At 44.2% G+C, this 288,358-nt stretch overlaps 1 protein-coding gene and 1 long non-coding RNA gene across 3 annotated transcripts; both read right to left on the reverse strand.

Moving 5' to 3' along the window:
• Positions 1-36,518: 36,518 nt before the first annotated feature.
• On the reverse strand, positions 36,519-241,912 carry TSPAN5 (tetraspanin 5). The gene is made up of 8 exons (XM_044302279.1): positions 241,445-241,912; positions 151,433-151,483; positions 115,628-115,774; positions 95,732-95,902; positions 65,814-65,939; positions 63,636-63,683; positions 61,624-61,740; positions 36,519-42,308 (listed from the first exon to the last, which is right to left on the reverse strand). The coding sequence occupies exons 1-8, from the start codon at positions 241,523-241,525 to the stop codon at positions 42,243-42,245; spliced, it is 807 nt and encodes a 268-aa protein (XP_044158214.1). The 5' UTR covers positions 241,526-241,912; the 3' UTR covers positions 36,519-42,242.
• LOC122944072 lies at positions 212,485-214,346 on the reverse strand. Of its 2 annotated transcripts, none has more exons than XR_006390935.1 (4): positions 214,188-214,346; positions 213,924-214,109; positions 213,707-213,834; positions 212,485-213,225 (listed from the first exon to the last, which is right to left on the reverse strand). It is a non-coding gene; the product is annotated as an uncharacterized LOC122944072 (long non-coding RNA). The 2 variants fall into 2 exon arrangements; XR_006390934.1 differs by having other exon boundaries at positions 212,485-213,228.
• Positions 241,913-288,358: the final 46,446 nt, after the last annotated feature.

Raw genomic sequence — 288,358 nt, forward strand, 5'->3', positions numbered from 1 at the left:
GAAAGGTAAATTATCTTTAGTTATTACCAAAAACCTGTTTCCTTTATGAGATCCATAGGTTTGAGTTTCCCAGTCTATATCTGGGTAGTTGAAGTCCCCTATAATGACTACCTCATTATGATTTGCCATCTCATTTATCTCCTTTAGTAGTAGATTGTCTGTAAACTCTGTTATAGTAGGTGGCTTATTTTATTATTGGTTTTCCCACGATGTATTTCTACACAAAGTGGCTCCAGCCATGTCTCCATTATTCCCACTATGTCATAGTCCTCTTCAGACATTACTAATCCCAGTTCATTAATTGTATTAGTCAGACTTCTGGCATTCATAAACATACAATTTAGAGGTTTTTAGATATTTTTTTTTACCCTACCCCTTTCCTTCTAAACTACTCTAGTTCCTCTTTCCAATTGACCCCCAGTTCCATTACCTTGCCCCAGGTCACTGTCTACACTATCTTCCCCTTCTATAAGGTAGTAAGCCCCCCACACCCCAGTCCCTAGTTTTAAACCTCCTCCCTAAGATAATTTTTAAGGACCTTCCACCTACTTCTAACTTTGTCATTGGTGCCAATGTGCACCATGTCAGTGGCCAGAAGAAGCGCAATTGCGCAAAATGGCCGTCGCAGTGTTGCACTGCATGAAAGTTTGTTCGCCCCTGCTATGTATGTATATGTCTTTGTAGACAAATATAGGAACTCTATTCAACAATGGTGAGTGCCGCCTTGCAAATTATCTTATACCTTAAGACTTATTGAAGACTATTGTTGTGTACACGGAGTTGCCAATTCACGTATACCTGAAGCTTAGGCTGTGCCGTCCGCTCTTTGTTCTATATGTACTCTAGCCAATGTGCACCACGACAGCCAGTTCTTCACCATACTCTTCCAGTAATTTATCCACCTGATCCGCGATATGTCGAACTCAAGCAACAAGCAGACAACACACCGTTCAACAATCCCGATCTTTGTGATAGATCGCCCTACCTGTATCTCTAATGATTGAGTCTCCCACTACCAGCACCTGTCTGGCCTACCCTGCATTCCTGGTCGCCTCCTTGCTGGAACTGACATTCCCCTGACTGGCAGAGGAAGTGTCTTGCTGCAGCTGTGCCATTCTTGAACTGATATCCTCCTCATCTGGCTACTTTGTAAACTATTTGGGGTGTGTCAGCTCAATGCTAGCCTCCTTGGCACTCTTCCCTCTCGCCTGGTAACTGACTGCTACCCAGCTAGCTACCTCACTTTCCTGCCCCTTCCTATTACAAACCCCAGCTCATCTACCCCAGCGAGTGTTTGCTCAGTGAGCAGAAAACTCTTTTCCATATTGCCATGGTATCTCCGTGTTGAAAGTCACTCGTTTAGATACAGGATCTGTGCCTCCAAACGTGCAATTTGCTCAAATTTTGCACAGCAATATGCACCCTCAAATGGCTGTTTCAGTACTGCATACATTTCACAAGATGTACACTGGTCTGCCATGTCAATCATGCAGCACATACTTGCTAACGATGATTACAACAGAAAAGGAAAAAAAGTAGATTATATAATGCAATGAAAGTGATAAACTAACGAATAAGTGCAGTCCCCTCCTAAAGTCACGTAATCTCATGTAACACACTTCAGACAAAACACACATGTATGCTCGCAAACTCTCCTCTAAGTCTTCTTATAAATCTATTCCTCCCAGTCTGCTGCAAACAATGTCGATTTTTTTTTCCCCTCTGGATTAATTTCTAAGGAAGCTTTAAATTCAGTGGGAGAAAAAACACTTTTGGTAGAGTTTTTATACCGGTTAACGCCACAGAAAACTGTTGATTTCCACAATGGATTTTTATCCAGGTGAACAATACCCTCAGAGTCTCTCCCTGGTAAGGAAGTAAGAAGACCTCATAGATGGACATGACATTGATGAAATCACTGTGTGGAACAGTGATCATGTGATCTGAGTTTGGATCTTGCAATACAGACATTGCAGGTATAAAAAAAATTAAGTGGTTAATGAATATTGTGATAATTGTACATAATTGTTATTTATTCTCCATTTTTAAGTCTTTATGCTTAAATGTCGGTTTAAAAAACATATACTTATGAGTCAGGAAGAGCATAATTTTTACAGACTGCAAGAAAAGAGGAACTGATAAAGTCAGCAATATGTTAGTATATGTTTTAAGCAGCATCTATTTTGTCTACTTCCTTCATATACCTTTGAATCAAGTACTATAGTCTGTGTTTTCTTTAAATCTGTTTTGCAACTATCAATTATAAGCATTAGGAAGTTTGATACTTTAAATAGGGAAACTCAAATATTGAGACTTTTTGCTATATTTTTTGTGCTTGTATGTAATGTCTAGATATATTTTTCCATTTTACCATTATGCCTCTGATTTGTTTTTTCATTAAATTCTTCTACTTGGTTGTATTGAAATTAGTCTGTAAGGAGGCTTGACGTCCATACTCCCCTTTTCCCCCAGCATATAGTTAATAAAAATGCTGCACAGGCTGTGCCTGGGAGAGAATCTATTACACATCAAAGTTATCTGGGTCTTTGATCCCCTAGTTTGGGTCCTAAATTGCAGTGACACAGGAAGTAAAGTATATTAGAAAGTGAAAGCTATGTACAAAGAGGACCTATCGCCCAAAAATGCTATGCAATCTTACAGCACCATGTTGTAGAGCAGGAGAAGCTGAGCAGGTTAATATATTTTTTTGTGGGAAACGATTCAGTAAAACCTGTGATTTATACATTTATATCTAGGTTTTTTTTTTGTACCTCCTGTGAACACCATCAGTACAGGAGGGAGGTGTTACAGTGATTGATTTCACACAGCCCTGATATTGCTACATTTGTGCATATGTAACAAGAACTGATATAACAAGAACATGGTTAGTTCTACTAAACCAAACTTACTGTACATCACCATATGGTTATGTGGCAATCTAAATCTAGTTCAGTAGAACCACAAAGGAAAGGACAGATCCTTTTGGACATCTGAAACCAAGAACAACGCTACTGAACTACTACAGTGGGATGTGAAAGTTTGGGCAACCTTGTTAATCGTCATGATTTTCCTGTAAAAATCGTTGGTTGTTGCGATAAAAAAATGTCAGTTAAATATATCACATAGGAGACACACACAGTGATATTTGAGAAGTGAAATGAAGTTTATTGGATTTACAGAAAGTGTGCTATAGTTGTTTAAACAAAATTAGGCAGGTGCATAAATTTGGGCACTGTTGTCATTTTATTGATTCCAAAACCTTTAGAACTAATTATTGGAACTCAAATTGGCTTGGTAAGCTCAGTGACCCCTGACCTACATACACAGGTGAATCCAATTATGAGAAACAGTATTTAAGGGGGTCAATTGTAAGTTTCCCTCCTCTTTTAATTTTCTCTGAAGAGTAGCAACATGGGGGTCTCAAAACAACTCTCAAATGACCTGAAGACAAAGATTGTTCTCCATCATGGTTTAGGGGAAGGATACAGAAAGCTGTCTCAGAGATTTCAGCTGTCTGCTTCCACAGTTAGGAACATATTGAGGAAATGGAAGACCACAGGCTGAGTTCAAGTTAAGGCTGAAAGTGGCAGACCAAGAAAAATCTTGGATAGACAGAAGCGACAAATGGTGAGAACAGTCAGAGTCAACCCACAGACCAGCACCAAAGACCTACAACATCATCTTGCTGCAGATGGAGTCACTGTGCATCGTTCAATCATTCGGCGCACTTTACACAAGGAGATGCTGTATGCGAGAGTGATGCAGAGGAAGCCTTTTCTCCGCCCAAAAGCACAAAAAGTGCCGCTTGAGGTAGGCTAAAGCACATTTGGACAAGCCAGCTTCATTTTGGAATAAGGTGCTGTGGACTGATGAAACTAAAATTTAGTTATTTGGCCATAACAAGGGGCGTCATGCATGGAGGAAAAAAGAACACCTACCTACAGTAAAATATGGTGGTGGTTCCATCATGGTGTGGGGGTGTGTGGCCAGTGCAGGGACTGGGAATCTTGTTAAAGTTGAGGGATGCATGGATTCCACTCAGTATCAGCAGATTCTGGAGACCAATGTCCAGGAATCGGTGACAAAGCTGAAGCTGCGCCGGGGCTGGATCTTTCAACAAGACAACGACCCTAAACACTGCTCAAAATCCACTAAGGCATTTATGCAGAGGAACAAGTACAACATTCTGGAATGGCCATCTCAGTCCCCAGACCTGAATATAATTGAAAATCTGTGGTGTGACTTAAAGAGAGCTGTCCATGCTCGGAAGCCATCAAACCTGAATGAACTAAAGATGTTTTGTAAAGGGGAATGGTCCAGAATACCTTCAACCAGAATCCAGACTTTCATTGGAACCTACAGAAAGCGTTTAGAGGCTGTAATTTCTGCAAAAGGAGGATCTACTAAATATTGATTTCATTTCTTTTTTGTGGTGCCCAAATGTATGCACCTGCCTAATTTTGTTTAAACAATTATAGCACACTTTCTGTAAATCCAATAAACTTCATTTCACTTCTCAAATATCCTATATATTTAACTGACATTTTTTATCGTAACAACCAACAATTTATACAGGAAAATTATGACGATTAACAAGGTTGCCCAAACTTTCGCATCCCACTGTACATGGGCATCTTCACACATCAGGTATTCTTCATTACTCTAGTCGCCAAACAAGGGGTTTATGCTGATTTAAAATCAACCAATGAAGGTATGGAGTTGTGAGGCAAAATGAACAAATAACTTCTCCACTAGAAAGATGTATTTCCACATTATCAGATTTGTTGAAATTTATGTGACTGAAAGTTTGTTCCATTGAAGTGAATACAGTTGTTTTTGCAGCACGTGGATAGATTTCTGATGAATAACACAGAACATTTTTGAACAAATCTGCCATGTATAAAGATAACCTAACAACAATGATGCAGATCGATGAACTAATAGAAAATAATTGCCTATAGCAACAAATCACGGCGCAGCTTTGATTTTTAAAGGGAACCTGTCATTAACTTTATGCTACCCATACTAACGGCAGTATAACGTAGAAACAGGTGAGTTGATTTCAGCGGCTGTCATTTCTAAGTTAAAAGTAAGTGGTTGCCGAGAACCAACATCACAAACATTGCAGACTGGGCCTGGAAAAGAGTCATGGCCATCTGAGAAGAGTCATGGTTATTCATGAATTCCTGCTCTCCTGCCCGCCTGCTGATGACTGACAGTCTTCTACCTAGTTTTCTCTCTTTCTCACTAGGAGAGAACTGCCAATCATCAGCAGATGAGTGCAGGAGATTATGAATAACAATGACTTTTCTCAGGTAGATTTGAGTCTTTTCAAGGCCTGTTCTGCAATGATTATGATGCTGGTTCTCAGCAACCGCTTACTTTTAGCTCATGAGTGACAAACCGTGAAATCAGCATTTCTGTCACTATTTTATGTGGCCCTAAGTGAGGTCAGCATAAAATTAATGACAGGTTCCCTTTAAAGAGCAGAGTTTGAAAAAAAAAAAAAAAGGGGGCTCTGACAAGAAAGCCCATTTTCTGTTAGACCGGAAAAAACTCTGCCCCTGTGTCTCTTTAAATAACATTTTTGTATTATATTATTTTCATCATATAACTATGCAGTTCTCAAGACCTCTATTGGCCTGGGCCATATTTGTCACACTGAAATGTTTCCGATCTTAGGCTATTCTCACATGAGCAAGTTTTCCGTCTTAAAGCATTCCATTTTAAAGGGAACCCGTTTCCGGGATTTTGTGTATAGAGCTGAGGACATGGGTTGCTAGATCGCTGCTAGCACATCCGCAATACCCAGTCCCCAGAGCTCTGTGTGCTTTTATTATGTATTAAAATCGATTTGATACATATGCAAATTAACCTGAGATGAGTTAGAGCTTGAAAATATGACTTCTCTGGTCACACAAGTAAGATATGACTCTTTTATGTTAATTTGCATATGTATCAAATCATTTTTTTTTTTTACACAATAAAAGCACACATAGCTATGGGGACTGGGTATTGCGGATGTGCTAGCGGCCATCTAGCAACCCATGTCCTCAGCTCTATACCCAAAATCCTGGTGACTGGTTCCCTTTAAGAACTCCCAGCATCCAGCCTGAACCCTGACCCCTTCCAGTATATGGGTCTATGCACATGAGCACTCTTCTTCACTGATCATCTGTCTGTTCAGGAAAAGTTGCAGCATCTTCATCCACACAAGATTGGTCAATTCAATTCAATGGGTCAGCGGGAAAAAAAAAAAATGAACCACTTGAAACACATCATCCAACATTACATTGTGCCAATTATTCCAGTTTTTAATCAGTAGATGGCAGTACTGCAATCTGAGTGGGTTAACTATTGCATAGATATAACATGGTTCTTTACCTAGAATGAGATTTACAGAATAAGGCCAATTCTGTGGCTTTATTGGGTGAGATACTCAGATCAGTGTCGGGTTAACAGGAAGGCAACATTGGCTGTGATAACCATGCATTACAGCAGTGGCATGTAGAAGAGTATGAATAAAAAGCATATCAAACAGGGCCCGTAAACAAAGGGCCGGTAAGTTTAACATCTGTTGTGGGTAAACTGTTTAAAGGTTTTCTAAGAGATGCTAACTTGGAGTACCTCAATGAAAATAAGCAAATAACGCCATATCAGCATGGCTTCATGAGGGATCGGTCATGTCAAACTAATTTAATCAGTTTCTATGAGGAGGTAAGTTCTAGACTTGACAGCGGCGAATCAATGGATGTCGTGTATCTGGACTTCTCCAAAGCATTTGACACTGTACCACATAAAAGGTTAGTATATAAAATGAGAATGCTCGGACTGGGAGAAAACATCTGTAAGTGGGTAAGTAACTGGCTCAATGATAGAAAACAGAGGGTGGTTATTAACGGTACACACTCAGATTGGGTCACTGTCACTAGTGGGGTACCTCAGGGGTCAGTATTGGGCCCTATTCTCTTCAATATATTTATTAATGATCTTGTAGAAGGCTTGCATAGTAAAGTATCAATTTTGGCAGATGACACTGAACTGTGTAAAGTAATTAACACTGAAGAGGACAGCATACTACTACAGAGGGATCTGGATAGATTGGAGGCTTGGGCAGATAAGTGGCAGATGAGGTTTAACACTGACAAATGTAAAGTTATGCACATGGGAAAGAATAATGCAAGTCACCCGTACATACTAAATGATAAAACACTCGGTAACACTGACATGGAAAAGGACCTAGGAATTTTAGTGAACAGCAAGCTAAGCTGTAGAAACCAATGTCAGGCAGCTGCTGCCAAGGTCAATAAGATGATGGGTTACATCAAAAGTGGCATAAATGCCTGTGATAAGAACATAGTCCTACCACTTTAGAAATCACTAGTCAGACCACACATGGAGTACTGTGTACAGTTCTGGGCTCCTGTAAACAAGGCAGATACTGTAAACAAGGCAGACATAGCAGAGCTGGAGAGGGTTCAGAGTTGGGCAACTAAAGTAATATCTGGAATGGGTGGACTACAGTACCCAGAAAGATTAGCAAACTTTGGGATATTCACTTTAGAAAAACATGACTCGGGGGAGATTTAATAACTATGTAGAAATATATCAGGGGTCTCCCATTATCTATTTATCCCCAGGACTGTGACAATGGGACATCCTCTGTGTCAGGAGGAAAGAAGGTTTGTACACAAACATAGAGGAGGATTCTTTACGGTAAGAGCAGTGAGACTATGGAACTCTCTGCCTGAGGAGGTGGTGATGGTGAGTTCACTAAAAGAGTTCAAGAGGGGCCTGGATGTATTTCTGGAGTGTAATAATATTACAGGCTATAGCTACTAGAGAGGGGCCGTTGATCCAGGGAGTTATTCTGATTGCCTTATTGGAGTCGGGAAGGATTTTTTCCCCCTTAAGTGGGGAAAATTGGCTTCTACCTCACAGGGTTTTTTGGCCTTCCTCTGGATCAACTTGCAGGATAACAGGCTGAACTGGATGGACAAATGTCTTTTTTTTTCCAGCCTTATAAACTATGTTACTAAACTAGGACAGGCTGCAGCACAACATGAGCTCAGACATCAGGCTCCACTCCCATCTGCTAAGAACAAAAAAGTCATAGGCTTACCAAAATTAAATAAACAATTGATAAGTCATGATTTCTGGTGCATTTTATTTACAATGGGGTCGGGATTTTGGCATCCTGCTTTATGTCAATGATTCAGGCTGCTGGTGGTGTAATGACGGGGATAATGTCCTCATGCCACACATTATGTTCTTTGTTGTCACACTCTAACTCAGTGGCTCTCAACCTTTTCAGGCTGTGTACCCCCTAGTGTCAAGAAGTTCCAACCAAGTACTCCCCAAAGAAATTATCAGTGATAAATTTTGTCAATAGGGGGGCAGCGGGAGAGCCATGGGCAATGAGCACTTCCATTGTGGAAACGCTCATCTCTACATAGTCATATGCATCGCTGTACTTGGGACAGCAATACAATTGAATGTCACAACGAGGCACGGGAGTGATATCTCCCTGTATATCTAGTAAAGGAACTGCACAAAGAATGGTGTAGTTCCTTAGGCGTTCGATAAGAGCATCTGCCAGGACCTGTGAAGACATCATATTCAGCATCACAGATCCTGTTCATCTAGTAAGGGAACTGCACAGAGCATGGTTTAGTTCTCTGGTGAGATAGAAGCATCTACCAGGACTTGTGATGATATCATCACAGGTCCTGTATATCTAGTAAAAGAACTGCACAGCAGAGCATCATCTCAGGTCCTTCAACCCCCCTCAGCATGAAAGATGAACTCTCCACTGAGACTAGAATGAAGTGGTAAGAGGAGGTCCTACTCCTATCTCTTCATGAGTCCCCATTCCCTATTTTTACTTACATCTCACTCATATATATAATACAGCAGACACTTACAACCACCATTACCTCATGTATCTCATTAATAATATATAACTTATCACATATATCTGTACCCACTACATCTATTATACCTGTACTTCTCACATCAGTACACTGATATATATATATATATTAGATGCAGTTGACAAAGGTATGTAGTATACCCAGCAGCAGTGTACTGATATGTGAGGTACGAGGTATAATAGTTGCAGTGTGTACAGATATATAGTATATACAGCAGTGTATTGAAATGTGAGGTACGGGGTATAATAGATGCAGTGTGTACAGATATATAGTATATACAGCAGTGTACTGATATGAGGTATAATTGATGCAGTGCGTACAAATATACAGTGGGATGCGAAAGTTTGGGCAACCTTGTTAATCGTCATGATTTTCCTGTATAAATCGTTGGTTGTTACGATAAAAAAATGTCAGTTAAATATATCATATAGGAGACACACACAGTGATATTTGAGAAGTGAAATGAAGTTTATTGGATTTACAGAAAGTGTGCTATAGTTGTTTAAACAAAATTAGGCAGGTGCATAAATTTGGGCACTGTTGTCATTTTATTGATTCCAAAACCTTTAGAACTAATTATTAGAACTCAAATTGGCTTGGTAAGCTCAGTGACCCCTGTCCTACATACACAGGTGAATCCAATTATGAGAAAGTATTTAAGGGGGTCAATTGTAAGTTTCCCTCCTCTTTTAATTTTCTCTGAAGAGTAGCAACATGGGGGTCTCAAAACAACTTTCAAATGACCTAAAGACAAAGATTGTTCACCATCATGGTTTAGGGGAAGGATACAGAAAGCTGTCTCAGAGATTTCAGCTGTCTGTTTCCACAGTTAGGAACGTATTGAGGAAATGGAAGACCACAGGCTCAGTTCAAGTTAAGACTCGAAGTGGCAGACCAAGAAAAATCTCAGATAGACAGAAACGACGAATGGTGAGAACAGTCAGAGTCAACCCACAGACCAGCACCACAGACCTACAACATCATCTTGCTGCAGATGGAGTCACTGCATCGTTCAACCATTCAGTGCACTTTACACAAGGAGATGCTGTATGCGAGAGTGATGCAGAGGAAGCCTTTTCTCCGCCCACGGCACAAAAAGTGCCGCTTGAGGTGGTCTAAAGCACATTTGGACAAGTCAGCTTCATTTTGGAATAAGGTGCTGTGGACTGATGAAACTAAAATTGAGTTATTTCGCCATAACAAGGGGTGTTATGCATGGAGGAAAAAGAACACAGCATTCCAAGAAAAACACCTGCTACCTACAGTAAAATATGGTGGTGGTTCCATCATGCTGTGGGGCTGTGTGGCCAGTGCAGGGACTGGGAATCTTGTCAAAGTTGAGGGACGCATGGATTCCACTCAGTATCAGCAGATTCTGGAGACCAATGTCCAGGAATCAGTGACAAAGCTGAAGCTGCGCCGGGGCTGGATCTTTCAACAAGACAACGACCCTAAACACTGCTTAAAATCCACTAAGGCATTTATGCAGAGGAACAATGGAGGAATGGCCATCTCAGTCCCCAGACCTGAATATAATTGAAAATCTGTGGTGTGACTTAAAGAGAGCTGTCCATGCTCGGAAGCCATCAAACCTGAATGAACTAAAGATGTTTTGTAAGGAGGAATGGTCCAAAATACCTTCAACCAGAATCCAGACTCTCATTGGAACCTACAGGAAGCGTTTAGAGGCTGTAATTTCTGCACAAGGAGGATCTACTAAATATTGATTTCATTTCTTTTTTGTGGTGCCCAAATTTATGCACCTGCCTAATTTTGTTTAAACAATTATAGCACACTTTCTGTAAATCCAATAAACTTCATTTCACTTCTCAAAAATCACTGTGTGTGTCTCCTATATGATATATTTAACTGACATTTTTAATCGTAACAACCAACAATTTATACAGGAAAATCATGACGATTAACAAGGTTGCCCAAACTTTCGCATCCCACTGTATTATATATACAGCAGTGTACTGATATGTGAAGTACAAGCTGTAATTTATACCTCATACCTCACATATCAGTACACAACTTCCATGAACGGGAAGTAGAAGGGACTATAATTGGGGCATGGGGGCCCAATTTACATTCTTGCTATGGGGCCCAGTGACTTCTATGTATGTATAGGCGGATTATCTGTTTCTGCAGTATAAAATTGAGAAGCACAGTAGGCACAGTATTAGAGATGACAGGATGGGGTGTTCAGAACGTTTGGAAGACGATGTAAAAGTAGGACATTAAGATGTCTTTTTGTCAAACTCTGCAGAGAGAAGAGATGGCTGAAAGAAATCATCATGGCGGTGTGGTCTGGTCTGAATGGAGAAGATAAAGAAAGAGAACGTCTATATCAGAGGACACTGGATGTAAGAGGTATGTGGCACTCACTGTATTACCCTGTATGTTTAGAAGCGCTGTATGTCATGTTTTCCAAGTATGTCTTTAACAGTAAGGCTGGAGGGAAGGGGTTAGGTTAAGAAATTAGCATGGGAAAGGGGGGCACCGTTTCAGTTTTTGCCTCAGGCAACAGAAAGGCTATGTGCATGGTGCACTCCTGCATAGACCCTGCATTGTCATGCACATTTTAGCATTTTAGAAAAGTGTTGATCAGCATGTAAAATGGATTAGTCGGAAACTGTTTGCAAAATGTGGCCAGCACAAAAATGTATGACTTTTCTATGGGCATAGAAGCATTAATAAATTCCCCTAAATATGTTTCAGTTCTTCACCATTTCAAGTTATTTGCCTGTTGTCTGTGAGAAGACCCTGGTCTGAGTGCATAGGGGACAAACTGATACATGCTGATACATCAGAAGTAGATACAATTGTATTTCTGCAGCTAAACAATCTGGGATCCAGAACAATACATTGTAGCAAACCACCAGGGAGATTTTTGCAGCAGCTGCTGATGTCTGCATCCCCTTTTGGCCGCTCTCAGCTGTCATGCAATTGTTACTTATTTGAGATCATGGATATAAACTACTATCCATCTGTCATCTAATACCTGGAAAGCCAAAAATAAGGACCAGGATTACAATACTTGCTGGTGATGTATTCATATGTGGAACCTTCATATATCCCTATCATCTTCCATTCCCTTTGCCATATCTGCTGCTAGATTACTAGTCATGTTTCTGGGTGTTGAAAGTGATGCAGACGGAAATCAGCGGCAGACAAGTCAGTAGCAGGTCACTAGCTGAAAACAGGTCGTTTTTGGTGGCAGATTTCTAATTTGATGGATGTTTTAGGCCTCTTTCATACGAAAAATACAGATTGGCTCCGGATGCGTTCAGTGAAACTCGCACCATTTTGCAAGCAAGTTCAGTCAGTTTTGTTTGCGATTGCCTTCAGTTGTTCAGTTTTTTCCGCGAAGGTGCAATGCGTTTTGATGTGTTTTTCACGCGTGTGATAAAAAACTGAAGGTTTACAAACAACATCTCCTAGTAACCATCAGTGAAAAACGTATTGCATCCGAAATGAATGGGTCATGATTCAGTGCGGGTGCTATGCGTTCACGTCACTCGTTGCACCCGTGCGGAAAACTTGCTAGTTTGAAGGGCGTCTTAGTGGAATTTTTACAAGAGTATTTGGTTGAGGATTTCCTTCTTCCCCATTTGACTTCTATGAAATCAAATCTGCTTCCAAGAAGTAACATGTCACTTCTCAAGCGTTTTTCAAATCAGGATATGTTCACTCGACTAAAATCTGCCATTGATTCAACTGGCTTTTTTCAGCTGCTAAATCTACAACGAAAACTTACCAAGGATACTTTCACTTCTGCGCTTTTGTTGGATCCATCATGGATCAGCAAAAACACTTCCATCATGATGATATTACCATCTGCATCCGTTATGAACAGATCCAGGTATATTATCTTTAACGTCTCAATGATGGATCCGTCTCTAAAACAATTGTAAGATAATCGGTGACGGATCTATTTTATTTTGTGTCAGATGCGTCTTGCTCTGCATCCCAGGACGCACTCAAAAACCCTGCTTGCTGCGCTTTTGTGTGCGTCATGGGAATGCAGTGAAACGGAAGGGAATGCATTCTGGTGCACTCAGTTCCCTTCAGTTATGTTTTCTCCCCATTTTCCTCCGCTATTAGGACCCTATGAAGGATCTCAATAGCGGAAAGGGAAAACGCTGGTGTGAAAGTAGCCTAAGTTTCCCCATTGACTTTATTTTAAAAAAAAACTCTACCTTGTGTACACAGTGTAAAATGGCAAAGGTTTTTTCAGCAGCTGATTTGTCTTAGGCTACTTTCACACCTGCGTTAGGTGCGGATCTGTCTGGTTTCTGCACAGACGGATCCTTACCTATAATGCAAATGCTTGTATCTGTTCAGAACGGATCCGTTTGCATTATTCTTTTTAAAAAAAAAAGTCTAAGTCAAAACAGATCCGTCCTGACTTACATTGAAAGTCAATGGGGAATAGATCCGTTTTCAACTGCACCATATTGTGTCAGTGAAAACGGATCTGTCCCCATTGACTTACATTGTAAGTCAGGATGGATCCGTTTGGAGCCGCATGTCCAGGCAAGCAGCGTTTTGGTGTCCGCCTCCAGAGCGGAATGGAGGCAGAGCGGAGGCAAACTGATCCATTCTGAACGTATCCTTATCCATTCAGAATGCATTAGGGCTAAACTGATCCGTTTTGAACTGTTTGTGAGATCCCTGAAACGGATCTCACAAATGGAATTCAAAACGCCAGTGTGAAAGTAGCCTTACATTTAAACCTTTTTTCTATGCCTGAAAATAGTAAATGATACAGGTCTGCTGGCCCACTTTTTTAGACCTGTCGTGAGCGGGAAGAAGTCGCAGATTGCTAATACTGGCGTATTTCAGCTTCATAATATTGTAGAAATATTAATAGTTGTAATCTGCTCGCATCAAACTTTGTGTAAAGAAATAAGTAAATCTCTTTTCCCTCAACCGCAGTCAGAGCCAGACCCAGGTGTTACCATCTTGCTTGAATTCCCCTGAGCAACTCCCCTCCTCCCTGCCCAGTCTGTTTCTTTTATTTACTCACAAAAGGTGTAAAAAGGGGCTAGCCCAAGACAAGGATACAGGAAGTGATGACATACAGGAAGTGATGACATGTCAAAGGACAGGGAAGGGCAATCAATGTGGCTGGACAGACAATGCACACACCCCATCCCTGTATAAGGAAGGATGAGTCATGTCCATTGCCTGACCAGCCAGGTGGCCGCCCACCCCCCATCACTGGCAGCATGGACCTCATTCAATACTGCTCAAAAGTGACCAGTATCTAATGAAGTTCATTCTACTGGTTCTCATAGGTTTGAGATTATCTGTGAGACATTGCTATGGCTATTGTCAGTATACGGTACGAGTATACCGACAAGGCAGATATGCATGTCTTAAAAGCAGATATGTATCCAGAAAGGGATAGCGAAGCCGCAGCAGAGGTATAATATGTATCTCTCATTATGAAGACTTCACTTCTCTAATGTGTATAGACATTTGAAGGGAAGAAGCCCAGTGCATTGCACTTAGTGCTCACAAACCGGCAAACGCCCCCCTACACACTGAGAACACGTCTCCAAGCCCATGAGAAGGTTTTCATACTAACGGTTTTACCACTGGTCCTGATTCAACCCGAGTACCCTCTGCTAGAGTGTTCTTTGGCTAAATCCAACATAGGGAGACAGATGACAATGTATAAAAACACACACACATCCTAAGTAAAGATGTCGTGAACATAAAATTTTCCGTTCGCGAGCGGCGAACGCAAATTTTCGCGAACGGGCGAACCGCCATTGACTTCAAAAGGCAGGCGAATTTTAAAACCCACAGGGACTCTTTCTGGCCACAATAGTGATGGAAAAGTTGTTTCAAGGGGACTAACACCTGGACTATGGCATGCCGGAGGGGGATCCATGGCAAAACTCATATGGAAAATTACGTAGTTGACGCAGAGTCGGGTTTTAATCCATAAAGGGCATAAATCACCTAACATTCCTAAATTGTTTGGACTAACGTGCTTTAAAACATCCAGTGTGTGTATACGATCAGGTATGATGTTGTATCGATCAGGTAGTGCAAGGGTTACGCCCGCTTTACAGTGACAGACCAAACCCTGACAGACCAAACTCCCCGTTTAATGCATGGCAAACAACCGCAAACAGTCCATTTGCACAACCGCAAACTCCCCATTTGCACAAGGTTGGATACCAAGCTACAAAATATAAAGGATAAACCAGGCACTCAACTATGGAGTGAATTGATCAATATTATTTATTCCCACAATAGTAAAATACAATATATACCTATAAAATGCAATAAAATCACTTCCGTACATTTAAACAAATAGCGGCAATAGTAGACATAAATTCTAAAATCACTCTAAAATCACTTATAGCAGCACTGGTGGGTATATATTCTGAGATCGCAGATAAAACTTAAAATACTATAGTCATTGATCCAATCTAGGAAAAACGCAATTCCGTACTTTGTAACAAAGTCTTATGGGCACTCCTCAGTCTTAAGTCGGTAATAGCAAAGTGCAATTTGTGCACAACAGTGGCGTCCCACCTAGTTGAGCAACTATGTTGCTTTACCTTGCGTGTGTCTTCTTATCCTGCGTCCGGACCTGAAAAGAGTATGCTGTCGACACGACGTCACCTGGATATCCACTCACGAAAACTATGTTTGTGGCCTTGTTTGCAGGGATTCCTCCGGTGTTCGTCGCTTTCAGCTGTTCAATTTCAACGGGTCCAGGGAAGCTACTGTTCCAGCATGCCGGTACAAGGTATTAAACCATACGCGTTTCGGGGTTCTCTGGATGACCCCTTCCTCAGTGGTAACCCTGAAGTGCTTCCCCACATCCTTTTATATAAAATCGTGGAAAAAGGCAAAGTCCGGACACGGATTTCATCATACCAAAACATGGAGAACTGGAATAATCATTGTATGCGTTTTTCTTGTTCCATTTTTAAAAGTGCGGTTCTTCGTTCTTGGAATGCGTTTTTTAGATAAATTGCGTTTTATGTTCCTTTGCTGCTTAAATATAAATTAAATAATATATCATATAATTTTTATTACAATATAATTTTAAAAAAATGTTAAAAATGTAAAAAAGTAAAAATTACATATAAAAGCACAACTACATCGCAATTCATCAATAATTTGGGTGAGGGAAGTCAAGGGGCATGGGATCACAAGAAGCCAAAAAGTTCCCAATCGGCATTCAGTCCTTTTGGGACTAGGGAACCAAAATCAAATATAAACTTTGATTCCACCCTTGACATTTTTTTGATCAAATCACCTCCCCTCCGGCGTCACCATTGTTAGGGCTGTGTAAGTGAGACCCGTTGGATCATTATTGTGACATAACTTAAAGTGCCTTGAGACGGTATGATTTTCATAGCCTTTACGGATATTTGCTATATGCTCTGAAATCCTTGTCTTAAGGCACCTCTTCGTACAACCAATATATTGCCTTCTACAAGGACAGGTCAACAGATATATAACATTCTTGCTGTTACATGTCAGAAAGGTTTTAATTTCATATATATAGTCATTACTGGTCGAGGAAACTTTAATTGTTTTTCTCTGGAAGTTTGTTATTTTACAATTTGAACATGTTCTACATCTAAAAAAGCCCTCAAAACACAACCATTGATTATCCTTCTTTTTGGGATTACTTCTAGATATTTTTGTCGTAGGTGCTATTTTTAGACCCAGGTTGTTGGCGCGAGTATAAATTATTTTTGGTTTTGTCGGCATCAATGGTCCTATAGTTTTATCTTTCTGCAGAAATGACCAGTGCTTCGCAATGATGGTCTCAATTTTCTTATATTGAGTATTAAAGGGCAGAATCACCTGTAATTCCCCACATGTCATACCATCACTGCTAGATGCAACTGGGTTCTCTACAAAAAAAGCCTGCCGATCTAGATTCTTCACCTTATTCAGAGCTTTTTCAATACAGTCACTAGGATAATCTTTTTCAATAAACTGCTGTCTCAATACTTCAGCCTCATTCTCAAATGTCTCATTTCTTGTGCAGTTTCTTTTGAGGCGCCTGAATTGGCTTGTTGGTACATTCAGCAGCCCCCTAGGGAGGTGGCAGCTCGAATGTAAAATAAAATTGTTCCTTGCTGTAGACTTATAATAAGTGCTACAGTTAATTTTATCCCCATCAACATCAATTTTTAGATCCAAAAATTCAATCCCCGTTTTGCTCACATTTGCCGCAAACTGAAGGTTTTGATCATTCAAATTGATGTTTGATAGGAAGGAATCCAATGCCAGATCCGTACCTCTCCAGACAAAAATAACATTGTCTATGTACCGCTTCCAGAGCACCAGATCCGCACCCAGTACTGGCAGAATATATTCATCCTCCCAATTAGCCATAAACAGATTTGCATAACTGGGTGCGAATCTGGTGCCCATCGCGGTACCAGATTCCTGTAGATAAAATTCTGTATTAAAAGCAAGATAGTTGTGCTTCAGTATAAAACTCACCACTTCTACAATATATTCTATTTGTACTGATTTAAAAAAAACGCTTTTGTCAAGTTGAGATCTCAACGCCACAAGTCCCTGATCGTGCCTAATGGATGTGTAGAGGGATCGGACATCGAGAGTCCCCAATGTCCAATTCTCCTCTATTGTTAATTCCTCCAATATTTTTACTATCTGTGTGGTATCTTTTAGGTAGAATTTTGTTTTTTTAACTACCGGTTGTAGTTGATAATCCACATATTGGGAAAGGTTGGCCGTAAGGGAATTAATCCCCGAAATTATAGGACGGACCGGGGGATTTGTGAGGTTTTTGTGTATCTTCGGCAAATAATAAAATACCGGAAGTCTACACTGTGTACTCAATATAAAATTTGCCTCACTTTCTAATAAAATATTTTTCCTGATGCCCTTTTCACATAACTGTGTCAACTGCGGATAAAAATTATTGGTGGGATCTGCCTTTAGTTTGGTGTACACATTTGTGTCAGACAGTTGTCTGTGACATTCTTTATTGTAATCATCAGTGCTTAGAATTACTATTGCTCCGCCTTTATCGGCGGGGCGTATAGTAATCCCATCATCCTTCTGTAGCTGTTTAATCGCTGCAATCTCCTGGTTGGAAAGGTTTGATTTCTTCTTATTTATACCGCCTAAAGTTCTAATTTCCCTTTATACATTTTTTCTAAATGCTTCTATCTCTGGACTGATCTCATTCCTAGGGTATTTGGTCGACCTAGGTTTTAGTTCCGTGTGGATGAAGTCAGATATTTCCTGGGATTGCAATGCAATGGGGTTCTTCATAAAGTACTTCTTAAGACAGATTTTTCTTACGAATTTTTCTATACCTACATAGGTGTCAAATTTATTTAACCGTAAGCTTGGGGCAAATTTAAGGCCCTTATTTAATAAAGATGTTTGGAATGACGTTAAATTGACTCCACTCAGATTAATGATGGAGCTTGGTAATGGTGCTACTAAATCTAATATCTGTGTCTGTGTTTTTCTCTTTGCCCTTTGTGTTTTTCTCTTGGTCTTTGGTAATCTTGTGTTCAATCTAGTGATCTGTCTGGTGTCCTGTTGTGCCTCCAATGTGGATTGTAATTCGGGGGTGTCCAATTCTGTGTGGTTTGTTTGTTCCGTAAATTGTACGTGTGTTGGGCTGGAGGGTCTAAGTGATGTGATCTCTTGGGGGAGTGTTGGATACGTTGTCGTGCGTTCTGAGTTCGGTAATGTGCAGGACTTTGATCTAAAAAAGGTACCCTGCTCAATACTTCATATTTGTTTGAGGTTTTAATATTAGTGTCTAGATTTGTGTCCATTTCTTCTATAGTGTTTCTATGTGTTTCTTTGTGCGTGTCTTTGTGTTTATTCTTTCTTTTCACTTTTGAATGTTGTATAGTGATTTCCTTTGCCTGCACTACCTCACTTGTGTGTTCCCCATCATTGTCTGAGTGTCGTCTATTATATTTTCTCATTTTTTTATCTATAATTTCTTGTTCCAATCTATCTATATTTTTACAGATCCTTTGTTGCCAATTATTAAAATCTTCGTTTTTAGGTAATGCTTCAACTCTATCTTTAATCCTCATAATTTTTCCAGATAAATCGTCTAAAATCTGTACACGTCTTTTGATTATTAATTCCATTAATACAATGGACTGGTTTTTGAGTAATTGGTCCCACTCTGCATTAAAATTATCTTCACATAAATCTTGTGCTGGAGTCTTTGAGAGCTGCAATCCCTTGGGAATGATCCCATTTTTAATATACTGTGTAAGGGATTTGACTTCCCATTGTTGTCTAAGTTGTTTCTGTAATAGGATTTCAAGCTCTCCAAATACTCCTGCTACAGACTCTGAATAGCTTGATCTATCATCAAAACTAAAGGAATCTATCATTTGTTTTTTGGTCTCAATAAAACTCCATATATCCATGTTCCCAGCCGAGGAGCTCATCAGAAAGGTGGATAAAGTGAAATCAGAAAGCAGTATCTGTGGATCACATTATATTAGATTTAGTAGCACCATTACCAAGCTCCATCATTAATCTGAGTGGAGTCAATTTAACGTCATTCCAAACATCTTTATTAAATAAGGGCCTTAAATTTGCCCCGAGCTTACGGTTAAATAAATTTGACACCTATGTAGGTATAGAAAAATTCGTAAGAAAAATCTGTCTTAAGAAGTACTTTATGAAGAACCCCATTGCATTGCAATCCCAGGAAATATCTGACTTCATCCACACGGAACTAAAACCTAGGTCGACCAAATACCCTAGGAATGAGATCAGTCCAGAGATAGAAGCATTTAGAAAAAATGTAGAAAGGGACATTAGAACTTTAGGCGGTATAAATAAGAAGAAATCAAACCTTTCCAACCAGGAGAAGGATGATGGGATTACTATACGCCCCGCCGATAAAGGCAGAGCAATAGTAATTCTAAGCACTGATGATTACAATAAAGAATGTCACAGACAACTGTCTGACACAAATGTGTACACCAAACTAAAGGCAGATCCCACCAATAATTTTTATCCGCAGTTGACACAGTTATGTGAAAAGGGCATCAGGAAAAATATTTTATTAGAAAGTGAGGCAAATTTTATATTGAGTACACAGTGTAGACTTCCGGTATTTTATTATTTGCCGAAGATACACAAAAACCTCACAAATCCCCCGGGCCGTCCTATAATTTCGGGGATTAATTCCCTTACGGCCAACCTTTCCCAATATGTGGATTATCAACTACAACCGCTAGTTAAAAAAACAAAATTCTACCTAAAAGATACCACACAGATAGTAAAAATATTGGAGGAATTAACAGTAGAGGAGAATTGGACATTGGGGACTCTCGATGTCCGATCCCTCTACACATCCATTAGGCACGATCAGGGACTTGTGGCGTTGAGATCTCAACTTGACAAAAGCGTTTTTTTTTTAAATCAGTACAAATAGAATATATTGTAGAAGTGGTGAGTTTTATACTGAAGCACAACTATTTTGCTTTTAATACAGAATTTTATCTACAGGAATCTGGTACCGCGATGGGCACCAGATTGGCACCCAGTTATGCAAATCTGTTTATGGCTAATTGGGAGGGTGACTATATTCTGCCAGTACTGGGTGCGGATCTGGTGCTCTGGAAGCGGTACATAGACGATGTTATTTTTGTCTGGAGAGGTACTGATCTGGCATTGGATTCCTTCCTATCAAACATAAATTTGAATGATCGAAACCTTCAGTTTGCGGCAAATGTGAGCAAAACGGGGATTGAATTTTTGGATCTAAAAATTGATGTTGATGGGGATAAAATTAACTGTAGCACTTATTATAAGTCTACAGCAAGGAACAATTTTATTTTACATTCGAGCTGCCACCTCCCTAGGTGGCTGCTGAATGTACCAACAAGCCAATTCAGGCGCCTCAAAAGAAACTGCACAAGAAATGAGACATTTGAGAATGAGGCTGAAGTATTGAGACAGCAGTTTATTGAAAAAGATTATCCTAGTGACTGTATTGAAAAAGCTCTGAATAAGGTGAAGAATCTAGATCGGCAGGCTTTTTTTGTAGAGAACCCAGTTGCATCTAGCAGTGATGGTATGACATGTGGGGAATTACAGGTGATTCTGCCCTTTAATACTCAATATAAGAAAATTGAGACCATCATTGCGAAGCACTGGTCATTTCTGCAGAAAGATAAAACTATAGGACCATTGATGCCGACAAAACCAAAAATAATTTATACTCGCGCCAACAACCTGGGTCTAAAAATAGCACCTACGACAAAAATATCTAGAAGTAATCCCAAAAAGAAGGATAATCAATGGTTGTGTTTTGAGGGCTTTTTTAGATGTAGAACATGTTCAAATTGTAAAATAACAAACTTCCAGAGAAAAACAATTAAAGTTTCCTCGACCAGTAATGACTATATATATGAAATTAAAACCTTTCTGACATGTAACAGCAAGAATGTTATATATCTGTTGACCTGTCCTTGTAGAAGGCAATATATTGGTCGTACGAAGAGGTGCCTTAAGACAAGGATTGCAGAGCATATAGCAAATATCCGTAAAGGCTATGAAAATCATACCGTCTCAAGGCACTTTAAGTTATGTCACAATAATGATCCAACGGGTCTCACTTACACAGCCCTAACAATGGTGACGCCGGAGGGGAGGTGATTTGATCAAAAAAATGTCAAGGGTGGAATCAAAGTTTATATTTGATTTTGGTTCCCTAGTCCCAAAAGGACTGAATGCCGATTGGGAACTTTTTGGCTTCTTGTGATCCCATGCCCCTTGACTTCCCTCACCCAAATTATTGATGAATTGCGATGTAGGTGTGCTTTTATATGTAATTTTTACTTTTTTACATTTTTAACATTTTTTAAAAATTATATTGTAATAAAAATTATATGATATATTATTTAATTTATATTTAAGCAGCAAAGGAACATAAAACGCAATTTATCTAAAAAACGCATTCCAAGAACCGTACTTGTTAAAAATGGAACAAGAAAAACGCATACAATGATTATTCCAGTTCTCCATGTTTTGGTATGATGAAATCCGTGTCCGGACTTTGCCTTTTTCCACGATTTTATATAAAAGGATGTGGGGAAGCACTTCAGGGTTACCACTGAGGAAGGGGTCATCCAGAGAACCCCGAAACACGTATGGTTTAATACCTTGTACCGGCATGCTGGAACAGTAGCTTCCCTGGACCCGTTGAAATTGAACAGCTGAAAGCGACGAACACCGGAGGAATCCCTGCAAACAAGGCCACAAAGTTTTCGTGAGTGGATATCCAGGTGACGTTGTGTCGACAGCATACTCTTTTCAGGTCCGGACGCAGGATAAGAAGACACACGCAAGGTAAAGCAACATAGTTGCTCAACTAGGTGGGACGCCACCGTTGTGCACAAATTGCACTTTGCTATTACCGACTTAAGACTGAGGAGTGCCCATAAGACTTTGTTACAAAGTACGGAATTGCGTTTTTCCTAGATTGGATCAATGACTATAGTATTTTAAGTTTTATCTGCGATCTCAGAATATATACCCACCAGTACTGCTATAAGTGATTTTAGAGTGATTTTAGAATTTATGTCTACTATTGCCGCTATTTGTTTAAATGTACGGAAGTGATTTTATTGCATTTTATAGGTATATATTGTATTTTACTATTGTGGGAATAAATAATATTGATCAATTCACTCCATAGTTGAGTGCCTGGTTTATCCTTTATATTTTGTAGCCTTTTTCTGTGACTGGGTGGGTCACATAAACCAAGAGCACCTGAATCCATTACCCAGCTGCAGTGATCCACAAATACTGCTTTCTGGATACCAAGCTAGCCATGTCCCGTTCCTTGTCCTCACTGACGTCATTGAAGGTCTCTTCCTCCACCCAGCCACATACAACACCAAGGGTCCCCGAAAGATGACAACAAGCCCCCTGGGACGCCTGCTGTGGTTGGTCTTCCACCTCCTCAAAGCCACCTTCCTCCTCTGACTCCTCTTCTTTTTTTTCACAAAAATGTTTTATTGTGAAAATGGCAATAATAAAATACAGCAGCTTCTTTGTGGACGCAGCCACATATGATGGAATGAACGTACATAATACCATTAATGTTTGGGCATTAGATAGACAATTTGTCCTACGGCACCCGCTCGGGTGCTGCCTACGTAGGACGGAGACACTTAAAATTGAGGTAACAAAGGGTGAAGGAAATTCAGAACACACAAGACAAGACAAACTAAAGAAAAGGAAGGACGGGGAAAGGAAATATTTTTTTAAAAAAATGGTAAAATGGATGGTTAGCTAATTAGTTTCATTAGAGCACCAGATCCATGTTAAAGAACCTTTCTGTGGACAAATGGGAAGGACTAAGTTATCTAGGCATAGGGAATTTTGCCAAGGAGACCAATTTGAGTGGAAATAGCGTACCCTGTCAGTCCGCTGGGCCCAAAGATGCTCGAATATAACATGGGTAGAAATTCTATCTATGAGATCACTCTTAGAAGGGATTAAGGACGATTTCCATTTTTTAGCAATTAAGAGTTTAGCTGTTAGTAATATATGACAAATCAGTAATCTCAATTGTCTTGGGATCAAGTCAAGATCCAATGAGAGGAGTGCCATGGCCGGGGAAAGCGAAATTTTTTGACCTGTCACCTCTCTCATCAGGTCCCCAACCTCCGTCCAGAAGGGTTGGAGCGTGACACATTCCCAGAAGATATGCAATATGTTACCTGGAGATTTCTGACATCGCCAGCACACATTTTTAACATTAGGATAAAATCTACTCAATTTGGAGGGAGTAAAATACCACCGAGTGAGTATTTTGTGGTAGCATTCCAATAGGTTAGAGCATTTAGTGGCGTGATGTGTGATTTTGATCGCTGAAATCCATTTAGATTTCGGGAATGAGGTCCTTAAATCTCTCTCCCAGTCCATGAAGTGTGCCTTTTTGGACAAGTGTACATCTCCTATCACGGTTTTGTATATTGCATTTGTGGGAATCTGCGACGCCCCTTGGGTGCCCCGCAAATAATTAAGAAGAATAACTGGAAGCATTGCCACTCTGGTGGGCCAGTTCGACAAAAAGTGAGCAATCCTATAATAGTTGAATTGGTAAGAGTCAGGTATCTTAAAGGAAACCTGTAAGTCTGAAAACGACTTCATAGTATCATTAACATAAAAATCCTTTATTACCCGTATCCCCACTTTCCGCCAGCCACTCACTGAGAAATCATCTATATAATATTGCAGGATCTCAATGGGAACCTGGACAATTCTTTTTGGAGATGTTTGATCAACACGTTGTAATAGTTGTTTCCACGTTTGTATAGATGCTTTCAGAGTCTGTGGAGTGGGAAGCGGAAAACTAGGATCTATAGCGTGTAATACAAGAAGGGAATAAAGTGAAATCCCTTTGTTAAGGTCCACTTCTATCTGTTGCCAGCTTGGGGTCTGTTCCTGGCTACACCAATACCTTAGTTGTTTGAAGACAAATGAGTCATAGTAACCCTGAAGATTCGGAACCCCCAAGCCTCCGTGGGATCTATGGTTGTAGAGTATAGAAGCCGCTATTCTATGAGGGCCTTTTTTCCAAATGAATGAAAGCATTTGAGATTTAAGTTTTGCTATGACTGAGGTAGGTATTGGGATGGGTAGAGTACGAAATAAGTATAAAATCTTTGAGAGCACCATCATTTTATATACTACTATGCGCCCTAACCAGGATAGGTCCAGCTTAGAGTAACGATCCAAATCAGTTTGGAGGGAATTGTATAAAACATCATAGTTACTTTTAACTAGCCTTGAGAGGGGGTAGCAAATTTGTACGCCTAAATATGTGATTGAGTCTACTGCCCATTGAAAGGGAAATTCACTCTCTAAAGCCCTCTTCAAAGATGGGGGAACTTTAACAGCTAGGATTTGGGATTTGGATTTGTTTATTTTATAGTAGGAAACTTCCCCGAATTCCCTAATTAACCACTTCAACCCCGCTAGCTAAAACCCCCTTAATGACCAGGCCACTTTTTACACTTCTGCACTACACTACTTTCACCGTTTATCGCTTGGTCATGCAACTTACCACCCAAATGAATTTTACCTCCTTTTCTTCTCACTAATAGAGCTTTCATTTGGTGGTATTTTATTGCTGCTGCCATTTTTACTTTTTTTGTTATTAATCAAAAGTTAACGATTTTTTTTGCAAAAAAATGAAATTTTTCACTTTCAGCTGTAAAATTTTGCAAAAAAAACGACATCCATATATAAATTTTTCGCTAAAAAAATGTTTGGGCAAAAAAAAAAATGGTTTGGGTAAAAGTTATAGCGTTTACAAACTATGGTACAAAAATGTGAATTTCCGCTTTTTGAAGCAGCTCTGACTTTCTGAGCACCTGTCATGTTTCCTGAGGTTCTACAATGCCCAGACAGTAGAAAACCCCCACAAATGACCCCATTTCGGAAAGTAGACACCCTAAGGTATTCGCTGATGGGCATAGTGAGTTCATAGAACTTTTTATTTTTTGTCACCAGTTAGCAGAAAATGATGATTTTTTTTTTTCTTACAAAGTCTCATATTCCACTAACTTGCGACAAAAAATAAAAAATTCTAGGAACTCGCCATGCCCCTCACGGAATACCTTGGGGTGTGTTCTTTCCAAAATGGGGTCACTTGTGGCGTAGTTATACTGCCCTGGCAATTTAGGGGCCCATATGTGTGAGAAGTAGTTTGCAATCAAAATCTGTAAAAAATGACCGGTGAAATCCGAAAGGTGCACTTTGGAATGTGGGTCCCTTTGCCCACCTAGGCTGCAAAAAAGTGTCACACATCTGGTATCGCCGTACTCAGGAGAAGTTGGGGAATGTGTTTTGGGGTGTAATTTTACATATACCCATGCTGGGTGAGAGAAATATCTTGGCAAATGACAACTTTTCCCATTTTTTTATACAAAGTTGGCATTTGACCAAGATATTTTTCTCACCCAGCATGGGTATATGTAAAATGACACCCCAAAACACATTCCCCAACTTCTCCTGAGTACGGTTATACCAGATGTGTGACACTTTTTTGCAGCCTAGGTGGGCAAAGGGACCCACATTCCAAAGTGCACCTTTCGGATTTCGCAGGCCATTTTTTTTACACATTTTGATTGCAAAGTACTTCTCACACATTTGGGCCCATAAATTGCCAGGGCAGTATAACTACCCCACAAGTGACCCCATTTTGGAAAGAAGACACCCCAAGGTATTCCGTGAGGGGCACGGCGAGTTCCTATTATTTTTTATTTTTTGTCACAAGTTAGCGGAATATGATATTTTTTTATATATATTTTTTTCCTTACAAAGTCTCATATTCCACTAACTTGCGACAAAAAATAAAAAATTTAAATCATTGATCACCCCCCTGTAAAGCTCCAGACGTCCGTATGTGTTTTGCGGATCCGATCCATGTATCCGTAAAAATCATACGGACGTCTGAATGGAGCCTTACAGGGGGGTGATCAATGACAGGGGGGTGATCGGGAAGTCTATATGGGTGATCACCCCCTTGTCATTGATCACCCCCCTGTAAAGCTCCAGACGTCCGTATGCGTTTTGCGGATCCGATCCATGTATCAGTGGATCCGTAAAAATCATACGGACGTCTGAACGGAGCCTGACAGGGGGGTGATCAATGACAGGGGGGTGATCAATGACAGGGAGTTGATCAGGGAGTCTGTATGGGGTGATCAGTGGTTCATAAAGGGTTAATAAGTGACAGGGGGGGGTAGTGTAGTGTTTTGTGTTACTTTACTGAGCTACCTGTGTCCTCTGGTGGTCGATCCAAACAAAAGGGACCACCAGAGGACCAGGTAGCAGGTATATTAATTAGACGCTGTTATCAAAACAGCGTCTAATATACCTGTTAGGGGTTAAAAAAAAAACATCTCCAGCCTGCCAGCGAACGATCGCCGCTGGCAGGCTGGAGATCCACTCTCTTACCTTCCGTTGCTGTGAGCGCGCGCGCGTTCACAGGAAATCTCGGCTCTCGCGGGAGGACGCGTATATGCGTCCACCCAGAAGAGCAGGGCCGCCGGCAGGACGCAATCCTGCGTACGGCGGTCCTGGAGCGGTTAACTGCAACTGACTCCTCTTCTTCAGACTCCTCTCTCTGCATTGCCGCAGGTCCAGCAATCAATGACAACAAGGCTGCTTCTAGTGGTGATGGTGACAACTCTTCCTCTTCATGCTCATCTACGGCCTGATCCAGCACTCTTCGCAGGACACGCTCCAGAAAAAACGCATATGGGATGAGGTCGATGATGTTGCCTTGGGTTTGACTGACCAGGTTTGTCACCTCCGCAAGGACGCATGAGCCTACAGCCATTGTGCATGAGCGTTCAGTAATGAGGCCAAAAAATACCCAGCTCCGCAGAGGCTATCCTCTTTTTTTTTTTTTTTTTTATAAAAAAAAATAAAAAATGTTCTTAACAGTTTTAGGAACCGGGAGATGGAAAAAGATGCTTGGTCGGTCCTCTTCCAATTTGGGGCACTGCGCGTACGGCTTGCAATGTACTGTGCCACCAGAGTACTTTTTCCATCTTCCGGTTCCTAAAATCTATTCCATGTATCCGTATCCTATTCCATGTATCCTATTCCATGTATCCTGATAGGGGACGTAACAGGGATTAAACTGATAGGAATAGTACTACTTAAACACACCACTCATATCAGTTTAATCCCTGTTACGTCCCCTATCAGGGGACGTGTATGGAATAGATTTTTAGGAACCGGGAGATGGAAAAAGATGCTTGGTCGGTTTTTTCAAAGCCTATGGTCGTGCTAAGGTAGTTCAGTGACAGTTAAGTGACCCAGAAAACAATGATTCTGCAGTGTGGGCCCATTGTTGGCCTAGTAGGCTTTAATGATCACCTTAGATGATCACAAAGAAAAATGAATGTTTTTTCTATGCAAAATTATCCAGCCGATCGCTTTTGGTCTGTTCACAATGAAACAACAACCTTATCATCTGGGGTGTGCCAACATTGCCATTGCCAACACACTCATAGAGGTGGTCGCTTCATTGTGATACACAAGCCCCTTCACCACAACAAGGTAAAGATCACGAAGGGGAATTGACACATGTATGTGCCTTTTTTTTGTTTGTTTTTGCAGCCACAGTGCAGCACCAGAGGCCAGAAAAATTAGGCATGTACACATGCCTGAAAGACTAGGTATTGTTGCAGCCGCAGCGGCTAGAAAAATTTATGTTTTCCAGGCAGAAAGTGCCCTAAAACATTGCGGCTTGAACCCTAGTTGGTGGCGGATAAGTCACGCAAGTCATCCGGCATGCAGAGATAAAATACAGCAGCGTGTGGACCATTTTTAGCCCAAGGCAGCTCATCTCAGTTATCAGGCCTTTTTTGTATCGCCCACTGTCAGTCCCTTCGGGGTCCATGCCTCATTCATCTAAATAAAGGTGAGGTAATCTAGACTTTTTTGACCTAGGCGACTTCTCTTCTCAGTGACATTACCTCCTGCTGCACTGAAGGTCCTTTCTGACAGGACACTTGAAGTGGGACAGGCCAGAAATTCTATTGCAAATTGGGATAGCTCAGGCCACAGGTCAAGGGGTTCATCGCTCCTCAGAGGGTCAATATCTGCAGTTAAGGCAAGGTAGTCTGCTACCTTTCGGTCGAGTCATTCTCTGAGGGTGGACCCCGAGGGGCTGTGGTGATCCGTAGGACTTAGAAAGCTCTGCATGTCCTCCATCAACAACACATCTGTAAAGCATCCTGTCCTTGCCGGCGTGGTCATGGTAGGAGGAGGATTACGTTCACCTCTTCCCCTGTTAGATTCCCGTTGTGCTGTGACATCACTCTTATACGCTGTGTAAAGCATACTTTTAAATTTATTATTTTGGAACTTCTGCATCCTTTCCGACTTCTGGTAATTCAGTAACATTTCAGGCACTTTCTGCTTATACCGGGGGTCTAGTAGCGTGGCCACCCAGTACAGGTCGTTCGCCTTCAGCCTTTTTATACGAGGGTCCCTCAACAGGCACGACAGCATGAAAGACCCCATTTGCACAAGGTTGGATGCCGAGCTACTCATGTCCCGTTCCTCGTCCTCACTGAAGGTCTGTTCTTCCCCCCCAGCCACGTACAACACCATGGGTACCAGATAGGTGACAACAAGCACCCTGGGATTCCTGCTGTGGTTGGTCTTCCTCCTCCTCAAAGCCACATTCCTCCTCTGACAGCGTTGCCGCAGATCCAGCAAGCGATGCTGATAAGGCTGTTTCTGGTGGTGACCACAACTCTTCTTCACGCTCATCTATGGCCTGATCCAGCACGCTTCACAGGGCAAGAAAACAAATGGGATGATGTCGCTGATGGTGCCTTCAGTGCGACTGACTAGGTTTGTCATCTCCTCAAAAGGATGCATGAGCCTACAGGCATTGGGCATGAGCGTCCAGTAACGTGGCAAAAAAATTCCCAGCTACACAGAGGCTGTCCTAGCACCATGGTCATACAAATACTCGTTGACGGCTTTTTCTTGTTGGAGCAGGCGGTCAAACATTAGGAGTGTTGAATTCCAAAGCGTCAGGCTGTCGCAAATCAAGCGCCTCACTGGCAAGTTGTTTCGCTGCTGAATATTTGAAAAGTGCGCCATGGCCGTGTAGGAATGCCTGAAATGGCCACACACCTTCCTAGCCTGCTTGAGGACGTCCTGTAAGCCTGGGTACTTATGCACAAAGCGTTGTACGATCAGATTGCACACATGTGCCATGCACGGCACATGTGTCAACTTGCCCAAATTCAATCCCGCCAACAAATTACTTCCGTTTTCACACAACACTTTGCCGATCTCCAGTTGGTGTGGAGTCAGCCACTGATCCACCTGTGCGTTCAGGAGTGCTGGTGCGGTGCGACTCTCTGCTTTCAGGCAAGTCAACCCCAAGACGGCGTGACACTGTCATATCCAGGATGTGGAATAGCCCCTGGGGAGCTGGGGGTGTGCAATTGATGTGGAGCAAGACGCAGCAGCAGAAGAGGACTCAGCCGAGGAGGTTAGCGAAGAGGATAGAGTAGGTGGCAGCAGGCCTGCCTGCAAGTCGTGGCGGTGTCACCAACTCCTCTGCAGAGCTACGCATTCCATGCTTGGCAGCCGTCAGCAGGTTTACCCAATGTGCAGTGTAGGTGATTCACCTGCCCTGACCGTGCTTTGCAGACCAGGTATCAGTGGTCAGATGGACCCTTGCCCCAACACTGTGTGCCAGACATGCCATGACTTCCTTTTGAAGGCCTCAGACTCCACCGGCTTGTATGGTAAAAGCTGGCGGGCTAAGAGTTCCGAAAAGCCAGCTGTCAGACGCTGGGCAAGGGGGTGACTCTGACATTATGCTCAAACATCTCCTTGACAGACACCTGACTGTGGGCAGATGAGCAGGAACTGCTCAAGGCGGAGTGGCGGGTGGTTGAGAGGGGGCAAGGAGGACAGCAGTGGTTGACGTGGCTGAAGATGCTGGACCAGGAGGAGGATGGTGGCGTTGAGTTTGTGTGCTGCTTGTACTCATGTGTTGATCCCATAGGCGTTTGTGATGTGAGATCATGTGCCTTCGCAAAGCAGGTGTACCTAGGTGGGTGTTGGACTTACCACGACTCAGTTTCTTTTGGCAGACACACAAAAAAAATGCCACACTGCTGAGCTTTGCAATGACAGCATTCTGTTGGTGGCAACAGCATGCGTTGATTGGCGTGCTGTCTGGCTGACCCCCAAGTGCCGATACATGCTGTCTGACTGTGCCACTAGCTCCTTGCGACGACCTCCCCCTGCTTCCAACTCGTCTCCTCCTCCTCTCTGTCTCCCCATCTTCTTCTCTTGAGCAGGCACCCACATGACATCCACGGACACATCATCATCATCAACTGCTTCACTTGTATCTGACAACTCAGCAAAGGAAGCAGCAGCGGGTACAACATCATCACACCATACGTCCATGTGTGTAATGCTGCCTGACTGAGACATATCCCTGTTATCTACATCCTCTGGCAATAATGGTTGCGCATCACTCATTTCTTCCAACTGATGTGTAAATAACTCCTCTGACAGATCAAGTGAAGCAGCTGTGGTGCTAGTGTTGGTGGTGGCGGCATGTGGACGAGTGGTAACTTGAGAGGTGCCCAAAGCTGAGCTGGAGGATGGGTGCGTCAAGGTTCTGAGTGGAAGCTGTAGAAGATTGGGTGTCCTGTGTTAGTCAGTTAACTATGTCCTCAGAACTTTTCGAGTTCAGGGTACGTGGCCTCTGAACACTGGGCATTAGTCTAGGGCCAAAGGGAATCACAGCACCACGACCATGACGGCCCCTGCAGGGTGGCCTGCCTCTGCCTGTCATTTTTTTTTAGATTAGTTTAGTTGTACTATGCGTGCAAGCTACTGTGACACCAGATATGAGTGGCACTGTGCACTGGCAGTAGTTGGCAGAGTAGACGCTATAGGCCTATCATACACGCTTGCAGAAAACTAACTGCTATTATATTGCAGTCAAATTATTATTATTATTTTTTTATGCAAGCTACTGTGTGTGACACCAGATATGAGTGGCACTGGCAGAAGTTGGCAGAGTAGACGCTGTAGGCCTAACACACGCTTGCAGAAAACTAACTGCTATTATATTACAGTCAAAATAGACAAAAACAACTGGAAATGAAACCGAAAAAGATGCCAAAATATGAAAAAGGAAAAAAATTAATAATAGACTTAAAATAAAAATGGGTTGGTAAATAAGGAAAAACTGAAGAAAAAAAACTTCAATAAAAAACTTTAAAAAAAAAGGATTAGTAGAAGACCTGTAAACAGGAGAGAAAAACAAACAACATAGAAAACTTCAGTTACAGTCTTGCTATATACATTGAGATTCGGTAAAAATTTTATGTCAACTTAAAACTGAGACCCAAATACAAATACCATCTGGAACACATTTAACTGTATAGTACTGAATTAACAAATCAATGTCTTGGAGGGTTCACCTGAATCCGTACAAGTGAATTTCTACCCACCCAGTCATTGAAAATGTTAATTTGCCCAGCCCTAAACAGCTTCAGATTCATTTTACCAGAGAAGCAAGAACATCACAAGGTCCCAAAACCGTTTTTTCCTAGGGGAAGGAAAAATCTATTTAAATTAGGTCTTAAGAGTTAAAATGGTTTACAAAGACCTTAATGTACCCTTCTTTGGCACACAAAAATTAGAAACTGAATTCCAAGAACCGATCTCTTTCCTCTCTGAGCATCACATTTTTACCGTTCATATTGTGATTTAAATTCTGCTTCATTGATAAATGACCTTGCCTTTGCAAAGAACCATGTCTAGGACCACTACCCCACCTTGCTGAATAAACCACTTTACTTCTAGGTGTGGTTCTGGGGTACTTAATATACCTGTGTCTGTTGCCATTAGCAACGTTACAATATTGTGCAATGTGCCCGTATTCCCTGCATGCAAAACAACGAATAGCTTGTCTCCCTGCACAATATCTTGTCTTGGCACATGGTGATTTGACTTGGCGCAAAACATTAACCATACTAGATCCCACACTACTATCTGTATTGAGTCCACTTACCACGGACTCATCTGAGGAATCTTCTGGCCTTGTGTTAATACTTCCAACTCCAGGGTCAGACACATTGTTCATCTCCATCCCTGTGTCTGTTCCACTATCTGAACCACAGTCCTCAGACTTCTCCATGCTTACAGCCCATACATTTCCTCTAATCCCAGACACATTACTCTCCAACAGTTGTTTCGATAACCCTGTGCATGCGTCAGGCTGTCAGATAAATAGTCATTTTTCTTGCGCATCTCAATATTACACCTCACAGTACAGTCGTGGCCAAAAGTTTTGAGAATGACACAAATATTAGTTTTCACAGTTTGCTGATAAACTGCTTTTAGATCTTTGTTTCAGTGATGTAGTGAAATATAATTACACACACTTCATACGTTTCAAAGGCTTTTATCGACAATTACATGACATTTATGCAGAGTCAGTATTTGCAGTGTTGGCCCTTCATTTTTCAGGACCTCTGCAATTCGACTGGGCATGCTCTCAATCAACTTCTGGGCCAATTCCTGACTGATAGCAACCCATTCTTTCATAATCACTTCTTGGAGTTTGTCAGAATTAGTGGGTTTTTGTTTGTCCACCCACTTCTTGAGGATTGACCACAAGTTCTCAATGGCATTAAGATCTGGGGAGTTTCCAGGCCATGGACCCAAAATGTCAACTTTTGGTCCCCGAGCCACTTAGTTATCACTTTTGCCTTCTTGACACCAGGCCATCTTCCAAAAGTCTTCGCCTCACTGTGCGTGCAGATGCGCTCACACCTGCCTGCTGCCATTCCTGAGCAAGCTCTGCACTGGTGGCACTCCGATCCCACAGCTGAATCCTCTTTAGGAGACGATCCTGGAGCTTGCTGGACATTCTTGGACGTCCTAAAGCCTTCTTAACAAGAATTGAACCCCTTTCCTTGAAGTTCTTGATGATCCTATAAATTGTTAATTGAGGTGCAATCTTAGTAGCCACAATAGCCTTGCCTGTGAAGCCATTTTTATGCAACGCAATGATGGCTGCACACATTTCTTTGCAGGTCACCATGGTTAACAATGGAAGAACAATGATTTCAAGCATCACCCTCCTTTTAACAGGTCAAGTCTGCCATTTTAACCCAATCAGCCTGACATAATGATCTCCTTGTGCTCGTCAACATTCTCACCTGAGTTAACAAGACGATTACTGAAATGATCTCAGCAGGTCCTTTAATGACAGCAATGAAATGCAGTGGAAAGTTTTTTGGGGGATTAAGTTAATTTTCATGGCAAAGTAGGACTATGCAATTCATCTGATCACTCTTCATAACATTCTGGAGTATATGCAAATTGCTATTATAAAAACTTAAGCAGAAACTTTTCCAATATTCATGTAATTTTCAAAACTTTTGGCCACGACTGTACATTCGTAATTAGAGCTAGCTTCAGCTGCCTGCTGGACAAGGAGTTCTCAATTTAACAATTTCCACTTTTAAATCTTCCACTTCTCCTTCCAAACTCCGCTTCAGCCTACAAGGCTCCTGATATTTATCCGCTAGCCACCCAGCAGCAAAGATCAGAGCATACTTGCCTTTCTTTTTGCACATTTTTGGTACCGATCAGGTTTGCTACACAATTCTGAGCCTGCAGCCATGGATCAGTAGATCCCTGCATAGCTTTAAGAATGGCCGCTGTGTCCTTCAACTTTGCAACTTCTTTAAAAATACTTTCCATTGCACAAGAAAACAAACACCACAATGGTTGCTACAAAAAACAAAACACTAGTACCAATTTCTAGGAGTTGTCCCAATACTTTTGGCACAGAACCTTTCTACACTGTAGTACCCGTATTAATTATGCCAAACAAGTCTACAATTCAGTGTAACAGCCACAGATATACAAACATTAAGCAGAATCATCAACTATAGGACGATTTCACCGCTAAACTGCCACTAATGCTCACACAATGATTCCTGTATCAGACTGGTCACTGCGCTATACCATATCCGAACACTCCACTAATATCCCGCACAAAACTTATCAAAACAATATCGAACTGTACAACTGAAAGGTTACAAAAAGACAAGATAACTATTCTGTACAAAACTAACATTTCAGGCAAAAACAACCAAATCGCTTTCTATAGCAAACTAACTAAGATAGCCAACAAACCACACGTCTTAAAGATGGCCGACAAGCCACATGGTCATCACACAAAGGAAATCAAGATAGTGTCTACAATATCCAGCAATAGAAACAGTTTCTATATTCCCTGTTCCCTACCCCCGAAACTAGAGCAAAACCTCCACTCTGTGGGTGATTTACAGGTTAACAATATAAAAATACTCTCCAAATGCTGTCTCTAATGTACAAACACTAAAACCAATTTCTGCCTCTATAAACCTCTATAAAATCGCCTCTTACAAAATCACAGTAACATAAAAGTTAAGAAGTTACAAAATAAAACACAATACCCTTTACTGCTCAGCACACTATCTCATCATACAACCTCCATACAATCAACACAACGGAAAAGCGCTTACCTTATCTTTACACCCCTTGACGCAGCAGATAACCACATACACCAAAAGGTTCTTTAAATAGATTTTTTTCTGATATCAGCAGATTGGAGTACACAGATTTCAGTTTACAAAGAGCAAAACTTTCTCAAAAATGAGAGTAAGGAAAAGGATATTACCTTATGCCGGCCTTTTTTGCTTTTTGAAAATTAAGCTGTGTCTCCTTTAAGTTCTGCTGATAACGGGGGAAAAAAATTATCTTCCTAACTGAACTCGCCAAACTGTTGTAGAAATATTAATGGTTGTAATCTGCTCGCATCAAACTTTGTGTAAGGAAATTGGTAAATCTCTCTTCCCTCAGCAGACCCAGGTGTTATCATCTTGCTTAAATTCTCCTGAGCAACTCCCCTCCTCCCTGCCCAGTCTGTTTCTTTTATTTACTCACAAAAGGTGTAAAAAGGGGCTAGCCCAAGACAAGGATACAGGAAGTGATAACATACAGGAAGTGATGACATGACAAAGGACAGGGAAGGGCAATCAATGTGGCTGGACAGACAATGCACACACCCCATCCCTGTATAAGGAAGGATGAGTCATGTCCATTGCCTGACCAGCCAGGTGGCCACCCACCCCCATCACTGTAAGCATGGACCTCATTCAATAGTGACCAGTATCTAATGAAGATCAATCTACTGGTTCTTATAGGTTTGAGATTATCTGCGAGACATTGCTACGGCTATTGTCAGTATACGGTACGAGTATACCGACAAGGCAGATATGCATGTCTTAAAAGCAGATATGTATCCAGAAAGAGATAGCGAAGCCGCAGCAGAGGTATAATATGTATCTCTCGTTATGCAGACTTCACTTCTCTAATGTGTATAGACATTTGAAGGGAAGAAGCCCAGTGTATTGCACTTAGTGCTCACAAACCGGCAAACGCCCCCCTACACACTGAGAACACGTCTCCAAGCCCATGAGAAGGTTTTCATACTGACGGTTTTACCACTGGTCTCGATTCAACCCAAGTACCCTCTGCTAGAGCGTTCTTTGGCTAAATCCGACACAGGGAGACAGATGATAATCTATAAAAACACACACACATCCTAAGATAAAATGTCCGCATAATAAAATTTCCACAACAATAAATAATCACCTTTGTCTTCACAAAGTTTGGATAGGTAAGCTCAGCAAATTTGACCTGTGAAATGCATCTGTCATTTGAAAACAGCACAGGAGAAGATCAAGAAACCCAAATCTTTGTGCAAGGATATGCATCAATATGTGTGAGTGCCCAGATTACACATGGGCTTATCTGTCTTCAGAACACAAAATGTTTTTTTTTCTTACTGCACCTGTCTCCAGCATTGGAGCATCTGCCGTGAAGCTCCAGGTCCTCCAGGCAATAAACATGAGAAAATGAAGGCATTTATCTGCATGGCAATGAAGCTTGTAACAAAAGAACAAATAATACGGCACAGAACACATCACATTGTGTCTTTATTTTGTATATGTAATTACAGCTATTAACAATTCCAGGCTGCACTAGGTGCCTGGTCCTTTAAAAACTGTACAGCTGTACTTTCATTGTGTCAAAGTGGTAAAAAACATCCATCACCCTCAAAGAAGTGAGAACATTCAGAATGACTCACAACAGGATAACAAGTGATAAATAACTGTACATGTAGAACGGTATAAAAGAGAGAGACATAGCTGGCTGACCTGAAATGTAGCTAATATAATTCACTTAGCACAGGGCCAACAGTGCTTGTGTAGTCATCATTTGTACAAGGACATTCACTTTTCATTTTATGTCCTGTGCATACAATTTATTTAGTGAAGAACACGTGGACATAATATAAAAAACAGTGACATACATAGAGCAATGGAACCCCTATTATGGTGCAGGACAGAAGGGCCTGTTTCTTTCTCTGCCCCCTTTCTGTGATCCTTGAATTCGTCACTCAATGTAGTTCCTCTTGTGGAAATGGGAAAGGGGGGGGGGGGGTTGACTTCACAGGTTCTTCCCACCACATGCATTTTGGGGTGCCATTTAGTTTACTAGAAAGCATATTAACTGGTCTTCACAGTGATTTTCACTAAAATGCACTCATAAGAAAGTAGTGTTCTGTTTTCTGTCCCGGATCTGCCCTTACACAAGACAATTGTGGTCATCCTATTCCTTTATGTAAAATATAAGAAAGTGAAACTGGATTGCACATCCTCAATACTATGCTTTGATCTAATAACTGCTTCTCAGCATAATTTAGCGCAATATATAGTAAACCTACCCCTATGTTGCATACTGTACATGAGGCATTGGTATACAATTTGATCAAAAAAGCATAGGCCCACTCACCACAACAAGGTTGCCTCCTTGAGTGGGAGCCTACTCTAAATTTGGCGCAGTGCTGCCCGCCGACCACAGGTGCCGCAGCACCACACCAACAGGTAGCGGGACCCAGTAGTCAAACAGCTGTCTGGCAAAGCCACCCTGGCACTGGGCCCCACCAAAGCAACAACGGCCGCTGCACAGCACTGCAGCATGTGAACAGTTGTCAAAGCTCACCTTGTCCAAGCAAACAAGTCATTATCCTTCCTTGCTTTATTCAGGCATATCACTTGATTTTATATGTATCAGTACATAAAATGGTGATTACTATTTTAAATATACTTAATTAGCTTTTATGAGGAGCATTAAAGGAAGATGTGCCTCGAAAAAAAATTGGGGATGGCCAGGAATGGTGAATGTTTGAGAAAAACACCTGCTCTGGTTGTCCTGATTTTTGTGGTGCATCTCTGTACTCGCCACTTACAGTCGTAGCCATGAAATGCCAGCTCCACCCACATCACCAGTGCCGGCCAATCCATGAGCTCAGCGGTCACATGCTGTCTCTACAAACATCACTGCTGAGGCCACTGATTGGCTGGCAGCAGTGATGTGTGATGAGTCGGTACATCATACTTCCAGCTAGGCTGGGACCAGAAGCCATAGGGACAGAGGTGCCACAGGACCTGGGATGACCAGAGCAAGTGAGTGTGTTGTTTTTTTTTTTTTTTTTAGTTTTATTCACTCACACACAATGCCTTCCCATCCCCATTTTTTTCAAGGTCCAGACAACCCTTTAAATCCTCATCCACTGATGAGTAGAAGGAAATGGTAGCCCCAGATTAAGCATACACACAATTGAATATACGTTCAGTTTTTGCCTACAGTAAGATCTTCTGTCTCTGGGATTAGATATTTGGCATAAAACATGCAAATTAAATGACTGCTTTCTTCCAAAAACAGCTCCACTCCTTGCAGGTTGTATATGGCATTGCAGCTCAGCCGCATTCACTTCACTAGAACCGAGCGTAAATACTAGGCACAATATATGAGCAGGGGCATCTTTGTTTTTGAAATAAAAAAGTACCCATAATTTTCTGATATTTAGCTCTTTAAATATTTCAAGATAGTGCTGATAGGCCCTCTTTAATTTTCCAGCCCATGTAAAAACATCACAGCAGACTTTTTTTCCCCAATGAAACAAAAACGCAGAGGAATGACAATCAGTAGCATATTTACTAGTCAAAAATGTTAAGTAAGAGATGTCGTGTAAAATCTGCAAACTTTTTGGGTCATTGATCAAACTGTAAAGTAGATCTGGCTTAGTTGGCCATGACAAACAATCAGATTCCACCTTTCATTTTCCAAAGGCACTGTCAAAATGAAAGGTGGAATCTGATTGGATACCATGAGCAACTAAGCCAGTTCTACTTTACATCAGTTTGATAAATTACCCCATTTGTATGCAAAATCTGCCATGGACAGGGCACTAGATTTGTGGAAAAATTGGGATTTTTTTCCACATCATGTAAATTAGTATTTTGAAAATCTTACTCTCATGCATGTGGTATCTTCAGTACAGATTGTTTGTAGCATGAAGCTATGGGCTGATATACAGTATAGGGCGATGATCAAGAACAAACTGTTGGTTTCCAATCTTTGTCTGCTTCTTTGTCCAGTGGTCGGCAGTATAGTTTCGCAAGGCAATTATTTGAGAACATATGTTTGTAGAAACATTTGATCCCGATAATTGGTCTTATGTAAATGGACCCTTCAGCTTCTTTCACACATATTGTTTGTGCCTTTTTGAAAAACAAAAAGGCCATGAATTTAATATTTTGTGTTTTTTCAGTGTTTTAGAATCTGGTCAGTGTTTTCTGAAGGAAAAAATGCCAGGAAAAACACTTTGTGTGAAAGCATCTTGAGGGCACACACACAAATATGATCGATGTTCTTTTGCTCAATGCAAAAGTGTGATAGAAACAGCTAATATTTTTTCCATACTACAAAGCAGTTCTTCAGTGGCATTTTGTCTTACAAACTGTGCGAACACCGTTTTTCTGCCATTTTGTTCACTACTGACAAGGAGATGTCAAAATACCAAAGCTTCAACATGCTGCATTTTTAAACAAATGGCAGAGACCCAAAAAACGCCACCTAATTATCAATACCGCCAATTGCAAAAAGAACCCCCCAAAACACGTGTCCTGTGTTTCATACTGTCAATAGACTTTCAGCAAACATCTGTAGCTTGTGTTTTTATGGCAAGAAATGCACCAAAAAACACAGCTGCCAAAAATGCTAGTAAGACAGCAAAAGTGCACAGAAATGCCACTAAATACCTATGTGTGAACCCACACTTAAAAGGATTGTACACATTTGGGGGCCTTTTGGTCTGACCTGCTCCCTGCCATTGGATACTGGCTCCTTTAGTCCCCGCTTCCACTGATGCTCCCGGGGGTCACCAGTGCTGTTGCGGCCAAAGACTGTGATGTATCGCTTATGTGTCATGTTAATGGGTCACGTGACACCTGTAGGATACATCACTGCTGAGGCCAGTCGTTGGCTGCAGTGGCACATATGAACCCCCCATCAAACCGGATGCTGACATGAGGGATCAGAATGTGTCAGTGGCAGCTGCGGACCAAAGGAGCCATAGCTCAGGGACGGGGAGCAGCTAACTATGCTTCCATCTGCAAAACGGAGAGGTCAGGCCCAAAGGCCCCCAAACGTGGACAGCCCTTTTAAGGTGACACAGTCTCCTGCTTTGATGGAGCTAACTTCGTCATTTAATATAGAATATAATGGGAGAATCGATTTACCTATAATATCATTATATTCACCAAAACCTAACAAATCAATTCACTAAGTGCATCCTAATGGCAGGAGAACAGATTTGCAATCTAGAGAACAGATAAAAATGGGCAAATGAACTCATCTCTAATTACAATATTCCTAGCTAGCACCATGCGGTAGATTTACCTCCCATCCTGTTTAAAAGCACAGAAAAAATTCCCATCCATAGACTATGTAGAAAATCCTTGCCAGCATGTGAAGTGCTTTTAAAACTTGGTATAAACTGTGCAGATTTTTGGAGTTACTACCAATAATTGGACTTCCTGTTTTGTGATGTCTGTTGCTCTGCACTGTGAATGCTAGACTGGTCCCAAAAAGCCCACAAAAGAAAATATAATTTTTTTTGCCCTCAGTCAGAAAAATACTTGTTAAACGTTGTTGACCTTATTAAAAATTGAATGCTAGCACTGGCTTAAATGGTCACTAAATTTTCACATAACTTTGCATAAATCAATAGTACAAGTGACCACAGGAAACTTTGTAATGTTTCAGTGAGAAATGTCTAGTTCTCCTGTTACCCTGCTAATTGTTTTTCACTTTAAAAATTGCCTTTTCCCTCCAGGATGGATGATTTCTGCAAGAGGATCATATTACACATGTCAATGCAAGTCTATGGAAAGGAGGAGGGAGGAGTGAGCAGGAGCCGAGGAGACAGGCACAGACAAAGAGAGACTGCACAGCTACTGAGGAAGGTTATAGCTCTGCACAAGTGCTTCATTCTCAAAAATACAGGTCAGTACTTCTCTGTAATGCCCATCATTATACTGGGGCTGCTTCTGAGTGAATAAGAGAAGGTTAGGAAGGACATTCTCCTCTACTTTCTGTGTGTGCAGTGGATAGCACCTCATCTCCATTCACCATGTCTGAGAGAACTACAGACCAAATATTCAGCAAGCACAGAGGAAAACTGCTAAAAAAAGAAATGCCAGATACAAGGGATATAATTACCAGAAATAATGTTATTCCTCATGTACACATGCTGTACTATTGATTAATGCAAAATTTGTTGCAACCTCAGTGACGCTTTAAGGAGTCTGTTTTTTTTCATTGTGTCCAGCAGAACAAGAGTAGTCACTGAAAGAGGAGGCACTTGTGTTGTTAGGCAACCTGTCTTTTTTTTTTAGGATTTCTATAAAACTGTAGTTGAGCTTTTCATCTGTCACAGAAAAATAATTGATTCACAAGGAGGTGCATTTGATATGTTAGATATTAGCACCAAAGGTCTTGGAAAACGTCAGATTACAGCAGAACCTAATTTAATGTGTTTTCCGAAATACTTTCATTCTAACACACTTTTAATCTGAGAAATATTTTTGTGTGAAGGTAGTACTGTATGTGTTTAATAGGACTATAAGGACAGGCGCAATGATCACATAAACACATAGTTGCTTCTTGCCATCAGTGAATTGTTACACAGCATAAAACACCATCAAAAGTACAAACAAATTGTGAAGTGTGGAATCTCTGGTCTAATGGGGTCCATATTAGCCGCCAGCCATGACACCATGTGCCTGCTTTTCTCACTCTCAGTCTATTAAACTAGACTGTAAAATTAGAAACAACATACTGTACCAGCTGCCATCTCATGTAGTATATACAGGACAGTGTAACCATGTTAGGCATACCAGGCTGATCAAATATCTGACTGTTGTGCTATTAATAAAGGAATTATACATCTGCCAAAACTTGTGCATTCATTGTGTGCTGCACGATGGTGAGATAATGCTCTTTTCACAAATATTCTGTAAACCTTACCACATGCAATCAGAAACACAATAAAAGCTCCGGGATAGTTTGTGTTCACAGTCACTTCCCTGTAAACATTGTAATGCTTTTTTTGCAGGGAAACGATCTGCACTATTAGCTTGTGCCATTAGTTATGAAAAAGCCGCCAAGGAATTCTCCTACATCACTCAAAATTGGGATGTGAACATTCTTGGCCCTGGACCACGGTATTGAGCTGCCAGGCTCAGTATCTGCTTCCAGTGTCTTCTGCCGAGCTTGGTCTTTAGAGGAATAGCTTTACCAACTGGCCCTGACAGCTTCAATGTCACTCACCAAATTCTGAGCCAGACATATGCCAAAAATCTGTCGGAAGAAGAAAGAGAAATGCTTGTATGAAGTGAAATAATAACATATAATTCAAAATTTAAAGGGGGATTTATTCTACATACTGAGACTGGGTATTAAGATCAGCCCAGGCATTTTAAAGCATACAGGCCCACCAAGTGTCCATACATGTTCAGAATCCAGGGGCATAGCGAGGCAGGGTGAGCAGGGCACTTGCCCTGGGCACAGAGGGTTGAGGGGGACCCTGGGAAAGTTTATTTAGATGGTAGAGCAGGGAGCTGTCGACTTGCTGCTTCAATGTTCAGATGAGCTGTAGCACTCCCCAGAAGGTCACACATCTCAGTGCTGGGCTGTGTAGGAGGAGCGTGCAGGCCTGGTAATCAGCCTCCTCCTACACAGCCCAGCAGCGTGATGTGTGTATGACTGGCAAGCGTTGGATCATCAGGGAAACAGGTGAGTATTTGTGGGATGGGGGGCATTACTGAAAGGGGCAACGTGGACATTACTACAAAAGGATGCACAATGGATAATGTTGAACTGTTTAATAACTACTGTGAGAGGGCACAATGTAGGCATACTGTAACTACTGTGAATGGGTACAATGTGGGGATTACTACTGTGAGGGGCACAATGTGGGCATAACTACTGTGATGGAGCACAATGTGGATAATACCACTGAGGGGCACAATGTGGGCATTACTAACTTGAAGGAGGCAAAATGCGGATATTACTACTGTGAGGGGACACAATGTGGGCATAACTATTGTAAGGGGGCAACATGTGGACATTACTACTGTCAGGGGACAAAATGTGGGCATAACTATTGTGAGGGGGCAACATGTGGACCTTACTACTCTCAGGGGAAACAATGTGGATATTACTACTGTGAGGGGACACAATGTGCATATCACTACTTTGAAAGGGCACAATGCGGATATTCTTTCTGTGACCTTGTTCGGGTTCCAGTGGGCATCACACCGATACTCCAACCAAGCCCTGGATAAGGTCGGAGCAGTTGGTTCTTTTATTTATTGCAAGGTGTATTGGTACTGCTGTGCACCCTATGATAGATTTTACCAGGTGTACATATTCAGAGTAATTTACAAAGACCGGTTTTTACGTACATTTTTGTTCCCACTCTGCCCTGCTGGAGGATTAGCATAATTAATTAATTAGGTGCACCTCCGGCAGTCCGTGCACCTGGAGTAGTTTTTACTTCTCTTTTACACTTGTTTTCAGGCGTAAAAGATAGTAAATGTGTGTAAACTCCTAAATAGTGGGCTTGCGACTATTTTTACACCTAAGGGCTCATTCAGACGGCCATATGCTGTTTGCAAAAATGCGGGTCCACTTTTTTGTGGACAGTTCAGCATGTCCGCAAAAAAATGGATTGCATTCCACAATGGGGCCACGTCCTAATTTTCACTGATAAGTATAGAACATGTTTTATTTCTATGTTTTGCAGAGCCGTAGAACGGAAGAAAAGGTCCCCACAGAAGTGAATGGGTCTGGATCTAATCCACAAAAAAAAAAAACTGATCTGCATTTTTGCGGACAGCATACAGCCATCTGAATGAGCCCTAAAAAAATCTTGAAGGGCTTGTCCGTGTTATTTTTTTGCTTTTTGTATGTTTCTAACTAATCAAATGTAAAGACTTTACCATGCACTTACTGCATCTACAGTTGCTGCTTTCTCAGCTTTCACTTAAGGTCACATGACATGTGATGTCAGCTTTTCTCCCTGCTCTGATGATGTTTCGTGCACAAGCCTGAGAGAGCAGATATGTGTCTGTAAACGAGACACTGCGCTGGTCGGATTTCCAGTGCTATATATATATTTATTTTTTCATAACTCGGACAATCCCCTTTAAGGATATTATTAAAAGTTACTTTTAAGCTATTGTGCCTCTATCTGATCTAACAAAATTGGTTTGCAAGTGTGTGTGTGTGCGTGTGTGTGGGGGGGGGTGGGGGGGGGGGGGGTACTGAATCCTTGCAGAATCGGACAGGTGTACATTGGGTTTACCCCTTTGCTAAACAAAAATATTCAGCAAGTGGCATTTATCATGCCTCCCAGGTGTCCCTCTTTTGGAGGGACAGTCCCTCTTTTTGACCCAAGTCCCTCTTTTTGACCCAAGTCCCTCTTTGATCCTTAAATGTCCCTCTTTTTGACCTCAGAAATTAATGTATAAATGTGGACCTTAAAATATCAGTAATCTGATGATTTATGTGCTAATATTTAAATAGATATTGAAGTGCAAGAAAAAAAATAGTCCCAGGAAAAGGAACTTATACTGACCTAACCGATTCCCAGCTGCTGCAGTTCTGACCAAGTCAGTAATTATGCTTTGGGCAGAGTTTGAGGCGTGGTCTAGTGTGAAAAAAATGGCCACGATGCGCAGCGCAAATATTGTCCCTATTTGTGAACATAACATTGCATTTATCATGTAGAGAAAGTTAATACAAAGCATTTACTAATATATTGTTATTATTCATATTGTCTCCTTTGCTGGCTGCATTCACTTTTCCATCACATTATACACCGCTTGTTTCCATGGTTATGACAACCCTGCAATCCATCAGTGGTGGTCATGATTGCACACTATAAAAAAAAAAATGCCGGCCTCTCTGGTGACCGGCACCATGGGAGTTCACACAGACTGGTGTTTTTTTTTTATAGTGTGCAAGCACGACCACTGCTGATGGATTGCAGGGTGGTTGTAACCATGGAAACGAGCAGTGTATAATGTGATAGAAAAATGAATCCAGTCAGAAAAAGGAGGCAATATGGGTAATAAAAATACATTAGTAAGTGGCCTCTATTAACTTTCACTACCTCATAAATGCTATATGCTGAAGTGACAAAACCCTTTTAACCGCCTCCGGACCGCCTAACGCAGGATTGCGTTCCGGGGGCGGTCGATTTATTCCTCCTTGATGCTTCGGCGCATTGCGGGTCGGCAAAAGTTAAAGGAGGAGATCGTCACCAGCCTGCCAGCCAATGATCATCGCTGGCAGGCTGGTGATTTTAAAAAAATCTAATCACAAGCCTGTTAACACATTATATTTATAAATATAATGTGTTAAATGGCTTCTGTGCTCCTCTGCTGGTCCCAGCAGAGGAGTACAGATCACTGTAAGTACACAAGACACAACACCTTTAGCCCCAGATCACCCCCCCATCAACCCAATTAACCCCTTGATCACCCCTGTCAATCACTAGTGAAAGGGAAAAAAGTGATCAGTGTAAACTGTCACCAGTATTGATGGTTAGGTTTTAGGTTAGGCCACTTTCACACCTGCGTTCGATCGGATCCGTTCTGAACGGATCCGCTCATATTAATGCAGACGGTGGCTCCGTTCAGAATGGATCCGTCTGCATTAACCCCTTAGGGACACAGCCTTTTTACACCTTAGGACCAGGCCATTTTTTGAAAATCTGACCAGTGTCACTTTAAGTGCTGATAACTTTAAAACGCTTTGACTTATCCAGGCCATTCTGAGATTGTTTTTTCGTCACATATTGTACTTCATGACAGTGGTAAAATAAAGTTAAAAAAATATTTTTTTTTGCATAAAAAAAAGTCAAATTTACCAAAAATTGGGAAAAATTTGCAAATTTCAAAGTTTCAGTTTCTCTACTTCTGTAATACATAGTAATACCCCCAAAAATTGTGATGACTTAACATTCCCCATATGTCTACTTCATGTTTGAATTATTTTGGGAATGATATTTTATTTTTTGGGGATGTTACAAGGCTTAGAAGTTTAGAAGCAAATCTTGAAATTTTTCAGAAATTTACAAAAACCCAATTTTTAGGGACGAGTTCAGGTCTGAAGTCACTTTGCGAGGCTTACATAATAGAAACCACCCAAAAATGACCCCATTCTATAAACTACACCCCTCAAGGTATTCAAAACTGATTTTACAAACTTTGTTAACCCTTTAGGTGTTGCACAAGAGTTATTGGCAAATGGGGATGAAATTTGAGAATTTCCTTTTATTGCCTAATTTTCCATTTTAACCCATTTTTTCCACTAACAAAGCAAGGGTTAACAGTCAAACAAGACTGTATCTTTATTGCCCTGACTCTGCCGTTTACAGAAACACCCCATATGTGGCCGTAAACTACTGTACGGCCACACAGCGGGGCGTAGAGTGAAAGGTGCGCCGTATGGTTTTTGGAAGCCAGATTTTGCTGGACTGGTTTTTTGACACCATGTCCCATTTGAAGCCCCCTGATGCACCCCTAGAGTAGAAACTCCATAAAAGTGACCCCATCTAAGAAACTACACCCCTCAAGGTATTCAAAACTGATTTTACAAACTTTGTTAACCCTTTAGGTGTTGCACAAGAGTTATTGGCAAATGGGGATGAAATTTGAGAATTTCATTTTTTTGCCTAATTTTCCATTTTAACCCATTTTTTCCACTAACAAAGCAAGGGTTAACAGCCAAACAAGACTGTATCTTTATTGCCCTGACTCTGCCGTTTACAGAAACACGCCATATGTGGCCGTAAACTACTGTACGGCCACACAGCGGGGCGTAGAGTGAAAGGTGCGCCGTTTGGTTTTTGGAAGGCATGTTTTGCTGGACAGTTTCTTTGACACCATGTCCCATTTGAAGCCCCCCTGATGCACCCCTAGAGTAGAAACTCCATAAAAGTGACCCCATCTAAGAAACTACACCCCTCAAGGTATTCAAAACTGATTTTACAAACTTTGTTAACCCTTTAGGTGTTGCACAAGATTTAATAGAAAATAGATACAATTTCAAAATTTCGCTTTTTTGGCAGATTTTCCATTTTAATATTTTTTTTCCAGTTACAAAGCAAGGGTTAACAGCCAAACAAAACTCATTATTTCTGGCCCTGATTCTGTAGTTTACAGAAACACCTCATATGTGGTTGTAAACTGCTGTACGGGCACACGGCAGGGCGCAGAAGGAAAGGAATGCCATACGGTTTTTGGAAGGCAGATTTTGCTGGACTGGTTTTTTTGACACCATGTCCCATTTGAAGCCCCCCTGATGCACCCCTAGAGTAGAAACTCCATAAAAGTGACCCCATCTAAGAAACTACACCCCTCAAGGTATTCAAAACTGATTTTACAAACTTTGTTAACCCTTTAGGTGTTGCACAAGATTTAATAGAAAATAGAGATACAATTTCAAAATTTCACTTTTTTGGCAGATTTTCAATTTTAATATTTTTTTTTCAGTTACAAAGCAAGGGTTAACAGCCAAACAAAACTCATAATTTATGGCCCTGATTCTGTAGTTTACAGAAACACCCCATATGTGGTCGTAAACTGCTGTACGGGCACACGGCAGGGCGCAGAAGGAAAGGAATGCCATACGGTTTTTGGAAGGCAGATTTTGCTGGACTGGTTTTTTTGACACCATGTCCCATTTGAAGCCCCCCTGATGCACCCCTAGAGTAGAAACTCCAAAAAAGTGACCCCATTTTAGAAACTACGGGATAGGGTGGCAGTTTTGTTGGTACAAGTTTAGGGTACATATGATTTTTGGTTGCTCTATATTACACTTTGTGCGGCAAGGTAACAAGAAATAGCTTTTTTGGCACCGTTTTTTTTTTTTTTGTTATTTACACCATTCATCTGACAGGTTAGATCATGTGGTAATTTTATAGAGCAGGTTGTCACGGACGCGGTGATACCCAATATGTATACAATTTTTTTTATTTATGTACGTTTTACACAATAATTTCATTTTTAAAACAAAAAAAATTTTAGTGTCTCCATAGTCTAAGAGCCATAGTTTTTTAAATTTTTGGGCGATTATCTTAAGTAGGGTCTCATTTTTTGTGGGATGAGATGACGGTTTGATTGGCACTATTTTGGGGTGCACATGACTTTTTGATTGCTTGCTATTACACTTTTTGTGACGGAAGATGACAAAAAATGGCTTTTTTTACACCGTTTTTATTTTTATTTTTTTACGGTGGTCATCTGAGGGGTTAGGTCATGTGATATTTTTATAGAGCCGGTGAATACGGACGCGGCGATACCTAATATGTATACTTTTTTTTATTTATGTAAGTTTTACACAATGATTTCATTTTTGAAACAAAAGAAATCATGTTTTAGTGTTTCCATAGTGTAAGAGCCATAACTTTTTCAGTTTTTGGGCGATTATCTTGGGTAGGGTATGATTTTTGCGGGATGAGATAATGGTTTGATTGTTACAATTTTGGCATAGATGCGACTTTTTTGATCACTTTTATTACCTTTTTTGGGAAGTAAGGTGGGCAAAATTCCAATTTCATCATAGTTTTTAATTTTTTATTTTTATGGCGTTCACCGTTCGGGTAAAGTAACATTACCGTTTTATAGATCAGGTCGTTACGGACGCGGCGATACCAAACATGTGTAGGGAATTTTATTTCTTTCATTTTTAATCAGTGATAAATGTGTTTTTTGATTTTTACTTTATTTTTCACTTTTTTCACTTTTTTTTTGACCCAGACCCACTTGGTTCTTGAAGATCCAGTGGGTCTGATGTCTACATAATACAGTACAGTACAATATATAGTACTATACTGTATTTTACACTTTGTCTGAACAGATCTATGCCTTTCAGCACAGATCTGTTCAGAACCATGGACAGCAGGACGCCTGAGAAGGCGTCCTGTTGTCATGGGAACCTTCCCCGTCTGCTCAGTTATGGTCAGAACTGCGCAGACGGGGAAGGGTAAGGACGGGGCTTGGGGGGGCTGCCTGGGAGCTCTCTCCCTCTCCATTCGGGGGACTGCAAAGGCACAGCAGCCCCCCGATGGGAGAGGGAGGGAGCTCCCTCTTACTGTTAACCTTTTCCATACAGCGGTCCGTACGGACCGCTGTATGGAAAGGGTTAAACGGCTGACATCGCATCACCGATGTCAGCCGTTTATACCAGGGTGCCAGCACTGTGCTGGCACCCTGGTATACCCACTAGACGCCAACGATTACGCAATGGGAGGCGGGCGGGGGATCGCGATCCCGCCTCCCGCACCGCCCGCCGCCCGCAACCCTCCCCCTGCACCTCCCACCGTGCCCAAATAACTCAGGGGTGCAGGGGGAGGAATACTGGACAAAGTTTTGAATCCTAAAGTTTCTGATCCCCGCGGTCAGGGACCGCGGGGATCATAAACTGCAGATATCGCAGCAAACCGCAGGTCTGAATTGACCTGCGGTTTGCCGCGATCGCCGACATGGGGGGGTCACGGGACCCCCCCGCGCATTTAGCCTAGGTGCCTGCTCAATGATTTGAGCAGGCACCGGGTTCCGATCACTGCCAGCCGCACGGCAGTGATCGAAAATGCACAGGGCGTACATGTACGCCCTGTGTCCTTAAGTACCAGGGCACAAGGGCGTACCTGTACGCCCTGTGTCCTTAAGGGGTTAATACTCAGAAAAAATTTCTAAGTCTGAAAGTAGCCTGAGCGGATCCGTTCAGACTTTACATTGAAAGTCAATGGGGGACGGATCCGCTTGAAGATTGAGCCATATGGTGTCATCTTCAAGCGGATCTGTCCCCATTGACTTACATTGTAAGTCGGAACGGATCCGCACGGCCAGGCGGACACCCGAACGCTGCTTGCAGCTGCTGAGCGCTGGCAGGCGGATGCATTCTCAGTGTATCCGCCTCCACTGAGAATGCATTAGGGCCAGACGGCTGCGTTCAGGGCCGCTAGTGAGCCCCTTCAAACGGAGCTCACAAGCGGACACCTGAACGCAGGTGTGAAAGGAGCCTAAGTTTAGGCCCCTTTGTTAGGTAGTTAGGGCCCAGCCCACCGCACCGCAGTCACTGATTCGCTGATTAGCGTATCGCTAATCAGCATTGGTACTTTTATAGTATCTGTAAGTGATCAGAACTGATCACAGTCAGATCTACAGGGAGTGCAGAATTATTAGGCAAGTTGTATTTTTGAGGATTAATTTTATTATTGAACAACAACCATGTTCTCAATGAACCCAAAAAACTCATTAATATCAAAGCTGAATATTTTTGGAAGTAGTTTTTAGTTTGTTTTTAGTTTTAGCTATTTTAGGGGGATATCTGTGTGTGCAGGTGACTATTACTGTGCATAATTATTAGGCAACTTAACAAAAAACAAATATATACCCATTTAAATTATTTATTTTTACCAGTAAAACCAATATAACATCTCAACATTCACAAATATACATTTCTGACATTCAAAAACAAAACAAAAACAAATCAGTGACCAATATAGCCACCTTTCTTTGCAAGGACACTCAAAAGCCTGCCATCCATGGATTCTGTCAGTGTTTTGATCTGTTCACCATCAACATTGCGTGCAGCAGCAACCACAGCCTCACAGACACTGTTCAGAGAGGTGTACTGTTTTCCCTCCTTGTAAATCTCACATTTGATGATGGACCACAGGTTCTCAATGGGGTTCAGATCAGGTGAACAAGGAGGCCATGTCATTAGATTTTCTTCTTTTATACCCTTTCTTGCCAGCCACGCTGTGGAGTACTTGGACGCGTGTGATGGAGCATTGTCCTGAATGAAAATCATGTTTTTCTTGAAGGATGCAGACTTCTTCCTGTACCAATGCTTGAAGAAGGTGTCTTCCAGAAACTGGCAGTAGGACTGGGAGTTGAGCTTGACTCCATCCTTAACCCGAAAAGGCCCCACAAGCTCATCTTTGATGATACCAGCCCAAACCAGTACTCCACCTGCACCTTGCTGGCGTCTGAGTCGGACTGGAGCTCTCTGCCCTTTACCAATCCAGCCACGGGCCCATCCATCTGGCCCATCAAGACTCACTCTCATTTCATCAGTCCATAAACCTTAGAAAAATCAGTCTTGAGATATTTCTTGGCCCAGTCTTGACGTTTCAGCTTGTGTGTCTTGTTCAGTGGTGGTCGTCTTTCAGCCTTTCTTACCTTGGCCATGTCTCTGAGTATTGCACACCTTGTGCTTTTGGGCACTCCAGTGATGTTGCAGCTCTGAAATATGGCCAAACTGGTGGCAAGTGGCATCTTGGCAGCTGCATGCTTGACTTTTCTCAGTTCATGGGCAGTTATTTTGCGCCTTGGTTTTTCCACACGCTTCTTGCAACCCTGTTGACTATTTTGAATGAAACGCTTGATTGTTCGATGATCACGCTTCAGAAGCTTTGCAATTTTAAGAATGCTGCATCCCTCTGCAAGATATCTCACTATTTTTGACTTTTCTGAGCCTGTCAAGTCCTTCTTTTGACCCATTTTGCCAAAGGAAAGGAAGTTGCCTAATAATTATGCACACCTGATATAGGGTGTTGATGTCATTAGACCACACCCCTTCTCATTACAGAGATGCACATCACCTAATATGCTTAATTGGTAGTAGGCTTTCGAGCCTATACAGCTTGGAGTAAGACAACATGCATAAAGAGGATGATGTGGTCAAAATACTCATTTGCCTAATAATTCTGCACTCCCTGTATAATAGTATTAGTGTCACCTTAGTTCTCCCTCCACCCAAAACGCAGTGTTTGCCCGATCAGGCCTGATCGGTCGCCCACACGTGCGTTCACCCACGCCCGCCCCGCCACAGTGACCAAATTATAATTTTTTTTTTAATCACTGCACAATCACTTTACAAGCGCTGCGGCGATATTTTTTATCGCAGCGGCTTCCGGTACTTCGCTAGCCTCCCATTTGTAAGACAGGCTTGCTTTTTTTCTTGGGTAGTCTCAGGGAATACCCCCTAAATTGAGTTGACCAAATGGCAAGTAAGGGGTATTCTTCTGAAGAGGCCTACAGGCTTCTGACCCAGTCGGATGAGGAATGGGAACCCTCATCTGACGAATCCAGCGGGTCAGAATACGAACCTGCAGAAAGCAGTGGCAGTCTGACCCAAAGTTCGGACGATGAGGTTGAGGTCCCTGATACCACCAGGCGTACCCTGGTGGTATCAGGGACCTCAACCTCATTGTCCGAAGTTTGGGTCTGACTGCCACTGCTTTCTACAGGTTCGTATTCTGATCCGCTTCAAAGGCTCTGTGAAAAGGCCACAGGCTATACGCACAAATTTCGTGTCTATGAGGGTAAACATCAGACCCTGGAGCCGGTCGGTTGCCCTGACTACCTGGGAAGCAGTGAGAAGACAGTCTGGGACTTGGTGTCACCCTTATTTGGCAAGGGGTACCATCTTTATGTGGACAATTTCTACACAAGTGTGCCCCTCTTCAGGCATTTGTTTACAGAACAGATGGGCTGCTGTGGCACCGCGCGACCTAGTCGCTGGGGCTTCCCCCAACGGCTCGTTACCACCCGTCTTGCAAGGGGGGAGAGGGCTGCCTTGTGTAACGAAGAACTGCTCGCGGTAAAATGGAGAGACAAGCGTGACGTTTACATGCTCTCCTCCATTCACGCAGACACGACAATACAAATTGAACGAGCAACCAGTGTCATTGAAAAGCCCCTCTTGGTCCACGACTATAATTTGCTCATGGGAGGGGTGGACTTCAATGACCAGATGTTGGCTCCTTATTTAGTGTCCTGCTGCACCAGACGCTGGTATAAGAAGGTGTCTGTATATATAATTCAATTGGCTATGTACAATAGTTTTGTTCTCTACAGTAAGGCTGGGAGAACAGGATCCTTCCTCAAATTTCAGGAAGAGATCATCGAGAACCTCCTGTATCCAGGAGGTTCCGTGGCCCCATCCACCAGTGTAGTGAGCCGTCTACACGAGCGACATTTCCCCAATGTCGTTGCTGGTACCTCAACCCAAGCGCCACCCCGAAAAACATGTTGTGTCTGTAGCAGTAGTGGAATAAGGCGTGACACCCGCTATTTCTGTCCTGACTGCCCTGACCACCCTACCCTATGCTTAGGGGAGTGTTTCCGGAAGTAGCACGCACAGGTACACTTAGCATAGGGATTGCGTCACACAGGACAGGCACACAGGGCTCTTAGGGCCCTTTCACTCACAGCTGCTGCAAACCTCTCCTTTCACCTGGGACAAAGTGCATAATGTACTTCACCATATCTCTGGGCGATTTGCGCTTTGCACATTATCCCATGGGGAAGGAGAGGTTTGTCCTATAAAGGCAAAAAAAGCAAAACAAAAAAAAATAATTACCGGTAAGCAAAAAAGTTAATGTTCTGTTCCAAAAGTTCAATAAAGTTTATAAAAGTTAATGTTCTGTTCAAATGTTATATAAAGTTAATGTTAATAAATTTATTGCGTTGCGGCCTGTTTTTTTATTTATTTTTTACCTTCTAGGTGGAACAACTGATGAACCAGCTGCAGCACTGATGTGCATTCTGACAGAAGCATTGCGCTGCTGTCAGATTACACAAAAGTCGGTGTATGCGGCGCTGCAGTAAAAAAGATACGTTTGCCGAGGCTTATGAGCTGAGGGGCGGTGTTCATATGCTTTGGCAAACACTTTGTATATAAAAAAATAAAAAAATCCCGGCAATGATTTATTTATCCACATCGATTGATGTGAATGGAGAAATCGGGTTTGCCAGGGCATACGAGCTGAGTGGGTTTGGATATTGGGCGGAGCTCCTATGTCCTGGCAGACTCCTTTCCCCCCTTTTTTTTGGGCAGATATTTTTTCATCTACATTGATCGATGCGAATAAAGAAATCTGTGCCGTCCATTTTTTCTTTCAGCCCAGAGGCTGAACGGAAAAAAAAATCTCATTACCCGTATGCTCAATATAAGGAGAATAGCAGAAACTCCTAATGCTGGCCATACATAATGATTGCGGAGACCCTCAAATGCCAGGGCAGTACAAACACCCCACAAATGACCCCATTTTGGAAAGACACCCCAAGGTATTCGCTGAGGGGCATATTGAGTCCATGAAAGATTGAACTTTTTGTCCCAAGTTAGCGGAAAGGGAGACTTTGTGAGAAAAAAAATAAAATAAAATTTCCGCTAACTTGTGTAAAAAAAAAAAAAATCTTCTATGAACTCACCATCCCCCTCATGGAATACCTTGGGGTGTCTTCTTTCCAAAATGGGGTCACATGTGGGGTATTTATACTGCCCTGGCATTTTAGGGGCCCTAAAGCGTGAGAAGTCTGGAATCCAAATGTCTAAAAATGCCCTCCTAAAAGGAATTTGGGCCCCTTTGCGCACCTAGGCTGCAAAAAAGTGTCACACATGTGGTATCGACGTACTCGGGAGAAGTTGGGCAATGTGTTTTGGGGTGTCTTTTTACATATACCCATGCTGGGTGAGAGAAATATCTCTCTAAAATGACAACTTTGTATAAAAAAATTGGAAAAGTTGACTTTTAGAGAGATATTTCTCTCACCCAGCATGGGTATATGTAAAAATACACCCTAAAACACATTGCCCTACTTCTTCTGAGTACGGCGATACCACGTGTGACACTTTTTTGCAGCCTAGGTAGGCAAAGGGGCCCAAATTCTAAAGCGCTCCTTTAGGATTTCACAGGGCATTTTTTACACATTTGGATTTCAAACTACTTCTCACGCATTAGGGCCCCTAAAATGCCAGGGCATTATAAATACCCCACAAGTGAACCCATTTTGGAAAGAAGACACCCCAAGGTATTTCGTGAGGGGCATGGCGAGTTCATGTAAAATTTTTGCTGCAAAATTTTTTGGGGGTCACAAGTTAGTGGAATATGAGACTTTGTAAGAGGAAAAAAACCCAAACATTTTCCGCTAACTTGTGCCCAAAAAATTCTAGGAACTCACCATGCCCCTCACGGAATACCTTGGGGTGTCTTCTTTCCAAAATGGGGTCACTTGTGGGGTATTTATACTGCCCTGGCATTTTAGGGGCCCTAATGCGTGAGAAGTAGTTTGAAATCCAAATGTGTAAAAAATGCCCTGTGAAATCCTAAAGGTGCTCTTTAAAATTTGGGCCCCTTTGCCCACCTAGGCTGCAAAAAAGTGTCACACATGTGGTATCGCCGTACTCAGGAGAAGTTGGGCAATGTGTTTTGGGGTGTCTTTTTACATATCCCCATGCTGTATGCAAACGCATGTCATGTTTTCTGACTGAAAAATGCCTGATCAGTCAGAAAAATGCATTGCAATACAGGATCCGTTTTTCCGGTGTGATCAGGCAAAACGGATCAGGTATTTATTTTTTTCTCATTTTTAAAGGGCTGCGCATGCGCAGATCGGAAGGGCGGATCCGGCATTCCGGTATTTTGAATGCCGGATCCGGCACTAATGCATTCCTATGGAAAAAAATGCTGGATCCAGCATTCAGGCAAGTCTTCAGTTTTTTTTCGCCGGAGATAAAACCATAGCATGCTACGGTTTTCTCTTTTGCCTGATCAGTCAAAATGACTGAACTGAAGACATCCTGATCCATCCTGAACGGATTACTCTCCATTCAGAATGCATGGGGATATGCCTGATCAGTTCTTTTCCGGTATAGAGCCCTAGTGACGGAACTCTATGCCGGAAAAGAAAAACGCTAATGTGAAAGTAACCTAATAAATGAAAGAAACCAGCTGCTGGAGGTCTGTCAGATGTGAGACTTATTCCAAGGAAAGTCACACACTGAAGATAAACAGGGTGCTGATGACTAATGCATTTATTTGCAGCACGGAGTTTGTAATCCGCATCAGTGAACAAAGAGAATTTGATGTATAGTATGTGTTATAACATTGGCATCCGTCCATGCCCAGCTGTAGCAGACTTGGATCATAGTTTAACTGTTCACACTACAGAGTTATGTCACATGGGAAGAGGTACTTACCTCCATATTGGCAATAAAGTTATAGCAACTGAATTGTGTATAGGACGTCTGATAAAGAATGATAAAAGATCTGAATATGCATAATAAGGTATGTTTTAAATGGACAGCTACTTCTACATGGAAAGCAATGAATGGAGTCTGGAAGCACAAAGCTAAGGGCCCTTGTACATATTAAAGAGTAACTTTTTTTTTTTTTGCAATTTTCTTTTAACCCTTTCCTGACGTGGCGATTTTCAGTTTTTTGCATTTTTGTTTTTCGCTTTCTGCCATAACTTTTTAATTTTTCTGTTCACATAGCTATATGAGGGTTTGTTTTTTGTGGGACAACTTGTACTTCCTAATGCTACTATGATGTAGTGGGACGCTGGAAAAAATTCCAAAAGGGGTGGAATTGGAAAAAAAAACACAATTCCGCCCCAGTTAAATTTTTTTTTTTTTTAACAACGTTCACTATGCGGTAAAACTGACTTGTGCTCTTCATTCTCCAGGTCAGTACAAATCTGGCGATACCACATATGTATAGTTTTTCTTGCGCTATAATACTTTTTATTAAATTTTTTTACTTTTTGTTAGGTCCCCAAGTGGAGCACAACTTGCAATCAACTTGTAGAGAATAATGGAAAATGGTCCATTATTCTGTATAGAAATTGCTATATCCCAGTTCAGTGTTGCCATCTGCTGGCCTGAGCTTGGATATACTAATAATGAGCCTGGAAGCCTAGTACAGGTTCTGGCTCATTATTAGAACATTCCCTGATCTTCGCTGGGGAAATGCGTGCCTGAACCGGAAGTGTGCGCTTCTGTTTTTTAGCACTCAGACGCTGTGGTCACATTTAAACACAGCATCTGAGGAATTAAATGTACGTGGTCAGCATTACCGCCGATTGCGGACATTAATCGCCGATGCCTGCTGTATGAAACAGACCCGACATGCGCCGTACAGAATGATGATTTTAAGAAGAGGTACAATCTAGGACTTTGGGTCCTTTTATTAAGGCCTCTTTCACACGACAGTATGTCCATTTCAGTGTTTTGCGGTCCGTTTTTCACGGATCCGTTGTTCCGTTTTTTGCTTCCGTTGTGGTTCCGTTTCCGTTCCGTTGTTCCGTTCCGTTTTTCCGTATGGCAAATACAGTATACAGTAATTTCATATAAAAAATTGGGCTGGGCATAACATTTTCAATAGATGGTTCCGCAAAAAACGGAACGGATACGGAAGACATACGGATGCATTTCCGTATGCATTCCGTTTTTTTGCGGACCCATAGACTTTAATGGAGCCACGGAACGTGATTTGCGGCCAAATATAGGACATGTTCTATCTTTAAACGGAACGGAAAAACGGAAATACGGAAACGGAATGCACACGGAGTACATTCCGTTTTTTTTGCGGAACCATTGAAATGAATGGTTCCGTATACGGACCGTATACGGACCGCAAAACGGAAAAAAAAAACGGTCGTGTGAAAGAGGCCTAAGATGGAAAAGATTTTTGGGCTATTTAGAAGTTTAAAAGAAAATTCTAAAAAAGTTTAGTTACTCTTTAACCTATAGTCAGCCTAACCCACTGTTTTCATTCGGAGCAGTCAACAGTCATGTGTATGGAGAGCTCCCTACCCTACCCTGACAGATGATGTTGGGGGAGAGAAGGATTAAAAGTGTTGAATTTTAATGGTCAATACTTTTGTTCTCCAAGAAGAGAAGCTGCTGCAAGAGCTCTCTATCAGCGACTATCTCTTGTATCCCCATCGAAAACACAAGCCAAGTGTGTATGGGTGACTCATTTGGGCAACATCTAATAAAGGTGTAAGGGCACTCTTAGAAAGTTTATTCCAATTATTGTGTAGATTCAATAGTTTCCATTCAGTGGCTTGAGGGCAGACGAGTCAGTGTTTATCTCAAGACAACTGGATTGAAAAAGTGAACGTAAATGTTACATCTGTATAGATGTATACAGCTATATGTAGTTAGCAGCTAGAGGCAGCCAGAAGTATATAATTTACCTTCTATGGCTATTTAACACGAAGAAGTAGGAACCATAAAAAAAACTGTCCAACTAGGGGTGGGCGATATAGACGATATGCAATATAAACGATCTAAAGTTGGCCTACGATAGAGATTTAGTTTATATCGCAGTAGAACATGGCATGCGCCACTCTCGGCACACACCATGTTCTCCTGAGTCGGCACAGTGGAGAAAGAGGGAATCCCTCCCTCCCCACTGTGTGCAGCTGCCGCTGACCACCAATGAGAACAGACTAGGAGGAGGAGGGGAGGGACTGTGGCCACTCCGACACCAATGAGAACAGAGAGGAGGAGGAGGGGAGGGACTGTGTCCACTCCGCCACCAATGAGAACAGAGAGGAGGAGGAGGGGAGGGACTGTGGCCACTCCGCCACCAATGACAACAGAGAGGAGGAGGAGGGGAGAGGCTGTGGCCACTCCGCCACCAATGACAGAGAGGAGGAGGAGGGGAGAGGCTGTGGCCACTCCGCCACTAATGAGAACAGAGAGGAGGAGGGGAGGGACTGTGGCCACTCCGCCACCAATGAGAACAGAGAAGCGGAGGAGGGGAGGGGCTGTGGCCACTGCGCCACCAATGAATATAGTTAATATACCTGAATACAAACATAGCCTGCATGTGCCGGCCATATCTCATACCTGGCCTCTATTACAAGTGCGCCGTGATCAGCTGCAATTAAACCCTCAGGTCCTGATGGGTTAAATGCGGCAGATCACAATAGAGCTCTATTAGGGTGAATAGGACAAGGGTTCTAGCCCCTAAGGAGGCTAATAGTTATTAAATAAAAAGTGAATTGAATATATTGCGATATATATATCGCACATGCTTAAAATTATATCGCAATATAGATTTTAGGCCATATCGCCCGCCCCTAAGTCCAACGTTCAAAAAGTAGAACAAAATGTAATTACTGTTAACATTTTTTTGCTGTTCTCCCACATGCTAATGCAACAAGTAGTGCGTAGTGATAACACAAACATGTCACGTGATGGTATCTTCCAGAGGATGCAGGCTTTAGTGACTTTCCCTGTGCTAAAGATTAATGTGTTTTATTAAGCTTTTATAAAAGAAGATATATTGCAAAGAAAAAATGTTGGACCTGAAGACATCAAAACACAAAACAAGAGAAGAACATAAGTTGTTTAAGGCAGATTTACACTGCCCGACTGATCAAGCAATTATCAGGAAGGGACCGTTTCTTCCCAATAACTGTCAGCTCGTCAGTGGCGGTAAAGAGTAGCATTTGCATGCAGTAATCTCCTCCACTGTGAGGGGGCGAGCGATCATGACTGCCATCACTCATCCTCATACAGAAACATTGTTTCTGGGCAGCAGATTGCTGGTTACAAATCACAATTTGGCGCCCAGGAACAAAGATTTAATGTGCTGCATGAAAGATCATTTTACCCAATGAACATGTGTTTTTGCTTATTTATCAGGTGACTGGCAGCACATATACAAGGGCCAAGTATCAGGAATGAGAGTTCGGAGTACAGTTTGTACCTGATAATAGCCCTGATAATTGTGCGGTGTAAATCCTCTTTTAGAATCACATGAAAAGCCAACCATGGTGATATGTGACTAGGTGGTTAGCAACCTACTCAATGCATCCCTTCTGATGTTCCTGCAGATATATATGTAGTTTCCATTGTTTTATGTTTTTATTTTTTAAGATTCTATTTTCTTCTTGTCTTTCTGCTTCCAGACTCTCATTATGCATTATTGATTGATCGATTATTGTAGTCATTATCTAAGTAAGAATCTGTTCTCACCACTTTTGAACCTACAGATGTAGTAGAGTTAACAGTCCTACTTGGCGAGCCATCACATCTAGTTAACGAGTGATTATTGCGACTGTTAACTGTGCTACCTCTGTACATTTGCAGTGTACATGTCATGTATCCACGGGGATACGTTTAGCTTGCGGAGGCTGATAGAGGCCAAAAGAATGTCCTTGTTGCTTCTGTTGGCCTGGTATATCTCAGTGTTGTCAGTTATGTGTTAAAATCAAGTGAATTAAATTCATACTAAACAACCATGGACAAATGTCTTGTCTCAGGGGGATAATTAAATTAGTTCATAGAAACAAGCCAGGACTCCAATGCTCCATGTCCAGTTTACATAGAAGTGTTAACAAGATGAATGCCCTGACATTAGACGGCATGTCTCTAGCCAGGGTTGTAGCTATAGGGGGTGCAAAGGTAGCATAAGTAGCAGTCGCTACTAGGCCAAAAAGCCTGAGGGGGCCCAAAGACCCTTGTGCCACAAAATACCATGTTTTATAGAATGCTGGCTGGGAGGGCTCTGTTATAGATTTTGCACTGTGGCCCATAATCTTCAAGTTACACCTCTGGCTGGAGGGAAGGGGTTAGGTCAAGAATTTGGCATGGAAGGTGCCGTTTCAATTTTTGCCTCAGGCAGCATGAAGGCTATGTGCTTCACTACTCTGGCCACAAAGCACTGATGGAAGGGGGCCCAAGGTGAACTCTTGCACCAGGGCCCATGAGCCTTTAGCTACGCCCCTGTCTCTAGTCAATCTACTGTTTCTGAGAATGGCTGGAGTCATCTATAAAGGACAAAGGAAAATATAATAACTGCCATAATGCCCTGTCATAATCCACATTTTATAACACATCTATTTATGACTGGAGAACTCAGCTGCTTCTCTGGTCTCCGAAGCCAGGATTTTCAGCCAAAAGAAATATCATAATTAAATAGTGGTTCAAATTATAAAAATTTCATATTCATGTTCGTTATGTCTAGATTGGAAAAAATATTCTGAGAAATAATCATGTTAAGAGGGTTCCCATGAGACAATATAATACAGGCAAGAATTTTGTCTTGTAAGTGCGTTTATTTGCATATGGTTAGCCACCCTCCTCTGACATGACCAGGCAGGAGGGTTGAGGTGGGAAGGCTGAGACCCTTTAAAAATGTCAAATCAATATATACATGGGGTCAGCCTTAGAGGATCAACCAAGATAGTAAGAGGCCTGCTATTCTTTATTTTATCCCTTTTTATTTTTATGACAGTTTTGTCTTATATATGCCTTTGTCTTGTCATCATTTTTGTAACATTTCTTAGGCACTGTACTGTGGAATATAAAATCTTAACTAATACATGTGTCTTTGCTGCTCTGTTGTGCCTACAGCTTTGAAGAGTAAAATAAAGTAGCGCTTAGCTTTGTTAACCTTCTGAATGCCAGAGTGCTAGAAGTTAACCTGCTAGAGAGCACAGTGTGTGCCAGTGTGTAAGTTCATTAAAGTGTTGGCATCTTATTGGGAATGAAACTGAGTGGTCGAAGCAGTTTGTGTGGATGCATGGTCTGGTTTTGAGGTGCACTTACCTCATTTGTAGCCTTGTATGAAATGTTTGTCTAAGAATGAGTGTAGAAAGTTGAGTAAGCCCTTCCAGTTGCATGAAATTTACATGTGCAGTCAGTGGTGTAGGTGACAGCTGTTCAATGAATGTGCTGAGAGTCAGACTGACACCAGTCTGATGGCCTATCCTAAGGACTTTCATCATGGTATTTGTGGTCCCTACAATGTTGTTCTATTCAGAATATCCTGAGTACTGATTCCACTTACCTGCAGTAATGCAATGCCTATGAACACCCCAGCCACAATGGTTAGATTATCTTGCAGCCACTTTTCAAACTGAGGAACACAGCCCTTGGTATGTATGGTCGCTTGCTGGTCAAGTTCCTAGGTAAGAAGAAATCTCAGTTATGTACACAAAGGAACTCAGAATCTTTTCCACAATGGAAACATTATACAGTTCAAATCATCAGATTACTTGCAATACTCCAAGAGACATAAAATGCTAAAAAATACAAACAGACTTACCTATAAAATTGTCATTAAAAAAAGAATTGGACCTTTGTCTTCGCATGAAAGGAAATTGTGTATTATTACTAGTGATATCTGTGTGTGCCATATATTAGAAACACAGAACTGCAACATCCTCTTGTTTTGGGGGAAAAAAGACTAAATAAAGTGCAACTATATTGGTAGTCACTGTCACTTATTTATATATCTCAGGACCCGATGATAAAACTGACACTATATTATTGATTCAATGCACGACAGAATGCCAGCATTTTGCCATCAGTTTTTATGCAGCAACTACTACAGTATAAAGGAACTTCCTCTTGAAAAATGGTTGCTGCTGCAAAAAAATAATAATCAGAAGATTTGCAATATCTCTGTAAGGGTGGGTTCACACTAGCGTTATGGAGTCTGTTTTGGCTTCCCGTTATAACAGGGTTATAACGGAATCCATAAGACAGAAGAACGGATCCGTTTTGCTGCCAATAGACTTGTATTATGATAAACTGCAAAACGGACGCCTTTAAAAGGCATTCCATTTGCTCTCTGTCCTAATAGAAGTCCGTCTGGTTCCTGCGCTCCCTGGACTTTGTGTGGCTCTCATGGCCCATAAAAGGTAGGAACTAGTGTTAGGGACAACTCATTAAGGCGACCTTGACATGGTGAGTGGCTTATTATGCTTTGGCCAAAATGTACACCAATGCCTTATTCAACATCCAGCATAAAGGCAGGGCAGAGTGCTGGTTGCAGTGTGCGATTGCATTTTGTGTTTTTGCGTTTGTATCTGTATTTCGCCAGAGCAATCTGCACCTGCTAGGGGTTGTGCGGGCTGAATCCCCCATATTTTTTCTTTGTAGTATATATTGGAGGCGTGGTGATCTCCAACCAGTCATGCACACCTGACCAGTTAGTATGCCCTGGAGGCTGGTTTTAAAGTCAGTATAAAACTGAATCTGCTTATATAGCACCTACCAGTAGCCATTAGGCTCCAGGAGAAGTATATAGTGGGCTCAGCATGCATGTGAGTACTTGCATCCCTGGATCCGATGAAAGCTGTAATGGCACCGGACGGGGTTAAAAGCAGAGTGGGCTTGGCGTGCATGCTGTACCTGCGCTCCCTGGACTTTGTGTGGCTGTCATGGCCCATAAAAGGTAGGAACTAGTTTTAGGGACCACTCATTAAGGCGACCTTGACGTGGTGAGTGGCTTATTACGCTTTGGCCAAAATGTACACCAATGCCTTATTCAACATCCAGCATAAAGGCAGGGCAGAGTGCTGGTTGCAGCGTGCGATTGCATTTGTGTTTTTGCATTTGTATCTGTATTTCGCCATAGCAATCTGCACCTGCTAGGGGTTGTGCGGGCTGAATCCCCCATATTTTTTCTATGCAAGACGGAAAACAAAGTCCTGTCGACAGGACTTTGTTTTCCGGCTTGCATAACTGGACCCAGACGGGTCCGTTATGTTTTCCATTAGACTTCTATTAGGACGGAGCAAAACAGAATGCCTCTTAAAGGTATCCGTTTTGCATTCTATCCTATGGATTCCGTTATAACGGAAAGCGATTACGGACTCCATAACACTAGTGTGAACCCACCCTAAGTAAATAGAACGTAATTATCAAATGTTGGCTACTGATCAGAATATCGACAGTTTTATTTCTTGTAATGTTTACCTTGCATTGTAACCTATGAATGATGAGGTGTCTTTATGCAATATGAAATCTCGTCCAAGTCTCAATATTTGCAGAAAAGTAATGACTCATACTTACTGACTTCTGCCTGACATCGTAGCCACATTGAGTGTTGATGACATCTTCCTATCATTGATAAAAAATTAGCAATGTCAGTAATGTATTAACACACAAAGTACATTTTCTTTCTGCTGATAATCCACTTCCAAACGTCCCATGGCTGAAACCATAATTTTTTTTTTTATCAACTTTTCCACTCCTGCAAACACCTTTTACTTACACATGTATTATTAGTTAACCTATTAACGAAGACTCCAGTTTTTTTTTTTTTTTTTTTTTACATATATTGCTAACTAATTTGTCTTACAGTAACTCAGATGCATTCATACATTTTGAACTTTTCATTATGGGAACCTGGTCACGTGATCAAGTGCGATCAGCAGCTCTAATATGTAAACAGGAGCTCGGTCTCTCCCTGTTGCCGACTTCGTGTGATCTACAGGATGACATCATTACGGTCAAATCTCTCCTGGGAGCTCTCAGGCCCCTCCCCTACCTCCATGTTCCTCTGTCTATCTCTGTATTCTGTTGAAAATATAATGTCTCCCCTATGTAAATGACCAGGAATGCAGATATAGTAGGTGAGTGTATACAGTTATTAGCTGCAGTTATATAAATGCCCCGACTCACACTGCCTGTCTGTACTATCTGTGTGTGCTGACTCTCCAGTGTAGTTGTATAATATGTAACTTTCTGCAATTCTTCCTGCCTCTTGCAAGTAAATGCTGACAGAGGAGAGAGATGACACAGCAAAGAAGGCAGACAGTATGAAGCTACATCACATAATAAAGGGGGACCTTGCAGTGTAAGGGGACAGCAGCTCTCTCACTGATCGGTCATGGCTGCCCTTACACAGTGGAGAGCAGAGTGCTGGGATTCTGCTCCCTCCGTCTCTTTAAAGAAAGGCATGATGGGAAATGTAGGATTCATTAGGAAAATCATATCTGCTCTGAAGAAGGACTCAAGATGACAGACAACCCATAAATTACACATCCAATAAAACAGGCATACACAACAGCCTCTCTTATTTATTAATGGCCCTTTTCTGCACTATATAGGCAAAGGAAAATCCTGGATTGCTTCTTTAAAGGGGTTTTCCGTGATTTTGATACTGATGACCTATCCTCAGGATAGGTCATCAGTATCTGATTGGTGGGGGCCTGACACCCAGGACCCCCGCCGATAAGCTGTTTGAGAAGCTGCCGGCGCTCCTGTGAGCACCGCGGCCTTCTCCGTGCTTATCAAGTACAGCGCCGTACATTGTATAGGAGCTGTGCTTGGTAACGTGCTCAGACACATTCACTTCTATGGGGATGAGAGCGATACGAAGCACAGCTGCTATACAATGTACAGTGCTGTGCTTGGTAAGTACGGAGAAGGCTGCGGTGCTCACAGGAACGCTGGTGCCTTCTTAAACAGCTGATCGGCAGGGATCTCAGGTGTCAGAGGACACTGAGGACAGGTCATCAGTATTAAAATCCTGGAAAAACCCTCTAATATAAAGTACTTATTTCACGTTATAGCCTGAAAACCACATACATGGTCCCTCCTATGATGTTAGTTTCACTCATTAACATAATTAATATAGGAAAATCTCCTCTTTGGTTTCAGTTGCACAGTAAGTCAATATTATTAGATATTCAATGCACAGTGACGTACATAGAGAGGTCGCCGTTACGACCGGGCCCGGCTGCCTGTGGACCTCTGGCCCTGCCCTGCTGTAGTGCTGTGTGTACCCAGGGGCCGGCCCCCAGTGCTCCTTGTGCCTGCCCCTTTAATATACTTACCCTCCCCTCCCTGGCCGCCGCTTCACTGTCCTGAGTGCGTACAGCGTCAGGACGTAGTGCGCGCACTATGACTTGACGCTGCACACTGTCAGGTGACAGTGCGGTGCTGGCTGGGAAGACAGAGATGCGGAGCGCGGGTTGGGGGAGGGGGGCGTCAACGGGGAGGGGGCCCCATGGAATGTGTGTACGCCACTGACCATGCATAATCATCTAGGTTACCATTTGTCACTAATAGTCTTTTACAAGATACAATGTCGGTACCTTTGGCATGTGCACACTTGACAATGAGAAGGTGTATAGAGAAACTCTTAGAAAGGCTCAGTATAATGTATTTCATGTAGCCAGGGATGGGAAAGAATGGTAGGTGCATAATTTAAGAAGAATATGGGGGTTCATAGACGTCACGTACAGCAGGGTCTTTAGTGCAGCAGGAGAATGGCACTCCACAGCGCTCTCGACTGGCATTGGCATCTGTGCAGTTGAAGTAAATATTCAGATTCCAGTCATCAGCTCCAAATGCCCCACAGCACTGCCACTATGGAGAGAAACAGAAGACAAAACAGGAGAGATACTGTAAATGAGTACATTTTCCATGCCTTACATTCACTCACTTTCAATGGCATGATTCCATCTTATAAGGCAGGACTTAGGGATCATGTACATGGCGTGCCCCCATATAGAGCCTTGCCAGATTCTGACAGCATTTATGGGAAATAAACATAATTCTATGGGTGTTGTATCATAGGTCTATACCACATGGGAATGTAAAGTCCTGCTCACAATTTAATCTCAGCCTACACTGCTGGCATACGTTTGGGCGATCTCTCGATGTATAACTCCGATGGAAGGTTGCGATCTCGCTAACAGGGCACCTTGTGGAAACATATGCCACAATGCATACTTTTTCACTACATACCTATGTATGGAATAGCATAGTCAACTGCAATATTCCCCACTGCAAAAAAATTGATATGCCAATGCATATCGGCCAGATGGAGACCGAAAAATTACTTTTCAATACTTCCATCGGGTGAATTAAGCTCTACTGATATGTTTGTGTTTGAGGCTTAAGGCATGTTCAAACTGGGCGTTGTTTTTCAAATCCACAGCATTGGCTATTCTTTTGTGGAAATTGGCATTACAAAAAGTAAAATTTGCGTTCTAATTGCATATTGGGTGGATTTTTTATGCACATTTCTTTTTGTCAACATTAATGTTAGACCTTTCCTTACTACAACTGTGCGGTGTCATTTGAAAAACAGATTACACATAATTTTAAACCAAATATGATACAAAGAAGAGCAAGAAACACTGCATATGAAAGCCGCGCCTCTAAAAAATGTACAATTTATTGAAGACACACTAACACACAGACATTTAAAATTAATTGTATACAATTACAAACCCATGTGTGGACTACAGATCTGTCCAACACATTAGCCTACTAGCACCGCATGTAATCTAGACATGTATGCACCACCAAAAGGACAACATGGTATGAATAAGGCAACAAAAAATATAAACCAATCTGATGTTCAGACAGGCAGGCATGGTGTGTAGGTAAGAAAGTATCCCCACGCGTATCGCCAGTCAAAGCTGGCTTCCTCAGGGGTTCATAATCCAATACCTAAGTGTCCCATATATATATATATATATATATATATATATATACACACATACTAAATACTACGAAAAAGGGTACAGCAACATCTGTCCAATATTCGGTTGGCATCAAGTGACAGGTCTAATGGGGAAAAGCCTTTGACTTCGGTGGCATCTCACTTTCTGGATTTCTATGGAGGTGAGTATAGTGGATTGAGAGTCATCGGATTGGACCTTATCCGAAATAACATCAGGGGAATATGGGTTTCCCAACATTTGTTAAAATCTGAATCTTCAGTCTTAGATCACTTGCACCACACGGTCTTAATAAGGAACTTTCCTTTATTGGTTATGATGTGTAATTAATTTACACTCTAATCACAGATTACATTTTCACCTTTTTTTTCACATACACATTGTATACACATAATTTTTTTGTCACTTTTGTTAATCCTTTTGTTTGCTTTTCTAGGTCACCCTATGAGTCTTGATTGGATTTGCACTATATATTGGCACTTGGCACTTTACAAAAGGATTCACATTAATGGACCATTCTCACGGCTTCGGCTGAAAATACGGATGGATTTATTATTAGGAGACCTCTTTGGCCCCCTTATTCCATAAAAAATCAGGACAGCCACATATAAAATGAACTTTATTTGAATGCCCGTGGATGACTTATGTATTTTTTTATTGGGCATGGTGTCATGTACCTTTGTGCCCACAGACATATTTTTACTCGTACATTGCCTTTATTCCCTGGTGCGCGCCTACTAGACCTTTGGTTGGACTATCTCAATGTGTTACAAATTGTGAAGAATATTATATCAAATAATCTATACTATTTATTTTATATAAAAGAAGGAAGGGAAGAAAGAGAGAAAGGGAAAAGGGGAAAAGAAGAGAAGGGAGAAAAAAAAAAGGGGGAACATTTTTTTCCTCCTTTTTTTCTTTTGGTGCTTTTCACTAGTGGTGATAACTTTATGAATTTGATACTTATTAATTATTTTTGTAATTTTATGAATTTAAAATTTATTAACTATAGTTTGTCTAGGTAATTTGGTACTTTATTTCACATATTACACAGGTGGTATGATCTGTGTATAGGTTTTTGTATATGCGCATATATGGAGTATATAATCATGGTTATTTGTATGGCTATGCGGTTCATCAATGAACGCATCGTATATTATAAACATGTTATTGATTTATGTATTGATCTTTATTGTTTGGATATTAATAATTCACTAATGAGTGTATTGTATATTATGCTATTGATTCACATATAGATTTTTGCTATCATGGGGAACTATTATGATTATTAAATAATTAACCATGATCTATATATAACAAGTAATGCATAGGAGATTTAACTATGCTATTAATTATTCATGAATGTTTTAGGTATATATTATAGGGCTGCAGCTAACGATTATTTGAATAATCGATTAGTTGTCGATAATTTAATCAATTAATCGGGAAAAACCACCAAAATTACAAAACAAAGAGGTTTATATGATTTTACTTAAAAAAATTATGTTCAAAGGCCATATTAAAACAAATTGTGGACGACACTATTATGGGGGGATCTGTGGACGACACTATTATGGGGGGATCTGTGGACGGCGCTGTTATGAGGGATCTGTGGACGGCGTTGTTATGGGGAGATCTGTGGATGGCGCTGTTATGGGGGAGATCTGTGGGTGGCGCTGTTATGGGGAGATCTGTGCATGGCGCTGGTATGGGGGGATCTGTGGATGGCGCTGTTATGGGGGGGAATCTGTGGATGACGCTGTTATGGGGGGGATCTGTGGGTGGCACCGTTATGGAGGGGTCCTGTGGGTGGTACCGTTATGGAGGGGTCCTGTGGGTGGCACTGTTATGGAGGGGATCTGTGGGTGGCACTGTTATGGAGGGGATCTGTGGGTGGCACTGTTATGGGGAGGGGGATCTGTGCACTGTTATGGGGAAGGGGATATGTGCACTGTTATGGCCATAACAGTGCACAGATCCCTTTCCCCATAGCAGTGCACAGATTCCTTTCCCCATAACAGTGCACAGATCCCCCTCCCCATAGCAGTGCCATACACAGATCCCCCCCTCCCCATAGCAGTGCCATACACAGATCCCCCTCCCCATAACAGCCCCGGCCCCGCTGCTCACAGCAGACTAATCCGGCAGTAACTTTTACTCAGTGTCAGCGCATCTTTATTACCTTACAATGAAGCTCAGGTAACAGGCAGAGCGGGGGGCGGCGTAACGTCACTCACTCACGTGACGCACCTGCTCCGCCCACTTTATGAATGAAGGAGGCGGAGCAGGCGCGTCACATGAGTAAGTGACGTTGCGCCGCCGTCCGCTCTGCCTGTTACTGGAGCTTCATTGTAAGGTAAAATAAAGATGCAGTGATTTAAAGTAAACCGCCCGCCCACATAGGAACGAAATTGGACGATTATTCGATAACTGGATTCGTCGGCAACGAATCCAGTTATCGATTATATCGATTAATCGTTGCAGCCCTAATATATTATAGATTGTTGTATGATGTAACTTTGGCAAATATATACTCTCCCATTTGCATATTTTTGTATTGCTTCGAGATATGCAAATTGGTGATTCAGCACAGGCACACTAGGTATTTCTAGCCTAACGATGCTGTTTCCTGCTTTTGGAACGCACCACAGACATACATCTGGTTTGGCGCCATCGTACGCACGTGCAGATAGCCGTTCCCAGTCCAACGATGCTGTTTCCTGTCTTTGGAACGCATCGTGGACATGTTTCCGGCCTCATGCCATCTTGCTCGTGCGCATATGGCTTTCTAGTACGCCATACAAAATCATTTGGCACCATTGTTCACACACATGGGCTGCTCACTGGAAAATAACTGCCTTAATTCTATGTGGCATTGATTCAACAAGGTGCTGATAGCATTCTTTAGAAATGTTGGCCCATATTGATAGGATAGCATCTTGCAGTTGATGAAGATTTGAGGGATGCACATCCAGGGCACGAAGCTCCCGTTCCACCACATCCCAAAGGTGCTCTATTGGGTTGAGATCTGGTGACTGTGGGGGCCATTTTAGTACAGTGAATTCATTGTCATGTTCAAGAAACCAATTTGAAATGATTCGAGCTTTGTGACATGGTGCATTATCCTGCTGGAAGTAGCCATCAGAGGATGGGTACATGGTGGTCATGAAGGGATGAACATGGTCAGAAACAATGCTCAGGTAGCCTGTGGCATTTAAATGATGGCCAATTGGCACTAAGGGGCCTAAAGTATGCCCAGAAAACATCCCCCACACCATTACACCACCACCACCACCAGCCTGCACAGTGGTAACAAGGCATGATGGATACATGTTCTCATTCTGTTTACGCCAAATTTGGACTCTACCATTTGAATGTCTCAACAGAAATCGAGACTCATCAGACCAGGCAAAATTTTTCCAGTCTTCAACAGTCCAATTTTGGCGAGCTCGTGCAAATTGTAGCCTCTTTTTCCTATTTGTAGTGGAGATGAGTGGTACCCGGTGGGGTCTTCTGCTGTTGTAGCCCATCCGCCTCAAGGTTGTGCGTGTTGTGGCTTCACAAATGCTTTGCTGCATACCTCGGTTGTAACGAGTGGTTATTTCAGTCAACGTTGCTCTTCTATCAGCTTGAATCAGTCGGCCCATTCTCCTCTGACCTCTAGCATCAACAAGGCATTTTCGCCCACAGGACTGCCGCATACTGGATGTTTTTCCCTTTTCACACCATTCTTTGTAAACCCTAGAAATGGTTGTGCGTGAAAATCCCAGTAACTGAGCAGATTGTGAAATACTCAGACCGGCCCGTCTGGCACCAACAACCATGCCACGCTCAAAATTGCTTAAATCACCTTTCTTTCCCATTCTGACATTCAGTTTGGAGTTCAGGAGATTGTCTTGACCAGGACCACTCTACATGCATTGAAGCAACTGCCATGTGGTGGTTGACTAGATAATCGCATTAATGAGAAATAGAACAGGTGTTCCTAATAATTCTTTAGGTGAGTGTGTGTATATATATACTTAGGTCTTGGAGAATGGACCCCTGAGGAAGCCAGCTTTGACTGGCGATACGCGTGGGGATACTTTTTTACCTACACACCATGCCTGCCTGAACATCAGATTGGTTTATATTTTTTGTTGCCTTATTCATGCCATGTTGTCATTTTGGTGGTGCATATATGTCTAGATTACGTGCAGTGCTAGTAGGCTAATGTGTTGGACAGATCTGTAGTCCACACATGGGTTTGTAATTGTATAACATTTTTTTAAATGTCTGTGTCTTAGTGTGTCTTCAATAAATTGTACATTTTTTAGAGGTGCGGCTTTCATATGCGGTGTTTCTTGCTCTTTTTTGTATCATATTTGTTCTATATTAATACTGTGGCCTGCATTCTTTTTTAATATATTAGGTGTGCCCCCATTGTTAGTTTTTCACATAATTTTAGACCACTGCCTCCCAAAATAAAAGAGGTAGGTGTCTGGAGATATCCGTCTCAGATTTTCCCTCTTGCATGCTGCCTTTTATAAGTCCGTCAGTGGATTCTAAATCATCCTACACAAATAACAGATGCTAGCTGACAACTATTAATGGGAAGACATTACACTGCCCACAAGGGTTGTCGCAATGCTTTACATGAACCCAAAGTGGCATATCGTTCTGATTGTTACATTCTGTAACAATGCAGATTTATTCATGCTGGCAAATTGGGTGACAAGCCGTATGGTCACTGTAATGGCTGCTATTAGTAGTTATCACAGAACAGCTGTTATCCATGTAGGAGACAGACAGAATGGATGACAAAAATGCTTAGAGACACCTCAGTAACGTAACATATATGTGCATGTTCTAAGTATGTTGCGACCATTCATTAGACCAGAAAAAACAAATTAGGTAAGTAACTTTGTCCTATGTGAATAGGGCTTAACTGGTTTATGTTCTCATTTGCTCCAAGGTCCACTACGCTTGTCACGAAAGATCAATTTACACAAACGTTTTTTGCATACAGTTTATAGTATATGCTTTGAACCCAAAAAAGTATCCTTAGCCTTCTATGAGAAAGATATATGACAGCTAGTTCTCCTTTTGCCACCCATCTGGCAGGTTTTCAGAACAATACAACACTTTTTTTCAGGATCGGAATTGCGGACCCGGAAGTCCGCAATTCCGGATTGGTTCCGTTCTGCAAAATGTGTGAATGGAGCCTTAATAGATGTCAATCTCAGACATATCTGAATAAGATCAATCTGCATAAGATCAATATATGTATGAATCCTTCTGAAGAAAAAAACTAAATTGTCTCCACCAAATGCATGCAAATTGTATGTTAACAATATACAGTATGCCCTAAAATGTATATGGTTACATCCCCTTTAGGACATATTCTTTTGTTTCTTTTTAAGAATGTATGTGCTGATATGAGGATACAAATGTGGTATGAAACTAGCCTTAATGGGATATTCCTTAAGATATGCACATATATAGACCCAAATCAACAATAAAACTCCCCTGACAAATATATATATATATATATATATATATATATATATATATATATATATTGGTGGGCCTTTCAGTATAAGGGGGAGCTGCAGTATCAGACACAGTTACATAGATAGGAATGAGCTGTGTTGAGTCTTGCAGTAAAGAGTCTTTGCTGTTCTGTTGAACAATGGTATTAGGCACATCTATTACATATTGATGACCTAGCCCAGGCATGTCCAAACTGCGGCCCTCCAGCTGCTGCTAAACTACAACTCCCAGCATGCCTGGATAGCTTACAGCTATTAGGGCATGCTGGGAGTTGTAGTTTAGCAACAGCTGGAGGGCCGCAGTTTGGACATGACTGACCTAGCCTAACAACAGATCAACAGTATTAAAGGGGTTTTCCGGGAGCTGGCTATTGATGACCTATGCTCAGGGGGTCAGACTCCTGGCAACTATGTCAATTAGCTGTTTGAGGAGACCATGATGCTCTTGTGAGTGCTGAGGCCTCCTCCCAGCTTACCAAGCACACCGTCATCCACTCGATAGTGGCTGTGCTTGGTATTGGACTGAGTTGCGCCTTGGCCATGTGACCAATAAATGTGATGTCACTGGCCTAGAAAGCGGCCACAGAGCTCACCGGAGCGACTTGGCCTCTTCAAACAGCAAGATCGGCGGGGATGCAAGGGTTCAGACCCTCACCAATCAGATAGTGATGACCTAACTGAGAATAGGCCATCAATATCAAAACTTTTTTAATTTTGAAATGGCAGATACTTTACAAATCTAATCAATATTTTATGTTATTGTAATTTCCCATTTCAGTGATGATGTTAAAAAAAAAAAACACGATATTTAGAATGATATGAAGGAAACAACCAGACATACAAGTGAGCTGATGAGATCAGGAGATGTAATTATGTCATGTAGTGATGTTCTCAGAAGTAAATCAGGAAGGATGTGCAGAACACTTAATTCACTTGGACCTATCCTGATAGAACGTCAGGGATTTCATGTACAGTAATGGCAGTTAGCATTTTAACAGGACTATACATTGACTAAATAATGATGATTTCAGCAATAGATTCTGTGATTTAGGCAAATGGCAATTCATTGCAATTCATATTTTGTGACATTAAAAAACATCATGTCTGGAAAGTTTGAGGAACAGATGGAAATCCAGTTTCCTGACAGATAATGCTCCATGTTATAGATGATTATGTTACAAAATGATTGATGATTAGAAGTAACTATCAGAAGCCCCAAAAGAATCCCAGCTCTTGTGCTTAGATACAATTGTGCTCTTCATCTGTTTCCTTTCTCTGTAGATAGCTGTTGTAACCACAAGATAAGCTCTGCAATTTGGAGAAAAGTCGTCATTCTGCTCTGGAAGAAGTCCAGCAATCAAGAAGAGCTTACTCCTAAGCTAACAAAAACTAGTAGAGACCCTGCTTTCATTATGTATCTGGGAATACAGTGTAGATAAAGGCCTTATGCACACGACCCTAGCACCCATGTGCAGTCTTTGTGGATTGCATGCGGACCCATTCGTTTCTATGGGCCGCAAATAATGTAAAACAGCACGCGGATGTCATCCGTGTGCTGCCCGCATCCGTGTGCTGCCCGCATCCGTGTGCTGTCATCCGTGTAGCTAATACAGTAATTATAGAACATGTCTTACTTTTGTCGGTTTTGGGGACAAAAATAGGCAATTCTAGTGAAGGGAGTGAGAAAATTGCATCAGGAGACGCACAGACTACCGGAGTACACAAAAAAGATGTGAACCTAGATTGAACATGACTGCGGTATGACACACCTGGTTCATTTGTTGTCTCTTAAAATTGAAAAATATATATGAGCTATAGAGACAAAATAAGAGCCCACTGTTTACCCCCAAGTGCTATCTTATGTCACACTGAACATTAAAGGGGGTGTCTAGGATTTTGACAATTACAAGCTTTATCCACTGGAAAATGGATGGAGTTGTGTAGTTCCAAGCTCTGACTTCTGGCATCAGAGATACAAGGTGGAGATACAAGTGGTATGTGGTGTTGGACCCCAGGTGATCTGATATTGATGATTTATCCTGACGATAGGCCATCAATTATATAGGCGCACACTCCATCTCACCGGCATCCGAAAAGAGTTAATGTGCTCCATGCAGTCCAATTTGATTCAGTACTTCACTGAAAATGATAATCCAGCAGGTAAGAAACTCAACTCCTTCAGCTACCATTAAAATCCACCAAGAATATCTGTAATATCTACAGTATCTCACAAAAGTGAATACACCCATGACAGTATTGTAAATAGTTTATCATATCTTCTCATTGGAGAACACTGAAGATATGACATTTGACACAATATAAAGTAGTCAGTGTACAGCTTCTATAACTAGAACATTTCTATAAATTTGGTGTGCCCTCAAAATAACTCAACACACAGCCATTAATGTCTAAATCGCTGGCAACATTGTGCCCAAAGTGTCAATATTTTGTAGGGCCATCATTATTTTCCAGCACTGCCTTAACTTTCTTGGGCATGGAGTTCACTAGAGCTTCACAGGTTGCCACTGGAATCCTCTTCCACTGCTCCATGACGACATCACGGAGCTGGTGGATGTTAGAGACCTTGCACTCCTCCACCTTCTGTTTAAGGATGCCCTACAGATGCTCAATAGGGTATAGGTCTGGAGACATACTTAGCCCTTCCAGCATCTTTACCCTCAGTCTTTTTTAGCAGGGCAGTGGTCATCGTGGAGGTGTGTTTGGGGTCATTATCATGTTGGAATACTACCCTGCGGCCCAGGAAGGGAGGGGAACATGCTCTGCTTCAGTATGTCACAGTTCATGTTGGCATTCATGGTTCCCTCAATGAACTGTAGCTCTCCACAGCCAGCACCACTCATGCAGCCCCAAACCATGACACTCTCACCACCATACTTGACTGTAGGCAAGACACACTTGTCTTTGTACTCCTCACCTGGTTGCCGCCACACATTCTTGACAGCATATGAACCAAACAACTTTATTTTGGTCTCATCAGACCACAGGACATGGTTTCAATAATCCATGTCCTTAGTCTGCTTATCTTCAACAAACTGCAGGCTTTCTTGTGCATCATCTTTAGAAGGGTCTTCCTTTTGGGACAACAGCCATGCACACCAATTTGATGCAGTGTGCGGCGTATGTCCTGAACACCGACAGGCTGAACCCCCCAGCAATGGTGGCAGCACTCATACATCTATTTTGAAAAGACAACCTCTGGATATGATGCTGAGAACGTGCCCTCAACTTCTTTGGTCGACCATCGCGAGGCCTGTTCTGAGTGGAACCTGTCTTATTAAACCGCTGTGAAGTCTTGGCCACCATGCTGCAGCTCAGTTTCAGGGTGCTGGCAATCTTCTTATAGCCTAGGCCATCTTTATGTAGAGCAACAATTCTTTTTTCAGATCCTCAGAGAGTTCTTTGCCATGAGGTGCTCCATGTTGAACTTCCAGGCACCAGTATGAGAGAGTGAGAGCGATAACACCAAATTTAACACACCCGAAACCTTGTAACACTAACAAGTCACATGCCACCAGGGAAGGAAAATGGCTAATTAGGCACAATTTGTCCATTTTCACTTAGGAGTGTACTCACTTTTGTTGCCAGCGATTGTATCAAAGTGTCATATCTTCAGTGTTGTCCAATGAAAAGATATAATAAAATATTTACAAAAATGTTAGTGGTGTACTCACTTTTTTGAGATACTGTATATGTTATTACAGATAAGCTTCTTGATGGATTTTAATAGTTGCTAAATAAGGGAGTTGAATTTCTTGTGTGCTGGATTAACATTTTCAGAGAGGCCATCAAGATCAAAACCTGGACAACCCTGTTAAACTGGTGTGGGATTTCGCTCTGGTAAACAGGATTAGCGGTCACAGTATAGAGGCAACAACAAGTTCTTTGGATCAAACAGTTCAGTGTTTTATTCACACTTTAGACAAGTGACAAAACAAGGAGTCAAAATCAAGCAAAAAGTCACCTTGCGGTGTTGGTGGTAATTCACACCATGCAGCAATTCTGCCTCAAAGAGTCCTTGCTCATAGCAGCACCAACCTATCTTCACGCCAAACAGGTAGCAAGCCTTCATCCAGACACAAGGCTCCCAGATCCCAACACAGAGACATGGCTTCTGAGCCCAGCTGCCTATTTAAAAGACAGCCAGGTGCTGCCAAAACCCGGACAGGCACTTAAAATCCGGTCTGGTATTTGACCTCACCTAGCTGAAAATTAGCCCAGCAGCACATGCTGGGAGGTAAATACCTGTTTTCCCAGACCAAACCTCTCACAGTGTCACATAACTCCCCCCCCCCCCCTTTGTTCAACCCTGAGTGGGTGAACACACGCCATACAGTGTACCCGGGGGACAGGACATCTACGTTTCCCTGTTACTGGCCTGCCATGTGTTCCACTGAAAACTTTACGTTTTGTAGGGAGAGAAACCATCGGGTGACCCGGGCATTTCTGTCCTTGGCCTGGCTCACCCACTTGAGAGGGGAGTGGTCAGTCACTAGGCGGAATTTTCTAGTGCCCATTTGATAGCCAGGCAATCTCCACTATACTATACCGGGTCTCGGTTGGGGTGAGCTTACGGCTGAGGAAGACAAAAGGATGCTCCTCCCTGTTGATTTCCTGAGACAGGACAGCACTGAGGCCCACCTCGAAGGCATCGGTCTGTACTATAAACTTACTTTTGAAGTCGGGCGTCACCAAAACCGGGGACCTGCACAGGGTCGACTTCAAAGTGGAGAAAGCCTCTTCCGCCCGATCATCCCAGCAAACCATCATTGACTTGTGTCCCTTCAAGAGACCTGTCAAGGGCGCGGTGAGAGTAGCAAAGTGGGGAACAAACCTCATGTAATAGGCCACCATTCCCAGGAATGACTATTTGTCTAGTGGTGACAGGTCGGGGCCAATTCCGTATAGCCTCTATTTTGTTCACTTGGGGTTTGATGACTCCCAATGACTTACCCCAGCTACTTAGTCTCTTCTAACCCTATCGCACATTTTTTGGGGTTAGGCCAGCCTTCCGAAGGGAGTCCACTACAGCCTGCACACATCGAATTTGTGAACCGAGTTAAGCTTTTGAAAGTCATTACAAAACTGCAACATCCCGTTCGGATTGGGTATCAATACTATAGGACTGTCCCACTCACTTTTTGACTCCTCAATGACGTCTAGCTGCAACATTAGCTGCACCGCCTCTGATATGGCTCTCCATTAACTCCGTAGCTATGAGTTTGGCTGAGGTATGTCGCCGTGGCACTGCCTCCGGGTACCGAGTGGAGTAGTCTAGAATGACTAAGATGTGTTGATGCCCTCTGGCGGACTTCGGTACTGGGCCAATAAGGTCCATAGCTATTTGGTCAAACGACACTTTTATACTCGGGAGAGGTACTAGGGGACTACGGAAATGTGGCAGGGTGCTAGTTATCTGTCAGGTCGGGCAAGACTTACAAAACTCTTCTACTTCTTTGAATATGCTGTAAAACAGCTGTAGAATACCATCCTGAGTTTTCTGCAGCCCAAGGTGACCCCCGAGTATGTGTTGGTTGGCTAGATCTAACACAAGCTTGCGATAAGCCTTGGGGACCAACAACTGTTCAATAGGATCACCCTGTAGTTGGTTTACCCGATACAGCATATCCTGATGAACAACAAAACGGGGAAACACTGACTCTGCCCCAGGTTGTTGTGGCTCATAATCTACTACCAACACATTTTCCCAGGGGCGGGATAGGGTTGGTTCCCGTTTGGGCGGTACCAAAATTATCTCCGGAGACATTGAGGTCTGCCAATTCAGGACACGGCAGCAAGTCCTCCACGTCTCCCACCATTACACTTAGCAGGGTTGTCTCCCCCTCTTCCACCGAAGTGGCGGTCACCCCTACTGCTGGCCCTTCGGTCTCAGGTTCCCAGGGTTCTGGTCTCCCCCTGAGCCGGACCACTCTGCTAGGGTTACCCCTGTCTCATGGTTATCAGTCACTCTCATAGCAGGCCACAGTGCTGGAAAGCCCGGGAAGTCTCTCCCTATTATGAGTTTATAATGTAGATTTGTGGAGACAGCCACCTCGTGGGTCCATTTAACGACCACCTTGGTTAGAGACACCAGCATGGTGGGTTAGTCTTTTAAGTCTCCGTGGATGCACATCACCCCGACTTTCCGGATGGTATACTCAATGGACCGCACCAGGGTAGCCCTTACTATGGTCACCAGACTCCCCGAGTCCAGCAGAGCCTCCGCCGGAGTGTCTCCCACTTCCACCTGATCACTCCACCTTCCGCCGGAGTGATCTAGAGACTCTGGGGTACCTGTTGCACACAGCCTCCTGGCATATAGCGACTGACGGTAGCCATAGTTAGTGTCCATGGGCTTAACCCGATAGGGACAGTCAGCCCTTACATGGCCAGGCTCCTGACACCGCCAGCAAACTTTCAGAGCCAGGTCAGCCATGGTTACATCCCGGGTGGGTTTTATCAGCTCAAATCTCTGGCTCAAATCAACCACCAGGTCCACCATCTCAAGGGCATTGCCAGGGGACACCTGACTGATCCAGTGCTGGAGAGTGTATGGCAAAGCCCTCCAGAACATGTTGGCTAACAGACGATCCAGCATAGCAGTGGGACTTAGCACGTCAGGCTGTAGCCATTTTTACAAGAGGTGAAGTTATAATACTGGGGTCTTGCAGGCTCACCTGGGTTCAACCCCCACTGATGCACCCGCTGGGCCCGGACCAACACATTCATTAGCATAAGGGCTCATTCTTGTACCTGGAAGTACACTTACCAAAAAGAGCTTCCCTTATCACACTGACTAAATAACTTTTTGTTGTTTCACTCACCAGCAATCTACTGCATCAGGATAATCAGGAAAGCGCTCATTGGTTAAAATGGTCTTTTGTAATGGGGCGGCTGCTGAACAGATGAATCCTCCCTCCTCCTCAGGCTGATGGCATGCACCCTCAAAAGGACAGATAATCTTCACTGTCCATTATGCAATAAATTAGGCACATCTCTGGCACTCTGTGCAGCAGAAAGATCCAATCACTGAGGCGGGTCATTTCTGCAAACTGAACAGCATCCACAGCCATTTCAAGTAGCAGGAAGCGAGGTGCAGTGGAGACCTGACACTGTCAGAACTGCATTGGATAGGAAAAGGTGAGGTGAGTAAAAGTTGTTTACTGTTGTTTTTTCTTGTGCTTCAATATCCTTTTAAATATTAACATATAAATCAACTGAAGAGGGAAACTTGGGAGGCACGGTGTTCGGGGTTCCATCCATTTTCCCTGGAGTATGCTGGACCATTGTCGCATGAGCAGTGTTCCATCCATTGTCTTTGGAAGATGCAGGCGCATTGTGAAATGCGCAGTGTTCCAAACAATGCCCCTGGAGAATGCTGGTTCATCGTGACATGTAACATGGTTCACCCATTGTCCCTAGAGTATTCTGGCCCATTGTAACATGCGCAGTCTTCCGAAGATTGCCCCTGGATGAAGTTGGTCCATTGTGACATGCGCGTTATTCCGAAAATTTACACACACACAGTGTTCCATCCATTGTCCCTGGAGGATGCTCGCAAATTGTGACATGAGCAGTGTTCTGTCCATTGTCCCTAGAGGATGCTGGTACATTGTGACATGTGCAGCGTTTCATCAATTGTGCTTTAAAGTTGCTGGCTCATTAAGCATGTACAGTGTTCTGAAAATGGTCCTTGGAAGATACTTGACCATTGTGACACATGCAGTGTTCCATCCACTGTCACAGGAGGATGCTAACCCATTGTGACACATGCAGTGTTCCATCCATTGTCCCTGGCGGATATTGGGCCATTGTGGCACGAGCAGTGTTCTGACTAATGTACCTGGAGGATACTGGCACATTATGACATATGCAGCGTTCCATCCATTGTCGTAGGAGGGTGCTAGTGTTATGGACTACTGAAACAGTATGGTTACTTGCTTGTTCTATATAGACTTGCGTTACACTGCTCAGACACTGCTTAGTAGAAAAATCCTGCACACACCTTTTCTACTATCTTGAAGATGGGAGGGGGAAAGGAGCGCATTCCAAGGTCCTAGGTACAGTGAGGGGGTTGCGGAGCTGCGCTGTGAAGCTGATATCTCAAGTCAGCCTGATGGAAAAGAAGTGTAAGATTAACCCATTAAATGCTTGCAATCATTTCCCAGTAACCAATAAAAATGCACCACATTTAGTCATCACCCCAGTGTGTGTGTCTTTGCTTAATTCCTCTGTGCATCTAAATATAATATCTACTAATTTGGAGCAGTACATCAACCTACCTGATATCCTGACCAGATCCAAAACAGTTGGCGCCCAACGTGGGGCTCGAGGATAGGATCCCCTGATCCAGCAACCCCGATGACCAGACGAGGAGGACCTCACTAACGGACACCAGGACTGCAGGCCCATGATAAGAGGTAAGAAAACTGTCTTATCTTACCTCCATGTGTCCTTTGGTGTAGTCCATCCGGGCCTGTCTGAGTGAGGGGTGCCGTGTCAGCTTGGGGCATCCTTGAAGGCATGAAAGAAAGAACCCCATGTGTTTTAAAGTCTTGATGTACTGTGTTAAAAACTGTGAAAACTCTGTTGAAAAATATCACTGACTGAGACACAGAAAGTTCTCCTATTTGCATGTATCGGAGTGCAGCCCAGTTGTCTGACTTGATTACAGAAGGGAAGAAAAACAAAACGAACCAGCACCTCCATAATAAGTAAATTTGGGAATGCAGGTGCACGCTACCATGGCTGAAACACAATGGGATTAGTAGAACTACAGGTAACAGCACACTGCTAGTCAATTGCACAAAGATATACGTAAATATTGAATAAAAATAGCGGATTGGTGGCCATACTTGGTGGCGCACCCTGGTGGTGAGTTTTAACCATGCACCTCCTGCCCATTTACCATGTGCTTTTAATTAGATAGATTGTACAGCTGTATCCTACCTTGCCCATATTGCAGGCTGAAAGCCTGGGAGAGGCATGTATAGGATATAGCTGGGTGCTACTTTGCCCAGATTGTAGGCTGTAAGCCCAGGAGAGGCATGTTAGAGTAGGCCCCATCTGATTAGAAGCCACCTTGTCTGGTAGATGGGCTCGACATATGTTTAATCAATTATATGCACAAAGAGCTTCTAGCTGCTTTTGCACTAAGTATGGCCACCAAGCCACTATTTTTATTCAATATTTACGTATATCTTTGTGCAATTGACTAGTAGTGTGCTGTTACCTGTAGTTCTACTAATCCCATTGATTACAGAAGGGGGAGAGCGGTCCGCGACAGCCCAAAGTGTGCTCGGCCGGGACTCAAAGTCGCATGAGGTCCAGTGATTACTCTATACAGATATCCATAGATGGCTCCAGTAGGTGCGAGAGACGATGGGACATAACACAAGTGTCCCAAAGGGTTACTGCTCACCTGAGCAGTACGTGGCGGACAGGAGAGGAAAACGATTTGTGAAAAGTCTGAGCAAGCTAGAGAAAGGATATAGTATATGTAAAGGTGGTACCAACATGGCAAACTTTGCTGACAGAAAAGAAAGGTAAATTAGAAGATAAGAAGTTAGTGGATACAGTCCTAGTGTGTGGCTGGACTGTAGCAAGGAATTTGAACTGACGGGAGGAGAGCAAAATCTTGATGAAGCTAGTGGCAGATATTATTGTAAACCTGGCAATCTTGGGCCAGCCACCTCCCTAAAATGGCTCTGAGAAGAAAGGAGGTGGGTGGGTCTGTAATGTATTTATCAGCAAAATCCCACCTCCCAAGAGACATGTTTTGCCTGTGGTGCTCCACGCCCACATAGTCACACCCCTGTACACCCCAAGCATGTCTCCCCCCCCCCCGTGCCTGCTTCGGCGCCATCTTATTCCCAGCCGACGCCCACGGCTGGACCATTAATCTCCTACAGCCCTGATCCTCCCATGATAAATCCAGACGGCACGTTTATGGCCCCTAGCAATCCACCTCCTGCCTCAATCATGAAAAGGGTTTCAGTCAGAATGTACACCTCAGATTCCTGGTCTGCGACCAGAGAAAAACTAAGCCCTTGTGACCTGTCATCCTGAGTGGACATCCCTGACCCTGGAAATCTTGAAGTAAATTACAAAGGGCTTGGAAAGTAACACAAAGAAAACTTGTGATTCTGTGATAGCCGTAATGTCAGGAAAAGATGGTGAAGTACGCTTGTCACCTTGTGTCTGTTATGGGTGCAGCAAGCCCGAACACAAACGAAACTGTCGTAGCAGACATCTGTGGCCAACCAATCAACAGTGATAGGGGGGCACTCCGCCTCCTTCATCGCAATAGGACGCTGGCAAACCAGTGCAGGAAGGGTCCATGTATGCCAGTCTCCGCCCCTCCTGTCAGTCCCGCCCCTTAAGTCAAACTCGAGGTGGCAGGGAAGGAACTCTCATTCCTTGTAGACCTGGTGCAGCACGCAGTGTTTTATGTGAGACTCCCGTACCTCCTTCCTGTCTCACTGACATTCAATTACCCTGTTCTGGACTAGAAGGGGTCGTGCAGCATAACCCCGTTACCAAGCCACTCTCAGTTACTTCCCCTGGATTCTCCCGGACCAAAACCCCCTAGCTCCAGCTTCCAGCAGGAGTCATGTCGCAATTTGTTGTCAGCCAAACATGCCCCTTCAATCTGTTAGTCTCTGATTTTCTTCAGCCTCCTCATGGCATTAACAGCTCTTCAGGTCACTGATTCATATGAGCTAGGTGATTCGCTGCAAACCATTTTGCACCTCATTCCCGATACCCTCTGGGCCAAAGGACCCCAGGATATCGGACGCCTCAATGTCCCACTAGTCACTATTACCCTGAAATACCCCAAGGTCCTGCCATACAAAGAGCAATATGAACAGGATGCTATTACACTCCAAGTGCAGGCCCTCCTGCTGAATGGGGCAATCAAAATCACTACCTCTCCCTGTAACACGCCCCTTTACCCAGCTGGCTGTCGAGTCTCAGAAGCCAAATTGCAGCCGTGTCTCCCCAAAGTTGTCTTCCTAGGTCATTGCATCTCTCAAAGTAGCAAGCACCTCACTGATGCCAGGAAACAGGCCATCTCAGACATCCAACTCCTGGACACCCCTCATCAGCTGCAAACCTTTCTGGGCCTCATCTCCTATTGCAGACACTGGATCCCTGATGCTTCAGTCCTAATGCGGCCCCTATACAACTGCATACCCCGCAATGCTACTACACCTTTCCAGATGACAATGGAGGCTGTAGAAGCCTTTCAGTCATAGAATGCCGCCATTGCATCTGCCCCTTCTCTTGGCATCCCCAACTACAACCTTCCTTTCCGACTGTATATCATGGAACTCCAGGGCCACGCAACTGCAGTCCTTACTCAAACTCATGGTGGCCGCAATAGACCCCTAAGTTACTATTCTAAGCGCCTTGACCCCGTAGCCAGAGCCGCCCCTTCCTGTGTCAGAGCAGTCCATGCTGCCAACTCTCTTCTGGAGGTCACATCTGACGTTGTGCTTGGTCACCCTCTCACTATTCTGGCTTCCCATGACATTTCTGCCATCCTCCAGCAGACTCAACCTAAACACCTCACTGCACAGCGCCACCTCCGACTCCAGTGTAGTCTGCTCCTGCCAGATAATGTCATCATTCAGAGATGCCACATCCTCAACCCTGCTGCACTCCTTACTCTTCCAAGGGGGGAGTATACTGGAGATGCAGATTCTAAAGAATCTACATGCTGAAGAGGATCTTCAGGAAGAACAACTATGGACCTCAACCGATTCTCTTTACAAGGAACAAGATCATGATTGCATCACAATGATGGAAGCTGAAGTGGGGGCACCGCCATCAGTCCAAGACACTCATAGTAACATAGTACATAAGGCAGAAAAAGGACATTTGTCCATCCAGTCCGGCTTGTCATCCTGCAAGTTGATCCAGAGGAAGGAAAAGAAAAACTGAGGTAGAAGCCAATTTTCCCCACTTTAGGGGAATAAAGAATTCCTTCCCGACTCCAATCAGGCAGTCAGAATAACTCCCTGGATCAACGACCCCTCTCTAGTAGCTATAGCCTATAATATTATTACACTCCAGAAATTCATCCAGGTCCCTCTTTAATTCTCTTATTGTACTCACCATCACCACCTCCTCAGGCAGAGAGTTCCATAGTCTCACTGCTCTTACCGTAAAGAATCCTCTTCTATGTTTGTGTAAAAACCTTCTTTCCTCCAGACGCAGAGGATGTCCCCTCGTCACAGTCACAGTCCTGGGGATAAATAGATGATGGGATAGATCTCTGTACTGACCCCTGATATATTTATACATAGTAATTAGATCTACCCTCAGTCGTCTTTTTTCTAAAGTGAATAACCCTAATTTTGATCATCTTTCAGGGTACTGTAGTTGCCCCATTCCAGTTATTACTCCAGCTCTGCTATGTCTGCCTTGTTCACAGGAAACCAGAACTGTACACAGTACTCCATGTGTGGTCTGACTAATGATCTGTAAAGTGGTAGGACTATGTTCTCATCACGGGCATCTTGCCCCTTTTGATGCAACCCATTATCTTATTGGCCTTGGCAGCAGCTGCCTGACCCTGGTTTTTGCAGCTTAGTTTGCTGTTTATTAAAATTCCTAGATCCTTTTCCATGTCAGTGTTACCGAGTGTTTTACCATTTAGTATGTATGGATGACTTGCATTATTCCTTCCGATGTGCATAACTTTACATTTGCCAATTTACATTTGCCAATTATCTGCCCAAGCCTCCAATCTATCCAGATCCCTCTGTAGTAGTATACTGTCCTCTTCAGTGTTACTTTACACACTTTAGTGTCATCTGCGAAAATTTATATTTTACTGTGCAATACTTCTACAAGATCATTAATAAATATATTGAAGAGAATAGGGCCCAATACTGACCCCTGAGGTACTCCACTAGTGACAGTGACCCAATCTGAGTGTGTACTGTTAATAACCACCCTCTGTTTTCTATCACTCAGCCAGTTACTTACCCACATACAGACATTTTCTCCCAGTCCGAGCATTCTCATTTTATATACTAACATTTTATTTGGTACAGTGTCAAATGCTTTGGAGAAGTCCAGATATACAACATCCATTGATTCGCCGCTGTCAAGTCTAGAACTTACCTCCTCTGACAAACCCACAATGGACTCTCTTTGTGGATGGCTCAAGGTATGCCCATGACAAATGGAAGTTCAATAGAGGCATGGCGGTCACTAGTGAGCATAAGCTGCTGTGTGCAAGACAATTGCACCCAGACTAGTCAGCACAGGAGGCTGAACTCATTGCCCTCACTGAAGCCTGCCTCATGGCAAAAGACTCTAGATATTCCTTTGGAGTGGTTCATGACTTTGGAGTAATATGGAAAGCCTGGGATTACATCACAACCGCAGGAACCCCAATCAAGAATGCTTCAGCAGTAGCGGCTCTAATGGCAGCAGTACTCCTGCCCACCCAAGTGGCAGTGATCAAGGTAAAGGCCCATACTCGAGCTGACACCTCTGAGGCCAGTGGAAACGCCCTAGCTGACCAATCAGCCAAGAAAGCAGCAGTGGATGAGGAAAGAATCCAGTCAGACCAGATTATGGTAGCACAGAAAAACCTGGAACAAAAAAAAGTCACATGGGACCTACTGAAACAAATGCAGAAAAAGGCCACTCCCATGGAAAAGGAAACCTGGCTGAAAGAGTCAGCCCTCGAAGAAGAATCTGGACACAAGGAAAGAGAGTGTGCCTACCCAGAGCCCTCTATCCCTTAATAGCCCATGGGCCCACCTACCAATCCAAAACCATCATGAAAGAAATAATTCACAAAATATGGGTGGCCCCAGGAATCACCCCAGTCCTGGTAAGACATAACCAGTCTTGCCTCATTTGTGCCAAGTGCAACCCAGGCAGGACTAAACCCACGCCCACCAAGTGCCTTTCCAGAGCTCTGTACCCATTCTAAAGGATCCAAATCGAACACCTCCAGATGCCAATGTGCCAAGGGTTTCAATATGTGCTAGTAGTGATAGATATGTTCTCTGGGTGGCCAGAAGCCTACCTCGTCCGAAACTATACAGCAACCACCACTGCTAAGAAACGAATGCAGGAAACTGTTTGTAGGTTCGGGGTACCTGAGGTCATTGAGAGTGATCAGGGCCTAGCATTCATTGCTAGTCTAACCCAAGAGGTCTGGAAGATGGTAGGGTCACACTGAGCATTTCATACCCCTTACCGACCCCATTCGAGATCCTATTTGGGACAGGGCTAAGAATGGGACAGTATTTTCTGCAACAACTACAAATGCATTATGAATCTGTTGCAAAATATGTGATAGCATTGAGCAAACACTTGTCTAACATATAATATATATAAGTTCTCACTTCCATTCCAGATCCTGACTCCCTAGACGGAAGCCACACTCTGAAACCTGGAGAGTGGGTGGTAGTCAAGAAACACATCAGAAGCAGAAACTCGAAGGAAGATCCACCTGAATCCACGCCTCACATTGTAAAAAAGTAAAGGCCGTCCTGATGACCCTGGAACAATAAGCCATGAGGATCCACCTACTTAGCATGACTTTGACCCATATACCCAGTTAAATCCAGTAAAGACAAGGACAGGGAAGTGCCCTTGCCTGTCGCAGGGTGGGCAGATGCCCCATGGCTCATGATAAACAGATCAGGAGCCTTGATAAATCATAGCTCTACCCCCTGGCAAGAGGGATACTGGGCTAATGTCACATGTTTTCCTAGCTGGACACACTGTTATTGTCTCAAAGTACAAACCAAAAAGGCATGACATTTAGTCCACACATACACTCAGGTTGCAATGACTTAGAAACAGACAGCCACGTGCAGTGTATTGGTGTAGATGCCATGAACGAAAAAGACCTACCCTGTATCCACCGTACTGTACAGGACCTTATCACAGGTATATTAGCCAACACCACCGAAGGTCAGTTAAAAGGATATCAGATGGCAAAAGGAACAATTAGCCAAATTAATTACCCAATTATTCAATAGCACAGCAGTGGCAGTTCCAGAGGACATATACAAAGCGTACAAATGATTATCCGAGAATGTCACAGGACTGTGCACCATCGTTGGGCTTTCTCCTGCCACCTTTATAGTACCACACTCTGAAATTGACATAAATGCTATTCCTAAACACACCTTGTACCGTAGGGCCAAAGATAACATACCCAGACCAAACGGTAAGCCACATGTTGTAGAAATGAGCATTCCCAATAAATTGTTTAGTACCCTTTTCATATATCCCATGGTAATGCAGATGTGGGATCATTTGGTGGTAGCAACTGATTATCTAGACCAACCTTACAGACACAAAGAGCCAGAAAAAAAAAAGGTATGACTACCAGGAGCCACAAGCTATACATCGTGCAGTTGTGAATTTTTTTTCTGTTACGGTGTTCACCGCATCCGAAATATTTTTTAATATTTTAATAGTTCACACTTTTTCAGGCATGGCGATATGTAATATGTTAATTTTTTATTGTTTGTCAATTTTAAATGTAAAATTGGGAAAGGGAGCGATTTTAACTTTTAGTATTTTTTTTATTTATTTACTATTAGCCCCCCTTAGGGGCTAGAACCCTTGTCCTATTCACCCTGATACTCTCTATACTCTCTAGGAATTCACACTCTCCCTGCTACCCTGTGCATAGTACACACATGAGCAGGGAGCTTACCATGGCAGCGGCGGATCGGATGCCTGTTATTGAAGCCTGGTGCCAGGTATGTGATACCGCTCCCGGCACCCGCTGCTTCCTATACTTGAATTAATGTGTTAATTACATTCATTGGTGGTCCAGTGGCCACAGCCGCTACCCTTCTCCTCCCTGCTATCTCCCCATTGGTGGAAGCGGCAGCCGCGTCACAGTGGAGAGGGAGGGACTCCCTCCTTCTCCACTGTGCTAGTGAAGAGAACATGGTACACGCTGAGTGTGGCGCGCACTAGGTTCTCTATTAGGCTGCGCAGCTGATTCCCATCTCCACCGCTAGAGCCGCACTTGAGCCCTAGACGATCAAATATGGAAAGTGATGAGACTTATGAATACCTCGAACATCATGCAGAACCAGTTGATCATTGTCACCAACCAACACACATTAGTTCTAGACTAAGTGCCAGGTTGTGGGATCCGCTTGTTGCCATTACATAGACCTGCAGGGTAATTTGCAAGTTAAGGTGGGTCTAGAGAAAATGGCAGATCTAAGGGATAAATGGCTGGACGCACATGAAGCTGATAAAGATACATGTTGTCCGATACCTTCTCCTTCCTTAACCCCGCCAACCAGTTTAAAGGTATTGGTGGTTGGCTCATGGGAATTGTCCAAGGAATATTACAGGTAGCCCTAATACTATTGGTGATATACATGGTAATTAAGCTTGTTCTTACTTGTGTGACCCGCCTTTCAAAAAGATTGAAGAAAACTGATGAGCAACCTATCATGCTTTTCTACGATGAGGAAGAACAAAAGGAAACGCCATTCAACACGGTTCCCCCTCCCAGCTATGATGCCGTGCATAGATAGGGTAAGATGAATCCCGGGGTAGTACCATAAGCCCTGAAACCAGGAGCTTAACTATTAGAGATAAGTTGTCGCCACTGCAGGTGAAGAGGATACGAAGGGTTTGCCCAGTGGATTCGTTAGGTAGGGATAGCCTACAATCAAGTTTCCAAGGGGGGACTGTTATGGACTACTGAAACAGTATGGATATTTGCTTGTTCTATATACACTTGTGTTACACTGCTTAGACACCGCTTAGTAGAAAAATCATGCTTCCTGGATGTATCAGGCGCACACAGCTTTTCTATTATCTTGAAGATGGGAGGGGGAAGGAGTGTATTCCAAGGTCCTAGGTACAGTGAGGGGGTTGCGGAGCTGCGCTATGAAGCTGATATCTTAAGTCAGCCTGATGGAACAGAAGTAAAAGATTAACCCATTAAATGCTTGCTATTATTTCCCAATAACCAATAAAAATTCACCTTATATTTAGTCACTTCTAACAGGGGAGGGGGGAATATATTCTGTGTGAACACTTACAATAAACTAGAGATTTTGCTTTGACCCCAGCGTGTGTGTCTTTGCTTAATCCCTCCGTGCATGTAAAGACGATATCTACTAATTTGGAGCAGTACATCAACCTACCTATTATATTGACCAGATCCAAAACACTAGGTCATTGTCTCACGCAGTGTTCTGACGAGCATTGTCCCTGAAGAACTTTGGCCCACTGTGACATGCACACTGTTCCCTCCATTGTCCTTGGAGGATGCTGGCCCATTGTGACACATGCAGTGTTCTGTCAGTTGTCCTTTGAAGATGCTGGCCCATTGTGACACGCATAGTGTTTCAAGCATTGCCCCTGAAGAATGCTGGTTCATTGTGATACAGGCAGTATTCTGTCTATTATCCCTGGATGATGATGGTCCATTGTGACACGCACATATTTCATCGTTGTCCGAGGAGTATGCTGGCCTATTGTGACACGCGCAGTGTTCCGTCAATTGTTTTTGGAAGATGCTGGACCATTGTGACACACGCAGTGTTTCTTCCATTGTCCCTAGAGGATACTGGTATATTGTAACACGTGCAATGTTCCATCCATTGTCCCTAGAGGATGCTGGTCTATTGTGACATGAGCAGTGTTCAAAACATTGTCCCTGGGGAATGCTGGCTCATTCTGACATGGGCAGTGTTGCATCCATTGCAACCATCATCCCTGGATGCTGTTCCATTGTGATTTGCAGTGTTCCGAAAATTGTCCTGGGAAGGTGCTTGATTATTGTGACTTGAGCAGTGTTCCGTCCATTGGCCTTGGAAGACGCTAAACCATTGTGACACAAGCAGTGTTGTGTTCATTGTCCATGGAGAGTGCTGGGCCATTGTGACATTCATTATCCCTGGATGAAGCTGGTCCATTGTAACACATAAAGTGTCATAGAGGATGGTGAAAGAGGGAACCTTACAGCATTTTGTGAAAAATCCAATCACTGTCTGAAGCAGGTCATTGCTGAAGCTATTGACTGACTGAACAGCCTCTACAGTCATTTCAAGAAAGTAGCAGGAAGTGAGGTGCAGCAAGGGTCTGACACCTTCAGAACTGCAGTGGGGATCAGCGAGATGAGTAGAAGTAGATTTTTTTTGGTTTTGTTTTTACAGTATGTGCAGCTCCTGGGGCTATTATATATATTTTTTTTCTTCCTGTACTTCAATATCCCTTTTGACATATAAATCATCTGATCATAGATATTTTAAGGTCCATATTGCACTAAATAATGAAGCTGAGGTGTAATATACAGGTGGAAACCATACAGATAGTTTATTAAGGCACAATTTAGTAAATATATTAATGCACATTTATTTCCTAGGTAAAAAGAGGGACATTAAAGGACCAAAGAGAGGGACTGTCTGTCCAAAAGAGGGACACTTGGGAGCCACGTGAATACAGTGCATGCTACACTTAAGTATTAAATATATCCACAGTTTTTCTTAAAATTATTTAAAATGGCCGCCAACAATGTGTCTGAGAATGTGATGAAGACTGGTTGCCACCACTTACAGAGCCGCCTAGGGGCTTGAGGGTGCAGGGCCTCACTACACACTACATTGCTCTGCAATAGATGGTAATGATTTGATCCTGCCTATGATATGCCATCTTGGCTGAGCAGCCTTACCAATATGTAATATATGCAAATGCAAGAGTGTATTGTGTAGTGAGATCCAGACCTCTCAACCCCTCTAGGCATCTCTGACTGGCAAATTTGTCGAGTCGAGAAGGAATGTTTCCCCCTTAATATGGGGCAATTGGTATTCGTCTTATAGGGGGTCTGCCTTAGTCTGGATGAACACAGCAGGATTATAGGCTGGACTTTTTCCATCCTTACCAACCATGTAACTATGTAAAGTGTGATGAGGAACAATGGTGTACCTCCTGTCTTCACTGCTGGCCTTACTGGACTGGTCAGCTTTAATAATGGCTGTTGTTTGGTCTTATAGATGTTTAGATGATACGGATTGTACTGGTAACCACCTTTAGAACGCTGGCAGTGCCCTTACACTAACTAACTGGCATTTCCTGTGTAGACTACAGTCCTGGGTGCACTCAGATGTAATGGATGAACAGCTTACTTGATCAATTAATTAATAAGTATTTAAAATTGCCCACTGTACTTTATTTGGCCAGGCATGTCTAGTGCCCGTCTAGTGTATTGTCAGTGTCCCTTTCCACAACCTACTGTATGTCAAGTAAGAATTATTTTCCCTGTCCTATTTTCTGGTTTCCTAAAGCTTCTACTGCTACATAGTGCACTTCGTTTCTATCCTGCTGTGCAATAGAAGAGTCTTTCTTGTTGCACATTTGACAAGCCCAGAGGTCTATGTTTATGCAATTCCCCAGTGCATGGTTTAGAAAGAGAAGTCATGTCAAATCTTAGCAAGCATATTTTACTTTGCCTTCCCAGTTTTTTTATTTTTCCCCCCTAAAAATTACAGTACATTGGAGAAATATATAATAAAAACACCAACAATACAAATGAGAATTAAAGTAGAATCAGTGGGTCAAAGTACCTGTCATTGTGTATGGGCACTGCAGCACCTAAAGTGAGTGACCCTGATTTGTGAGTGGCATCTCTATATTAGGCTTCATTTACTTTACAAAGGCAAATACTTTGAGAGGTTCCTGAATGTAATAAACCTGGATTCACTAAAGCTATCATAGTCCATTCATAGGTCTGATTATTAACTTCTTATATATATTCTTAAAGAGAGTCTGTCACCAGTTTTCAACAGCTGACAGCACTAGGTAGGTGCTGCTGAACGCAGAAGAAACATACCTCCTGTATAGCGTACTCTGCACTGAGATGCTTCACAGCCCCTCCCTTCTACATTCCGTGACTACTGTAGCATCCAATGAGGAGACCACTACAGCTGTCACTCAGAGCAGAGGGGTAAGGGTTTTAGGTAGCACATCACAGATAGTAGAGAGCACTTCACAGAGAAGCTCCACCCTAAGCACTTGCTAGAACAAAATCTGGCAGAATAAAAGTTCATATTCTTACTACTCCTGATAATAAAAGCATCACAAAAATGTATGTTTGTACCACTCTCCCCAGACCCTACCAAATGCTGTCAGCAGTTTAACACTGTCAAAACTGCTGACAGAATCCTTTTAATGTGCAATGGGTATAGATTTTTCTCTACTTGGTGGACAGTGCCACAATTTTCCATATATATTCTAAATTTATTTAACCCTTTCAGGCCTGGAGTTTTTTTTTTTTGTTTTTTTTTTCCGTTTTGATTTTGCGCTCCCTGCCTTCCCAGACTTTTTTACTTTCTGTTCACATGGCCATATGAGGGCTTGTTTTTTGTGGGACAAGTTGTACTTTCCAAAGCCACCATTTAATATTGCATTTCATGTAGTGGGAAGCGGGAAAAAAATTCCAAAAGGGTTGAAATTGCAAAAAATAAAGCAATTCGACCACAGTTTTACGGGTTTTTTATTTAAGACGTTCGATGTGCGATAAAACTGACCAGTTATTATACAGGTCAGTATGAATCTGGCGATACCTTATATGTATATTTTTTCTTGCGTTTTGATTTTAATTTTTTTTTTTTTAAAAGTGGGGGAAAAAAATCTGTTTTTTTTTGTCGCCATATTTTGACCCCTATAACTTTTTTGTAATTATGTATACGGAACTGTATGGGGCAAATTTTTTTGCGGGCAATCTGAACTTTTTATTGATACCATTCTGGGGTGTGTATGACTTTTTAATACATTTTTTGTAGAAGATGAAGCAACAAAAAAACGGCGAATCGGCCATTTGGACGCTTTTTTCCGTTTTGCTGTTTGCCATGTGGGGAATATGTTTTTATACTATGGGCGTTTCCGCACATCAGGACACCCAGGATGTTTATTTTTATTTTTTGTTTGTTTAGTTCTTTCATTTTTATTTTGGGAAAAGGGGGGGGATTAGAATTTTTATGTTTTTTTAATTTATTTATTTTTACACTTTTTTTTATAGGGAACTATAACAATCAATCATCTGATTGCTATCATCATAGACTCCAATGCACTTGCATTGGAATCTATGATGATTTTACAACTTTCCTATGGAGCCCTAATACAGGCAACTATGCAGCAGCCTCCTGTCATTCACAAAGAAAAGGGCTGCTGCACACAAGCTCCGGCTCCTCCGATCACCACACGGGGGAGCCGGAGCATAACCGAAAGCATGCACTTTCGGTTTTCAGGGCGCTCAGAATTGACCACGGCATCTGAGGGGTTAAAATGTCCGCGATCGGCAGTACTGCCGGTTGCAGACATGAGCCGCTGGTGTCTGCTATAAGAAGCGTCATCGGGCGTGAAAGGGTTTATGTATTTGTGCATCAAAACACTGACAGCACACATACAGCTATGAACATTGAAAAGAAGATATGACTCAGTGCTGCAATGATGAGGGTAAATACAATATTTGTCTGCAAACCAGCTGCAAAGTGTAAGGCCAGTGATTTCAAATGCAGAATATTTTGGAACAGAGGTAAAAGGGCAGTTGTCTGACTTTTCAAACATATGATCTTATAATTATGTATTTCTCGCACTATAAGATTTTTCCACCAAAAGTAGGGGAAAAATAGCACTCTATCTTATAATGTAAATTAGTACAGTAGCACTGAGGAGCGGTGACTATAGCAGGTGCTGGCTTTACTCACTGCTCGCTGGTCCTCTCTAGGCACCGCACTGTGCTGTTGTCACCACCAGATCTCTGAGAAGTTCTGATAGACGTTCTTCAGTACCTCCTGCATGATCTTCTCTTGTTTTGCTTTCGCTTTGACATCTCTCCTCCCTCTCCCAGCTGTCATCTATTAGCGGTGATTGCATCCTTATATATCTCCTCCCCATACTATCTCACTTTGCAGTTTATACAACTTCCTGGACTGTGCTAATGCTAGAAGCTGCTACTGCTGCATCCACAAGATAAGTCTGTCCCTTTCCTGTGGTCTTGATCCTAGGTGACCCTGACTCCCTCCGTATTAAGTGTAGGGAGCCGGTGGTCGTGTCCCCTCACTATTATAGGGTGTTCAGGTGTCATACAGTCAAGGAACGACGGTATACAATTATCTACCATAGAGATTTTTGCATAGGCTGAGCAGTAAGGGAGAGTGCTAGGGCTGTTACAGGGCTTACCCTTCTGTTCCTTAGTTTTGGATCAAGTCAGTCGGATCTTCATTTGTGTCTTCTAGTTTTCTGCAACACCATCCGTGACAGCTGTGTCCTGAGAGTGTACAGAGTCAGGACGCAGTGTGATCCCACATGTGAACTCAGGGAGATAAGTACCTTATCAATTGTGTATCATCTTTTTTACATCATTATATTAATCCCTACGAATATTTATTATTATCACCCCCCTGATGACGCGGGGAAAACGCATTAGAGTTTTCACTGTTTATATATGCGTATAGGGTTGATTCCTGTACCCATACGAACATGTACATATTGGATACATTAATGTAGGGTTTTACCAGGGTTCAGGCTTTAGGCACGGGGACAGGGGGCCTCCACCATCAGGGGGCTTCCATGGGCAGAGACTACACAATAGGGCCAAAATAGGGATAAAATCTCTACCCTGAGGCTCAACTTTGCTACCCCAGACATACCTATTGTTTCCCGCATCAGCCCTGCAATGAAACCAGTTATTATTCTGTTTTGATAGGCGAGAGCCTGTTTTTCTTTTGTTTATCTTTAGGGTATTTGCCCTGTTACCCCTAAGTCTAATTTAAAAGTAATTTTAGAAGCACTTTTTTTTCCCTTCTAAAATGTCCTAATTAATTTATACGTGTTGTACATCCATCATATCTACTATAAGTATTCTTTTTGATATGACATGACACTTTGCGACGTCAGGTCACAGTGAAGTGCTGGAGGAGGAGGGTGCTGGATCTCCGAAGTGAGGTCTGATGGAGATTGGGAGTCTGATCTGAGGCCCGATGAAAAATGATATTTTCTTATTTTGCCTCCTCTAGAACTTATGGTCTGGTGTGATTTATGGTGCAGGAAATACAGTATTTTTTATTTGGTATTATTCTGGGCATCATAAACATTTACTATACCACATGCTGTTACATACGTATTCCTGTGTGAAGTCAATGAGGTTTTGCAGGTCGATATCATCTCTGTATGCTTTGATGTTGCTGTTGATAAATATATACAGCTGATCCTTAATCCAGTCTTTAAAGACAAATGCGAGGACGCCAGCCGTGAGCTCCAAGAAGAAAATAATTCCCAAGAAAACTGAAAACTGTAAAGAAAGTAGAAAAAGAGTAATTACGGCTATCTAAATGAAAAACGTATTTATTACATTGCTTCTTACAGGCTGAACTGCGCGGACTTGGTGCTATTATTGCATGTTACAGAACTGGTACAATTGTATGCTTCTTTGCTTCAAGGGGTATTCTAACTAAAAACATTTATCTCCTATTCATAGGACAGGTAATAAATGTATGATTGCTGGTGTCTTGAGTCCCCCATTATTCCTCACCACAGTCATATGCAGTGTTTGAATGGAGTGGCCATCAAGCTTCATTCAGTCTGTGTGGTTGATGAAGACAAACAAAGGAGTGATAAATGCTCTTAAACGTTCAGATTCTATCCTATCCTATCTTAGGCAGCTGAACATGTATATAATGTGCAGACAAAAATATTGTGTGTAACCTGCATATTTTAGGCCTTTTCTTCCCCGTACATCTTTTCTGTGAATCTTGTCTGTGACTATGCTGGCTGGATGAGTGTGGAGGTGGAGAGCCGTGCTGTGAGCACTCAAATGCTTCCACTTATTAGTCCCCATCCTCTCTCACTGTATGAGTCTCACGCCGAGGTTAAGGTGGAGGAATTGTCACGTGCTTATTTTAGGCCTTTTTGTTCCCCTGCAAATCTTCTCTATAATGTGCTGAGTGGGTGAGTGTAGAGGTGGAGAGCTGTGCTGTGCTCTGAGCCCTGTCCTTTCTCACTTTAAAGGGAACCTGTCACCTGGATTTTGTGCATAGAGCTGGGGACACTAGCACATCTGCATTACCAAGTCCCCATAGCTCTCTGTGCTTTTATTGTGTTAAAAAAATGTTTTGATCCATATGCAAATGAACCTGATATGAGTCCTGAGTCCGGAGATGAGTCAAATTTTCTGAGCGCAGCACCGCCCCGCGTCCTCCGAATCTCCTCCTTGCTGGCTGACGTCACAGAGGTGGAGCGCCGAAATCTCGCGATGCGCGAGCTAGCGCATGCGTAGTTCGTTCCCTGTGCTGATGCTGACACTGTGCATGCGCTAGCTCGCGCATCGCGAGATTTCGGCGCTCCAGCTCTGTTATGTCCTGGTGACAGGTTTCCTTTAACATCTAGGCTGGGGTATTTGGACTGTCACATGATGCCTTCTCCTCCCTCTCCGCTCTCCCAGCATATATATCCTATACAGGGAGTGCAGAATTATTAGGCAAATAAGTATTTTGACCACATCATCCTCTTCCTTTATGCATGTTGTCTTACTCCAAGCTGTATAGGCTCGAAAGCCTACTACCAATTAAGCATATTAGGTGATGTGCATCTCTGTAATGAGAAGGGGTGTGGTCTAATGACATCAACACCCTATATCAGGTGTGCATAATTATTAGGCAACTTCCTTTCCTTTGGCAAAATGGGTCAAAAGAAGGACTTGACAGGCTCAGAAAAGGCAAAAATAGTGAGATATCTTGCAGAGGGATGCAGCACTCTTAAAATTGCAAAGCTTCTGAAGCGTGATCATCGAACAATCAAGCGTTTCATTCAAAATAGTCAACAGGGTCGCAAGAAGCGTGTGGAAAAACCAAGGCGCAAAATAACTGCCCATGAACTGAGAAAAGTCAAGCGTGCAGCTGCCAAGATGCCACTTGCCACCAGTTTGGCCATATTTCAGAGCTGCAACATCACTGGAGTGCCTAAAAGCACAAGGTGTGCAATACTCAGAGACATGGCCAAGGTGAGAAAGGCTGAAAGACGACCACCACTGAACAAGACACACAAGCTGAAACGTCAAGACTGGGCCAAGAAATATCTCAAGACTGATTTTTCTAAGGTTTTATGGACTGATGAAATGAGTGAGTCTTGATGGGCCAGATGGATGGGCCCGTGGCTGGATTGGTAAAAGGCAGAGAGCTCCAGTCCGACTCAGACGCCAGCAAGGTGGAGGTGGAGTACTGGTTTGGGCTGGTATCATCAAAGATGAGCTTGTGGGGCCTTTTCGGGTTGAGGATGGAGTCAAGCTCAACTCCCAGTCCTGCTGCCAGTTTCTGGAAGACACCTTCTTCAAGCAGTGGTACAGGAAGAAGTCTGCATCCTTCAAGAAAAACATGATTTCCATGCAGCACAATGCTCCATCACACGCGTCCAAGTACTCCACAGCGTGGCTGGCAAGAAAGGGTATAAAAGAAGAAAATCTAATGACATGGCCTCCTTGTTCACCTGATCTGAACCCCATTGAGAACCTGTGGTCCATCATCAAATGTGAGATTTACAAGGAGGGAAAACAGTACATCTCTCTGAACAGTGTCTGGGAGGCTGTGGTTGCTGCTGCACGCAATGTTGATGGTGAACAGATCAAAACACTGACAGAATCCATGGATGGCAGGCTTTTGAGTGTCCTTGCAAAGAAAGAATGTCAGAAATGTATATTTGTGAATGTTGAGATGTTATATTGGTTTCACTAGTAAAAATAAATAATTGAAATGGGTATATATTTGTTTTTTGTTAAGTTGCCTAATAATTATGCACAGTAATAGTCACCTGCACACATAGATATCCCCCTAAAATAGCTAAAACTAAAAACAAACTAAAAACTACTTCCAAAAATATTCAGCTTTGATATTAATGAGTTTTTTGGGTTCATTGAGAACATGGTTGTTGTTCAATAATAAAATTAATCCTCAAAAATACAACTTGCCTAATAATTCTGCACTCCCTGTAGACACTAAGGACTAGTATGAAATGTTCATACCAAATACTTTTTTGCTGATTGATCAGGTGTGTGTGCAATTACAGGACTCTGCAGATAGTTACAATAAGCAAAAAACAAAAAAGAGGATTACATGCCACTTTTCCTTAAATAGGCTGTCCGAGTTATGTAAAAAAATAAAGCACTATAAATCTGATCGTCTGAGATTTTATATATATATATATATATATATATATATATATTGTGGGGACTCTCTCTGGTAGACAGGATTAGCGGACGCACTATAAAGGCAACAACAAGTTCTTTGGATCAAAAAGTTCAGTGTTTTATTCACACTTTAGGCAAGTGACAAAACAAACAGTCGTATTCAAACAAAAAGTCACCTTGCGGTGTTGGTGTTAATTCACACCATGCGGCAATTCTGCCTCAAACAGTCCTGATAGCAGTACCAACCTGTTTTCACGCCTTCATCCAAACACAAGGCTCCCAGATCCCAACACAGAGACCTGGCTTCTGAGCCCAGCTGCCTATTTAAGGACAGCCAGGTTCTGCCAAAACCCGGACTGGCATTTATAATCCCGTTCGGTATTTGACCTCACCTGGCTGTAAATCAGCCCAACAGCACATGCTGGGAGGAAAATTACCTGTTTTCCCATACCAAACCTCTCACTGTGTCACATCCCCGGCGGGGGCGCCATGCAGACCAAGGAGTAAGACCTTATAGTGATACAGCCCCTCAGGCATGATGAAGACAGTTTGCTCTTTGGCAGCCTCTGTTAAGGGCACCTGCCAGTACCCTTTGGTGAGGTCCAAAACAGAAAAATTCCGGGCTTGTCCTAACCTCTCGCTGAGCTCATCCACCCGGGGCATGGTATACGCATCGAATTTGGAAACCTCGCTAAGTTTTCGAAAGTCTTTACAAAACTGTAACATCCCGTCCGGCTTGGGTATCAATACTATAGGATTGGCCCACTCACTTTTTGACTCCTCAAAGACGTCTAGCTGCAACATTAGCTGCACCTCCTCGGATATGGCTTGTCGCCGAGCCTCGGGCACCCGGTATGATTTTAATCAGACTTTTGCCTGGGGCTCAGTGACAATGTCATGCTGGATTATGGAAGTGTCCAGGGAGGTCCGAGAACACATCCGTGTTCCGACTAACAAACTCCCTGGCCTCCTGAGTCTGTTTAGAGAAGAGGCTGTCAGCAATTTTTACTGTGGCAGCCGCCTCTTTTGCACCAGACAGAGGGGCCGGTACCTCTTCTCCTAAAAAACCCAGCTGTCCTCTGTACAGGTTTCCCTATCTTTCCACGGTTTGAGTAAATCCACATGGTAAACCTGCTCTGGGTTTCACCGCCCTGGCTGGTGTACCTTGTAGTTCACATCTCCAATTTTCTCGAGTACCTCGTAGAGCCCCTCTCACCAAGCCAGGAACTTACTGTCCACAGTCGGCACCAGAACCAAAACCCGATCACCCGGGTTAAAGATCCGGACCCAAGCCTGCCGATTCTGGGCTCGCTGAGCTGCCCTGCCTCCATATGCTCCCTAACAAAAGCTAACACTGTCTCTATCCGATCTTGCATCTGGCTAACGTACTCAATGACATTTTTATGTGGAGTGGGTTGTTGTTCCCACGCCTATTGGGACACGTCTAAGAGACCGCGAGGGTGTCTGCCATATAGCAGTTCGAAGGGTGAGAACCCACTAGAAGCCTGGGGTACCATTCACACTGCGAACATGAGATAAAGCAGAAGGAGGTCCCAGTCCTTCCCATCTTTAGACACTACCTTTTTAAACATATTTTTTAATGCTTGGTTAAAACTTTCTACCACACTGTCCGTTTGCATATGGTAAACGGACGTCCGTAGTTGTTTTATGTGCAGCAACTTACAGAGTTCCCTCATCACCTTGGTCGGTCAAAACCTGGGTCCCTTGGTCGGTCAAAACCTCTTTAGGTAGTCCTACTCGGGAAAACATCTCCATTAACTCCTTAGCTATGAGTTTGGCAGAGGTATGTCGCAGTGTCTCCGCCTCCGGGTACCGAGTGGCGTAGTCTAGAATGACTAAGATGTGTTGATGCCCTCTGGCGGACTTCGGTACTGGACCTATGAGGGCCATAGTTATTCGGTCAAACGGTACTTCGATAATCGGGAGAGGTACTAGGGGACTACGGAAATGTGGCTGGGGGCTAGTTATCTGGCAGGTTGGGCAAGACTTACAAAACTCTTCCACTTCTTTGAATATGCTGGGTCTGTAAAACCGCTGTAGAATACTATCCTGAGTTTAATGCAGCCCCAGGTGACCCCCGAGAACGTGTTGGTGGGCTAGATCTAACACAAGCTTGTGATAAGCCTTGGGGACCACCAACTGTTCAATAGACTCACCCCGTAGTTGGATTACCCGATACAACATATCCTGATGAACCGCAAAACGGGGAAACACTGAAGCTGCCCCAGGTTGTTGTGGTTCACAATCTACTATTAACACATTTTCCCAGGCGCGGGATAGGGTTGGGTCCCGACCTTGGGCGGTACCAAAATTATCCCCGGAGACATTGAGGTATGCCAATTCAGAGCCAGGCGGCAAGTCCTCTACGTCTCCCACGATCACACTTAGCGAGGTTGTCTCCCCCTCTTCCACTGAAGTGGCGGTCACCCCTAGCACGGGCCCTTCGGTCTCAGGTTTCTGGTCTCCCCCTGAGCCGGGCCATTCTGCTAGGGTTACCCCTGTCTCATGGGTATCAGTCACTCTTGACTTTCTGGTAGTCGGCCGCTTGATCGTTCGGCAAGTCGAAATACACCAGCTGGAAATCGGATGCCAGGAACGGAGCAACGACTTCAGCCCACTGGTCACGGGGTAGCTTTTCCCTGATGGCCACTTTCTCGTACACCGCCAGGTAGGTTTCGATGTCATCTGCGGGGGTCATCTTAGGAATCACGGCACGGACTGCTTTCCAGGCATCGTGGACGCTCGGGGTTGCTCCTGCTGTCTTTAAAGCCATCATGTGCTGTAGCAGCAACTGGTTGGTCTCCTGCTGCTGCTTATTAGGCACGCGTTGCTGCAGGTTTGTCTCTCGCTACTGCAGATTAGTCTCCATGAGGGCCTTCACTACAGCCTCCATTTTGTCGAGGGGCACTGGTTGTAATACAGCTGGTTTAATGCACAACATACAACTGTGCCCAAAAAATGCAGAAACCCAAAATATCTGCGTTCATGCCAAACTCAATGCTCTTGCCCATATCCTCGACCAATTGTGAAATTTCGCTCTGGTAGACAGGATTAGCGGACCCAGTATTATTTTTTAACCCCTACATCCCTAATTTACTTAGCATTCTGTATTAACCTCTACAGGACCGCTGTACGCAGGATCGCGTCCTGGCAGCGGCCCTGTTGTTCCTCCTGGACGCAACGATGCGTCCTCTCGCGAGACGCGTGATTTCGGTCAGAGCCGGCCCACACCTGCGCAGTGCAGGCCGGGAATCGTTAAATGAGTATTTTGTCACCAGCCTGCCAGCCAATGATCAGCGCTGGCAGGTTGGTGACTTTTAAAAAATCGAATCAGAAGCCATATTACACCTTAGATTTATAAATATAAGGTGTTAAATGGCTTGTGTGCTCCTCTGCTGGTCCTTTTCGTCGGTTGGTCCCAGCAGACACCAAACACTACACTTAGCCCCAGATCACCTACCATCACCCCAATTAACCCCTTGATAACACCTGTCAATCACTAGGGAAAGAGAAAAAAGTGATCAGTGTAAACTGTCACTTTTTTTTTTCCACTAGTATTGACGGTTAGGTTTTAGGATAGTTTAGACCTCTTTGTTAGGTAGTTAGCGTCGGTTAGCGCCCAGCCCACCGCACCGCAGTCACTGATTCGCTGATCACAGTCAGATCTATAATAGTATTAGTGTCACCTTAGTTCGCACTTCACCCAAAACGCAGGGTTTGCCCGATCAGGTCTGATCGGTCGCCCACACGTGCGTTCACCCAACCCCTGCTTCACCGCAGTGCCCCAAAAAAAAGTTTGGATATTTTTTATCAATCGCAGCGGCTTCCGGTACTTCGCTAGCCTCCCATTTGTAAGACAGGCTTGCTTTTTTTCTTGGGTAGTCTCAGGGAATACCCCCTAAATTGAGTTGACCAAATGGCAAGTAAGGGGTATTCTTCTGAAGAGGCCTACAGGCTTCTGACCCAGTCGGATGAGGAAAGAAAACCCTCATCTGACGAATCCAGCGGGTCAGAATACGAACCTGTAGAAAGCAGTGGCAGTCTGACCCAAAGTTCGGACGAGGAGGTTGAGGTCCCTGATACCACCAGGCGTACCCGGCCCCGTGTTGCTAGACCACAGGTTGCGCAGGATCCGCTTCAAGGGCAGCAGAGTGGGGCTGGCGCTGTCGGATTACGTGGTGAGGCATACACCAGCAGCGCAGGCCATCCTGGACCTAGTACCAGCACTGCCGTACAACATGGTGAAGTGGCGAGCACCAGAAGAGCAGTTGAAGCTGGTACAGTGACACGTGCATTAGTTCCCCCGTTGCAGCCACCACACAGACAGGCCCGTAGAGCCCCTAGAGTCCCTGAGGTTCTGGCAAACCCTGATTGGAAGCCCCCAACTTCAGCCGCACCAGTAGTTCCCCCTTTCACCGCCCAGTCTGGAGTTCGGGTTGAGACCGCTCAGATCGGATCGGCACTGTTTTTTTTTTTAGCTGTTCTTGACTGCGGAGCTGTTGGACTTTGTCGTGGCAGAAACAAATCGGTATGCCACTCAATTTATAGCCGCCAACCCGGGAAGCTTTTATGCCCAGTCTTTCCGGTGGAAACCCGTCCAAGTTTCCGAAATTAAAACTTTTCTGGACCTTCTCCTCAACATGGGCCTAACAAAAAAGCATGAATTGCGGTCATATTGGTTAACGAACCCAATTCATCACATGCCATGTCTCTGCTGCCATGTCCAGGACACGATTTGAGACCATCCTGCGTTTCCTGCACTTTAGTGACAACAGCACCTCTCGTCCCAGAGGCCACCCAGCTTTTGATCGGCTCCACAAAATTCGGCCCCTCATAGACCACTTTAACACCAAATTTGCAGATTTGTATACCCCTGAGAAAAACATCTGCATAGACGAGTCCCTTATACATTTTACCGGGCGACTTGGCTTCAAACAATACATCCCCATACCATACATCGGTATGGGGTCAGATTGTATAAGTTCTGTAAAAGGGCCACAGGCTATACGCACAAATTTCGAGTCTATGAGGGAAAAGATCAGACCCTGGAGCCGGTCGGTTGCCCTGACTACCTGGGGAGCAGTGGGAAGACAGTCTGGGACTTGGTGTCACCCTTATTTGGCAAGGGGTACCATCTTTATGTGGACAATTTTTACACAAGTGTGCCCCTCTTCAGGAATTAGTTTTTAGAACAGATTGGCTAATGTGGCACCGCGCAACCTAGTCGCTGGGGCTTCCCCCAACTGCTTGTTACCACCCGTCTTGCAAGGGGGGAGAGTGCTGCCTTGTGTAACGAAGAAATGCTCACGGTGAAATGTAGAGACAAGCGTGACGTTTACATGCTCTCCTCCATTCACGCAGACACGACAATCCAAATTGATCGAGCAACCGGAGTCATTGAAAAGCCCCTCTTGGTCCACGACTATAGTTTGCTCATGGGAGGGGTGGACTTCAATGACCAGATGCTGGCTCCCTATTTACTTTCCAGCAGAACCAGACGCTGGTATAAGTAGGTGTCTGTATATTTAATTCAATTGGCTCTGTATAATAGTTTCGTTCTCTACAGTAAGGCTGGGAGAACAAGATCCTTCCTTAAATTTCAGGAAGAGATCATCGAGAACCTCCTGTATCCAGGAGGTTCCGTGGCCCCAACCACCAGTGTAGTGAGCCGTCTACACGAGCGGCATTTCCCCAGTGTCGTTGCTGGTACCTCAAAGCAACCGCCACCCCGAAAAAAAGATGTTGTGTCTGTAGCAGGAGTGGAATAAGGCGTGACACCCGCTATTTCTGTCCTGACTGCCCTGACCACCCTGCCCTATGCTTAGGGGTGTGTTTCCGGAAGTACCACACACAGGTACACTTAGCATAGGGATTGCGTCACACAGGACAGGCACACAGGGCTCTTAGGGCCATTTCACTCACAGCTGCTGCAAACCTCTCCTTTCACCTGGGACAAAGTGCATAATGTACTTTGCCACATCTCTGGGCGATTTGCGCTTTGCACACTGTCCCATGGGGAAGGAGAGGTTTGTCCTATAAAGCAAAAAAAAAATTAAATAAATCACCGGTAAGCAAAAAAGTTATTAATGTTCTGTTCCAAAAGTTCATAATGTTCTGTTCATATGTTATTATAAAGTTCATGTTAATAAATTTATTGCATTGCGGCCTGTTTTTTTTTTTTATTCTAGGTGGACCAACCGATGAACCAGCTGCAGCACTGATGTGCATTCTGACAAGCATTGCGCTGCTGTCAGATTACACAAAAGTCAGTGTATGCGGCGCTGCAAGACGTAATTTCTCCTCTGCAGTAAAAAAAGATATGTTTGCCGAGGCTTATGAGCTGAGGGGCAGTGTTCATATGCTTTGGCAAACACTTTGTATATAAAAAAAACAAAAAACAAACCCGGCAATGATTTATTCATCCACATCGATTGATGTGAATGGAGAAATCGGGTTTGCCAGGGCATACGAGCTGAGTGGGTTTGGATATTGGGCGGAGCTCCTATGTCCTGGCAGACGCCTTTCCCCCCCTTTTTTTTTTTTTTTTGGGCAGAGATTTTTTCATCCACATTGATCGATGCGAATTAAGAAATCTGTGCCGTTCATTTTTTCTTCCAGCCCAGAGGCTGAACGGAAAAAATAAATCTCATTACCCGTATGCTCAATATAAGGCCTCATGCACACGACCGTTGTTTCATTCCGTGTCCGTTGTTCCGTTTGTCGTGATTTTCTGCGGACCCATTGACTTTCAATGGGTCCGTTGAAAACTCGGCTAATGCACCGTTTGTCATCCGCGTCCGTAATCCGTGGTTCCAGTCCGTCAAAAAAATATAACCTGTCCTATTTTCTTCACGGAAAACGGTTCATGGACCCATTCAAGTCAAAGGGACCGTGAAAAAACGCGGAGGCACACAAGATTGTCGTCCGCGTCCATTTTTTTCCTATCATTTGCATGGCAAACTTGACTTAGACTTTTTTTTACTTTCCTTCATGTCTGGTGATCCTCCAAAAATAAAGAAAGACACACGGAAACAAAAACGTAAATGGATCACGGAACAACGGAACCCCATTTTGCAGAACGGAACACAACAACGGAAACTCCTAATGCTGGCCATACATGTAATGATTGCAGAGACCCTCAAATGCCAGGGCAGTACAAACACACCACAAATGACCGCATTTTGGAAAGAAGACACTCTAAGGTATTCGCTGATGGGCATAGTGAGTTCATAGAAGCTTTTATTTTTTGTCACAAGTTAGCGTAAAATTTGTTTTCTTACAAAGTCTCATATTCCACTAACTTGTGACAAAAAAATAAAAACTTCCATGAACTCACTATGCCCATCACGAAATACCTTGGGCTGTCTTCTTTCCAAAATTGGGTCACATGTGGGTATTTATACTGCCCTGGCATTTTAGGGGCCCTAATGCGTGAGAAGAAGTCTGGAATCCAAATGTCTAAAAATGCCCTCCTAAAAGGAATTTGTGCCCCTCTGCGCACCTAGGCTGCAAAAAAGTGTCACACATGTGGTATCGCCGTACTCAGAAGAAGTTGGGCAATGTGTTTTGGGGTGTCTTTTACATATACCCATGCTGGGTGAGCGAAATATCTCTATAAAATGACAACTTTGTATAAAAAAATGGGAAAGGTTGACATTTAGAGAGATATTTCTCTCACCCAGCATGGGTATATGTAAAATTACACCCCAAAACACGTTGCCCTACTTCTTCTGAGTACGGCAATACCACATGTGTGACACTTTTTTGCAGCCTAGGTGGGCAAAGGGGCACAAATTCTAAAGAGCACCTTTAGGAATTCACAGGGCATTTTTTACACATTTGGATTTCAAACTATTTCTCACGCATTAGGGCCCCTAAAATGCCAAGGCAGTAAAACTACCCCACAAGTGACCCCATTTTGGAAAGAAGACACCCCAAGGTATTTCGTGATGGGCATAGTGAGTTCATGGAAGTTTTTATTTTTTGTCACAAGTTAGGGCTGTTTCACACGAGCGGATGCCGTGCGTGGCATCCGCTCCGTGAAAGAGTGCCAAGACCCGATGCAGAATGCAGAGGCACGGAGCATTAACATGATTGATAATGCTCCGTGCCTCTCTGTGATCTCTTTACTATGAAATCACAGTGACAACTGTGATTTCATAGTAAAGAGGTCACAGAGAGGCACAGAGCATTATCAGTCATGTTAATGCTCCGTGCTCTGCAGTCTGCATCGGGTCTTGGCACTCTTTCACGGAGCGGATGCCACACACGGCATCCGCTCGTGTGAAACAGCCCTTAGTGGAATATGAGACTTTGTAAGAAAAAAAAAATAATCATAATTTTCCACTAACTTGTGACAAAAAATTTAAAATTCCATGAACTCACTATTCCCATCAGCGAATACCTTAGGGTGTCTACTTTCCGAAATGGGGTCATTTGTGGGGTGTTTCTACTGTCTGGGCATTGTAGAACGTCAGGAAACACGACAGGTGCTCAGAAAGTCAGAGCTGCTTCAAAATGCGGAAATTCACATTTTTTTACCATAGTTTGTAAACGCTATAACTTTTGCGCAAACCAATAAATATACATTTATTGCATTTTTTTTATCAAAGACATGTAGAACAATAAATTTAGAGAAAAATGTATATAGAAATGTAGTTTTATTTGAAAAGTGGAAAATGTCTTTTTTTTGCTAAAAAAAATAAATGTAAATTTTGATTAATAACAAAAAAAGTAAAAATGGCAGCAGCAATTAAATACCACCAAATGAAAGCTCTATTAGTGAGAAGAAAAGGAGGTAAAATTCATTTGGGTGGTAAGTTGTATGACCGAGCAATAAACAGTGAAAGTAGTGTAGTGCAGAATTGTAAAAAGTGGTCTGGTCATTAAGGGGGTTTAAGCTAGGGGAGCTGAGGTGGTTAAGAATGCTATTATTTTCCCTTATAACCATGATCTACACAACACCGATCCCAAACCAGAACTTCTGTGAAGAAGTCCGAGTTCGAGTCTGGGTACCAAACATGCCGATTTTTCTCACGCGCGTGCAAAACGCACTAAAACGCTTTGCACTTGTGCGGAAAAATCGTGCATTTTCCCGCAACGCACCCGCATCTTTTCCCTCAACGCCCGTGTGAAATCAGCCTTATTCTGCTATGGGAGCCGAAAAATAAAAGCGTTTTGGGTGTTGGAAGACTAAGAAAAAAAAAAAAAATGAAAATAAAAAAGCTTAAAAGTTCTGCAACGGAAAGGGGTTAAGGCCACACTTGAGCATTTTGGTCAAAATTTCCCATCAGTATTTGTAAGCCAAAACCAGAAGTGGAACATAAGCAAACAAAAAGTAAAATGGAAAGATCCTCTGTACCTCTTCCTTGTTTAGACTCACCTTTCTTAGCCCAATATACGGCATGCGTGAAAGTGACCTTAGGCTTCACTCACATATGCCAGATCTTTAGTGTGCACTCTAAATCCATCACAGAGTACATTCCACTTTGCCTTATACTAATAAGAAGAATCAGTGATAGCTATACTCTGCACTATGACAGCAGCTGTCTGATATAAGGCCACTAGGCTGGTATTGGCAGAGACACGTCTTGTGCAGCACAGTGCACTGGGTAATGCATAGCACTGACTTCTGTAGTCCTGCCAAGCTACAGCATGCTTTCTCAGGCTACCATATCATTTTACTATGAATGATTCAAGCTCCATAACTGTAGACAGCCATCTGTGTGCCTTCTTTCACTAGATCTGACCTATGGCTTCCACTAGCCTGTTTCTCTTCAAGTTTCATGGGATCACATTTTGATACAGTGCATATGATTTCTATGCAAAGTGAACACTCAATGTCACACTTTTAAGCACTTTGGGGGGTCATTTACTATGCTGAAATACGCAGATAGCGGCGCTTCCGGTCTAAAATTGTGGATGGGGAAGGGGACGGACAGGCAGGCCCGTCTCATTCACCAAAAAGGTCTAAATGTAACCCAGCTAGGAAGCTTTCGGAGGATATGCTGAAGTTATAGAGGCCGGATCCTCCGTCAGCTATGGGCCTTTATTAAGAACGGCGTCTAAAATGTCTTACTAATTGTGCCCCTTTATTTTGATACTTTTCAAATATACAGCATATCAGGAAAGATGTTTTTTTTAATTAGGACGTAACAGTTGAAGATCAAAATCCAAACTTTTTGGAGCTGCAAACATTGCCTTACTGGCTTCTGGTCCAATATGAAGAAACTTATTTAAGGTTTTTCTCCAAGACTTTATTCAGTCAGCTCCGACCCCATTGGACCCTTGCTAATCTGAATAAAGGCACATGCTCACGTCAGTGTTTCGCGGTCCACAAGTCATGGATCCACAAAACACGGATCCCAGCCGTGTGCAAGGCACCATTTTTTTTTTTTTATAAAACTGACAAGAATAGGAAATGTTCCATTTTTTTGCAAAGCTGTGAAATGGACGTGCAGATGCAGACAGCACACAAAATTGAACAGAATAGGCCCTCATCCAATCCGCAAAAATGCGGCTCGGACGCGGAATGGAACTACGAACATGTGCCTGAGGGCTAAAGAAGATGATGTTCTGCCCCACTGAGCACCACATTGTAGTCATTGCTTACACGGACACAGCCACTTCTGCACAGATGGCTGGGTTATGGCATAAGTTTTTTACCGCACTCTACAGGATAGAAAAGCGTGGTGTGCTATGCTGTTGTATCCTTTTTCCCCCAATGTATATGTTAAATGGATGGTAAAAACGTGATGTGAAGCCCCCCCTAAGATGTGCAAGCCAGTCGTTCAGCATTGTAAGATCCTTTTTGACGACCTGCACTTCAAGCTATGTTGGTGAGCTGTGATAGTAACCTTGGAAATTTGCAGAAGATTCATGGATCTGAGAACTTTGTATTTTAGAATTGTATTTAACTTGCAGGTATTTATAACAACTCTGTGGCAAACAGAGACACTTCCATCAGAAGAGATATTTTTTAAACTCAATTTTGTATGACCGCTGCGGCAGAAACTGGGGTAAAAAAAGTCACAAACCACAAAATTGTGTTGCGATTGGTGTTTCTTCATCACAATCTTTCCAAAAAGACGCTTTCTGGTGTAAATGATTAATGAAATCTACGCCAGCTACAAGATGGCGTAGGTTTCACTGTAGGCCCACACTGCTGGAGGACACTGTTAATTTGGGATGAGTTTGCACCTAAATTAAACACATCCTCAAGCCCAGTGTAGAAAACCCCCCTCTACAATAGATGAGCCATATTATTCTTACAAAAGATTTTTTGTTAGAACTTTAACAGTCGTAAACCATTGAAAAATAAATATAAAATTCTGTCCTTCTGGAGAAGTAATCTTAGGTGCTGTTCACATCTCTCGCTGTACGTCAGGCAGATATGTTTAGACATACAGTATAAAGAGTGGTAAGGCTACTTTCACACTAGTGTTTCTGGATCCGGCAGGGCTCAGCAAAAACGCTTCCGTTACTGACAATACAACCGTCTGCATCCGTTATTAACTAATCCGGTTGTATTATCTTTAACATAGCCAGGACAGATCCGTCATTAACTCCATTCAAAGTCAATGGGGGACGGATCCGTTTTCTATTTTGGCAGATTGTGTCAGAGAAAACGGATCCGTCCCAATTGACTTGCATTGGGGGTCATGCCAGATCCGTCTTGCTCCGCATCCCAGGACAGAAAGCAAACTACAGTATGCTGCGGTTTGCTCTCCGGTGTGGGAACGCAACTAAACGGAACGGAATGCATTTTGGAGCATCTTGGCCCCATTGACAATGAATGGAGACAAAACTGAAGAGTTTTTTCCGGTACTGAGCCCCTATGACGGAACTCAATACTGGAAAACTAAAACACTAGTGTGAAAGTGGCCTTATCTATGCTTTTTTTTTTTTTTTTACGTATACATTTGACAGATATGCATACATTTCAATATGTTTGTGTCCGATTTTTTTTTAACAAAAAAACTTTTTTTTTTAAATAAAGATTTTAAGATTTGATGGCATTATCTGAAAAAAATAAAAATGGATATGTTTAATGGATGGAAACATATTGTATTACTTTACATCCGTCTTCCATTCACTGTAATGTAAAAAAACAGGATACCTTTCTATACATTTTTTGCAGGACAGAAAAGCGTACGTTATTCTGTCCTGCAAAAAAAAAAAAGGACAGAAACATAAACAATGACAAATAATTGCCCAATTAAAATCTATGGGTACGTCAAGCCATACGTGTCTACGTTTTTTCTGTTTACAAACGTATCCACTTGACGTACAGCAAAAACGAGATGTGACCAGCAGCTTAAAGAGACAAAAGTTCTCAATGGGTGAGAAAAGGAATGTGAATTTATAACTCTCCTGTACAGGGAAGGGTGTGTCTGCAAGGTAATCCTCATTGTAATAGTAGGTGTAGAATTGGGGTGACAGTATGACATTGGTCTCTGAAAGGACTAGATAAAGAGGCAAACAGAAAAGAAGTGCATTGATCAGTATACTGTGAGAAACCCTCGCAGCCACTCTACTGGGATAACATAGAGGAGGCTTGGTACTCTAATTGAGTAACCACTCCTCACTCCATCCTGGTCTGACAAAAAGTGTGAACTGAGACTCTCTGCCATGGTAAAAGTTCAGAAACAGTAGAAGGTAAAGACATGGAGTGACTTAAAAAATGCAAATACTGAAAACCATTGTAGAATATTCTCCTGTTGGTTGATAGTTTTGATGGACATGTCCCTTCAAAAAGGAACCTCCAGCTCTCCTCACTGCTTTAGTAACTACTTGTATTCCCCATGAAATAACAATTCTGGAACATCTTCTCTTAGGAGTCCGATTTGTGTCCGTCCTATGATATTGCTCCTGGAAATGGATGAATACATTGACAATTGGAAATAACATCTTGTCCATAAGATGTGCCCATTTTGACACAGAAAAAATATGGTGGGAAACACAAGCAAAAACGACAAAGATATGGTTCCTTAAAGGGGTTTTCCAGGATTATTATGTTTTTTAATAGATATGCACATGTATTTGCTTACCTCATGTACATCTAGACTATACTTTTTTTTTCAATTTGGACTCCACTGCCCCATTTTTCCTATGTGACCAAATAGCACGTGTGATGTCCCATCAAGCCCTGTATGTTCTACAGATGTGCTGTGTACATTCCTATCTCAGTATGATGCATATCTTTGAAGCATGGTAATACATCTAATGACGGTCATTTACTATCAGCCGTACAAAAGTTTTTGGCATAAGAAAAGCCGTAAGCAGAGTTTTTACACCATGCGTGCGAACTGCCAGTGACTCGTCATAAATTAGGTGCATTCTATGGCAGCTCAGGGAGGACTCAAAGACTGTTGGAAAACACTGAATGTCTTAAGCTGGGCAAAGCTGGCCCTCCTTCAATCGGCACAAAAAAAAAATACTGGGGTGTTTCTTAGTGCTACGTTTGTGCTGTTTTGTGCCCCAAAATAAAAAAAATTGCTGCTTTTAATTGAAAGATAATAGCAATTGTTTGTTTCAAGATGATTACATCACCAGCCCCCCTACAGCAGCAAAAAGACATGAAACCTGCTGGTGGTTAGTGCTACGTTTGTGCCGATTAAATCTCCATTCTATCTCCTTTCGTTGTCAAGTTATTAACCATTTATTAAAAGGTCACCCAGCCACCCACCACAGCCAAAAGACACGAAACCAGGCTGGTTGGTTAGTGCTACGTTTGTGCCATTTAAATCTACATTCTACCTCCTTTCGTTTTCGAGTTATTAACCATTTATTGAAAGGTCAGCAAAGGTCACCCAGCCCCCCACCGCAGCCAAAAGACACAAAACCGGGCTGGTTGGTTAGTGCTACACTTGTGCTGGTTTGTGCTGTAAAAATTTATATTTGTGCTGCTTTTATTTGTAAGATAATAGAAATATTTTTTTATTTTTAAGATGATGACGTCCCTTCTTCTGGGCGACATAGTGACGGTCACTATGATATGTCTATGTTTTGGTTTATTTGTTCTTCATTTGTCATTGATTTTCATGAAAACTTTGTGATCTGCAGTTTGTAAAATGATTTGTAGAATAAAAATGTTTGACACATTTTACTATTCTACTTCTTGATAGTTAGTATTAATTTTTTTGGGCTGTAGCTATAATCATTCTTACCTCAAGTGATGTCAGTCCATATTAACTTGTCTTACTACCTGTGTAAAGAGAGTATGCTTCTGCCCTGTTAATGGAGTTCATAAAATAAGGCCTCATGCACACGACCGTTGTGTGTATCCGTGTCCGTTGTGCCGTTTTCCGTGATTTTCTGCGGACCCATTAACTTTCAATGGGTCAGTTGAAAACTCGGAAAATCCACCGCACCTGAGGGGTTAATTGTGCGTATCATAGCCCCCTGTAAGAGATCAGGTGTTGGCAGGCAGCAGGGGGCAGCCCCCCCTCCCTCCCTCTACTGTATTAATTTCATTGGTGGCCAGTGTGGCCCCCCCTCCCTCCCTCTACTGTATTAATTTCATTGGTGGCCAGTGTGCCCCCCCCCCCCCCGTATTAATTTCATTGGTGGCCAGTGTGGCCTCCCCCCTCCCCCCCATCATTGGTGGCAGAGGAGAGTTCCGATCGGAGTCCCAGTTTAATCGCTGAGGCTCCGATCGGTAACCGTGGCAACCAGGACGCTACTGCAATCCTGGTTGCCATGGTTACTTAGCAATATTAGAAGCATTATACTTACCTGCTGCAATGTCTGTGACCGGCCGGGCGCTCCTCCTACTGGTAAGTGACAGTCTGTGTTTTAAGCAATGCGCCGCACAGACCTGTCACTTTCCAGTAGGAGGAGCTCCTGGCCGGTCACAGACAGCGCAGCAGGTAAGCATAATGCTTCTAAAATTGCTAAGTAACCATGGCAACCAGTACTGCAGTAGCCTCCTGGTTGCCATGGTTACCAATCGGAGCCCCAGAGATTAAACTGGGACTCCGATCGGAACTGCCACCAATGATGGGGGGGGGGCCCGCACTGGCCACCAATGAAATTTAATACAGGGGAGGGGCCGCACTGGCCACCAATGAATGTAATAAGGGGAGGGAGGGGGTCTGCCCCCTGCTGCATGGCAGCCCCTGATCTCTTACAGGGGGCTATGATATTCACAATTAACCCCTCAGGTGCCGCATGTACACAGTTCTTAGTATATTCTAACTTGAAGCGTCCCCATCACCATGGGAACGCCTCTGTGTTAGAATATACTGTCGGATCTGAGTTATCACGATCTAACTCAAATCCGATGGTATATTCTAACATAGAGGCGTTCCCATGGTGATGGGGACGCTTTAAGTTAAAATATACCCTGACTTTACATTGAAAGTCAATGGGGGACGGATCCGTTTGCAATTGCACCATATTGTGTCAACGTCAAACGGATCCGTCCCCATTGACTTGCATTGTAAGTCAGGACGGATCCGTTTGGCTCTGCACGGCCAGGCGGACACCAAAACGACTTTTTCCTTCATGTCCATGGATACTCCAAAATTCAAGGAAGACCCACGGAAGAAAAAACGGACACGGATCTACGGAACCCATTTTTGCGGACCGCAAAAAAAAAAAATGGTTGTGTGCATGAGGCCTTAAGCAGCACAAATGATATTTTTTACAGCACAAATGCAGCACTAACCAACCAGCCTGGTTTCGTGTCTCTTGGCTGTTGCAGGGGGGCTGGTGATGTCATAATCTTAAAAAAAAAAAACAATTGCTATTATCCTACAAATAAAAGCAGCACAAATGTAAATTTTTACAGCACAAACCAGCACGTCTGCAGCTCCCTCTGTTGTACTGGGCAGAGTTTTTGTATTAGGGTTGTCCCTTGCTGCAGCGCTGGCCAATCGCAGCGCACAGCTCATAGCCTGGGACTCCCAGGCTATGAGCTGTGCACTACGATTGGCCAGCGCTGCAGCAAGGGACAATCCTAATACAAGTACTCCGCCCAGTACAAACAAGTACTCCGCCCAGTACAACAGAGGGAGCTGCAGACACCGGAGCCTATACCAGGCGAACGGAGCGGCGCCGAGACATACTAGTAAGTGCAGGGGGACCCCTGGGCGCCGCTCTGCCCACTGATATAGTTAGTTTTTAGTTTTTAAACTAGTGAAAGGTCCTCTTTAATCGGCACAAACCAGCACAAACGTGGCACTAACCATCCAGCAGGTTTCATGTCTTTTTGCTGCTGTAGGGGGGCTGGTGATGTTATCATCTTGAAACAAACAATTGCTATTATCTTTCAAATAAAAACAGAATTTCTTTTATTTTGGGGCACAAAACAGCACAAACGTAGCACTAAGAAACACACTGGAGTTTTTTTTTGTGCCGATTGAAGGAGGGCCAGCTTTGCCCAGCTTAAGACATTCAGTGTTTTCCAACAGTCTTTGAGTCCTCCCTGAGCTGCCATAGAATGCACCTAATTTATGACGAGTCACTGGCAGTTCACGAGCATGGTGTAAAAACTCTGCTTACGACTTTTATGCCAAAAACTTTTGTACGGCTGATAGTACATGACCGCCATTAGATGTATTACCATGCTTCAAAGATATGCATCATACTGAGATATGAATGTACACAGCACATCCATATAACATAAAGGGCTTTTGCAGCACAAATAAAGCACACTGGAGTTTTTGTTTGTGCCGATTGAAGCGGGGCCAGCTTCGCCCAGCTAATATCTTACTGTTTGCTGTGTGTATTGTTACTGTTCGTTACTGGAATAATTACCAAAAATGACCTGTTCTACTATGGTGGTTCAATCAAGTGCCACTAAAGTATACTTACAAATTTCAGGAGGAAAGTGTTTTCCCGGAGAGCTCCAATGCAGCCAGCAAAACCTAGGATAAACATCACGCCTCCCACAACCAGGAAGAGCCAGACAGGATCGAACCCACCAAGGTCCGTGATGGAGGAGATGTTGGAAAGCACGCCCTGCAGAGAAAAAAGACAGAAGACCGTTTACTTACACCAAAGTTGTACAAAGAAATCACAGGGCCTCGTAGAGAAACTCAAAATGGACCCCAGTCCTTGAAGACATTTCATTTTTTATTTTGTTTTTTATCACTGCACTCTAAGATTCATAACCTTTACGATTTTCTGTGATGGAGAATGAAAAACTGTAGTTTTACCATTGTTCTTTTATTTTTTTGCATTTTAAAAACATATTTTGTGACTCTACATTCTGAGAGACATTACATTTTTTTCCAAACACAGATTTTTTTTAGATTTTTTTTTTGCCCCACTATGGGACCTAAACATGCAAACATTTGTTTGTGTCACTACAGTATAATGACTAGCATCCTATTAGTCCTTGCCTTTGGCAGGGCTCAAGAGCCTTACACGTATGATAGACCCGGGGGCTTTGTTAGACCCCCCAGCTGTATGGCAATCTATTCACACACTGCTACCACATCACACGGGTGCCAATGGAGTGACAGGCGACGCCTCCACACTTTGTCTAGCCTCTTAGATGCTGTAGTTGCTATAGGCTTTGGCAAATAAGGGATTAAATGGCTGATATGAGCGTTATCTCCGATACTACTCTTTGCAGCTGTCTGCTTTATGGTGCTCGGCATTAAAGGGGTTGTCTTACTTCAGCAAATGACATTTATCATGTAGAGACAGTTAATACAAGTTAATACTTCACATCATCCGATCTGAATAACCCATATACGATGGAAAGAAGGAAAATACTACTTATGAATCCTGTTTCTATGCTGACAGTCATCTTGAATATCAAAGAGTGCTGGAGAGTAAATGCGGAGTTTAAACTGCTAAAGATCCATGTCTTTCACTCACACCTCATTACTTTCCTGCAGTCTAAATTCAGAAAAGTGCAGTCAGCCAAAACTATATTCACCATTCAAAGCCTTTAAAAAAAGAAGTCTGACAGTTCCATAAATACTTAAACACATGAAGGAGAAAGTGAGGAGGAAAATATTTTTAGCTTAGATTCTTGTTAGTTTACAGCTGTGAGAGGAGCTATGAAGAAAAACAAGAAAATTAAAAAGAAATAGAAGAATGGGGCAGATTTAGTAAACCTATCCAACATTTAGACAGTGGGAACATAAACCAGACAGTCTACAGATGTACCAGATTCATCACAGTGGCCCACTCTGCATGATACATTTGGTGCATCTTTAGATACTTTTATCTAGCGTAAGGCGCTACTTTCACACTTGCGCTTTTGCCTGATCCGGCAGGGTCCAGCGAAAACACTTACGATACTGACAATACAGCCGCCTGCCTCCGTTATGAACGGGTCCGGTTGTATTATCTTGAACATAGCAATGACGGATGCATCATGAACACCACTGAAAGTCAATGGAGGACGGATCCGTTTTCTATTGTGTCCAAGAAAATGGATCCATCCCCATTGACTTGCATTGTGGGTCACGCAGGATCCATTTTGCTCGGCATCCCAGGACGGAAAGAAAACCGCAGATTGCTGCGGTTTGCTCTCCAACATGGGAACGCAACCAAACGGAACGGAATGCATTTTGGAGCGTTTTCTTCAGTTCCGTTTTGTCCCCATTGACAATGAATGGGGACAAAACAGAAGCGTTCTTCTCCGGTATTGAGAGCCTATGACGGAACTCAATACCAGAAAATGTAAACGCAAGTGTGAAAGTAGCCTTGGACAACCTAAGCATTGGTTACTTTGTGGCAAAATGTAGCATCAAAGGTTTGGTGCAACTCCTCTTTCCAGCTAGGTCACTTCCCTTTTTCCGTAAACCAGGCCCCACGAACAAGGCATAAAATGCGCCTAAAACACATAACAAGCACGGTGCAAAACATGTATCCCAGTTTTTTTTTTTACACAATTTAAGGCAGAATTGTAACCAAACAATGTGTGACCAATACAATTGTAGAGGATACCTGAAAAATACATAAATGCAAGCTCCAGAGTACTGGTGTACCACCCATGTACATGCTATTCAAATGTAATCATTAATGGTTCGTTTTTAAGCATTGCTTGGATTTTTTACATTATCACTGGGACCACAGGTTTGAATTCAACTAGCACAAGATCTGTTTGCATGGTTGAGCACTGTTCTACTTCTGACAACCTGGCTCTCCTGAGGTATAACTTGAAGTACCTGGGCCTGAATGTAAAATCTGTAACAGGACAATGTGTGCTGTGTCTTCTCATCTTGCAGATGGGCCTTTGGTCCCAATATGGCCCATGTGCAACTGCAACTCCTGCAACCCTGGACGATAAACTCCTACGAGTCCTCCTTTCAGTCCAGAAACAAAAGTCAATTAGCTTCCTATTATTTTTTGTAACTCACTGATTAAAAATAAATAAAAAATAAAATAAAATATAGAACAAGGTCCACATGTCAAGAAGAGGCAATATTATCATACAAAACAGGAAAATGAACCATGGTGACATGGGGTGGGAAAGACAAAAAGCAAAATAGGAATGAAAGGAGGGAAATCTTACAAGATAATTTATAGGTTAGTATGCAATAATGAGTACTGTTGTCAATGTACAGTAATGTCAATGGCATAGAGTCACAATTCAAACTGGAAATGCAGCGGTGTCCCTGCACAGTCTGACAATGGCAGCACTGATTGGATAGAGTCAGTCTGTGCAAGTACACCCCCCCCCCAACTGGTTACCTCCCCTCTGTACCCTTACTGCAGACTGCTAGCAATCCATTCATAACTTCTAGTGCAAATAATACAGGAATGGCACAGACATGGAGCTATTAAAACAGGAATGTGAGGAGTGGTGACAGGTCCTCTTTAATGTACGTTTAACATTTGGAAAGGAAGGGAGGTTGGCAACCTCCCCCCCTTTGGCAGACCAGCGAAAGGAAGCAGGGAAGCATACTTATCCGCTTCCTGGCTACTTCCCTTCCCGGCTCCCAGGACATACACGTCAGGTTTTGACCTGGCTGCAGCGAAGGGATGACCTGCTCACATTGTTTTATGTCAAATGGTCACGTGACGCATATGGGGCAGGTAAGTTTAGTCTTCTTTTTTTATTATTTTTAGCTACTCATCAGTGTAGTGACGGTTCTCTTGGTCAGCATATATAAGCTGGTAGCTGTATCCCATATTCAGGGCCATCCCAGGGCACTCAGGAGGTTCCTGATACGGGATTGCCCCTATCAGGGTGGCTATCAGGGCCGTTTATAGGCAGGCATGAAAGATATAGGACCAGCAATATCTGGCCCATACCTGCCTACCTACGTCTCAGAACGCTGAGTTAAATTTATGATTTTTTTCATCTTTTCTATATATCATTAATTGGGTTATTTGGTACATAATAAAGGCTACATTTTAAGGGTGGTAGTCTGACTACTGATTTTCCTTATACCACCTTTGCAATACTATACCCACAGACGGGTTTTTATCTGAACTGTGAGGTCACCAATGCGGTCAGCGACTGGAAGCAGGTAAGTATCAGAAGGAAGAGAAGGAGCCGAGTGTCAGTCTCCAGAAGCAGGTAAGTATGCTTCCCTTTGCAGCTCTAGCAAAGATGGAGGCAGGGGCAGATTGGGAACTTAAAGGGAACCTGTCACCTGGATTTTGGGTATAGAGCTGAGGACATGATGGCCGCTAGCACATCCGCAATACCCAGTCCCCATAGCTCTCTGTGCTTTGTGTAAAAAAAAAAAACGATTTGATACATACACAAATTAACCTGAGATGAGTCAGAGCTTGAAAATATGACTCTTCTCTGGTCACACAAGTAAGATATGACTCTTTTATGTTAATTTGCATAAAAGGCAGGAAGTACAAAAATGCATAATACTTATTGAATTCGTCTGCAAATGAAATTAAAAGTGTAATTTATATGTTTAGGGGAACACAATGAACATTTAGAAACTCTCAGTGAGGGTAGCATAGTAGAGGTGACAGGTTCCCTTTAAAGTGGCCCCATGTTGTAGGTGGGTTCAAACTGACAGAAGCCAGGCCAAAACAAGTAGGCGGAGACAACCGAAGTGGGCGGGGACTGCAATACTGTAATGCAGCACAGAATACCGCCCCAACAGAACTAAATACTACAGGACAGTACAAAACACTTCCGTCATCACCACAGTATTCAACTGTATCACCATTATAAGGACAGTAATACAGTTCAGTTCAAAAGGGCACCTGCGGCCATTGAGCATCAGATCAATATGTACCTGGCCTGCAGCCATCAAGAGGGCTTCAGTGGCCCCCTGGGCATTGTCCCACTGGGAGATTTCCCTGTAGGGTCTATGGCCAATCTGCCCCTGGATGGGGGTGCCAAAGCCCCGAAGGGGCACAAGCCCTTTAAAGTCAGTATTTTTTAAGGCTGGCACTTTCTATAGCACCATAAGGTTTGAGGGAAAGGGTTTGCACTGAGTGCTGAGCACTGTACTTATCTCCTGTAGTTCTATAGAGAATTAATGTAGTAGCAACACACATGCTCAACTCATCAGATGCTTATCCTCCACCCTGTAGATTGGGAATAGCTTTATATCTTGATACAAAACCTTTAAGTGGGTATTTAAAAGTTAGTGGTAATGCCCTCTTTCAAATGGATATAACCCTTTTAAAAAAAAGGATTAATTTTCCTGTTAAACTTGACCTAATGAGTGTGATGTGGAAATGAGCCAAGTTAAAGTGGTTTTCCTAGGTCAGTATTAGGTCATCAGTATCTGATTGGTGGGGGTCTGACACCCTGGACCCCGCTGATCAGCTGTTTGAGAAGGCAGTGGTCAGAGCCGATGCAAGGATTTTTGCCGCCCTAGGCAAAGATCCATTTTGCCGCCCCCTCATGTCACTCACTCACTAACAGACACACACACACACTGACAGACAGACATGCACTGAATGACGTACACAGAAACTCACTGACAGACACACATACACTCACTGACAGACAGACACACACTGACAGACATACAACTACCCACTGAAACATACACACAGAAACTCACTGACAGAAACTCACTCACTGGCAGACAAACACACACATATACTCACTGACAAGCATACACATACTCACTCAATGACAGACACACATACATCTACTGAGAACCTAAAAAGTCACACACATATATATTTGATAATTCTTTATTAGTAGAAAAATACAATAATAATTACATATATGGCGGTTTCAATTAATGGTAAAAAGTGCAGGAGTATAAAGTGACAAGTGCATGGAGCCACCCAACCAATCCAAAAGCTGATATATCTGATAGGTAAGATGGTACAAGGGGTAATAGGACGATTATTATCTAAGCTAATGCAATAAGTGGTAAGGATCCCAATAATAATTGCACAAAAAGCACAACATCCATATTACACCACCAGAGGTCATTAATATATAAGAACATAAAGTCGCACTATGATTGCAGAGCAGTCAGCAAATAAAGCTAACACCAGTGAGCAGATGCTGATCCGCCTGCAAACGGCAGTTCAAATGCAATAGACCGTGGTAACCTATACTGACCAGAGAGGATAGCGTGATGGCTCCTTGCCCGACGCGCGTTTCGCCTTGCTTCTTCAGGGGGCCTATACGCCTATCTATGTACACACATATTCTCTTACACTCTAGCCTAACATCTCTTGGTTGTGTACACATACATCTACTGACAGAAAGACAGACATACATACACTCACTCACTGACATAAATACACAGGCAGACACTCACTCAGTCAAACACTTAAACACTCACCTCCCTGGGGTCCAGTGTGGTGCAGCTCCTCAGTCCTCCAGCACGCCGTTTAGTATGCCGGGGCCGGAATGACGTCATATTCCGGCATCACAGAGGGCGCGCAAGGGAGGAGTGGGGAGCTGCTAGAACAGCCTCCCTTGCCGCCCATCTCCTCTCCTCCGGTAATTTACTGGCAAAGCAGGCACCTACCATCAGGGTAAGCAGATGCATGCTCTGCCATATTTAAAAAGGACCTCCACCTCCTGGCCCCCCTGTAATGGCGCTGGGGGCGGCTCAAGAGCCGCTCACCCAGGGCTGCAGCCCCAGTCAGGGGGAGCCCACCAGGGCGCCCCCAGCAGGCTGGTGCCCTAAGCGAACTCCTAGTTTGCCTATATGGTTGCACCGGCCCTGGCAGTGGTGCTCCTGTGAGTGCCATGGCCTTCTCTCTGCTTTTCCTAGGAGAGTGTCGACATGTTCATGGATCATGTGGTCTAGGAGCAGCTCAGGCCCATTAAACTGAATGAGGCTGAGCTGTAATACCAAGCACAGCCGCTATACAATGTACACTGCTTGGTAATCTGTAAGAAGGCAGCAGTGCTCACAGGAGAGCCATTGCCTTCTTAAAACAGCTGATTTCGGGGGTCCCGGGTCTTGGACCTCTACCAATCATATACTAAAGACTCTTTTAGGTTCATTGTATTGATAATAGATAATATACTAAAGGCCTCTTTACATGGGCATGTGTAAAGAGGTCTTTACACCACAGTTTTAGAGTATTACTTGCAATTGAATTACTGATGTGACTTCACTCAGACCTGCAAAGCTTCCAGGAGCCACGGTGTTACTGTGCCTAGAAATGTACTGCTGATGCTTTACCTTCCATCTTGTGTTGTTTCTTATTGACATCTTTTTGATTTACCAACAAATGGAGTCCGTATTTTCTGGTCAAACTGATACAGTATATTATCATACAGTAGCCCCAGCTGAGCACAAGTACCTATAAAATATATGTTTCAATCCCTAAAATAAGTAAATTTATGATGTATTGTAAACCCATCTTTTTAATATTTCCCACTACAAAATCTGTGAAATTCATGAACTGCCGGATATTTAAGCAAGTAATACATCCATTGAGTCATCTATCTATTTTGGCTGTTTGGCCAGGATGTTGTTCTGGTGACCACGTGTACAGTGGGAGAAGAGGCTGCTTGATGACCCTCTACTCCTGTTACATCTATCTAGCTAGCTTGCTATCTGTCGGTATCTTTGGTTTTCAGTGAATCTGAAAATTTTGGGATCTATCCTGCACAAACTGCTCAAAATGGTGTCTGCCATTCTAAAAGACCAAAAACAGAGAAGATGAAGAAGGAGGTTTGTATTGATTATGTCATCATGGAGCCCCCTTCCTCTTGCCTTGCAAATACTGGTAGTGTCAGCTATGGTACTGCACTTACCATGAAAGGCAGAGGACATCTGTCCTGCTTACCAAGAGGTTGAGGACACATGAGGACACATATAGCACAATCTATGCTTCCAGAGGGGGATTCCAACTGATCCTGTAATGTGATTGCTCTAGGTCCAAGATCTGATAGATAGGTCTTTTGTATTTTTCAAGCATATCTGCTAATATTTTACTTGTTCAGAACAAAATCTTCTGTTTGCTTGGTTGAATTTTTTTCAAACAATGTAATATTACACTAAGAGGGATCCATCTGGTCACTTTTTGTTTCAACTAAACTCTTTGCACCACTGGACTGGAAAATGTGTACTGCCCGCTGTGATAACTGTTTTGTGCATTACAAGAAGTAAGTGCTCTTCAGCGATTGCAAATCTGACACAAAGAGCATCATCTACACGGGAGTCCGAGTGAGAATAATAAAGCTGTGAAAATGGGTCGCATATTGTATTAAACATGCAGAAAACCACATGCCCACAACAGACTGGCATCCAGGTTTTACTGCCTAAAGGGCTCATTAACCACCAAGCAATAGTAAAGATGCATAATAAAAATACTTTGTAGAGCAGCTGTGCCAGCTTTCTGGACGCTTGTGATATCTGGCCATGTAGTAATACACTAAAGGTTTTGGATGGCCAAATGGGCAGATTTAGACTATTATCTGCTGACTTTCAGCATCTTTTCGTGAAGATTTCGTGTTGCACAGTCTCCGTATGACTTTGTACAGAGGTTTTACTGAATATGATGGAGCGTGGCACTATTTTCTTATGTCTCGGTATGTTATCAGAGGCAGACTCAGAGGGGTACAGTAGAGAGCTGATGCACCTCTATGGAAGCCCTATTACAGCTACATAGAAAACAGATCCGTAATACAGCTCTTTGTATAAAATTCTAGAATAACAGATCTCATAGCTAAGCATAGGCGATGAACCCTTCAGCCAGTACATAAAACTCAAGCTATCTTGTGTTCTGAGGACCACCTAAAGCGGTTGCCATGTGAATAACATTCTACATTTTTAAAAGCAGAATCTGAATGATTTGCAAATATCACAGACCCATGTTGTATTCCCAATAGATCATAGAACACATAGCAGATGTTGAAAGTGAGACACTTTACCATTTATGGAAAAAAAAAATATTTACTCATTTAGAACTTAATGGCAGTAACACATCCCAAAAAAGTTGGGACAGGGGCAATAAAAGGCTGGAAAAGTTAGTGGTATTAATAATAACACCGCCAAAAGAGCAAATAGCAATTATGACTGGGTATAAAAAGAGCATGTTAAAAGGGTTCTCAGGGCTTTTACTATTGATGACCTATTCTCAGGACAGGTCATCAATATCAGATCGGCGGGGGGCCAACACCGAGCACTCCCGCCGATCAGCTGTATGAGGAGACGGCACGCGCAGTGTGCAAGTGCCGTCTCCCGTCTCTCTTCCTGCTCACTACTGCTGTCTATGGCAAAGAGGAAGAGTGACGGGAGACAGCATGTGCGCATTGCGCGTGCCATCTTGCTCATGCAGCTGATCGGTGGGGGTGCTGAACTGATATTAATGACCTATCCTGAGGATAGGTCATCAATATTAAAAGCCCGGACAACCTCTTTAAAGAGGCAGAAGCAAAGAAGGCTTCTCTTAGAAGTAAAGAACGGCTGAGGTTCACCAATCTGCGAAACACTGGGTATAGAGAACCTGGAGAAAACCATATGCAGAAGGGACAAGGCTGACAGTCAATATTAGGTGCTCATGATCTATGGGCCCTTGGGCGGCATTAAAACAGACATGACTCTGTACTGGAAATGAGTGCATGGGCTCAGGAACTCTTCCAGAAATCACTGTCTGGGAGCCCAATTAACAGTGCCATCAAGTTTTTACTAGGTATCCCAGAATTTTACTACTGACCACCAATCCTCAGGATAGGCCATCAATATCTGAGGTTTGACAATCCACACGTCCTGCCAATCAACTGTTCTGCACTAGCTGTGACGTCAGAAGTCAGTGCGGGCACTTCACAGCTCTCCCCATTGTGTAAAGGACAGTGCTGGTAAATGCTGCACTGCTTCCATTCACTTCAATGGGAATAGCACTGCGGTACAGTTCCGCAGAAACGTTTTTCTACAGGTGAGATTTGCTGCAGGACAAATCGGAAAGTAGCCTGTTGCGAGGAAGTATCTGGCTGAATTCTGCATGCTTAGGCAGAAAATAAAGGTATTCTGTAATGTTATATAAGTACACGGTTAAAGGGAGTCAGCACATTTACCCCTTTTTAACAGTTCCCATAGCGCTGTAGCCGCAACACAGATGATTAAAACGGTACCTTTATACGCTATGGGAACTGTTAAAAAGGGGTAAATGTGCTGACAGACTCCCTTTAACAGCAGTCCCGGGAAAACCGTCGAAAAAGGTTCCCGAGAAGCCAGGAAGGGGGTGGTGCTTCTGCAGAGTTACAGAAAAATGGGCAGTTTATGGGAGAGGGAGAGGCACAAAACTTGCCTAAACTATCACATGACTTTTCAAAATAACTTTCCACAATGTGTATACATGAGTGATAGCACTATATCTGGCCATCATATGGCACGTGTCTGCCACGTTTAGCAGTTTTCTCCTTTCCATGCTGCATCTGTAATTCTTAGGGCTGTTTCACACAAGCGAGTCCATTGCGGGAATCACACTCCGTGTGGAATCCGCTCTGGACTTGCAGGAGTGCACGGCATTATCATGATTTATAATGCTATGTGTCTCTGCTTGGCCTTATTTCTACAGAATCATAGTGACAGCTTTATGTCAGTATGATTCTGTGGAAAAAGGGCCATGCAGAGACACATAGCATTATAAATTATGATAATGCCGTGCGCTCCTGCAAGTCCGGAGCAGAGGATCACACTCACACACGGAGCGCGATTCCCGCAATGGACTCGCTCGTGTGAAACAGCCCTTAGTCTTCCCAGATCTTGTTGGTGGAAACTACCTGATCCCTACAAACTACACAAGGAGATTGCAGACTCTGCTTCCTGACTGTCTCTCACTCACTCAGAATCAGCATGGAGTACATCATAGAGTGACTACTGATCAATACACTAGTACATCTCAATAAATTAGAATATCATCAAAAAGTTTATTTAGTTCAGTAATTGAATTCAAAAAGTGAAACCCATATATTATAGATTCATTACACACAGAGTGATCTATGTAGTCATTTATTTCATTTAAGGTTGATGATCATGGCTTACAGCTAATGAAAACCCAAAAGTCAGTATCTCACAAATATAAAAATTATTTTTAATACAGAAATGTTGGCCTACTGAAATCTATGTCCAGTCTATGGGGTTTAGGGGAGGTGAGATTGCTGGTCAATCAAGAACAGTGATACCATGGTTATTAAACCAGGTATTGGTACTTTTGGCAGTGTGGGCAGGTACAGGAAGTCCTCCTGGAAGATAAAACCAGCATCTCCATAAAGTTTGTCAGTAGAGGGACGCATGAACTTGCTTTAAAATTTCCTGGTGGACAACTGCTCTAACTTTGGACTTGATATAACAGCGGAGCAACAACAGCAGATGATATGGCTCCTCAAACCATCATTGGCCATGGAAACTTCAAACTGGACCTCAAGCAACTTGGATTGTGTGCCTCTCCACTCTTCCTCTAGACTCTGGGGACCTTAATTTCCAAATAAAATGCTAAATTTACTTTCATCTGAAAAAAAGACTTTGGACCAGTGAGCAACAGTCTAGTCCTTTTTCTCTTTAGCCCAGGTAAGATGCTTCTGACATTGTCTCTAGGTCATGAGTGGCTTGACACAAGGAATGTAACAGTTGTAGCCCATGTCCTGGACACGTCTGTGTGTGGCAGGTCTTGAAGCACTCCAGCCGCAGAACACTCCTTGCGAATCTCCCCCAAATTCTTGAATGGCCTTTTCTTGACAATCCTTTCAAGGCTGAAGTTATCGCTATTGCTTGTGCACCTTTTTCTACCACACTCTGAACAACCGGCTTCTTTAGCAACAACCTTTTGTGGCTTACCCTCCTTTTGGAGGATGTCAATGACTGTCCTCTGGACAGAGGGACAATTTAAAGGCTTTAGAAACCTTTGCAGGTGTTTGGTTAATTAGCTAATTAGAGTGTGACACCATGAGTCTACAAGATTGAAGTTTTCACGATGTTTTAAATTTTCTGTGATACTGACTTTTGGGTTTTCATTAGCTGTAAGCCATAATCATCAACATTAAAATAAATAAATGATTGAAATAGATAACTCTATGTGTAAAGAATCTATAGAATATGAGTTTTACTTTCTGAATTGAATTACTGAAATAAATACATTTTTGATGATCTAATTTATTGAGAAGCACTAGTAGATGTGAATAAAGCACTTGGGAGTGAGATCTAACACTTACTATTAACTGCTGAATCTGCTGAAGCATCTGTACTGTCTGGTCTCTCTGCACTTCCTCCCTCCTTTTCCTTTCCCTCCCCATAGACCTTCTGACGTATACCTCCAATATAGATTTAAAGATTTGATGTGAACAGGCCCTAAGCAGTACTTTCCAAATGCACCTCAATGAAAAGCAAGCAAGTGTAAACAGATTGTACAGTATACGTTTATGACAGTCATAAGATGTCAATAACCGATAGGAACATCCATTGGATTCAAACAACACTATATAGGAATCTGCTCAGCTTCTCCTGCTCTATAACATGCTACATGCAACTCAGACAAGTTTACTATGACAGGTTTTGACGTATTGCTAAGATCGGTGGGACCACCACTTATCACTAGAATGAAAAGGATACAGTAATGAAGCAAAGTGGTCCTTCTGGATTTTTGGCAGAGTTACTCAAGACAAAGTTCTAAATATTACAAATCAGCTCCTGCTGAAGAGGCCACAGCTTCTTCACTTTAGGAATTAGTGAAGGCCTCAAGAGTCAGACCCTCATCTATCTTAATTATAGTAAACTCTAATAGCTTTTTTTTATTATTATTTCAGGAGCACTCGTCGGTTTCCACTTGCTGTCCCTTCCATTAAATGAAGTAAAATTTTGCTCAAAAAACTGTTCAGCATTTAAATTGGTTTGTTGCACTATATACTGAATTCGTTTATTAGACAAAAATCTGGAAAACTCCATTTCAGAATAACCAGTAGTTTCTATTTTGAGTCCTGTAGCAGCTGTAAATTCAGGAATCTGTGGGCTGTGACCAGCTTGTTATTGGATCAAGTAATATTTGAATGCGTCTAAATCTTATGCGTTTTTCAGCAGGTGGCGCAACATCACATTTACTGCTACATCACTAAATAAAATGAAAGTCGTACACATGTGAATTTGGCTCTGACTTTCTTTTTTTTTTTGCAACCTGCTGGGTTGTTTTTTTGGGGGGGGGGGGGGTTCTGGCATTTTTTGCACCTAGTGGGGCACGTATATCAATGTTATTGTACCTGGAAAGTGTCTTGATTTGCACCAGATCTTGTGACACATGCTTGCTGTGACAACTACATGAAGTGTATGCACAGATTCTTCTTCATTTATGACATGCTAGAGACGAGCTTTACTTTTTTGTAAATTTTGTGTAGTCCTCTTTTGCACCTTGTTTAGGAGCAGTCTTAGACAATTGTTTGATTGCATGTTTAGAGTAAAAACTATACCAGCTACAAGGTGGAACATTCTGATGTAAAATTCTGAAAGTCATATGGCGTATTATGTTGCAAATAGGAATTTTTGTGGCGTATTGTGTCAAAATACCAGAAAAAGTCAGAAGAGCTACATCATGCCGTGTTTTTTAAAAGAAGTGCTGTGTGTGAGTTTGTGGTCGGGGCCACAATGCTACACTGGTTCCCCCCAAACACTGTCAAGGTTTCACCACGTGTTGCTGCTCTCCAGAGAGAATGGTAATGTGTGGTGTACCACAATTGGAAATAAGTCCAGAGAGCCTGCAGTAAAGCAGTGTGCTTCTTTACTGGAGGACTTCAAGTGCAAAACAATACAGGCAAGGCACTGAGCTAGCTTCTCCAGTCGCCCGTCTGGTAGAAGAATCTTCCCTGCTGAGAAAAGGCCTGAGCTAGCAGTCCCTCTCTCTCTCTTAGAAGGCTGGCACCCTGGCCAAAGGGCTGATGACCCAGGGTCTGTGGCTCAGTTGTCCGGCTGGCTCCCTGGTCAAAAGACTGGTGACCCAGGGTCTGTGGCAGAGTATTGCTGTCTCAGTGTCTTCTTCTGGTCACTTGTGCTCTTCTGGTCCTACTGAACACTAGTCCCTACTTGCAGACAACTAGGGACTAGTGACTGCTATCCTTTTATACAGTTTCTAACTGAACTAAAACCTTCTAGTGGTAGCGGTGACGTTAGAAAAACACAGCCTAACTGTCACGGAAGGTGTACAGAAAACTAGAAGACACAAAATGAAGATCCGACTGACTGGATCCAAAACTAAGGAACAAAAGGGAGAGCCCTGCAACAGACCTGGCTCTCTCCCTAACTGCTCAGCCTATGCGAAAATCTCAATGGTAGATGATCGCATATCCTTGTACCTAGACTGTATAACACCTGAACACCCTATAATAGTGAGGGGACACGACCACCGGCTCCCTACACTTGATACGGAGGGAGTCAGGGTCACCTGGGATCCAGCAAATAGGAAAACACAAATGAATGAACAAAACTTATCTGTAGAAGACTCAGTAGTAGCATCAGCATGCACACACTCCAGTAAGTAATATAAACCGCAAAGTGATGCAGTATGGGAAGGGATTTAAAGGGATGCAATCAGTGCAACTACATGACAGCTGAGAGAGGCTAACGAGATGAGAAAATGAAAGCAAAACAAAAGGAACCTCAAGGAGGAGGTTCTGAAGGACGTCTGTCAGAGTTTCTCAGATGTCTGGTGGTGACAGTACTCCTCCTTCTACGAGTGGACTCCGGACACTCAGAGCCCAACTTCTCAGGATGGGATCTATGGAAAGCCCTGATGAGACGAGTGGCCTTAATGTCCGTCACTGGGACCCACATCCTCTCCTCAGGACCATAACCCTCCCAATGAACGAGGTACTGGAGAGAACCGCGGACAACACGAGAATCCACAATCCTAGAGACCTGAAATTCAAGATTACCATCAACCACAATCGGAGGAGGAGGCAAAGACGAGGGTACAATGGGTTGAAAATAAGGTTTTAATAAGGACTTATGAAAAACATTATGGATCTTCCAAGTCTGAGGAAGATCAAGACGGTAGGCAACAGGATTGATGACGGACAAGATTTTGTAAGGCCCAATAAACTTAGGACCCAACTTCCAGGAGGGAACCTTCAATTTGATATTGTTAGTAGACAACCACACCAGATCACCAACATTCAGTTCCGGACCAGGCACACGTCTCTTATCCGCCACACGCTTATATCTCTTACTCATGCTCTTTAGATTATCCTGAATCTTTTGCCAAATAGATGACAAAGACAAGGAGAATCTGTCCTCATCAGGTAAACCAGAAGACCCCTCTCCAGAGAATGTCCCAAACTGCGGATGAAACCCATATGCACCAAAAAATGGTGACTTATCAGAGGACTCCTGACGACGGTTATTTAAAGCAAACTCAGCAAGGGACAAAAAAGAACACCAATCCTCCTGATTCTCCGCCACAAAACAGTGCAGATATGTCTCCAGATTCTGATTGGCGCGCTCTGTCTGACCATTCGACTGCGGGTGGAAAGCAGAAGAGAATGACAACCAAACCCCCAAGCGAGAACAGAAAGCCTTCCAGAATCTGGAAACAAACTGTGTGCCCCTATCAGAGACTATGTCTGAAGGAATACCATGCAATTTGACAATGTGATCAATAAATGCCTGCGCCAGCGTCTTAGCATTGGGCAAGCCAGGAAAAGGAATGAAATGCACCATTTTGCTAAAACGGTCCACCACCACCAGAATCACAGTCTTCCCCGAGGAACGAGGCAGGTCCGTAATGAACTCCATGGACAGATGTGTCCAAGGACGGGAAGGAATGGGTAACGGAAGGAGAGGACCTGATGGCAGTGAATGAGGGACTTTGGCCGACTTACGAAGCGCCGGCCACCAGAATCTCCGAGCGATGAGATCCACTGTGGCTCTTGCCCCCGGGTGCCCAGCAAGGACAGTATTGTGGTGTTCCTTAAAAATCTTGTGTCTTAAAGCGAGAGGCACAAACAACCTCCCAGGAGGACAAAGATCAGGAGCCTCTGACTGGGCTACCTGAACCTCTGCCTCAAATTCAGGATAAAGAGCAGAGACCACCACACCTTCAGCCAAAATGGGACCTGGGTCTTCAAAATTCCCACCTCCCGGAAAACAACGTGACAGGGCATCCGCCTTCACATTCTTAACCCCAGGGCAGAACGTGACAACAAAATTAAACCTTGAAAAGAACAAAGACCATCTCCCACATCGTAATTTCTCTCTGCGGAGGAGAGTTTCTTCGAGAAAAAAGCACACGGTCGCCATTTGGCAGGAGAGGGACCCTGAGACAAGACCGCACCCACACCCACCTCAGAAGCATCAACCTCAACTATGAAGGGTAGAGAAATATCAGGTTGTACCAAGATGGGAGCAGAAGCAAAACTCTCCTTGATATTAGAAAAGGCCTTACGCGCCTCTACAGACCAGGAGGAAAAATCTACCCCCTTTCTAGTCATATCAGTGAGTGGTTTAACAACAGAGGAATAATTCAAAATAAACTTCCTGTAATAATTGGCAAAACCCAAAAAACGCATCAGCGCCTTCTGATTCTCAGGAAGCTCCCACTCAAGCACAGCGCGGACCTTCTCGGGGTCCATGCGAAAACCAGAAGCGGAGAGAAGAAACCCCAGAAATTGAATTTCTGGAACCGCAAACACACATTTTTCCAGTTTAGCGTACAATTTATTCTCCCGCAGGATGAGCAAGACCTGACATAAGTGTTCCTTATGAGTTTTGAAATCAGGAGAAAAAAAATCTAAATGTCATCTAGGTACACTAATACAAATTTCCCCATTAAATGATAAAAAATGCTGTTCACAAAATGCTGAAAGACGGCTGGAGCATTCATCAAACCAAAAGGCATAACCAAATTCTCAAAATGGCCCTCAGGGGTATTGAAGGCCGTCTTCCATTCGTCTCCTTCTCTGACCCTGACCAGGTTGTATGCCCCTCTTAGATCCAACTTGGAAAAAACTTTAGCCCCAACAATCTGGTTAAACAGGTCCGGGATCAGAGGAAGCGGATAAGGGTCACGAATTGTGATACTGTTCAGCTCCCTGAAATCCAGACATGGTCTTAAAGAACCATCTTTTTTCTTAACAAAGAAAAAACCAGCGGCAACAGGTGACTTCGAGGGTCGTATGTGTCCCTTTCTCAGACTCTCAGAGATATAAGCACGCATAGCGACCCTTTCAGGTTGGGAGAGATTGTATAAACGAGATTTAGGCAGCTTGGCGCTGGGGTGAGATTAATAGGGCAATCGTACTCCCTGTGAGGGGGCAAGTAATGAACACCACTCTCAGAGAACACATCCGAAAATTCTGAAAGAAAAGATGGTACAGTCTTAGTAGAAACCTCAGAAACAGATGTCGTGAGGCAATTCTCTCTGCAAAAGTTACTCCAACCATTTATTTGCCTCGCTTGCCAATCAATGGTGGGGTTATGTTTAGTGAGCCGGGGTAGCCCCAACACTAGAGGAGTAGGCAACCCGCTTAGGACGAAACATGACACATCCTCAACATGAGTATCACTCACAATCAAACGGATATTGTGAATTATGCCCTTTAACGATTTCTGAGAAAGTGGAACGGAATCAATAGCAAAAACAGGTATATCCTTTCCCAAAGTGCATATCTGGAAACCATGAGTTATAGCAAATTGATTATCAATGAGATTGACAGCTGCTCCACTATCTACAAAAATCTCACAAAAAATGTTCTTGCTCTCTAGCGCCACCCTGGCAGGTAGGACAAAACGGGAACTACAAGCAAACGGAAAACCTTCAATTTCCGCATCAACCTTGCCAATAGAAACAGATGGAACGTTTTTAGAGGATTTTTTTCTTTTTGTTATTTTATTACTCTCAAAAAACTGCCTGAATCTCCTAGAGGGACAAACATTTGCCAAATGATTTATACCCCCACAACAGAAACAAACCTTCCTATGAGGGCTGAATCTATTGTCAGAGGCAATCAAACCCAGCTGCATGGGCTCCTGCTCAGAAGGGATTGAGAGCGACTGAGACCCCTGTGCACAAAATGAGACCGCCGCACTGTCCTTGGACTGAGTATGACAGGAGGGAGTGATTTCTCCTCTCTCTCTAAGACGCCTGTCAACACGAACGGCCCGAGACATGGCAGAGTCCAAGGAGGTAGGTCTCTCATGAAAGGCAAATGCATCTTTCAATCCCTCTGAAAGACCATGGCAAAATTGACTTCGGAGCGCAGCATCATTCCAACCAGTATCAGCTGCCCATCTCCGAAATTCTGAACAGTATATCTCTGCAGACTGTTTACCCTGGCATAAAAGACGTAGTCTAGACTCAGCCAGAGCAATACGATCCGGATCATCATATATCTGACACAGGGCTAAAAAAAAAATCATCCACTGAACAGAGGGGCCGTTCCCCCACCGGCAGCGAAAAGGCCCAGGACTGAGCGTTATCCCTGAGCAGCGAGATGATGATCCCCACCCTCCTCTCCTCATCACCAGAGGAATGGGGAAGTAGGCGAAAATGGAGTTTGCAAGCCTCTCTAAAACGAACAAAATTCTCACTACCCCCGGAGAACGTATCCGGGAGCGAGATCTTAGGCTCAGAACAAACTCCATGAACGCAAGCTGAACCGGTCACCTTAAACTGAGAAAGAGTCTTACGGAGATCTGCTACCTCCAATGAAAGACCCTGCATGTGTTCAGTCAAAAGTGAAACCGGATCCATGCTTGAGACGGTTTTGGCGGTTTATAATGTCACGGAAGGTGTACAGAAAACTAGAAGACACAAAATGAAGATCCGACTGACTGGATCCAAAACTAAGGAACAAAAGGGAGAGCCCTGCAACAGACCTGGCTCTCTCCCTAACTGCTCAGCCTATGCGAAAATCTCAATGGTAGATGATCGCATATCCTCGTACCTCGACTGTATAACACCTGAACACCCTATAATAGTGAGGGGACACGACCACCGGCTCCCTAGCCTTGATACGGAGGGAGTCAGGGTCACCTGGGATCCAGCAAATAGGAAAACACAAATTAATGAACAAAACTTATCTGTAGAAGACTCAGTAGTAGCATCAGCATGCACACACTCCAGGAAGTAAAGGGATGCAATCAGTGCAACTACATGACAGCTGAGAGAGGCTAATGAGATGAGAAAATGAAAGCAAAACAAAAGGAACCTCAAGGAGGAGGTTCTGAAGGACGTCTGTCAGAGCTTCTCAGATGTCTGGTGGTGACACTAACACAAACAATATTGCAATTCAAATCTACCATAGAATTGCATTGAGCATCAATACAAGTCAATGGAGATAACTAAGCAGCTTTCCAACAACAGCCCAGACAGAACTTAACTAGACAGTCAAAAGATCTCTGAATATTCTCTTATAGTAACTGTGGCAAATTACTAGCTTCTCAGTGCATAAGCTGTAAAGTCCCAATGACTCTCATTATTAGCTGGCTGTACCCTTTCTACAGTGCAGTGCAAATACTGAGCAATAACATTGTAAATGATCAGAATACATTACAATAAACATATAAAATGCATGTCAACAATATAAGGGTACTTTCACACTTGCGGCAGAGTATTCCGGCAAGTAGTTCCAAAGCCGATCCGTCAAAACGCATGCAAACTTACGGCATTTGTCAGACGGATCAGGATCCTGATCCGTATGACAAATGCATTGAAATGCCGGATCAGTCTCTCCGGTGTCATCTGGAAAAACGGATCCGGCATTTATATATTTTTTCATATTTTTTTGCGGCCTGAGCATGCGCAGACCACAATGCCGGAACCATTTTGCCGGAACACTCGGGGCCAGACCCGGCATTAATGCATGTCAATGGGAAAAAATATGTTCCAGAATTTTGGACGAGGAAAATATCGCAGCATGCTGCGGTATTATCTCCGTCCTGAAAAGTCAAAAAGACTGAACTGAAGACATCCTGATGCATCCTGAACGGATTACTCTCCATTCAGAATGCATTAGAATAAAACTGATCAGTTCTTTTCCGGTATTGAGCCCCTAGGACGGAACTCAGTGCCGGAAAAGAATAATGCTAGTGTGAAAGTAACCCAACACAGTATCAGTGTAACCAACAGCATAAATCATAGTGCAAGTTAACTCTTCAAAGCACAATATGGTAGGGAGCTGATGGCTTTGCATAGTAGCAATAGGGGCAAATGTTCACAAACATTCATACGGCAAAGAACCCTTGCCCCAGGGCACTATGGGAGCAAGAAAGACAAAAATACCATCTAAATTTAAAAAAATTCAGGAGCAAAAAAAACTTGTGTGCCTTGCATTTCATATTCCCAACAGACCTTCAGCTAATATATGAATCTGGCGTATTTACTGCAAAAAAGCACAGCAAATGCAAAAATAAAAAAAATTGAAAATGTAAAAGTGCTGAAAAACACCACTAACACCGCCTAAAACTACATGTGAAAGCACCCTAACAGAAGAAAAGTAGAGCCCATTTTCTGAAAGCCAAGAGCTTTGTATACATTTTCTACACAAAAAAATAACCTTTTCATTGTTATTTCATGAGAAACTAGCCATCAGCAGAAGCTAGCAAAAATGACCACTGAAATCCACCAGGGTGGCCAGGATTAGAGAAAGATTTGTAGGGAAATGTATGTTTCTTATGCCAGTCTCAATAACAAAACCACGTGACATACAATAGGTCAGAATAATTAAGAAGTAATATAAGCGCCTTTTTGAAAGTTACATGCGCCAGAAAATGAAATCCACACATGCAAGAGAGTGGGCATAGATTTCAGATGTAATGTGTGCCAGCTTTTCAGTGCACATGTTGTTAATAAAGTCGGGCCACAAAAAAGGGTACCAGAGAAGGGGGGAAAAGTAAAAAATTGGGTCACAAAATGGGATTTTTATGTGACAGATTCCAGTGTACAAGCTTAATACATTCCATTATTTTTCAGAAATACTGCCACTCTTGCCCATGGGCTGTGACTGGTATTGCACCTCAGCCACAAAAATTCGACACCAAGAGCAGCCCAACAACTACGTAAATAAGGAGAGCGAAAATACTGTGAAATACCTAATACTGACAGCCGCTGCGGGAGGATAATTTTATTTACTGATAGGAATGCTTAAAAAAAAAAAAAAAAAAAAGACTACAATATATTATATACTACAAAATATAAAATGTATAATAGTGTACAATAGTATTGATTCGCAATAACTTGGCGTCGGGAAAAATTCTTGACATGGACATACTACAAATGGATTTTATTCTAGGCCATCGCTCCAGGCTGCTCCCTGGAATAAATAGGATTCACTGCATAGAGGCAATCTTGTGCCAGGCAGACAGACTGCATTTCATGAAGGCCTTTCATTTTAACATACTCCATCTTCTTAGGTTTCTACTAAATACAAAACCTAGAATTTCCTTCACTTTAAATTAGTCGTATCCGATTGACTAGACTGGAATTGGAAACCTGTAAGTACAATGAAAGGAGAAAAATTGAATTACGCAGGAAAGCGGGACTTGACATGATGGAGAAGTTTTTTTAAAAGTGTCAAAGTAGCAAATATATTTAAAGAGAATCTGTCTGTTCCCATACACTGTCCTCACTAAGGGCAGCATAGTGTAGTGAAAAACTCGCTGACGTCAGCAGCTTGTCACTGCTGTGCCAACGATAATCAGTTTCATAGAACTGACCTGAACCCAGACATACCTCCATTTTCACCCAGGCAGCCCCCTGACTTGAGCATCGGAGCAGTTCATGCTCCGATGCTCTCCTTTGTCCTGCGCTAAATAGCACAGGGCAAAGGCATTTTTTGGAGATCCGGTGACGTCCCCGGGGCTCTCCATGGGGCTGCCAGGAAGCCCAGTGACGTCACCGGCACTGATAGGCAGGATTTAGCACTGCCCTAACCAGTAAAACGGCTAGGGCAGCGCTAAAGCCCGCCCATCAGAGCCGGTGACGTCACCGAACACACTGCCCGGGCAGAAGTTTCCGCCCGGCAGTGTGTTATTGAAAACAAAAGAGACCTTGCCCTGTGCGATTTAGCGCAGGGCAAGGGAGCGCATCGGAGCAGGAGATGCTCCGATGTTAGGCTCAGGGGGGCTGCCTGGGCGAAAATAAAGGTATGTCCGGGCGATAGCGCCTGAGAGAGATGAGTCCGATGTTGCATGATGCCCTTGCCTTACCCCACCTTTAGACTATGATTTTTTTCCTATGCACAAGAGGGAATAAAACTGTCAGTCCTCTTCCTGTCTAGAGGCTGGGAGAGCAAAGGCAGCGTGCAACCCCTTTGCACCCCATGACATAATAGTACGCGAGAGGTGTATGGAGCAGAGTCATTACCTGATCTCGCTCCATATACGGCATATAGGAGTATTACACCTGGGACCCTGCCACAATGACTAAGTGATCCTGATCGGTTACTATGACAGGTCTGTTAAGCCATACCTGAGGCACAGCCTGAAAGTCAGCCTGTCAGAATCCCATAGACTGCAATAGATTTCTAATGAATAAAAATAAAAAAACAAAAAAATATTTTCCTGCGCAGGGAATGCTGTAACAGGGAAAAAAAATCCCAATTCTCCAGTTTTGGTCACCCCAATTTTTTTTATAAAAAGAGATTGAAAAGTTGTTTGTACACAAAATGATACCAATAAAAAGTACAGCTTGTCCTGCATAAACAAGTCGTCACACAGTATTATAATATAGACAAAAGCAAATAAAAGTTTGTTTTTTCAAAGGTTACTATTTTTTTTTTAAGTAGTAAAACAAAATAAAAATTATATGAATTTGGTATCACCATAATCATACATAATTGTAAAACAACTACTCTTCTACTAGATACCACCCAATCTCTGAGTGAAATCATGGGGGTTAACTGTGAAGATGATTGCATACTAGTCACATTTGATGTGTATAGTCTGTATTCTTCGATACACCATGATAAGTGTTTACAGGCAATTACTTGGTTACTTGACAATAATACCTATACTGAACAAGGAAAAAAAAAAAGTTTTTGACCCTCGTGTTGCAACAAAACTACTTTCTCTTTCAACATATGTTTTACCAACAGAGAAGCGGGACCGCGATGGAATCAAATGTCGCACCGCCATACACAAATATATGTCATGGTTCGATAAAAAATTCATTTATCCTAATGAGCTGTACAAACAGCATTGAATATTGTATATTATGGTGAAGATTTATCGACGACATATTTTGCATATGGCGGGGTGACATCCGATCCCTCTGGGACTTTACAGATTTCCTCAATTCTGTGTGGAAGGAGCTAGAATTCACGTTACATTGGGACAATATTAAGGTCAAATTCTTGGACACCTGGGTCATCTAAAATGGTAGTGGTGGCTTGTATACAGACTTGTATACAAAGCCAACAGACTGTAATAGTCTGTTGCACTACATGAGCAGAGCAACCATCCCCCTGAGACAAAAAAAATCAATCCCCTTCTCACAATACCAAAGGTTTAATCGGATAGTCAGCCAGGAGGACTCTAGGGAGCTGACACTTGATGAAATGTCATCTAAATTTAAGGAACGGGGCTAGAGTAGAGTACTTCAGGAACAAAGACAAAAGCTCCTATACCCCAGAGAAGATAAAAAACAACAACCCCGCATTCCCCTGGTAGTCAGATATCACTCATGGATGGCGTGGCCTAGCGCGGCATGTGAGGAGACGTGGACGCTTGCTCTCCTGGATAAGAATCCTGCAAAACCATCGGCATCCAAACGATTCAGCGAATAAAAAGTTAATATAAGTGACACCAAAAGTTACCGGAACCAGGACACAGTAGCCGCCGGCACCATGAAGCGGAACAACAAGAAGGAGAGGGAGGAGAAGGTGAGCGGGCCAGCGGTGCGCTCCAGGCAAGATGGCGCCGGAGCGGGAGAGAAGGCTGGAGAGATCGCAGCGCGGCTGGGAAAGTTTGCTAGACAGACTCCCCTGAACACAGCCGCAGCCCTGGTGGACCAACAGAGTGACGGGTCTGAAGACTGGGTGGACTCACCTCTGGCGACGACTGCAATGTGTGCTGGCAGCATGGAGACGGAAGGAGCAGTGGAGGAGGCGGCAGTGGCGGCTGAGATGGCTGGTACAGCTGCAACAATTCCCACTGCACCAACATTGACTGATGTGTTTAAAGCAGTCACCAACTGCAATACAGCACTTCTCACCCTTAATATACAAATGGGGAGCCTACAAGAAAACATGTCTTTTATTCGGCATGACCTCAGGAAGGTCACAGAGAGAACTAAAGAAGTGGAGGAGCGGGTCAGCTGCTTGGAAGATATTGTGTCCCCTCTAAGAAAAGACCTGGGCAAAATAACCCATGATGTCTCCTATCTGCTGAATAAAACGGATGATTTGGAGAACAGGCTTCGCAGGAATAATTTGAGACTTGTGGGTGTCCCAGAAAAGGTAGAGGGCACGAATGCTGTTGTTTTCTTTGAGCAGTGGCTGACTGAGAAGTTTGGAAAAGACTCCCTGTCGAATATGTTTGCCATAGAAAGGGCTCATAGAGTGCCTTTCCGTTCTCCACCGCCAGGGGCCCCTCCGAGACCTATCCTGATGAAGCTGTTGCATTTCAAAGACAGAGATGCCATATTGAGAAATGCTAGGGATCATGAGGACCTCCGGATAAATGACAGAAAAGTGCTTATCTTTCCGGACTTTTCTGCGGAAGTACAGAAAAAACGGGCAAAGTATGTGGACGTAAAACGCCGCTTGAGGGAGCGCCAAGTACCGTACTCCATGCTATATCCATCCAGGCTACGAGTGGTGGCTGAAGGAAAAGTCCATATTTTTGATTCAGCTGATGCGGCAGTGAAATGGCTGGAGGATACCAGTCTGCCGGGACATCCTGAAACATCCTTGGGTTGATTTGTGGACGCTATGCTGAAGGATGGAGAAGAAACAGCACTGATGTCAGCTGCATAGATGCTTTGGACGATGAGTATATGAAGGAGTGCTGCGGTATTGGTTTGGAGGGTACTGGGGCGCCATAGGACTCTGAGTTCCTGTTATGTTAGTTAAAAAGTCTTTGTTGAGCATAGAAAGATACCAATCTGATTTGCATAGGGATGTACTTGGTTGCACTATATTACGCACAATAGGATGCATATTTATATACAGTGTGAAATATGTCCAGGAGACGGGCGATTTAGGATGAAGAGTGGTTGTATACACTCACGTTACCTATAATCGCTGGGTATATTTGCTGTAATGGTTTATACCCCCATGTTACAGAGGGGAATGTTGTTGTACGAGTTGAATTTGTATGTTAACTTTGGGGAACCGCACCGCTACCACAATGTCATGTATCTCTGTAATACTAATTTTTTCTCTGACAGTAAGGAAGACAGGATGAAAGATGGAGGGACAAGGAGAGACGTCCAAGGCAGGATATATGGGAGCTTTGATGATGGGGGTTAATGTGTTGGCATGGAATGTGAGGGGTCTCGGTGACGCAGCCAAAAGGTACGCAGTACTGAACTCTCTTAGACAATTTCAACCAGCTATCATATGTTTCTCAGAAACGCATCTGACAGCGGAATCTGTGGTCACGGTTAATCGTGCGTTCATTGGCCATGCATACCACTCGACGTACTCTAGTCATGCTAGGGGGGTCAGTATACTTGTGCACAAACAGATTCCGTTTCAGTGCGTCAGATCGAATATAGACCCCGATGGTCGCTATGTATGCCTACAGTGCACGATATATCAATACTCATGCGTAGTTGTGGCAATATATGTCCCACCTCCATACACGGGGGAAGTGCTGAAGCAAGTGCTGGCGTTCGTGGCTGCGTCCCCTGATATCCCCACGCTTATCGTCGGAGACTTCAACATGGTATTGGACTACCGTATAGACAGACATCATGAGGTAGTAGCCCCGGGTGAACCGCATCTGTCCAATATGGCAAAAATATTGGCAGAGGCAACACTCAGTGACATTTGGAGAATCCGTAACCCCTACGTTAGACAATACTCTTGTCATTCTAGCTCGCACAACTCCCTTTCGCGAATTGACCTAGCAATAGGCAACCAACAGTTACTGAGACTTGTGCGGACAGTGGAATATCTGCCCAGAAGTCTTTCTGATCATTCCCCCATCAGGATAGAGCTAAACATGGACTCTGCTTTTAAGAGAACTGGCAGTTTGTGGAAGTTGAATCCTTTCTGGCTGAATGTATTACAGGATGAGGCGAAAATACTGGCAGAGATGCAGGAGTTCATGTCTATTAACATTGGGTCAGCACAGCTGGGGGTAGTATGGGACTCATTTAAAGCGTCTGTTAGAGGAATGTTCATTAAGCGTATCCAAAGGCATAAAGCTAAAAATCGACAACTGACACAAGAACTACAATCTAGAGTCACTGATACGGAGTGTAAATTCGTTGATAATCCCACGGCGGCAAATCGATCTAACTGGGTAGAAGCACAGCAATTGTATAAAGACCACCAAATAGAGCTAGCAAACAACAAAAGGATGTTCTGGAAACAGAAGTACTTTGAGGAGGGAGAGAGTGTGGGCCATATGCTGGCCTCTATTATTAAGGCTCAGCAGGGACCCTCTTTTGTAGGGTGTTTGCGGGATGCGACAGGCAATTTAATAACGGAAAGCACAGAAATAATAACGGCATTTGCGGATTACTATAAGCAGTTGTACGCCACTAAATTAAAGCGCAGCGACAGTGAGATCCGGGACTTTCTTACCTCGGCCAGGCTACCAGTGCTTACTACGGAACAAATAGAGAGACTTGAGGAACCCCTTAGTCTGGAGGAGTTAGAAGTGGCAGTGGGAGGGCTTCCTACTGAGAAAGCACCGGGGGCGGATGGAATACCTGGGGAACTGCTGAAGAAATATAAAGATTTTATGTTACCGCATCTCTTAGAGGTCTTTGATCAAGCGAATATGCTGGGTGGTTTGCCCGAGTCTATGGAAGAGGCCATAATAATAGTTTTGCCAAAACCGGGTAAGGACCCCACGTGTCCGGGATCGTACAGGCCTATCTCCTTATTGTGCACAGATGTCAAGTTGTTGGCTAAAGTTTTGGCCAACAGATTGGCTAAAGTGATCCTTAGCTTAATACACGGGGACCAGACTGGTTTTATGCCGGGCAAATCTACGGCCATCAATATTCGGCGATTATTCATTAATCTGCAGTTGTCTGGGGGACGAGCGGGTTGCCGTGCAATCCTTTCACTCGACGCTGCGAAGGCTTTCGATAGCGTCGAGTGGAAGTTCTTATGGAAAGTAATGGAGAGTATGGGGTTCGGACCCAAATTTATATCCTGGGTAAAGTTATTATATAAAAGACCGAGAGCCAGAGTACGCACTAATGGGGTATTGTCCGAGGCATTTGCTTTAGAGAGGGGTACACGTCAGGGGTGTCCTTTATCGCCAATGCTATTTGCCTTGGCTATAGAACCTCTGGCGCAGTTAATACGTGCGGATCCCAAGGTAACGGGTTTGACATATGGCGGAGTAGAGGAGAAAATTGCACTGTACGCCGATGACATGCTGCTCTTTCTAGACAACATCGAACATTCAATACCCCATGTCATGCAGCTTATTGAGGAATATGGTGCCTATTCGGGCCTAACCATTAATTGGGACAAATCGGTAATGCTCCCCATGGACTCAGTGCCGAGTTCACTCCAGATCAAAATAGCTCCTTTGCAATTGGCCAGGCAGTTTAAATATTTGGGAATACAGGTAACATATCGGTCACAAGAATATATTGACCTGAACTTAAGTCCACTAGTGACAAAAAGTGCCCAAAAGGTTGATAGCTGGTGTAAGTTGCCATTATCTGTTATAGGGAGAGCTAACTTAGTTAAAATGGTTCTAATGCCACAGTTTCTGTACATTTTACATAATAGCCCAATTTGGATACCAATGAGACACTTCTACAAAATACAGGGGCTATTCAGGGCCCTAATATGGAATAAGAAGTCCCCAAGAATTCGCTTAGAGACCTTACAGAGGGAGAAGGATAGTGGTGGACTGGCGATTCCCAATCCATGGCTGTACTTTTTAGCGGCACAAGCACAACAGTGCAAATCCTGTAGTGTCCTGGGTAACTCGGGGTCTGTGAGTGCGCTATTGTCTTACTTGATGGGAGGGAGGCCACCAGGGTATATACTGGAGCTTGGATCAGTTATTCGTCCCCCAGAACTTATCCCGTGTGCTACTCTACTATGCAAAGCATGGAAAAAACTTAAAGATATTACCAAAATCTCGGGGTGTAGTGCCCTAACTCCCTTATGGAACAACCCCAGTCTCCCGGAACTGAGTAAGTTGGAGGGCTTTGATAGTTGGGAGAAAAAAGGAATATACTGGGTGTCACAACTGTATACAAATAAAATTTTCAAAAGCTTTGAACAACTGAAGGAGGAGTTTCAGCTCACGAACACAAACTTCTATCAGTACCTGCAATTACGCCACGCCTTGTCAGCGCAGGGAAAGACAACAGATCTCACTATACAGGCTTCTATGATAGCGGAACAGATCAGAAAAGGAGGGGATACCAAAGGAGTGATTTCCGGCTTCTACAAGTTGTTACTCTCATTCTATCAGGACCACTTTCCATTGAATGTTAGGGGAAAATGGACCCAAGAGGTTGGCCCCCTGAATGATGCGCAGTGGTCCGAAATACTGTCTAAAAGCCCCTTGTTATCATTGTGTGAGACACACAGATTGTCACAATTATACTTAATACACAGGGTTTATAGAACACCTAAATTCCTACATAAAATAGGGGTACGTGACACATCTAACTGCCCGAAATGTGATGTGGCGGAGGCACATATAATGCACATGTTCTGGGAGTGCACTGCCATAGGTCCCTTTTGGAATCTAGTGCTAGATATTATTTTTCAGGTGTTCAGGATCAGACTTCCAGTAGAACCTTTGATATGTGTATTGGGCTTGTTACAGGACGAATTCACAACAGATCTCAATATAGGCATTAGTAGAACACTGTATCAAGCCAGGAAATTAATAGCCAAATACTGGATAAGCACTGCAGTACCAACTAAGGAGGAATTTATTGCTCGTATGAATGTGATAATTGGGCATGAAAGGGGGGTGTATTATAAAAGAGGTGTGAGTAAGAAGTTTGAATCTATATGGGGACCGTGGTTGAGTACGCCAGGACTTCCCACTGGACGTCTTCTGTCCTTGCAATTAGGATGGTTGCCTAGAATAAGATGAAGTGAAACATGATAATGGGACGGTATGGATGAACGGGTTATGGTAGAAACTGAGATGGATGTTTCTCAGGATTTTTGGAGGAGAAAACTGAGCAGACATTGTGGTATGGTGTGGGTTAAAGGGGGGGTGGGGGGGGGGTACCCTTCAGGGTTTATACTTTGTGTATTATTGTGCCCAAGTTGGGCTTTCATTTGTTTATGTCACTGTGTTTTTGATGTACGCTTATCTATACAAAAGGGTAAAATGTTTTAATAAAAACTACTTGATTCAAAAAAAAGATATCACTCATGGATAGCTAAAGTCCGATCAGTAATTAACCGACATATTCTCCCCAAATCCTACCCACAGGTGACTGAATTTCAATCCCCACCAATGGTGTGCTATGAACGGTCAGAGAATATCAGGGACAAAATTGTTAAAGCAGGGACAGCAGGTGGAGGACAGCAGGTTTGATACTTCGGAACTAAAGCCAAGTTCAGATTGCTATTTTAAAGGGGTTGTCCCACAAAAAATATTCAACGGTTTTCAAACTACCGTATTTTCCGGCATATAAGACGACTTTCTAACACTAGAAATTATTTTCAAAAGCCGGGGGTTGTCTTATACGCTGGGTATACCCAGATCCGATGGTATATTCTAACCCCCAGGCGTTCCCATGGTGACAGGGAGGCTTGCCTGGGGGTTAGAATATACAGGGCCCCGCCGCTCACAGGAGTATACATTTATAAACTGTAATCTGTAACTAGGCGGCGCAGGCGCGTGACGTCAGTGAGTGAGCGCCGCCCGCACTGCCTGTTACCGGAGCTCAGAGTAAGGTAGTAAAGACATGAGTGCTGATTTAAAGTTAAAGTTACAGATTACAGTTTATAAATGTATACTCCTGTGAGTGGCAGGGAGGGGGATATGTGGATGGAACTGTTATAGGGAGGTGGACCTGTGGATGACACATATAGCATATTCACTGATCCCCCTCCCCATAACAGTGCCATCCACAGATCCCCCTCCCCATAACAGTGCCATCCACAGATCCCCCTCCCTATAACAGTGCCATCCACAGATCCCCCTCCCCATAACAGTGCCATCCACAGATCCCTCTCCCCATAACAGTGCCATCACACAGATCCCCTCCATAACAGTGCCATCCACAGATCCCCTCCATAACAGTGCCATCCACAGATCCCCCATGGCAATGGACCCACCATCTTTTCCCAGCCACTAGTAGTTCCTATGTGGGAAACTGGGAATGTGAAATTAAAAAGATAGGTTACCATGGCAGCCAGGACGCTTCTGAAGCCCTGGCTGCCATGGTCAGTTCCCTGGACTGGAGAAGATCGTCTTGGAGACAGGGATGGCTGGGCAGGCAGGGGTAGTCTTATACAGCGAGTATAGCCCAAACCCTATATTTTAAATGGAAAAGTTGGGGGTAGTCTTATGCACCCAGTCGTCTTATACGCCGGAAAATACGGTAGCTGCTGGATATGAATAATTTAGTATTTGCATGTAATTTAAAATTTAGCATAGCCACAGAGTTATTCAATAAAATGTGTCTGTGTAGCTTCACCTGCTGTTTGCTTTGTTATTTCTTTGTCCTGCTCACTGAGATGGCCACACATGCTCAGTTTCATCCTTCAACTGGCTCCTGAGCTGTGATAGGGAAAGCATGGACACGCCCCCTTAGCTGCAGCAGAAAAGACCCTCCCCTTGAGTTGTCAGTCTGATATAAATCTAGGAGAGCAAGGAATGGGAAGATCTCTGGATCCATGTGAGGTACATGGTTAGAAAGAGATTGTCATGTACTATATGATGTCTGATTTTCATTTTTTACATTAGTCATGGGACAACCCCTTTAAACAGTTTTTAAATACGCAGATATCAATACAGTAGTAATTTGGGCAAGACAAACTTTTGCTCCATGAAGCCAATACATTTTAATTTTGCAAGGAAACATTAAAAATCGAAGTATTTGAACGAATTGACTTCGGATCTATGACCCGAAAGTCGATTCGCTCAAGCCTAGTGAACGCCATAAAGACAAAACCTGTAAAACCATGGCACAAATGTCTGTTTTTAATTTCTTGCAACAAATAATTTTTTCCCTCTTTTCTTCAATACAAGATATGGTAAGTTAAATGGTGTCCTTTTGTTTTCCCAGGATATAAAATGCCATCAGAAGTGTCTGGAAGTGGATTTATCACATCTCTCCATTGAATACACATACAAGTTCAGCAGAATCAAACATGTATATGCATGGAGGAACCAGGAGGGATTTGGGAGAGATATCTGTTGAATGTGTAAGGCCGACCTAAGAAAAACAGGAAATATCATCCTATAGTATGGTCCTCTGGCTAGTGTGAAAACAGGAATATTTCTACACTTTCTTATACTTATTGTCACATAAAAATACCACCAAATAAAAAAAATTCTTATCCCCAGTTTTGTCTCTCTAATTTAAAGGGGATGGCCATTTTCTAGTTAGTGTTGACCAATGTATTTGTGAGATATGTGGCACTTTCTAGTAGCCTTTGCTGAAATTCAGCGCCATTTTCTAGATTTAACAAGGTACCGTATTTTTCGCCCTATAAGACGCACCGGCCCATAAGACGCACCTAGGTTTTTGGGGAGGAAAATAAGAAAAAAATAATTTTTAACCAAAAGGTGTGCTGTGTGTTTGGTGGGTTTGGAACGAATGGTGGTCTCTGGATGGCACTATTACTGGGGATCTGTGGATGACTGACACTTATGTGGGGGATCTGTGGATGACTGACACTGTTATGTGGGGGATCTGTGGATGACGGACACTGTTATGGGGGATCTGTGGATGACTGACACTGTTATGGGGGGATCTGTGGATGACTGACACTGTTATGTGGGGGATCTGTGGATGACAGACACTGTTATGTGGGGGATCTGTGGATGACGGACACTGTTATGGAGGGATCTGTGGATGACGGACACTGTTATGGGGGGATCTGTGGATGACGGACACTGTTATGGGGGGGATCTGTGGATGACTGACACTGTTATGGGGGGATCTGTGGATGACGGACACTGTTATGGGGGGGATCTGTGGATGACGGACACTGTTATGGGGGCATCTGTGGCTTGCACTATTACAGGGGGATCTGTGGATGGCATTGTTACGGGGGGGGGAATCTGTGGATGGCACTGTTATGGGCTGGGGGGGGATCTGTGGGTGGCACTGTTATATATGTGCCATCCACAGACCCCCCCCCCAGCCCATAACTGTGCCATCCACAGACCCCCCCCCCCCCCGCCCATAACTGTGCCATCCACAGACCCCCCCCCCCGCCCATAACTGTGCCATCCACAGACCCCCCGCCCATAACTGTGCCATCCACAGATCGCCCCCGCCGCCAGTATACTAAAATAAGATGTCATATTCAATTAATACTTATTAAACATGCCCCCTCAGTCCTATTTCTACCTTACATCCGAATCGCTGCTGTAGAATGCAGGCAGGCAGGACGGGCGGCCGGCGTGTCTCTTACTGACGTCACTTGCCTGCGCCGCCTGCTTCATTCATAAAGTAGGCGGCGCAGGCACGTGACAAGAGTTACGCTGCCGCCCGCCCGCCCAGCCTGAATTCTACTGCCGCGATTAGGATGTAAGGTAGTAATAGGACTAAGGGGGCAAGTTTAATAACTATTATTTGAAAATGACATCTTATATTAGTATACTGGAGCCGCGGGGCGGTGCTATACTACACTGACTGCACCGCCCCGCCGCTATTGCCAGCCCCCAGACCCTCCTCCCAGTCCCTCCCCGAGTCCCCGCTCACTGATACATCGCTGCCAGCGATGTAAAACTGCAAGCATTCGCCCCATAAGACGCAGGGGCATTTCTCCCCCATTTTGGGGGAAGAAAAAGTGCGTCTTATGGGGCGAAAAATACGGTATACTCCCTTATTTACATAGTCTTTTGTGCTGTCCACACCGAGGTCCTGTCCATAAGATGGCTGCTGATGGAGGGTCATGTGATCCAGCAAGTCACCTCCATGTGATGTCTCCTCCATTCAAACACACTGCACCTGCACTAAACTCCCAACAGTGCAAGCATAGATGGCAGGCACAGTGTATTAGACTGGAGGAGACCTCACATGGAGGTGATTTGCTGGATCACATCACCCTCCATCAGCGGCCATCTTATGGACAGGACCTCTGTGTGGACAGTACAAAGGACAATGTAAACAAGGGGGCATATCTTATTAAATCTAGAAAACGGTGTAGAATTTCAACAAGGTATACATTTGTAAGTAGAGTTGTTGCGATACCAAATTTTTTATTCGGTTTCGATACCATGAAAAAGTATTGCGATACTCGATCCCATTCGATACCATGCGGAAAAAAATAAACCAAAAAAGCCACGTGCATTCCGCATTTTAAAAAATGGCGAATCGCGCAGTTTATTTATTTTTTATGTTCCGGCGTTCACCACCTAGATTTTTTTTTTTTCTATTTTAATAGTTTGGACTTTTCTGACGTGGCGATATGTAATATGTTTATTATTTATATATTTTATATGTGAAATTGGGAAAAGGGGGTGATTTATACTTCATATTTTGGTGGGGTTTTTTTTTTTTTTTTTTTTTTTTTTTTTTTTTTTACACTTTTTATTTAATAACTATTTCCCCCCTTAGGGGCTAGAACCCGGGATCTTTCATCCCTTGTGCTATTCACCCTGATAGAGCTCTATCAGGGTGAATAGGACTTCACACTGTCCCTGCTGCTCTGTGCTTTGTGCACACAGCATCAGGGATGTTACCATGGCAGCCAGGGCTTCTGTAGCGTCCTGGCTGCCATGGTAACCGATCGGAGCCCCAGGCTTACACAGCTGGGGCTCCGATCAGAAGCTGCCACTGCACCACCAATGAGGGGGAGGGGAGAGGACCCTGTGCCCACTGCCACCAATGATTTTAATACTGGGGGGTTGAGAGGGGCCGGCGCACTGTGCCACCAATGATTTTAATGAGATGGGGGGTTGAGGGGGGCACACTGCACCCCCAATGATAATTACCCTTTTTTTACAGGAGGCGGGTACTGGCAGATCAGTGGCAGTTAACCCCTTAGATGCCGCACCTGAGGGGTTAACTGCCGCTGATCGCAGCTCCCTGTTAGGGCCAGGGTGCCGGCAATGCGATTCTGCTGCCGGCACCCGCCTCCTGTATTGTGTTAAAGACTGACTGACTACTTTTCCTGGGTCCAGACTAAGGGTCCATTCACACGTCCGTTGTTTCTTTCCTGATCTGTTCTGTTTTTTGCGGAACAGATCTGGACCAGATCTGGACCCATTCATTTTCAATGGGTCCTGAAAAAAAATCGGACAGCACAATGTCTGATTTTTTTTCAGGACCCATTGAAAATGAATGGGTCCAGATCTGGTCCAGATCTGTTCCGCAAAAAACGGAACAGATCAGGAAAGAAACAACGGACGTGTGAATGGACCCTAAGTATCAGGCTACACAGAGCGGCGCCCAGCGATGTCCCAGCACTCACCATTAGTCCTGGGTGCCGCTCCGTTCGCCCGCAGTGCCCCATTACTGTCTCCTCTCCTGCTCCACATGCTGATTACTATCAGAACGATGGGGAGGAGACATCAGCTTCACTAGTGGGCGTTCCTTCTCCCTGGCTGTAGCGCTGTCCAATCGCAGCGCAGGGAGAAGGAACGCCCACTAGCGAAGCTGATGTCTCCTCCACATCGCTCCGATAGTAATCAGCAGCATGTGGAGCAGGAGAGATGACAGTAATTGGGCACTGCGGGCGAACGGAGCGGCGCCCAGGAATAATGGTAAGTGCTGAGACATCGCTGGGCGCCGCTCTGTGTGGGAATAGTCCTATCATTGGTGGCTCAGTGCGACCGCCCCTCTCTTCTCATTGGTGGCGCAGTGCGCCCGCCCCTCCTCCACCCCTCTCTTCTCATTGGTGGCAGCGGCAGCAGCACAGGGAGGAGGAGGACAGCTTCCTTCTCCCCGTGCTGCTGAGAGAACATGAGCGCGCCGATAGCAGCGCGCTCATGTTCAGAGATACTAGACTGCGCAGAAGTGCAGCCCAGTATCGAAAAAACTGAAATCCCGGTATCGTATCGATACCGGGACAAAAGTATCGATTGGGTATCGAAATTTCGATACCCGCAACAACCCTATTTGTAAGTGCTATATAATCATCCCACTAAGGCTACTTTCACACTTGCGGCAGAGAGATCCGGCAAGCAGTTCCGTCGCCGGAACTGCCTGCTGGATCAGGCAAAATGTATGCTAACTGATGGCATTAGTAGGACTGATCAGGATCCTGATCAGTCTTAAAAATGCCTGATCAGTCGAAAAAATTCATTGAAATGCCGGATCCGTCTTTCCGGTGTCATCCGGCAAAACGGATCCGACGTGACTTCCGCTATAGACTTTCGGCAAGCTATAGAGATCTGGCAAAACACCGGCGCTTCCATTTGCAGGAGGCAGTGACGTCATTAGTGACGATCTGTCTCCTGCTCAAGGCAGGAAGAGAAGAGCAGAAGACTCGGAGACGGACTTTGCCTGGAGGCACAGAAAAGCCATCTGGGGGGGACCACGTGACCGGGAGGCAGATCTCAAGAACGGCTGCACTGTGGAAGGTAAGTATGTGAGCAATAATCTTTCCTCCACAGGTTAGCTTATAATAGCCAAAAAAAGGTTAATCCCGGAGAATTTATTTTTGGAAGCTTTAAAACATAGGAATAAGTATAAAAATGTGGCATCGCTGTAATCATACTGACCCTCAGAATAAAGGTAGCTTGTCATGTTTACACAAGGAACACCATAAAAACAAAACCCATAAAATTATTGTGGAATTGTTTAAATTTAACCGATTTTATGTATGCCATTAGAAAATACAAGCTCTCATATGACTATGCGAATAGAAAAAAGGAAAATAGAGCTCCAGAAAGGCCAGAAATGAACAAAAAAATGAATGAAAAATGGCTGTTTACAGGAAGGGATTAAAAATAAAATGATAGTGCTTTGCCTTTTATATACATACTATAATAGGTACATGAAACGTAATGCATATCATTTTCAACATACCTTTTCACTCCATGCCCATAGCCCGACTGCCAGAAAGGCGATTCCCAAAAACTGAAAAATAAAAAAAATTAATTAAATGTTAAAATGCTTGAAAAGTCACTGTACTTTCACACAATTTTATTTCATTTAATAGTGCCTAGTAAGAGAGACTCAGATAACGGATCACAGGAAATGGGGCATGTCAGAGCTAGCTGAGATTGTGAGCTTGCTAAAACACTGCTTCTAAACATCACAGGAGCCCCTGCTTTTCTGTAAATCTGATCTCCCCCCCCCCCCCCTTTCTCCTTTATCTGCTTTCTGAGCTCCCTAGAAGAAAACAAACAAAGGGAAATAAGGGAAGTGAGATCACTGCATACAGTACTGGCACATTCAAGAGAAGGTAGACATCAACTACTTGTGAGAGAAATGCATCTAGCTGTGCTGCTGAAACAAGGAATATTATGGCTGAAAAAGACTTTGGGGGAGCCAAAACATGACTGCTCCTTCACCGTGATGATTGTACAAAGAAGCACAGCCATTATGCAAACTTTTTTTGAAAACTCAGGTAAATTTGTAAAGTCTTTATCATCAGCAAGATGTCAATTCCTGGAGATAATGTTTAGTTCATAAAGATGAGCATTACCATTTGCTGTCTTGCTGACAGTGAATTCATTGATACTTTTTCTACCAAAGTTACAATTGTTGGGGGAAGTCCTCCTAACATGGTCTTAGGATTTCAGCTTCAAAGGGGTTGTCCAGTCAACTTTCGCACAGACAGGTCACATGCACCGCTGCAGACAATCACTGGCCTCAGCTGTGATGTGTCCCGAAGTGGTATGTGACCCAGCAGAGGTTGACAGACAGTGACTGGAAGACCAGAGGACTGAAGCAAGGAGTAAGGGAGCCATAATAGAAGGGAGCAAATCTATATGGATTTCAACACAAGTAGTACAAGTTGGGGTACAAATAATAAATAAAAAAAATCCTGAAAACCCCTTTAAAGACCATACCCACCATAGCTACCATTTATTTTCATTTTTTCAATGCTTCAAACAAATCAGCTCACTAAAAGAGTTCGACAGTTGCCTGAATTTCTTGAGTGTACTAATATTACAATTTCCACTTACTAGAACACTGGAGATGGGTAGTTGATCCAGGGATTTATTCTGATTTGGATTCAGGAAGACATTTTACTTCCCTAAGATGATGAATATTGGCTTCTACTTCAGGAGGGTTTTTTGCCTCTCTCTGGATCAACTTCGCCAAATAATAGGCTGAACAGAATGGACGGATGTCTTTTTTTCAGCCTTACAAACTATCTTCTGTGAAAATGAAGCAACTTTGCAATATGTCTTAATTCAACATTTCCTACAGTGTTGCTTCTACAGCTGGTGATAAAAGGCTACAGATCCCTCACAACGATACTGTATTCTTGTAGTTTTATTTGCTTGCCTACTTTATTCTAACATATATTTACTAGCTTAGCAAAAGGTAAGGGACAGACAGAATGGAGTCTGGCCATAGACTCAAACTGTACACGGTTTGTTTGTTGTCTGTTACCATGGAGGCACATAGATCTGTATAGGAGTTGTGGAAGCAAAACGGTAGAAAATGTCTAATTTCCACCTATGGCAGAGCTGTATCAGCCACTATTTTACATGCATTGGGACAATTTAAAAAATAGCTGTAAACATCACAGCCTTGTACTGACATATGTCCAACATTGTGCAGGTCAATACATGATGAAGGAAATGTCAAGCTTGTTCTGCTGCTATAAGAGACATGAGCGGCGCTCAACAGACTACACTGACTACAATGAGGTCTGTTAGGTTTCGGTCAGGGAGCCTGGCATTTCCCAGACAAAATAGAGCAACATGCTGTGCCGTTTTATCTGGCTTTTTGATGGAATCTGTGACGAGGGCTCCTTGACGGGGCTTCTAATGCAGATGTGAACAAGTCTCAAGTTACAAACGTGCAAGGCTACTTTCAAATGAGCGTTTTGGCTTTCCGTTTCTGACAACCGTCATGGGCTCACAGAAGCGGTCTAAAACTGATCAGTTTTGCCCTAATGCATTCTGAACGGAAAAGGATCCGCTCAGAATGCATCAGTTTGCTTCTGTTCAGTCATTATTCCGTTATGGAGGCAGACACCAATACGAAGCCTGCAGCGTTTTGCTGTTCGCCTGATGAAGATCCGTCCCCCATTAACTTTCAATGGTGGTCATGACGGATCTGTCATGGCTATAGAAGACATAATACAACTGGATGTGTTCATGACAGATAATTGTAACGGAAGCGTTTTTGAAGATCCATGACAGATCCGCAAAAAAAAACGCTAATGTGAAAGTAGCTGTAAATGACAGATCAAAACAAATTAGCAAACAAGGAGACAAAGGGAGAGAATGTAGATACACCAGGCTAGAGAAGTCTTTGTGATTTAGGGGCCTATTAGAAAGAGTGATTATCGCTTGAATTATCGCATAATAACAATCAAATGATGAACGATAAATCGTTTGCTTTCTGTGGATGGGACAAATCTGCCTGGCTGAAGGATTACCGTTAGTTGCTACCAATCAGAAACCCGACAGTCGTTAGCCGTGTAAAAGCTCTATTGGCAAATGAGCAACAACAGCAATAATGAGCTAATAACTATTAAAGGTAATCTGTCAGCTACCGTACTTCTACTATATGTAAGCAATGGCAATGCAATACATCCGTCTAATATCATTTCACCCTGTATTATCGTGGGATCTGAGGTTCGGGGAAAAATAGACAACTAGGGTGCATAAAGAGTTTACTAAACTATATATATATATATATATATATATATATATATATATATATACACACACACACAGGGCCGGCCTTTGGGGTGTGCGGGCTGTGCGGCCGCACAGGGCGCCATAGCAACAGGGGCGCCTGGCGGCCGACAGCCCGCAATGTAATATGGGCAGGCGAGGCGGCACTTATGTTTTCCCACGGGGCGGGCGGGCCCCCGCCCCCTCCATCTCCCCCTCCCCTGTATTCAGCAGGGGGCGCACGTTGCGGTTTAAAAAAAAAAAACTTCGGGCGGCTGGCGGCGCCCCTCATTCTGCGCCGCCTGAGTGGCTGAGGCTGAGCGCCTGCCTGCGCCTGCTGTGTGCTGTTAGTGTAGCGTGGCCGAGCTCTGTTCGATCCGCGGTACAGGAGCTTTTGTTTCCTGTACCCGGCCGGACTGACAGGAAGTGCTCACTTAGTGTGCACTTCCTGTCAGTCCGGCCGGGTACAGGAAACAAATGCTCCTGTACCGCGGATCGAACAGAGCTCGGCCACGCTACACTAGAGGTGGAAAAGAGAGTGGGAGGGGGGAGGAAATAATGACAGTGATAGGGGGGGGGGGGGAGAAATAATGACAGTGATAGGGGGGGGGGGGGAGAAATAATGACAGTGATAGGGGGGGGAGAAATAATGACAGTGATAGGGGGGGGGGGGGGAGAAAATAATGACAGTGATAGGGGGGGGGGGGGGAGAAATAATGACAGTGATAGGGGGGGGGGGAGAAATAATGACAGTGATAGGGGGGGGGGGGGAGAAATAATGAGAGTGATAGGGGGGGGGGGAGAAATAATGAGAGTGATAGGGGGGGGGGGGAGAAATAATGAGAGTGATGGGGGGGGGGGAGAAATAATGAGAGTGATGGGGGGGGGGAGAAATAATGAGAGTGATGGGGGGGGGGAGAAATAATGAGAGTGATGGGGGGGGGGGAGAAATAATGAGAGTGATGGGGGGGGGGGAGAAATAATGAGAGTGATGGGGGGGGGGGGGGAGAGAAATAATGAGAGTGATGGGGGGGGGGAGAAATAATGAGAGTGATGGGGGGGGGGGAGAAATAATGAGAGTGATGGGGGGGGGGAGAAATAATGAGAGTGATGGGGGGGGGGGAGAAATAATGAGAGTGATGGGGGGGGAGAAATAATGAGAGTGATGGGGGGGGGAGAAATAATAAGAGTGATGGGGGGGGAGAAATAATAAGAGTGATGGGGGGGGAGAAATAATGAGAGTGATGGGGGGGGGAGAATAATGAGAGTGATGGGGGGGAGAATAATGAGAGTGATGGGGGGAATAATGAGAGTGATGGGGGGGAGAATAATGAGAGTGATGGGGGGGAGAATAATGAGAGTGATGGGGGGGAAAAATAAAGAGTGAGGGCGGGGGGGGGGGAATTATGAGAGTGATTGGGGGAGAATAATGAGAGTGATGGGGGGGAGAATAATGAGTGATGGCGGAGGGGGGGAAATAATAAGAGTGATTGGGGGGGGGGGGGGGGGGGGAAAAATGAGAGTGACAATGGAGTCCCCAGAGCCAGACTGCAGCCAGAGTCCAGATCATCTTATTGTCCTGGTGGTAAGTAGACAATGCAATATGTTTATTATTTAATTGTTTAGTTATTAATACTACATTGGAAACTAATTTTCTCAGCTGGACACCAGCCAACACTGCGCATGCGCTGGGAGCCTCACCAGCGGTTAGGGTAGGGAAAAAGCACTGGCCCGTACGTAAATTTTTCCCTTCCCTAACCGCTGGTGAGGCTCCCGGTGCATGCGCAGTGTCGGCCGGTGTTCAGCTGAAAACATCCATCCGATCACTGCGCATTGGCCCATAGTTTTTCCCTACCCTAACCGCCGGCGAGGCTCCTGGCGCATGCGCTGCTGTGAAATTTCCCTAACCTGTCGTTGTGCGCCTGCGCGATGCTGCACACCTCCTCACGTCATGTCCGGTGCGACCGGAAGTGACGAGGGTAGGGAAATCTCACGAACTAGGGAAGTATAACATTACACCGGCCTTTGGGGTGTGAGGGCTGGTAACTACTTGGTTGGATAGTCAGCCAGCCTATGCCATGATGCCAGCAACAAGCATTTTTTTTTTTTTTTTTTTGGGGGGGGGGGGGGGGGGCGCGCCACAAGGTTAGCTCGCACAGGGCGCCTGAACACCTAAGGCCGGCCCTGCACACACACATATACATATACACACACACACACACAAAGATATATAAAAATAAAGTATCGTAACTGTCACTGACAGCTGTGAAAACAAATGGGCCAGCTCCACTTCAACCAGAACTCAACATGGCACTCGGCCTAAGCCCATATTATACAAAGAGAGGTGATGGTAGCAAGATACATCTAATGATGTCTTCAATTGAGCCAGGGGCGGATTGCCCATAGACATTACAGGGAAACTTCCCGGTGAGCCGATGCCCAAGGGGTCACCAGCCAGGTAAGTAATGATCTGATGCACCCCTTCTGACTCTTGAATTCAACTGTATTGCCATCTTGAGGCAACTGGAGTAGAATGACAGAATATGGCAGCTGGTGGTGGCCACCACAGAGGGGCAGTTACTGGGGAGGTATTTTGTGCTGCTAGGGTATTATTTTGCGATGCACTGTGGTATTTGGCTCTACTGGGATGCTATTATGTGCCACTATATGGTTAGCCTAATTGTGTTGTCCTGTCTTCTGTCAATTTGGACCTGCCTACAACATGGGGCCACTTTTATTTTTTTCAGGGCCACTTTAAGTTCCCAGTCCGCCCCTGAATGGAGCTAAGCTCTTTGTTACAAAGCTAAGTGTTTTCTAGTCTCCTGGCCCCTCCTAGCCCCACTTAAAACATCACTAACCAACCACATTACAAGGAAGTACCAATAAAAGCCTTGCTTTATACAACCATACTTTAATTAGCTTTATCTGTGCTTTCAAATTCCAGAAAATAGCCCAACAGCCCATGACCGCCTCTTCATCTCCAGCATTACCTCCCCTTGCACTTTTCACTCTGCCACTCTTCTAAGACGTTACTATTTTCCTTCAAATCCATCCACGACTTTAGAAGAAGTGACAAGGAGAGAGCTGAAGCAGAAAGGACACACCCTCAGCTGCAGCAGAAAGGATGCTCCCCTTGAGTTGCCAGTATGAAGTAAATCTAGCAGAGCAATTGGATCAACTAATGAGAAGATCTCTGGATCCATGTGAGGCACAGGGCTGGTTCTAGCTTTGTTAAAACGATTGTCATGTACTATATCAGCGGTCCCCAATCGCTGGGCCCTGGAAGATGGTTTGCCGGGCCGCGGCGATCAGGGCAGTCTTTAACTCTGTACTAATGAAGCTCTTCCATTATGGAAGCGCTTCATTAGTACAGAAGGACCAGGAAGCGGTGAAGGATCTGTACTCAACACTTCCTGGTCCACGGCTCGGCTATTGGCTATGCAGGGCTGCACACAGTGTGAGGTCGCTCTGTGACCTCACACTGTGCGCCGCTATACACAGCCAGCCGACAGCAGAATGAAGAGGATCGCAATGGTGACCAGGAGCAGGAGAAGTAGGTGGTTTATTTTATTTGCACTGGGGGCTGATGGCTGACCTGGGGGACATATGGCTGACATGAGGGGCAGACATGAGGGGCTGACATATGGCTGACATTGGGGGCTGTCATATGGCTGACATGGGGGCTTATGGCTGACATTGGGGGGCTTATTGCTGACATTGGGGGGGGGCTTATGGCTGACATGGAGGGGCTTATGGCTGACATAGGGAGAACTTATGGCTGACATGGGGGGCTGATAGATGGCTAAAGGTTTGGGGGTTGATCTAAGCCATTGGGGGTCTGATCTGAGGTCTGATTAACATTGGGAGTCTGATTGCTGGTCTGACCTGAGGTGTAATGAAAAATATTTTTTTCTTATTGTTCTCCTCTTAAACCTAGGTGCATTATAGGCTGAAAAATACGGTACAGTGCAGCAGAGACCATAGTCAGTTTATATAGTCGTTATATAGTGTTTTATATTTTAATATGCACCTTGTGTTTTGTTATGCGCGTGAATCTGTCAGCCCCACCCACCCAATAAGCCCCGCCTCCGAACCCCCACCCCCACCCCACCCGATCCCTGGGAAAATTGTCTTGCATGAAACTGGTCTTTGGTGCAAAAAAGGTTGGGGACCACTGTACTATATGATGTCTGATTTTCATTTTTTACATTAACCATGGGATAACCCCTGTGAGCAACATTGTGGTTCTTCACTGGGCACATGTCAGAGTCGGTAAAGGAGGGAATCCTAGAGGTCACAAGCTACCTGAGGGATGTCTCCCAAGACAGTGAGACAGAGAGAGTAACTGATATTGGGGTGGTACCTGGTAGCGGAACAAACTGAAATCCCTGCCGCAGCTCATGAGGAGATGTTCAATAGAGGGAGGTCTAAGGGAGAGTCATCTATGAGTTCAGTGAAGGGAGCCATTGTAACATGCAGTACTTTGGAGGGTTTAGAGCACCAGGAGGGGCCAAGAGCAGCTGACCCAGTCAACCCCTGTGTTATTCGGGTCCCAGGGTGCATAATCGATATTCTGTTCTGTGTAACATTGTTACAGCACTGCATCCTCACGCCTAAAGCTTAGTTGCAGTAAAACTGAACAGTTCACATTGCAGTTTCCTGGCCGTCATCTCTACTGCCATGTGCCAGTCCTGGACTCGGGATTGATAGCAGCACCATAGCTGCAATACTTACCACAAGCTACCCCCAGCCTCCTATAAGCTGACTCCCTTTGAATGAATTCTCTTCTGTTTACCGTCACCTTGTATTACCCGATGCAGAGGTGTACGCCAGTGTACGTATTATTAATGGCCAGAACATGTCAAGAAATCACCTTTTTATCACTGACAAGAACACACCCTGCAGCACAGGGATTTATTACTCCATCCATTTCTTTCGGTAATAATGACATATTTCTTGGCTTAAACTCACTTTAAAAATGCTAACAGCTTGGATTACTGCTCCAAATGTCATCATAGAATACTATGAGAATTCACAGGATTGTAATGTCAACATTTTTTGGAAGTAACTCAAAACAACATCTTTGTACTAAAATTCACTCCCAGATGTGCAGACAGCAGTCCAAGCTACAGCCCAATTATACATGTGTAATGTTGCTAGGGCGGATGGGGGAGAAGGTATTTTATTAGCAAAAGAAATAGTAAATGTGCTTCTTAGTAATCGGGTATCAGGAAATCCATATCTATAGCACACTGAAGAGCACAAGCTACAACACTGGAAGACGAGTACGAAGAAGCTATAGCGTCTAACAAGTCATGTATCCTAGATTTCTCCATTACTTTTTAGCCCTTTACAATAGTATCTTGCAACAGATTTTGGAGTTTTCCCTAGAAGTTTATCTTCCCTTCAGCCTGAAACAAGTCTTCATGATCAGGTAAATGTAAAAGTGATGCATTAGGCTACTTTCATATCTGCTTGTTTGCTGGATCCATCACGGATCAGCAACAACGCTTCCATCGTGATAATACAACCGCCTGCATCCGTTATGAACAGATCCGGTTGTATTATCTCCAAAATAGCCATGATGGATCCGTCTCTTAAACCATTGTAAGTCAATGGGGGACGGATCCGTTTTGTTTAGTGTCAGAGAAAGCTGATCCGTCTATATTGACTTACATTGTGCGTCTTGCTCCACATCCCAGGACGCACTCAAAAACGCTGCTTGCAACACTTTTGTGTGCGTCATGGGAACGCAGTGAAATGAAACGGAATGGAATGCATTCTGGTGCACTCTGTTCCCTTCAGTTCAGTTTTGTCCCCAATGACAATGAATGGGGACAAAACTTAAGTGTGTCCCCCCCCCGCTATTGAGATCCTATGCCGGATCTCAATAGCGGAAAGGGAAAGCGCAAGTGTGAAAGTAGCCTTATCCAGTTATATGGTACAATGTATACATTTCTTAAAAGTATTGAAACGTTTTGTAGACTATGCTTTCCAATACAAGGGGATCCCGTCAAAAAATTATCCCACACAAGTCAATGGCGTACACATGCAATCATATAGGGAAACACAGACCTCAGCTATATGTTTAGAGATAAACGTCAGACATGCACGCCAAACGAAATCCCAAACTTAATGTGAACAGAATGTAAGAAGACATCATGCATTTACAGCGACAAATTTTAACTCTGAGAAGGATCATTTTTAGGCCCCTTGCAGACGAGCGTGTCCGGATTAGGTCCAGATGCGTTGCGTCCGCGATCAGGGAAAATCGTGCGAGTAGGTACGCAATTGAAGTCAGTTTTGACTGCGATTGTGTTCCGATGTTCAGTTTTTATTGCGCGGGTGCAATGCGTTTTGCACGCGTGTGTTAAAAAAACTGACTGTGGTACCCAGACCCGAACCCGGACTTCTTCACTACATTTTAAAATAATAGCATTCTTAATACAGAATGCTTACTAAAATGTGGCTTTAGGGGTTCATAAATTAGAAAAAAATTTACTCACATCATCCTGTTGTTCACGCAGCCGACATCTTCTTATTTCTTCTTCTTTCAGGACCTGCCAAAGGACCTTTGATTGACGTAATCGCGCTCACGTCAGCACAGGTCCTGCTGAATGAAGATAGAATTCATTCAGCAGGACCTGTGCTGACGTTGTGAGCGCGATTATGTCATCAAAGGTCCTTTGGCAGGTCCTGAAAGAAGAAGATGCCGGCTGCACGAACAACAGGATGAGGCGAGTTAATTTTTTTAACCCTCAATTGACATTACACTTAGCAATCTGTATTAAAGAATGCTATTATTTTCTACTATAACCATGTTATAAGGGAAAATAATACAGTAAATTGACTTTTATAAATTTACTTACATCATCTTCTACTAACCATACGTGAAAAATCGCACCGCATCTGCACTTGCTTGCGATTTTCACGCAGACCCATTCATTTCTATGGGCCTGCGTTGCGTGAAAATCGCAGAATATAGAACATGCTGTGATTTTAATGCAACGCACAAGTGATGCGTGAAAATCTCTGCTCATCTGAACAGCCCCATTGAAGTGAATGGGTCCGGATTCAGTGCGGGTGCAATGCGTTCACCTCACGCATTGCACCCGCACGGAATTCTCGCTCATGTGAAAGGGGCCTAATGGGGGTGTCCCATTAAAGGGCATCTGTCAGCAGATTTGTACCTATGAAACTGACTGATATGTCACATGTGCACTTGGCAGCTGAAGGTATCTGTGCTGGTCCCATATTGATATGTGCCCGCATTGCTGAGAAAAATGATGTTTTATTATATAAAAATGAGCCTCTAGAAGATCATCCCAGAAAAGCCCTTTAAAATCTTATGTGTATGGCCAGCTTTACTCTGGACACTTTTTTGTTTCAAGAAGTATACTGCCAGCTGAATATAATGCGTTGTAAAATGACCCTTAGGTATAGTGAAAAAAAAAATATTTTACTTAAAAGGGGTTATCCCATGACTAATGTAAAAAATGAAAATCAGACATCACATAGTACATGACGATCTCTTTCTAACCAGCCCTATACCTCACATGGATCCCGAGATCTCCCCATTCATTGCTCTCCTAGATTTATATCAAGCTGACAGCTCAAGGGGAGTGTCTTTTCTGCTGCAGCTAAGGGGGCGTGTCCATGCTCTACCTATTACAGCTCAGGAGGCAGTTGTAGGATAAAACTGAGCATGTGCGGCAGGTCAAAGAAATAAGAAAAAGAACAAACAGCAGGTGGCGCTATACAGATACATTTTATTGAATAACTCAGTGGCAATGCTACATTTTTAATGATATCCAATTACAGAAGTATTCAGATCCAGGGCTGGTTTGAAAACTGTAGAATATTTTTCTTGGGACAACCCCTTTAAAGAATCACCGTACTTTTACACAATTTCATTTAATTTAATAAAGAATGGTGTAACTACCTAATTTCTAAATCACTTCATTAAAAAAAATTAGGCATCCACCTGAAATAAATGGAAAATCATGGCCACTAGGGGTCTCACATCCACCTAATGTGCCGTCTGCCAAGATCTGTCCCTAGTAATAGAGACAAAGAATATGGCTCACAGGAAATGGGGGCATGTCAGAGCTGGCTGAGATCCTGAGCCCGATAATAGAACTGCTTCTACACTGCTTATGAAGAGCATAGATGAGTCTTGGCTTTCTGTAAGTGTGATTTCCCCTTACTTATCTGTTCGGGGAGCTCCGGAGTTAAAAACAAACATAGTGAGAACTGAGAAGTAAGGGTAAGGATGTCCCAGCAGTACAGTGCTGGCAAATTTCACGTCCCCTGCTTCTGAGTGAAATGCATCTAGCTGTACAGCTGAAACATAGAATAATATAGCTGAAAAAGTCTTTAAGGAAGCCCAAAAAAGACTTGCTCCTTCTTGTACAGGGAAGCACATCCATTATGCAAACATTTAAAAAAAACCTCAGGTACGCTTTAATACAGCTCACAGTACTGCTAGGTGGACTACAATATCTTACGCCACATTTTCCTTATATCAATGTTCCTAAATATCCACAAGGCCACGGCAAAAACAGATTCTTTTGAGAATGCACCTTTGCCCAATACACTTCCATGAACTTTACAGTTATTCAAACAGAAATATTTTTTCTGGCATCTTGCTTGGAATTAAAGGATAGAAACTGACGTCAACTCTGCAAGTCCTTGAAAACAACCATGCATAACAATGCAGCAATTATAATGCTTTGGGTTGCGAATTACTGAATCTAAACTGCTCAAACAATAAATGCACACGGCACTGGCAATGAAAAGCGTGAAATGAAAATACTGAGATAAGGATGTCTACAGCCTGTATATTACTTGACATGAACAATGGTGGAAAATGATACCTTGTGCAGTGTCACAAAATCACAGTGGTTATAACTTGTCTGTACTGCTGTCGTACTACAGAGCATAGGGGCTGTATTACACCAGCCGATTCGGCAGGCGATTGTTGGAAAGGAAGCGTTCCTTCCCAGCAATCCCCTGCTCAATAGTGGAGGAGACTGCTGCTATTACACGCATGGGGAGGAGCGATCGTTAAGCCATTTATTTGCCGGCAGCAGATTGTGATCAGACACCACGATCTGCCACTGGCAAATCGGGATCTTTCAGCATGCTATCAGTGGAAGTATTACACTGCCAGTGTAATACAAGCTTAAGGCTACTTTCACACTAGCGGCAGGATGGATCCGACAGGCTGTTTAGCCTGTCGGATCTGTCCTGCCGCTATTTCGCCATGTCGCCGCTCCGTCACCATTGACTATAATGGGGATGGGGGCAGAGCTCCAGTGCAGCACGGCAGTGCACGGCGAGAGGCCGCCGGACTAATAGTACTGCATGTCCGACTTTTTAGCTGCACCGGAGCTCCGCCCCCATCCCCATAGTCAATGGGGACAGAGCGGCGGTTTGGCGGCACGGCGAAATAGCGGCTGGACGGATCTGACAGGGTGAACAGCCTGTCGGATCCGTCCTGCCGCTAGTGTGAAAGTATCCTAAATGATGTTATGTCCAACTTAAGTCCATTCAGAACAAGACAAATTTGAAGCAATTTCAAGTGAATGTAAAAAGTAAAGAAGAAGAAACTTTTCCATTTCACAACATCCAAACTTGAGAAGATCTTATAAATTCGCAATCTCATGGTAAGCATTACTAAAACTTTCATGGCACTTCAAGCGTTTGCAGACCTTCTAAAAGTTACTCCTCTGCTGACCAGCTGCCACTCATACCTGTGAAGTAGCTGACTGTACTTGTGCTTCTGTCATAATTTGGTATTTAGTCAGCCTTTTGGATACGCTGCGAATATGCTGGAATTCCTCCACAGCCAAATCTGCACCACATGGTATGAATTTTGGTGCAGAAATGCTGCAGGTTTGCCACAGATTTCACCATCTGCATGGTTTAGGTTGAAATCTGCAACAGAAATAGGCAACTTAAATTTCAATGGTATGGATTTAAAATCTACACCACATGTCAAGCTATGTGCGAATTTCCTTGCAGAAAATGTCCTCAGTGTATGGATGAGATCTTTGAAAAATCTCACTTTAATGCTACTATAAATTCTGTACATTTGCCACATGCAAATCCACTAGTAGCGTATTTCCTGTATCCTAATAACAGTGGCATGCAATGGTTAAAGGGGTTTTCTCATCTGAGACAAAGGGGGAATATCGCTAGGATATGCACCCATTGTCTGATAGATGCAGGTCCCACCGCTGGGACCCACACCTATCTTCTAAACGGAGCTCCAAAAGCCGTGGAGGGCGCACTGCGCATGCGCAGCCTCCTGACATTCATTTCTGTGGGGGCTGCTGAAAATAGCTGAGTGCTGGCACGGCTATTTCCGTCGGTCCCATAGAAGTGAATGGGAGCGGTGGCCGGGCTCCTAGTCACTTCTATGGGGAGAGCGCTTGGTTGTGGCCAGACCGGAGTCCAGCCACCACTTTGCCCACTCCATTCTCGATATAGGTGCAGGTCTCAGCGGTGGGACCCGCACCTATCAGACAATGGGGGAATATCCTAGCAATATGTTCCCATTGTCTGAGATGAGAATACCCCTTTAATAGATGAGTGCCCTGAACAGGGGACCCACCTATTTTACCTCGGAATGTCCTTATAAGGTATGACCCTAAAAGACTTCTGTACCAGACCTTCCCTTCAAATGTAATAACCCTTTAAAGAAGGTGGCAACCACATGTCCTCTGCTCATCATATCTTCATTGTTCTGGTGGTGGAGTGTAATCTTTTGAGGAGTAGCAAGTGCTACTTCTGCCAATAGTTTAATGCCAAGAAGCTTATAACCCAACATTAGGTTTATAAGGAAATAAAGGAAAATGGGTGAATCATGTAGAACAGCTCAGCAGGAATGAAGGCAATCCTACGGATACAAGTGGATTTTCTGTCTGTAGAAGTGAACGATAACGCTAACACTGGCAGAGGGCCATGAAGAACATTATTTGTCCAGCTGAAGCCGAGCAGTAAAGTCCATCTATCAGCAGAGGAATTATAGGATGGGGTTCAAGTGTTGTGAAGCCCTCATGAGCAATAGTTAAGACAGGTGAAGCATGAAGTGCAATGAAAGAATCTATTGAGAAGGACTGTAAAGACAACTCTTGATGTCAAATACTTTTTTGTCAAAAGAGACAATAAGAGTGTTTGTTCACATGTTACGGTTGAATCTCACTGTCACAAAATTACAATGTACGACAAATTTGAATGAAAGGTATGAATACCTCCTAAGAATGATACCATTCAAGACAATACAAAGAAAGTCCAACATTTTTCTTTGACATCATACAATACTTAAAGGGGTCGTCCAGCTTTTATTAAGTGATGGCCTGTCCTCAGGATAGGCTATCACTAACTGATTGGCAGAGGTCCAAAACTGCACACCCCCTTTGCTCAGCTGTTCAGGCAGGGCTCCATAGGAACTACTGCTGTGGTAGCTTCCACGTTCGAGGCTACCACAGCAAATGAACGGCTTCCTCGATCTTAGCATCTACAGGATTAAATGGCCATGATTAGGGATGAGTGAATCGACTTTGGATGAAACATCCTAAGTCGATTCGCATAAAACTTTGTTTCAATACTGTACTGAGCCCCGTACAGTATTAGAATGTATAGGTTCCGATTAGCCGAAGTTATTGCTTTGCAAAGTCTCGCGAGACTTTGTGTAATAACTTCCAAAATTGATTTAGGCTACTTTCACACTCGCGTTTGGTGCGGATCCGTCATGGCAATGCACAGACGGATCCGTTAAGACAGTACAGCCATCTGCATCCGTTCAGAACGGATCCGTTTGTATTATCTTTAACATAGCCAAAACGGATCCGTCTTGAACACCATTGAAAGTCAAATGGAGGACGGATCCGTTTTCTATTGTGTCATACTGTTTCATAGAAAACAGATCTGTCCCCATTGACTCCCATTGTGTGCCAGGACGGATCCGTTTGGCTCAGTTTCGTCAAACGGACACCAAAACGCTGCAAGCAGTGTTTTGGTGTCCGCCTCCAAAGCGGAATGGAGATGGAACAAAGGCAAACTGATGCATTCTGAGCGGATACTTATTTATTCAGAATGCATTAGGGCAAAACTGCTTCTGAGAGTCCTGAATGGATCTCACAAACGGAAAGCCAAAACGCCAGTGTGAAAGTAGCCATATACTGTAAAAAAACATTTTCGAACTCGGGCTCAGTTCCAAGTGGTACCTTGGAACCAAACCCCAGTTCGGGGGAATGTTTTTTTACCATGTTTCATCCGAAGTCGATTGACTCATCCCTAGCCATGATCAGTATTTTCGCAGATAACAGACATTAGACCCAGATGTTTGCAGTTTAAAACAGCAGAAACTAAGCAGCTATGGTGCCCACTCAGCTCGGCACCATCACCCTCTGAGAGTGCACCTCAACACTTGGCAACCTCACTTTATAAGTTTATGTGGTCTGTCATTTAGTAGCCGAGTTTTTGTGGTCCCTCACAGCCGGTTCAGACCTGAGCTTTTTACAGCGCGTTCCTACGCGCTGTAAAACGCTCAACAGGCAAGAACCAATGATTCCCTATGGGAATGGTTCTCACCTGAGCGTTTTACAGCGCGTACGATCACGCTGTAAAACGCCCGATGCCCCAAGAAGTACATGACTTCAGCGGGAATGCGCGACAATGGGCGCTCGCTTGTCTCTGTATGCGCGATTGCAAACGCCCGTACAATCGCGCATACAGAGCGTTAGTTCAGTACGCTCAGGTCTGAACCCAGCCTAAATGCTTCTACTTCGTCATAATACTACTGTCAGTAGATGTTGGAATACCTAGGAGGGCAGAAGTTTCACAAATGGACTTGCTGCAACAGTGACATCCTATCACAGTACCACGCTGGAATTCAGTGAGCTCTTTAAAAAGAACCAGACTTCATGGCTAAGGCTGGGTTCAGACCTGAGCGTACTGAACGTACGCTCTGTATGCGCGATTGTACGGGCGTTTGCAATCGCGCATACAGAGACAAGCGAGCGCCCATTGTCGCGCATTCCCGCTGAAGTCATGTACTTCTTGGGGCATCGGGCGTTTTACAGCGTGATCGTACGCGCTGTAAAACGCTCAGGTGAGAACCATTCCCATAGGGAATCATTGGTTCTTGCCTGTTGAGCGTTTTACAGCGCGTAGGAACGCGCTGTAAAACGCTCAGGTCTGAACCGGCTGTTAGTGCTGTATCTTATACACCTGTGGCAGTGGAACAGAATGAAACACCCCAATACAACAATTAAAGTGTACTTAAACCTTCTTAAGCTTGCCTTATAATATGCCAGATGTCATAAAATTCATTTTTATAAAGCATTTTACCGATTGACTTTACTGTCTTCATGTCAAATCAGGCCCAAGAAGTTTGGGTCTATAGCACTTTTTACTGTTTTGCATATAGAATCTGTACGCTGTAGCCATGTATGCAGAGTACTGATTGCAAGGCAATTCTAAGGTTTGGAGAGCATCTGTATCTGGTCATATGGAGCCAAAGTTTCAGCTTGTAAAAAAAAAATCCTTTAAAAGTATTCTAAGCCATCAACAGAGAAAAATAAAATTGACCGAAACTGTAAAATTGACAGATGTAAAGATTTTTGTGTCTGAAGGTTCTCATTCATCAAGACCATGGTATATCAGTAGTAATAGGTCAGTGCAACTGGACTTACATTTTTCTTGAAGAAACGTCATCCAACTGGCTCTCAGTTAGAATGGCTTGTACGGGGGGGGGCGGAGCCAGCGCCGGTCTGTGATGGCCGCTTGTTTCTGAGCTCCGTTCTACACTCCGTTCGTAGCACTAGCTATCAGTAGCAATCTACCGAAAAATGGTCAAAATCGGGAACCCCAGAGCAGGGGACAGCTCCGGTGCCAGCAAAAGTCAAGTGGTGGGAGGCGAGATGGATAAATTCTTGAAGAAAGCGGCCGCCTCATATGTAGCCCGCGAATCTAAAATGGCGCCGGCTCAGCCGCAGAAGGCCAGGTCTGAGGACGAAAGCGACTATGAAGAACCGCAAGGTAGGGGGGCTCTCCCGATCACCAGGAACTACCTGAAGAACTCCCTGAGCAAAGCCCTCGAACCCCTATTGAGTGAAGTCGCTGCCATGCGACAAGACATGCGCCACATAGGAGATAGGGTGGAAACGCTCGAAAATCATCAGGCCCAGATGCTGGATCATCAGAGAGCCACATCCGATTCCCTCCAGAAATGCGGTACCTACCTGAACCAGCTCCAGAATGCCCTGGAAGACCAGGAAAACAGGGGTCGCAGGAACAACCTGCGCATAAGGGGGATCCCTGAGACCGTCCTCCCTGGCGATATTCCTGCTGCGATCGTCTCCCTTTGCTCCTCGCTTCTGGGTCCGGAATTTGCGCTGGAGATAGTCCTGGAAAGAGCTCACAGAGCGCTGAGGCCCAAACCTAAACCTGAAGAACCACCGAGAGACATAGTTTGCAGATTCCTCAACTTCCAGGTCAAGGCAGCTGTCCAGGAAGCTGCAAGGAACAGACAAGACATCATGTTTGAAGGGGTTCCGGTCTCAATTTACCAGGATCTAGCCCCAACAACCCTTAGGAAACGCAAATTTCTTAAACCTCTGACAGAGTGGCTCCGGGCGAACCGAATCCTCTACAAATGGAACTTTCCGTTTGGCATCTCTTTTTCCCATGGAGGCCGCCGCATCAACATCTCCACTCATGCCGATCTGGAGGCTGTCTATGATTACCTGCAAATACCGCCTATGCCTATTGAAAACTGGGACTCTTTCCTAGATATAGGAGCCTTGCCAGACGTTCCAGTGATTGAAGCTTTCACAGTGCAACATACCCCTAAGGCTCACAAAGTGGGGAAGAGGAACCGCCAGTTAACCCCCAAGAGACTGTCTCAAGACTAATCTTTCTGGACATGACTGGCTAAGTTTTTACATGCAGAGATGGTAGTCTCCTTTCCCCTGGACTTGCCTGGGTTTATCCAGATAATTTGCTTTCTCTTTGCAAAGGGACTCTAGCTATTATATGTCTTATTAGCTTGTCTTACTGATAGTAGACCCAGGCATAAGCCCGACTTAGTATGCTATCACCTCTGCACTATAAGGATCTCTTACATCCTTCTATATTGTACCCCTGTCTTCCCTTCTTCCCTTCTTTTCATTAAGTTTTTCTTACATATTGCTTTCTAACCGCCCCCAAGAGATATGCCTGAGGGTACCCTGTTTATCTCCTTCTCTACCTATAAGCGGTGGATTGTCTAGGGTAAACTTAGTTTAGTTCTTACTTGCAATCTCATGTGCTGAATGGAATGTCTACAGGTCTTTGACCAATTTCCCCCATGCTTTACATCAGTGGGCCGACCCACTCTCTTAGTTATTTTTTTCCTGTTTTACCTTTTGATGTTCTCACCGTTTTCCCTTTTCCTTTGTTTAGTTTAAGGTACCTGACACACACCTTTCCTATCCTGTCAAAGGACGCACAGGACTTAGGAGCCCGGACCTCGCTCCTGGACGAGGTGGATATTCCTGAAACCGTAAGTGCCCTCTCCTGGGGGACCAGCACACATTTCTTTCTCTCTTCCACATTACCTTTTGATTATGGCTGATATTCACATAGCTTCATACAACGTTAAGGGCTTTAACTCACCCTCTAAAAGGAGCCAAATTTTCTCGATACTACGTAAGGAGGGATCTGATGTGCTGTTCCTCCAGGAGACTCACTTTAGGTTTAATCATTACCCCAATATGGAATTCTCCCATTACCCTCTCTGGTTTCATTGTGGGGGAGGCTCCGCCTCGTCCGGGGGAGTGAGTATCGGTTTCAAGAGGAAGGTCCCCTTTAAATATATTGCCCACAAGCAAGACCCAGAAGGCAGATTCATTTTGGTCAAGGGGAGCATTGGTGTTCAAGTCTATACATTTGTGAATTTGTACGCTCCCAACTCTAAGCAGGCTGGCTGGCTCTCTTCTGTGGCTCCCTTAATTACCTCCTTTAAGGAGGGCATAGTTGTGCTAGGGGGTGATCTTAATGTGGCTATTAATCCTCAAATAGACTCATCAACTCGTTCAACCTCCCACTCTAAACGCTCCCTAAAGTTTATTAGAAGTATTCTTTGGGACCTCCACTTAGTAGATGTCTGGCGCACGCACTACCCTGATGCCCATGACTACACATTTTATTCTCACGTACACAATAGTTACCACCGGATAGATTATCTTTTTATTGCTAAAGAGTATCTCCAATTATGTCAAATGACTAAGATCGGGTCGATACATATTTCCGACCATGCCCCTATATTTCTTAAGGTGTCCTCTCCCACACAGAAAGCTAGAAGTTTTAACTGGAGACTAAATGAATCTATTCTTGGTTACCCTGACTTAGTGAAGAAAATCACGTCTAAACTGGAAGAATACTTTACCATAAACTCCCTACCTGAACTATCACCACAGACCATTTGGGATGCACACAAACCCTATATCAGGGGTGAGTTCATTAGTATTGGTTCACATTTGAAAAAGGTCAGAGAATCTAACATCAACACTCTCCTATCCAAAATAAACAAACTAGAGTCCGCCCATAAAAGGTCCCTTTCAGACATCCAACTCCAAGACTTATCTAAAGCGAGAGCGGAATTAAAAACTCTTTTACATAGCAACTCGGCCAAGTTTTATCTCAACTCGCAATATAAGTTCTTTGCACATGGAGACAAAGCCTCCAAATTCCTCATGAACAGAATTAAATCCAGAAGAGCTGATAACTATATTCACCACTTGTCTACCCCAAGCGGTGAATCGATATTTGCTTCCTCAAAGATTGCAAAACAGTTTAGAGATTTTTACGATACACTATATAACTTGCCTTCCCCCGCGACGCTGTCTGCCCATTCCTCCTTAGTGGAGGCCTTCCTGAATACGACCTCCTGCCCGACTCTGTCTGTAGATCAACAGAGTGCCCTCGAAGTCCCATTCACTATAGAAGAGATCTCTAAAGCTATAGACCAAATGCCCCAGGGGAAAAGCCCGGGTCCAGACGGACTACCTGCTTTTTATTATAAGACCTTCAAGAAGTTACTGATGCCACATCTTTTAGCAGTGTGCAATCAATCCCTTCGGGGCACCCCTTTATCCAGAGACATGACTTCGGCTCATATAGCATTGATTCCGAAGGAGGGGAAGGACTCCAAGCTGTGTGCAAATTACAGGCCCATCTCACTCTTGAATATTGACCTGAAGTTGTTAGCAAAGCTTTTGGCCAATCGCCTGGCAGTCCTTCTCCCTCTTTTGGTGCACATGGATCAGGTAGGCTTCGTACGTAATAGAGAGGGTAGGGATAACACTTCTAGGGTTATTAATGCTCTCTCTTACGCCAGACACAATTCTTCTCCCCTTGTTCTCCTCAGCACTGACGCTGAAAAAGCGTTTGATCGTATAAATTGGAATTACCTAAGCCATGTTCTTAAGTTCTTCGGCCTACCTGGTCCATTTATCAAGGCTGTATTTGCAATGTACAATCAGGCCACAGCTCGGGTTATAGTCAATGGTGATCTGTCCTCTCCTTTTCGTATCCAAAATGGAACTCGTCAAGGCTGTCCCCTATCCCCCCTGCTCTTTGTATTGGCTATGGAACCCTTACTCTCTAAACTGAGAGCAGATACAAAGCTTGAGGGTTTGACTCTTGGGGGTAGAGGTCATAAAATTGCAGCATTCGCTGATGATGTCATGATAATGACATCTAACCCTAAGATTTCACTCCCCATAATCCAGGAACATTTAAGAGCTTACAGTGCAGTCTCTAATTTCAAGATTAATGAGAGTAAGTCCACCATCATTAGCACAGGGTTATCAACATCGCTCAAGCTCTCTTTAATGAAGGATTCCCCCTTTAATTGGTCCTCTCCTACTCTTACCTACCTAGGAGTGAAACTTAGCCCCTCCATACCAGACCTGTTCAAGCTTAATTATGTCCCTTTAAAATCGGCCCTTTTTTCAGCCCTTGACAATCTTACTAAATCGGCCCCCACTTTGTCGTGGTTTGGTAGAAAAAATATCCTCTCGGCTTTAATTATTCCTCGCCTTACATATCTCCAGGCAAGTCCTCCCTATCCCAGTGCCAAAATCTTACTATACCTCCTTAAAACAGAGATTCAGTTCTTTTGTATGGAATGGCAGGAAGGCGAGACTTTCCTACTCTTTCTTAGCTCGTTCCCGTATGACAGGGGGTATAGGTCTACCTGACCCTGAATTATATGGGAAGGCTATACTCATGTCAAGAGTGATAGACTGGTTGAGGAACACGGAGAGTAAATCCTGGGTAGCTATGGAGCAAGGACATTATTAAAATGCCGACCCGAGCCTTCTGCCTGAGCTACCTCACTCCTCCCCAAATCAACATACAATCCTTTCCACTCATTAAAGCAACAGTTGCAGCCTGGAAATGGTGGAATCTTTCCCACTGTTCTATCCCGTTTCCCTCCCCCCTCATCACAGTTAGCGATGTCCTTGGCTCCCATGTTAACGGGCCCAGAGGTTCCACTTCTAAGATGATTAGTTCCTCAAACCTGCCAATCTCCCTTCTCCTTGACCCCCAGGGCTTGGTACCTTCCAACGAAACTTTCAAAAACCTTTTGAGTCCACAGCCACGAGATTTTACTGTCATCCCACTAGTCAAATCCTTTATTCATAAACACAACGTGAATGGTGAACTCCTCCGACCCCTCACATGGTTTGAGGCAATGATTGCCAATCCCAACATCCCTAGAAGACCTATCTCCCTGGTCTATAATAAACTACGATCCCCACCTTTAGTTGTCAAGCCAGCTTTCATACGCTCATGGGAGGGGGAAACTGGGATAGATATCCCTTTCCACTCTCTACCCATGATCTTTGACACCCCTCACAAATCCTCTAGATGTGTTAGGGCCCAGGAGAATGGTTATAAAATTCTCTCGCAATGGTACATTACTCCAGTTAAGACCGCTCGCTTCAGCAGACCTACTTCTGCCGAATGCTGGAGATGCCAAAAGGAGATTGGCACCTTTCTCCATATTTGGTGGTCATGTCCCCCCATAAATAAGTGGTGGGCAGAGATCTTTAGGATAAGCAATCAGATTTGCTCCTCCGACATTGCCGTCTCACCGTATGGTGCACTACTTTCCTTTTTTGGTGACAAACCGTCTCTGCCGCCCACTTTTCTTTTTAGGCAACTCCTGAGAGCCGCCCGCCTCTTGGTTCCCCAATACTGGTTACAAACCAGTCTACCATCGGTAGAGCAGTGGAGATTGAAGGTGGACCAAATTCACCGCTTCGAAGAAATGGCTTCATGGGAATCTCGGACCCATCTAACTTTCTTGAGAAAATGGGCACCCTGGACCAAATATAGGTTCGCCCAGCACTGACTGTTCTATTTCACCCTCCCAACCCGCTATATGTTTGGTCTAACCTGTTAGCTAGATCCTGATGAGATGGTGTCTCTTCCCTTCCTCTGCTTCTAGGAACACCCTAACAGATTGGAGGCCAGGGTTTTGGTCATGAGTGCCTGTTGTGTATTATTTGACATACTCTTCTGTTGGCGGCAACAATGTTACTGTCCTATTTATAATGGTTCAGGCATGTTTATAATAGACCCAATGCTGTTGCGCGATTTCTAAATTGAAGGCTCTTCCTTATTGTGGGACTACAACTCCTGATGCTCCTAACCCTCCCTGTGCTGTAAGATGCAAAATGTTTACTTTCTTATGTGACTGGTACCGTGTTACACCATTGTTGGTGTTATGTTACACTGTATGCTTTCTTCAGAGTATAATAAAATATAAAAAAAAAAAAAAAAAAAAAAGAATGGCTTGTACAAGCATTCTCCGGCATTAAATACTGGTGACTGGTCAGAGTAAGCAATCTACTTTCCCTTGAATGTGTCCTGTACAGTGGCACATACTGTGGATTTCCCCACAAAACCACAGCAAAATCACACATGTTGCCTTTGATCATGGACCATTTCACAACTCTACATTGAAAAGGGAAAATGTGCAGCAGAAATTGATAGGCTGTGGATATAAATTTTTTTTTTTAAAGATTTTATAACTGATGAACTTGAATGGGGCGGAGCTGCTCCTAGGCCACGTGACTGATGAACGTGACATCACATGGCCTAGGGAAAGCTGAGAGATGGCTGCAGCAGTACTACGAGCACCGCTGCCTTCTCAAACAGCTGATCAGCAGGGGGTCTCGGGTACCCAAACCACCTCCACAATCAGATACTGATGACCTATCGTATGTGTAGATCATCAGTATCTGATTGGTCGGGGTCTGACACGTGACGGCCCACAGCTCACACTGTATAGCAGCTGTGCTTGGTATCGCGCTCACTTGAATGAGGCGGAGCTGCTCCTAGGCCACGTGACTGATGAACGTGACATCACATGGCCTAGGGAAAGCTGAGAGATGGCTGCGGCAGTACTGCGAGCACTGCTGCCTTCTCAAACAGCTGATCAGTGGGGGTCTCGGGTATCCAAACCCCCTCCCCAATCAGATACTGATGACCTATCCTGAGTAGGGTTGTTGCGGGTATCGAAATTTCGATACCCAATCGATACTTTTGTCCCGGTATCGATACGATACCGGGATTTCCGTTTTTTCGATACTGGGCTGCGCTTCTGCGCAGTCTAGTATCTCTGAACATGAGCGAGCTGCTATCGGCGCGCTCATGTTCTCTCAGCAGCACGGGGAGAAGGAAGCTGTCCTCCCTCCCCCCTGTGCTGCTGCCGCTGCCACCAATGAGAAGAGAGGGGCGGAGGAGGGGCGGCAATGAGAAGAGAGGGGCGGAGGAGGGGCGGCACCACGGAGGAGGGGCGGCAATGAGAAGAGAGGGGCGGAGGAGGGGCGGCAATGAGAAGAGAGGGGCGGAGGAGAGGCGGCACCACGGAGGAAAGGCGGCAATGAGAAGAGAGGGGCGGAGGAGGGGCGGGCGCACTGCGCCACCAATGATAGGTTTATTTCCACACAGAGCGGCGCCCAGCGATGTCTCTGCACTCACCATTAGTCCTGGGCGCCGCTCCGTTCGCCCGCAGTGCCCCATTACTGTCTCCTCTCCTGCTCCACATGCTGCTGATTACTATCGGAGCGATGGGAGGAGACATCAGCTTCACTAGTGGGCGTTCCTTTTCCCTGCGCTGCGATTGTACAGCGCTACAGCCAGGGAGAAGGAACGCCCACTAGTGAAGCTGATGTCTCCTCCCATCGCTCCGATAGTAATCAGCAGCATGTGGAGCAGGAGACAGTAATGGGGCACTGCAGGCGAACGGAGCGGCGCCCAGGACTAATGGTGAGTGCTGAGACATCGCTGGGCGCCGCTCTGTGTGGCCTGATAGTGAAAGTCTGGAGTCCCATATAGTAGTCAGTCTTTAACACATACAGGAGGCGGGTGCTGGCAGCAGAATCGCATTGCCGGCACCCTGCCCCTGACAGGGAGCTGCGATCAGCGGCAGTTAACTGCCGCTGATCTGCCAGTACCCGCCTCCTGTATAAAGGGGTAATTATCATTGGTGGTGCAGTGTGCCCCCCAACCCATTAAAATCATTGGTGGCACAGTGCGCCGGCCCATCTCAACCCCCCAGTATTAAAATCAGGGACCTCTCCCCTCCCCTCATTGGTGGTGCAGTGGCAGCTTCTGATCGGAGCCCCAGCAGTGTAATGCTGGGGCTCCGATCGGTTACCATGGCAGCCAGGACGCTACAGAAGCCCTGGTTGCCATGGTAACATCCCTGATGCTGTGTGCACAAAGCACAGAGCAGCAGGGACAGTGTGAAGTCCTATTCACCCTGATAGAGATCTATCAGGCTGAATAGGAAAAGGGATGAAAGATCCCAGGTTCTAGCCCCTAAGGGGGGGAAATAGTTATTAAATAAAAAGTGTAAAAAAAAAAAAAAAAAAAAACTAAAATATGAAGTATAAATCACCCTCTTTTCCCAATTTCACATATAAAATATATAAATAATAAACATATTACGTCGCCACGTCAGAAAAGTCCAAACTATTAAAATATAAAAAAAAATCTAGGTGGTGAATGCCGGAACAGAAAAAATAAAATAAAAACTGCGTGATTCGCCATTTTTAAAAATGAGGAATGCACGTGGCTTTTTTTGTTTATTTTTTTTGCGTGGTATCGAATGGTATCGAGTATCGCAATACTTTTTCATGGTATCGAAACCGAATCAAAAATTTGGTATCGCAACAACTCTAATCCTGAGGATAGGTCATTAGTTCTAAAGTCTCAGAAAACCCCTTTAAGACCAATTACTTGGCGTCAACTTAGGGACAAGAACAGGTAGCCCCTTTAGCTCTACTTGCATGTAGCGCTATTCTTCATTAGCTATTCAGGAAAAATAAAAAATGTCTATTGAAAGCTAAGACGCTGCAGATCATGAAATCTGCTGCCCTACACTTCACTGAAGTTATGCTTTATCACTGCTTCTCAAACAAGGCTTACGTCTCTGACACTGGTGATCTGCATACTCATTTGTAAAGGGTGGCTTGGTTTGATGAGTTTAATTTAATGTTTATCTCATTACAGGGGCAACAGGGATTCCAGAAATAGAAAATGCAATTTTAGGAGCCTTCAGGCATCAAGCAAGAATGTGTAATTATGTTCTCACGATGCATACAAATAGATGAAAAGTGTGACTGAATAGCGTCTCGCCAGTAACAGGGGGCACAAGAGACTTGTCTTACAAGCCCCTTAAGCGTCGTTTGTAAAGTTGTGGGTAAATATAGTGACATGGGAATGGAAGTCAAATCCTTCGTAACCTGATATTAGAGACAAAAATGAAATAGATTATTGTGTATCACGCTTTATTACAACAAGGCCTCGTGCATACAACCGGATTTTTCGGTCCATGTCCAAACCACGTTTTTTACAGATCGCGCAGGGAGCCAATAATTTCTATCGGGCTTCAAAAAATGCAGACAGTACAAGGATGTCATACGTGTGCCGTCTCACAAACTATAGAACAGATCCTATAGAACATAAAACAAATAATAGAAGGTCCTAAGTGCTATTCGTATCCGTCTTGCGGACAAGAATAAGTCAATTCTATAATAGGGACTGAGGAAAGTGCATGATGCACACAGCAGTATCTGTATTTTGTGGACACAAGGTTTGCGGACCACAAAATGGCAACGGTCATGTGCGTGAGGCCATAGAAGTCACTATAATCAGTGGGAGGGGATGGGAACTTTGCTCTGGATTACTAAGAATTGTATCACCAATAAAAATAGGGGACATCCTCTGCGTCTGGAGGAAAGAAGGTTTGTACCCAAACATAGAAGAGGATTCTTTACGGTAAGAGCAGTGAGACTATGGAACTCTCTGCCGGAGGAGGTGGTGATGGTGAGTACAATAAAGGAATTCAAGAGGGGCCTGGATGTATTTCTGGAGCGTAATAATATTACAGGCTATAGCTACTAGAGAGGGGTCGTTGGTCCAGGGAGTTATTCTGATTGCCTGATTGGAGTCGGGAAGGAATTTTTTATTCCCCTAAAGTGGGGAAAATTGGCTTCTACCTCACAAGGGTTTATTTTTTTGCCTTCCTCTGGATCAACCTGCAGGATAACAGGCCGAACTGGATGGACAAATGTCTTTTTTCGGCCTTATATACTATGTTACTTATATACTATGTTACTAAGAATTGTATCACCAATAAAAATAGGGGACATGCTCTGCGACTGGAGGAAAGAAGGTTTGTACACAAACATAGAAGAGGATTCTTTACGGTAAGAGCAGTGAGACTATGGAACTCTCTGCCTGAGGAGGTGGTGATGGTGAGTTCAAGAGGTGCCTGGATGTGTTTCTGGAGTGTAATAATATTACAGGCTATAGCTACTAGAGAGGGATCGTTGACCCAGGGAGTTAGTCTGATTTCCTGATTGGAGTCGGGAAGGAATTTTTCCCCCCTTAAAAGGGTAGAGCTGTCAAATTGTCCATGCTGTCCCCTGTCCACCACATGGAAAGGTCAGCAGATTAGTCACATTAAATAGGGTTAGATGCATATCACATTAAACTGTAAATCCACAGCATAAGAGCCAGTGCACAGGGCTCAGCTATCTCCGGAGCTGCCACAGATATGAATGGAGCAGCAGTGTGGCTGTTCCGTTCATTTCGGGGAGCCTCAACGGGTTGCAGGGCCCCAGTTCTTGTGATCGGTGTTGGTCCCAGCAGTAGGACCACCACCAATCTAATAGTTATCTACTACCCTTTTATGGAAAAATGATGAAATGGCAGACTACGTTTCTGGTTTACAATAAGAACTGTGGTTTAGATACAGAACTACACATCCCTCGTGATGCTCAGCTAGCCAGAGGCACAATCCCAGCTGCACAAAGTATATGCCTAAGGTTCTTAACATCTAAGCTATTTTATTTTTAGCTCTGAAGTAATAATTCCTTCTGTCGTGGTATCAGACAGGGTGGTTGAATGGGTCAATTACAAAAATGATTTGTTTTTAAATTAAGTAAAGTGTTGCTTTTGTTTTTCAGGTTTTTTTTTAGATGGATTCATCGCCACAGTTTTTGGCCTTTTTGTAGCATTTTCTATGTGGTAAAACTGACCCGTGACCTTCATTCGCAGTGTTCGTACAATTCCACCGTTAAATAGTTTTTCTTGTGTTTTAGTGCAGAAAAAACTTAAACTTTGAAAAAAAATATATATTTATTTTCATTGTTATGTTACATCCACGTTAATAAGTTACATCTATGGAGCGGTGAAGGCTCCTTTTTGCAGGACGATCTCTAGTTTTTATTGATAAACGCCATTACGCTACACCATTCACCGTACCGGGTAAATATTTTATATTTTAATAGTATGGAATTTTCAGATACAGTGATACCTATGATGTTTATTTGTTGTGTATTCATTTTTATTTTGTAGAAATTTAGAGATTTATTTTAGTATTTTTAGTATTTTTTTTACCCCAATATGCCACTATTAGATTGCCATTCATATGAATTAACAGAATTTTATTCATTACTGAATACAAAGTTCAGTAAATTCCAATGCAGTGCTGCCTCCTGCATAGGAATATAATAGGCCTAAAAGCCTTGTACAGGCTCTGTCCTATTACTACTAAGGAACACCTGCCCCTATCTCAGTCAAGGGAAGGTGTTCCTGCCAGTGAGGCAAGCAATTCTGGGTTCTTTACCTTTCATATGCCATGGTCACATTGCACTATGGTATCTGAAGGGTCAAATGTCTCCGATCGACATTAGCACCTGGCAGCTATGTTGCTCACTCTGCTTCAGGGCGCCATATTTAAAGATAGGACATCCTCAGTACTATTGCAGCAGATGTTGAGAAGGGGTTAAACCTTTAACATTCTTAAAGGTTTTGATCATGTTGCTCTTTTCCTTTCTTTCCTCCAGGCTATACATATTAAGTTCTTTGAAGGCGCCTTTACACTGGACGAAATACCATTAATTCCCGGTAATTACCTGATTGTGATTGAGGTGAAAGCCGGAATTACATACAGCAATCACCACAGCTGTACTGAGATCTAATGATCGCTCGTCTTCATTTAGATTCATTGTAATGAAACTTTTTACTGCATTAACAATGCTCTCACCCCATGAATTAGTATTTCCTTATTCATTGGGAGATCAGCAGCAGCTTTACACAGGGAAATTACTGGGAACAAGTGTTCCAAGGAATGCTCCTTCTCAATAATTGCTGTTATCGTTGGCCTTTAGTCTTTCTTGATAAGTTTCATGCTTAAGATCTTCCACTATTTGTGTAGCCCATAAATGGACCTGTTCATTTCTATCAATGACTTTGTGTAGGTGAGAACACCTGAACTGAACAGAGCAGACCATATGTGGTCTCGCTAGAGCTCTACACACTGGAATCACAATATCCCTCTTTCTACTGGATGTTATGCAGATGAACATCCTACCCGTTTTCCCTTCTGCCTGCCCATACAGTTGACTGTCAAAAATCAGAACCCCTGAACCCTCATCTTCTGAAGTACTGGCTAACATAGAACTGCCAAGATGATACTCAGACATATGAATCCTTCTCCCCAAATGCATAATTTTACATTTGGAAAAATTGAACTTCAGTTTCCATTGCTTTGACCATTTATCCAGTAAAGTTAAATCACTTTTCACGTTACAAAAATTTTCAGGAGTATCAACCCATGATCCAGATGGATAATATCTATGGCACCACCTTCATCCAACACTTTTGCGACATAGTCAAAGACACCAATGACATTAGAGTGACATGATCTGCTCTCAGTAAAGTCCTGCTGTTTTGGGTTGAACATGTAGCTTTTTTTATAAGTATTCTCTCTTACAGTAGAGATTCAATTCCAGCCGCATTAAAGGGCTTTGCCTATCTCACACATTGATTGCATATTGCTAGGATATGCCATCAGTGTGAGATAGGAGGAGGTCCTACCTCTGAGAATGAGCGAGAAAGAGAAGGAGAGCACACCAGGCTTGCTTTTTGCGCTCTGCTATTTTTGGAACTTCCATACTGGTAATCCATAGGCATTAACGTGAAGCTGGTCCCCCCACTCCCCATAGTTAAAACATCTTCCTTTCTTCTAGGAAGCTACGAAATTTGGGATTGTGTCTGTGGGAATGCTTGCCCATTCCCCCAGAAATGCATTTGTGTGGTCAGCTTGCAATCTCCGCTCTAGTTCTTTTCAAAGGGTGTGTCAAAGCAGCAACAGGGGCAGAGATAGGGGAGCGTCTATGTAATTGGCTGGGACTGGCTGATATTAGGGATGGTGTTGGAGTTGTGGCATCATGGGTTTGGTTGGATACAACTGGAAGTGCTATGTGCAGGATGTAAAGACTCTAGAGTGATTTCTTGACATGGTGAAAATGGGTCAGGAGAGTCTAAACTGAAAAAAAACTGTATGGAAAGATATACATGAGGTAAGCAACAATATGTCTGCTAGCATATCTTCTAAAAACTATAGTAATCCCGGAAAACCCCTTTAGGCCTCTTGCACACGACCGAATGCCCTCCGAGATATACGGACCGTGAGCGGGCCATATGTCCTGGAGCGGCATTGATCATGTGCACGGGAGCACATAGCTTCATAGATTACAACAATTCTGTGGAAGTCGGGCCGCCCGCGGGACTCTTGTCCCATACTTATATGATCATACGAGTGCAGGACAACAGTCCCGTGGGCAGCCCGACGTGCACAGCATCATTGTAATGTATCCCGTGCGCATGATCAATGCCGCTCCGGGACATATGACCCGCTCACGGACCGTATATCTTGGAGGGCATACGGTCGTGGGCAAGAGGCCTTAAGGAGGACATAATTGTTCTTTGGTATGGTTTTCATCCTCTTCTTTTGCTAGATTCAGTTAAGTTTTTTTTTCCTTTTTGCTATAAGAACAATTGGGAAAATTTATAACGCTCCACCCAGAATTCTGACTTGAAAAAGTTGTAAAAGAGGGCTTTGCCATTTTTATTAGCACAAAAAACTGCAACATTTTGCATTTTTACACCACCCCGGTTTGGACAAGTGGGTGGGAAACTGGGACTGGTTAGCCAGTGAGCTGATTTATGCCAGATTTCTCAACTGTGATGGTTTAAAAGTTTCATCGTCTCAACTTCAGCAGAGGAATGGCGTAACATTTCAAGATTCAATATGGCAAGTGGATGGCCAAACCCTCAAAGTATCCTGGTTTGCTTGTAATTTATGAACATTCTACATCAAGCATGTCAAACTCAAAGGCTAACATGGGCCAAAAAAACAAAATTTAAGTTTATGTGGGCCGCATCAAAAAAAAAAAAACGGGAACGGGAAGCCGCAGGTGTCGTTATGACGTAATGATGCTCGCAAAAATATTGTGGTTACTAGGAAACCAGCTAAACCGCAAGACCAAGCCGACGTGGCAACTAGGTAATAAATCAACAAATATCAAAAAGTGAAAATGTATTCACGATAAAACCACCAAGGAGGAATGATTATTATATATATATATATATATATATATATATATATACAAATATTAAACTTCACTATAAGACGCGCCTAGGTTTTTGAGGAGGAAAATAAGAAAAAAATATTTTTAACCAAAAGTTGTGCTTTTGGTGGGCTTTGAATTAATGGTGGTCTGTGCGTGACACTATTATGGGGGATCTGTGGATGGCACTGTTATGGGGGACCTGTGGATGGCACTGTTATGGGGATCTGTGGATGGTACTGTTATGGGGATCTGTGGATGGCACTGTTATGGGGGATCTGTGGATGGCACTGTTATGGGGGATCTGTGGATGGCACTGTTATGGGGATCTGTGGATGGTACTGCTATGGGGTGGGATATCTGTGGATGGCATTGTTATGGGGTGGGGGGATCTGTGGATGGCATTGTTATGGGGTGGGGGATCTGTGGATGGAACTGTTATGGGGTGGGATATCTGTGGATGGTACTGCTATGGGGTGGGATATCTGTGGATGGCATTGTTATGAGGTGGGGGGATCTGTGGATGGAACTGTTATGGGGGGGATCTGTGGATGACACTGCTATATGTCATCCACAGATCCCCCTCATAACAGTGTCCCCCAATACACTGGCCCTCTGCTCACTGAAGTATTTATAAACGTGAATCCTTATCCTGTTATTAAGTTGAACTAACGCTGCCCTCTCCCATGTTCCCATGTCCCCCTGTATCCCCACAGCACTTACGAACACGCTTCCATAGCAGGCAGAGCGGACGGCACCAGTAACGTCACTCACTGACGTCGCGCGTCTGCTCCGCCTGCTTCATTCATAAAGTGGGCGGAGCAGGCGCTCGACGTCAGTGAGTGACGTTACTGCTGCTGTCCTCTCTGCCTGCTATTAAAGCTTAAGTAAGGGGGACATGGGAACATGGGAGAGGGCAGCGTTAGTTCAACTTAATAACAGGATAAGGATTCACATTTATAAATACTTTGGTGAGCGGCGGGTCCCGGTGTAAGAGTACAGTGACTGCACCGGGCCCCGCCCCTAGTTACGGACTCCAGCCCCTCCTCTCTCCCGGCTCATACATAGCAGTCTGCGATGCTGCATCTTTGCCGGGCCGCAAAGATATTCATTGCGGGCCGCATGCGGCCCGCGGGCCGCATGTTTGACACCCATGTTCTACATAGACTGCACTGTACTTCCCACATTCTTAGGGTCCATTCACACGTCCTGTTTTTTTTCATCCTGAAAAACGGTCCGTTTTTTGCGGATCCGTTGTTCCTGAAAATGTTTCCGTATGTCATCCGTTTTTTGCGGATCCGCAAAAAACGGGAGCATGTATACATTTCAATAATCAAATAAAGTTGTTTGGATTTATTTGAAAAAAAATTGAAAAAAAAAAAAAAAAAAAAATTTGTTATGTGTTTCCAGGAACGGAATCCGCAAAAAACGGATGACAAAAGGAAAGACATCCGAATGTCATCCGTTTTTTGCGGATCCATTGACTTTGTATTGTACCAGGATCCGATTTTTCAGGACAAGAATAGGACATGTTTTATATTTAAACGGACATGCGGAACGGAACAACGGAAACGGACAGCACACATTGTGCTGTCCGATTTTTTCCAGGACCCATTGAAAATGAATGGGTCCAGATCTGGTCCTGATCTGTTCCTGAAAAAACGGAACAGATCAGGAAAGAAAAAACGGACGTGTGAATGGACCCTAAGACAGATTGCTGGCGGCCATTTTGAATCATTCCTGGAGAACGCCTTTAATTTTGAAAGCTACAATTTTCCTTCTCCTATAATCATACTGTTAAAAGGATTTGCTGGATATTATATGACAACATTAAACCACATGGATAAATAGGACCTGTTTAGTTACTTGAACCTAATTGCTCACTTTGATAGTTTCTGTAAATTGTTATCCAATTTTGTCCAACTTTGCACAGTGTGTAAATAAAATCTGCAGTTTTAGGGTCCATTCACACGACCATATCAGTTTTTGAGGGCCACAACATATTGGCCTGGTGTATTCCACATTTTGTGGATCGGAACATCTTCCCCATGATAGAAATGCCTATTCTTGTCTGCGAAAATGGATAAGAATAGGAAGTGTGGATGCGGACAGCACGCGGTGTGCTGTCCGCATCTTTTGCGGCCCCATTGGAATATATGGGTCTGCATCCGATCTGTAAAATTGCAAAAATAAGGTCGTGTGAACAGACCCTCAAATTGTAGATACAGAATTAGTCTGCAAACAAGCGAGCCAAGATTCTACTGTTACGTTTCTTCATGTAATCCTTGGCAATCAGTGTTCTTGCAATATGAAAAATCAAAGCTATCCTAATTTCTGTTCCTGAATGGTTCCGGTATGTAAAGATTTTGATTAGCAGAAAATAACACGTCTTCAGTCCGTGATATTAAGCACTTATTATTATGTGTATTCATCGGTTTTTTAGATAAATGAACCTTTTGGTAGTAATTGCGGACCAGAGGAGGCATTTTCTATTATAGTGTCTATGATGTGCGGTTCGTAGTGCACCCCTCCACGCCCCGTCATTGCCGTTCAACATCTCAATTCTCTAGTGGAGTGCTGACTGTATTTTTAATATAGTATTTTTTTGGTTTGTAAAATAGTTAATAAAGGTAAATAAAATGAGCACTCACTTAGTGATTTTAATATATATAATAATAAAAGTGAAGTATTAAATTTCACCTGGGTCAAGATAGGTCATATTGCCTTCCTAGGCATTTGTAAAATTATTTGTTAATAAACCTTACCTAGGTTAGGTCCTAATCATTATTAGTCCATATATATATATATATATATATATAATCACCTTTTGGAATTCTGAATTCTACAGTATATGCACTAGCAAGACAGCTCCCTTCCTTCTGCCTGAGAGCTTCATTGTATACTTTATCCCAAGGAGCTTTGCTGTAAAGTAGTTTTCCCAACTAATATAAAAAACAAAAACCTTGCTAATCATATTTCTTAAAAAAAAAAAAAAATACATTTATTTGAGACATTTCAGTCATAAAGTACTTTTTAATACTCTTGACGTTCAAAGCACGTGCCATTGCCTCTTCTTCTTCCAGATACGGGGCACAACTATCGTTTCAGCATTATGCTAAAAACTAAACTCCCTTGCATGCAAGTCTGCTCTGTACACTGGTGGTGACGTCAGATTTAACATCCAGAAGAAACCCTGAAAGCGACATCACATGATCTGCAATGCAAACTAAGAATGAAGACAGTTTTTGAACTGCAGTAAATTATAAGTACCGGTACTTTCTATTTACCTTATTTGACACACCATAGGACACATCCAACCATAAGACGCATCTAGGTTTTAGGAGAAAAATAGGAAAAAAATATTTTTCATCAGACCCCCAAATCAGACTCCCAATCTTCATCAGACCTCAAATCAGAACCCTAAATTAGACCCCCATTCCTCATCAATCCTCAGATCAGACCTCCATTCCTCATCAGACCTCAGATAAGACCCCCAACAGACCCTCATTCTTCATCAGACCTCGGATAGGACCACCATCCCTCATCAAACCTGAGATCATACCACCATCTCTCATCAGACCTCAAATTGCTTCCATCAGAACCCCATTGCTCATCATACCTCAGATCAGACTCCCATTAAACCCTCAAATCTGATCCCCATAGTTCAGACGTAAGATCAGACCCCATCAGACCTCAGATTAGACCCCCATCAGAGCTCAAATCAGAACCCCACCAGACCTTAGATCAGATCCAAAGAAGGGGGAAAATGTCAGTGCATCTTATGGGGTGAATACTAATGAGTAGAGTTGAGCGAACACCTGGATGTTCGGGTTCGAGAAGTTCGGCCGAACATCCCGGAAATGTTCGGGTTCGGGATCCGAACCCGATCCGAACTTCGTCCCGAACCCGAACCCCATTGAAGTCAATGGGGACCCGAACTTTTCGGCACTAAAAAGGCTGTAAAACAGCCCAGGAAAGAGCTAGAGGGCTGCAAAAGGCAGCAACATGTAGGTAAATCCCCTGCAAACAAATGTGGATAGGGAAATGAATTAAAATAAAAATTAAATAAATAAAAATTAACCAAAATCAATTGGAGAGAGGTTCCATAGCAGAGAATCTGGCTTCCCGTCACCCACCACTGGAACAGTCCATTCTCAGATATTTAGGCCCCGGCACCCAGGCAGAGGAGAGAGGTCCCGTAACAGAGAATCTGTCTTCATGTCAGCAGAGAATTAGTCTGCATGTCATAGCAGAGAATGAGGCTTCACGTCAGCCACCACTGCAACAGTCCATTGGCATATATTTAGGCCCAGCACCCAGGCAGAGGAGGGAGGTCCCGTAACAGAGAATCTGTCTTCATGTCAGCAGAGAATTAGTCTGCATGTCATAGCAGAGAATGAGGCTTCACGTCAGCCACCACTGCAACAGTCCATTGGCATATATTTAGGCCCAGCACACACACAGGCAGAGGAGAGAGGTCCCGTAACAGAGAATCTGGCTTCATGTCAGCAGAGAATCAGTCTGCATGTCATAGCAGAGAATGAGGCTTCACGTCAGCCACCACTGCAACAGTCCATTGGCATATATTTAGGCCCAGCACACACACAGGCAGAGGAGAGAGGTCCCGTAACAGAGAATCTGGCTTCATGTCAGCAGAGAATCAGTCTGCATGTCATAGCAGAGAATCAGGCTTCACGTCAGCCACCACTGCAACAGTCCATTGTCATAAATTTAGGCCCAGCACCCAGGCAGAGGAGAGAGGTCCCGTAACAGACAATCTGGCTTCATGTCAGCAGAGAATTAGTCTGCATGTCATAGCAGAGAATCAGGCTTCATGTCAGCCACCACTGCAACAGTCCATTGGCATATATTTAGGCCTAGCACACAGGCAGAGGAGAGGTTCATTCAACTTTGGGTAGCATCGCAATATAATGGTAAAATGAAAATAAAAATAGGATTGAATGAGGAAGTGCCCTGGAGTCCAATAATATATGGTTATGGGGAGGTAGTTAATGTCTAATCTGGACAAGGGACGGACAGGTCCTGTGGGATCCATGCCTGGTTCATTTTTATGAACGTCAGCTTGTCCACATTGGCTGTAGACAGGCGGCTGCGTTTGTCTGTAATGACGCCCCCTGCCGTGCTGAATACACGTTCAGACAAAACGCTGGCTGCCGGGCAGGCCAGCACCTCCAAGGCATAAAAGGCTAGCTCTGGCCACGTGGACAATTTAGAGACCCAGAAGTTGAATGGGGCCGAACCATCAGTCAGTACGTGGAGGGGTGTGCACACGTACTGTTCCACCATGTTAGTAAAATGTTGCCTCCTGCTAACACGTTGCGTATCAGGTGGTGGTGCAGTTAGCTGTGGCGTGTTGACAAAAGTTTTCCACATCTCTGCCATGCTAACCCTGCCCTCAGAGGAGCTGGCCGTGACACAGCTGCCTTGGCGACCTCTTGCTCCTCCTCTGCCTTGGCCTTGGGCTTCCACTTGTTCCCCTGTGACATTTGGGAATGCTCTCAGTAGCGCGTCTACCAACGTGCGCTTGTACTCGCGCATCTTCCTATCACGCTCCAGTGCAGGAAGTAAGGTGGGCACATTGTCTTTGTAGCGTGGATCCAGCAGGGTGGCAACCCAGTAGTCCGCACAGGTTAAAATGTGGGCAACTCTGCTGTCGTTGCGCAGGCACTGCAGCATGTAGTCGCTCATGTGTGCCAGGCTGCCCAGGGGTAAGGACAAGCTGTCCTCTGTGGGAGGCGTATCGTCATCGTCCTGCCTTTCCCCCCAGCCACGCACCAGTGATGGACCCGAGCTGCGTTGGGTGCCACCCCGCTGTGACCATGCTTCATCCTCATCCTCCTCCACCTCCTCCTCATCCTCGTCCTCCTCGTCCTCCAGTAGTGGGCCCTGGCTGGCCACATTTGTACCTGGCCTCTGCTGTTGCAAAAAACCTCCCTCTGAGTCACTTCGAAGAGACTGGCCTGAAAGTGCTAAAAATGACCCCTCTTCCTCATCCTCCTCCTCCTCCTCCTGGGCCACCTCCTGTTCCATCATCGCCCTAAGTGTTTTCTCAAGGAGACATAGAAGTGGTATTGTAACGCTGATAACGGTGTCATCGCCACTGGCCATGTTGGTGGAGTACTCGAAACAGCGCAACAGGGCACACAGGTCTCGCATGGAGGCCCAGTCATTGGTGGTGAAGTGGTGCTGTTCTGTAGTGCGACTGACCCGTGCGTGCTGCAGCTGAAACTCCACTATGGCCTGCTGCTGCTCGCACAGTCTGTCCAGCATGTGCAAGGTGGAGTTCCACCTGGTGGGCACGTCGCATATGAGGCGGTGAGCGGGAAGGCCGAAGTTACGCTGTAGCGCAGACAGGCGAGCAGCAGCAGGATGTGAACGCCGGAAGCGCGAACAGACGGCCCGCACTTTATGCAGCAGCTCTGACATGTCGGGGTAGTTGTGAATGAACTTCTGCACCACCAAATTCAGCACATGCGCCAAGCAAGGGATGTGCGTCAAATTGGCTAGTCCCAGAGCTGCAACGAGATTTCGCCCATTATCACACACCACCAGGCCGGGCTTGAGGCTCACCGGCAGCAACCACTCGTCGGTCTGTTGTTCTATACCCCGCCACAACTCCTGTGCGGTGTGGGGCCTGTCCCCCAAACATATGAGTTTCAGAATGGCCTGCTGACGTTTACCCCGGGCTGTGCTGAAGTTGGTGGTGAAGGTGTGTGGCTGACTGGATGAGCAGGTGGAAGAAGAGGAGGAGGAAGCCGAGAAGGAGGAGGTGGCAACAGGAGGCAAAGAATGTTGCCCTGCGATCCTTGGCGGCGGAAGGACGTGCGCCAAACAGCTCTCCGCCTGGGGCCCAGCTGCCACTACATTTACCCAGTGTGCAGTTAGGGAGATATAGCGTCCCTGGCCGTGCTTACTGGTCCACGTATCTGTGGTTAGGTGGACCTTGCTACAGATGGCGTTGCGCAGTGCACACTTGATTTTATCGGATACTTGGTTGTGCAGGGAAGGCACGGCTCTCTTGGAGAAGTAGTGCCGGCTGGGAACAACATACTGTGGGACAGCAAGCGACATGAGCTGTTTGAAGCTGTCTGTGTCCACCAGCCTAAATGACAGCATTTCATAGGCCAGTAGTTTAGAAATGCTGGCATTCAGGGCCAGGGATCGAGGGTGGCTAGGTGGGAATTTACGCTTTCTATCAAATGTTTGTGAGATGGAGAGCTGAACGCTGGCGTGTGACATGGTTGAGACGCTTGGTGACGGAGGTGGTGGTGGTGGTGTTGGTGGTACATCCCCTGTTTGCTGGGCGGCAGGTGCCAACGTTCCTCCAGAGGCGGAGGAAGAGGCCGAGGCGGCAGCAGCAGAATAGGCCGAGGCGGCAGCAGCAGAAGAGGTAGCAGGGGGAGCCTGAGTGACTTCCTTGGTTTTAAGGTGTTTACTCCACTGCAGTTCATGCTTTGCATGCAGGTGCCTGGTCATGCAGGTTGTGCTCAGGTTCAGAACGTTAATGCCTCGCTTCAGGCTCTGATGGCACAGCGTGCAAACCACTCGGGTCTTGTCGTCAGCACATTGTTTGAAGAAGTGCCATGCCAGGGAACTCCTTGAAGCTGCCTTTGGGGTGCTCGGTCCCAGATGGCGGCGGTCAGTAGCAGGCGGAGTCTCTTGGCGGCGGGTGTTCTGCTTTTGCCCACTGCTCCCTCTTTTGCTACGCTGTTGGCTCGGTCTCACCACTGCCTCTTCCTCCGAACTGTGAAAGTCAGTGGCACGACCTTCATTCCATGTGGGGTCTAGGACCTCATCGTCCCCTGCATCGTCTTCCACCCAGTCTTGATCCCTGACCTCCTGTTCAGTCTGCACACTGCAGAAAGACGCAGCAGTTGGCACCTGTGTTTCGTCATCATCAGAGACATGCTGAGGTGGTATTCCCATGTCCTCATCATCAGGAAACATAAGTGGTTGTGCGTCAGTGCATTCTATGTCTTTCACCGCTGGGGAAGGGCTAGGTGGATGCCCTTGGGAAACCCTGCCAGCGGAGTCTTCAAACAGCATAAGAGACTGCTGCATAACTTGAGGCTGAGACAGTTTCCCTGGTATGCATGGGGGTGATGTGACAGACTGATGGGGTTGGTTTTCAGGCGCCATCTGTGCGCTTTCTGCAGAAGACTGGGTGGGAGATAATGTGAACGTGCTGGATCCACTGTCGGCCACCCAATTGACTAATGCCTGTACCTGCTCAGGCCTTACCATCCTTAGAACGGCATTGGGCCCCACCATATATCGCTGTAAATTCTGGCGGCTACTGGGACCTGAAGTAGTTGGTACACTAGGACGTGTGGATGTGGCAGAACGGCCACGTCCTCTCCCAGCACCAGAGGGTCCACTAACACCACCACGACCATGTCCACGTCCGCGTCCCTTACTAGATGTTTTTCTCATTGTTATGGTTCACCACAACAACAAATATATTATTTGGCCCAATGTATTGTATTCAAATTCAGCGGGATATAAATTTGAGGCCTAGTATTTAGGCGCTGGGTGACCGGTATGGATTTAGTGACAGAATTAGACTTGGAAATGCACAGAAGCGTGTGTGTGTGAAGTTATTCTGAATGACCCAATGTGCACCTTGAATATTATATACCCTTTTAGGGATAGATTTCAAATAGCTCTGATATAGCAGAAACCACTAAATTATGAAATTGCTAAATTGGGAATTGTACTTCAACCCAGAACAAAAAATGTGCTTTGACGGACACTAAATATCTTGCCCAGCAACAACAGTACAACGGTGGGTAACGAGAGATTTAGAGGGAATTAAATTTGAGGCCTAGTATTTAGGCGCTGGGTCACCGGTATGGATTTAGTGACAGAATTAGACTTGGAAATACACAGTAGCGGGTGTGTGTGAAGTTATTCTGAATGACCCTATGTGCACCTTCAATATTATATACCCTTTTAGGGATAGATTTCAAATAGCTCTGATATAGCAGAAACCACTAAATTATGAAATTGCTAAATTGGGAATTGTACTTCAACCCAGAACAAAAAATGTGCTTTGACGGACACTAAATATCTTGCCCAGCAACAACAGTACAGCGGTGGGTAACGAGAGATTTAGAGGGAATTAAATTTGAGGCCTAGTATTTAGGCGCTGGGTCACCGGTATGGATTTAGTGACAGAATTAGACTTGGAAATGCACAGAAGCGTGTGTGTGAAGTTATTCTGAATGACCCAATGTGCACCTTCAATATTATATACCCTTTTTGGGATAGATTTCAAATAGCTCTGATATAGCAGGAACCACTAAATTATGAAATTGCTAAATTGGGAATTGTACTTCAACCCAGAACAAAAAATGTGCTTTGACGGACACTAAATATCTTGCCCAGCAACAACAGTACAGCGGTGGGTAACGAGAGATTTAGAGGGAATTAAATTTGAGGCCTAGTATTTAGGCGCTGGGTCACCGGTATGGATTTAGTGACAGAATTAGACTTGGAAATACACAGTAGCGGGTGTGTGTGAAGTTATTCTGAATGACCCTATGTGCACCTTCAATATTATATACCCTTTTTGGGATAGATTTCAAATAGCTCTGATATAGCAGAAACCACTAAATTATGAAATTGCTAAATTGGGAATTGTACTTCAACCCAGAACAAAAAATGTGCTTTGACGGACACTAAATATCTTGCCCAGCAACAACAGTACAGCGGTGGGTAACGAGAGATTTAGAGGGAATTAAATTTGAGGCCTAGTATTTAGGCGCTGGGTCACCGGTATGGATTTAGTGACAGAATTAGACTTGGAAATACACAGTAGCGGGTGTGTGTGAAGTTACTCTGAATGACCCTATGTGCACCTTCAATATTATATACCCTTTTTGGGATAGATTTCAAAGAGCTCTGATATAGCAGGAACCACTAAATTATGAAATTGCTAAATTGGGAATTGTATTTCAACCCAGAACAAGAAATGTGCTTGAACGGACACTAAATAACTCGCCCAGCTACAGCACTAGGGACAGATTTAGCTGGATATAAATTTGAGGCCTAGTATTTAGGCGCTGGGTGACAGGTATGGGTTTAGTGACAGAATTAGACTTGGAAATACACAGTAGCGGGTGTGTGTGAAGTTATTCTGAATGACCCTATGTGCACCTTCAATATTATATACCCTTTTAGGGATAGATTTCAAATAGCTCTGATATAGCAGAAACCACTAAATTATGAAATTGCTAAATTGGGAATTGTACTTCAACCCAGAACAAAAAATGTGCTTTGACGGACACTAAATATCTTGCCCAGCAACAACAGTACAGCGGTGGGTAACGAGAGATTTAGAGGGAATTAAATTTGAGGCCTAGTATTTAGGCGCTGGGTCACCGGTATGGATTTAGTGACAGAATTAGACTTGGAAATACACAGTAGCGGGTGTGTGTGAAGTTATTCTGAATGACCCTATGTGCACCTTCAATATTATATACCCTTTTTGGGATAGATTTCAAATAGCTCTGATATAGCAGGAACCACTAAATTATGAAATTGCTAAATTGGGAATTGTACTTCAACCCAGAACAAAAAATGTGCTTTGACGGGCACTAAATAACTTTCCCAGCTACAACAGGACAACGGTAACGAGAGATTTAGAGGGATTTAAATTTGAGGCCTAGTATTTAGGCGCTGGGTGACAGGTATGGGTTTAGTGACAGAATTAGACTTGGAAATACACAGTAGCGGGTGTGTGTGAAGTTATTCTGAATGACCCTATGTGCACCTTCAATATTATATACCCTTTTTGGGATAGATTTCAAATAGCTCTGATATAGCAGAAACCACTAAATTATGAAATTGCTAAATTGGGAATTGTACTTCAACCCAGAACCAAAAATGTGCTTTGACGGACACTAAATATCTTGCCCAGCAACAACAGTACACCGGTGGGTAACGAGAGATTTAGAGGGAATTAAATTTGAGGCCTAGTATTTAGGCGCTGGGTCACCGGTATGGATTTAGTGACAGAATTAGACTTGGAAATACACAGTAGCGGGTGTGTGTGAAGTTATTCTGAATGACCCTATGTGCACCTTCAATATTATATACCCTTTTTGGGATAGATTTCAAATAGCTCTGATATAGCAGGAACCACTAAATTATGAAATTGCTAAATTGGGAATTGTACTTCAACCCAGAACAAAAAATGTGCTTTGACGGGCACTAAATAACTTTCCCAGCTACAACAGGACAACGGTAACGAGAGATTTAGAGGGATTTAAATTTGAGGCCTAGTATTTAGGCGCTGGGTGACAGGTATGGGTTTAGTGACAGAATTAGACTTGGAAATACACAGTAGCGGGTGTGTGTGAAGTTATTCTGAATGACCCTATGTGCACCTTCAATATTATATACCCTTTTTGGGATAGATTTCAAATAGCTCTGATATAGCAGAAACCACTAAATTATGAAATTGCTAAATTGGGAATTGTACTTCAACCCAGAACAAAAAATGTGCTTTGACGGACACTAAATATCTTGCCCAGCAACAACAGTACAGCGGTGGGTAACGAGAGATTTAGAGGGAATTAAATTTGAGGCCTAGTATTTAGGCGCTGGGTCACCGGTATGGATTTAGTGACAGAATTAGACTTGGAAATACACAGTAGCGGGTGTGTGTGAAGTTACTCTGAATGACCCTATGTGCACCTTCAATATTATATACCCTTTTTGGGATAGATTTCAAAGAGCTCTGATATAGCAGGAACCACTAAATTATGAAATTGCTAAATTGGGAATTGTATTTCAACCCAGAACAAGAAATGTGCTTGAACGGACACTAAATAACTCGCCCAGCTACAGCACTAGGGACAGATTTAGCTGGATATAAATTTGAGGCCTAGTATTTAGGCGCTGGGTGACCGGTATGGATTTAGTGACAGAATTAGACTGGGATATGGCCAAAAAATGAACAGACTATTGCTGGTTAAATGCACTTGGTGTGACAGCTTCACCCTGATGTAGGCTTTAGCCAAAAAACAACCACACCATTGAGGGTTAAATGCACTTGGTGACAGGCGCAGCTTGCCCCTGATTTTGTATATGGCCAAAAAATGAACAGACTATTGCTGGTTAAATGCACTTGGTGTGACAGCTTCACCCTGATGTAGGCTTTAGCCAAAAAACAACCACACCATTGAGGGTTAAATGCACTTGGTGACAGGCGCAGCTTGCCCCTGATTTTGTATATGGCCAAAAAATGAACAGACTATTGCTGGTTAAATGCACTTGGTGTGACAGCTTCACCCTGATGTAGGCTTTAGCCAAAAAACAACCACACCATTGAGGGTTAAATGCACTTGGTGACAGGCGCAGCTTGCCCCTGATTTTGTATATGGCCAAAAAATGAACAGACTATTGCTGGTTAAATGCACTTGGTGTGACAGCTTCACCCTGATGTAGGCTTTAGCCAAAAAACAACCACACCATTGAGGGTTAAATGCACTTGGTCGCAGCTTGTGCTGGCGCACCACAAGACACAAAATGGCCGCCGATCACCCCAGAAAAATGAGACTGACAAACGGTCTGTGCAGCCTAAAAACAGTGAGCAATTGAGGATCAGCAGCTCAATGATCCACAGCTGCAGATCGATCAGTTAATCAAGTCCTTTGGAGGAGTTAATCTGCCTAATCTCGCCCTACTGTCGCAGCCGCAACCTCTCCCTACGCTAATCAGAGCAGAGTGACGGGCGGCGCTATGTGACTCCAGCTTAAATAGAGGCTGGGTCACATGGTGCTCTGGCCAATCACAGCCATGCCAATAGTAGGCATGGCTGTGATGGCCTCTTGGGGCAAGTAGTATGACGCTTGTTGATTGGCTGCTTTGCAGCCTTTCAAAAAGCGCCAAGAAAGCGTCACAAAAGCGCGAAGAAAGCGACGAACACCGAACCCGAACCCGGACTTTTACGAAAATGTCCGGGTTCGGGTCCGTGTCACGGACACCCCAAAATTCGGTACGAACCCGAACTATACAGTTCGAGTTCGCTCATCCCTACTAATGAGTGCTTTCATTATGGAAGTGCTCATTAGTGCAGAAGGACTGGGAAGTGGTGAATCCAGTGCTCCCGGGCTCTGCACTCATCACTTTTTCCTATGTTTTCTTCTTAAGAACCCTGTTACCAGTGATCTCTAAAATAAAAATCTGTAAGCTGTAGACTATGCCCTCCCAGCATCCAACCATGTGACCATGGAAATCCTGTTAAAAATGTTGATGTCACATGTTTCAACAGCAGAGAAAAAAAAGTGAATAGGACTTGCAATTCTTAATTCACTTACTGTATTTCAGCAGCACAGCTGCTCCCTGCCATACACAATGTGTTTCTAGCCATATCAGCAGCATACTGGACAGGGCTTCCCTATACTCTTTCATTAAAGCTTACACTCAGGAAGGGTCATCAGTCTGAAATGTTGCTACTGGTTACCACTATGAAACCAAGGTGTCACTCTGATTAAATAAATTAAAGGGGTTGTCTCACTTCAGAAAATGGCATTCATCATGTAGATAAAGTTAATTCAAGCTACTTACTAATGCATTGTGATCGTCCATATTGCTTCCTTTGCTGGCTGGATTCATTTTTCTATCACATTATACATTAGTAAGTGGCTTGTATTAACTTTTTCTACATCATAAATGCATCTTATTGAAGTGAGACAACCCCTTTAAAGAGGACCTTTCACCAAAAAAAAAAATGTAAACTAAGACCATAGCTTTACTTACATGCCCCCATGAAGTGTTGATCGTTTTTTCTTTTTTCAAACTGTGCCCCCGTTTGTCCGCTATGCCCCCCCGGAATAATTCCCGCCGTCTATGGTAATGAGCCAGCCTCAAATGGGCTGGCTTTAAAAGTTCTCCTCGGCGTGCCTTCTCTCTTCTCCCTGGCACGGAGCGCATCCAATCAGCGCGCTCCGCTCTTAGCCAGGGAGAAGACGCTCCAGTTCTCGCGAGACTTCAGAGAACTGGAGCGATTTCGTCTATCCGGCTAAGAGCGGAGCGCGCTGATTGGATGCGCTCCGTGCCAGGGAGAAGAGAGAAGGCACGCCGAGGAGAACTTTTAAAGCCAGCCCATTTGAGGCTGGCTCATTACCATAGACGGCGGGAATTATTCCGGGGGGGCATAGCGGACAAACGGGGGCACAGTTTGAAAAAAGAAAAAACGATCAACACTTCATGGGGGCATGTAAGTAAAGCTATGGTCTTAGTTTACATTTTTTCTTTTAGGTGAAAGGTCCTCTTTAAGCAAAAATTGCTGCAAATCTGAAGTGCTATTCATTGTTTTCTATGTTCTTGGATACAACTGGACTTATGACAGAAGGTTGGATATGTAGCAAGGTATTTAGTTCTTTCCCCTTTAATTCCTTGCAATGTAGTTGGTTAGTGGTACATGGCCACATTCTAAAGAAACTGTTCATGTGTACTGCCTATAAGACCTTTAGGAAGGGCCAAGAGGCTAGAAATCATCTATGTAACAAAGTGCTCAGCACCATTGAGGACATCATCAGGGTAAGATATCTTGCTACCACCACCTCTCTTTGTATCATAAGGGCATCGGCCATGTGCCATGTTGGGAACTGGTTGATGGGGAGTTGGCTCATTTTTTCAGTTATTTACTTTACTCTGTATGTTTTTGTTTGTATACATGTTTTACCATAGTCTAGTAAACTTTTTACACACCTAACTTGTGTTAAGCCTATTCATTCCCGAACTCAGAATTCACGGTAATACACCAGAACCAGCACATAGCACACGGTTCCTGACATGAAAGGAGGGAGCAGCTTTAAGCTAATGTGTTTCTACAGCAACAAGCTTCTTTACTAGGATGAGGCTGTGATAGTATTGAGCCTGTTGTGGTAATGCACTATTAAGTGCAATACTATCTGAATGTACTGCTTGTACTACTGAATACAAAATATATTATGTCCCTTTATTTGGAAAATTATAATGAAACAATAAAGATAATTCTTAGCTCCCGGTAACAAGGTTCTAATCAGTGTTCCAATTTTGCCTATTTGCACCCACGATTATCCACAGGTGGCATCAAAGCGAGTCTGCCTCTGATGACAATTGTTCTACTGATTTTCTATTATGACTCACAGATCAAACAATTCAGAAGAGCGGAACCCCGGCTTGTACAAAGGAACACACATTAATAATACATGCAGAAGTTGTTATACTTGCATGGAATGGTTGAGGCTGTGATAATTTAAATGTACTGAAGCAGAAAGACTCAATATTAAATATCTGAAGACCAGCAGTGATTTTATCACCTCCATGTACAGCTTTTATACCACCTATAGCTGGCCATACAAACTAGGAATTGGGTATAGTAAAAGAGATGAACATTGCTAGAGATGAATGCCAGCAGGGTATCTCTGACAGCAAAGGAGACAGGGAGATAGCGGTCACCAAATGAGTATACCTTCAGAAGCTATTTTCTACGTATAGTCAGCAGTGGCGTACATAGAGAAGAATTGGCCCGATAGCAAGGATCAAACCAGGCCCCCCACACAGGACAGAAGGGTTTCCGCCTAAACCCCTTTTAATGAACCTTGGGCCATTTTCTCCACTGCTTCATTTGCCACAAGTCGTTCATTTTGAGGGTAGAGTCCTGGCCAAGTTTTTACCCCTAGTAATAGAGGGGATGATCCCAACTAAGACTGAGCTCTCTTGCCCTGGGCCCCATAGCAGTCACATGGTCTGCCTCTATGGTCGTTATGCCCCTGATAGTCAGTACATTGTAACCTTTCAGTTAGACTACTTTCACACTGGCGTGTTGGCTTTCAGTTTGTGAGGTCCGTCATGGGCTCTCACAAGCGGTCCAAAACGGATCAGTTTTGCACTAATGCATTCTGAATGAATAAGGATCCGCTCAGAATGCATCAGTTTGCTTCCGATCCGTCTCCATTCCGCTCTGGAGGTGGACAACAAAACGCAGCTTGTTTTATTATTGTAACGGAAGCGTTTTTGCAGATCCATGACGGATCCGCAAAAAACGCTAGTGTGAAAGTAGCCTTAAACTAAAAGGGGTTATGCTGATCTGGAGTAAGTACACCAATGCTTGTGAGGAGGGGGTTTAACAAATTTAAAACTAATTTGAAATATTAATCAACATGTAACACTCCCTTTTCCCAAAAACTTTTCAGACATAGAGAAATCTTAGAGGAAGGACTCATTTTTAGGGCTGTTTCACAACTGCAGTATAATACCGTGCGCTCCTGCAAGACGAGCAGTGTCCAGAATGGAGGATCACGCTCACATGCGGGGCATGATTTCCAGACTGCACACGCTAGCCTGAAACCGCCCTTATCATCAGAAGGGATCATCTTTTTCAAGCCTCTATCAGAAATGATGCATCCGTATGGCTTGCTGCCAATTGCAGTGTCCCACTGCTACGTAGTGTTTCGCTATTAGAGGGTTAAAGTGTGTTTCTGTGCTAACCCTGTATGTGTGCTGCAGAAGGAGTTCAAGGGGTTGTCTCACTTCAGCAAATGGCATTTATTATGTAGAGGAAGTTAATACAAGACATTTACTAATGTATTGTTATTGTCCATATTGTCTCCTTTGCTGGCTGGATTCATTTTTCCATCACATTACACACGGCTCGTTTCCATGGTTATGACCACCCTGCAATATAGCAGCGGTGGTCGTGCTTGCACACTATCAGAAAAAGCACCAGCCTATGTGTGCTCCCATGGTCCCGGCCACCAAACAGGCCAGTGTTTTTTCCTATAGTGTGCGAGCATGACCACCACTGATGAATTGTAGGGTGGTCGTAACAATGGAAACGAGCAGTGTGTAATGTGCTATGAGTAGCGGATTGGAACTTTATTTGGCAATAAAGAACTGTTCTACCGTTAAACTGGCTACATTATTCCACGCACCACACCTGAGTTGTCATGGCACTGCCCTGCTTGTCATCTGGGATTCCGCCTTGCACCCCATAACGCCAACCAACAACAAGGGTACCCCAAACTTGGGGTGTGTCCCGAGGAAAGAAAGGGTGTGCGCTCATATCACTGAATGGCTCCAGGGAGCGCCAGACTGAGGACCGCTGCCATGAGTAACTACTTCCATCATTATTGCTACTATCACTCCAGACCTGTCCCCTCTCCTGGGCCTGCTGCACACATTTTTGGATCTTTCCTGAATCTGAATAGATTGATTTTAGAAGACCACCAGAGATTGTCACCCAGGGTTATCCCATTTAGGAGATTAATGGCATTTCTTCCCATAACTGTCAGACAGATGCAGGTCTTAGCCTCCTGTCTCAAGAACAGAACCCTGAAGTAAAGAAATCACTGCAAAAAATGCACCAAAATGATATGCAACTGACAATACTAGCTAATTCCTCAGGCCGATGTTAAAAGCTGAGAACTTTGCCAATATCTTCCAGTCAGGAATATATCGGAGCCCTGAAGTAAATGGAGAGCACAATGCCCATGTCCAGCCCCCCCCCCCCCTCCATTCACTGCTATGGGACTTGTGAAAACAGCCGAACCTGCTGTTTTCAATCTATGTTTTTGATTTTTGTTTTAGTATCCATGAGAATCAAATATAAAATTCCTAAATTTCAGTCAGCAGCAGCAATAGTTTCCTAAGCTAAACTTTCTGCCTGATTTCACCACACAATGGGGGTCATTTACTAAGGCTCCTTAATCCAGTTTTTTGTGTAAAAGACCCTGTTTTGCGACTTGTTAAATGCTCATGCAGTAAAAATGTTTTCGCATGGGGCGTTTTTATGCAGCCCCCGACATTGGGGAATGGTGGAGGTGTGGACGGGGGTCGCGGCTTGCCCCAGTAGCAGTAACGACTAGAGTAGTTTTCAATCAAGGCACACAGACTGCCGGAGGATGTGGTTAATTTATGACGAGGCGTGAGTCTTGTGGTAAATTAGGCGTATCCTCCAGCAGTGCAGGGGCCATCAAAGATCGATGTGAAACGCCGCTCTCTAAGTAAAGATGTCGTTCTTGCACACACAACATATCTTATTTCTTGTGACATCCTTCGAAGAATACTTGATACATGGAAATAAACCAATTATTTGAACGGCAGTTGAACTCGTATATCGGTTTCCACGTTCTCACATGTTATTACAGCTTTCTCCGCTATTTCCTCCTATTATTACTTCCGTTGAGAACTCTAAGAACTGGTGTTTATTTAGTGATACTATGGGGAAATAATGATGTAAAATGAAAGCACTGAACATACACATGGACTTTCCTTCTGCCGACATTACTGTTGAGGCAGCTGCACCTTGTGCTATAGGTTATCTCTCCCAGGAATTTTCCTGACATGTGAATGTATGGGCAGAAGTGTATATTCCACTGACCTAAATACAACTCTGTATAATGAGCAAGGAGAGAACGGATTGGCATCTTCTACTGATGGCCAACTTGGTGGTGATGTGATCGAAATGATGGATGTGACCCTAGGTTCATACTTGTGGGGTCTGTCCTTTTTAAGTGGTTCTTGTTCTGTGAAGAAATGCCCCCCCACTGCCTCACAAAAAATGTCCTCCGCAGGCAAGGACTTCAGAAACAGGATAAACCACAAACAGCAATAAAAAGTCAGGTACAAGACTCATTGGGGAAGATTTACTAAAGATTAGGGGGTCATTTACTATCCAGAAATACATCTATATTAGGCATATTTCTGGGACAGATTGCAGCGCAGAGGTTATTTGCGCAGCAATCTGCGACTTTTCTCCGTACAGATGGGCGTGGCATGGGTGGGGAAGGGGACAGGTGTCTCATTCATCACGTTCTACGCCTCTTTTAAAAAGCTGTCTTACATTTAGAACTGGCGCTGGATGCACCGAGGCCACCTCTTCATAACTTGAGGGTATCCACCGCCATCTATAGGGGTTATTAAAACGTTGATCTTAATAAATGACCCCCTAGCCTTAGGTGCACAACACACTTTCAGTTTCTCATGGCCATTTTGCATTAGTATGTGCATCCATTTTCTGGCTGTGTATAGTTAATGCTCCTCTTAGTGGCCACCAGTATAGTGCCAACAAAAAAAAAAGTTAAACATAATACCTCAGCCACTTGAAAGTGATGGAATACTCAGTCCTCACTGAAGGCAGCAGGACCAGTACACCCAGAGTGGTCATGTGATCTCATAACGCTGGCAGTGTGCTGCGAGGGTTCCAGCGAGTCTGGGTGCAGTGGTTTTCTTCCAGCTGATTCTCTGCATATTTGCTAGAATCTGGCCGGTCCCATTATAGTTGATGGGGCCAGGCGGAGATTTACAAATTTCCAGCAATGCCGATCCCTCCTCTAACAGCCTGCCGGATATATAGCTCTAGTGTGAAACTAGCCTAAAACCCACCATTATATATATATATATATATATATATATATATACACATACACACACACACACACACACACACACACAATGTAATTTGCCTGCCCATAATTATATTACTGGATAGTCTGTACAACTATGGGATAAGAAAACCCATATAAAAAGGAGATTTTTGTATAACTTACCAGTTAAATCTCTTTCTCGCTCTTCCTTGGGGGACACAGACCTTGGGTATAGCTCAGCTCCCTAGGAGGCGTGACACTAAGTAAAACTGTTAAGCCCCTCCTCCATCAGCTATACCCTCAGCCTGGAGATAGAGGCTACCAGTTGCGTGTCCAAGTAGTGAAAGGAAAACAACCAATAACAGGAACAACCAACCAGCAACCCAACGGGCGCCAAACCATAACCCTGTAACCAAACACAGAAGGGTGGGTGCTGTGTCCCCCAAGGAAGAGCGAGAAAGAGATTTAACTGGTAAGTTATACAAAAATCTCCTTTTCTCGCCCATTTTCCTTGGGGGACACAGACCTTGGGACGTTCAAGAGCAGTCCAAGAAGGGAGGGACCACAAACCCAAGGCGGAACACCACCAGAGCATCAGGAAACCGCTGCCTGCAAAACCAGGCGGCCCAAAGCAGCATCCGCTGATGCATGCGTATGCACTCTATAGAACTTTGTGAAAGTGTGCAGAGAGGACCAAGTGGCTGCCTTGCACAACTGTTCAGCCGAGGCCCGATGCCTCTGCGCCCAGGAAGCACCGACTGCTCTGGTGGAATGAGCAGTGATGCCGAAAGGCGGAGCTCTGCCCTTGGCTCGATAAGCCTCAGACACCGCCAGTTTAATGAAACGGGCAATAGCCACCTTGGAGACCGCCAAACCCTTGCGCGAACCCTCCGGAACCAAAAACAGGGAGTCCGTGCGCCGAAAGGATCCGGTGACCTCCAAGTAAATCCTCAACGCCCTGACCACATCCAGACGGTGCAGTTCCCGTTCTCTGGGGTGGGAAGGAGAGGGACAGAGCGACGGAAGGACGATGTCCTCATTGATGTGAAAGGCGGAAACCACCTTTGGCAGGAAGGTCGGGACAGGCCGAAGCACAACCTTATCCTGGTGGAAGACCAGGAAAGGGTCGGAGCAAGAAAGAGCCGCTAACTCCGACACCCGTCGGAGAGACGTGATGGCCACAAGAAAGATGACCTTGCAGGACAGAAGACGAAGGGAGACTTCCCGTAAAGGCTCGAAGGGGGCGGATTGGAGCGCCGAGAGCACCACATTCAGGTCCCAGGAAGGAACTGGAGGGCGGTACGGCGGAACAGAGTGAGCCACCCCTTGTAAGAAGGTCTTAATGGGCCCTAGAGGGGCCAGGGGACGCTGGAGAAGAATAGACAGTGCCGAAATCTGTCCCTTCAGAGAACTGAGGCTCAGCCCCAGGTCCAGACCCGAATGGAGGAAGGACAGGAGTGTGGGAAGGGAGAATCGGAGAGGAGGGATGCTCCGGGACTCACAGAACCCCAGATAGGACCTCCAAACCCGATAGTAGATCCTAGAGGATACAGGCTTACGAGCACGGATCATGGTGCGGATTACGTCCGCGGAGAAACCCCGTCGCGTTAAGACGGCGGTCTCAATAGCCACGCCGTCAAACGTAGCGAGCCTAAATGCTCGTGGAAGATCGGTCCCTGAGAGAGAAGGTCTTCCCTGGAGGGCAGTGGCCACGGTGCGTCTGCCAACAGCAACATTAGGTCGGCGTACCAAGACCGGCGGGGCCAATCCGGGGCGATTAAAATCGCGGGAACGCCCTCTGCCACGATCCTCCGAAGAACCCGTGGCAGGAGGGGAAAAGGAGGAAAGACGTACAGAAGGGAGAATTCGCGCCACGGAAGGACGAGCGCGTCGGCACCGTATGCCTTCGGGTCCCGTGCCCTGGCCAGGTATAGGGGGACCTTGTGGTTGAATTTGGAAGCCATGAGGTCCACGTCGGGGCGACCCCAGCGAAGACAAAGGGCTTCGAACACCTCTGGGTGCAGGGACCATTCTCCCGGGTCGATGGTGGACCGGCTGAGGAAATCCGCCGCCCAGTTGTCCACCCCCGGGATGTAAATCGCAGATAAGGCCGGCACGTGCGTCTCCGCCCAGAGGAGAATGAGGGTCACCTCTTGCATCGCTGCAGCGCTGCGAGTGCCTCCCTGATGGTTTATGTATGCCACAGCCGTGGCATTGTCCGATTGGATCCGAACAGGGTGGCCCTTCAGTAGATGGGTCCAGTGTCTGAGGGACAGAAAAATCGCCCTCAGTTCCAGAATATTGATTGGAAGTCTGGACTCCGATAGAGACCAAACGCCCTGGACGGACCGGGGAGGGAAAAACCCCCCCCACCCCCGTAAGCTGGCATCGGTGGTAATCACCAGCCAGTTCAGTGGGAGGAAGGACTTCCCCCTTAGAGGGATATGCAACCACCAGCTGAGGGAAGCCCGAGCCAGGGGAGGCAGAAGAAAGGTCCTGTCCAGACTCCCCGGTGATTTGTCCCAGGCCGACAGAATTGCCCTCTGAAAGGTGCGGGATCGGAATTGTGCGAACGGCACCGCTTCGAAACAGGCAACCATCTTTCCCAACAACCGCATGCTGGATCTGAGGGAAGGGCGGCGATGACGGAGGAGACTGTGAACCGACCCGCGAAGGGCCAGACGCTTGTCCGACGGGAGGCGGACCTCCGCCAACTCTGTATCCAGGAGCATCCCCAGGAAGATCAGCCGTCTGGAGGGGATAAGGGAAGACTTGGGGTGGTTGATAACCCAACCGAACCGCGTCAGGGTCTCCAGGGTGAGGTCCACACTGCCGGATGCCTGAGAGAAGGAGGGTGCCTTGACCAGGATGTCGTCCAAGTATGGGAGAAGAAAAACACTTCTTGAACGTAGAAGGGCCAAGACAGGGGCCAGGACCTTGGTGAACACCCGAGGAGCCGTCGCCAGACCAAAGGGAAGGGCGACGAATTGGAAGTGATCGTCCCCCACCGCGAAGCGCAGGAAGCGGTGATGACATGGAGCAACCGGAACGTGGAGGTATGCATCCTGAATGTCGATCGAAACCATGAAATCCCCTCTTTCCAGGGAGGCCACTGCGGACCTGAGAGACTCCATCCGGAATCTCTGTAGTCGGAGAAAACGGTTCAGGCGTTTTAGGTCCAAGATCGGTCGCACTGAGCCTTCCTTCTTGGGAACCACAAAGAGGTTCGAGTAGAACCCCCTGAACCTTTCCGTCGGAGGCACGGGGGCGACGACACCCTTGTCCATTAGAGAGCGAATAGCCGCGAAGAAGGCGGCCGCTCGTACGGGATCCCGCGGAGGACGGGATCGGAAGAAACGGTCTGGCGGAATGGACGCAAATTCGATCTTGTATCCGCAAGATACAATCTCGAGCGCCCATGCGTCTGAGATGTGGGCCCGCCATACGTTCCTGAACAGGAGAAGGCGGCCCCCCACCCGGGTGGGTGGGGGCGCACCTTCAGGCAGAGGGCTGCTGGCCTGTGGGAGCCCGTGCAGGCTGGGACTTGCGCCAGGTAGGTTGCGTCCGAAAAAACGGCTTCTTGCGCCTATCTTGGGCTGGGCCAGAGGAAGAAGAACTGGCCGCGGGTCTAGACCCGGTGGTCTTGCGAAAGGACCGAAACCGGGACGAACCAGCGCGACCACGGGGGGCGCCCTTTGGCCTGGACTGGGGGAGGAGAGTACTCTTCCCACCCGTGGCCTCTGATATAAGTTCGTCCAGACGGGCCCCGAACAGGCGGGAACCCGTAAATGGTAGGCCGGCCAAAGAGCGTTTGGAAGCGGCGTCCGCCGCCCAAACCTTCAGCCAGAGTTCCCTCCTGACAGAAACTGCCAGGGCAGAGGAACGGGCAATGAGGGCACCCGCATCAAGGGAGGCCTCACAGACGAATTTTCCGGCCTGAACAATTAGTTGGGCTAAGGAGCGGAGGTCCTGAACAGGGACGTCCGACCCTAACTCCCGTTCCAGTTGCAAACCCCATTCAGAGACCGCTTTACCAACCCAGGCGGAGGCAAAGACCGGTCTAAGGGCCGAACCAGAGGCAGTAAATATGGCCTTGGAGAGGGATTCCGTACGACGGTCCTCAACAGACTGGAGGGAAGATCCGTCCTGTACCGGAATAGTAGTGCTTTGGACAGGCGAGCCACGGGAGGATCAACCTTAGGCGGGGATGTCCACGTGGTCACAGAATCCGCTGGAAAGGGATAGCAAATGTCCAGCTTTTTGGGTGTAATAAAGCGGACGTTAGGCCGGGTCCAAGCCTTGGATACCACAGAAGAAAAATCAGCGTGTATGGGAAAAACCTTGGAGGCCTGTCTGGGGCGGAGAAAGGACACGCCGGCCTGTTCTGAGCTGGGGGGGTCATCGTGTATCTGAAAGGTATCACGGATGCTAGCGATAAGATGCCCCACCGCGGACGCCAATTTGGACGGAAGCTCTGAGTCCATGTCCACGTCCGAATCCGCCAGTTCTCCCTCAGAAAGCGTATCCCTTTGAGAGGATAGACTCGACTGAGCTCGCACGCATGGCGGAGAGAGCGAAGCATCTGGAGAAGATGTGCGCTCAACCCTTGAACGTTTCTGAGTATGCCGGGCCCTGGAAGATTCGCTGGGAGGCAGGGAACCAGTGGGGGCGGCAGAAACGGGGGTCGCAGCGGGAAGCGGGCCCTGCATCGGGGCCTGACATGCAAGGCAATGCGGCTCAGATTGTCCACGCGGAAAAAGTTCCTTACAGGCGGTACAGGCATGGTACCAGGGTTTGGGGGCACCCGTGGGATCTGACATGCTGAAAGGTGGTTGTACTCTAATACAGAGACCACAAAGGGTTATAGCAGCTATGACCAGGAGGGTTAGGAGAGGGTTAACTGTCCTACCAGTGCCTCAGAAGAACGTCAGGAGTAGAGATGGAGCAGATCAGCAGCAGCAGAGAGCAGCAACAGCAGTGAGCCAGCAGATAGCGCCCACAGAAGCCGAGCGATGTACACAGGAGTTTAGAGTCCCCCACCGTGTCTCAGCTTCCTGTCAGGAGTGAGGAAGCGCGGGAAATCTCAGCAGAATCGCGGGGAAAACAAGCTCCGCCCCCTCCAGCGCTTGCTCCGCCCCCAACAGGACGCGCGCGTAAGCCACGCCCCCTGCTGCCGAAAATGCTCTCAGGGCTAAGAAGAAGCCAGATGCCAGAAAATAAAGGGCCCGCAGGTCCCTGGAGTGCGGCGATTTGCCCAGGTGGGTGACCCTCTGCCACCAAGTCCCCTGTTTCGCCGAGAAACAAGCTCCGCCGCGATCTGCCCATGTCGGGCATAAGCCCCGCCCCCCGATCGGAACGGACCGGGCGGCGGCGGGAAGGGAGAGAGGGAGAGAGAATGCCGGGCTGAAGAAAGCAGCGTGGGGGGAACGGCGTGGAGGAAGGCGGCCCCCCTGCTGAGGATAACCTGAGGGGAGCTGGGGAGGGTCTGCTTGAGCGCTCAGAATAAGCGACCACGGGTGCCCCCCTTACCCAGAGGGGTAGGTGCTGCAAATAGGGACGGGGTATGGGCTGGAATAGCCATCTCACCGAACGACGTCTTCACCCTCAGTTCCTTCCAGCAGGGTCGCCCCTTCAGCCACTGGCACCGCAGTGGCAGGAAGCTGGTAGAGGGGCTTGGCGTGCGGGCGACCCCCTAGCTGGCGGGATGTAGGGGAGCCATTGCTGCCCAGATCCTCCTATTGCTTCTGTGGGGGAGGCAGCAGTGCAGATAAATTGGCACTGGCGCAGCTCAACCCCGGGAGAGCAGAGAGGTCCATGCGTCTCTGGTATCCCTAGGAAAAAGTAAAATAACAAAATTAGAAAAATAAAATATCAAGGAGAAAACAGCCCTGCAGTAGCAGGGAGTGTCTTGCCTCCTTGGACACTAAGCTAAAAACTGGTAGCCTCTATCTCCAGGCTGAGGGTATAGCTGATGGAGGAGGGGCTTAACAGTTTTACTTAGTGTCACGCCTCCTAGGGAGCTGAGCTATACCCAAGGTCTGTGTCCCCCAAGGAAAATGGGCGAGAAATAAAGTTTATGGATGCCACCATGATAGATTACTGCAGTAAACCTCAAATTGGAGGGAACTCAAGTGCAGGAATGAAGACCTTGTCATCATGACTGCTGTTCAGAAGGTGAAGAGTGAATTCAGTGTTTCGGTCAGCCCGGTAGACATTTCATGGAGTGGTACATGTGTCACACTCCTCCTCACTGAGGTTGTGCTCAGGATCCCCTGTTCTAGTCACGGGCAGTGGTCCCAGAGGTGGGGAAGGAATCAAGCAAAGGCCAATATCACACGAGCATATTCAGTGAACTAAATATGCTCGGTGGAGGAGATTTATCAAAATAGGAAACCAGCACACAGCAACCAATCAAATTCCACCTTTCATTTTTTTCAGAGCTCCTTTGGAAAACGAAAGATGGAATCTGATTGGTTGCTATGGGCAAGTAAGCCAGTTTTCATTCACACAAGATTTGATAAATCTGACCCCGTGTATCAGTGGAGTTTCCCGTCCTGAATGCTGCTCCTATCATATGGACTTACGGCATTATGATGATTTATAATGCTGTGTGTTCCTGTCCGACCTCAACATTATAAGGATTGTCCAGCCATTAATATCAGAACCCACTGGATGTTATCTTTGAAATGCAGTGTAATACAAGTACTCGCTCTATTCAAGTGAATGGAGCAAGTACTTGTAATTACACTATGCCACCGCTCCACTGGAGACAAGCTGTTGGACCCCCACGATCATAAATATTAACGGCTGGACAACCCCTTAAATGATTCGTACTGAGGAAATGATGTGGGTATGAATCATACGGCAGCCACCAGTTCACCCATTCATTTCCTGTCTCACACTGCTCATACTGAACATTCCTGATCCACTGCTTCATTTAGGAGGGGAAAAAAGTGTTTTTAAAATATGCAAATTATGGCTTCAGCGAACCAAGGGCAGGCCCTAACCACTCTGTGCACCCTAGATCCTCCGCTCTGCTTCCCTGGCTACTTCCCCCTCCATTTGATTGACAAAGCCAGACATTCAGACAGAAGGGGAGTGTCCAGAGGAGCTAAGGTGCACTGAGTGGCTAGGACCTACCCTCGGTGCACTTAAGCTCTAATTTACATATTCTAAACGTAGCAACGGATCAGGGCAAGAAGGATATGTCTTTAATCAGCAGTGTCAGCCCTACCAGGCATTTTGGCTGGTTTAATAGTGTGGATCGTATTAAAAAGCTTTTTACTTCACTTGAAGCAATTTTCTGGCATTCACTTTCCATTTCAGAAACACATCTGCTAATAATACCGGAGAGCTCATCTTTACAGTGTGTTTCCCCTGCACACCAAAATAACGAACAGCAAAACTAGGTCACTTTCTGGGTTTACTTGCCAAAGAATCAGTGTTATTCCCTCATGTAACAAATAACTTTGGTTACACCATTTTCAATTTTAGGTATTTTTCCACAATTCAAATCCTCCCAAATTTCCCACTGTTTGTTCTATTTCACTGAGACTCTCACAATCAGTCATTCCAAACCGTGCATGAAGAGGCCTTTTCCAGCCTTAGGATTTCCTAAACAGAAAATTTAGCTGACCCCCAAAAGAGGGCAATAGAAATTAGAAGTTACTTTGTCAGATCAAGGACAACTTCAGCCAACACCCTAGTAACATGCCAGAAGGTACTGTACAATGAGACATGGAGACTTCCCCCAAAAAGCAAATAACTACTAGAGAAATGTAGTTCCTCTTAAAGGGGGCTATCCAGAACTACCAAAAGATGCCGGCTTTCTTCCAAAAAATAGCACCACACCTGGTCACATGCTGTGGGTCTATTACGCTACACGTCGCAGAGGAAAAAAACAAACAAAGCGGAATTGAAGGCATGCTGCAGGTTTTCCAATAGACTGCATATTTTCTCAACGCATTTAAAAGAATGTGAAATCAATGGCAGAATCTACAGCAATGCAATGTATATAATAAATCTGCAGGGTGCGGACTCCTAAGAATGTATCTCTGAGATATAATACAGGCCGTGCCTCGCACCACTAACGCTCATACATCCTGAATTCTGCACCCACAGGCAACGTGAAATGAGCAGAGCCTTGCTTTACATTTCACTTCTTTCCCACCTGGTTTTAAAATGAGACTAAAAGGATACTTAGAAAAAAGTAGGAAAAAATGTTTTGCATTTGTTAGGCTAGTTTCATACTAGCGCTAAGGCTCTCTTTGCATTCCAGCATTGCCGGAAGCTTGTATGTCTCCGTCCGGCCGTGCGTGTGTGCATCGGTTTTCCTCTGGCCGATTCTCCGCATATTTGCCAGAATGCGGCCAGATCTCCGCCAGTCCCCAATATAGTAAATTGGTCTGGTCGAAGACGTACAAGCTTCTAGCAATGCCAGAATGCAGAGAGATCCAGCGGGCTGTTCTCTGCCGGATACATAGCGCTAGCATGGAACTAGCCTTGGAGGACATAAACATTTAGACTGTAAGGCATACTTTGAATATTGCCGACAAAAAAAAAAAAAAAACATTTTTTTTTTCACGGATCCACCCATTAACAAAAAATAAATAAAACCAGCCAGGATACTTAAACGTTTTTTCAGTCCTGTATTTGGAGCTTCGTGTGAATCCTGTTTTTATTTGTTCAATTATATGACTGTTGATAGTTATGACCAGCTGCTGCAGCGCATTTCATCACGCATTGAAAGACAGAATACCCACTACAGAAAGGCCATTTCTCCTGCAGAGCGGCTGATGGTGACAATACGGTAAAAGATTTGTATTTTTTTGATCGCTGTATATATTTTAAATTATTTTATTAATTTTTTTACTTATATTTGCATTCTTTTGTTAAAGGTTTCTTGCTACTGGAGAAAGTCTGTCATCGTTACATTACCAATATCGCATGGGAATTTCGACGATCTCCGGAGTAGTCCGTGATACTTGTCGTGCCTTGTGGGAGGTATTGAACGAGGATTACATCCCACATCCAACAACAGAACAGTGGCTTCAAATAGCAGACAAGTTCATGGAAACAAGCCAATTCCCTAATTGTGTCGGAGCGGTGGATGGCAAACATATAAGGATTGTAAAACCTTCTGGAAGTGGATCAGAATTTTTTAACTACAAAAAAAAAATATTTCTCCATTATCTTAATGGCCATTGCAGATGCTGAATATCGATTTGTCGCAGTTGACGTTGGAGCGTATAGACGGACAAATGACTCAATGGCTTTCAAAAACTCCTCTATGGGACGCCTCCTGTATTCAAAGGACTTTGGATTGCCACCTCCGAGACCTTTGCCAGGTACTGATGGACCTCCAAAGCCATTTGTCTTAGTAGGGGACGAGGAGTTCCAAACGTGAGAACTTCATAAAGCCGTACTCTAGCCGTAACTTGAACACTACAAAGCGTGTGTATAACTACAGACTGACATGAGCTAGACGACTAGTGGAGATCGCCTTTGGCATTTTAGTTGCCAAATTGCGTATTCTCACAAAAGCCATTAATCTCAAAGTGGAAACCATAGACGATGATGTAGTCAAGGCTTGTGTAGTTCTACACAACTATCTTTTATCAGAGGAACCACTGCGCCTGGACCCGCAATAGGTTGATTGCACACTGACCAGGCTGCAAAATTTGTCATATCGCTCAACCGTTGCCGTCGCCCGAATTTCGCCGATTACTTTGTTTCTGATGCGGGCAGCGTGAGTTGGCAGGATAATGTTTTTGTAATAGTTTTTAATGTTTTCTCTAATACTAAATAAAAAATAGTTTTTTATTACACCTTTCTTCTACTTTTTATAATAAACCAACAAGAATGGTTATGCTAAACTAGTGATATATTGTATTTTACGACAACTCATAATCTGCCTTCTTGTAAAATGGGTTATCCGGGTTAAGAGCTGAACATATCTGTATTGTGAACCCATTTACAACACTGAATTTTGCAGGGTATTGGCTTTTTATGGAGAAATGTATACGTACTGTGCTCTCCATAGTGCTGCCAGGAGTAGGGCTTCGTCCATCATCGAGTCCCGTGGCATCACTTGCACTATTGGGCCAGCTGTAGCCCTGCCATAGCGTGTCAAACTGCTATGACAGTGCTTAAAGCCTGGCCATTACAGACTGTGAAATAAACACACTGTTTGGCGGAATCCTCCGCTTTGCAGGGTGTTATTGTCAGCCCTTTCTCTGCGTGATCCTACGCATGGCAAGGTAGAGCATTCTAGCTTGACCTGCTTAGTTCTTTGGCTGGGTGCAGGTCCGTCTTCTGCTCTGAACCCGGACAACACCTTTAACAGCATCATGTTCCTTTCCTGTCCCTTGTGGTAATGACGCTACTTTATGTGACAGCTTCATCTGTGCTAAAGAACAAAATATACATTTTGACCTCTCTAGTAAATTAATTGTTGATGAGGCTGATTCACATGTACAGTGACTCCCACAAGGGTTCATGTGGATTTGCACCAGATTGGCTGATGAACAAGCATTTGCTTGCTCGTGTGCTAATCAGCCAGAATATGATCAATAAGGAGCTTTAAGAAAGCCCGTTATTGATCGTGCTACATCAAATATTCTGCTACCTGTGGCACTACAGGCGTGGGGAAAATAAAACTCCTCAAGAAAACTATTTTTTATTTTACAAGCGTTTTAATAAACTCAATGTGTTTTGTTGCTGTGCGTTTTACTTTCCCCACAGCTGGAGTGGCCACAGTTGAGTATGAAATAAAAAAGGGAAACACACAGTAAAGTAAAGAAAATGTATTTATTTAACAATAATTTACAATTAAAAAAAATATAAACAATAAATCAGAATATAAAAAAAAACTAAATATACATTTTTAAAACGTTGAGGGGAGGTGGAGCGTTGCGAGGTGGACATTCTTGAACCGGCAGTGGTAGCCCCCCTGTCTTCTGTGGAGGGATAAAAATGACAGGCCGCAGGAAAAGATGCAGACGGGATTTGAGGGGTGTGGACAGTTGAAGGGTCGGAACTGGAATGTTCCCAAGCATGTGTTGAAGATGGAGTTGGAAAAGAAGTTGGAGCGGTATAGTGAGGAGGAGAAGGTGTTGAAGAAATGGGATGGTTGGCAGAAAGGGGGTGGGTAGAAAGAGTTGGATGGGGGGTAGGTGGTGGATGGGGGGTAGGTGGTGGATGGGGGGTAGGTGTGGGACAGTGTATAATTTTCAACATCAAATTTTTAAACTCATGCACCTGCTCGGGAGTCATTTGGTCCATCCGGGGGACTAAGGTTTGCACGTAATGTTGGTGAGGGGTGAGTTGATGCGACTGCCTCTGCTCTCTCCAGTCAGCATGCCAAGTCATCCGACGCTCGCCTCATTTCATCTGCAAAACCTTCTAGAGCATCGGAATCGATCTCTACAAGGTTCCCATAATCCTCCAGATGGCTCCTACCTGATCTCCTGCTATTCAACATAGCTCTCACATTTTGTCTCCAATGTGAGAGCGTATACTGAAAAGAGGGACCAGGTAGGGGACCAGGATTAACCCGAACCGGTGTATTAGGGACAGGAAGGCTGGGGATGGCGGACAGTTCCGGGTCCGCTTCAAGAGCTGGTTCAGGCGCCCGAGTGCTGCTGGCAATTCAGTGGAGAGAAAGAAAAAAAAAAAAGGCCTTGTATTACTGCGTCCAGGTTATATGCTATGCCTACCTCTAAATGTAGGGGGCTGCAAGAAACAGAGTCCCAAACGCTCCTCTGTCTCAGACAGCCCCTTGCTGTTAGAAATAGAGAACAATTGTCCCTCTGACCTTAGGGGGCTGCATTAAACAGCGTTGTTAAATGATCATGTGTCTCAGACAGCACCTTGTTGTCAAAGGTAGAGAACAATTGTCCCTCTGACCGTAGGGGGCTGCATGAAACAGAGGTGCCAAACGCTCCTCTGTCTCAGACAGCCCCTTGCTGTCAGAAGTAGAGAACAATTGTCCCTCTGACCCTAGGGGGCTGCATGAAACAAAGGTGTCAATCCTTTGCCTCAGACAGCCCCTTGCATGCAGAGGGAGAGGAAAGCAAAATCATTTTACATTTATTTTGAGAGGAAAAAACAAACCTTTACCTTCTAAGCGCCAGCATTGAACGCAAGAACCCCATGGCCGCACTCTATACATATGGCGGCTCACATTCCACTCGGGGCCTGAACTTCCTTGTTTTAATCTCTCTTGAAGCGGTCCCGGTCCTTGTCAACTGTGGAAAAAAAAAAAATATATTACAATATTAGCATGGTCTTAGGTTTACATTATACATGAGGTAAAATGTCATAATGCTTTACTTACCACATTCTTTCTAAGCCGCCACATTGAGATCCCCCCAACCAATGAACAACGACTCACAGATCTGCCTCCAGAGCCGCCAGGTATGGTAATGGTCGGCATGGTGGCGGTCAGTGTGGTCACATAAAGAGGGACGCACCTCCACCAGCTGGATAAGGAGTTTGTTGTCTATATGGAGACTCTGGAACCCTGGAAGAAAAAGGAAAAGAAAAATTATAGAACGTAAAAAAGAAAAATGCAAATTAAAACTATGTATTCGAGACTTACAAGTCCCCGACCGCCACGGGTTCTCCCATGAGCTCTGGGGGAGACTGGGGGATCCTGCCTGGCGGCTCTACTTGAAGGTTCCTAAAAAAAAATAAAACATAAAAAAAATAATAAAAATGCTAAAACATAATATTTTTTAATATAGATATAAAGAAATGTACTTACTTGCTGCTGGTCCTGGTCCGTGCTATGTCCACCTCCCCTCCATGACGCTGAGGTCCGCGACGAGCCAACCCCAGCAGGTGAGGGTGCTGCTGCGGCAGAGCTGGTTGATGAAGACAACAACAAAGATAAATAATGATTAATGCTATGAATCTTATTGGATTAGAAAATACTATTGTCGCTTGTACTTACCACTTGTTGTATCCGACGGCGCCTTCTGGTGGCCTTCGTGTATCATATTCTGAGGCTTCAACCATCTGCAGAGACATAATACAAAAGTAAATGTTGATTAAACACTATACACCAAAATTGACATAGATATCACAAATGTATTTTAATAACTTACTTTATTATTTTTTTCGCCCCCAATTTTTTATTTTTTTTGAATGGAGGAGATGCCCCCCCTCAGTGCCATCTGCAGCCCCGTATTGCCATCTGCCTCCACCGCTACCATCTGCCCCCCTCCCAGTGCCATCAACTCCCCCCCATACCATAATCTGCCCACATGCCAACAGCCCCCCATTGCCATCTGCCCCCTCTATTACCATCAAATAAACCCCCTCGCCATAATCTGCCCACATGACGTGAGCCCCCAACAGTGCCTCTTCCACCCCCCTGCCATCAGCCACACCTCTCGGCAATCTGCCCCATTCAGTGCCATCCTGGCCCCCCCAGTGCAATAATCTGCCCCCTAATCCATAACCCACCAACAGTCCCTCATGCCCCAAAAACATGCCCCCAAAACTTGCCACCAGCACCACCTCTGTGTAATCTGCACAAAGCCCCCCCACTCCCCTTTGCAATCATGGGCCCCCTATTACATGACCCCCAAATAGTACATCTTTCCCCGCCTGACACCCGCCACACCTATGGACAATCTGCCCCCACTCTTTGTCGCCGCACCCCCCGCCCCACTGTGCAATAATTTGTCCCGTTCCATGACCCACTGACAATGCCTCGTTCCCACCAAACTTGCCATCAGCCCCACACCTGTGTGCCATCTGTCCAAGCACCCACATCCCAGTGCCATAAGGAAGGAAGGAAGGATAGATAGATAGAACTTTCTAAACATACCTGTTTGCTGAGAACTTTTTCCAAGATGGCCGCAATGTTTGCTGGGGATGGTGACATTTATAGAGCATGCTCAGTAAAGCAAAACGAATTGCAACGGATCCGCCTCAGACGGAGCCATTACAGACAGATCTGTCCCCATTGACTTCCATTGTGTGTCAGGACAGATCCGTTTGGCTCCGCATCGTCAGGCGGACACCAAAACGCTGCAGGCAATGTTTTGTTGTCCGCCTCCAGAGCGGAATGGAGACGGAACGGAGGCAAACTGATGCATTCTGAGCGGATCCTTATCCATTCAGAATGCATTAGGGCAAAACGAATCCGTTTTGGACCGCTTGTGAGCCCTGAACGGATCTCACAAACGGAAAGCCAAAACGCTGGTGTGAAAGTAGTCTAAAAAGCCTTTTGAATGTAAGTGCATGTTTGCAGTAGGTTTCCTTAAAAATAAAATAAAAAACGTAACTGTATAGCCCAAACATGCTGTGAATAGAAGTAGCATGTCGTGTAACCAGCATGAGTCACGGCTGTAAATACTATGTACGGTAGTTTTATGAGTCTAAGGCTTTTTCCTGGCCTGGAAATAATTTTCGGGTATATGACGCTCCAGTGTAACATAATGATGGCAAAACCTGCTGTATATTCTGAGCCTCTCATTCTCTACGCTCCGCAGAGCTACTGTTTATGAAGATGATTTCGCTTTGGCTACAACAACGGCCATATTGTAATGCATGGGAAGGTTTTTGTACTATGTCGCTCTTCCCAACACATGAGAAGTCCATTTTTCTCTAAGGCGCACATATGGAAAACAGTTATTGCTTTACAATGTAGTTCTTGTGCAGCACGGAGAAACCAGAGGAAATAATGTATTGTGCAATATAAAGATACTCAAGAGCCATCCATATTACAAAAGATAAAAACAGTATCGGTAGTTCTCAAATCCATCCACCCATACCACACGATGGTCCTGGAAGCTGAGATATCACGTGTTGCCGGGGTGGGGGGGCTACAAACTGCAGAGCTGATATAGATACCCATGTGCTTCTAAGACTGAGGGAACACTGTGGCCTTAATTTGCTTTCTTTCCCTGAGTAACTACAGCCAGGTCCATAAATATTGGGACATCTACACAATTCTAACATTTTTGGCTCTATACACCACCACAATGGATTTGAAATGAAACGAACAAGAAGTGCTTTAACTGCAGACTGTCAGCTTCAATTTGAGGGTATTTACAATCAAATCAGGTGAATGGTGTAGGAATTACAACAGTTTGCATATGTGCCTCCCATGTGTTAAGGGACCAAAAGTAATGGGACAGAATAATAATCATAAATCAAACTTTCACTTTTTAATACTTGGTTGCAAATCCTTTGCAGTCAATTACAGCCTGAAGTCTGGAACGCATAGACATCACCAGACGCTGGGTTTCATCCCCGGTGATGCCCTGCCAGGCCTCTACTGTAACTGTCTTCAGTTCCTGCTTGTTCTTGGGGCATTTTCCCTTCAGATTTGTCTTCAGCAAGTAAAAATGCATGCTCAATCAGATTCAGGTCCGGTGATTGACTTCCACTTCTTACCCTTAAACATCTCTTTGGTTGCTTTTGCAGTATGCTTTGGGTCATTGTCCATCTGCACTGTGAAGCGGCGTCCAATGAGTTCTGAAGCATTTGGCTGAATATGAGCAGATAACATTGCCCGAAACACTTCAGAATTCATCCTGCTACTTTTGTCAGCAGTTACATCATCAATAAATACAAGAGAACCAGTTCCATTGGCAGCCATACATGCCCACACCATGACACTACCACCAGCATGCTTCACTGATGAGGTGGTATGCTTAGGATCATGAGCAGTTCCTTTCCTTCTCCATACTCTTTTCTTCTCATCACAAGTTGATCATGGTCTCATCTGTCCATAGGATGTTGTTCCAGAACTGTGAAGGATTTTTTAGATGTCGTTTGGCAAACTCTAATCTGGCCTTCCTGTTTTTGAGGCTCACCAATGGTTTACATCTTGTGGTGAACCCTCTGTATTCACTCTGGTGAAGTCTTCTCTTGATTGCTGACTTTAACACACATACACCTACCTCCTGGAGAGTGTTCTTGATCTGGCCAACTGTTGCGAAGGGAGTTTTCTTCACCAAGGAAATAATTATTCGGTCATCCACCACAGTTTTCCGTGGTCTTCCGAGTCTTTTGGTGTTGCCGAGCTCACCGGTGTGTTCTTTCTTTTTAAGAATGTTCCAAACAGTTGTTTTGGCCACGCCTAATGTTTTTGCTATCTCTCCGATGGGTTTGTTTTGTTTTTTCAGCCTAACGATGGCTTGTTTCACTGATAGTGACAGCTGTTTGGGTCTCATCTTGAGAGTTTACATTACAGCAACAGATTCCAAATGCAAATAGCACACTTGAAATTAACTCTGGACCTTTTATCTGGTCATTGTAATTGGGATAATGAGGGAATAAAACACACCTGGCCATGGAACAGCTAAGAAGTCAACTGTCCCATTACTTTTGGTCCCTTAACAAGTGGGATGCACATATGCAAACTGTTGTAATTCCTACACCGTTCACCGGATTTGGATGTAAATTCCCTCAAATTAAAGCTGACAGTCTGCAGTTAAAGTACATCTTGTTCGTTTCATTTCAAATCTATTGTGGTGGTGTACAGAGCCAAAAATATTACAATTGTGTCAATGTCCCAATATTTATGGACCTGACTGTAAATGAAAAAAATATGTATAATTTTATAAACCTGCAAGGTCACTATGTTGGAAATAAAAGTTCCAGAGACAGAGGCAATGATAAGATAATCTGAGAACCCCACCAAACAGCTCCTGGAGAGGAATATAGAGCAAGGTCTTCTAAGCTGAAGTTCATGTGAACTAGTGATACACCACAGAGGAGCATCATCTACAAGAATAATATCTAGGACTTCTTTTATTTAATTGCTAAGTATCTCATTTGCATACCTTCTTCCCACAATTCCAGAGGAGCATATATGGCCTAAACGACTCTGATTAAGGCATTTTCCATAAGGAGATATAGTACCCCCCTAAATCCTGACTTGGGCTCCTTTCACACTTGCATTTCTATTTTCCGGTATTGAGATCCGTCATAGGGTCTCAATACAGGAAAAAAAAACACTTCCGTTTTGTCCTCATTCATTGTCAATGGGTACAAAATGTAACTGAACAGAACGGAGTGCTCCAAAACGCATTCCTTTTCGTTTGGTTGCGTTCCCATACCGGAGAGCAAACTGCAGCATGCTGCGGTTTTCTTTCCGTCATGGGATGCAGAGCAAGACGGATCCGTCATGACTCACAATGCAAGTCAATGGGGACGGATCCGTTTAACTCTGACACAATAGAAAACAGATGCGTCCCCCATTGACTTTCAATGGTGACTTTTAATCGGTCTTGGCAATGTTAAAGATAATACAACAGGATCAATTCATAACGGATGCAAACGGTTGTATTCTCAGTAACTGATCCAGCAAAAACGCTATTGTGAAAGTAGCCTTAGGCCACTCACCCAGCTAAGCCAGTACTCTCTGCTCTGCACTGATGAGGGGTAATGACCCCGAAACAGCTGTATGCAGATGAGATGCTGGTTTCATTATTATACTTGTGGTCGGGGCTACCCCTGTACCGGGACCCTAACTGGTAGTCAACTAAACGGTTTGATTTGTGCCGTAACCGCAACGTCGTAGGGATGACTGAAGGAGGCCATCCCCTGGTGAGATGATGAAAAGGAGGGTGGGAAGGGTGGGTGTGTTGAGCAGACGTAGGATGTAGGGGAGGGGGAATGGAACCTAAATAGCATGGCAGAGCCCCTCCCACAAATACAGGCCAATGAATCGGCCTTAAAACAAGTCATGTCTCAAGACCTACTAGTTGAACATTGACTAGTAGGATAGCTGCCTTATACCTGGTGGCATTAGAGGCAGAGCTTGTTAAGAGCTCATTTTCACCCTTTCTTCTCATTTGATAAAATATTATAAATGTTTCTCTTCAGAAAGCACAGCGGTCCCATAGAGTTGAATGGAGCAGTAAAACACCTACGTGACCTTCGCACCATTCACTCCTATTGTGATTAGCAAGGGTTCCAGCAGTTGACAGGATAAGGGATAAGTCCTTATGGTGGGACAACCTCTTTAATGGGCTCTGTTATGGAATATGGCAGCTATAGAGGATGTCCCCTGTGCCATAATAGGGATGGTAGACCAGGCCCCCCCCCATGCAATAAACAAGACACTGGATGGCTACATGCAGCTTGTCCCGATGATGGCAGCTGACACCGGGGGCTAGAGAAGCCCATGCCGATCAGGCCTACAGTTAAAAAGGCACATCCAGCGCCCTGCCATTCGCCCCACATGCCTAACAGATACAATTTGACCACTGAGGAAGGTCCATTGAGGCCGAAACGTTCGGTCATTTTTCTTTACCTAAGTTTGATGTGAAAATTGGGCAACTGGACTATGAAACTAATGTATTAATAAACTTTTTCTGAAATGCAAAGCTGAATGATCTGAGTGCCTCAATCTTTACTACATGTATCGTGGCTAATCCAGCCCTTGTTGGCACCAGGCACCAGAAAACCTTTAGGGCTGTTTCACACGAGCGAGTCCATTGCAGGAATCGCGCTCTGTGTGCGAGTGTGATCCCCTGCTCTGGACTTGCAGGAGCGCACAGAATTATACTGATTTATAATGCTATGTGTCTCTGCTTGGCCTTATTTCTACAGAATCATAGTGACAGCTTTATGTCACTATGATTCTGTGGAAATAAGGCCATGCAGAGACACATAGCATTATAAATCATGATAATGCCGTGCGCTCCTGCAAGTCCAGAGCAGAGGATCACGCTCACACACAGAGCGCGATTCCCGCAATGGACTCGCTCGTGTGAAACAGCCCTTAGAGTGCGGTTCTCCATTTCTCCACAATTCTACAGTTAAAAAGGAGACTGTATTCATGTGACAACCCCTGCCTGTGTCACTTTATCGGTCTGAAGCTAGAATACATCTGTACTCTTGCCAATGATATGTTCCACATACACATATATATTAGAGTATAACTGCTGCTGTGTACTGTGCACTTTACAGTTAAGTATAGACAGAAATGTACAGCTTCAATCTGCTTTCAACATAACCACTAATTGCTCCAGACACATTTTATGTGGCTGTCCTGCCGTCCTGAGCCAGAGATTACATTTAGAAAGCTGATGGAAGGATGAAAAATACTACAGCATGCTTTGGCTTTGTAGTAAGCCATAATTACAGAATCTTTGATGAATATGCCCTTTTAAGCACTATACATTAAATAAACTTGAGAAAACCACAACTTCTCTCAAACTGCTGCCGCCACATATGGAGCTGGTCTTGCCTAACCCGATACTCCCCAAGACGCCATTAAGTCTGAATCCAAAATGATCTATACCATTATATTGAGAACATGCAAGAAAAGCTGATACAAAGGGAAAAGACTAAAGCATGTTTGAATAATGTATTTAAAGGGTATCTCCACGGACCATCATGGCCTCTTCTTCCACTACAAGGCAGCAGGAGAGGCAGCTGGCGAAGGGGGCAGGAAGTCAAACAACCAGGATCACCACCAGGGCTTGTTCACATCTGTGCTGCAGGCTCCGTTCAGGGCCTCTGTCACTGATTCTGTCAAAAGACTGGGCAAAAAAGTCCTACATGAAATGAACAGGCTCCCAAACGGAAAGTGAACGGACTCCACTGTGGTCAAAGGAGTCTGTTCCCCTCCGTTCGGCTCATTTATGTGCTGAATCCGGAAGTTCTGTTTTTTTTGCAGTTCTGCTCTCATAACGGAGCAGAACAGAAATTACCGTACTAGCAGTGGTGTGATCGTCCCCTTATCAGTTTTTTTATTTTGTACCCCAACATTATCTGTAAATTTATTAGACTTGAAAATTAATTCAAGCTCTAGACCAGTCCTTGAAACATATTCAGACCTCAGACCAGACCCTAATATTATTTCTGGCCCCAAAATGCAGCCAGGCCCTAGGCCTAAGAAGAAAATTAATGAATTCTGGATAGGTCATCAATATATGTTCGGTGTGGGTCCGACACCCGGGACACTTGCGATTACCTGTTTGAGAAAGGCCTTCTCCAGCTTTTCCTAGGCCATATGACATTAGGTTCATCAGTCACATGGCCTAGGCACAGCTCGGCCTCAGTGAATGGAGATGAGCTGAGATACCAAATACAGCCGCTATACAATGTACGGCGCTGGGCTTCGTGAGCAATGAGAAACTGCAAAGCCCACTGCCTTCTTTGCATTCTTAAACAGCTGATCGGTGGGGGTCCAGGGTGTCGGACCCCATGATCAGAAATATTCATGACCTAGGATAGGTCATCAGTATAAAAATCTCGGAAAACCCCTTTAATACAAATCAGATCAAAGACAATATGCCAAAATTAAGTCAAACCTCAAATTGAGACTTAATTTCAGACCCTCTAAAGTAATTCCGACCCCTATACTATGCTGTAATGCCACTGGCAGTTACTCAGTTGTCTCCTTTAGAAATCTAGCATCTGAGCATTGCAATATATCCAACAAGGTGAAAATTCGGGGACTTTCATTTCCATGTCAATTTTTATTTCAGGAGATAACAAATGCAAGAAACATAAGTCTACACATGGATCATTACAAGTGCTATAGCTCCATAGATGTCTACATGTAACTTCTCACATGTTACACATAAGAAGCTGTGTCTACACGTGGATCATTCTAAGTGGTCTAGATATATAACTTCTCACATGTTACACATAAGAAGCCGTGTCTACACGTGGGTCATTCTAAGTGAAGTCTAGATATATAACTTCTCACACGTTACACATAAGAAGCACGTGTCTACATGTAACTTCTCACATGTTACACATAAGAAGCTGTGTCTACACGTGGGTCATTATAAGTGAAGTCTAGATATATAACTTCTCACATATTACACATAAGAACCTCGTGTCTACACGTGGGTCATTATAAGTGAAGTCTAGATATATAACTTCTCACATGTTACACATAAGAAGCTGTGTCTACACGTGGGTCATTATAAGTGAAGTCTAGATATATAACTTCTCACATATTACACATAAGAAGCTGTGTCTACACGTGGGTCATTCTAAGTGAAGTCTAGATATATAACTCCTCACATATTACACAGAAGCACGTGTCTACATGTGGGTCATTCTAAGTGAAGTCTAGATATATAACTTCTCACATTTTACACATAGGAAGCCGTGTCTACATGTGGGTCATTATAAGTGAAGTCTAGATATATAACTTCTCATGTTACACATAGGAAGCCGGGTCTACAAGTGGGTCATTCTAAGTGAAGTCTAGATATATAACTTCTCACATATTACACATAAGAAGCACGTGTCTACACGTGGATCATTCTAAGTGAAGTCTAGATATATAACTTCTCACATGATACACATAGGAAGCCGGGTCTACATGTGGGTCATTATAAGTGAAGTCTAGATATATAACTTCTCACATGTTACACATAAGAAGCTCGTGTCTACACGTGGATCATTCTAAGTGAAGTCTAGATATATAACTCCTCACATATTACACATAAGAAGCACGTGTCTACATGTGGGTCATTCTAAGTGAAGTCTAGATATATAACTTCTCACATGTTACACATAAGAAGCACGTGTCTACACGTGGGTCATTCTAAGTGAAGTCTAGATATATAACTTCTCACATGATACACATAGGAAGCCGGGTCTACACGTGGATCATTCTAAGTGAAGTCTAGATATATAACTCCTCACATATTACACATAAGAAGCCGGGTCTACACGTGGATCATTCTAAGTGAAGTCTAGATATATAACTCCTCACATATTACACATAAGAAGCTTGTGTCTACAAGTGGGTCATTACAAGCCCATAGAAAGCTCCAGAATATAATTTCCATTTGCTCTACAAGGTGTAGTGAACTGACTTTCTGGAAAGCGTCTCTAGTTGTAAAACCACTTTATACCAAGGGATTTTTTGACTTGCTGGGTAATGTCCTAGAGTGTTTCTATAGAAACGGCATAAATGATGTGACAAAAGGCATGAAATCAGGAGTGGCGGATTTATGCTGATATTCCATTTCAGTCCATGTCATAGCCTGTGCAAACCAGCGCAGGAAATTGAGGTAATCTCCATAATATCCTAAGGATTATTTTCTACACAAACTGCTTCTTTTGAAGTAAACCTCCCAGAGGACTTGGTGGCAGCAATGCTACAAAGGGAGTCAATGAGAACATATATTTGTTTTCCTGTGATAGTGCCCCACTAGATAGCGGTTATCACTGGATTGCCCACACTACTGCATTAAAACGTGTTGGATGAGAAATTCATGAGATCCAGGTCCTACACTATAATCAGTGGGGTCTGGCAGTGAACGGCTGAATCTGGAGAGAAGAGATCCATGTGAACTGACCCTCCAACAGACATCGCCGTAAGAAGCAGCAAAATGTACTTTTTTTTTTTGTGCATCATAATGTTGTATCACATTTTTACTTATTGATGAATCAATGTGCCAGAAACATCCAGTGCAAATGTGACGGAAATAAGTAGCACATGTTTATGCGAAATGTTACTTGTGCAAAAAATGTGTAAGAACTTTTGAATGCCAGAAATCTGGTGTAAAGCTTTGTTAAATGTAGCCCATAGTTATGGAAAATACATATGATGTTTACATATATGCAAATGAGGCTCTAGGAGCAATGGGGGCGTTGTCGTTACACCAAGAGGCTCAGCTCTCTCTGCAACTGCCGCACCCTCTCCACTTTGATTGACAGGACCAGGCAGTGAAAATATCATCACATCTGAATCTGACAATCAAAGTGGAGAGGGTGCGACAGTTGCAGAGAAAGTGGAGCTTCTAGGTGTAATGGCAACGCCCCCATTGCTCATTTGCATAGAACAAAAGATCATTATTCTCAGCAATGCGGGCACATAAGAACATGGGACCAACACAGATGCCTTTAGCTGCCAAGCGCACATGTAACCAGTCAGCCAATTTCATAGGTACAAATCTGCTGACAGATGCCCTTTAAAGATTACTTTTAGTACAAAACAGAAGTATTTTAGATATATTATTATATGTAACTATATCCAAATGGCCCATTCCTGGGATAGATTGGATATATGGAACATCAGTTGACTCCGTACCTAATCCCTTGAAAAATCTGGAAAGGCAAAACCAGTTGGGAGGTACAGAGGGTCCTGACTTAAATGCCTGTGATGTTATGCCTGAAATGCCTGATAATTGTTGTGGGAGCTTTTTAAAGGGAGTCTGTCAGCAGTTCCAACCAAGCTAAACTGCTGACAGCAATAGGTTGGGGCTGGGGAGAATAGGACAAACATACCATTTGTATGGTTTTTATTATCCGGACGTAGTAGTAAGAATATTAACTTTTATTCTGCCAGATTTTGCTCTTGCAAGTGCCCAGGAGGCAGTTCTTCACTGTAAAGTGCCTACTGAATTGAGATGTTTCACAGTGGCTCCTCTCTGCTCTGAGTGACAGGGTAGTATTCAATGCAGAGAGCACTTCCCAGTGAAGTTCCACCTCCAGTGCATTTTAAGAAGCAGAATCTGGCAGAATAACAGCTCATATTCCACCATCCCTGATGATGAAAGTCTCACAAAACTACTGATAGATTCCATAGCTGTCGGGTGCTTGCTGTTTTATACAACAGACACCCAGCGGCAGAGTCCATGATCGGCAATAACGCCAAGCATAGACATCCAACCCCTCACATTCCATGATCAATTGTGATTACGGTATCAGTGCTCCCAAAGCCCGAATGGCTCTCCTGTGCAGAGATCGATGGAGCTGTTCGTCTGCTTAGGGGCCTCTAAAGGTTCAAAGGCCTGCCACAGAGAAGTCCCTTTAGAGTCCTGCCTGCCGAAGGACTTAATAGGAACGTGAATCTCCCATAGGCTGCAATGTTAAATTATTGCAGTCTAGGGGACAAGCAAATAGATTATCACATGTAAAAGTTCCCAAGGGAGACTTAAAATAAGTGTAAAAATAGGTTTTAAAGTTTTAAAAAATATTTTAAAAAATTACATTGTCCCCACTTTTCTTCAAATAAAAATAAATAAATAAACACCACCTCCCAAAATGCTCCTGCTATTGAAATATAACAATAATTATTTCATATGGTAAACGGCATAGCAGAAAAAAATCAAAATGGCTTATTCACCATTTTTTTTGTTGCTTCAGCTCCCCAAAAATTTGAATAAAAAGTGATCAAAAAGTCCTACACACTTCAAAATGGTATTAATAAAACTACTAAACGTCCCACAAAAAAATGAGCTGGCAAATCTGAAGAGAAAAATATATAAATGCTATGGGGGTCAAAATATGTAAAGAAAGTAAAATTGGGGGTTGGTCAGCACATCCCAGTGCGCAAATGCATGTCGCTATGGCTGGGAGCACAAAAGCAAAAAACAAACAATGCAACAGAACTCTGCAAACACAAATGCAGTAAATACAACAGTGCCATACTCACTATATAAAATAATAATGCTGCGTTATAAATGTGAGATTCTTGGCAAATACATTTTGTACAAAACTATTTGAGCCTGTCAGCCAGCGTCAAGGCGATCTCTTTAGGACAGGAACCCAACACTTAATACCACATTTACTGGTGTCATACTGGTTGACCATATGGCGATATCGCTGTTTCCTAACAACCGCTGTATTTTGTGACGTCATAGAAGCGGTCATATGTGCGCTGACAGCTTCTAAATCTGTGTCCGCTGGTCCCTGCATCCTGCATAACACTACTTACAACCACATTACTGCCCGCAGCGGCCGCCCCGGCTCCTCCTAGCTCCCCATATTCATGTCTCCGCCCACCAACGTCGGAATTGGATAACAGCAGAGGCGAGCACAACAGCCAGGCGGGAAAAGTCTCTCCAACTCACACACACAGAGTTTGGCCTGCGAGGAGTGAGAGAGATGAGACCTTAAACATAGAATAGAACCGGCCCGGGTGTCATACATAAAAGGTGCTATGTCTGTCTTCTGCGGACATGTGGCCAAGTCCTTCCTTCCTGCCTGCAAGCTGCAGTCTGCACACTGATCTATAATAGCAGGCATTAGGGAATAATGAGTCCTCCATACATGAGCAACATGACATTATTATACTGGGGGGGGGGGGGGGGGGGGTCAAAACTTGTTCACACAGTATAATGTCACCTTGTGCCCCCACACAGTATAATGTCACCTTGTGCCCCCACACAGTATAATGTCTCCTTGTGGCCCCCAGACAGTATAACGTCAACTTGTGGCTGCCCCTATACAGTATAACATCTCCTTGTGTCTGCCCCTATACAGTATAATCTCTCCATGTGGCTGCCCCATACAGTATAACATCTCCTTGTGGCTATCCCACACAGTATAATGTCTCATTGTGGCTGCCCATCCCCATACAGCATAACCTCTCCTTGTGGCTGCCCCCATAGAGTATAACCTCTCCTTGTGGCTGCCCCCATAGAGTATAACCTCTCCCTGTGGCTGCCCCATACAGTATAACATCTCCTGGCACAGTGCAACCCCCCAACCCCAGTATTAAAAACATTGGTGGCGTAGTGCGCCCCCCACCCAACCCCGTATTAAAAACATTGGTGGCGCAGTGCGCCCCCCCAACCCCAGTATTAAAAACATTGGTGGCGCAGTGTGTCCCCTGCCCCCATTCCCCAGTATTAAAATCATCGGTGGCAGTGACCACAGGGTCCCCTCTCACCTCCTCTCATTGGTGGCAATGGCAGCTTCTGATCAGAGCCCCAGCAGTGTAATCCTGGGGCTCCGATCAGTTACCATGGCAGCCAGGACACTACTGAAGCCCTGGCTGCCATAATCGGCTCCCCTGCTGCTGTGTGCATAAAGCAGAGGGAAGCAGGGAGAGTGTAAGTCCTATTCACCCTAATAAAGCTTTATCAGGGTGAACAGGACAAGGGTTCTAGCCCCTAAGGGGGCTAAAAGTTAATTTAAAAAAAAGTTTAAAAAACACAAAGACCAAATATTAAGTATACTGTAAATGAAAAAGAAAAATTTACCAAAAAAAGCTATACGTTAACAATAAACGTTCATTTTCAGCAGATTTGTGTAGGAATTTTTTGTTTTTTCAAAAATGAAAATGCACGGGGGCGTGGCTAACGGCCGACATGAGCGGTCGCATATGATCTGAGCTCCGGCTCCCGTATACCATCCTGAGCCATCCTGAGTGCTAGAGCAGCTTTGTATTCCATCTGAAGCGGCAGGCGACAGCTCGGATCCTACTTACAGTCCGTGATGGGCCCCAGCAAAGCGCAAGCCGCCGCGGACCGGCTGAAAGAATTCGCGCGCCAGGACACCCAACATGGCGCCGCGGCGAGCGGAACGCCCCGATCTCAGCACACCCGAGGTCAGGCGGCATTGCAGGCGGCTGCGGACGAGCCAGAGGCGGTGGAACTTACCCCAAAAGAGGCGCATGACCAGCTAATGGCCGCGATATTGGTGTGCCAGACCTCCCTCACGACTAAGATAGAGGAGGTGCGTGTGGACGTGGGCCTCCTCAGGCATGATGTCCAGCAACTGAGGGACAGAGTGAGGGGGACGGAGGATAGAATCTCCGAGCTGGAGGACCTCACACGCCCGCTACCTGCCAAGATCCAAGCCCTGGAGGGTTCAGTCTCTTTATGGCAGCAGAAGTGCGACGACCTGGAGAACAGGGCCAGGCGGAACAACGTGCGCATACTGGGCCTGCCTGAGAGGACGGAGGGGCAGGATCCTGCGGCATTTCTGGAGGCCTGGTTTAAATCGACCTTTCCTGAGGCGGCGTTTTCTATGGCGTATGCAGTTGAGAGGGCCCACAGGGTACCGGCGCGTCCGCCGCCTCCGGGAGCCCCGCCTAGACCGCTCCTGGCCCGCATGCTGAATTGGAAAGACCGGGATTTGATCCTTACCCACGCCAGGAAAAAGCAGACCGTCATGCACGAGAATGCCAAGGTGTCTTTGTTCCCTGATTTTTCCGCTGACCTGCAGAAGAGGAGGGCGACCTTCGTTGCTGTGAAAAGGAGACTTCGGGACATGAACTTACCATATTCTATGGCATACCCCGCCAGGCTGCGGGTGGTGGATGGCGACAGATCAATCTTTTTTACGGATCCCAAGGAGGCGGATGACTGGGTCGCAAGGAAGAGGCGAAGATCACCGCCGCCGCCATGAAGCAAAGCAGCACTTCAGCAACCCACCTTTGCTGTACCCAAGGGACCTTAAGGGTCGGCCGGGACGTATTCTGTACATACAGGTGGTGCTTAGCTGCCCAAACGGGGCATCGGGCTGACATTATGATATCGGCGTGAGTTATGCTGTTTCACTGTTTATATGCATATGATGATAGCTGCAAGCACGACCATATCGTGCTAAGGGAGTTGGTCAGATACCGGCATGTTCTGTTTTCCACCTCGTGACATGCTGGTCCCTGAATACGTAGCCACACAGGAGATATTACCTGTCTTTTGGCATTATACATTGTTTTTCAATGCTAGTTTATGGCATGGTTGGTTCACATTTATGTTGTTTTATTGTGTATGGGCACTGTATGGTATGACATTGCTAGTGGGTGGCAAGATATATGTATGTAACATGATGGGGAGGAGTTTGCACAGAGGTCCCTGGAGGGTAGACAGCCTGGTTTGTAGCCGGATGACACAGGAGAAATGGCTGCCTTTATGTTGATGTCGTGGAATGTGAGGGGTCTGGGAGCTCCGGGTAAGAGGATGTCCGTGTTTGCACATGTCCGTAGATATAACCCACATTTGCTTGGCTTACAAGAGACCCACCTCACGGCCGAAACGGCGTCTAGATTACAGAAACCCTGGGTCCAATGGGCTAGTCACTCTTTTGGTACTTCCCATTCAAGAGGAGTGTCCCTGCTTGTTAACCGTTCTATTAGGTGGGAACCGCATGCAGTTGAGTCTGATGCAGAGGGCAGGTATATTTTTGTCCATGCGCATGTGAATAATATGCCGTTTGTGATTTTAAACATCTATTGCCCCCCACCTGCTAACATGTCACTTCTGCAGACCGCGGCTATTTTTGTAGCTCAGTATCCGCATGCTGGGCTGCTGTGTATGGGGGATTTGAACATGGTTATGGACCTGCGGTTGGATCGTCTTCATGCTAATCCGGCTTCCCCGCCATCTGGTGCGCCGAGTTTATTGGCGTCTTGGATTGCGGAGATGGGATGGTTGGACCTGTGGAGGGAGAGACATCCGGACTCCATAGAGTATTCATGTTTTACTCATTCCGCCGGTGCAATGTCTAGGATAGACTACGTGTTTGGTTCCCCTGAGGTGTGCCTGGGATTGTCGGATATTTCTTATGGTCCCAGGAGCGTCTCGGATCATGCACCAGTACTAGTTAGGCTGAATGATTCACGGGAGAAGAGGTCTGGGACGAAGCTGAGAATTCACCCTTTCTGGCTCACGCTCCTGAAGGATCAGGACAGGATTCCTGATCAGTTGCGTGTGTTTCTGGAGGTGCAGGATGTGGAAACGAATCCGTTATTATTGTGGGATACCCTTAAAGCATACCTTAGGGGATGTCTTAAATCTTCTATATCTTATATCAAGAGGGAGACCAGGGAGAAGGAGGATTCCTTTAACATATGTGTTAGGGAGGCTGAAGCGAGATTTGCAGCGGATCCCTCTGAGGTGAACAGGCAGGACTGGTTGCAGAAGGGCAGGATGTATCTGGTACACTTGCATGAAAAGAGTAGTCGGAAGATGTTCTTTTATAAACAGCAGGCTTTCGAGGTGGGGGATAGGGCTGGGAGAGTATTAGCGCAGATTGTCCATAGGAATTCGGCAGCCCCGCCGGTTCTGCGTATTAAGGCCACGGATGGCGAGGTGAGGGACTCCGTGCCAGATATCCTATCGAGTTTTGCTGACTTTTATCGCGATATATACAGGTCACGAGCGGAGCACTCGGAGGTAGAATTTGAGGCTTATTTAGCTGAGATAGACCATCCGACTTTATCAGTGGAGGATAGCCAGGTGTTAGAGGAGGACATAACTGTTGAGGAGATACAGGAAGCTATAGAAGACCTGGCAAATGGGAAGGCCCCTGGCCCTGATGGCCTGCCATTAGAGATTTATGCTAAATATGTAGATATACTTGGGCCTCAACTTAAGGTGATGTTCCAGGAGGCGGGGAGGTTGGGTAGGCTACCTGATTCGTTGTATGAAGCGACTATAGTGGTGCTTTTGAAGCCGGATAAGGATCCAGTGGAATGTGCCTCCTATCGGCCGATATCTTTGCTGAACCTTGACTATAAGATTCTGACAAAGATCTTCGCCAATAGGTTGAACAAGATGATAGCCAGCATAATACATAGTGATCAGACTGGGTTTATACCTGGACGCTCGACCTCTAGCAATATACGTAGGACTCAGGTCGTAGCCCAAATTGGTACTCAGGATGGCAGGCAGTGGGCCTTGGCTTCGCTTGATACCGCGAAGGCATTCGATTCGCTAGAATGGCCCTATCTGATGAAGGTAATGGAGAAGTTTGGCTTCGGTCCTGGGTTTCTGCAGTGGATTCGAGTATTGTATAAAAGTCCCAGAGCCAATGTCTTGGTGAATGGTACCACCTCAGCTTATTTTGATTTACAAAGGGGGACGAGGCAGGGTTGCCCTCTTTCCCCTCTCCTGCTTGCAATAGCCATTGAACATCTGGCTGTTCGCATTCGACGGGATCAAATATATGAGGGCGTAGAGCTGGGGGGGAGGGAGGACAGAGTGGGCCTATACGCAGACGATCTCATATTGTTCATCAGCAGGTTGGAGGTGTCTTTGCCGCGGGCGATCAGTATTATAGAGACGTTTGGGCGGTATTCGGGTTTGCATATCAATTGGACCAAGTCGGCGCTCATGCCTTTATGGAGCGCAGACTGGCCCAATGATTATCATAATCTGAAGATTGTAGATCATTTTAAATACTTGGGGATTTCATTACCAAGGAGCCGAGGGAGTCGTATGCCAGAAATATTGCCCCTTTGGAATCTGTTTTTTCTAGCAAGTTTGCAGTCTGGAAAATGTTGCCTATATCTATTATGGGTCGGATTAACTTGATAAAGATGATTCTATTACCCAAGGGGTTATATTTATTGGAACATGCCTGCACTCCAATACCTAGGAATTTTTTTGACAGGCTTCACTCCTTAATGGTGCAGTTTATCTGGGGCAAGGCCAGACATAAATTAGCCTTACACACGTTACAGCGGTCCAGGTTGTCGGGAGGCGCTGCTCTCCCGGATTTTCACTTGTACTTCTTAGCGGGTCAATTGAAATTTTTAGCCGGTTGGGTTAATGGGCAGCCTCTTGTGAATATGGAATATTACCTGCAGCAGTACTTGGGGTTGTCCAGTTTATGGCCAGTGTTAGAAGGGGCAGGGTCGATATCGGGGAAACTATTGCAGATTCACAAGCTGGCACATCAAGTTTGGAAAGACTCCAAGTTGAGGCGTTATCAGGACTGGGCAGATGATATACCCCTGTGGGATAATCCGTTGCTTCCCCATCTACAGTCCATTGAGGGAACTCAGGTCTGGGCATCTTTAGGGATACATGCGCTGCGTGACTTGTATAAGAATGGTGTTCTCTGTTCCTTTTCCCAGATTCAGGAAAAATTTGGCCTAGAGCGTACCCAATTTTTTAGATACTTGCAGATCAGGCACGCCCTGCAGGTGCAGTTTAGGGATCCGAGCAGGGCCATCTCTTCATATCCCTTAATCGGTGTAGTTAAATCACAGGGACCTAGGGGTTTGATTTCAGCCCTTTATACTTATCTGCTGGGGTTGCGAATGTCCTCGCAACCCATTCTAGCCGAGGCCAGGTGGAGGGCGGGGTAATATTCCTCATCTTACTGCAGAGGATTGGACGGAGGCGTTGGAGGCTGTCACCTCTGTGTCACCCTCGGTTAACAACAGACTGATACAGTTGTATATGTTGCACCGTAGTTATCTGACTCCTACCAGGCTGCATAAGATGGGGAGGATGCCTCAGCCTAACTGCCTTAGATGCTTACAGACTAACGCGGACTTCTGGCACATGATGTGGGACTGCTCCCATATCAGATTATACTGGCAGGATATCCTTAGAGGTTTTGTCGTCACTGGGTATGGGCCCGATTCCGCTAGTGTCCCAAGGTATGTCTGCTGGGTATATTTGACAATGACGGGTGGTCGCACTACAATAAAATACTACTCAGTGAATCCCTGTTTATGGCCCGCAAAGTGATTGCCCTTAAGTGGATGGCGGAGGATCTTCCTAATGTGGGTATTTGGAAAAGGCTAGTTAATCAGATCGTCCTGTACGAGAAAGTACTATATGTGAATAGGAAGTGCCCTGACAAATTTCAGAAAGTTTGGGGTTTATGGTGCGATTCTTCTTTAACCATTTCGCCCAATTCTGTAAGGTCAGACAACCCCTGAGCGGGGTATAGCGCCTCTAAGTGTTCTCCCATATACTTTGATTGTCCACACTGTGCTCATGAAGGAAATAACGACATCTGTATGACTGTATACTCTTTATTTATTGTACTGTACTGTATACTACTCCGGTATGTCTGCATTATTCTTGCTGTAACCTACTGCATGTGATCTTATGATATGCATATGTCTATGCCATGTATGTGCCTTGTTACTCTTTTTCAATAAAACGAGTTAAAAAAAAAAAAATAATGAAAATGCACAGAATATCGGTATAAATTATCGGCTACTAGCCTGAAAGTTCAGATTATCGGCATCGGCTCAAAAAAAAAAATCGATATTGGTCGATCCCTATCATGTATGACACCAGTGAATCTGGTATTTAGGGTTAGGCTCCTGTCCTATAAAGAACGCGTTGACGCCGGCAGACAGGCATAAATAATTTTGTATAAGATGTATTTGCCAATTATCTCACATTTATAACGCAGCATTAGTATTTTATAGTAAGTATGGCACTGTTGTATTTACATTGTTATGTGTGTTTGCATAGTGCTGTTGCATTGATTGTTTTTTGCTTTTAGTCAAGATATGTCCACGCAAAGATTTTATATTTTTTTTTTTTCAAAGTTTCTTTTAAGTATGAAACATAAGAAAAACAATAAAAATGTGGTACAACTGTAGGGAATGCCGCACAGTACAGCAATTAACAGACATTATAATCACTCACTGTCCCCAATGGGGCTCACAATCTAAGTTCCCTATCAGTCTGTCTTTGGAGTGTGGGAGGAAACCAGAGTACCTAGCCAGCGAAGTATAAGTGTGGAGGGAGGAGGCGGGGACACTCATGGCGGGGCCCGGTGCAGTGACTCTACTCTAATACACCAGGTCCCGCAACTGTTAAGTATATTCAATCCGATCCATATTTTAATATATACCGCACTGTTCTGTACTAACTGTAGTACCGTATGTATGGCATTAAGACGGCGCAGACCGGCAGCTCCCTCGGTCATGCGCCGCCTTCCCCAGCTCCCTCCTCATGCTTCGCTTGTCCCGCCTGCCTGTTCATTCATAAAGTGAGATAAGCGGGCAGGCGGCGCATGACTGAAAGAGCTGCCGGTCTGCGCCGTCCTAATGCCATACATACGGTATTACAGTAAGTACAGAACAGTGCGTTATACATTAAGATATGGATCGGATTGAATGTACTTAACAGCTGCGGGGCCCGGTGTATTAGAGTAGAACCACTGCACCGGGCCCCGCCATGAGTGTCCCGCCTCCTCCCTCCACACTGATGCATCTGATGGGGGATCTGTAGATGACACTTATGGGGATCTGTGGATGACATAAGTGTCATCTACAGATCCCCCATCAGTGTCATCCACAGATCCCCCATCAGTGTCATCCACAGATCCCCCCATAACAGTGCGTCATCCACATATCCCCCCATAACAGTGCGTCATCCACATATCCCCCCATAACAGTGCGTCATCCACATATCCCCCCATAACAGTGCGTCATCCACATATCCCCCCATAAAAGTGCATCATCCACAGATCCCCCCCATAACAGTGCATCATCCACAGACCCCCCATAACAGTGCATCATCCACAGACCCCCCATAACAGTGCGTCATCCACAGACCCCCCCATAACAGTGCGTCATCCACAGACCCCCCATAACAGTGCGTCATCCACAGATCCCCCCATAACAGTGCGTCATCCACAGATCCTCCCATAACAGTGTGTCATCCACAGATCCCTCATAACAGCGCAGCATCCACAGATCCCTCATAACAGCGCAGCATCCACATACCACCATTAGTTCAAAACCTACCAAAAGCACGCCTTTTGGTTCAAAATATTTTTTTCTTATTTTCCTCCTCAAAAACCTAGGTGCGTCTTATCAAGCGAAAAATACGGTATATATATATATATATATATATATATATATATATATATATATATATATATAAAACACACACACAATAAAGCTAAGGCCTCACTTTTACTATCCAGTGAACGCTGTACATTACGAAACCCATAAACCAATGGAACCAGTTAATTCACCTTTCTCCAGCTTCCCAGTACATTTTATGGATTATTAACTAGTGTAATCGGAAAGTGCAGCTTTTCCTGCAAAACAGGAATGTAAACTTTCCTTGTTGGCATAGATTTTCATTCTTTGGCATACTGACGCCCTGATAATGTGCCAAAATTATTAAGAGGACTGCGCCTCTTAATAATTTGGAAGCTTCATACTTCACAATTAAGAACAGCGTAAGAAACACCAATCTTAATAAATTCCCGGCAGGCAGTCTAAAGAGGCGCCAGAATTTTCCTAGCGGCTCATGCTGGCCATAGACTTCTATTATGACGGAATTCAATACAGAATGTCTCTTATAGGCTTCAGTGGTGCATGCCGTCATAGAATTCGGTTATAGTCCATGGTAGCGGAATCTATAACAGGATTCTCCAAGAACCCAAACTTTGGATGCCGAACTTAAAACACGAGTTTGCTCAACACCATTCCCAATCATCGCCGATCGCTGCCGCCAAACAAACGGTCGTTCTTTGATCAAGTGATTGTATCTCATATAGGGCATATAAGATTAGTGTAAACAGCAATGATCGCAGTGCTGACTGTTCATCCTCATACAGAGGATATGATTGCTGCATGTAAATGCGCTCTCACCTCGCCTGACCATCAGGCATTTATCGGTACATGTAGAAGCCCCTTTACCCCGTGTTACAAAAAGAAGTACAAACGGCATCAGAACAAATATCTCACATTCACATCTGATAGAAAATCGGCAGGAAGCAATTCCTTCTAACGCTGTGTAATACTTCCATTGGCACGCTCCCTGCTTGCTATGCAGAACATTTGGCAGAATTATAAATAAATGATAAGACGTGTCTGTCACCGAGAGTCGCCCCAGTCTCATGACAGCTGCAGGGAGTGCCCCCAGGGCGGCAGAAATGTCTAGGTTCCCTCGACAAGGTACAGTATATCTATAGGGCAACAGTGCTCCTCGTCATGGGACATCAGGCTGTTCACGCCCCACAGTAATTGACAAAGCAGCATACTAATAGGGGGAATACAAGGGAACAGGAATACCGTACATCAACCGCAAGCTCAGCCAAGGATACCTAATAGGGCTAATCCTCTCATCAGAGGAGGAGATGAACCGGCCACGTTTACCACAGCGACTTGGGCCGGATGATAAATTTGGTGCATGGCTAGACAATTCTGTCTAAAGCCTCATTCACACGGCCATGTCCATGCTTAAAGGGATTCTGCAGTTTGTTTAAACTGCTGATCTATCCTCTGGATAGATCTTCATCTGATCGGTGGGGGTCCCGGGTGTCAGCTGTTTGAGAAGGCAGCGGCTCTGGCAGTAGTGCTGCGTCCTTCTCACTGTTTACCGCAGGCCCAGTGACGTCACAACTAGTGTCAATGTCCCGAGCGCGGCTAAGCTCTGGCCATTGATACTGGTCGTGACATCACTGGGCCTGCGGTAAACAGTGAGAAGGACGCAGCACTACTGCCAGAGCCGCTGCCTTCTCAAACAGCTGATCGGCGGGGGTCCCGGGTGTCGGACGCCCGCCGATCGGATGCTGATGATCTATCCAGAGGATAGATCATTAGTTTAAACAAACTGCAGAACCCCTTTAAATCTGTGAGCAGGTGGTCAGTGATGTCTCCACGAAGCTGTCGGATCCATGTGTGGTCCGTGTGTCCATATTTTGCTGTCCGTGTGTCATCCGTGTTTCACTGACACTGCACAGGTGAAAAATTCTCAAAACATCTCTTCCTAATGATCCGTGAAACACTGATGCAACACGGGTGGCATCTATGGATTTCACGGACCCATTCGGACAAAATAGCGCATGCATCCGTGCTAAAAACACTGACCCACGGACCCTGAACACACACATATGAATGGTTACACTGACGTGTGAATGAGGCTTACCGTTATACCACTGATTGGTTGCAAAATAATGGTCCAAAACTGGTGCAAACTGAAGTATCTAAGGTCATGTCCCCTCCCCACTAAGCCACGCCTTATTACTTGTGAGCCACACCCATTTCCTTGTGAACCACGCCCCCTTCCTGCTAATTAACGCCTGTTTCCACACCCCCTTAGCGAGCAAAGTGCAGTAGATTTTTGGTTTTGTTGCCTTAATGCTTCACACGGTGCCTGGACCTGGCAGATATCAAGAAGGTCCGGGCACAGGGACATTAGTAACTGTGGGCCACGTATTTTCCCCAGCACTGTAACCTCCATCAGCACCGTGGGCTGTTAACGTGGCATGTGCTAAACACCACACAAAGAGGCTGCGGCTTATTTTCTGGTGTTTTCCCATCGCCATTTCTATAGGAGCTGAAAATTGCTAGAAAAACACACATTTAAAAGTGTTACGAGAGAAAAAGAGGTAAATAAAAACCTACGGCTACACGCGTGTCACGCGGCAAGTGACTCACGTGGCTTTTCATGTAATGTACGTCAATGGCGTCACACTACGACACGTCATATTTTTTGGGGATGTGGCAGTAGCAGCAAGACGCATTGTGACACCACTGAAATACATTACAGGAAATGTCGCACAATAAATGTCGGCGTTTTTTGTCGTGCGACTAGTTTCTAGAAAATCTGCTATGTGAACATGCTCTAAGTCTGTGTTTTTATCAGAATTTTGGGGGATTTGTGTGGTTAGATGTTTCATTATCCCATAGTGATACCGTGCATTTTCAGTTGCGCTGTTTTGGTAACTTTATGGCGACTTTTTGGCCAGTGGCATTCTTTTCATAATGCAGAAAGCTCTGGGTACGGCATTTTTCGGGCATTTTTTCAATGGGCTTCTCTATAAGAATTTACATAAATTTACAAAAAAAGACAACGAACAATGGTTGTTCTTACAAGCTTAAAGGGGTTCTCCGGACCTTTTATCAAAATTCTAGCTTTTGCAACATGCTCACTTTCAAATCGGGGGCCACCTTCTCGAGATGGGTGTGGGTCCCTAGGTGGGACTCCCACATCAATGTGTAAGATGGGCAACCCCTTCAGTCTATCCAGGTTATATATGGATATAGGCTAGCTGAAATGCTGTGCTGCGGAGACTAGGGGCCCACCTTGGTCAGGGGCCCACTGGGGGATTCACCTGTTCCCCTGTGAGCCAATCCGAGTCTGCTTCTATGCGTTTTTAACGATTTTCCTATTTACAATAAAACTTGCGTTAAAAAAACAAAACTAAACAGAAACCTTTAAAGGCCAGGGTTGGATGCAGACTTTTAGGGTACGGCTACATGGCGACACTGGTCACGGACAGGATCGGTGAGCAGCGGTAATCCCATAGAAATGAATGGGACTGCTGCGGCGGTCGCAAAACGTCCAACACGGCTGGATTTCCTGCGACTGGCGGGTGATCCCATTCATATCTTTGGGAATGCGAGAGCACAGTGCCGAGCTATTGCCCCTATTACTATACCTGGAATGCCCCTTTAAGTCATGGTATATGTTCTGAGCCACAGGTTCCTGTCAGATGACTATCATACACCACACGTGTACATATACAGGTAGAATGTAAACACCACACATACATATACACAGAATGTAAACACCACACGTGTACATATACAGGTAGAATGTAAACACCACACATACATATACACAGAATGTAAACACCACACGTGTACATATACAGGTAGAATGTAAACACCACACATACATATACACAGAATGTAAACACCACACGTGTACATATACACAGATTGTAAACACCACACGTGTACATATACACAGATTGTAAACACCACACGTGTACATATACACAGATTGTAAACACCACACGTGTACATATACACAGATTGTAAACACCACACGTGTACATATACACAGATTGTAAACACCACACGTGTACATATACACAGATTGTAAACACCACACGTACATATACACAGATGTAAACACCACACATGTACATATACACAGATGTAAACACCACACGTACATATACACAGATGTAAACACCACACGTACATATACATACACAGATGTAAACACCACACGTACATATACACAGATGTAAACACCACACACACACATATACACAGATGTAAACACCACACACACACATGTACATATACACAGATGTAAACACCACACGTACATATACACAGATGTAAACACCACACGTACATATACACAGATGTAAACACCACACACACACATATACACAGATGTAAACACCACATGTACATATACACAGATGTAAACACCACACGTACATATACACAGATGTAAACACCACACATGTACATATACACAGATGTAAACACCACACATGTACATATACACAGATGTAAACACCACACATACATATACACAGATGTAAACACCACACACACACATGTACATATACACAGATGTAAACACCACATGTACATATACACAGATGTAAACACCACACACGTACATATACACAGATGTAAACACCACACGTACATATACACAGATGTAAACAACACAGATGTAAACACCACACGTACATATACACAGATGTAAACACCACACACACATATACACAGATGTAAACACCACACACACATATACACAGATGTAAACACCACACACACATATACACAGATGTAAACACCACATGTACATATACACAGATGTAAACACCACACGTGTACATATACACAGATGTAAACACCACACATGTACACAGATGTAAACACCACACACACGTGTACATATACACAGAATGTAAACACCACACGTGTACATATACACAGAATGTAAACACCACACGTGTACATATACACAGAATGTAAACACCACACGTGTACATATACACAGAATGTAAACACCACACGTGTACATATACACAGAATGTAAACACCACACGTGTACATATACACAGATTGTAAACACCACACGTACATATACACAGATGTAAACACCACACGTACATATACACAGATGTAAACACCACACACACACACACGTACATATACACAGATGTAAACACCACACATGTACATATACACAGATGTAAACACCACACGTACATATACATATACACAGATGTAAACACCACACGTACATATACACAGATGTAAACACCACACACACACATATACACAGATGTAAACACCACACGTACATATACATATACACAGATGTAAACACCACACGTACATATACACAGATGTAAACACCACACATGTACATATACACAGATGTAAACACCACACATGTACATATACACAGATGTAAACACCACACATGTACATATACACAGATGTAAACACCACACATACACATGTACATATACACAGATGTAAACACCACACACACATGTACATATACACAGATGTAAACACCACATGTACATATACACAGATGTAAACAACACACGTACATATACACAGATGTAAACACCACACATACATATACACAGATGTAAACACCACACACACACAGATGTAAACACCACACACACATATACACAGATGTAAACACCACATGTACATATACACAGATGTAAACACCACACGTGTAAATATACACAGATGTAAACACCACACATGTACACAGATGTAAACACCACACGTACATATACACAGATGTAAACACCACACACACACACACATGTACATATACACAGATGTAAACACCACACGTACATATACACAGATGTAAACACCACATATACACAGATGTAAACACCACACACACACGTACATATACACAGATGTAAACACCACACACACATGTACATATACACAGATGTAAACACCACACGTACATATACACAGATGTAAACACCACACACACATATACACAGATGTAAACACCACACACACATATACATATACACAGATGTAAACACCACACATACATATACACAGATGTAAACACCACACACACATGTACATATACACAGATGTAAACACCACACATACATATACACAGATGTAAACACCACACACACATGTACATATACACAGATGTAAACACCACACATACATATACACAGATGTAAACACCACACATACATATACACAGATGTAAACACCACACACACGTACATATACACAGATGTAAACACCACACATACATATACACAGATGTAAACACCACACACACATATACACAGATGTAAACACCACACACACATGTACATATACACAGATGTAAACACCACACATACATATACACAGATGTAAACACCACACACACATGTACATATACACAGATGTAAACACCACATGTACATATACACAGATGTAAACACCACATGTACATATACACAGATGTAAACACCACATGTACATATACACAGATGTAAACACCACACATACATATACACAGATGTAAACACCACATGTACATATACACAGATGTAAACACCACACATACATAAAGGCATTCCACATGTGACCAGAGGAGGCTGTAGGTCCCTGCAGGGATCCATCTGAGGTGAATGGAGGGCGCCACTTACCCAGAAGATGACATTAAAGGCGAATATGAAGTACTTGATGCAGCAGCTGACCTCCGGGCCCTTGTAATGCTTCCCGGACATCGTGCGGGTACATGGAGGCAGGTCCCCGAGCTGGCTGGGGGGGAGCTCAGGGCTCAGAGCCCGGGAGGGAGCCAGGTGGAGGCAGTAGTGCCAGGCCCGTAGCCCGGGGACTTCCAGTCACGGTGTGCTCCGTGTATTGGTGTGAGGGGCGCCTCGGTCAGAGCCCGTACAGCGGTACTGCCGTGTGTGCACACTGGAGAGAATGCATCATCCTTGCGTTATTATCAGAGGGAAGCGGTATGTGCAGCGGCTGTCCCCACACTGTGCCTGTCACTGATCCATGCACAGTGCACGTCACTTCATGTTATGCCCCGTGTGACAGCCTAATCCTCGTCCGTCCCGCCTTCCCGGGTGATGTAGATGGTCCAGGCGATAGCAGCAGACAGAAAGCCGGCTTCCTCCGGGAGCCCCTCCTCCCGTCCTGTCAGGACGTGCCCCCTCCAATCTCAGCGCTCCTGCCCCTCCCCCATTACTACAGAGGGGATCCTACAGTATATCAGGAGTATACACTGCCGGATCCTACAGTATATGAGGAGTGTACACTGCCGGATCCTACAGTATATCAGGAGTGTACACTGCTGGATCATACAGTATATCAGAAGTATACACTGCTGGATCCTACAGTACATCAGAAGTATACACTGCCGGATCCTACAGTATATCAGGAGTGTACACTGCCGGATCCTACAGTACATCAGGAGTGTACACTGCCGGATCCTACAGTACATCAGGAGTGTACACTGCCGGATCCTACAGTACATCAGGAGTATACACTGCCGGATCCTACAGTATATGAGGAGTGTACACTGCCGGATCCTACAGTATATCAGGAGTGTACACTGCTGGATCATACAGTATATCAGAAGTATACACTGCTGGATCCTACAGTATATCAGAAGTATACACTGCCGGATCCTACAGTACATCAGGAGTGTACACTGCCGGATCCTACAGTATATCAGGAGTGTACACTGCCGGATCCTACAGTACATCAGGAGTGTACACTGCCGGATCCTACAGTACATCAGGAGTGTACACTGCCGGATCCTACAGTACATCAGGAGTGTACACTGCCGGATCCTACAGTATATGAGGAGTGTACACTGCCGGATCCTACAGTATATCAGGAGTGTACACTGCTGGATCATACAGTATATCAGAAGTATACACTGCTGGATCCTACAGTATATCAGAAGTATACACTGCCGGATCCTACAGTACATCAGGAGTGTACACTGCCGGATCCTACAGTATATCAGGAGTGTACACTGCCGGATCCTACAGTATATCAGGAGTGTACACTGCCGGATCCTACAGTATATCAGGAGTATACACTGCCGGATCCTACAGTATATCAGGAGTGTACACTGCTGGATCCTACAGTATATCAGGAGTGTACACTGCCGGATCCTACAGTATATCAGGAGTGTACACTGCCGGATCCTACAGTATATCAGGAGTGTACACTGCCGGATCCTACAGTATATCAGGAGTGTACACTGCCGGATCCTACAGTATATCAGGAGTGTACACTGCCGGATCCTACAGTATATCAGGAGTGTACACTGCCGGATCCTACAGTATATCAGGAGTGTACACTGCCGGATCCTACAGTACATCAGGAGTGTACACTGCCGGATCCTACAGTACATCAGGAGTGTACACTGCCGGATCCTACAGTACATCAGGAGTGTACACTGCCGGATCCTACAGTACATCAGGAGTGTACACTGCCGGATCCTACAGTACATCAGGAGTGTACACTGCCGGATCCTACAGTACATCAGGAGTGTACACTGCCGGATCCTACAGTACATCAGGAGTGTACACTGCCGGATCCTACAGTACATCAGGAGTGTACACTGCCGGATCCTACAGTACATCAGGAGTGTACACTGCCGGATCCTACAGTATATCAGGAGTATACACTGCCGGATCCTACAGTATATCAGGAGTGTACACTGCTGGATCCTACAGTATATCAGGAGTGTACACTGCCGGATCCTACAGTATATCAGGAGTGTACACTGCCGGATCCTACAGTATATCAGGAGTGTACACTGCCGGATCCTACAGTATATCAGGAGTGTACACTGCCGGATCCTACAGTATATCAGGAGTGTACACTGCCGGATCCTACAGTATATCAGGAGTATACACTGCCGGATCCTACAGTACATCAGGAGTGTACACTGCCGGATCCTACAGTACATCAGGAGTGTACACTGCCGGATCCTACAGTACATCAGGAGTGTACACTGCCGGATCCTACAGTACATCAGGAGTGTACACTGCCGGATCCTACAGTACATCAGGAGTGTACACTGCCGGATCCTACAGTACATCAGGAGTGTACACTGCCGGATCCTACAGTACATCAGGAGTGTACACTGCCGGATCCTACAGTACATCAGGAGTGTACACTGCCGGATCCTACAGTACATCAGGAGTGTACACTGCCGGATCCTACAGTATATCAGGAGTATACACTGCCGGATCCTACAGTATATCAGGAGTGTACACTGCCGGATCCTACAGTATATCAGGAGTGTACACTGCCGGATCCTACAGTATATCAGGAGTGTACACTGCCGGATCCTACAGTATATCAGGAGTGTACACTGCCGGATCCTACAGTATATCAGGAGTATACACTGCTGGATCATACAGTATAATATACATCCCTCCTTATATCATCTGGAGTATACACTGCTGGATCATACAGTATAATATACATCCCTCCTAATATCACTGTACAGGAGTATACACTGCTGGATCATACAGTATAAGACACATCCCTCCTCATATCATCTGGAGTATACACTGCTGGATCATACAGTATAATATACACCCCTCCTCATATCAGTAGTATACACTGCTGGATCATACAGTATAATATACATCCCTCCTAATATCACTGTACAGGAGTATACACTGCTGGATCATACAGTATAATATACACCCCTCCTCATATCATCAGGAGTATACACTGCTGGATCATACAGTATAATATACACCCCTCCTCATATCAGTAGTATACACTGCTGGATCATACAGTATAATATACATCCCTCCTAATATCACTGTACAGGAGTATACAATGCTGGATCATACAGTATAATATACACCCCTCCTCATATCTTCAGGAGTATACACTGCTGGATCATACAGTATAATATACATCCCTCCTCATATCTTCAGGAGTATACACTGCTGGATCATACAGTATACGACACATCCCTCCTCATATCTTCAGGAGTATACACTGCTGGATCATACAGTATAAGACACATCCACATGTACTACCATGTGCAGTGCATATGTCGTCTCCTCATACAGATAATCGGCGAGCGTCCCAGGTGTCAGAGCCCCGCGGATCTGATATTGATGACCTCTTCCGAGGATCTTATCCGGGCCAAAAACATGACGCCCGTGTGAAAGAGGCCTTAGGGATTCCGTTATGGCTTTCCATTATCAGTGATTGCCAGTGCGCATTGTTCGCCCGCGTTGTTAAGTCCTTACCTGTGCCGCGAGCCGGTCTGAAACAAATACGTTCAGCGGGAGCAGTTCCGAGAACAGCCCAATGAAGGCCCCCGGTAGTTGTTCTCGGAACTGCCTGCTCCCGGTGACCGCTTTTGATTTCAGACCACCTCGCGCACAGGCACAGGTAAGGGCTTACCTGTGCATCACCGGACTTGTGCGAAAAGTTGGCAGCCCGCATGTGTTCGCGGGCGAACAACGCGAACTGGCCATCACTGTCCATTAGACCATGGTTATAACGGAGAATAACAGAATTCCCAGACAGAATGTAAAGCGGAAGCCTTTTTTTATTCCGTCATGATAGAAGTCAATGGGCAGAAGAACGGATCCGTCCTTCCGTCTTATGGATTCCGATATTTTCCGTTATAACGGAAACCATAACGGAATCCTTAACGCTAGTGTGAACCCACCCTAAGACTCCATTCAGACGTCCGTAGTGCATTACAGATCCGCAAATTGCGGCCGGCACCCCCTTATAGAAATGCCTATGAATGCAATTGCGGACAAGAATAGGACATGCTCTATTTTCTTGCGGAGCTGCGGACCGGAAGATCGGGGCCACACTCCAGAAATGCGGATGCAGAGAGCACAGTGTGCTCTCTGCATCTCTTCCGGCCCCATAGAGAATGAATGGGTCCGCACCCGTTCCGGATAATTGCGGAACGGATGCAGACCCGTTCTACGGACGTCTGAATGGAGCCTAACATAGTTGCTGTGCAGAGTGATGAGTCACTGGCAGGCCATGCCCCCACACTGCTCAGCTTGCAGTAGCTACACCCACTACAACTCCTGTGGACATCTTACTACATCAGGGATTAGCAACCTCCGGTGTGCTGTAAAATTTCCCTACCCTCGTCACTTCCTGTTGTGACGTGGCTGTACCGGACATGATCTTCCCAGCTTTGGAAGGAAGTGAGCCGCGCCGGGCAGGCGCACAGCGACGGGGTAGGTAAATTTTACACCAGAGTTGGGGAGAAGGGGCTACCTAATGCGCTTGTGCCTTACCTCTCAACTGGCTCCAGATAATCAGACACTGCGCGTGCGCAGTGAGTGGTAGGGAGATTTAACAGAACAAATGGCCATCAGATCTCCCTACCCCCAAACTGCGCAGGCGCGGTAATCGGATGGATGTTCGGTATAAGAGATCTCCCTGTCCGCTGGTGCGCACGCGCGGTATATCCAGACGGGAGTAGTGAGCTGCGTTTGCTCACTGGCCTGTAATTTTTCCCTACCCTCTAACCGCTGCTGAGGATCCCGGCCCATGCGCAGTGTCGGCCGGTGTCCAGCTGAGAGGTAAGGCGCAAGCGCATTAGGTGACCCCTTCTCCCCAACTCTGGTGTGAAATTTCCCTACCCCGTCGTGCGCCTGCGCGGCGAGGCACACCTCCTTCCAAAGCTGGGAACATCATGTCCGGTGTAGCCGCGTCACAACAGGAAGTGACGAGGGTAGGGAAATTTCACGAAACACCCGCACTCCAGCTGTGGTAAAACTACAACTCCCAGCATGCACAATTGTTTAGTTGTTCTCAGGAATCCCATAGAAGTGAAAGGAGCATGCTGGGAGCTGTAGTCTTACTACAGCTGGAGTGCCGGAGGTTGCTGATCTCTGTACTACACCCATACAGGAATCCTCGTGTCTCTACATTACATCACTGACCGTCCACAGGCTCTTCCCTCACTATCTCCAGAGTGCAATAAACAGCAAGCACATCCAAACACATCTGTATCTAATCTTATCATGTACAAAACAGCCTAGTGAGCCTAATATATAGCCTGTTGTATGCAATACTGCCTGCTGAGCTGTGTATAGGGTTGCCACCTTTCCCAACACGGGGTGTTAAGTCGCTGTCATACTGTGGCTCCCAATAATATTAAAGGGGTTATCCAGTTTCTCCCCCCCCCCCCCCCACACACACACACGTGCTGGGCCCCCAGTAAGAATAATGCCCCCATTAGTGCCCCCCAGTAATAATGTCCCCATTAGTGCCCCTCAGGAAGAATAATGCCCCCCCATTTGTGCCCCCAGGAAGAATAATGCCCCCCCATTTGTGCCCCCAGGAAGAATAATGCCCCCCCATTTGTGCCCCCAGGAAGAATAATGCCCCCCCATTTGTGCCCCCAGGAAGAATAATGTCCCCCATTTGTGCCCCCAGGAAGAATAATGTCCCCCATTTGTGCCCCCAGGAAGAATAATGTCCCCCATTTGTGCCCCCAGGAAGAATAATGTCCCCCATTTGTGCCCCCAGGAAGAATAATGTCCCCATTTGTGCCCCCAGGAAGAATAATGTCCCCATTTGTGCCCCAGGAAGAATAATGCCCCCATTAATGGCTCCCAGGAAGAATAATGCCCCCATTAGTGCCCCCCAGAAAAAATAATGTGCCCCCCATTAGTGCTAGTTCCCACTTCTCTGCTTCTGGAAAAAAAAAAAAAAAAAAAAACACAACTCAAATTGCTCGCACTGTGATGAACGCTCACTGCTGACTGGAGGAGTGATGACGTCTCGCAGGTCCTGTCCTCCAGTCAGCAGCACAAGCAAATGGAGGATTTTTTTATTAACACAATAGGGGGGTTAAGGCTGCACTAATGAGTGTTCCAAAATGGAAGCGCTCATTAGTAGCAGTCCTTGTAGGAAAATATCGACAATGTTTGAAAAAAATTACTGGCACCAGCAGGGCCACTAAAATACCGGCCTTGCAGGTGAGATACCGGCCGGGTGGCACTGGCAACCCTAGCTGTGTATCTAATCCCATCTTGTTTGATACTGTCTGCTGTGTATCTAAGCTAATCATGTCAGATGCTGTCTGATGTGCCTCTATATCTAAATCTATCATCTGCGATAAAGTCTCCTGTTCCTGTATCAAAGGTTCTCATGTGTGATACTGCATGCTGAAGTGTGTATCTAATCCTATCTTGTATGATACTGCCTGCTGAGCTGTGTATCTAATCCTATCTTATATGATACTGCCTACTGAGCTGTGTCCCCAGAGCTAGGTATGGCATGGTCAAGCAGCAGGGGTGCTGTTTGGCCACTGGGTCCCGCCGCCGGCCGGGATGGCGCCCCAGCGCTGGTGGTCGCCGTGTAGCGCCGCGCCAATTTTAGGTTAGGACCCACCCATAGAGGCAATCTTGGCGTGGTGAGTGGGCTTATTGCCTTTTGATCAAAATGTACACAAATGCCTCATTTAGCATGTAGCTTGGAGGTGGTACACATGCGCTATTTAGTGCTGTCTCCTGCAGGAATGCAGGGATGAGATCATAGCATTAGCAGTGGATGTGCGATTCATTTCTTCTTTTCTCTCCTTATTTAAATTATGTACATGATGAGGTGAGTGCACTACAACTGCCCCACGGTCACATATAGACTGGTTATATCATACATTACTATCATACAGGCAGTTCAGGTCAGGGAAGCCACGTGGCGACACATTGACCAGGACATGGATTTCGGGGTTCATCACTGTCGTTTGCATGAGCATAATAACTCATACTGAGCCCCCGTAACACTGACATCCACAGCACCGCCATAAAAGTGACATCCACAGCACCGCCATAAAAGTGACATGCCCAGCGCCCCCATAAGTGACATGCACAGTGCCCCCATAAGTGGCATTCATAGCGCCCCATAAGTGATATCCACAGTGCCCCCTAAGTGACATCCATAGCGCCCCCTATAATTGACATCTGCAGCACCCCCATTGCAGTGACATTTACAGCATCCCCATAAGTGACATCCACAGAGCCCCCATAACAGTGACATCTGCAGCTCCCCCCATAAGTGATATCCACAGTGTCCCTATAACTGATATCCACAGTGCCCCATAGCAGTGACATCCACAGTGTCCCCATTTACATCTTCAGTGCCCCCAGATTGCCATCAACAGTGCCCCCATTGCCATCCATAGTGTTCCTGTCACGGATGTAGTAGGGGAGAACAAAAAAAGACAATCAAGAAGGAAGGGGAAAGACACTAGGTCTCACTGCTAGGGAAGGAAAAGGGTCACCACCTATAAAACTCTGCTCCTGGCCCTAACTCCTATCCGTATGGGCACCTCTCGATGGTAGAGATAACCATACACGGGAACCTAGAAAACTCTGGTGACCCTCAGATGCCCTAAAGATAATGACCGGGCAGAGACCGCCCGTTCCTTCCCTGGTGAAAGAACTAGCATCTCACTGAGGCCTAGTAAACAAACAACCGGGGGGGGGGGGGGGGGGGATACAAAACACAACAAGCGGAACACTTAACTTCAGAGGATGAAGGATGAACAGGACTTCAACACGAACCACACTCCAGCTCTTCCAAGACCAAATGAAGCTATCCCAAGCAAGGAGTGATGGGAAAAGTCAGACTAAATAGGGCGAGGTAAAGGTCACATGATCCACACCTGAACAGGAGGTGTGGACATACCAGCAACACACAAAGTGAAACCAAAAGAGGCTGTCAGATCACTAATGCATAGATAATCTTTCAGACCTTCTGAGACCTGTCACAGATGTGACAGTACCCCCCTTCCCCTTCTACGGGTGACTTCCGGGCACCCAGGACCAACCTTATCAGGATGAGCTCTGTGGAATGCTCTCACCAGACGACTAGCATTAACATCGGTCGCTGGAACCCACATCCTCTCCTCTGGTTCGTACCCTCTCCAATGAACAAGATACTGGAGGGATCTCCGGAGAACTCGGGAGTCCACAATCCTGCTGATCTGAAATTCTAAATTGCCGTCCACCATGACAGGAGCAGGAGGCAAGGAGGATGGCTCAACAGGGTTAACAATGGCAGTGATCTTATATGGACCAATAAATCTTGGGCCCAACTTCCAAGAAGGTACCTTAAGTTTAATGTTTCTTGTAGACAACCACACAGAATCACTCACTCTCAGGTCCGGACCACTCATACATCTCCTGTCAGCCACACGCTTATACCTGTTGCCCATCTTTTTCAGGTTATTTTGGATTTTCCACCAAATAGAAAACAAAGAAGAGGAAAAGCGTTTCTCCACAGGAATGCCGGAATTTTGAGCACCAGAAAATGTACCAAACTGTGGTTGGAACCCATATGCCCCAAAAAACTGCGACTTATCAGTGGATTCCTGTCTACGGTTATTTATAGAAAACTCAGCTAACGACAAAAATGAACACCACTCTTCCTGATTCTCTGAAACAAAACATCTCAGGTAAGTCTCCAGATTCTGATTAGTGCGCTCCGTCTGTCCGTTCGACTGAGGATGAAAAGCCGAAGAGAAGGACAATTGTACACCCAGACGAGTACAGAACGCTTTCCAGAATCTGGAAACAAACTGAGTCCCTCTATCGGACACCACATCAGAGGGAATGCCATGTAGTTTTACGATGTTGTCGACAAACACCCGTGCAAGAGTTTTAGCATTGGGTAGACTAGGTAATGCAATAAAGTGTGCCATTTTACTAAAACGATCTAAAACCACCAGAATCAAATTTTTTCCCGAAGAATTCGGTAAATCCATGATAAAAATCCATGGACAAATGGGTCCAAGGTCTGGACGGGATGGGCAATGGAAGCAGAGATCCGAGTATGTGTCACCTTAGCACGTGCACAGGTACCACAGGCTGACACATAGTCCTCAACACACTTACGCAACCCCGGCCACCAAAGTCTGTGAGAGATGAGATCGACAGTCGATCTGCTTCCAGGGTGCCCAGCAAGCACCGTACAGTAATGTTCCTCAAACACCTTGTGACGTAATTCGGAGGGAACAAACAACTTCCACAGAGGACAAGAATCCGGAGCATCCTCCTGTGCCTCCAACACCCTGGCCTCAAGATCAGGATAAAGAGCGGATATGACTACCCCTTCAGATAAAATGGGACTAGGGTCATTAGACTCACCCCCCCAGGAAAGCTACGCAACAAAGCGTCCGCCTTGACGTTCTTAACCCTAGGGTGGTAAGTGACGATGAAGGTAAATCTGGTGAAAAACAATTACCATGTGGCCTGCCTTGGGTTCAGTCGCTTAGCCGACTCCAGGTAGGCCAGATTCTTGTGATCCGTAATTACCGTAATAGGGTGAATTGCTCCTTCCAACCAAAGCCGCCATTCCTCGAACGCCAACTTAATGGCCAGCAATTCCCTAATAACGATACCAAATATTCCAAACAATTAACAGTTTTATCAACAGCCAAAGGAACACCAAACTGAGAACAAATACAGAAAAAGTAATCTAACAGATCAAAACAAACTGGGGAGTCAACAGGACCGAAAAAATCATCTAAATAGTTTGTCACCGCACCTCGCATGGTCCTCACGGAGACAACCCATCCTAGAAAAGAGGAAAAAGCTTCAAAATAAAAACAAGACAAAAAACATCCCATGGGCAAGCACTTATAATATCAAAGTTCCTGGGGGACACAGAAAAATGCCGTACACCCGGACGTGACGTCACTCCCACTCTGCCGCTTCCGTAAACGGCATCAGAGATCCGAGATGGACCTGGAAGGAGAAGGGGAGAAATGGGTGCGCTGCCTCCTTTCAAGCTGAGAAGAGCGCAGCGCAGGCAAAACAGCAGGGAGGTCATCTGACACCGCCACAGCACAAGAAGAGGTCCTGGAATCCACAGCCACGTCCACTCCAGGCACCGCCGGCATTGAAGATACGAGGTCTGACAGGCATGACTCCAACCAGGCAGACATTCCCCCATCCTTGGCACGACTTCGGAGCACAGAGATGAAATCTTCCATTGGGTAAGATCGCAAACAGGGCCGTCTTTAATATCGATTGAACCCTGGGCAAGAATTTACTTGGGCCCCCTGAATCCCGCCTTCCCACACCCTAAAAAAATCTTATACTCACCTGTGTCCTTTCACTGGCACTCACTAGCTGCTGGTACGGCGAGGGATGGTGCAACGCAGACGCGCACACCTCACCGCGTCCTGGCACAGGTGGGCGCGATGACATCATCACGCCTGCGCTGGGATTTCACTACCAAATAGACCTCAGGCCTGTAGCCTATGACAAGTCTTGTCACCATCTGCAAATTTTAAGGCGCATTGGCGACCATTTTGGTCGCCATCTGGAGCGCTGTATTGCATCAATGACATGAACACTCTCCACATATCATGTTATATTACATCAGTGACATCACTGCTCTCCACATATAAGTGATATTTTACATCAGTGACATCAACGCTCTCCCTGTGCGAGCTAACCTTGTGGTAGTGTTACCTGCAGTCCTATGTAAAACCACAGATAACACTAGTGCTGAATAATGTAGTAGTGTTACCTGCAGTCCTATGTAAAACCACAGATAACACTAGTGTAGATCATGTGGAAGTGCTACCTTCGTCCTTAGTGTGCCTCCCTGTGTCTATCGCACTGACTCCATGCTGGCGCTGCCTCCTCTTCCATCTTCTTCTTCTTGCCCCGCACAGAACGTTCTGAAGCAGCTGCATCAAGACATAGGAACACTGTGGGCATGGTGATATACACAGGGAGAGACACACACACACAAAGGGACGGACAGTCACACACACACAGGGACGGACAGTCACACACACACAGGGACGGACAGACGCACACACACAGGGACGGACAGACGCACACATAGGGACAGACAGACACACACACACAGGGACGGACAGTCACACACACACAGGGATGGACAGACGCACACACACAGGGACAGACAGACGCACACACACAGGGATGGACAGTCACACACAGGGACGGACAGTCGCACACACACAGGGATGGACAGACGCACACACACAGGGACAGACAGACGCACACACACAGGGACGGACAGTCACACACAGGGACGGACAGTCGCACACACACAGGGACGGACAGTCGCACACACACACACACAGGGACGGACAGTCACACACACACACACACAGGACACACACATACATACAATTAATATGATCACCACACCACTCCATCATGGGCCAGTGGCAGATGGGATCCATCCAGTTGTTACTACCAAATACCTGTAAGTTGCTTGGCTGGCTCAGGCTGTGTCTGTTGTGGCTGCTGGCTGGCGCTCGGGCTCGCTCCGCCTCCTTCTTCTCTCTGCCTGTGCGGCAGCTGCGTCACGCTCCAGCAGCCACTGGTCTGCTCTGTTAAAGAGACAGGCAGGCCAGGCAGCAGAGCGGAGCGCAGAGCGGCCGCGGGCCCCGCCCCCCTCCTCACTTAGTCTCTTTCTATAGTCCGGACCGTGACTCCGTGCTGTTAGATGGCTGGCGGGTGGCGGCGGCAACAAAAATATAGTAGTAAGCACAGCCCAAAGGCCGGCCCTGTGCGCAGCGCACAGCTCCCATGTCCCGCTGCAATATTCGGCAGCTAAAAGGCTAAAAAGTCTTGTTGGTCACCGAGTGCTGCTGGGCCCCCCAGGAGCAACTGGGCACGGGGCAGCTGCCCCTTTTGCCCTGCGGTAAAGACGGCCCTGATCGCAAACAGCAACTCTTCAGAGTAGGGAAGGCGGGCGGGACGCAGCTCCACACTTGCTGCTTGGCTGACAGCAATAGCACTGTCAAACATCTCAATATATATACACAAAACAGCTAACCCGCCAAAGTAACCACCCAATGCCCTAACTGTTGCTGGGCATCAATTTTTACTCTGCCCAGCAATGACCTTCCATAGGTAACCTTCTCAGCTAATCCCCTGCTACCTACCTCTACCCAGAGACAATAGCTATTTTTAGCCACCTTGAACACCATTCTTGGCGGGAAAATTCCGGTATAAAGACAATATGGGACGATCAAAATCCCATGAGGATCCCTCCATATAAGAATTTCAGGATCCCATCATTCTTTCTATGTATAGCTCTGCCATTTACACCAGGCATATTACATGTAAAAAGAGTTGCATAGTAATCCTAGCATTGTAGAGGACCTGGACAGAAGTACAAAGGATGACATTTGTGTTAGCCCATTAGAGATAGTAGCAGGGTGTAGGAATGGTAACACCACTCCAGGATGTTACACCTGTACCCCCTGTGGGCCAGTCCGAGCCTGACCCCAGGTGCCATCCACAGTGCCCCTATTGGCATCCACAGTGTCCCCATTGCCATCTGGTGTCCCCATTGCCATCCACAGTGACCCCCAGTGACATCCACATAATAGCGATCAGCCTCTGTGGCTGTGACTCATACACAGGGCTTATATCGTGCTGTGTAAGAGTCAGTGCAGGCTTCACACCAGTCCTAATCTTCTCTCCATAGGTAAGATTTTTTTTCTTCTAGAATACTACTGGGGGTACTGGGGGAAAATAGAGTATATTTATTATTGGCCACAATATGAAGGATACTACTACTAATGGTGGGGTGCATTACCATTGTTAAGGGCATTGTAGGGGGAACTATTACTAATGAGGGCACTCTGGGAGACAATTATTACTATTAGTGGGACTTTTGAGAGCACTTTTACTATGGGCGACTATTTGTAGTGCACCATTATTTTAGCAGTACAGCATTTGGAGGCATTGGGGAGCACACCTTCCACAGTTTTGGGAGTACGAGCAGAATAAAACTGTTGGAGCACCAGGAGGGGGGAGGACGATGGAAAAGTGAGAAACCCAAGACTCCTGTGTGGCAAACTCTGCAGAGACCAGACATGGCTGAAAGGAGAGAGCATGATGGCTCAGTCATTAGCTCTGGCGCCTTGCAGTGCTGGATCCTAGGTTTGAATTCAACCAAGGACAACCCCTGTGTGGAGTTTGTATGTTTTCCCCATATTTGCGTGGATCACTCTGGGTCCTCCCACACTCCAAAGCAGGGTCAGAACAAGGTATTTTGGCACCCTAGGCAGAGCAGGCAAATTGCGCCCCCCCCCCCCCCCCCAATCAATTCACGTTGAAGCAACTTTCTAATAAAGAGATTTAAACACATCGTATAAGAAGCAGTCATCGTTATACCAAAAGTAATTATAGTGACTTACAGGTGACATCTCTGTGGATTTCAGTTGTTCACTTTCCTTTTCTACTCCATCTGGTTCAGACCATCATGCACAGACGTCTTTGGCCAGGGTTGTACTATCCCCTGCTATATAAAAAGATACCAGTACAGTATTAATAAATGGCACATGGTAGATAGGGGTCTGTTACAGATTTTACATTAGGGCCCAGGAGATTAGGTTACACCTATGATTTCACTCATTGCTTCTGCTGTCCATCCCCACCATCTATAGCAAAAATCTCCCTGTCCAGCTGCCCCTTTAGCATGCCCATTCTGTAGCTTGCACCAAAACTGTGCCCGCTGCTGCCCCGTGTGTCAACATTACAGTACCAACAGTGCTGCTGTATGCCCCCCCGGCCCCAATTACTGTACTGCCAAAATTAAAGAGCTAAAGGACATGGCTAGAGAGCTTGAAAATAATGGAACGAAACTTTAAGGAATCAAACCCCAGACCAGTCCCCAAAATTAAAACAGATCCCAGATTAGCCCCACAGAAACTTCAGATAAGACTGCACCTTAGATCAGACCCCACAATTCCTGTGGCCACCTAAACCCTCTTCCCTCAGATCCCTGCAGACATTAGACCAGACCCTAAAATTCATGCGCTCCCTTCAAAACCCTCAGTTCTCTGCAGACCTCAGATCAAACAAAAAAAACTTACCGGTACTTCTCCAGCTCCAGACAGCTCCTCCACTCTGCAGCTTGGCTCTTCTTGTTGCTCTGTACTGTGAACTGACATCTGCACAGCGTCAGATCAGAGGGCACGTCTGCGTCTGACCAGACTCTGTACAAAGTCAGGACACTCACGGTTCCCTGGCTCGCAGATGCTGTGCACTAATGTGCTCATTAGTATCGATTAGAAAGGTTTTTTTCACAGAAAGATTGCACACAAACTCCCACCCCCAACGCGGGTAGAGTTGGCGCCCTAGGCGGGTGCCTGCGTTCGGCTGCCCAATGTCCCGGCCCTGCTCCAAAGACATACTGATAGGGAATTTAGATTGTCAGCTCCACTGGGGAAACAAGTGTTTGTTAATGTCTGTAAAGCGCTGCAGAATATTTTCGCACTTTATACGTAATAAATAAAACAAGTCGCCATGGACTGACTGGAAAAGGTTCAGAAAGAGAACGTGAGAACATCTAAATAAAGAGAAGACATCACTTGATGTAATAGATATTTAGTACTATATTCTCTTGTATGTTTGGTACTGCCCTTGACAAAGCTACTAGGGGGTTTACATTTCACAATACAATCATGAAGATGAGATGTAGAGGAGGGAGAGCTCACACCATCACGGTTTGTCCAAAGTAATGTGAGATTGAGTCTTACTGGTCTATAGAATTTTCCATCTTCTCATCCAACCTGTGATAGGGTCAACTTCCAGTTTCTTTTACTCCCCCTCTTCTTGTCTTCTCTGTTCTTTGCAGGTATTCTTCGGGTCCTGGGATAATAAAGATGCATGTGCTGAATATAGTTCCCTGCTTGATTAAGATAAATCATGGTCACAGATGGAGTTTTGTCGTAAAGTAATTTGGCAGAAAGACCAGTAGGGCTGGTAATCATCACTGGTGTGGCAATGGAACTTCAGTCTTTTTTTCTCCTGTAATTGACTGCAGAAGCGATCAAGCTTTTGTAATAAATGTAAAATTGTATTTTCTCGAGATTCCACTAGTATTGAGGCCAGGACCTGTGGTTCCAATGTAGTAATGCTTGTATCTAATTGTTTCCAATTCTTTCTGTGCCCTCTGAAAGGTATGTAGGAAGAGGTCTAATAATACTAAAATCATAAAATGCTATTTACATGTATTCAGATGAGACAGCGAAAAGGTAATAGTAATATAAATTACACTGGGGAAAAGAGGCTTTATAGGCTTATGTATCCAATTAAGATTGGTTATATTAACTCTATAAGTTGCGATGCAGACAATTTTGCAACTCAGTGAAATGTATACTGTTAATGTCCAACACAGCATGATACACCTAAATGGAAACAGACAAATAAAAGAAAATAAATGAATTCCATTAGTTTTTAATTAATGTAAAAAACAAAGAAAGTGGCTTGTACTTATTACAGCATGATTGGTTTTGATTATATGTGTCAACATTTAGAAGAGCACCGATCAACCCCCCTATTCCCACCGGGATTTGTCAATTTATTTTAGTTAGTTTCATATACACCACATATATGGTATTCCTCTTATTCAAGGACAGCAACATGCCAAACCCAAATGCCATGTATGCTTCTCCAACTCAACTTTGTGCAAGATATAACAGGAGCATGCATGTCCCATTGTATCAACCACAAACTGCAAAATGGAGCGACTCCCCTTACTCAAACTATCCTTTGCATCTGCATGTCCCTTTCCCCTCCTCCTTCAGTCCAAGCTCACCCATTTATCAAGGAACTCTTTTCTTTACCACCTCCTACCCCTGCTTCTCCAGTAAAGGCTTGGCAAAATAATTTCCTAGACATGGCACTAAACCCTTACTATAGACCAGGGCTGGCCAACCTGCGGCTCTCCAGCTGTTGCAAAACTACAACAACCAGCATGCCTAGACTGCTTACAACTATCAGCCTACAGCTGGGCATGGTGGGAATTGTAGTTTTACAACAGCTGGAGAGCCGCAGGTTGGCCAGCCCTGCTATAGACCTACATATAGGTTACAAATAATAGGACTGATTGCCTGTTTAGGAAGGTGTGTTTTTCATCTTACCTTACTTAACACCAGGGGAGGGCTGGCAGCCTTAGTCCTGGGGGGAAAATCCAGTCAAGTGGCCCATTTAGCCCCGCCCATTATTTAAGCCCCTCCTACATATAATAGGCCACTCCCAACAAACACTGTACAGCTGACATTCTATAGTTGCGGCCTGTCTCTACACATCATACGGAGAGGGGAGACCTGTCCTGGCTGCACTGTCTGCTTCACATTATACAATAAACAGCAAGCTATAGACAGGAAGCTCCTCCCTCCCCAGATCCTGCTCAAGGCTTGTGGTTCCCCCCACCATCTGTCACCTGCCCGTGCCCTGCTGCCCCCTTTCGTCGTCCTCACCCAGGTCTGAATCCTCCTTCTGCAAATGGCAGGGGAAGGAGCCGGAGCATCTCCTCTCCTACATAGCGCCTCATACCTCTTACATCCAGTGATGTCACCTTTGTTGTAGACGTTCTCTTTCTTTATCTTCTCCATTCAGACCAGACCGCCATGATGATTTTTCTGCCATCTTTCGTCTCTGCAGAGATTGAGAAACAGACATTAGTTTCCCACATTTCCATCATCTTCACATCTTCTGAACACCCTTTCCTGCCACCAATACTATACTGCAGAAACAGTCCCCCTGGAAATACTACTACCACACGGATAGTGCCCCCAATACTGTGCCCGCTGTGCCCCCAATACTATACTGCAGAAACAGTCCCCCTGGAAATACTACTACCACACAGATAGTGCCCCCAATACTGTGCCTGCTGTGCCCCCAATACTATACTGCAGAAACAGTCCCCCTGGGAATACTACTACCACACAGATAGTGCCCCCTTAAACGATTATTGGCACACAGTGCTCTAAAAAATAACTGCGCCCAGACACTAATAGTATAAAGATAATGTCCCCCAAAAATAATTGTGCTAAGCTGATACTATGCCAGGGTGCCCCCCAAAGTAACAATGCTCCCCAAAATCCCACCAATAGAAATAATTCTCTGCCAGAGCACACTTAGTAGTAATAATGCCCCTTTAGTGCCCTAGTAATCATGTTCCTCATAGCCCCCTAGTAGTAGTAAAGCTCCCCATAATACCCCCTAGTAGTACTAATTCTCCCTATAATATGACAGTACATGAAATACCCCTGCTTAGTGCCCGCAGTTGAGCTAATGTCTCCATAATGTATGCCAGTATAAAATACCCCTATATAGTGCCCCAGTAAATGCCCTCATAGTGCTCCTCTCCCCCTTCCCCATAGTGTCCCCCATAATATGCCTGCAAAAAAATGCCCCTTCTTAGTGCCCCAGCAGATGCCCCTATAGTGCTCCGCTCCCCCACAATGTGCCAGTAAAAAAATGCCCCTTCTTAGTGCCACCATATGCCCCAATAGTGCTCCACTCCCCCATAGTGCCCCAAATAATGCCCCATAGTGCCGCTCTCCCCTATAGTGCCTCCCATAATGTGCCACTAAAAAATGCCCCCTTAGTGCCACCAAATGCCATAGTGCCCCCAAATAATGCCCCTATAGTAACACCAGATGCCCCATAGTGCTGCTCTCCCCTATAGTGCCCCCCAGAATGTGCCAATAATTAAAAAAAAGCCACTTTAGAGCCCCAAGATACCCCCATAGTGCTCCTCTCCCCCATTGTGCCCCCCTATAATGTGCCAGTAAGAAATGCCCCCATAGTGCCAGCTCCTCCTCATAGTGTAAGGCCCCACATAGTGCCAGCTCCCCCCCATAGTGCCAGCTCCCCCCCCATAGTGCCAGCTCCCCCCCCCCATAGTGCCAGCTCCCCCCCATAGTGCCAGCTCCCCCCATAGTGCCAGCCCCCCATAGTGCTAGCTCCCCCATAGTGCCAGCCCCCCTATAGTGCAAGCCCCCCATAGTGCCAGATCCCCCCAATAGTGCCAGATCCCCCCCCCAATAGTGCCAGATCCCCCCCATAGTGTCAGTCCACCCATAGTGCTAGCTCCCCCATACTGCCAGCCCCCCTATAGTGCCTAAGTTATGGAATAATTACGAGGAGATACAGGACTGGATAGGAGACCTATCTATCCTGTATTCCCTCTGAGGTAGTGGTGAGTCTCTGAGGCCTCTGCCTTGTTGGATGAAACGTTATAGAGTTGGTGATACATGCCTCTTTATTGGGACGGCTTACATGTAATTACACTGCTGCAGTTGCGATGGCGAGCCAGTAAACAATAAAGAGAAGGCTGTGCTCATAGGAGCGCGGCCTTCTCTTCAAACAACTAAACGTTGGAGGTGTCAGGAGTCAGACCCCTGCAGATCTGATATTGATGACCTATCCTTAAGATAGGTCATTAATCTAGAGAAACCGGACAACTCCTTTTAGAGATCTTGAGCAGACTGTTCCGGCAGGGAGCAACCTGCCAGAGATGTCTGAATCCGGCACTGCTGAATGCCATCTGACACCTGCCGTCCCCATTTCCTAAAGGTATGTCACATTTATATTACCCAATGAATGAGCGCTTCACATATTCATTGGGTAATCGGCAGCACCTTACACAAACGCTTGTTAGCTATTATCTGGCCGATGCTCAGCCAGTATAAAGGGACCTTAAAGGGGTTGTTCTGGTTCAGAGCTGAACCCGGACATACCTTTATTTTCGCCCAGGCAGCCCCCCTGAGCCTAACATCGGAGCATCTCATGCTCCCATGCGCTCCCTTGCCCTGCGCTAAATTGCGCAGGGCAAGGTCTCTTGTTTTCAATAACACACTGCTGGGCGGAAACTTCCGCTCGGCAGTGTGTTCGGTGACGTCACCGGCTCTGATGGGCGGGCTTTAACGCTGCCCTAGCCGTTTTACTGGCTAGGGCAGCTCTAAATCCCGCCCATCAGTGCCAGTGACGTCACCGGGCTCCCATGAAAGCCCCGCGGAGAGCCCAGGTACGTCACCGGATCTCCAAAAAATGTGATTTAGCGCAGGACAAAGGAGAGCATCGGAACATGAACTAATTAAATTGCACCATAATTTTATAGGTTTTATTTTTATGGCATTCCCTATGTGGTAAAACTGACCTGTTACCTTCCTTCTCTGGATCTGTATGATTACAGTGATACCATTTATATAGGTTTTAATACTGAAAAAAATAAAAAGTTTTGAAAGAATTTGTTTTTTTGTCTTGTAATCACTAAATTCTGATCCCCCTAAGTTTTTTACAGTTAGGTCTATGGAACTGTGTGCGGGCTCATTTTTTGCGGTTTGATCTGAAGTTTTTATTAAGGAGGTGAAACAACAAAATAAAATGACAAAAAAAGTTTAGATTTGAATAGTTTATTGGAATTTTGGGACATGGTGATGCCTATAGTAACATAGTAAAATAGTTTGTAAGGCTAAAAAAAGACGTACGTCCATCCAGTTCAGCCTGTTATCCAGCAAGTTAATCCAGAGGAAGGCAAAAAACCAAAAGGGTAAAAAAATTTCTTCCCGACTTCAATCAGGCAATCAGAATAAATCCCTGGATCAACGACCCCTCTCTAGTAGCTATAGCCTGCAATATTATTACACTCCAGAAATACATCCAGGCCCCTCTTGAATTCCTTTATTGTACTCACCATCACCACCTCCTCAGGCAGAGAGCTCCATAGTCTCACTGCTCTTACCGTAAAGAATCCTCTTCTATGTTTGTGTACAAACCTTCTTTCCTCCAGACACAGAGGATGTCCCCTCGTCACAGTCCTGGGGATAAATAGATGATGGGAGAGATCTCTGTACTGTCCCCTGATATATTTGTATATAGTTCTTAGATCTCCCCTTAGTCATCTTTTTTTCTAAACTAAATAACCCTAATTTTGACAATCTTTCTGGGTACTGTAGTCCACCCATTCTAGTTATTACTATAGATGCCCTCTGCAGCTCTGCTATATCTTAGATGTTTATTTTTATATATTTTTTTTTATTATTTTAATTAAGGAGTGATTTAATATTTTTTTTTTTTTAACTATTTTTTTTTTTACTTTTTGGTTGTAATGCAGTTGTGGCCATAACCCCTGCCCATTTACAGGGATTATGGCCACCACTTCAATACAGCAGCTGTGGCCATGCATGCACACTATAGGAAAAAGCAGCGGCCTCTCTGGTGGCTGAGACCATGGGAACATGCGTAGGCACACATACGCAGCGGCTCCTGTCACAGCAACCTCGTAACTGCTTAGGAGCTTTGGCTATAACCCCTGGTAATGAGCAGTGTATAACTTTGTCTACTTGATAAATGCCATTGGTTGAACTTATACAATCCCTTTAGAGCCTCAAGAGCCACCGTCATGAAACCCCAGTCCACACGATCGAAGTCTTTCTCTGCATTGACAGATAAGAGGTAGAAAGGCATTGATTTGGCTAGCATAAGACATAATAACAAGGGTCTTGTCGGTAGGAGAGGTGCAAGTCTATTAGCTAGAACATTCTAGAATATCAATGTTAATAAGAGAAATGAGTCTATAGTTAGACAGAGGGTAGTCTAATAAGACAAGGGGAAATAGCCAGGCCAAATATACATTTGGCTTGGCAATTTTCCCTTGTGTTCCAAGGCTTACTAAAAATTTGGATTTTGACTCATAGGAAGCCACTTCCACAAGGGCACACTAGCAAGATGGTTCTTTGGGAGATAACTCTTTGCATATTATTTTGCCATGGAGCATTGCGTATAAGTCTCCATACCATGGAGCACTTCCAACAAGTCTCCATACACAGCTGGTCTTTTCAAGGAGACCTAGCACACTGCCCAAGTTGCCTCCAAAATAAAAGCTGTTAAAACAATGTGGTATTTACAAAAATAAAAAATAAAGATATAAGGGGAGATTGATCAAAACTGATTGTTCTGCTTCCAGCAGAGAGAGATTCATTTCTAGATCACTTTACTGCAATTTCTGTATTTCTGTTGTTATTAGTTAGGTAACAGCACCATCTAGAGGTGGTAAAAATGTATTGCACTTTGTTTTCTTGTGAATAAAGATTATTCCTTTCTGGGAGGTGCTAGGCATTGTGGGTAGTGCAAGGCATTCTGGGAAGGAGAAGCCCCAGTCTTCAGTCTACATACAGACTACAGGATATCAGTAGAGCTGTTCCATGCAGTTCTCCTTCTTAAACTCCATCTTTGTGCAAGTATATCTGGTGAGTGAGATCTACCTTGTTTCAGGGACATTGTGCTATGCAGAGCTGTTTAGCTTGGTATAAGTGTCACTCAGGGAGTTATTTCTGTTAGCTAGACATGCAATCTATGTATAGACAGCCATTTGGGACATATGCTTTCTCTGTCACTGTATTACTGTACATGCTATTCTATATGTTATACTTACACAAGTCCTCTTATTTGGAAGACAGGAATGGTTTATACTGAATGTCAGACTGCACACTGTGTGAACGTGTATGAAGACAGAAAACTGATATAAAGGAAATCTGGCTTTGTTGCCCATAGCAACCAATCACATGCCACCTTTCATTTTCCTACTGAGCTCTGAAAAATGAAAAGTGGAACCTGATTGGTTGCCAGTTTTCCTTTACACAAGTTTTGATCAATCTCCCCCATAGTGTAAAACTACCCTCCGAGAGGTGGAATGTTGATTCACCTTTGCCTTCAAGAATTGCATAGATATTTACAAATCTAAAAATAAAAATTATAAAACATATTTGAAATAGAATGCTGTAGCAAGTACAAGAAAAGGAATGCAAATTGTAGATCTATTTATAAGTTTATTAAAGGAACAGAGTTAGCCTGAAAAAGGTGAAATTAAAATTTGTAAACCTTGTGTCCTCGGGGCCTTTCATCAACTTGACTGCAAAAATGAAATGTGCATCTGCACTAAATGCGAACCATATGTTCTCATATTTCACGAATTATGTAATAGTTATTTAATGATAATAAGATCACAATTTTGGGAGGAACCATTGAGGAATGCAAAGATTGGGGGCTATGGGGTTATTTTGTGGAATTCCATAGAGGAGGATGCAATAAATCAGATAATTACTATAACATATGAATTATTTTTGACTCTTTAAACTGCAACTAAAATTGTATTTTAAGTTTAGCAAAATGTTTCTTTCTATGTAATACTTTATGCTAAAACTGGGCAAAAATGTATTCTGGGATAGATATCCTCTTGTCTTCTAATCCTACACAGGTTTTAAAAAGTGCAGTCATCTGATAGCTACAGTACCTAACTGCAGGGTCATAACGTCCAACCAGAGTACCAGAGCATCCTCCAGAGGGCCTAGACCAGGGGTAGGCAACCTCCGGCACTCCAGCTGTTGTGAAACTACAACTCCCAGCATACTTACTCTGCTCTTTTCAAAACTCCCATAGAAATGAATGGAGCATGCTGGGAATTGTAGTTTCACCGCAGCTGGAGTGCCGTAGGTTGCTGATCCCTGGCCTAGACATTGAAACAATAATGGACCGTTAATGTGTGTGATGACATGATGTCTGGTATTGCAGCTCAGTCCCATTCAGGAATTTTTTACTCCTAGTGGGCACACATAGTTTTAGTATAGATCAAAGATGGGCTATCAGAAAAATGTCCTCTTTATAGGGACATTATCTAGACTGTCTAAGTGAAAAATCCTAATATTGTGTTTACAATCTCACGGTGCATTTGCCAGTAAAATGCTACAATTACAAATTTCCCATAAGAAATCAGTCACTTGAAAGGTTATAAACAATGGCCAATAATAATATTTGTGGTTTGGGTGGCTGCCCAGGGTCCAAGGCTACCGGGGGGTTATGGCCATCCAAACCGTCCATGATCTAGCACTTTGCATGTCAGTGACAGAAGAGGCCCATGGCTAACTGCAGGCGGATGGGTCATGTGTTGACATATTCATGCCAGGCCAGCAGTCATCTATGCTAAGTTCCAAGGGGCACTGTTCCCCTACGCTGCCCCTGCCTGACTATTGCTACTGTTTCTTGTTCCACCTCTCTGTAATCTCTTCTGACAGAATTGGTCCTCTGAGGCTGAGCACTGAAACAGAGGTGTTCACGCACGATGCTGAATAAGGTCACTTCCCTATGTTATTTAGCATGCTGATGCCTGCACAAACTTGTTTTCTGCTCTCAAGAGCCTCTATTGACAGCCATACAGATCTGCCAAACATAGTCTTTCACCAGGATGGTGCTCCTCTTCATATCCAGTTGGATGTTTGGTGAACATTCGATTGTCTGCACCGGAATAAATGATTCACCAATACTGCACCGGCCTCCAAGATTACCAGATGCAACACCCTGCAACATCTTTCTATGGGGCTACATCAAGAACCCAGTGTATCTGCCCCCCACCTATAGGATCTGAATGACCTTAGATGATGCATCACTGAAAGAGTGGAATCCATATCTGGGGATATGCTGGCATGAGCCTGAACAGAATCTGGACTACCATCTAGACACCTGCCATGTAACCAATGGAGCTTACCTCGAACATTTGTAGTGTATAGATAATACCAAGGCTATAATTTTATAATAAGATAGATAGATAGATACCGTAGATAGACAGATATACACATACAAGTCAAAAATCCTGTTGTATGAAAAAAATACTAGGATCTAGTAAACTGTGCCCCCTAAATATGCAATCACTCTGCCATCTGGATGCTCCTAATCTACACCCTGTGTATGCCATCGCTGTCCCCTGGATATTCCACCACTCTGTCTCCTTATTACATCACTGTCCCATGTATGTCACCACTGTTCTTCTGTACGCCCGTTGTGCAAAAATACAATGGCCTTTGGAAAACTGTTGTTGGTCATTTCTTTCATTTGGTAAATGTTCTCTGAAAAGGCCAGACTAAAGTCTGAAAAAGTATGGCTTTTTCTGGAAGGATTGCCAGTGGAAAGCCTCTTCTTTCTATAAAGAACATGGTAGCACAGCTCATGTTTGCATCAGAACAAACCTCAAGACTTCTGGTACAATGTTCTTTGGACAGACAAGACCAAGTAGAGATGTTTAGCTATATTGCACAGTGCCATGTTTGGCTAAAAACAAACACAGCATATGAGCACAACACTTCATACCAATTGTCAGGCAGTGAGTCGACCAGGAACTTCTCTGTACACCAAAGTATTCCAACAGGGGGAACTAGGAGCTTAAAGTGGCCCTGGAAATAAATCTAAAATTGGCCTCATGTAGTAGGTGCTCCAAATTGACAGAAGACAGGGAAACACAACTGGGCGGGGCCGACACAGATAAGTAGGGACAATGGGCCCAGAAAAACCATGGTACAGCGTAAAATACCGCCCCGAAGAACCAAATATCACAGTGCAGCTGCCCCTGTTGCAGTATTCATCTGTATCACAATCCTGGGGACGGCAATACAGTTGAATTCAGGAGAGGACCTGCGTCCAACTGCCAGATGCATCAATACATAATGCCCCTAACATTAGTTAATGCTGGGAGCATTAGATCATTATGTGTCCAGCTCAGTGTCGGACTGGGGTGCTTAGAGCCCACCAGTAAAATTTTATTTTGGGCCCCCACTGTATGGATACATTCAAATATTACCTGCTCACACAGCAGCAATATGCTACCAGATGAATGAATATGGGAGTCCCTGCAGTAACTTTGAGAAGTTAGGTCATGGGGAAAAGATCACACCGGCTAGCTTTCCTCTATACCTAGAAGTCATCTTAGCTCTGATCATGTCTATAATAATAAACCGGGGAGTTTCTTTAATAATCTATAAATAAAATATATATATAAACATAGGCTGGTTGAGGTGCTGTACATTGAATATATGTATTTAGTGCAGTAAGTCTACTGTGTTATGTGCCACTTGTGCAGGGGGTGGGAAACTAGGAGCCCACTTTGCTCAGGGGCCCACCGGGGGATTCACCTGTACCCCTGTGGGCCAGTCCGAGCCTGGTCCAGCTGACAGCCATGAGGAGGGGCTCTGGTGCCCACCGGGAAACTTTCTGTAGGGTCAATGGCCACTCTGTCCCTGTATTCCAAAATGAGATGTGAGGCTATCTATCCAAAGACAATCATCTCAAGCACACCACAGAATATACCACAGAATAGCTGAAAAAGTAAATCAAGATGTTGCAATAGCCCAAAGTCCAGATCTACTGATCAATGTTGTCTCTATTTATTTATGTTGTAGCTATCTATGTTGTTATTGTAGTTTCCCTTTAAATCTGTAGATAAATACTACAGCCTGCTTTCATCTGGTGTTCCAAAGATATATACTGATCACTGTATGGAGAGACAAGCCAGATACAACACAGATATGGTTGGATCTGAGCTTAGAATACAGGTCCTTCTAAAAAAATTAGCATATTGTGATAAAGTTCATTATTTTCTGTAATGTACTGATAAACATTAGACTTTCCTATATTTTAGATTCATTACACACCAACTGAAGTAGTTCAAGCCTTTTATTGTTTTAATATTGATGATTTTGGCATACAGCTCATGAAAACCCAAATTTCCTATCTAAAAAAATTAGCATATTTCATCCGACCAATAAAAGAAAAGTGTTTTTAATACAAAAAAAGTCAACCTTCAAATAATTATGTTCAGTTCTGCACTCAATACTTTTACCATGTATGCGGCTTATAGGTCCTCATATCGACCCTATACTGAATGGATGGTGTCCTAGAATTTTAATATAGGTTAGTCCCCCTTCCCTTTTGTTTTTCTGATTAATAAAGTAACAGTTTTAACAGAAATGTAGCGTTCCAAACGACAGTGATTTGATTTTGATAGGTGGAACGTATACCATATATCAGTTATACCAGTGAAAGAATACTTGGTCGGGAATCCTTTTGCAGAAATGACTGCTTCAATGCGGCGTGGCATGGAGGCAATCAGCCTGTGGCACTGCTGAGGTGTTATGGAGGCCCAGGATGCTTCGATAGCGGCCTTAAGCTCATCCAGAGTGTTGGCTCTTGTGTCTCTCAACTTTCTCTTCCCAATATCCCACAGATTCTCTATGGGGATCAGGTCAGGAGAGTTGGCAGGCCAATTGAGAACAGTAATACCATGGTCAGTAAACCATTTACCAGTGGTTTTGGCACTGTGAGTAGGTGCCAGGTCATGCTGAAAAATGAAATCTTCATCTCCATAAAGCTTTTCAGCAGATGGAAGCATGAAGTGCTCCAAAATCTCCTGATAGCTAGCTGCATTGACCCTGCCCTTGATAAAACACAGTGGACCAACACCAGCAGCTGACATGGCACCCCAGACCATCACTGACTGTGGGTACTTGACACTGGACTTCAGGCATTTTGGCATTTCCCTCTCCCCAGTCTTCCTCCAGACTCTGGCATCTTGATTTCCGAATGACATGCAACAGTCCAGTGCTGCTTCTCTGTAGCCCAGATCAGGCGCTTCTGCCGCTGTTTCTGGTTCAAAAGTGGCTTGACCTGGGGAATGCGGCACCTGTAGCCCATTTCCTGCACACGCCTGTACACAGTGGCTCTGGATGTTTCTACTCCAGACTCAGTCCACTGCTTCCGCAGGTCCCCCAAGGTCTGGAATCGGTCCTTCTCCACAATCTTCCTCAGGGTCCGGTCACCTCTTCTTGTTGTGCAGCGTTTTCTGCCACACTTTTTCCTTCCCACAGACTTCCCACTGAGGTGCCTTGATACAGCACTCTGGGAACAGCCTATTCGTTCAGAAATTTCTTTCTGTGTCTTACCCTCTTGCTTGAGGGTGTCAATGATGGCCTTCTGGACAGCAGTCAGGTCGGCAGTCTTACCCATGATTGCAGTTTTGAGTAATGAACCAGGCTGGGAGTTTTTAAAAGCCTCAGGAATCTTTTGCAGGTGTTTAGAGTTAATTAGTTGATTCAGATGATTAGGTTAATAGCTCGTTTAGAGAACCTTTTCATGATATGCTAATTTTTTGAGAAGGACCTGTATGTTAGTGGTGTCAAAAGACTAAAAAAAATAGACCTTTGTGTGCTTTATCTTTAACTCTTGCCACCACCGTTGGATACCAACATGAAGATAGTTCATAGAACACATATCAGATGTTGAGAGTGAGAGATTTCACCATTACATGAAAAGAAATTAACTAATTTAGAACTTGATGGCAACAATGCAGATCCTCTATAGGACTATGCACAGAGGCCGTTATAGAAAAAGCAAAAAAAAGAGGCGACACTCCAAAAGTAGTGAACAGAGAAATTGACCCCTTTATTCATACTTACTACAACATTTCAGCCCAGCACAATGAGGCCTTTGTAAAGTTCAGCTTCATAAAGGTCTCATTGTGCTGGGATGAAACATAATAGTATCACAGTAAGGGTGAATAAAGAGAGTCCATTTCTCTGTTCACTACTTTTTGGACTGCTTGCCTCATTTTTTGCATTTAGTATATACAAAGCTATGTGTATATAAATACACACACACACAGTATTTTCCACCTTATAAAACACACTGGCCCATAAGATGCACCTAGGTTTAAGAGGAGGACAATAAGAAAAAATATTTTTCATTAAACCATTAGACCAGAAGTCAGACCCCCAGTGTTAATCATCCACAGCCACAAACTTAAATTTATTTTATTGGGATTTTATGTGATAGACCAATACAAAGAAGCAAATATGTGTAAGTGAAAGTGAAATAAAAATGATACATGGTTATTAAAACTTTTAATAAATAAAAATCTGAAAAGTGTGGCGTGCATTTGTATTCAGCCCCCTGTACTCTGATAACCCTAAATAAAATCCAGTATGACCAATTGCCTTCAGAAGTCATCTAATTAGTAAATAGAGTCCACTTGTGTGTAATGTATTCTCAGTATAACTACAGCTGTAGTTATCATGCGCCTTTTTTCAGCGGTCACTAAGGGGCCTTAGGCTGGGCCGCCGCTTTTTTATAGCAGCCCAGTCTAAGCCCTGCACGGATCCCCCGTGCAGGGGGGAGCGGGTACCCGGCTCTCACATGAGAGCCGTGGCCCTGCTCTAACAGCTCAGACCAGCAGAAGTGCAGATCCGGGCTGTTTAACACTTTACATGCCGCGGGCAATGACGCCCGCCGCATGTAAAGTGTTGACAGAGGGAGCGGACTCCCTCTGTCTCCAATCGGCACCCAGCAAATGCGATTGCAATGAGCAGGACACTGGGTCAGTGGGGTTGCTATGCAGTGGGTCAGTATATACGTATAATAGTTCGTGACGCCAGTTGCAGCTTGCGCAGGTACTATAGCAGGGCCCTTTAAGATGGTATAGCTCACATACCAGGTGAGGAATGCCAGAGGGGGAATAATGTCTCTATGCAGTGTCAACGGTGTATCCTACCTTGGTACGGCTGGACTCCGGGATCCTGGCTCACATGCAACAAATTGAGTGTTTTTAATCGGAGTCTTGATGGAATAATTAAGATCCAGACAGGAAATATCGTCCAACTCGTCTTTACTTAATGCAGCTTTAATTCCGTACAAGTTAACAGCAATAGTCTTGGGTCCCAGCAGGTTTTGGCAATATGTGGCAGGAATTTATATCTATTCTGCTTCTGGTACATCCGCCTATAGATCTGGCAGGTATTAATCTTCTGCGCTGTCTGTATTCTACTTGGTATGGGCCTGACTAGCTGAGGACGTATTTGGCTTCTCCTGGACTTGGGATTTGTACTCACAGGACAGCTCGCAGGGTATGGTGTCTTCTTCCTGGAGATCTATTGTTCTGTGGATGCTGCTTCTCTGGTCGTCCAGCTGAGGTAGATGACTCAGGCTGGGAAGATGGATCCTGAACCTCAGCCGAGGTTGGATCCAGGGTTGGGATCCCTTGTTCTGTGAGCTCCTCTCAACACAACCTACCCCAACAGGGGTGGCTGGTACACTCACTAGAACTTTCTTTCCTCCCCATGAGGTAGGAAGTGGGAACATTCCACTCCTCCTCAGAAAGGGGGGAGCTAACCTGGAATGGACTATTCCGGTCTAGATATACTAAACTGTCCTATAGACTGCCTATACATTGCCGCCACCTACTGGTGTACATAAATAATTACAGCAATTTACATAAAACAGTCATAGGAAATCCAGATAATGCAAATGTAATGTCAGATTACACAAGATGATAACACATTTACACTTTAACATCATATAGCAGGGTGACAGTTTTAGTGACATACTCTGATGTTACGCGATCACGGGGTGCCGATGTGTGTGAAGGCTACCTGGGGTCTAATGTAGGCCCCAGACCAGCCTTGAGTAATTTCCAGCAGGCTGCGCCTCTCTGGCGCAGCCTGCTGGTCAATGTCAGAAAAGCATTGCCATTATTATGCAATGCACTATAGGGATAGTGCATTTCATTTTAAAAGCAATAAAAAAAACTGTCTGTCATAGTCCCCTTGTGGGACTATTAAGTGGTAAAAAAAAAAAAAAAAAATCATTTATTTAATTTAAAAAATCTCATTAAAAAATGACGCTTTTTAAAATACGCTTTTCAATGAAAAAAATTGTAAAAAAAAATCTTCCCTATATGTTTCGTATTGCCGCATCCATAACTACATAAATATCATGTAAATTATCCCCTACATTTTTTTTTTTTTTTTAAAGACAGAATTGCTAATTTATATTTAGTTGCCACTGAAAAAAAAACAATTAACAAGCCCTCACACAACATCATATAAAGAAAAAGAAAAAAGTTAGGGGTCTTGGGAAGTGGCAATGCAAAAACTTTTTTTTCTTTAAAAAAAAAGGGTTCTATTGCAAAAAAGTTGTAAAATGTAAAAAAAAACTATATATGTATTTGGTATCACTGTAATCGTACTGACCCAGAGTATAAAGATATTATGTTATTTATACCGAAAAATGAACGCCGTGAAAATTTATAACATAAAAACGCAGTGCAGTATTGCTGTTTTTCCCATCTCCCTCCCAGAAAAAGTTAATAAAAGTTAATCAGAAAGTTATGTGTACCCCAAAATGGCACTATTAAAAACTACAACTTGTCCCGCAAAAAACAAGCCCTCATAAAGCTATATAGACGTAAAAATAAAAAAGTTATAGCTCTTGGAAACCGACAATGAAAAAAGGAAGAAAAACACTTGGTCAGTAAGGCCCAAAACAGGCTGGTCACTAAGGGGTTAATTATCAAACAGCATAATGAAAACCAAGGAACACCCCAGACGGGTCAAAGATAAAATTGTGGAGAAGTGTAAAGCAGAGTTAGGTTATAAAAAAAAAACTATCTCAAGCTCTGAACATCTCATGGACCACTGTTTAATCCATCATCTTAAAATGTAAGGAGTATTGAAATACGGCAAATCTACTGGGAAAAGGCTGTCCACCGAACAGCCCAGGCAAGGAGAGCACTAGTTAGGGAAGCAGCCAAGAGGTCCATGGTCACTCTGGAGGAGCTGCAGAAATCCACAGTTAAGGTGGGAGAATCTGTCTACAGGACAACCATTAGTTGTTTACTCCACATATCTGGCCTTTATGGGAGAATGGCAAGAAGAAAGCCATTTTTAAAAGCAAGCCATAAGAAGTCACGTTTGCAGTTTGCCACAAGCCATGTAGGGGACACAGTAAACGTGGAAGAAGGTGCTCTGGTCAGATGAGACCAAAGTTGAAAATTTTGGCCTAATTGCAAAATGTTATGTGTGGCGAAAAACTAACACTGCACATCACCCTGAACACACCATCCCTACCGTGAAACATGGTGTTACCCAGGGCTACAATGGAATGTTTTACATCAAAGCATATTCATGTGTTAGAATGGCCCAGTCAAAGTCCAGACCTAAATCCCATTCGTGGCAAGACTTGTAAATTGCTGTTCACAGATGCTCTCCATCCAATCTGACTGAGCTTAAGCTATTTTCTAAACAAAGACGGGCAACAATTTCAGCCTCAGATGTGCAAAGCCGGTAGAGACATACCTCAAAAGACTTGCCGCTGTAATTGCAGCAAAAGGTGGTCCTACAAAGTATTAATTTAGGGAGGCTGAATAAAAATGTACACCACACTTTTCAGAGTTTTATTCATTACAAATTTTGAAAACCATGTATCATTTTCTTTTCACTTCACACATACTTGCTACTTTGTGTTGGTCTATCACATAAAATACCAATAAAAATACATTTAAAGGGGTTATCCAAGACTATTAAATATCCCCCATATGCTCGGGCTTCTCACAATGAATATATTTACCTGGGTCCCCGCTCTGCTCCTGGTCCGCGCACTGCCGCTGCTGCTTCCCCCTGTGCGCGGTTGAAAACATCCGGTGTCAGAGGGAGCAGCCAATGGCAGGCGGGAACGAGGATGAGCCTCCCTAGTGTCACCCGCGATGCAATGCTAGGGAGGTTTTTCCCCATCCCCACCTGCCATTTGCTGCTTCCTTCCCCCCCCCCCCCCGACACTGGATGTTTTGCACGGGGAGAAGCAGCAGCGGCAGTACGGAGACCAGACCAGGAGCGGTGCGGGGAGCGAGGTAAGTATATTCAGTGTAAGGGGCCCGGGCATGTGGGGGAAATTTTATAGTCTTAGATAACCCCTTTAACCACTTCAACCCCGCTAGCTGAAACCCCCTTCATGACCAGGCCACTTTTTACACTTCTGCACTACACTACTTTCACCGTTTATTGCTCGGTCATGCAACTTACCACCCAAATTAATTTTACCTCCTTTTCTTCTCACTAATAGAGCTTTCATTTGGTGGTATTTCATTGCTGCTGACATTTTAACTTTTTTTGTTATTAATCGAAATTTAATGTTTTTTTTGCAAAAAAATTACATTTTTCACTTTCAGCTGTAAAATTTTGCAAAAAAAACGACATCCATATATAAATTTTTCGCTAAATTTATTGTTCTACATGTCTTTGATAAAAAAAAATGTTTTGATAAAAAAAAAATGTTTGGGCAAAAAAAAAAAATGGTTTGGGTAAAAGTTATGTCGTATAGAAGAAACCGCAGCACTCTCCTGTCTTCAATTCAGTGGAATTTATTTCACCAGCAAAAAAAAATGCAACGTTTCGACCGTAAAGGCTTGAGAAAGACCTTTACGGTCGAAACGTCGCATTTTTTTTTGCTGGTGAAATAAATTCCACTGAATTGAAGACAGGAGAGTGCTGCGGTTTCTTCTATACGACGCATCCAAGGGGGAACTTCTGACTGGCTCCCAACACGGCTGGCACCACCACAAGATAAGACTTACATTTTTCGTTGTGCTGCTATACGCGCTTTTTTTCTTTGGGTAAAAGTTATAGCGTTTACAAACTATGGTACAAAAATGTGAATTTCCGCTTTTTGAAGCAGCTCTGACTTTCTGAGCACCTGTCATGTTTCCTGAGGTTCTACAATGCCCAGACAGTACAAACACCCCACAAATGACCCCATTTCGGAAAGAAGACACCCTAAGGTATTCGCTGATGGGCATAGTGAGTTCATAGAACTTTTTATTTTTTGTCACAAGTTAGCGGAAAATGATGATTTTTTTTTTCTTTTTTTTTCTTTTTTTTTTTCTTACAAAGTCTCATATTCCACTAACTTACGACAAAAAATAAAAAATTCTAGGAACTCGCCATGCCCCTCACGGAATACCTTGGGGTGTCTTCTTTCCAAAATGGGGTCACTTGTGGCGTAGTTATACTGCCCTGGCAATTTAGGGGCCCAAATGTGTGAGAAGTACTTTGCAATCAAAATGTGTAAAAAATGGCCTGCGAAATCCGAAAGGTGCACTTTGGAATATGTGCCCCTTTGCCCACCTAGGCTGCAATAAAGTGTCACACATCTGGTATCGCCGTACTCAGGAGAAGTTGGGGAATGTGTTTTGGGGTGTCATTTTACATATACCCATGCTGGGTGAGAGAAATATCTTGGCAAAAGACAACTTTTCCAATTTTTTTTATACAAAGTTGCCATTTGACCAAGATATTTCTCTCACCCAGCATGGTTATATGTAAAATGACACCCCAAAACACATTCCCCAACTTCTCCTGAGTACAGCGATACCAGATGTGTCTCACTTTTTTGCAGCCAAGGTGGGCAAAGGGGCACATATTCCAAAGTGCACCTTTCGGATTTCACAGGCCATTTTTTACACATTTTGATTGCAAAGTACTTCTCACACATTTGGGCCCCTAAATTGCCAGGGCAGTATAACTACCCCACAAGTGACCCCATTTTGGAAAGAAGACACCCCAAGGTATTCCGTGAGGGGCATGGCGAGTTCCTAAAATTTTTTATTTTTTGTCACAAGTTAGCGGAAAATGATGATTTATTTTATTTTTATTTTTTTTCCTTACAAAGTCTCATATTCCACTAACTTGCGACAAAAAATTCTAAGAACTCGCCATGCCCCTCATGGAATACCTTGGGGTGTCTTCTTTCCAAAATGGGGTCACTTTGCCCACCTAGGCTGCAATAAAGTGTCACACATCTGGTATCGCCGCACTCAGGAGAAGTTGGGGAATGTGTTTTGGGGTGTCATTTTACATATACCCATGCTGGGTGAGAGAAATATCTTGGCAAAAGACAACTTTTCCAATTTTTTTATACAAAGTTGGCATTTGACCAAGATATTTATCTCACCCAGCATGGGTACATGTAAAATGACACCCCAAAACACATTCCCCAACTTCTCCTGAGTACGGCGATACCACATGTGTGACACTTTTTTGCAGCCTAGATGCGCAAAGCGGCCCAAATTCCTTTTAGGAGGGCATTTTTAGACATTTGGATCCCAGACTTCTTCTCACGCTTTAGGGCCCCTAACATGCCAGGGCAGTATAAATACCCCACATGTGACCCCATTTTGGAAAGAAGACACCCCAAGGTATTCCGTGAGGGGCATGGCGAGTTCCTAGAATTTTTTTTTTTTTTTGCACAAGTTAGCGGAAATTTTTTTTTTTGTATTTCTCACAAAGTCTCCCTTTCCGCTAACTTGGGACAAAAATTTCAATCTTTCATGGACTCAATATGCCCCTCACGGAATACCTTGGGGTGTCTTCTTTCCGAAATGGGGTCACATGTGGGGTATTTATACTGCCCTGGCATTTTAGGGGCCCTAAAGCGTGAGAAGAAGTCTGGAATATAAATGTCTAAAAAATTTTACGCATTTGGATTCCGTGAGGGGTATGGTGAGTTCATGTGAGATTTTATTTTTTGACACAAGTTAGTGGAATATGAGACTTAGTAAGAAAAAACAAAAACAAAAACAAACAAAAAATTTCCGCTAACTTGTGCCCAAAAAAATGTCTGAATGGAGCCTTACAGGGGGTGATAAATGACAGGGGGGTGATCAGGGAGTCTATATGGGGTGATCACCCCCCTGTCATTGATCACCCCCCTGTAAGGCTCCATTCAGACGTCCGTATGATTTTTTACGGATCTACGGATACATGGATCGGATCCGCAAAACACATGCGGACGTCTGAATGGAGCCTTACAGGGGGGTGATCAATGACAGAGGGGTGATCACCCTTATAGACTCCCTGATCACCTCCGTCATTGATCACCCCCCTGTAAGGCTCCATTCAGACGTCCGTATGATTTTTTTACGGATCCACGGATACATGGATCGGATCCGCAAAACACATGCGGACGTCGGAATGGAGCCTTACAGGGGGGTGATCAATGACAGAGGGGTGATCACCCATATAGACTCCCTGATCACCTCTGTCATTGATCACCCCCCTGTAATGCTCCATTCAGACGTCCGTATGATTTTTTACGGATCCACGGATACATGGATCGGATCCGCAAAACACATGCGGACGTCTGAATGGAGCCTTACAGGGGGGTGATCAATGACAGAGGGGTGATCACCCATATAGACTCCCTGATCACCTCTGTCATTGATCACCCCCCTATAAGGCTCCATTCAGACGTCCGTATGCGTTTTGCGGATCCGATCCATGTATCCGTGGATCCGTAAAAATCATACGGACCTCTGAATGGAGCCTTACAGGGGGGTGATCAATGACAGGGGGGTGATTAGGGAGTCTATATGGGGTGATCAGTGGTTCATAAAGGGTTGATAAGTGACAGGGGGGGGGGGTGTAGTGTAGTGCGGTGTTTGGTGCTACTTTACACAGCTACCTGTGTCCTCTGGTGGTCGATCCTAACAAAAGGGACCACCAGAGGACCAGGTAGCAGGTATATTAGACGCTGTTATCAAAATTCTCCCCGAAACACCGGAAGCATGAAATCCGAGAGGCTCCCTGGTTACAAACAGGATAAGTTCCCTATAAGATCACTAACCGTGAATTTTATCATGTCAAGAATATAAATAAACAGTCAACACTTTACAGATATTACAAACTAAAATACCTACTGTATATGAGGGAACATTGCAGTTACTATACAGGCAGCAGCCAGCATGGTGCCACTGCTACTCCAGCATTATAGGCACTGGGTTGGGGCAATTTTAATGTCTCTGCATTCGTTTATGGGATCCGAATGCTAGACAGATATCTGGCATAAAAAAAATCTCAGTATGGAAAAATAGAAGTCTACCTTTTGTAACGCACTGCTTATTCTACGCATGAAGGTGCTTCCACCTAGTGGTTTAAAGGTTCATTCTGGAGGATCCTATAAAGTGCAACAAGTTGGAAACGGAAAAAGTATATTATACCTTAGCAGATATGAAAAATGTATTGCACACTACAACAAAAAAAGACAGTATTAAGTAATAAAATATTTCCTCTGTGCTGTAAAAGTTTAGGTATATTATAGGCACTTGGATGGTACCACTGCTTTATCGTTGGCATACTTTAGGCTTCAGTTTGCACATTTCTCGTCTGTCCATTGCTGTTACAATTGATGCAGAATATAGTTGTTTCTTACATATAATATGGTTACCAACATTCTGGAGAAATTGTGATCTTATACATCATTATTGTAAAGATAAGACCAGTTCTTTTTCTGTAATTGTGTCCATTATCAGAACTAAGATGAAGGCCTCTTTCACATAATGCTTTTTTTCAGGTGTGGATTAAGTGTTTTACATTATAACTAGAGATAATCGAATGAAAGTTGACGAAGTAGAATTCAATCCGAATTTCCTCACGCTTCGTGGTAACGAATCGCATTTTTTCCTAAAATAGCTGCTGCACGTGTTAGGACATGGAGCAAGGAACACTGGGAACGAGGGATCACCCGCAATGCCATGCATGCAGCCAATCAGCAGTCAGCCAACCCTGTGATGTCACAGCCCTATAATTGGCCTCAGTCATCATGGATTCAGCTATTTTCCAGTGTACTTAGTGCAGGGAGAGATGTTAGCAGGCGCTAGGGACAGTGCTAGGATAGACTTTAAAACTTGTATTTTGCTGTATAGAAGTTCAGAGAAAGTATAGGGAGGAATCATACCACAGTAATGAAGCAGAACAGGGTTCAGTAGGGGAGTTTATAGCCTAGGAACAATCCTATTACACCTTGGTGCACTGACTGGGGACCCAAATTGCCATTATACAGCTCTATAATTCCAGAAAACCGTTCTTGTTATTGGGGTGCAAGGGCTGTTTGATACAGCCATTAACAGGGATTATTACTAGGATATATTTCTATGTTTTATTTGCCCTTTGTGCGGTGCAGTTATATGTTCTAAAGCAGGGATGTTGCAAAGCTACAACTCCCACCATGCCCTTCTGTAGGCTGATAGTTGTAGGCTGTCCGGAAATGATGGTAGTTGTAGTTTTGCAACAGCTGGAGGGCCTCAGGTTGAGCATGCCTGTTCTAAAAAAATTTTGGGCTTGTATTAGTGGGGAAAAAAAGGGCTTATTAGCCGTTCTGTGGTGAAGTGAGAAAATTACAGCCCTTTTTGGTCTATTAGTGGCACAAAAATATATATTATTTGCCGTTCAGCAGTGCAGTTATATGTTCTAAAGCCCTTTTTATCGTCTATTAGTGGCAAAAAATATATATATTTGCCATTCAGAGGTGTAGTTATATGTTCTAAAGCCTTTTGTGGCGTATATAAGTGGAAAAAAAATATAGAATGTGTCGGCAGAGAAGAACCATTTGGTCCATCTAGTCTGCCCAATATACTGAATACTATGAATAGCCCTTGGCCCTATCTTATATGAAGGATGGCCTTATGCCTATCCCATGCATGCTTAAACTCCTTCACTGTATTTGCAGCTGCCACTTCTGCAGGAAGGCTATTCCATGCATCCACTACTCTCTCAGTAAAGTAATACTTCCTGATATTACTTTTAAACCTTTGCCCCTCTAATTTAAAACTGTGTCCTCTTGTGGTAGTTTTTCTTCTTTTAAATATTCTCTCCTCTTTTACCTTGTTGATTCCCTTTATGTATTTAAAAGTTTCTATCATATCCCCTCTGTCTCGTCTTTCTTCCAAGCTATACATGTTAAGGGCCTTTAACCTTTCCTGGTAAGTTTTATCCTACAATCCATGTACTAGTTTAGTAGCTCTTCTCTGTACTCTCTTCAGAGTATCTATATCCTTCTGGAGATATGGCCTCCAGTACTGCGCACAATACTCCAAGTGAGGTCTCACTAGTGCTCTGTAGAGCGGCATGAGCACCTCCCTCTTTCTACTGGTAATTAGAGATGTCGCATACATATGTAGTATCCAAAGCGGCATGACGTAGGTGTGCCGCGCTCCTCCTCTGGCTGCTCTCTCCTCTCTCTCCCCACCTCCCCACCTCGTTCCTTGTTGCGAACTACCGAAGGAAGGAAGAAAGGAATGCCGACCCCAGACTAGACCAGCCCTGGCTAAGCGAGCCTAGATGGGACCGATGAGATCGTGCCCTGCTTAGAGGAATTCTCAGACGTGTCTTGCCTGCTGTGACCTCCCGCCGGTGCTTCGTCCCGCCGCCTGCTGTGATCTGCTTTGACGCGGCCCGCTGTTTGTCCTGAGCGGCCCTGAGCGGTCTCTTGCTGCTTGCTGCCTGCTGCTCCTTCTCGCTGTCTGTCGACTGCTGCGGGTTTCTGTCCTGCACCCCGCCTGCCCGCGGCCCGCTACATGGTGTCCCTGCCCTCCGTTTGTTGCTGGCTGTGACCTGCCTTACGTCTGCCTCGGTTTGATGGTGTCTGCACGTGGCTTGATGCCTGCGAGGTATTGGGGGGGCTGGAGCTGGTGAATTTGCTGGGCTTCTGAGTTGCGGTGTCCGTGGGCGGAGTGGAGAGCCGGAGGTTTGGTGTCCGGTGGATGAACTCTGTGATGTCTCGTGTATTAACATACTAACACTTTTTTGGGACACGGCAGTGGTTTGGTGTGGTTGTTGGCGGGGGGCGTTGTGAGGTTGGGGCGTATTATACTCCATGTAATCTCTGTGACCCTAGCTGGATTCCTGTGGGGCCGTCAGTTATATGCTTCGCAGAGGTTATTGGAGCGGGGTCCTGGGATCTTAAGGAACTTAAGGAATGGTCCTCTCTTCCATTTCTCTTCTACAGATGAAGCGATAAGGCCTAAGACGCTCTCAATTGATTGATGCTGTGACCACCTTTATTTATGCCTTTTGGATGGTCTGTCTAGATGGAATGTCTCTTTGAAAAATGCAGTCAATGGGAAACTTAATTGGGTGTCTTGTGTTATCATAGCGGTACGACTGAAAAGCTATATTTGTGTGGTTTCTAATCAGAACGCAATAACAGTACCATTATCGAGTATCCTGCTGCTGTATTTGGTAAATTGAACTTACACACTAACCCTAAAGTCATTAAGTAATTTAGCTATCTAGTGGCCGTGCCACTCCTTCATGTATGTGACTTTTATAGAATGATTATTAATTATAATTTGTTTATTAGTGGCTCTGCACTTCTTTTCTCCCCAGGTGATGATTGGTATATATACTATCTGTAACCGTTTATATTTTTTCATTTGGGGATTGTAACCATTTATTCAGTTTGCAACTATTTTGTGAGTAGGGGTGTGTATCTTTCTAATAGCCATTCTCTTTTGGGGCCATACCTACCCGCAACATAGTGGAGGGTCTGTAGTGGGATTATAACTGCAGCTTATTCTCTTAGATAAGAATGCCGCCAAAATTTCGCAAATCAGGGGGATTGACCTCCCCAAAAGGAGGATCAGGGGGGAGTCCACAGGCCCGGTTAGATAAATTCCTGAAGTCACCACCTCCCAAAACTAGAGGAGGGGTACAGGGATTTGCTTCTCAGATTGAGCCAGGAGTAGAAAATACGGATCAGATAGATCGGGGTTTATCCAAGGCCAGCTCTTCCCAGATTGAAGGTCTTGATAGTATCAATAAAAAACTCCAGGATATATTGGGAGTGGTCAACGCTACTAGCACTTCGGTGGCAGAGTTGACTTCTTCCCTGTCAGTAGTTCAAGGCGATGTTACTATAATAAGAGACGAAATGTCAAAGCTGAGATTAAAGGTGAAGGAATTGGAGTCTGCAGTCAACTCTGCCACCGTTGAGAATGGTCTATTAAAGAACAGACTAGAGGAGGTAGACGAAGATCGCTCTTGGTTAAGAAGAAAAGTGGTAGAGTTGGAGGATAGGTCTCGTAGATATAACCTGCGATTAGTAGGGTTTCCAGAAGGGGTAGAGCACGATAACCCGTCGATTTTCATACAGAAGTGGATGGTAGAAAGTCTGGGACCTGATTATGATGTATCTACCTTTTGTGTGGAGAGAGCCCACAGAATCCCTTTTAAAAAACCACCTCCAGGGGCCCCTCCCAGGGCAATCCTGGCAAAATTTGTCTGTTCAAAGGATCGGGATTGGGTCCTTAGACGTAAAAGAGAAGTAGAAAATATACAATTTAATGGTAATCTGATATCAATTTTCCCCGATTTCTCGCGTGAGACACAAAATAAGAGAAGATCTTTTTCTGAAGTGAAAAAAAGATTGATTGCAGCAAAGATTACCTATTCAATGCTATATCCCGCTAAATTGAGAGTGGTACACAATGATTCTGTGCGTTTTTTTTCCACACAGTCGGAAGTGGTGCAATGGTTGGACCTAAAGGGTCTATGAAAAATATAGAAGGTGGGTGAGGAGGGAGGCTATTGAGGGGAGGTGGCAGGGGGGAGGTTTGGTGGTAGGAGTGAGAGGTTGATGGGTATTGTAAAATGCTCTGTCAACCATGTAGGGGGTCGGTTGGGGGTGGGTTTTAGGGAGGGATTGGCTGCTGTTCTCTGGTACCTGGCCTCGCGTGCTTTACGTGCCTCTTCGGTGGGATTAGCGATACCCCTACTCATATGATATGCCGTGTAATATCTTATGCTGGAATGTGAGAGGGCTGGGAGACAGAGTAAAGAGGACAGTGGTCTTTGACCGTGTGGTCCGCCATTTGCCCGCAATTGTGGCACTAATAGAGACCCATGTAACAGTTGATAGGATTTATACATTGAAAAGGAAATGGGCCTCTTTGGAGTACAATGCTTGTTATTCCTCTTATGCAAGAGTGTGTATATTCATCGAGGGATGGAATTCCAGCCATTAGATAGCTCCATTGATAAAGAAGGTCGATATGTATTTTTACATGGGTATTTGAAAAGACAGGAGGTGATATTGGCGTTTATTTATATCCCCCCCCCATTTAAAGCAACGGTCCTTTCCCATTTAGGCCAATATATCTCTACCAAAAATCATTGTTCTTTACTGGTGATGGGGGATTTTAATGCAGTTCTGGACCCGGAGTTGGATCGGTTTTCTGCATTCTCTGGGCACGGTCGCAGTGGGTCCCCGTTAATTGCTGTGTGCCAGGAGTTGGCGCTGGTAGATATCTGGCGCTACCTATATGGTAATAAGAAAATTTTCTCTTGTTTTAGCCAGTCATACGGATCTATGTCCCGTACTGATTTGGCTTTTGCAAGTTGGGACCTGTGCGGTCGGATCAAGAGGATGAGGTATGAACCCCATGGAATTTCGGATCATTCCCCAGTCTTGATTGTGTTTGTGGAGGCTACATCCGTAGGAAGAACTTTTAAATTGAATTCGCATTGGCTTGAGGTGATTGGAGAGCAGTCCCGAATAGACCAGGATATTCAGGAATTTTGGGGCTTCAACATAGGCTCTACGCATATTCATTATGTATGGGATGCGTTGAAGGCCCATATTAGAGGTTTATATTTTAATAAAATCCATAGGTTTAGAAAGGAATCACGACAGAGGGAAAATCAATTGACAGATTCAATAAGGAGGTTACGGGGCGCACTGATTGACACTCACAATGAACATTCCATCACTCAATTAAAGGAAGCTAATTCTCAGCTTAAGACACTTTTATATAAGAAAGCACACCATAAGCTCTTATTTCAGGGCCAGAATCGTTTTTGCGAGGCCGGTAAAACGGGTAGATTTTTGGCCCGTTTGGTGGCTAACCAGAGAGAGGATGGTAGTATAAAAGAAATCAGGAACCTACAGGGAGTTGGAGTGAGATCTGTAGAAGAGATTAGAGAAGTATTTGTGAAATACTATTCTACCCTTTATGAATCTGAGTCTTCTCTTAGTCGTACCGATATGGATCAATATCTTCAACAACTAGCGCTCCCCCAATTAACTATTCAGGATAGAGAAATACTGGACTCCCCCATCCTTTTGGAAGAACTTCAAGCGGTTATTCCAACTTTAAAGTATAGTTCCTCTCCTGGACTAGATGGATTGCCCTTCGAAATATATAGGTACCACGCCAGGTCTCTCCTTCCAATTCTCCTTCGGGTCTTTAATGAATCTTGCGCACTTGGCTCTCTACCGTCATCATTCAGAGAGGCAGTGATGGTATTGGTCCTAAAGAAGGATAAGGATCCATGCGATGTAGGCTCATATAGACCTATATCACTTTTAAATACGGACTATAAGATCTTTGCTAAAATTCTGGCTTGTCGATTAAAGAGGGTTATAGCTGATCTGGTCCACCCTGATCAGACGGGCTTTATCCCGGGCCGCCATATCCAGTCCAGTATATATAGGGTGTTTTTGAATTTGTCGGTGGGGGGTAGTGTGGACCACTCCGTCCTGTCATTAGACGCCGCAAAGGCGTTTGACAGGATGGAGTGGTCCTTTTTGTGGGCTACAATGTCTCATTTTGGTCTTGGGAAATTATTTTTGGGAATGACTCAAATGTTATATGAACAGCCGGTTGCATATATTAATATCAACGGTACTATTACCTCTCCTGTCATGATGCGGAGAGGGATGAGACAGGGTTGTCCCCTGTCTCCTCTCCTCTTCGCTCTCTTTATAGAACCGTTGGCTTGTCAGATCCGTTTGGAGAGGGGGATAGACGGCTTTGGGGTGGCGGGAGTCAGCGATAAAATAAGCCTTTATGCAGATGACATGATCCTGTTTTTAGATCAGGGTTGGAAAATCCTTCCGTATGTCATAGAGGTAATAGAATATTATGGTAAATTATCAGGATATATGATTAACTGGGCAAAGTCATCGCTCCTCCCGCTGAATCGGAAAGCCGTAGATGTAGGGAGCCGAGTTCGTGTTTTAGCTCCTAATGATACCTTAGATTATTTGGGGATTAAGATAGGGGCCCCTATAAGTAGATACTCTGAGCTTAATCTGACCCCAGTGTTGGATAAGGTGAGGACTAAGGTTGATGCCTGGCGGAAATTGACATTGGCACAGATAGATCGAATCGCATTGATCAGGATGGTTATCTTGCCTATGGTTTTGTTTCCGATGTGTGCTTCCCCCATTTGGATAGAGGATATTTTCTTTTATAAACTGGAGACACTGATTAATGACCTAATTTGGGGCAGGAAGAGGGTGCGTATAAAGCAGAGATATCTATGGTTGTCGGAGGCAGATGGTGGGCTGTCACTCCCTTTTTTTCGTGGTTATTATTTTTGTGCACAGATTCAGCGGTGTTGTAACTGGAAACAGAGTTTACTTTCACGGTATTTGAATAAAGTCATAGATAAACCAATAGAAAATATTTTTTCATGTTTGGAAACGGGGGTTATGGGACTGAGAAAAACCTTGTTGATCCCTTTCTCAATACAGAGGGTGTGGAATGGGCTGAAGGAGCTTCTTAAAGTTCCCGGCCCATTTGTTTTCACCCCTCTGTGGGGGAATGGGGAGCTGGAGGAATTTGCTAAAATTACAGAGTTTGGTTACTGGACACGTAATGGCATCAATAGGGTGTCTCATTTATTTTATTTAGGTCGATTTAAATCACCTTTGGAATTTGGGTTAACTGATACTTCACCACTAGATTTATTCATGTATGCACATTTAAAGCATGTATTTGAAGCCTCTAGGAATAGGGGCCGTATATTTCCACAAGAGAATATTTTTTTTGATTATTGTGACGCTCAGAAGGACCAGAAGGTGAAACTATCCCGATTATATGCTAAACTCCGAATGGCACTGGCTATTGTAACACCTTTTAAGGCCCCAGGTAAATGGGAGCAAGAGTTAAATTGCCCCCCTTTACAGTGGCCTATTATTTATAGGAACGTGAGAAAGGTGTCGGTTTCCAGGGCTCATAGATTGATCCAATTTAAGATTCTCCATAGACTGTATTATACGCCCAAAATCCAGGGAAAGTTCTCTCAAAATAGGGATCGGGATTGCTGTTGCCCTAAATGTGGATATGTGAACGCTGATTTTCTACATATGCTTTGGAGTTGTAGTAAAATAAGAAAATATTGGGAAGAGGTTTTTTTTGCTTTACAAAAGGAATCCTCTATGAACTATAATCCGGGGATCCCGATAGTGATTTTTGGAGACTACACTTCGGAAACTGAAGTTCCCCCTCAGGTTAGGCGGATCTGGATGAGGGGATTGATGGTAGCGAAAGCTATAGTGGTCAGATATTGGGGCTCTGCTTCCCAGCCCTCGTCAAGGGAGTGGGGCTCATACCTCCAACAAATTAAAATTTACGAGGATAGTGATAGGAACCGGAGAGTTGCACGCAGAGCCACGTAGGAATATATAATGTAAGTGTTGTACGCTGTATTTTACGGAACTGAGGGGAACAGCAGCCAAGGGGGGGGGGGGGGGAGGATATTTATGATTCATAGATTATATACATAGATGCGATGGATATGATGTTTATTGTTATAACTTATATACTAGTGTGATGGATATTTGTCTATGTATTAACTTTATGTTTTTTGTAAAATAAAATAAAGATTTAAATAAAAAAAAGAGATGTCGCATACATAAAATTTTCCGTTCGCAAACAGCAAACGCAAATTTCTGCAAATGTTCGCGAACGGGCGAACCGCCATTGACTTCAATAGGCGGGCGAATTTTAAAACCCACAGGGACTCTCTCTAGCCACAGTAGTGATGGAAAAGTTGTTTCAAGGGGACTAACACCTGGACTGTGGCATGCCGGAGGGGGATCCATGGCAAAACTCCCATGGAAAATTACATAGTTGACGCAGAGTTGGATTTTAATCCATAAAGGGCATAAATCACCTAACAATCCTAAATTTTTTTGAACAACGTGGTTTAAAACATCCAGTGTGTGCATACGATCAGGTATGATGTTGTATCGATCAGGTAGTGTAAGGGTTACGCCCGCTTCACAGACATTGACAGACCAAACTCCCCTTTTAATGCACCGCAAACAACCGCAAACAGTCCATTTGCTCAACCGCAAACTTCCCATTTGCACAAGGTTGGATACCAAGCTAGCCATGTCCCGTTGATGTCATTGAAGGTTTCTTCCTCCACCCAGCAACGTACAACACCAAGGGTCCCCGAAAGGTGAATTGAATTGATTTTTCGAACGGGGAGCTGGAAAAAAAAAACGCTTGCTCCCTCCCCTTTGTTTGAATCCACGCCACAGTCACTGCATCTGCGCCGTGCAATTTACTGTCACACCCGATATGAGTGGTATTTTCTGTAGTACTATTCTCATCAGTTTAATCCCTGTTACGTCCCTTATCCGGGGACGTGTGTCAAATTGATTAATCATTGTCGAATTAACGACATCCTGAAATAATTTTGTTCTGAGCTCTGTACTTGCTTTGTATTGGAATTGATGGGGATTTTTTTAATTGTCTGCATTATTTCTAATAAAAAAATCATAATAAAGTCTCTTAATAGTTTATTTTATGTATTAAAAACCCATACAACTTAAAAAAAAAAAAGAAAAATAATGTTTTTTCTATGAAAAATTATCCAGCCGATCACTTTTTGTCTGATCATAATGAAGCAACGGCCTTATCTGGGGTGTGGCAACATTGCCAACACACTCATAGAGGTGATGATCGCTTCATTGTGATACGTAAGCCCCTTCACCACAACAAGGTACCGATCACGAAAGGGGAATTGACACATGTATGTGCCTTTTTTTTGTTTTTGCAGCCACAGTGCAGCACTAGAGGCCAGAAAAATTAGGCATGTACACATGCCTGAAAAATTTGGCATTGCTGCAGTCGCTGTTTTCCAGGCAGAAAGGTGACTAAAACATTGCGGCTTGAACCCTAGTTGGTGGCGGAGAATTCACGAAAGTCATCCGGTATGCAGACATTAAATACAGCAGCGTGGGGACCATTTTGAGGCCAAGGCATGTCATCAGGCCTTTTGTTATTCAAACGTATCCCCCACTGTCAGTCCCTTCGGGATCCATGCCTCATTCATTCCTTCAGTGACAATGCCTCCTGCTGCACTGAAGGTCCTTTCTAACAGGACACTTGAAGCGGGGCAGGCCAGAAGTTCTATCGCAAACTAGAGTTGTTGCGATACCAAATTTTTGATTCGGTTTCGATACCATGAAAAAGTATTGCGATACTCGATACCATTCCGCACGTGCATTCCGCATTTTTAAAAATGGTGAATCGCAGTGAATCTGTTCCGGCATTCACCACCTAGATTTTTTATTTTATTTTAATAGTTTGGACTTATTTGACGTGGCGATATGTAATATGTTTATTATTTATATATTTTATATGTGAAATTGGGAAAAGGGGGGTGATTTATACTTCATATTTTGGTGGGGTTTTTTTTTACTTTTTTTTTTATTTTTTTTACACTTTTTATTTAATAACTATTTCCCCCCTTAGGGGCTAGAACCTGGGATCTTTCATCCCTTGTCCTATTCAGCCTGATAGATCTCTATCAGGGTAAATAGGACTTCACACTCTTCCTGGTGCTCTGTGCTTTGTGCACACAGCATCAGGGATGTTACCATGGCAACCAGGGCTTCTGTAGCGTCCTGGCTGCCATGGTAACTGATCGGAGCCCCAGGATTACACAGCTAGGGCTCCGATCAGAAGCTGCCACTGCACCACCAATGAGGGGGAGGGGAGAGGGGGAACCTGTGGCCACTGCCACCAATGATTTTAATACTGGGGGGTTGAGAGGGGCCGGCGCACTGTGCCACCAATGATTTTAATGGGATGGGGGGTTGAGGGGGGGCACACTGCACCACCAATGATAATTACCCCTTTATACAGAAGGCGGGTACTGGCAGATCAGCGGCAGTTAACCCCTTAGGTGCCGCACCTGAGGGGTTAACTGCCGCTGATCGCAGCTCCCTGTCAGGGGCAGGGTGCCGGCAATGCGATTCTGCTGCCAGCACCCGCTTCCTGTATAGTGTTAAAGACTGACTACTTTATATGGGACTCCAGACTTTCACTATCAGGCTACACAGAGCGGCGCCCAGCGATGTCCCAGCACTCACCATTAGTCCTGGGCGCCGCTCCGTTCGCCCGCAGTGCCCCATTACTGTCTCCTCTCCTGCTCCACATGCTGCTGATTACTATCAGAGCGATGGGAGGAGACATCAGCTTCACTCGTGGGCGTTCCTTCTCCCTGGCTGTAGCGCTGTCCAATCGCAGCGCAGGGAGAAGGAACGCCCACTAGT

This window comes from Bufo gargarizans, chromosome 1, assembly GCF_014858855.1.
Source record: "Bufo gargarizans isolate SCDJY-AF-19 chromosome 1, ASM1485885v1, whole genome shotgun sequence".
In the NCBI taxonomy this organism is placed as follows: Eukaryota; Metazoa; Chordata; class Amphibia; order Anura; family Bufonidae; genus Bufo; species Bufo gargarizans.

Bases quoted from the DNA above. Each gene is read 5' to 3' on its own strand.
- TSPAN5 (XM_044302279.1), bottom strand. From the start codon at position 241,525: ATGTCCGGGAAGCATTACAAGGGCCCGGAGGTCAGCTGCTGCATCAAG. The intron at 95,903-115,627 runs GTAAGTATACTT...CTTTCTTTACAG, and splicing joins ACACTTTCCTCCTGAAATTT to TTTTCAGTTTTCTTGGGAAT. The intron at 61,741-63,635 runs GTAAGTATGAGT...CTTCTTACCTAG, and splicing joins ACGATGTCAGGCAGAAGTCA to GAACTTGACCAGCAAGCGAC.